Raw genomic sequence first — 214,284 nt, 5'->3', positions numbered from 1 at the left:
AGCTCCGTATTGCCGCCACCTGCCTTGCAAGTGCAAAGTCCTGAGTTTGATCGATACAAAAAAAAAAAAAAAAGAGGAATGGGCTGCGGTGTAGCAGGAGGTCCTGGGTTCAGTGCTCAGCACTGAAAAATAAAAAGGAAGAGAAAAAAAAGAGGAGCACCAGCAGCTTGTATGCTGGATCAACCATATGAAGGGGAAGCAAGCAAGAGGGTGTCCATGAGCAAGCTGAAGAGGTGCCTCAGAAGAGCCCAACCCTGCAGGCGCCTTGATCATGGACTTCCAGCTTCCCGAACTTTGAGAAAATAAATTTCTATTGTTTAAACCACCCAGTCTGTGATACTTAATATAAAAGCACTAAAAATGTCAACTAGGAAAGGGCTAATTTCTGGCCTATATAACATACTCTCTATCAGGAATCAATACCCTCAAATTTCCTTTCAAATGTGCTAATGAGATTCACCAGTAAAAAGAAAATAGAAAGTCCTTCTAAAATCCTTTTAGCAAGACATACTTGGTCTTTATAGATAATATTTTGTAAAACCTGGAATTTTTGGTTTTATGAGGTATGGCTGGGGCTCATCATTTAAACTGTGTATATAATGAATGGATGAATGAATAATGAATGGATGTTGCAAAAACAAATGACTTGTTTTAACAAGGTGTCCACATACAATGCTTAGAAGGAAACTTCCTCCCTTTTTTTCCCTTTAATTCTGAATCCAAAATACACTATAATGAGGGAGGAAAAGGGGCATCTTGGGAGCCAAGTCCAGTAGTTTTGAACTTTAAAAAAAAGAATCTTTTGGGTCGGAGATTTAGCTCAGTGGTTCCGTCGCCTGCCTCACAAGTGCAAGGACCCGAATTTGATCCCCGGTACCAAAAAAAAAAAAAAAGCATGTTTTACCTGTGCCTGTTGATTATCTTGTATCATTTGAATCACTAATCAAGTTTGTTATTGGGTAAGAGGTATGACTTACGTGAATCTGACAAATCTTGGGGAAAGCAAGACGATGCACAGCAAAAATTATTTTGTACTTAACTCAGAAATATTCCTGTTTTAAGTTCTAGCAATACAATTTCACAAATACACTTTGGATAGAATAATTTTAAGAGTTTAATCATAATATAATCAAAATAATCTCATAAAAGGGACATACATGCATTTATTTGAAACTTTATTATATAAATTTTCATTTCTTTTAAAGATTACAAAACCTGTTCTATGACAGGAATACAAGCAATATTACTCCAGGATTATTCTTGGATACATCAGAAAGAGCTTAGATTACACATTAATAGTATGATTTGCAAACTTCCCAGATTAGACTCTTAAGTAAAACAATTTAAAGTATTCAGTGATATTTGATACTTTACAAGCATTTCATAATTATGGCAGCAGTGCCAAGCATCTGATGTTATTTAACCACCAATAAAAGGTATAATATGTAAGAACTTGTGACATGGTACCTTGGGCTTCTGGCATGCCTTTTCTAGAGAGAAACTAGTATAAAGTAAGATCATATATAATAGTAGAAAAATATTTGTAATTTTTTTCTTTTTTAAAAACTGCTTAAGTAGGTACCCACCCCATTCCTACTCATGGCCAAGAATGGAAAATAATTACATCCCTTAAGTATATATCTTCCCTTATGTTTAGGGCAAGAGTTAAGATAAACTAATACATGTATATAATTTTAAGTGTTACAAACTCATCACCCACAATCACTAAGGATGCTCATGAATGGCAATACTTTGAAGCTTTTTTTAAAATTAAAAAACAAAGCTTTAGATGGTAAAGTACACTTACAGAAACACAAACCAAAATCTTTATCCTTATGCCCTTGCTTTGTATTTAACAGTTCTAAATACTTGTTTGAAAAACTCAGTATACAGTTCATTCAGTACTATAATGATAATAGGGGTAGGATGCTCACTTCCATTAGATATTGAACTAATCTACTTAGGACAGTTATAGTGACTCTCTTCTCATATACGTTTACACTTATGTACTCAAATGGTATGTGCTCTAAAGACATTTTCATGAGGTTTGCACCTTTCAACTAAATCTCTAATTTTTTCTTTCCATTAATCTCTATTCAAAATGTCATATACTTTGCTAGTTGCTCTGGGAGAAGTCATGGACATTTAAACAGCTTATCATGCAGTTCAAAGTTACATGGCAAAATAATGATGAAAGTGCCTTAAGAGGTAGGAAGTAGGCTCTCATTCCAACACTTGGTATGCCCTGTTATGAACAGTTAAAAGACTGGAATCAAAGTGGTAACTCTGACACCAATAGTAATACCAGGCTTAAGAAAATTAAGTTGACTTAGTTACTAGAATTATTTGAGAACACTTAGTCACATTGGAACCAGTTACAAGTTACTTGATCACACAGAATACAGCAGTGTCAAAAATACATAGAGCACACTGTGATACAAATTCTTCTTGGTCATCCATATTTGAGTATTATCATTCTGTAGATTCTTCACTGGAAAAAGTGGTTTAGTGTGACTCTGGAGAATACCACAGTCTGAAGAAAGTGAATTCATTCCTTCATTAATTGGTCTCCACCAACAGTCACTTGGGGAGACCTACAAAATGTAAGCAGCCTGGGGTTGAAAAGAGGACTATTTTCATTAGTTGAAAAAAAATACTGAGTTAAGTCAATATATCTGTGAATTAAATAGGCTCAAAGTATACATCCAGTTTAAAGTTAGTCACAGGGAGTTGGGCCTTTCAGAGGGACAGATCTCTAGGATGAGACTGGAACCTCCTGGTTTAAGCACCAAGATCAGGCATGGAATCTACCTATTTGCAAATCACAGAAAATAGGCCTTTTCTTAGCCTTAAATTCCTAAGTCTCAAATGCTCAATACCACGATATGACAGAATTTACTCTATAAAAATATCATAATGCAAGTTTAAAAATTGTAGGTCATTTATAAAGTCCAGGGAGTAGAGATTACCAAAGCCATGTTGGAATGTGTATTGCTGGCCTCCATGGTGATTAAACATAATACCAAGGCCCCCAAATCTTGAATGCTTTACTGCCAACTCTTATCCCAGGCTGGGCCTACCCCAGTCTCTTTCCTATTAAACATATTCTGTCTTCTCTTGAAGCCTTTGCACTCACCCACCTTCTGTTCAAACCTTTTCTGGGATAAGGATACAGGGCACACCTAAGTGGATAGGCCCATTTCCTTTGATGTCCCTTGACCCCAGTAGCAGCCACTTTTTAAAAATAGATTAGAAATGGATGGCCCCAAACCCCTCTTTGGAGTGGACTTCATGGGAAATGTGGAAACTCTATGGCATACACACCACAACCACTTCTCCAGACACTCACAAGCCACTTCCCGCACGCTAGCTTCACAGTATCTCTACTTTGGGCCTCACCAAAATTATTCTACTTTTAGATTTTTGGGATTGCTTGTGAATAAATATATTCACATCAAATCTGTTAAAAAGAAATGTCTGATATACTTAGATATCTCTATGAATCAGAAGGATGAAATGATTCATAAAAAGCAAAAATAAAAAGAGGACAAAAAACTTACCTTATCATTCAAAGGGGAAGATACAAAACACACAGTAGTTCATACTTTCCCGCATGTGTTTGGCAATGTTAAATGCAATCTATCATTCTTGATATTATTTTGCATTATAAACTAAGAAAAAGTTTGTAAGAGTCCTGATAGTTTAGCTCCTTCTTTCACAGTGAGTGAAATATCTTTAAGATTGACAGTTCCCGAGAGAAGCCCCAGAAACTGGCAGCAAGTGGTGAAGGGCAGAATATATTAGGGGCCTCAATACCCCAACAATAGAGGCCTGGAGGAATAGGATTTTGAGAAACTAGTGGAAAGGTTAACCCAGCATAAGTACTACATTTATAGCACATTGCTGCCAAAGGGCAGTGGGAACATCAGAATCACTGATGAAATAATTTATGCCCATTAACTGCTTTTTAGGCAGAAAGCCTTCCATTTTGTGAACATATACCTTGCTTTCTACAACAAAACTGGAAGCTTGACTAGACAAAGAAGGCAATTATCCTTGCAAGAAATAAACTCGGGATCATACACCAATAGAGGACTGCCCTATGAAACATATAGTTTTTTAACTTAGCTACTGGTCAGGTGATAATATGAAGGAAAGACAGCATGATGTTATGAGGAAAAAGAAACTACTGTAAATGGGGACAAACTGAGGATTCCAGTCTTTGATCCGAGTCTCAGGTTCTTTACATCCAATATGAGAAAACTTGACCAGGTGATTTATGAGGATTTATATGCTCACTTCTAGTTCTAAAAGACTATGATGAACAGTACACCTAAGTGATTAAGAGCAGTCTCAGTGTCAAAAATCTGAAAATATATCTACTTTCTGTTCAGAGTTACATTAAAATTTGAAAAATTACAAGAATTTGGGATGACCATGGTTTGAAACACTGAATAGAGGAGAAAACAAACAATTTCCTTTCCAGGCAAGAGAAAGTAGCTTCTTAAGTATTATCCATATATTCAAAAACTTCAAAAAGCTTTAGCTAGATCTTCTGATATTCCTCCTCTTATACATTTTTCCATTTAGAATATAAACTTATATTTGATTTCTACGCAATAATCATTTTATGTCACTTGGGCAAAAGGAATGTTATAGATTTCCTCTCTTTAATTGCATAGAGGAGAAATTAAGGAATGATAAATGGTTTTCAAAACATTCAGATAAACCACAGTCTTCCTGGCTTGGTGTTTTTAGGGGAAGAGTTAAAGCTTCTAGTAGGAGAGTATTTCTGATGTAAATGGCTTAGTATATGACTTAGAAAGACCTATTTGGGCACATTCCTGATGAGGTAAGTTAAATCACTTTTTCCTTGCTCCTGTTTTTAACACATTAATATATGCTAGGTACCCTGACACACAGGTAATGATGGGTATAGAAATTCCTTTCACCAGATAAAATTGTGGAAACTAGCAAGTCAGATGTAGATACTGAATACTGTAATCAAAGAAGACCCAAGGGTCATTATGAAAATTGATCACTTCTGAAGACAAAGGCTATAAATCATCAGGAAGGATTTAGAAAACAATGCTGAATGTTCACTTAGCCTACTTTAGCTATGATTTCAGGTTAGAACAGATACTGTTTGATCAAGAATGTTTTATTTTCCTAGAATAAATTTAAATCCAATTTCATATAGAGGCCTATGGCCTTTATTACATTCAAATTAGTGTTTAATATAGAATATCTATTTAAAAAGGAAATAGTCAATAAGATTTAAATTGCTTGTTGCTAAATTTTCCTTCACTAATCTCTCTACCATGATTTTAAAGGCCTTTGATGTATATGGCAAAATCCCAAATGATATGCCAAATACTAAGTATGGATACTGTGTAAGATTAAAAGTGCAAGGACTACCTCCTTAATTGAGGAAAAAAGGACCCTAAGGAGTTGGAAAGTACATGGACTAACTTCATAGGTGTATTCTTGATTTCATGCCACACACATTTAACTTTCTCTACCAAAAGAGCTCTCTAGGTTAGTCTGACAGAGCACCTGACTTTAAGAAACAAACAAAAGAACAAACCAGTGAAACAGACATGGGGAAAGATATGTACATTTTGAAAGTGTTACATTCAACAGCTGTTCCACAATCTGGCCATTTTTAGGGCTGTCCAACAATACTGTTAATCCAGGTGAACCATTTATCCAAATTTAATAGTTGATTAATAATAGATTCCAAGTTAAACAAGGCATGTATACATTAAAGAAAGCAGTACAGAAATGTACTGTATATGAACTGTTTACAAAAACATACAAAATGTTGGATGGCACAAGGGATACAGTGCTAATATAAACGGATTGTTTAAGCTAAGTGCTTAACATAAACTGTCCATCCCTATAACTAACAAAGAATATTTAAGGGACATGAAATATTTTCTATAAAAATAATGCTATATGGTGTAGAGTACTTTATTCAGTGTATTTTAGGTGGTACTCATATTGTCATTATTTTTCTTGTTGATTCAGTGAATATATCTTCATCATGTTTCATCCAAAGCTCCAGGAAAATCTAACTTGCTAACAATCGTTTAAAGCGAGAAGAGACGAAAGCAGGAGCAGCAGCAGGAGCAGCAGCATTATGGGTACCAGCTGGGACAGTATGTGCTTGCAGGTCTCGCTCAGATATGTGCTACCTGTCGCCAGAACTTGTGCTATCAGCTTACACCATGGTACCAAATATCTCACTGAGGTCACTTCACAGGGCTGTTGAGGTGATTTTCTTAATACCTCTCCGCTGAGCAAGGGTAGAGCGGCCTACTGGTTCCAAAACTGGTGACTGATTACGGTTTAAAGCAGAATATGTAGCTGCCATGGCACCCTGAAAAAAGGAAACATAACAACAAAAATAACATGTACACGAATTTTTTCATATGCAAATGTACCTAGATTTTATTAGTTTCATAATGAAAATAATTGTACTGGTCAAATCCTCTGATTTAACCAATGTGAGAGGACAGTGATGGACTTAGAAACCTGCAGTCCTTACTTTTCTCAGGCCTATTCAACTTTTGTCTTTTGCAATACTTTAATATGAGGCTGCAAGGTACACTCTTTCAGTTTAGAAAATCCATAAGCTTATCTGTCATGATTGATACTGAATAAATCTACTTATGTATAGTGATAAAATTTAGAAGTCACCCTTAATTTCATTACTTATATATATATATATATATATTTTTTTGGGGGGGATGGTTTGAAACAGGGTTTCATTATGTAGTTCAGCCTGGCCTTGCACTCCCTATGTAACCCAGGCTGGTGTCAAACTCACGGTGATCTTCCTGCCTCAGCCTCCCACAGTGCTGGGATTATAGGCCCACCATGCCTGGCTCATTAATGATATTTTGGTACACCTTGGCTTTTTCTTTTTAAGTCACCTATGTAAGAGAACGCCATACTAGAATAGATGCAGGCTGAAAGGGAAAGGTGTTGGGTCACAGAGAGGGTGACACGTGGAAAACAGTGACTGGCTGGGGCTGCTCACCTTTACTAGATGTGGTGCATCCTGCCTGTTCAGTTGGTATTGTGGCAGCTGGTCCCAGTGGACAATCCAAGGATGTCTGAGCACAAGAGCAGCAGTCAGTCTCTGATGAGGGTCTACGTGAAGCATCTTTGATACCAGGTCCTGTCATGAGAAAGATGAAACAAGCTTAATCCTTTTTTGATTCTATTTCTATGGCACTTGGTACCTGGAAGCATTCTTCCTTAGCTTCTAGGTCACTATTTTTTCCTGGTAGCAGCCCTTTGGGCTCAAAGCACTTTGATCAACACGACAATTTGGAAAAAATATTCAAGTCTCTCTTTTCTTTTACCTGAGTAACAGTAATTTTGGTATATTACAAAGGGACAATTTACCACATTTTATAAATTTTTAAGTACTCCGGTTCTTTTCCTTCATATTTTCTGGTTCCTACATTTTTGGAGGTTCATTTCTAAATAATATCAACTACTTAAGGCTTTTTTCTGTGCTGCTGGTAATACTGAAAAGCAGAACATGAATATCCAGTAATAGGAATTTAATTGGAGGGCTCTAAATGCCCACCCAGAAGATTGTAGAGTTCCTAAATTTTTTTCTCTTTCAAAAGCAACTCATGTGCATTACAAATAAACTGGAAAATATGGAGAAGTAAAAGAACGTAGAAGAACACCCATCCTAATATTCTTCCAGAGACAACCACTATTAACAGTGCCTATCTATCAAACATCTTCCTACACATGGAATATAGATCCATGTTGTCGCTACATGGTTTTGCATCTTTCAAAATGACAATATAACTGTTATTTATAAAAGCTAGAGAAGTGAGGTAGGAGGTTCATGAGTTGGGGGCTAGCCCAGAGTATGTAGCAAGTTTGAGCCCAGCCCAGACTACATAGTGAGAACTTGTCTCAGGGGAAAAAAAAAGAAGCAGACAAGAACTCTGGCCCCATGAGGCTTTCAGTTCAATGAAGGAAAGGCAAAGAATCAATTACAAAGCAAATAAGTTCTGATAGGATGGACAAGTACAAGGTACAGCTAGAAGAACATAAAGAGACCTACGAGCTGAACTAGGTGGGCTGGCTTAGAAATGATTTCCTAAAAGGAAAGTGAGGGCCGGGTATTTAGCTCAGTGGTTCCACTGCCTGCCTCGCAAGCACAAGGTCCCAAGTTCGATCCCGGTACCAAAAAAAAAAAAAAAGGGAAAGTGAGATCTGAAGGATAAGCAAAAGCTAGATTAGAGAAAGGAAGGGGGGAAATAGTGTTTCAGGTACACAAAAGGAGTGAACGTGGAGGAAACCCCTCGGGTATGAGAGAACATATCACAGTTGAGGAACTGACTGGAGTGTAGTGTGGCTGCAGTATGCATACATTTATTGTCAAGGAGAATGTGGCAGCCAGTATAGTATGAGAGGTGAGAAAGGACCAGATTAGTCAGGCCAATAAGGCATTTAAAGCAAGAACATGATGCAGTCCTGTTTGTAGAGAGATCACACTCACTAAGTGTGTAAGAAAATGGATGCGGGGGTGGGGGTAGACTGGAGACTCTTAATTTACAGGACATGGGTACCCAGAAAATGTGAAGTATCTGGTTTAAGATATTTTATTGTTAGAAAAAGGTAAAGGCTAACATTTAATTTTAAATTTTGTGTGTGTGGGGTTCTGAGGATTGAACCCAGAGCCTCACATGTGCTAAGCACATGCTCTATCACTGAGCTATACTCCCGCCCTGGCATTTCATTTTATTATTTATTTATTTTATAGTACTCACCTCCTCCCTCACATTTCATTTTGTTATGTCCTGAACATAGGGCCTTCACACTGAACTACATCCCTAGCCTGTTTTTATTTGTTATTTTGAGACAGGGTCTTGCTACATTGTTAAATTGCCCATGCTGGTTTAAACTTGCAATAGTCCTGCTTCAGCTTCCCAGAGTGCTGGGATTACAGGCATGTGACACCACTCCCAGCTCTAACATTTCATTTTAAAAGCAGTTTAAAAACTAAATATTAAACTGGTTAACAAGCTTCACAATCTATGCCAAAAGAATCTATTAAAAATTTCTATGTGCTCTATTTACTTATTCAATCACCTCAACTCCATCTTCCATCCCTAAAGAAAAATCAGTAAGCACTTTTACCAATGTTTCTTCATCTCTATGTTTTTCGTATTTTTTTTCTTTTGGTACCAAGGATGGAACTCAGGTCCTTCTGTTTGCGAGGCAGGCGGCGACATCACTGAGCTAAATCCCCGGGCCTCTGTTTTTATTTTGAAGTGGAAAATTCAATTTTTTTCAAAACTTTGTGTGAATAAAGTAAAAGTACAGCGGAGAAGGAAGGCAAGTCAGCTATTGGATGGCAGATTTAGGGAAGGCTTTTCAAAGTGATTGCAAGCAAAGGCTATAAAAATACGCTACTGCTTATTGTAAAAATGAGACCTGTTTCTTCATAATATGAATCAAAACTAGAATATGTTATCATTATTCTAGGGAATGAGGGATTTGGAATTAGATACTTAAAGTGCCCACATGTATCTGGGATATTAACCATAGACAAGTTTACACTAAAACAGTGGTCCTTGGTTTCTTCCTGTAAAATAGATACTACCATCTATTTTACAGGTTTGTGGTGAGGATTACATGAGATTATTTAGATAAAGTGTAGTGTGAGGCACATAGCAGGCAGACAAATCATGAGGAGTATCACCATTATTATTCATCATGTTTGCCAGTAAGAAATAGTTTTAGATGTATAGATACAAGGCCAAACCAATGTCTTCTGGGAAAGAAAAGTAAATGGCCCATTTTGGAGTTGATTTAGTAACATAACTTCAACATGCTACTCAATAAGCAAAAGTTGCTAACTGATAGCATTTCTTCTTACCATAGCTTATGACAAATCATTTTCTTAAATGCCTATAACAGGGATGAAGATTAGCTCAGTGGTAGAGTACATGCTTAGCATGCCAGAGGCCCTGAATTTCATCTCCCAAAACAAAACAGAACAGAACAGAACAAAACACAAGAGTTTGTAATAGGAATCCATACTTACCTTTGCGGTATCTGAAACAGAATTCCAGTAACCACCACTGAGTGAGAATTTTCCGCTACCTATTCGTGCCAATATTTCCTCTGGTGTATCATCAGGACCATTTGCAAATGGAGTGTAACTAATTTATAATAAAATTAAAATGTTAATAAAATTTCCTTTTTGATTGGTAATCTTTATATATATGTATATTTGGTTGCAGTTTCTAAAAGTACTCTGAGTAACTCAGGTAATGCAATACTTTATTAAAATCTATCAGAGTGAAAAAAATCACTAAAATGAAGTGCCATAGGCCAAAGAATAGGTTATAAAATATTAGACTTAATATACATGATAAATATTTCAATTATAACACATTATAGAAGAAAACATTAAAAGTAATATATGTTTATGACATGAGTACAAAAAGATGGAAAAATAAATTTAAGACCTCAAGACATTAATGACATAGCTATAAATGTATTATTATAGGAATATATATATATATAAAGATAGCATGAGAAAACATAGAAATACATCACAACGTAAGGATTTTAAAAAATAGCTACATAGTTTAAGGAAAATATTGACACATAAATGCTTGTAATATATGGTATATACTCACCCAGTAAGCATTGTATAGAGGAGGACACCAAGACTCCATATATCACAAGCAGCATCATAGCCTTGTCTTTTTAAAACCTAGAGAAAGTAAAAGATTAGTGTTACTATACATTGTTTTTTTTTTTTAGTTTGACAAAATTTATTGGTTATTTTAGTTAAGACATTCATTTCAGTTGTTTCTCTCTCCTCATCTTGACCTTAGATTAGTATTTATTTCATTTGGGTCAAGAAAAGAGTATGTAGGAGAGGGATATTATTTTAATAAACAGTAAAATGGACAAAAATGAATAGTTTGCCTATAAAAGACTAAGTTAAATTCATGTATCTTGATATAATTAAATCTTGTAAGAACTAATGGTTCTATATACATTTCCATTGTTTCACTTGTTGGATAGGCTATGAACTGAAGTATTTTCCAAGTCAATGCATATAAGAAAACCTTTAACAGAACATGATTAACAAGGGAATATGTGACTCTTATTCTAGAACATCCTACTACTAATAACTCATATATAGATATATGGTATTTGAACATTTATTGTGCTGTAGTTACACAGAGGAATATAGAACAAATTGAAGATAAATTTCTCATGTTAATGAATTTATATTTTGTATAGAGTTATAGAAATGGTTACAACTAACAATAATTTTAAGAACACACATAACCCAGTACAAATGATATAATGCAAAATACTACTTATATATTGATTCGCTCAAGCATTTAACAATCACCAACTATTATCAGCCATAAGCTATGACAAATAAACCAATTTCCTAAAAAAAATCAGAATCTGGCACTGGAAATAAACATATAGCTAACTATTCAACATAATAAGTATTATAAATAAATCATGCCTTAAGTTCTATGGATATCAATGATGAAGAAGTAATTTATTCTTTTTTTTTTTTGCAGAGCTGGGGGTCAAACCCAGGGCTTCTCACATGCTAGGCAAGTGTTCTACCATTGAGCCACACCCCTAGCCCAATTTGTTCTTGATACTGGGGGAGAGGAAAGGCTAGATGGCAGCCAGTTTGTATTGGACCCATAAGTAAGAATTCACTAGGCAAAAGGAGTAAGTGGGGGAGGGCAGACGATATTCAAAGGGTAGAGCAACCTTAGTGATTAGGCAAGAATTTCAGAGAGGCTAGAACTTCAGGTAGGAGATAAGAGACTGAAGAGCTTTTGTAATATCTTATTAAGGAATTTAGATTTTTCTCCTGTAGGCAATCAGATGTCATTAAAATATCAAACAGGGAAATAAAGGGCTAATATTTTATCCTAATATTTGTTTAGTAAACCTTCAATTAAACAATTACTGTTCTGTATTAAATACAATAAACAAGTTCTTAAATACAACAAAACACTGCAAGCAAACTCTCTCACATTACCTCTGGTGCAACAAAATTTGCAGTGTAACAAGGAGTCATGAGAAGACCATTTTCTGCTCTTAGCTGTTTTGCAAAGCCAAAATCACAAATTCGAATAGATTCTGGATTACCAGATTCATCCACATAAAGAATGTTGCTAGGTTTCAAGTCTCTGTGAACCACCTAATTGAAATACAAATTAAAGAGTTATATTAACATTACATTTGAACTTTATTCACAAATTGTCCAGCAATGCAATTACACTGACACAGACCTGGGACGAGGAGGAAGAAGGGAAAATAGTAGTTACCTCCTCCTCCTTTATCCAGTGGAGTGGTGGGGTTACAGAGAAATGCAATTAGCAATAATATAGTATTTATCTCCAGGTTATTCAATCATTTCACAATATTTACTCAGTGCCTGTCATGTGCCAGGGTTTTCTATAAGGAGCTGTGGTGAACAAGACCCATAACATTCTGTCTTTCCATGCTAGGAGCTTGCACAGAAGTGGGGAGGGCAGAAAAGAGGAAGGTTGAGAGATGGGGCAGAGCTGGAAAGGTCATTTTATTTATGTATGTATGTATGTATGTATGTATTTGTTACCGGGGATTGAACTCGGGTCCTTGCACTTGCGGGTCAGGCAGTGGAACCACAGAGCTAAATCTGCAGCCCCAGAAAGGTCACTTTAAATAGCATGGTAAGGGAGTATCTCTAGATGGGACAACATTTGCATCACGACCCGAAGACACTAAACAAGTCTATAAAAAGTGAGGGGAATAAAACAGTTTTAAAAAGTGGGAAAGATCATTCTAAGTAGAGGGAACAGTGTGTACAAGGTAGGTATACAACAAGTATGTATTGGCAGATTAAATTGAACAGACATGGTATTTAGGAGTAAAAGGGAAAAAACGCCTAAAATCCAAACCTGGGCTTTAAGTATTACTTATTTTATAAGCAAATGAAGATGTCATATATGCAGAAAGGTAACTTGTGGTTAGAGTTTTGTATTATTTTCCTTTTTTGTCTGGTAATGGGGATTGAATCCAGAGCCTTGGGATTAAGCTACATACCTAGCCCCTTTTTATTTTAAGACAGGGTCTCGCTAATTTGCTAAGTTACCCAGGCTGTCCTCAAACTTGTGATTCTCCTACCTCAGCCTCCCAGAGTGCATGCCTGGGATTACAGACATGCGCCACCATGCCCAGCTTATTTTCCTCTTTTAATGAACTACTTGAATACTTCTTTAAAATAAGCTTCTCTGACACTCCTTTTTAGACTTGAGTTTCTTCCATCATCATAATCTGAGTCTAGATTGTAATCAATCATTTTGGCTTTAGATACTAACATTCAAAATATTAATTCTCCTTAATATTTTACTAATTACTGATAAGGCATTGGGAAAGGAACATGAAAGACTTAGATGACTGAAAAGTCATACATTCTTTTTCTTTTTTTTTTGGTACCAGGGACTGAACTCAGGACCTTGCGCTTTTGAGGCAGGTGGCACCACTGAGCTAAATCCCAGGCCCCCATACATTCTTTTTTTTTTTTTTTGGTACCTGGGATCGAACTCAGGTCCTTGCGCTTGCGCAGCAGGCGGCGAAACCACTGAGCTAAATCCCCCCCCCAAACATTCTTAATTGAAGATTGAATTTTACTAATTCAGAAGATTAAATTTTAATTTCAGTTAGCAGACAGCCAACACATTCCACTGTTGGCTTTTAAAGTCAAAGAGAAACAAAATGAGAAGACCGAACTGAAAAACTCCTTAAAAAGTAATCTTTTATATACATGTATCTACATTTGTGGTACACTACAAATAATATACCATTTTTAATTTGTCAATCAAAAATGTAAGAAAAATAAAAGCAATCGTTCCCCCTTGCTTTTTACCTCTCTTCTCTACTCTGTTTTTTCCTTTCCTCTTCCTCTCCCCCTTTCCTTCGCAGACTCCTTTCCTTTAAAAACATGATTTTTGGGGGGCACTTATTAAACTTTTGCCCTCTCAGAATTCATTTCTTTTAAAAGTAGGATTTTCTGGCCAGTTACAAGAATCTATATGCCAGAAGAAATGAGAGCATCCACCAGCCTTGAGCCAGGTGACTACCCGGCCTTATCCACTGTAAGGATTTCCTTCTTTTGTTGTTGTTGTTGATGTCTCTGATAGTGAACCCAGGGCTCCACTCAAACTAGGCAAGCACTCTACCACTGAGCTACACCCCTAGCCTCAATGCTTTCCTTTCATCTGTGAAAATAAACCAGGATTTCCTGGTCCTGTTTCTAACTTGAAGTAACCCTCATTTTTAAGGTGGCCTAGCAGAAATGGTACTGTTTGCAAGGTCAGAAGATCTCATCTTTTTCTTGGAAAGCATAAGAATTTAATATAAACAAGCTAGAATTTTAAAGTAGCATTTCAAGCTCAATGGGAAAAGTTATGCAGAGGGAGACCAATAGAAATAATGCAGCTAACATATTTTCTACTGCATGTAGAAACTTCCATATTTGTAATTTTAGCTCAAGTACTAAAAAAAAGAAATGAATATATGTGTATATAAGTAATGTTAAAAAACTTACCCCTTGTGCATGAAGATACTCAACAGTTTTGGTTATAGTAAACAGGACAGCACTGGCCTCTCGTTCAGAGAAAAATTTCTGTCTAAGAATTTTATCCAGCAATTCACCTCCTTTCATAAGTTCTGTTACTACATACACATACTTCCCATCATCATATACCTATGAAATTCAACATCAAAACATAAAATATTATTTGAAGCTTTATGTGTGTCTCAAAGATTAAAAGATTTCCTTCTGTGAAACTTAATTCACAGAAATCAAAGGAACTATGGGCATTGTAAACAAAGGGGTTCTGAATATATGTTCTTGGGGTTTGTTTTTTTTTCTTGATCTCTTTCTACCTACTGATGAGAGTGGGGGCAGGTATAAGGACGCACTCCTGTGATTTTCCTGCAATGTCTGCAAGAGTAGAGCTTCTGTATTGATATGCACAAAAATGAATGAATTATTAGCTACCTAGTTGTTTTTGTTTTTTTTTGGCTACCTAGTTTTGATTAAACTGCAAGACAAATTTAGCCAGAAATTAAGCAGAAAGATTAACTAGTAAAGAGAAATTCCATCTAACCACAAAGAAAAATACCAGAGAACTACATAACTGAAACAATCTCTTAATTAAATTTCAAGTCCCTGTTATTCCCCTCTCACTACAGACTTACTGGAAACCTTTTCTTAGCTTCATAAGAGATACTAGATACTGTACAGGTTCTAGGGTATCAAATATGGAGAAAATGAAGTAACTACACTCAAAATTTTTACTCTAGAATGAAGAAAGGCATATAAACAAGAGGAAAAAAGCATTAGAGATGCTGTAATAAAAGTCTGAGGAAAATTTTAAAGACTTTGGAATTTGAAATGAATGAAATGGACAGTTTAGGGAGTTTCCAAGGCTGGGTTGAGAGAAAGTATTTTTTAAACTTTCTTTCTAAATTTCTTGGTTGAATTTTTGGAGACAATGTTAATTAAAGAGTCAGACTGAACAGCTTCATATTTTAATTCAACTAAGTTAATCACCTTCTCACAATGCACAAAGATAAATTAATCTGAGGAAAGTGGAGTTTTGAAAACACCCAGATATTATCTTTGAGGCTATGTGAGTGCCAGTACTGAGAATGCTACCTGGAGAATACATGTCCTCTGCCAATACTCTGTTATAATAAAAGCTATAGGAGACATAGGTAGCAGGGTACTGTGACAGCCCAGGCAAAGGATACCTAGGGGATGGTAATGGACAGGGCAGGCTTCCTAGAGGAAGGAGTTCCCTAGCATAGCTTGAAATGTGTGGTAATTAGCCAGGTAAAAAGATGGGAAATGATGTTCCCAACTAGGGGAGCCATAAATTCAAAGTTAAGCAGCATGAGAAAATGGGGCATGCTAAAAAAAAAAGACAAAAAACCAAGAGTACATACTATAGCATGGCCGGAGGACAGGGTATGTGAGGAAGTGTAAAAATAGAGGAAGGCAGGGCCTTGAGGGGCCAGGGAGTATGAACTGTAGGCAGGGAAGTAACACAGGTAGATATGAGCATTAGCATTCTCTGGCAGTAATGTGGTGTATTACTATTGGACATATGTGTATATATTCAAGTAAATGCAAATATTAAAATACTTTTCTTAAAGAAAAAGTAGAAAATTAGTTATATAAATGTATTTTTCCTTATAAATTGAATGATGTCATATACATGTTCTCTAATCTACTTTTTTGTGTGTGTGTGGTGCTGGGGAAGGGCTTCACACATGCTAGGCAAGCACTAACTGAGCCATTTTCCCAGTCCTCAAACTTACGCTTTAAACTTACTATAACAAGATTTTTGTCTACCACATTTGAAAACATCCCAAATGTGAGTTAAAACAACTGATTCACATGATCCTCATTAAAGAATATACTTACATCCTTTAGAGTAATAATGTTTGGATGCTGTCCGTAACGAAGAAGAATTTCAATTTCTTCCGTTGGGTCTCTCTTGCTTTTATCAATAATCTAAAAGGCAAATATTTATCATAAAATTTCATGAACAGAAACCTTAAATGGTTATAGTCACATACATTAGTTATCATCGTATGTAAATAATGTATATACAAGCCATTTATCAATCAGACTTATTCAACTACCTGGCCAGACTATTTAATTAGAAAGGTAGATTTGTTATTGATGGTGAGGCTGTAAATTCTAACCCGTGAGTCACATTCCCACCAGGTCTCTCCAACATAACACATCTTTTCTTCCATGTGTGAATGCTTTAAACATCTGGGAATACAGTCAACTTCTAACTCTCTATTAATACAGACAATTGAGAGCTAGATTAACAATGACATCACCAATGGTAAACATCTGTTTATTGAATTAATTTTACTTCTTTTAATAAAGTATTTTAACAAAATATCTCATTAGTTGTAAGCTACTTATAAAAATTAACAATTAAGTAGAATAAGCTCATTTTTGAAGCTAAGCAGAAAGGTATATAGAAAACCACATCTAGAATTTTTTTTGTATTGGGGATTGAACTTGGGACCTTGCGCTTGCGAGACAGGTGGTGGCACCACTGAGCTAAATCCCCGGTCCCCATATCTAGAATTTTACTTGACTAGAATTCAGTTTAATTATTATAATAAATCCCTTTAAAATACACATCTTTCCAACCCTTTTATGTACCTGCTTCTTAAAAGTATTTCTAATGTTTTAATCTGTTAATGTAATAATATATATAATATATGTATATATACATTTTTTTTGAGACAGGGTCTTGCTATATTCAGACTGGTCTTGAACTCACTATGTAGCCCAGCTTGGCCTTAAACTTGCAGTGATCCTCCTACCTCAGCCTCCTGAGCACTGGAATTACAGGCGTGTGCCACCTCTTCTGGCTATTAAAATAACACTATATTTTAGAAAGGCGAGTTTGGCTTTCAATTTCCTCAAAGGGTAGTTTGAAACAAATTTTGTGGCCTTTGTACATTCATTTTTATGAGGTTCTGGAGATCAAACACAAGGCCTCACACATGCTAGGAAGTGCTTTACCTTCTATTCCTTGTATATTCAATTTAAAAACAGCTTAGTAATTAATGTATTCAATAAATACCCAACTACTCCTGCAACTTAGGATAGAGCTTAACTCTCAGTATGAGTTTAATCTTTTGAAATGGATGTCATTGTAAAACAGTTCCATATTTTGAGATCAGGGAAGACAAATATATAGGTACCCACTGTAGTCATCTGCAAATGATTAGTGTGGAATTAATCAAATGGATGGTTAAGAAGAGAGGTATATAGAATAGGGATGCTAAATCAAAAGAGGTGACCAGGGACTAGTTTCTTCAAAACCAGAACATAGCGGGAGCTGTTGTTTTAGCAACATTCTCTAATATGCTAATCTGAGCACAAAGTACACTGTATCAAAGTACACTTGTGTTTGTGGATTTCAAATGTGAAGTAATTTCAGTAGAATACAGTCTTGTTAGGATTGGGTTTATGAATCTAATTTAAGTCACAGGAATCCATAAATAGTTGGAGAAATTCTCAAGGCTTTGGACATACTGCCCCTGGTTTCTGTAATTCAAAGTGTGGGCTTTAGGACATTTCTGTTTCTTCTGATGTTTTTATGGAGTAAAGATACATCCTTAAACTACCCATCAAGCATAGCATTTCTTTTCCTTCTTTCATATAAGCAATTTGAAAATTTCTATGGATTCCAGATTTCAGTAAGAGTAATGAGTAGAATAGAAAGTTAAATTTATTTCTGTGGTTTATCCCTACATCCAGGAGGAAGCCGTACAGACAATGATGACTCTTTAAATCAATTATATCTAAGTTTAGAATAGTAATAACAACTAATGTTACTCTCTAAGTCAATATAAGCTACCTATACTTATAAACTAATACAAAAGGTTCAAATAAGTTGGAAGCTTTAAACATTACATGAATTAGTTGAGGTAAGAGAGCAGATTCCTATTGCAAATAAAGAAAAGGCAGACTTGGAATATAGTATTTGTTTATTCACAGTTAAAGGTTTGAAATACAAACTTTACCACAAAGCCTTAGTTTTTAGCTTAGAAAATTCTGTTTTAGGACACCTGAGGAAATTAAAGGTGGCAATGATAATAAGTTTTATGTCAGTAGTTCTTATTCTTTTATTGCTTCACAGATCTTTATAGATGGATGTGAAGAAATATATGAAGATTTTTGCCAGAAAAATGTAAACATACAAGATTTGGCACACAATTTTGAGGAATTTTCTCATACCCTGACCATACAATGGGGACTTCTGAGAGTAAAAGGAGCACTATTAAAATTATATGTGGTAGGGTCAGGGATTTAGCTCAGTGGTGCCACCGCCTGCCTTGCAAGCACAAGATCCTGAGTTCAATCCCTGGTACCAAAAAAAAAAATTATGTGTGGTATAAACTGGTACTACCCTGGGCTAATTAGATGTATGACTATCCTACCTTAAGCTTCCATGGGAATTCATGGCTCCACATACAGATCTTTGACAATCACTAGCCCAGATATTTAAATTTACCTTAACTTTTTATAACAAAAGGCACTTAAAATATATATGTATACATGTATATATATGCATATATACACACACACCTATATATATATATGTATTTTTTTCAGTTGTGGGAATTGAACCTGAGCCTACTGAGCTACATTCCTGGTGTTTTACAATTTTTAAAAATTTTGAGACAGGGTCTTACTAAGTTGCCCAAGCTAGGCTTGAACTTGTGATCATTCTGCCTCAGCCTCCCAGCATGCTGGAATTACAGTGTGTGCCATCACACCCAGCTTATGTTTTGTTTTGTTTTGTTTTTTTGCGGGGAGGGGGGGTGGTGGTTCCGGGGATTGAACTCAGGGCCTTGTGCTTGTGAGGCAGGTGTCAGCACCACTGAGCTAAATCCCTGGCTCCCTAGCTTATGTTTTTTATTAACATCTGTTAATTTTATGAAATACTGCATTTCAATTGTAGTATTTTCATATATGAGAATAATACATTTTGACATAAAAGGCACTTTTACCAAAGGAAAGAGTGTAATTTTTGTTGCTTTGTTTTGTTTTTGGTACCAGGGATCGAACTTGGGACCCTGTGCTTTCAAGGCAGGCGGCAGAACCACTGAGCTAAATCCCCAGCCCCAAGAGTGTAATTTTTAACTGGTGGCAATAAGCATGAATAAGAAATTTTAGCCTTGCATTTTAAATCTAAGAAAATTTACCTTCACTGCGAACTCCATGTTTGTGGCTTTATGTATACATCTCTTGCAAACGGAGTACGAGCCAACTCCAATATCTTCTTTTACTTCATATCCATCAGTAAACTGAATACTGTTCCTATGCAATTGCTACAAATAAAATTATAAACTGATAATGAGTTCTACAATGTCTTCAGTGCATTTCATAATTGGGTTGTATGTTACTCAGTATGCATTTTTCATGTTAATTATAAATGAATATCAGTAAAAATAAAAAATGATTCTTTATAGCACCTATTCTTCTACAAGTATATATTTAAAGTAATAAATACACCTTTTAAAAAGTTTATGTTAAAAAGAAAAAAAATAAATATGTACAAAAGAAAAAGCAGAAATACTTGATAAGGGGCCTATAGCCTTGTCTGTGATTTAGCAATATTCCACTCCCCAGCCAACTATCAGTTTTTTTGAAGCACCTGTAGACATAAGGAGAAGTTTGAAACTCTAGTATAGATGAAAAGACTTAGGAGGACTCAGAATTAGAACATCTGGATTGTTTCAGATGTACCACCTATAAGCCATGTAAACTTGCGCCTGTGTATTCTCAAAGGGTAATGGTGAAGATTAAATAAAAACAAAGCATTTGAAAGTGTAAAGAGTTGTCATTTTGTCTGGTGGTGGGGCTGCGGGGAAAGAGGAACCCTGTTCCACTGCTGGTGGGAGTGTAGACTAGTGCAACCACTGTGGAAATCAGTACGGAGATACCTCAAAGAACTAGGACTGGAAGTCTCATTTGACCCAGCTATTCCCCTGCTGGGTATCTTCCCCAAACAATTAAAAGAATCATACCACAGTGATATTATGTGCACCCATGTTCATAGCAACACAATTTGTAATAGCTAAAACTTATAAGCAGCCCAATTACCCATCAACTGGAGACTGGATAAGGAAAATGTGTTTTTAAAAAATAAAATGGAGTACTACTCAGCCATAAAAAATGAGAAATTAGAGACATTTATAGCTAAATGGAGGCACACTGAGGCGATACTCTTAACTGAAATAAATAGGACACACGTGTAAATACTGAATAGCTTCTCTAGTGTGAGAAACTGAAAGTGTAAATAAGGACTAAAAGGTATAATAGATAATGTGAAACAGGAAGAAAAGGGGCATAGGGGGCCGGGGATTTAGCTCAGTGGTTTCGCCGCCTGCTACGCAAGTGCAGGGACCCGAGTTCGATCCCCGGTACCAAAAAAAAAAAAAAGAAAAGGGTCAAAGGGGAAGGGGAAGTGGGAGGGGTAGGAGAAAGGAAAGAAGGGAATGGAATTAATATGAGAAAATGAAAAAATGGAAACAAAGTCTTTATAAATAAGGAGGGATGGAGGGGTTGAAGGGAGGGCAGGGGAAGGGGGAAAAATAAGAACCAAGAGAGATTATGTAAAGGTGCAAATTTCCATTGAAGAATGTCATTATATTGTATACCTAAAATGTAACAATAAAATAATAATAAAAAAGTTGTCATTTTGTACTTTCAGCAGTTATGTCCTTCTTCATCTTCAACTTATAGCTTTATACAACTTCTAATATATGCTGCATGATGAGTAGCAAATTACTGTTTCTATAAACAGGCTGATGGAAGTTTTCACTATACTGATATGAGACCTTCCATGTCTACAAGTTTTGTATAAGGTAGAGTTTACTTGCCATGCATTCATGTGCTTGCATAGTAAAAGTGACAGACTACAGCAACCTAAGCTTTGTTTAAAAAGTTTTTTTTTTTTTCTGGTACTGGAGACCAAACTCGGGTCCTTGCACTTTAAAAACAGTTTTAAACTGGTTTTCTGGAAAGCAGAAAGATGACTTACTCATGAAAAAAATTTTAGAGCAAAAGCACTTAATGATCAAGTAAATCCAAATACTAGTAATACCCTAAAAATAATGGTTTCAAAAGGTATACAGTATCTAGCTTCTTCTATGATTAAAAAGATGAATTAAATTTTAAAAAATGTATTTTAGTTGACATTAAGTAATTGTACATATTTATGGCATGCAGTGTAACATTTTAATACATGTATACAATATGTAATGATCAGATCAGGACAAATTAAATTTACTTTTCCATAATACTAGCAGGGGAAGAAATCTAATGTTTATACTACTTGTGTTCCTTAAATATTTAATTTAGTAGTCCAGTTTCCTGAATATTCCCTTTCCCTACTAACTTGCTCTTGTGATCTTTACTTATTTTTTCTGCAACTCTGATAAGCAAGATAAAGAGGTAGAGGGACTTGAAGGCAGTACTCACAGCCTTTTCTTCTTAATGACTGGGTACCATAATTAGACAGTGCAGCCTACATGATATCCTATGAATGTTATGCTCCTAGTTACGGGGGAAACACAAGGCTGATAAGCAGCAAATTTAGGAGATTTTAGGATAGCACAAAGATTTACCCTGGAAAAAGTTCTGATTGAACAAGAAAAAAAAGTCAAATGCCTTGTATTTGAATTTTCATGTTTTTTTTCCTCTTTACTTTTGGGAATTTTTGCAGTAAACTCAGGATCAAAATAAAATGTATCTTCAGGCCTGCCAGTTGCAGGTTTAAAAAACAAGGACAGAAAAACAAGGACACAAAACTTGGAAAACTTAGGATTTGGGTTCATTTTTAGTTCTTACATCTTTCTAAGACAAAGACTGGTAAACTATGGCCTATGACAAATCTGGTTCATTGCCTGTTTTTGTAAATAAAGTATGTATGTAAGTATGTAATTTTGGAGAATGGGTTCTTGCTTTGTTGCCCAGGCTGGCTTGAAACTCTTGAACTTCCTGCCTTAGCCTCCCAAATGATTGCGACTAGAGGCACGTGTCACCAGGACCAGCTTGTAAATAAAGTTTTATTGGCACAGTCATGTCTGTTTATGTACTTTATATACTGGCTGTGGCTGCTATGCTACAAGAGCAGAGCTTAATAGCCATCTGAGAAGAGATATAGCTGCAAATATGTATTTTCTGACCTTTTACAAAGAAAGTCTGCTGATGGCTAAGGCATCAAGGAACCAGGAGACCTCAGTCCATCGTAGCAGACCTGAAGTAGGCTGGGGATGATGCACACTAGGCCTGACAAACATTTTGAGGTACAGGACAGGGGACAGACAAGATGATGATGTTCACGTCAATTTTCTTTTTTTTTGGTACCGGGGATCAAACTCAGGACCTTGCACTTACAAGGCAGGCACAGTGCCATTGAGCTAAATCCCTGGCCTATCACCTCAATTTTCTTAGAATTTCACTTTCATGTCACATAGGTATCTAGGATTTTGGTTCATGCAACCTTTTCAATGACATATGAAAGGAATTTCTAAGAGTACTGTTAATGATATAAAATGTATTTTAAGTTGTTCACTTAAAAGTTAGCGATAATCTGTATCTTATTACTCATATAATGAAATATAGCTTAAAGCATTTGAAATCTAAAATGATCAAGGAATCCACTCACCTGAACAATTGAATGCACACCAACTGTCTGCATAGCTTGGCTTTCATCATCTGAGGTAATAGCAACAAAACTAAACCCCCGAAAAAGCTGATGTGCATTAGCACTAGGTGGAATCCCAGGGGAATCTGAAATGAATAAGAAATCACTAGGAAGATTCCTTTGAAGGTTGATAAAAGGAAGAATGAGTGAAATTACGATTTCTCTTACTTAATCTAGAGGAGTTCTCAGGCACCCATTACATACACTTTGATGTCCAGGTTACCTCAGTGAGGCCTGGCATCACATCTGTCCTGATCACTTACTGCCACTACTATTCTAACACCCTACTTTCCCAGAGCCTAGAATATAGCCAGCTTATTTGAAGAGTATAATAAATCTAAGAATTACTGGGCTAATGGCATTCAAAATTAGCACTGAACCACTGAGCTTCTTTAAATTAATGGCGGGCATTTTATCTGTGCTATCCAACGTGGTAGTCAGTAGCCACATATGGCCACTAAGCATTTGAACTGTGCCTAGTGCAAATGAGAAACTAAATGTTTAATTAATTTAATTAGATATATGTGGCAGGGCAGCCTACATGAAATCCTATGAATATTATACTCCTAGTTAGGGGTGAAATACAAGGCTGATAAGCAGCAAATTTAGGAAATTTTAGGATAGCACAAAGAATTACCCTGGAAAAAGTTCTCACTGAACAAGAAAAAAACAGTTTAATGCCTTGTATTTGAGTTTTCATGTTTTTTTTCTCTTTACCTTTGGGAGTTTTTGCAGTAAACTCAGGATCAAAATAAAATGTATCTTCAGGCCTGCCAGTTGCAGGTTTAAATGGTGGATGGATTTCTCTTCTATATAGTTTCTGGAGGAAAAAAAAGAGAAACTTAGGTAACGTATTAATTATAAAAAAATTTCAAGCAAGTTTTCATTCTATACTTACGTTCCAGTCTATTGTTGAGAAAAATGAATGTCTTTTAATTTCTTCAACTCCATCTGGTCCTGCACCTATCAAAAGTTGATTGATAGTTTTATTTATATATATAACTTATTTATATATGTATAACTTATATATCTTATTTAAATATATATAACTATATATATATATAGTTCAGTCTTTGCTTTTAATCTTTGTCTGAATATTTAATAATCTCACTATAAAAACAAATATCCACCTCTCCAAAAAATAAAGTCAAACATCAACAAACACACAAAAGAAGCTAATTAAAAATTTTACCTAATCTGTTTGCAGGATTTCGTTTGAAAAGCATACGTAAAAGACTCTGGGCTTCAGGACTCAAAAACTGTGGCATCCCAAGTTTGGCTCTAAATAATAAATCCACACATTAACATTTTATTTTTTGAGGTATCTATTTTTATTTAAAAAATTTTAAAGTTAAACTTTTTATTTTTGAAATACTTGTAGATTCACACTCAAATCATGAGAAATCATCGGAGAAATCACAGAGAAATGATCTGGACCCAGTTCCCCTAATGGTAACATCTTACAGAACTATAGTGCGAGCTAATGGCACACACCTGTAATCTTAGCACTCTGAGGCTGATGGAGGAGGATTCCAAGTTCAATCCCAGCTTGGGCAAATTAGCAAGACCCTCTCTTCAAATAAAAATTACAAAGGGGTGGGGATATAGCTCAGTGCAAAAATGCTGGGTTCAATCCCCAGTACTGCAAATCACAACCAAGGTGTTGACTTTGACACCATTCTCATTCACATGGCCCCAGTTTTACTTGTGCTTATGTGTCCGTATGTTTTTAGTTCTGTCATTTTTTGTTTTGGTACCGGGGATTGAACTCGGGACCTTGCACTTGCAAGGCAGATGCCAGAACCACTGAGCTACATCCCCAGCGCTAGTTCTGTCATTTTATTATGTGCCTAGGCTCCTCTATGAATGTGTTATGGTTCATTTATCAATTCACCTATTGAAGGACATCTGAATTGTGTCCACTTTGGAGCTATTATGAACAAAGTTGCTATAACATTCATATACAGATCGTGTGACCACATCAATGGAATTTTAGTCATAATCTTTTGGTGGACTTTCTTTTCAGAATTTTACAAAGAGCTACTCACTACTCTTACTACTCTCACTATTGTGAGAGTAAAGTCATCTTTCTGCCTGTTAACACTTTTTCACAAGCAGTGGGACTGAAATCTATACCAATGGTTCAGAAACTGTAGCCTTTGTACCTTTTTTCAAAGGTAATTTAAGAAACCCAATATTAGCAACTGTGAAGAGAACATGTGCTTCATACACCACTTCCCCCTTTCAATCCTTTTAACGGCCGCTGCAGGGAGGCAGAATTGACGGGAAAGGGGTTTGTGGAACATTGATGACTTTGTAGTACAGTCTGAAAACCACTGGCCTGGATATAGCTTTTAGCTATAGTATTTAATTGTATTCTTTCTCCAAACCTACAAATTAAAGAAACCAATGATCCTGTAACTATCACAATAATAACAGAGCTTGAGAAAATGGCTAGCAGAGAAACTCCCTTTTCAGAAACAGATCCACTTATTATTCTGTGAATTGTTTCTGAATTATTATGTGCCAGACATTACTTAGTACTGTGGATATAAAGCTAAAGATAGGCCCTCATGGTCAGCAGGGAAGATGAATATAGATAACCCTAGTACACTAAGAGACAAATCCAGAAGGATATATATAAAGAATGCTAAGAGAACAGCAGTGGATACCTAATTTAATACAGAACAATGTGAAAGGTCTCCAATGGAATCTAAAGGTTGGAAATTTACTCATTTGGCCAGGGTTCCCCAAAATTTTACTGGACAATATTAATCTCTAGATACATAGCAACAACAATAAAACTATTTTTTTTTTTTGTACTGGGGATCGAACTTGGGACCTTGCGCTTGTTAGGCAGGCAGCGGAACCACTGAACTAAATCCCCGGCCCAACAATAAAACTATTTAATAATCCAGCCAGTTTATGGAATGCTATCTATTATACCCCCTTGTTGGAGACACTGAATAAAATACACTTCATAAAAAAGGCTGAGAAATCTAAAGAAATCATGATTTTCTAGACATTTGTCTCTAGTACCTCTTTTTTTTCCCCCCCAGAGAATACCTGTTAAGATCAAGGGTAGCAGGGAATGATTTAGAATGGGAAAAGGTAGTAGGTACTCTACTTTGGAGCATGGATTAGTAGTGTGGGTAAGAGGTCCCCATGGCCTGACCACTGTGAGGAATGCAATGCAGAGGAAGGGCTGGAACAGAGAAAGAGTTCAGAGATAAAACTGAGACAATGCATAAATATATAAGAGGGAGGAAGACATCAAGAATGATTCCCAGGTTACTGGCTTGGGAAAGACGGTGCATGGAAATGCTAATTGGGAGTACAAGAAGAGGAAAAAAATACCCAGAAAGTAGAGATAAATTTATTTAAAGATGTGAAGTCATGCATGCTATATGTTTTTGGAAAAGCCATTCAGGTGAGTAAATGGAAATTCAGTTCTGGTGCTTGATTAATTGATATAAAAAAATGATTTGGGAATAATTAAAATGTTGAGAGTAGATATAGGAAAGACTAAGGTCAACTGAGGAAGTGAGTATAGAGGGAAAGAAAAGCACATAAGAGACTGAACCCTGAGGGAGAAGGGCATTTAAAAGGTGGTTTGAAAAAAGAACAATCTGGGCATTAAAAATAATTAATATAGAACTGAAGGTGTAGTTCAATGGTACAGTATGTGTTCAGCATGCACAAGGTCCTCAGCATAAAAAATAAAAAAAAAGAATGCCAGGTGTGGTTGTGCATGTCTGTAATCCCAGCACTTGAGAAGCTGAGATAGGACTGTCATGAGTTCCAGGCCATTCTCTGATACCAAGTGAGTTCAAGACTAGCCTGCAGTATATAGCAAGACTGTCTCACCCACCCCCAGGCAACAGTTAAATGAAAAACAGGCTGGAGAAATAAGCACAAAGAGAATAAAGAAAAAATTCTGCAGTCTTAGAAGACTGGCCTTCACTGAGTTATATCCCCAGCCCTTTTATTAATTTTTAAATTTAGAGATAAAGTCTCACCAACTCACTACGTTGCCCAGGCTGGGCTTGAACTTGCCATACTCCTGCCTCCTAGAATGTTGGGATTATAGGTGTGTGCCATCACATCCAGCTCAGAACTGGTTTAAATCCTTTGCTTGTTTTAAATCCATTCAATTATCAATGACACGTCTCAGGTGAACGCTTCCCAGCCAAGTGTCATTTCTGAAAGTAAGCCACACAGGCTCAGCATAACCATACTTGAGTACCAACTAATCAACAACACTCCCACTCAAGTAATAATGCTCTTATAGATGATGTCAATCTATGTATGGACCTGAAAATCTGCCAGTTCTTGAACTCCACCCTTCTGCCAAATCCTATATAAGATCAGTGGTCTACTCTGCCTGGAGAGACTCTATTAGACCAACATTGATTCTCTTATTATAAGAAAACAATAAAATTAACTTAATGCTCTTTGTTCCAGATATCGAGAGATGGTCTCTTCCCCTGACAAGATAAATTCAGAAAGCAAAACAACTGACTTGTTTTTTTTTTTTGTACCAGGGATCGAACTCAGGACCTAGCGCTTCCAAGGCAGGTGGCAGCACCACTGAGCTAAATCCCCAGCCCACAACTGACTTGGTTTTGACATGTAAAAACAGAAAGACAACAGGGGGTAGGGTATTCTAGATTAACAGAAATTTAAGAAATATAACCAAATGGAATGTGTAGACTTGATTTGGATCCAACTGTAAGACAAAGAAAATCTGAAAAATTGGGTTAGGGATTAGTGTTAGGTAATACCTAAGCATATTACTCATATTGTTATATGTGGTTATATAAGAAAATACCCATATTTTTAGTAAGGCAAACTGAATAAAGTAGATAAGAAATGACATGTCTGGAATGCTTAAAATATTTGAGTTAAAAAGAAAAAAGGAATAGATGAAGCAAATATGGCAAAATCCTGACATTGTTGAATTTGGGTGATGAGTACCTATTTATGTTCATTTTATTATTCTATTTTCAGAATTTACATTTGAAAAATTCTGTAACTAAAGAAAGAAAAACAGGCAGAGGAGGAATGGTTAAGCAAAAGAGACCAAAAGAGGAATGGTTAGAGAGGCAGATGAGCGTAGGAAAAGCAAAGCGGGTAGGGAGTAGTCAACAGTGTCAAGTCCTCTGCAGAGAGACTTTCCTTACTGGTTCATCTAAAACTGCCTCCTGCTCCTAAGCCCCTTCCCTCCCTTATTATGGGGTTCCCCATCTGAATAAAGTACTTCAGCTTATCTCTATAGTTCCCATTATAGTCTGAAATTATACTTATTTGCTTAAATATTAATTCCTCACCTCCTCCACTAAAATGTAAGCTCTGTAAGACAACTAAACATCTCAGTCTTGTTCATACTGCATCCCCAGTACATATACCAAGAACTCAATTACCTGTTGAATGAATTGTGTGAATGAATGGCAGAGTCAACTCTGACAATCTGCAACAGGTTTTAGCAACCAGAAGACCACTGACAACCATAGTGACAGCAGTTTCAGGAGAGTGATGGGGGATGAATGACTAAAATAAGTCCCCAAAATAGTAACAGAAAGCATAGACTACTCTTTGAAGAGACCTTGTATTCAAAGGGTGTAAGAAGGTGGTACAGTAACTTGAAAGGAAGGCCAATGAGAGGGTTTGGTTTTTGAATACTAGAGTATTTGTTAGCTGAAAGGAGAGGACCAGAGCAGATGGAATGATGAAGGTTCAGTCATGAAAGTTCAGTGAACATTTACTCATTTACGTAGTATTATTTTTAAACTTTTATTGTGAATAACATAAGAAAAGTCAGGGGAAAAGAAAAAAAACCTCACCAGGCAAACAAAAAACCACCCAAAGTACATGGCTCAATGATTCACCATAAAGTGAATAGTCATCTGGCCAAGAAATAAAACATTGCCAGAACCCTTCATCCACTGTAACCACTTTCCTTATTTTGCCTCCAGCTTTTATCATCTAAATATGGACCTTAAAATATGTGTTAGTTTTGCTTGTTTTGTAAACTTTATAAATAGAATCACAGTATTTATTCTTTTGTGTATGAACTTATTTTGCTCAATGTTCTTATGTGATTTACTCAAGTTGTCAGACATAACTGTGGTTTGTTCATTCTCTCTGCTGTAAGGCATAGTATGTATGCCCATGAACCAAAAGCCTAGACCTGTTTTTGTATGGCTCTGAAGAATTGTTTTATGTTTAAACAGGGTTAGGTTAAAAAATACAAATAAAGAAGAATATGTGACAGATTGTGTGTGGCCTGCAAAACCTAAAATATTTACAGATAGCAATAAACACAATTCTTACTGTATCCAACTGTATGACTATACCATAATTTATTAATCGTTTTTACTGGAAATGATCCAGTTTCTACTATTACAAATAATGCTGCTATGAACCGCTTTGTACTTGTGCCTTGATGTGGTGTACCTTGATGCATATAAATTGAATACATGCCCAGGAGTGGGATAAATGGATTTATCTTTATAAGATAATGACAAAAACTGCTTTCCAAAGTTGCTATGTGATTATTTATAGTCCTGATTTGCTATGTGTGAAAGTTGCCACTGTTCTATATCTCACCAACACTTTGTATTGTCAGTCTTTTTTCTTTTGGACTGAGATTTAAAATATATTTTAATGAAAACATTTTCTCACCATCTTGAAATAATGATGATCTATATTTTAAAATTTGAAGCTGCTATAGCATCAGGACTTAACTGCTATCTTGCTAAATTGCCCTGGTTGGTCTCGAGTTTGCGATCCTCCTCTCTTAGCTTCCCAGAGTGCTGGGATTACAGGCATGCACCACTACACCTGGCTTTCTCTAGTGCTCTCTTTTGGTTTTGTTTTTTTTTTTGCTTTTCTTGCTGTGTAGTTCAGGCTGGCCTGAAATTCCAGCAATCTTCCTACCCCAGCCTCCCCATTGCTGGGATTACAGGCATGTAAGTCTGGCGGTCTCCAGTGGTTTTGAGGTAAGTGTTAGACATGTTCTCCTCTACTGGAAGTCCTTGTGGCAATTTAAAGGGCTTGTTATCAAGTATTTAATTACTTTCAGTTATGCATTCTCATGAATATGAGGGGTATGTATTTTTCCTAATCGAAGTATCTTTGCTCTATCTTTCCCCCAATATGGCCATCTTCTATATTTTGGGGGGAGTTGTACTGGAGACTGAACCCAGAGGTACTCTACCACTAACCTACACTCCCCAGCCCTTTCTGAGACGTGGTCTCATCATGTTTCCCAGCCTGGGCCAGAACTTGGGAACCTCCTGCCTCAGTCCCTGAGGAGCTGGGATTATAAGTGTGTGTCAGCCTGCCTGGTGGGTTTTTTTTTTTTTTGTATTTTTTATGTTGGTAACCATATGTAGTTTGAGGGTGCTATGGATCCCCACCGTATTTTTTGTGATTTGCAGGTGAAGGTGGAAATATTTTCCAGGAATTCTTGATCTGTTAAATTTGTGATGAATGCAATCTGTAAAAATGAGAAAGGCACTGTGCCTTCAAGTGCAAGGTCCTGAGTTCAATCCCCAGTACCGAAAAAAAGAGAAATTCTACACTTTCTGCCATAGTCCAGAGTCTACCTGAGGGCTTCTAAACAACTGAGCGCAAAATCTCCCCTGTAAGGTTGGTGATTATGCTCTTTAGAGGCAGTGCTCCCTAAATGTCCAGCGTGCCAGCTTCTTTATAATTCTAGCTATTCTGGTGGGTATGCAGTAGCTTATTGTAATTTTAATTTGCATTTTCGTTTTTTGAGGCAAGGTCTCATTATGTAGTTTAGGCTGGTCTTAAACTCACTATGTAGCCAGGCTGGCCTCAAACTCATGGCAATCCTCCTTCCTCATCTTCTCCAGTACTGGGATTACAGGCATGTGCCACCATGCCTTATGCATTCTCTTTTTTGTTATATGACCCAGACTGGCCTCGAATGTCTAAGCACAAGGGATCTTCCTGCTTCAGCCTCCTGAATAACTGAGAATATGGGAATGTATCACCTTGACAGGTAATTTGTGTTTTCTGATTAATAAGGTTGGGCATCTTTTCATAAGTTTATTGGCCATTGAGTATTCTCTTTTGCGAGGTCCTTAAGTTTCCTGCCCATGCTGTATTGTTCGCTTTTTTTTCTTATTGCTTGAATGGAGTTCTTGATAGATTCTGCATACAAGTAAGCCATTGTTGGCTCTAAGTGTGGCAAATTTCTTCTACTCTCTGTTAATGAAATCTTTTCTAGTATGACTCATTAAGAGACTGTTCTTTCCCTACTGCTCTACAATTCCCACTGGTTGTAATTTATTTATTTATTTTTTTGGTACCGGGGATTGAACTCAGGTCCTTCCACTTGCAAGACAGGTGGCGGAACCACTGAGCTAAATCCCCGGCCCTCCCACCGGTTGTAATTTAAGGGTTTATATATGTGTAGATTTGTTTCTGGACTGTTTATTCTATTGTACATGTCTACTTTCCATACTTATTTCAACGTCATATTGTCCTAGTTACAGTTAGAGTAAGACTTGATGAGAGTAAAACAAGAGAAAAACAAGTTACTTGTTAGAGTAAAACAAGTCTATCTTGATCATCTTTAAGGAAGGTTTAGCTATTCTTGGTACATTATCATATCAGAATCAGTCTATCAAGTTTCACATAAAAAGCTTATTAGAAGTTTTATTTGATTTCCATTGAGACCATATTTTTATCATACAGTAGGGCAGCCAATAGCCACATGTGGCCACTGAGCATTTGAAATGTGACCAGTCCAACTTGTAAATGAAAAATACACACTGAATTTCAAACAAATATGAAAAAAGTTATAATACCTAAATCATCTTTAAATGTTGATCATATGTTGAAATGATAACATGCTGGATATTGAATTAAATGAAATATATTACAATCAATTTTAATTGTTTTCTACTTTTATGTAGGTACTACAACATATGAAATTAGGTATGTGGTTTCTGTAGTATTTTCATTAGATAACACTGATCCATAGAACTTACATCTTTACAATAGTGGGTCTATTATAATGTGGATATGGTTTATCTTTCCAAGTTTTTCTGGTCTTTTAAATTTTCTTTTAATAAAAGTTTCTAGATAAAAAATAAGTAAGGGCTGGGGATGTAGGTCAATGTGAAAGTGTTAGGTTCAATCCCCAGTACCACACAAAAAATTAGTTTTCTGTACAGTGGTCTTGCATAACTTTTGCTAGCTTTACCCCCAGAAACTTGATAATTTTTTAATGTTATCGTTAACAGTATCTACTGCCTTTTTTTTAAAAAGTTTTTTTTTTGGTACCGGGGATCGAACTCAGGTCCTTGCGCTTGCGTAGCAGGCGTTGAAACCACTGAGCTAAATCCCCGGCCCAAAAAGTTTTTTGAGACAGGGTCTTGTTGTGTAGTCCAGTCTGGTCTTGAACTCACTATGTAGCCAAGGCTGGCCTCAAACTCATGGCAATCCTCCTGCCTCACCCTCCCGAGTGCTGGGATTAGAGGCGTGCATCACCATTCCTGGCTCTACTTTTTTCTTTTTGGTGCTAAGCATTAAACCCAGGGTCTTCTGCATGCCAGGTAAGTACCCTAACACTGATCTGTATTCCCAGTCCTTTTTGTTTTGAGGCAGGGTCTCTCTAAATTTTCCAGGCTGATGTCATGCTTTTCATTCTCTTGCCTCAGCCTCCATGTATGTTACCATGTCCAGCTATGGTATCTACTTTTAAAATTTCATTTTCTGCTGCTAGTATACAGATACAAAATAGATTTACATAGAATAGATTTTTGTTGATTGATCCTGTAACCAACAACTTTGCTAAACTCTTATTAATTCTACAAATTTATATTATGATAAGATTTTCTATGGATACATGTTATCTAAATAATGACAAATTTATTTCTTCTTTTTAAACTTTATGCTATACTTTATTTGCTTGCTTTACCACACTGGCTATGACCTAGAGGACAAAGGAGATAAAAGTGGAATAATACGCATACTTGTCATATTCCAACTCTCAAAGGTAAAGCTTTTAATATTTCACCATTCGCATAATGATGAGTACTCTAAACCTACCTAGTTTGTTCATATTTAAACCATGTAATATTGATAAGTTTTAGTTATTTTTTATACATTTGACACTTTAAAATCTTATTTCTTAATCTGATGTATTTATTTAAAAACCTCTACTTTAACATTGCCATTACAGAATACTTACTTAAGAATCATAGTCATGGTTTCTTTTCGATCTTTTCCTTGGAAAGGTAGTGTACCAGTGAGCATTTCAAACTATACAAAGGTAAAATAATCAGAGGTATCAGTCAATAAGTATAAAATCTCAAGTCCAGAGCTTAAAAAATGCATCATCTTAATTACAACCAAAACTTCTAAAACTGTCAGCTATAAAACAAGTGATTTATATTTTTACTATATTCATTATTGAACTTCTTGATAATTCCTAAGAAATAACTGAGCTATATAGTTCCTTTGTAGAAATTAATCACACTTTAAATGGCAATTTTAGAGTGTTAGATATGTGAACAATCTGAAGGATATGCCAATTTCATATGAACATTTTTTAAAGCATTACTTTCTTTTTTTTTTTTTTGGTACCGGGGATCAAACTCAGGTCCTTGCGCTTGCATAGCAGGTGGCTAAACCACTGCGCTAAATCCCCGGCCCTAAAGCATTACTTTCTAACAGATCAGGTTCTTACAAAAAGTAAGCACCATTAATACTTTAGATTGTTACTATTAGCAGACAATCTAAGGAAATATATTTTTACTTTTTCAAATTAGGATGAGATGAAATTAGCTAATGGGTTCCACAGTCTTACACTGCAGCCAATTATTTTTCTTGGTTATTTATTACCTATACTATAAAACATAAAAAATAAAAATATCAGTTTCTCTCTCATAATATTTTCTGCTGATTTTCATGTAATAAAATAACTCCTCCCACTCCTTAAAAAACCAAAAATCCAGACCTTACCATTAACACACCAAAAGACCACCAGTCAGCACTCTGAGTATGACCTCTACGATTAACTACTTCTGGAGCCATGTATTCCACAGTTCCACAAAAAGAATATGCTTTCTTTTCATGGTCAATAGATTCTTTACTTAGGCCAAAATCTGCCAAAATAAATATTGAAATCATAAATATTCTCAATAATTTGCACAGAAAAATTTTAAACTTTGAATTCCAATATTTACATTAATTATTAAAAACTATAATCCAAGTTTGTAACATAGTACATTATTCAATATTTGTACCATAATCAACTTTAAAGGAAATTATGCAGAGTAGAAGAGAATATTTTAATAAAATTAGGATTTTTACCTGTTAACTTGATGTGCCCTTCTTCATCAAGAAGTATGCTAAAAGAAAACAAAGTCAGAAAAATCTTTTAAACCACTAAATGAAGATTTATATGAAGCTAAAACTCCACTTTGTTTTGTTTTTTGTTTTTTGGTACCAGAGATCGAACTCGGGACCTTGCACTTGCGAGGCAGGTGCCGGAACCACTGAGCTAAGTCCCCGGCATAGAAGCTAAAACTGAAATGCCTTCTCAAGCATCAGATCACACATTTATTCTAAAATATTGTTTTAGACCACAAATAAGAAGCCAAAGGTAAAGGACTTGTAAACTATTAGGAAAATAATCAAATAAGCTATATTGTTCTGTCGGGAGCAATGCTACATAATTTTAGGGAAAAATCATTTGGTTAGCCTAGCTCTCTTGCCTACAGGCCAGCTATGGAATTCTGAGACATAATTCCATTTTGGCCTCTGGTCACAACTGAGACCTCAATGATGCGGTGATGCTGTGATTCTCCAGGACAAGAAACATCCTGGGAGCTGAAAACATCCTGGGAGGAACAAACATCTACTCAGTTCCTCATTGTTCTTATACCGTTACCATCTTGTTTACGTGGATGTACTGAACTCTCTGCAAGTTATTTGTTACATTTGTTTCTCCCGATGTACTGAATAAAAGGTGTGGTACGCTGGAGGCTTTCATCTTTGCCGCCCAGAGCAGCACTGATCAGGCCCAAAGCTCAGCTTCTTCTCAGTCTCATTTTTCTACCTTTCTTGTAATTCGCCTTGTGCTGCCGTGGCTCGCAGACTAGGACTTACTGCAGAGGTTCTGGTAACGTCCCCTTTCCCTGTTCCCTACATTGTTCCAAGCTACTCTTTCTCATGCTTTTTTGCAGAGGTGGACTGACTAAACCTTCCAGTACTTGCATAATAGACTGTCTACAAAATCAAGAACGTAAGTCTTGGTCATATTTAAGGTCTCAAACTCAAGTATCCTTTTCTGGTTCTTTTTTTTCCCAGACACAACCTATACAATCCTTTTCTCAATATATTACCTTCCCCACACTCCTTGCTTTTAATGACCTACTGTCTTCACTGTCTACATTCTCCAGTGTTTTTGGTCTTCTTGGAAATTATGAGGACCTAGATGTTTGACTTTATTCATTTCTCTAGACCAGCAAATGGCGAAGCACAGACCAGTGAATGAATGAGGCCAGTCTACAGAGGACCTACAAAAAATTCTAAATTTTTTTTTGCTACTTCACAAGGACAATAGAAATCATAAAAGGTAAATAGGCACAGCATGATAACTAGATCTATAATGTCAGAAAATAATTGAAAGAAAATAGTAAGGGACATTTAGCGAACTCATTAGGTAATGACAAAGAAGGGCAGTTGGAAAATTATACTGGCTTGTACAGATACTTGAGTGAGGAGTAATGTAATTAATTATGGAGCTAGAAAAAGCAATAGGCACTAAGCTATAAGCCAATAACTATTTCTGGATAGGTATTTTAGTATACTGACTTGAAAGGTCAAGTAAAAACTATTTCACTTATATTTAAAGCTATTCCACAATATAGGCACTTATTTACTTTTAATTCTAACAAAGTATACAAGGCAAATTTTGTTATAAAATTTTACTATTACAAAAACATCACGAATCTTCTTTATACATCAACTCAAATGTAATTACAGCAAAGTTTACCACTGAAGATAATTCAGTAGGGATATACTTTTCAAGTCTCTTTCATAACAAGATCCTTGTTATGAATGCATTCTTTTAATAATTATTTTATAGTCATATTTATTGTAACAGATATAATTTAAGAGAATGTATAAGTTCATAAAACATAAAAGTACTCCCAAGTTCTACGTGATGGTATTTATCTGGATCACTTACCAATTGAATATTATTTAAATTTAATTTCAACATCTAGATGCTTATGGGAGAGATCTCAATATAAGTAATTTTACCTACATTTGATCTTACTCAAGCCTTGAGACAGTGCCCATGCTTCATACACAATTTCATGACCAATGCTAATATAATGGTTTATTATAAGTATATTCAATTAAATAGTATAAAACACTGACTTATGAATGTTTAATCTTTTTTTTTTTGGTACCGGGCATTGAACTCGGGTCTTTGTGCTTGCGAGGCAGGTGGTGGAACCACTGAGCTAAATCCCCAGCCCATGAATGTTTAATCTTAGGCTTACAGTAATTTTTTTCTTCTAAGGATTATATGCTTGAATACTTACTCTTTTTTTCTTTATACTAGGGATTGAACATGGGGCCTTGCAAATGCTAGGCTAGTTTACTAGTGAACTACAACCCCAGCCCTTGAATATTTATTCTCATAAGGAATTATACCATGTTTTGTAACATCATTGTTAGAAGTTGAAAAGACAATGAGGATAACTCAGTAGTTATTTGGGAAATAAAATAGAATCATAGGAGAAATTTACCCCAAACCAAAATATAAAGTGTAAAAGTGTAACAATTTCTACATGATCACTTAAAAGAGTTCCAGAGGATCACTTTCAGTACTTCCTGTTACAATATGTAATTTAAATTTTGCACATAACATTTTAAAGTAATATTCAAAATACATGATAAAGATGATAGTTGTATTTTACAAACTATACACTTCTTTTTCAGATAAAGTCTCACTATGTTGCCCAAGCTGGTCTTGAACTCCTAGGCTCAAATGATCCTCCCATATCAGCATCTCATGTGCTGGGTCTACAGGCCAGTGCCACTTTAAATGGATGAACTGTATGGTATATGAATTATATGTCAATAAAGCTGTATAAAATATTCTTTATTCTTTGTATTTTTTCTTATATCCTTGAAAATGAAAAAAACCTTTTAAATTTAGTAGTAGATTGTAAACAAGGACAAATTAAAACATGAAAGTGTGTATGTACAATTTAAATATCAGCTTCTTGATGACTGCTACTTTAAGAGCTGTGGAAAATTTGACTTAAAATGTGAAATTATAAGAAGACAATTTTCAATAAATGGTATTTGAGAGAAAGATCTAGTTCTATACTTTTCTTCTTACCAAAAATTTTTAGATGGAGTTATAAGTGAGAGAAGAACATTATAAAATTAGAAGAAAAATACTTGATCATAGATTTGAGAAAAGCCTTTCTAAGAATAAAGGTCAAGGGAGGAATCACAAAAGACTGGTAGATGTGACTGAGAAAAAAAATGTGTGTAAATTAAAAATGAATTTAAAATTAAAAGAGTGGAAAAATATATTTGTAACATGTTAAATGAAAAAATTCACCTTTTTTTTTTTTTTGTAGTACTGGGGATTTGATCTAGGGCCTTTGCACTGAAGTATATTCCTAGACCTTTTTTATTTTTTAATTTGAGACAGGGTCTTAATAAGTTGCTAAATTGTCTGAAGTGGGCTCAATATTGTGATCCTTCTGCCTCAGGCTCCCACAGTACTGGGATTAAAGGCATGTGCCACTATGTCTTTTTTTTTTCTTTTAGGTGGAGTCTTGCTAGGTTGCCCAGGCTGGCATCCCACCTGCACTCCAGTGATTTTGCCTCAGCCTCCTAAGTAGCCTGGAGTACTAGGTAAACAGGTTCCTAGGTAAACAGTTAAAATTTCTTGGGGCCAGGGATTTAGCTCAGTGGTGCTGAACCTGCCTTGCAAGTGCAAGGTCCTGAGTTTGTTCCCCAGTACCAGGAAAAGCAAAACAAAACAAAATTTCTTTCTTTTTTTTTTTTCGTATGTTAAAGTTTTATTGAATTTCAATACAAAAACATTCCAAAAGACGTGATCTATAATACCTAAGAGTTCTGTTTAATTACCAGTCAAACAAAGAAGACATTTTGGAAGAAATTTTTGGAAGACATTTTATCATTCCATTTCTTTTACAGCCAGTATAAAGCCAGATGAATCAAGACTGATTCTTTTCTCAATGGGAGCAAAGTTAATGGGTCTGTAAACAGTTTGCCAAAAAGGCGCCTAGTCATTTAAGCATAGTCTTTTCAATTTAGCATTCATACTACAATTAGTCTCTATTCTAAAATATCTTAGAAATCTAAATAAAATCTCAAGAGCCAAAAAGCCCTCACAGAAGCACTAAGTCAAGTAATTAGAGTATGGAAGACTCAAACTAAGATCTGTATTCAAGTACAACTACTTAATTTTGGTCAGTATCCTCATGGTCAGTGATTAGGAGTGTAAACCAATGAAGCTTAAAAGTTCTGAATTATTTTGCCAATCACAAATGTTAAGCATGATAGTAAATATATTATGGGGGGGTTCTCAAAAATTGAGTTGGTTCCTCTAACTGAACAACTGAAGTGTTCCCTTGAGAACATTATCATTTGTATTATTGGCGCTGGTCTCCCAAGCAATAAAGTATTAGGATTTCCAAAACTGGGAGCTGAGGATAAAGTAAGATTACCAATATAGTAATGAAGTAGCAATGTTCCCAGTTTCAAGTGTACTTTGCATCATCTTAGCAATGTTTCAAGTTGTTACTTTTGTTTCTGGATATTACTCTTCCCTTAGTTTTGTTGTAAAACTTAACCATTTTTCTCTGATAAGCTAATAAAAAATGTTCCACTTGCTGAAAATCAGACACTACTGGGTAAAGAGTTACTACTTATAGCTGTCATTTTTTCTGACTCAACTTTTTTTTGTGGTGTTGGGTGACCAAATCCAGGGCTTCACACATGCTAAGCAAGTGCTTATCCCCAGCCCTTAATTCAACTTTCTGATAATTAGGTGGAATTTTTTCCAAAATGCAGAGTTGCTTCCATGACTTTAGCTAAATAAAATGAAAGCCAAAGCTATAAATCTACACAAATAGCCACAAGAACTTCCTGAGTACTTCCACTTACCAATTTCTTTCCCTTTCTCTATTTGGTCAATTTTAAGTAACTACCACTCCCTAGTTAAGTGTTAATCAACACTGATGCCTTCCTCAGATTCACAAAAACCCTGGAAGGCAAAACCTACTGCCTGTGCCAAACTAATTCTGATGAACACTGCTTATGCAACTGTTGTGCCTTATTATTATTTTTTTTTTTGGTACCGGAGATCGAACTCAGATCCTTCCTCTTGGAAGGCAGGCGGCGTGTTGTGCCTTATTGATAGTCAGCATTCTTCTGCTTCAACAACTCTTAGCATTTTGATTTCGCGATGCCAGCTTTATCTACTGTGAATAAATCAGCACTCCATGACTACAACGACCATAGTCCTCAACCATCTTTGCTGTTTCACAGGCATTTGATGCTTTAAATCTGATGTGGACTGCTGATTGATTCACTTTTTAGAAGTCATAAGCCTTTCAGAAGTTGGAGATAACTTCATTGCTTATCTATTTCTCCTTTGCAATCAAGCTGTTCCTTTAAAAGTGAGACACTACAGAGTTGCAAAAATTTGAAACAGTAAGAGCAAGCATCCTTTGCAGGTTCATGGTTGGTTTTGGCCAAACTTTGTATTCAGTATTCTGTAGTTGTTTAACACACACTTAAATGGTCTTACTGGGGGAAGGGGAAGGGGAGGTTCTTGCAGATTTCCAAGTAAATGTCAGAAAGGCAAATTATGGCCAGCATTATCCATTTGCTTTTGTGGGTTTACTGGGCGAATAGCACTTTCCTTACATAGGTATCTGATCTCAGGCTTTTCCATACTGAGAACATGGAGATTTCAGTTGGAAGATACCCTGAAATCCTAAGAGTGTACTCGACCACCCTCTAATAGCTAGCTTGTCTGTACAGGCAGAATGGTTCATCTCTCAATGGAGATCAATGTATATCTAGATGGCTAGGTATGTGTGGAAGATCTTAGAATTGCTCGCTTTATTTACTGGGAAAATTCAGGAAGTGGCCTTTAGGGACTCTTTTACTTGCAAAATTACAACACTAGTACAACAAGTCAAGTCTTACACACTTAAACATTTGCTTGTTGAGAGCAAGTCATAAAATCAAACTTAAACATGTTTTACTTTTCTTTACTCACAAGAACATAAAAATTATGAAGGGGGACTTAACAGGAAATTTTTAAAAAGTAACACGATTTTCCTTTTAGTAGTCCTTGGGTAGTTATGGCAGAATAGTTTCCACTTTTTGTTTGTTTCTTTGAATGGGGATTTTGGTCCAAAGTTTTGTTTGTTCCTAGTATCTGCTTCTGCCTCCCCCTCTATCAGATCGGCTTCCTCCACGGCCACCACCTCTTGGTGCTCCATGGCTTGAACTGCTGTAGGAATCACATGGTGGAGGGTAGCCCCTTTCCATAGAAGGGGGGAAGCCCTCATTCTTGTCTGCCAACCTGTTCGAGACCACTTGAGTAAAGATCACTTTGGCTGCTTGAGTAACGGTCTCGACTTCTACCATATCTGTCCCATGAGCTGCTGTAATCATCATAGCGACTGCTTCCACCATAAGATGGTGGAAGCCCTCGTGTAGGTGGAGCACTTTGTGAGTTACCATAACTCTCATATGAATCTCTGTAGGAACCTCCACTTGGGTGGTCTGAATAGTCACGATCCCGACCATAGCCATCTCTATCACTATAGCCTCTTGATGGATAGTCATCACATGAACTGGAATGACCATAATCATGGTAAGTATAATCTCTTGTGGTGGGGCATAATCTCTTGTATCACGAGAATTTGGGTAATCTCTGTCTTTAGTGGAATATCCATCATCTCTTGGAGACAAACATCTCTATGAGAGGGCAAGGGTTCCCTTCAAGGTGGGCCTCTGTAACTATCTCTTCCACGTGATATAGGGGCTCTTCCTCCCATTCCACTGCTGCTCTGAACTGGTCCTGAAGGGGCTGATCTTTTAGGAGGAGGACCCCCACTTCTCGGCGGTGGTCCTCTTTTCACTGGAAGGGGTCCTCTGGAAGAACTCATGTTAAAATTCATGGTATAGCCACCATCATCCATGTGCCCTCCATGTGAGGGAGGTCCCCTAGTTCCTCCACTTCCTCCTCTTCCTCCTCTAAGACCTCTGGGAGGGCCTCTGCTTCTTGGAGGTGGAGGTGGCCCACGTCTACCATTTTCAAATGATGGTTTGGTGGCTTATTCCACCTTGATGGCTTTGCCATCTAAGGACTTTCCATTCATGTCCCGAGCTGCATCCTTGGCATCTGCTGGGCTTTCAAATGTAACAAAAGCAAATCCTCTTGATTTATTGGTTTCTCGGTCTTTCATCAAGAGTACTTCCACGATTCATCCATACTTTCCAAATACTGCTTTAAGGGCTTTCTCATTTGTTTCTGTATTAAGCCTACCAATAAAGAGCTTTCCTGGGTGCACTGCTTCAATCATTGTTTTTTTTTCCTGGTGAGTCAGAAAGGTAGCCATGGTCTCAAGCTCCTAAGGGCTCGTGGATAAAGGCTCACCACACAGCCAGGGACAAGTGACAGTTACCAGGTAGGGGCTCAGAAGTGAGGAGCCACTAGCAGTACTGCGCAATGAGCCAAAATTTCTTAATTTGTAAAGTTCTCTTATAAACCCATGAGAAAAATAACAGTCTAAATGAAAAATTAGCAAAGATCATGAACAGAAAATGCACACAAAAATATAATTTCCAATAAACAAAACAGATTTCAACGTCATTAAAAATCAAAGAATGAAAATGAGAACAAGATAACATTTTTTATTTCTTTTTGTTTTGTTTTGTTTTTGGTACTGGGGATGGAACTTGGGTCCTTGCGCTTGTGAGGCAGGTGGCAGAATCACTGAGCTAAATGCCCGGCCCAACAAGATAATATTTTTGATTAACCAAGATTCAAAAAGAATAAGAATATATAGTGTTAGCGGAGATGTGAAGCACAGGTACTCTAATGCAATGCTGTGAGAGTTCTATGAAATCACTATTTTTATGATCGCCTAAACACGGTATTCAGCTTAGCAGCATGATTCCTTACTTTTCTGGTTTCAAGTCTCTGTAGATTATTCCCAGGCTATGTAGATGATCTAAAGCAAGCGCAAGTTCAGCCAAGTAGAATTTGACATCTTCTTCTGTGAACATCACCTAAAATAAAATAAAGACAGGTATTATTATTATCATTATTACTATTATTGTTTTGTGTCTGTGATTTTTAAAGTTTTACTTTAGAGCTTATATATTCAATGATTTACAAATATGCTAATTAGACATAGCTTTCTTTACAATTTACTAATGAAATAAATTTACGAACAAATACGATCACTTACTAAATGTTAACTATACACTGTGGGAGAAATAATGTTACTTTTTTTTTTGGTACCGGGGATTGAACTTGAGACCTTGCACTTGCGAGGCAGGCGCTGGAACCCCTGAGCTAAATCCCTGGCCCTAATTTTACATTTTAAGTAATAAATAAAACTATTTTCTTTGTGCCATTGTTCTACACAATAATTTAGAAATGAAAAATGATTTTTACAATGCATGCTGTATTGCTATTATTGATTAAGGATATCTTGTTGATGTGTTATAATTTTTGAGAAAACTAAAAAAGAAAAGCAGAGTTAAGACAAAGTTAGTTTGTCGGTTTAAAGTCTTGTTTTCAGGATAAATTCAAAAGACAGGAAAAGAACTCTTTTTGGCTCAGTTTCTTCAATGTAAGACTCTTATGCCACTAGAGAAAATCTGATAAGCATAATATTGAAATATAACAACGCTTTAGTTGAAACAGGAAGAGTATAATCAGATTAAGAAGAGACATTAATTATATACCTCTTTGGATAAGCGTGTAAACAAATCTCCTCCCCTGAGAAAGTCCAAAATAAGATACAACTTCCCTTCAGTTTGAAAAGCTGAATGAAGAAATGAAAATTTGTTTAATTCATTGTAGTTTATTGTTTAGGTTTACATTAGGTCAATTTATTCACAAATGAATATTATTTTAGTACATTTATGATTAAGTCATAGATCTAAACTTACTTAGAAGAAAACCACTGATTTAGTTTCCACATGGAAATGTTAAATGCACTGTTTCTTACTATGGAACCACTAAATTTTCTACAGATAAGTACCTCAGGAATACAATAGTTTTAAACATATGATCAATAAAAATACTTTCAAACAGAAAAAGTCTTACTTAAACATGAAATAAAAATTTAAAAAAATTCCACTACACAAAAAATGTGGGTTAATCAGGTTTAATTATATGTAGTAAGAATTATTATGCCTTTACACACTTAAGAAGCATATATCTTTTGAGAAAAGAAAGGTAGTAACAGTTTTAGCATATTGACATTAGAGATCTTTCTTGCCCTTAAGTTGGGCTAACACATATAGCCTATAGAATGCTGATATATTATTATTACTTCTTGTAATAAAAAAGTAATCATTGCTATCTACTCTTGTGGCTACCACTCAGAAACTAACTTTATAATATTTAAAATAAACAAAAGCTTCTAATGTTCGTCTAAGAAATAATAGTTAAATTTCCATGACTGTAATATATGCCTCTGCTAAACACATACAAATATATGCAAATGTTTATATACACAGTATATCTGAAAGTACTCAGGAAGTGGGGGATGAGACAAAGGGATTAGGTGGGAGAAGGTTCAGAACTTACCATAATGCAACTTGACAATAAAAGGATGATTAACTTCTACCAAGATATCACGTTCCATTTTTGTCCGAACACGGTCCCGAACTACAAAAGATTGTACATATGCTACATTGCAATATTTTCAAAGATAATGTTAAAAACAAGTTATTTTTAGTGTTTATTTTAAATAAAATTTGTTTATGTGTATAAAAATGTGAACATTTTATTGCTTTTGAATTTACAAAATTAATACAAATATCTTTTACTACATTATACAACCAAAAGAAATTGTGTCTTTATAAAATATGTGCTTTAAGGTAAAAATTCAGAGAACCTATTAAGTGTTGGGCTTAACATCAAATTTACAAGCATTTTAAACAAAGTTGTGAAAAATGGCAAAAAGCATGCAACTTTTAAAAATCAAGGCACTCGAATGAAATATTAAAATATAACAACAAACTGGAATAGGTTTCATCACTTCTGTGAACACTATCAACTCAATTCAATATGCATTCAAGAAGTATCTATAAAATGTAGCACATATAATAAAGGATGGATATGCTTGCAAAAGTCTATTTTGAGGTAGGGAGAAAAGGGAAGAGGGAGCAAAAGGAAATACTGTAGTATACCTGAAAGAACAGGTTTTTTGTTTTTTTGGTTTTTTTTTTGGTACCAGGGCTCGAACTCATGACCTTGTGCTTGCGAGGCAGGTACGCTGCCACTGAGCTAAATCCCTGGCCCTGAAAGAACAGTTTTTTGAAGTTAGAAAATCTAGTTTCAGATCTGTGTAATTGAGTAAATTACTTATTTAAATTCCCTGAATCTTAGTTACTTCTCAGCTATAAAATGAGGATTATACCACTGTACCTTCAGGAGTGTATGTGACCATTTCAAATAAGGTTTATACCCAGAGCCTGGTATGTTAAGTGATAGCTACCATTTTTATATCCAAAACTAGCACTATGAATATGACTGAGGGATAAAAAATTTAGAGAAGGGCAAGATTAGTTTTACCTACATAGGAAGGCTAGAGGAAAGAGTCAGAGTTAGGGCATAAGCTTTAAAACTTTTCCAATGGAATTTAGGGTTGGAAAGATAGGCCCTAGAAAAGACCAGAAATGCAATGTCAACATAAATAAAGAAATGGAGGCATTAACGATGAACAGAAGGGCTCAAATCAGAAGTTTACTATAGGGGCCATGAAATAGGGAGGATCTAGATTCTTGGTTAGAACACTAGGCTGAATTTATGGGGTTTTTTTTTTTTTGATACCAGGGATCAAACTTGGGACCTTGTGCTTGCGAGGCAGGCGGTGAAACCACTGAGCTAAATCCCTGGCCCAGGATGAATTTATGTTTGATCTTGTGGGCAAAGCTCTCTTCAAATAAACATTTCCCGAGCAAAGTCTATGTGCTAGGCATTAGGAATATAAATACAAATAAGATAATCCTCATAAGGCTCATAACATAGTGGCAATGACAGACATGTAAATAATGAGTAGAACACATTCTTATAAAAAATACTCAATGACTGTGTGAACAATTAGGCTAGAAAGAATGGGAATATTTTTTGGGGGAAGTGGGGACAGGGAGAAAGGCGAGTTGGTTTTATTTGGAATTTAGGGTAACAACAGATATTTAAAACATAGAAATAAAATATCTGGGGAAAACGAAAGAGGTAAAAAAATCTACAAGTTTTCTACTGCTAACTGGGAGATTTTGGTGCCAGCTGACTGAAAATGGGAAAGTCAGGAATACAAATCAATCGTTCTTTCCAACTTTAGTATATGTGCTGCTAAAGTGAGCACTCAATGTTCTTGGGGTTTGCACAGCTGTCTTAACTGACTTTTCCAGCTAGCATATCAAATTCAATATCGATCTGTGAGTTTTATTACCTTATCCTATCACTATAAATCTGGTATCAACCTTATAATATCTAACACGCTCTTTCTATTTTTATATGAACGAAGTTAATCACCAAGGCCTGCTAATCTAGTTTAAATCTGCTCTTTTTCCACTGTTACCTTTAAAATCTTGGATTAGTTCCCATTACCTTAAAACTGGATTAAAAATTTCTACCTCTTTCAATAAGTATACAAAGTGTACCATTTAAAAACCACTCCTCAGCTCAGTAATCAGTGAAAATACCACCAATACATCCACAATATATTATTTTTGATCATTGTTCCACAATGAAAAAAAAATTATATGGTTTAGTGGCCATGTAACTAGATGAATTATCTAGGTCAAATTATTTCATTGCCCAGGAACTTGTTTGGTCCTCTATAAAATGAGGGGATTCAACAAGATGATTTTCTTCTGATTATGATTATTTTGTGAGACAGTTCTACATTTCCTTACAAGTAACATTGACAAGACCTTGTTTATCTGAAAATGAGCAGTAAGATTCACTCACTATAAAGAATTTTTTCATTTTGTCTGAGATAGGATGTAATAATTCTAATGTGGATTCTTGTCCTTATGTAAAGGCCTAGTGACAAATATAAATCATGCTACAACCAGGCATTTATATTAGTATATACTAGTTCAGAAGAAGTCATGTTTTACACCAGTCAACTGCTAAACGCTGTTTAAACCCTGTTGTTAATACTTATCCAAGCTGGCAAATCAGCTAGCTTCTTCTGACAGTTATAACATTTAAACCCTCTTTGACTTCAACCTAAGAGTAAATAAGAAATGCTGCCTATGATTCTAGGACTATGTATTAAGAAACTTTTAGGCTGGTTTATAAAACCTTTTAGTCTGACAGACCAACTTTAATAGGGCAAAATTCCCCATTAACTTGACCTAATGTCATTGACTTCTATTTGACTCCACTTACTCTATTAATAGGGACTTTAAAATGGAAAGAAACTTCTGGTTAAACATCTATGTTTTACTCTCTACCTTCTTCCCAAATCCCATTGAAATGACATTAATGGAAAAATTATAGTAGTACCCTCTTATCTGTGAGGGATAAACGGTAAGACTCCTAGAAATTTTGAATAGTACTAACCCCTATATACACTATGTATTTCCCTATACATACATAAAGTTTATTTTATAAATATCATAAAGTTTAATTTATAAATTATGTATGTAAGAAATTAACAATAGTAACTATTATAAAACAAAAAATAAAAAACTATTAACAAGAGACTATAATAAAAGTTATGTGATGTGATCTTTGTTTCTCTCAAAACGTTTACTAAACTTTCACCTTTTCATTTAAGAAGCACTTTATGGCTTCTCTTTGTCCAAATGGGCAGGAATGTCACTTCTGTGCTTTGGAGGCATTATTAAGTAAAATCAGGGTTACTGGAACACAAGCACTGCAATAACCATCTAACAAATAAGATGGCTAAGTGACTGCTGGGCCATGGGTAGTGTATACAGCATGGATATGCTGGACAAAGGGATGGTTCATGTCTCAGGTGGGACAGAACAAGATTTTATCATACTACTCACAATGGCACACAATTTAAAATTTATCAATTGTTTATTTCTGAAAATTTCCCTTTAATATTGCCAGATCATTGTTGACTGCACATAACTGAAACTAAAAAAAGCAAAGCTGAAGATAAAGGGGGACTACTATATTCATAAATTCAAAAGAACAAAGGACAGAAGAAGAGGAAGCAGCAGAAGATGTGTCAATGGTAATTATCACAACAGATTAGAGAAAGCTAAAATCTAAGCCTAACATCCTTTTCAATCAGCTTTTCAGTACCTCACTCCTAAGTGAGAGAAAAAATAGCAAAGGATCACTAGACATTTGAGAAAAGGCTATAAATACAAAAAAACAGCAAAATAAAACAGGAGAAAAAAAGAATAAAGGGAGACAGACAATGAAGATAGCAGAAAAAGACTATCAGAGATGATATGGCACCCATGAAATAAGAACAGGAAGCCTCAAAAAGGGAGGTGTAGGGAAGGAACAAGTATTCTGAACAAATAAACTACAAGAAAAAAAAACAAGAAATGGAAATGAGAAGACTTAAAGAGATAAATCAATTGCTAAGTATGGATCCTGGTTCAAACATGAAGGAAAATGAATTACAACAGTAGGGACAAGTGGAAATTTGAACTCTGGACATCTGTATGTTAATTTTTTAGGTATAATAATCGAGTTGTATTATTTCTTTTAGGGGTTTTTATTTTTTAGAGATAAATAGGTTGGAGTTTGTTACTATAGGACTTAAGGAAAAACTTTTAATTGTTTTACAGGTTGCTCAGGGGTATTTCAAACCCAATTTGGGAAGTTATTATTTAATTTCCCATCATTTTATACAACTGCTTTGTTATAGAGGACAGCAGGTACTCAATATTTGTAGCAAATATAATAAAATTTAACATATACTTTGTACTATTTTGTTCTACTGACTTCTATGTTTGTATTATTTTCACCAATAACACACTGAATTACTGATGCTTTAAGTAAATTTTAATATCTGACAAAACTCGCTCCTTTCTTGGATCTTGCATTAGATTTTTCAAAATCATAGGCTCAGAATAAAAATTTATGTGGAGACCAGAGGTCAAGATGATAAAGTCATTTAGAATAAAAGCTATTTTAGCTGGGCGTGGTGGCGCATGCCTGTAATCACAGCACTCAGCTGGCCAAGACGGGAAGATTGCCATGAGTTGGAAGCCAGCCTGGGCTACATAGTGAGTTCAAGGTCAGCCTGAACTACACAGTGAGACCCTGTTTCAAAAGAAAAAAAAGAACAAAAGCTATTTTGCTTCCAGTAAATCAGTAAGTTTTTAAAACATTAATTATATTAATTTGAAGATGCATCAAATCCAATTTTAATGTTCACAGCTTCTACTTGCCCAAATGAATTTATAATACTTCTTTTACAATATGGCAATTCCTGTTCTCACTAGTCATATGATTCCTAGTGTAGTAGGAAAAATTCACAATAAGTCAGTCTAAATTTAAAGCTAGTAACAACCAATTCAGGATGTAAGTAAGTGGCCTAGAGTCACAAGAGTTATACAGAAAACTTTCAGTTTGTGGGCCAGGGATTTAGCTCAGTGGTTCCGCTGCCTGCCTTGCAAGCACAAGGACCCGAATTCAATCCCTGGTACCGAAAACAAACAAACAAACAAACAAACAAAAACCTTTCAGTTTGTTTAGATCACATGAACATTACAAACAGCAGCAGCACTTACCTTTAAGCGTGGCCTTCTTCAATACCTTCATAGCATAAAGTTGTCTAGCATCAGAGCCTGAGATTTTTTTAACTAAGAAAACCTATATTTAAAATAAGAGAAAATAAATGTTACAAAATATTACACACTATATACCTTTGTGAATGTAAGATCCCTGCCATAATAAAATTATTATGCAAATCCTAACACATTATAGAGGTTGTAAACAATGGTTATAACGTGGGGTGTTTATGTAAGCGAACACAATTTTTATTTGGTTGTTTGCCAGGCCTCAAAGAGCATGTAATAGGAGATACGATCTAAACATACACTTAATGTTTAAATTAGAAAAATTTATTACAGTAAAAGTTACATTGCCATTAAACCCCTTAGAACATTTCCCCTTTCTTTGAACAGATTTATTTCATCATTCTTACCACTTTCTGAAGCAGTTCTGGAAGTCCTTTTTCATGAGTGTCTTTAGCTGCATTGTTGTGGGTACCTTGATATCCAGAATCAATTTAAAATGTTTACCTTTCATGGTCATTTTTACTTTGGGCAAGAGCTAGAAGTACCATGGTGCTGTATCTAGTGAGTAACGTGGCTGAAGACACACCGTAATGTTTTTATGAGCCTTCCTTTCTGTTGGATGGCACTCGGCAGTAGCATTCATAAAAATAATAATTTTGGATCATATCTTGCAGACACCCAGGAAAGAGGACTTCCAGAACTGCTTCAGAAAGTGTCAAGAACGATGCAGTAAATGTGTTCTAAGAAAAGAGTAGTATTTTGAGGGGGATTAATGGCACCGTTACTTTCACTGCAATAAATTTTTAAAAATTTAACCACTTACCAGCCCAATTATTTAAATACAGGATGACTAAAAATTGCATATTTTCTTCTTTTGTATAATATAACATGAAATACAAAAATGACAATTTTATCAAATTTATTCAATACAAGAATTGACTGGTTGAAATGATACCTGCCTGAGCAATGCTTGGGATCGTCAGTATGTAAACAAAGGTGCTGCCCAAGTGATGCTCGGGGTAAAATGTTAAGTGGTTAAACATTCAACATACATTTTTTTTTTTTTTTGGTACTGGGGATTGAACTCGGGACCTTGTGCTTGCGAGGCAGGTGGTGGAACCACCGAGCTAAATCCCCGGCCCTCAACATACATTTTGATCACCCTCGTACACTGAGAGAGAAAAAGGTCTTTATATATGTAGCAATTAAGAGAAAATCTCTGTATGTTGAAAGTATAGCATAGGATTCAGTAGTGATGAACCTATGGCACATGTGTTGTTTTTCTTTTTTCTTAAATTCTTTTATTAGTACATTTCAGGTATACAACACATTTACATTTCTCATTAGGAACTTGTACCTTTACATGATGCAACTTGGTTCTTTTTTTTTTTTTTTTGGTACCGGAGATCGAACTCGGGTCCTTGTGCTTGTGAGGCAGGCGGCAGAACCACTGAGCTAAATCCCCGGCCCAACAACTTGGTTCTTATTGTGTTGTTTTTCTTCTAAGACAAAAGATGCTAATGTATGAGTTGTTTTTCTAAACTAAAACCTCAGCATTCAGGTTTAATTGCAGTGTTGGCACTTTGCGATAAATAAGTGGATTTGGGGTTGCAGTTTGGGCATTTGTCTCTAAAAGGTCCACCCTCACTGTAACCAACCAAAAATTCTTTTGGGCCCAATCTTTTTTTCCCCTGGTGCTGAGGCTCAAACAAGGGCCTCATGCATGCTAGGCAAGCACTCATCCATATCCCCAGCCCCACATCAGAAATAGTTTGTTCTCTGTCTCTCTCTCTCTCCCTCCTTCCCGCCTCTCCCTTCCCCTCCCTTCTAGTACTGGGGATTGAGCCCGGGGCCTCTTCACTGAGCTACATTCCCAGCTCCAACTCCCCCCTCCCACTTTTGAGACATGATCTCGCTTTGTTAAAGTGCCCAGGCTGGATGTGAAGTTGTAATCCTCTTGCCTCAGCCTCCCAGAGTGCTGGGATTATAGGTATACACCACCATGCCCAGCCCTCTACCGATTCTTTTGTAGCAGTGCTCTTGTGCTGCCAAAGTTGGGGAGAAGCAACTACAATCAAGAATAACCTTAGGATCAACTCTAAATTATTTGATTTAGCATACCAGGCTACTAGCACATAATCACAAAATGAATTCTCTCAATAAATTCTAGTGCAAGGGAGACTATCTTGATCTGAGAACAGTACCAAGGCAATGGGAAATGGGATCAACTGAAGAGCACCCACAACTCACACCGAATCCCTAAAGTAGAAGTGTGCTGCTCTCCTAGAATCAAGTCCTTCCCCCATCACCAAGACCTACTCTTTAGCTCTTTTCAGTCAGTTATGGGGAGCTCATCTAGGGAAAGAAAAGCATTCTTTCTTTTTTTTTTTTGGTACTGGGCATCGGACTTGGGACCTTGTGCTTGTGAGGCAGGCCCCGGAACCACTGAGCTAAATCTCCGGCCCTTAAGAAAAGCATTCGTAACTAAGGCAGTTCTAAGGTGGACTGCTGTTAAATGTTAAAGGTCATTAAGAGATTGATAGTTTTGAACAGAAACAAATTTTAATTAGGTAGATTAATTGGGATTTATCTGATATGTATTCATCCTTAAGATTCTTCAATCAAGATTCTTTGTTTTATTCTATAAGAAAAATTCTCCTTGTGGATTCCAAACTTTCTTCAACAGCTTTTGAAAGCACTTTCTTAACACTTTTCAGCACTCCTTACCTCACGGTACTTTCACAAGCATCTGCAATAGATCAGGATGACAACTTGGGAAGCAGGCCTACTAAATAAGGCCTATTTTATAGATGCCCAAATTAGAGCTTAGAGACATTAAATGATTTGCCTGGTGTTATAGTGGAGGTACTGGGACAAGATCTGGGTAGTTACCCAGTCCTGGGCTTCTGCTCAGGGCATTCTGTATCTGTTCCCTTTGGCCGGTGACCAACCATGCTCAGCAGAAGCAGCAGTAGTTCCAGCTGCCACCTGACCTTCTTCCATGAGTACATTTCAGATACTCTTCCGTGAAGCTATTCTAGGACCTGACAGGTCATCTCTGTTACTTTGGCTTAAACTGGCCTTTTAGAATGGGTAATAAAGGAGACAACCTATTTTTAATGCTTGCTATTTATAAACAACAAGTGTTTAACAGGTATTTAAATTACTTTTAAAGCAATAAAGGGAGAAGCATGCTAATTCCTATAAACTTAAATATTGTGTTCCCTGAAATCTAATGTATAAAAATAAACACATGTATTTGGCTTTATCAAGTAGCATGTTAATATAATTTAATACAAGATAGTACCATGTATTTGGCCTTGATCATTTAATTCTCACTACTATCGTATAAGGTCATGACTAGTGTTTATTAATTCTTTCCAGAGTTATATGCTAGGCACTATGCTACCAGTTCAGCGCTGAGCCATGGCCACTGCACTCATGAAATATATAGTTTGCGGTGTGTGTATGTGTGTGTGTCAATAAACAATTGCATAAGAGGTGCTAATCAGTTGAGGAAGGGCTGGAGGTGGGGCAAAGTGTATCAAGCAGAGAATAGGAGGAGGAAAGACTTTCTAGTGGGATGGAGCCTGGAATGCTTAAGGACCAAAAACAGGTGACCAGTGTGGCCAGAATACAGAGAATGAAAAGTATATAAAATGATATTTTAGAAGTACATAGGGTCAGAGTGGGGCTCCTCAGCCATCTCAAGAATTTGTTCTTATCATAAAACCAAAGGGAGGCTACAGAAGGGGTAGAGTTTATGATTAGCTCATGCTAGCTGTCATGTTAATAATGGATTGAGGCAAGAATAAATTTTGGAAGGCTCGGTTAAGGAGATCCTTTTAATATACCAGGGATAAAGTGGTAGCATGTGCTGGAAAGGTGGCAATGACGGAGAGGACTGCCATGATTGTAGAAATCTGTATTAAATCAACAGAATTTGGTGACAGATCAGATTGGCCAGGGTGGTAGGGTGTGTATGAGTACATGTATGTGTGCATGTGTGCATGCATATGTCTTGGAGGGAGACTTTAAAGAGATGTCAGGAATGCCTCCCAAGTTTCTGGCTTGCTTAACTGGATGCCACTCATAGTGACAAGAGAAAAATGAAATAGGATAGGTTTGGGGATGGGAGAACATCACGAGTTTGGTCTTAGACATGTTGAAGTTAAAGTACCTTTGAGATATACAAATAGGAAAAATAAGAAAGGGCTGAGGATGTAATTCAGTGGTAGAGCAAGTGCTTGCCTAGGATGTGTATGGTCCTGGGTTTGATCCCCAGCACTGAAAGAAAAACAAAGACAGAGAGAGAGAGAGAGAGAGGAGAGAGAGGAGAGAGGGAGGAGAGAGAGGGAGAGGAGAGAGAGGAGAGAGGGAGAAGAGAGAGAGAGGGAGAGGAGAGAGAGAGGGAGAGGGGAGGAAGGAGAGAGAGAGAGGGAGGGGAAAGTAAGTAGCTATAATTAGCATTCTGAGTTTAGAGGAACAATTTAGATTTAGAACAATTTAGATTGGAGATAAAATCTGTTATGTCAGCAATATGTGACAAGGTAGAGCAAATCAATTAGTAAGAGGTATACAGGTATAAAGGGATGGTAGCTTAGAATCCAACCTGGAGGAACTTCAATATTTAATGACTGGCAAGAAGAAAATGGGGCCCCAAAAGGTTAAATAATTTGCTTAAGAATATACAGTAAGTAGATGAAAAAAAATTAAATCCAAGGCTGGCTGACCTAGAGTCTAAAGTTGCAATGATTATGCTTTGCTGGCTACTTGGTATATATTTGGATTAAAAGCATGCTTTGAGTTTGAAAGAGATTAACAACTAAAAGAAACTACCTATGTTAGCCAAGAATTGCTAAACAGTCCCACTAAAATACAGAGGAGTGCCAAAATGGTACTGTTTTGAAGCTTGCAAAGGATGACATCTTCAAATGTTTTCTTATAGAGAAGGGATGACTGTATGTAAGAGTTGAATACAATCTCAGAAGTTTCCTCTTGCTGAGAACTGGTCTAGATAGATCTAGCAGTAGTAATTACACTAGCTATATTTCTTAAAATGGAGGAAAAGACTTCACCCCTGAGGTGTGCAGCAGGGGGACAAGGATTATTTGGAGAAAACTGATAAAGATGTCCTATCTTCTGAAGCAATTATTTGGTAGCTTTGGTAAACATTTTTTAATATTAAAAAACAAAGCTGGGCACTGTGGTGCACATTTATTAATTCCAGATACTCCAGAGGCTGAGTCAGAAGGATCACAAGTTTTTATCTTCAAGACAACATGATCTATCTAGTTGTACTTCTGGAATTATTAAAAACCACAAGATATTTCTTTGATATTCTGACCTCTTTTTGAGTTCTCGTATGAGGTTAGAAGGTGATGCATTTAAAAATGAGTGCAAAATTTGCATTCTAGTCAATAATATCTGTTTTGTTTTGTGCTAATCGGCTGTACCACTGAGCTACATGCTCAGCCCTTTTATTTTTTATTTTAAATCAAGGTCTCGAAGATAAAATGAGTATGAAGTAAATACTGCAAATTTTCCAAAGTTTACAATGTACTTTTGAATGACTATTCATGTTCCATACTTATTGATACTGAGAAATGTAAAACATGGAAAACACTGCTGGTAAGAGACTAGGGGTATTTCATAAAGTATTTCCATTTTCCCATGTATATGAAATACACATGAATTCCAAAAATCAACTTTCCTTATCCCAGTTTTAATTTAAAATTTCATTTAGTTTCTTGTGACTTTTTTTCTATTAAGTTTATTGGTACATTTTAGGTATACAATACAGTTACATTCATCATTGGGATCTTGTGACTTTTTAAAAAAAATTAATTTAATTTAATTTTTTTGTATTGGGGTTCGAACTCAGGTCCTTGTGTTTGCAAAGCAGGTGGCAGAACCACTGAGCTAAATCCCTGGTTTCTTGTGACCTTTTAACCGATACTTTACCTTCTTTTCTTTCTGTAAGGTGCATAAATATATGGATATACATTTGATACATGTACACAATATATAATGATCAAATCAGAGTAATTAGCATTTCTCTCTTCCTAAACATTTATAATTATGTTGGGAAGCTTCAAATTTCTCTCTTCTAGTTTTTGTATGTATTTATTTTTATTTTCCTTTTGTAGTACCAGGAATTAAACCCAGCTAGGCCAGTGCTTTTGCACTAGGTTACATTCCTCAGCCCTTTTTATTTTTTGAGGCAGGCGGCGGAACCACTGAGCTAAATCCCCCGCCCAGCCCTTTTAATTTTTGAGTCAGGGTCTTGTTAAATTCCTCAGTCCTTCTGACTCAGCCTCCAGAGTTGCTGGGATTACAGGCCTGGCCATTACAGGATCCAACCCAGGGGCTCAAACATGCTAGGCAAGAGCTCTACCACTGAGCTATATTCTCAATCTTAAAAAATCTTTATGTATGATGGTGCTGACAGTTTTTTTGGGTTTTTTTTGGTACCAGGGATTGAACTCGGGACCTTGTGCTTGCGAGACAGGCGACGGAACCACTGAGCTAAATCCCTGGCCCTAAAAATTTTTATGTATGGATAGGATCTCACTAAGTTGCCCATGCTAGCCTTGAACTCACGATCCTCCTGCCTTAGCCTCCCAAATAGCTGGGATGGCAGGCATATAACCATACCCTGCTAGGTTTTAAAAAAGTATATAATAAAATTGTTGTGAATTATAGTCACCCTACTGTGCTGTAGGACACTGGATCATAATCTTACTTTGTAACTAAATGTATTTTGATAGCTGTTTAATTTCATTCTATCCCCTTCTCTCTTCCTAGCTTCTAGTGACCACTAGTCTACTTTCTACTTCTATAAACAGTTAAAAAAAAAGAGCATACTCATGACTTACCTTTCCAAATGATCCCTGCCCTAATACTTTTAAAAGTTCAAACTGGGAAGGATCTGCTTTTTCATGTCCTTCTTTTACATGATGTGTGATTGCAATTTCTTTGATGCTGCCTTCTTCCTATTGAAGTAAATGTAAGGGGGAGAAAATACTGAGTTAATCAGAGTTACTTTTTCCTGCTAGAAATCATGTAAATCTTAATTTAGCATAACACTAGAAATCCTCAAATTAATATACAAAAACCACCCTTTACTGACCTACCAAGTGATGGGAAACATGCCCAGCAAATATACTCTTAAGTTATATACCAGAGACAGAATTATACAAGCCCATTATATAGTGCAATTTAACTTCTACATGGTATCAGCATTGAGTATTTCCAAGTTTTCATTCTCTTTACAGGAGATAATTAGAATAGTTTCGGAGGGAGGGGAGAGGGTGTGAAGAAGTCTGAAAATAACAGATTATAGTAATACACCATGTTATGGCTGTACTCGGCAAAACAAATGCTATATACAAAGACCCTGTTTATTGGGGAGAGAGGCTGAAAAATATTCCTAGGCAAATATGGAGAGATCTACCCTTAATAAAAATGTTTAAGAAAGCACACTGAAATTTTTAATTGCTTGAAATAATAATTTGGGATCTGAGAGAGGAGAAAGGAACAATTCTAAAACACAAAATCAAAAAAGATTTAACATTTGGATGGAGAATTAGACATGAAAAAATGACTATTCTGCATAATGAAAGAGTAAAAAGTCTTCAGGCTACGAAAGGATTAAAGACAGCAGACACTTTAGTATATCTGAGGGAAGGTATTAGAAGAGGAGGAAATAGGATTTCATACATAGGATTTCAATCATTTATATTGATATCAGCAGATAAAGTACACTTTAATAAAGACAATTATGTTACAGTCAAAAACAACATAAAAAGAAAATCTAACAAAACCAGAAATATAAGCCTGTCAAGTAGAGACTACAGTGGACCCTTGACTTATGAACTCAATTTGTTTGCAAGGGCTGGTTGTAATTCAAGTTGGTTGTAAGTCAAGATTATTTTTCCCATAATAATGGAAATATCCATAATGCATTCCAAACCTCCCCAAGCAACACTTAACTAACCTTTTCATAACAAAAAAGGGTTGTATAATGTGCATAATTTACCAAAAACACCAATAATCTTCCCAATGTATTCCAGTTGTAACCCAAGTTATTCATATGTCAGGCCAGTTGTAACTCAAGGGTCTACTGTACTATTCTATTTTGTTGACTATACTGCTATTTTTCTAGGTACATAAGTACTATCAGAAGAATCTAAATGTGTTACGCAAACATAAATATTTCATTATTTTTATTACTGTAGTAGTCCATACAAGTGTTTGAGCTCAATTTGGATTTTCTGAGATACCTTTAGAATGTTGGCAATATAAAGAATTATAAAGATTTCTCAAAAAATTATACTAGGATATGCTAATGTTTAGCTTCTAAAAATGAGCAGTAAAAGGAAAAAGAAGCTCCCAGAAGAAAGAGGAATTGGAACTTCCATTTTAATTTCTAAGACAGAACTTATAGTTTAGAGGTTATCCTACTACTTAGGTGGCTTAATCATTTTGGATTCCCTTGGAACTTTGCCAACCATAAAACCATCTCCTAATATTGGTTTGGTACATGTCATGGGGCAATGAGTATTTTAGAAATGATCTACAGTTCAACTACGACTCAACACTAATAGTTGGACAATCTTGGGGAGCAGGTAGGAAAGCAACAATGTGTTCTAGCTCATACCTGGAATCCAATAAGATGGATGCAAAGAGGAATATCAAATTTCTGAAGGCAATGATAAGCCAAGAACATACTAATATGTGCATGTGACAAACATATCTTATCTCACTAAATTGCCTGTTACTGATATAAGTGTCATACAAAAACACACAACAGTTTGACAGTTTGTAAAATTGTTTTTGCCTATAAGTACATAGTGAAGCAGCTACAATTTCACCAAAAAACAATTCTGTCAATAAATTAGGGTACTTATAATTGCTCATTCTATTTTATATGATACATGTGTACTTGTCCATTTGTTACCACACACACACACATACACACACAAAACTGACTCTGTACATTTTGTTTCTGGAGACAAAGTCTCACTATACAGTCCGTTCTGGCCTTGCACTCACCATGCAACCCAGGCTTACCTTAAACAATCTTCCTGCCTCAGTTTCCCAAGTGTTGGGATTACAGGCAAGTGCCAACATGCCCAGCATTACTTTGTATATTTAAAACATAGTTACAAATTCCATATTATTATTTTTACAAACTATATGTTCATTTGATAAGCAAAGATCTGATTGTAGGCAAAATTTTGAAACTGGTCACAAAACTGTATCATAATCCTGTATCATTCTTTTATACACTTAGTTTTAGCAAAAGGCCGAGAAATGATCACCATTCTTTTATATTTCCATCTCTTTCAGATATTTGTCACTAATATCTTAAGGATACTGAACACCTAGGACTAACATTCTTAAATAGTCTTTAAGGTTTTCACCCTTTTGGGGAAAATTAACCTTTTTTTTTGGTAGCGGAGATCGAACTCGGAGCCTTGCGCTTGCGAGGCAGGCGGCAGAACCACTGAGCTAAATCCTCAGCCCTAAGCTAATATTTCAAGTTGTGAGGAAAAAAATTTAATCTTGGCCTAGTGTGGTGGTGTACACTTGTAATCCCAGCACTTGGGAGGCTGAGGTAGGAGAATTGCCACGAGCTTGAGGCTAGCCTGGGCTACATACACAGTGAGTTCAAGGCCAGCTAGTGAGACCCTGTTTAAAAAAAAAAAAAAAAAAATATATATATATATATATACACACACACACACACAATCTTGACCCTAAAATATAAAAGGATTAAAGGAAAGGAACTTAAATTAATGTTGTGTATTTTAAAAACCTAATATTGTAACATACTAACATTAAGAAACAAACTGGGTGATATTAACTGATTTTAAAGAATGATTCAACATTTGGCATTATGCCCTGCCTTGTATATGTAATTTCCTTTTTCCTCCCCGCCCTTGTGTCAGGAAGTGTGTTCTTGAGGCATTTGTATTTTCTAAATTGTTTTGAATGTCAGAAAATAGTATTAAAGCTTGAAGTAAAATTTTTTAATGTTCCTTGGTAAAAGTCAATAAAAAATATTTTCTAACCATGGATGTGTAAAACTTTTTTTGGTGTAACATAAACAAGACCTTACAAATGAAAATTGAGTACTTTACCCCTTTTAAAGGTAACTTTAAACTAAAGCAGTTAAAGGATCACCGTCTATAGAGATACCATAGTTCTATAATATGTTTTTATTTGAAAAAGATGTTAATTGTCTTTTTCAGATTATCAAGATACATAAAAATTACTTGGCATTATAATTTGATCAAATCCAATTTACTTCATTTGGTAATGGAATGATAAATATGCTTAGTTTTTTTCATTTAATTAAATTCTTTAAGCGTCTTATATGTTTGAGACAACAGCATTGCTGGTTCTCCAGATTAACATTCTCAATCACTACCCTGAAAAGCAGTTCTCTCCCAAGTGGGAATCCTAATCGGCAAACTTAATTCTCTTTAAAGAGTAGCAGGATAGCACAACTCTCATGGCAAAATATCAAGCTGATTTTGGCAGGATTTCACATTAAATATAATGCAAATTATCATCCACTAAACCTACTTTTAACAAAGTAATTCTTTGAAAATTGTGCCTACTCTAAGTCAGATAAAATTACTTGCTTAAGGTTACTTAAATATAGAGCTGCTTAAAAACTTTCAAGTTTTTACAGGAACAAATTTCAGCAGAAATCTCCTTTTAAATTCTTGGCTACTTAAAATAACACACTCTCCTACCTGTCAAAATATTGCTTATATAATAATAATCCCCTAAAATTAATAAGTTTGCAATTCCCTTAATTCCTGGTTTAATACTGAGAGTTAAAGTCACTCGCTTTATTTTCCAAAATTACAAACACTAGCAAGATAAAAATTACCCCAGCATAAAAAAGCCAATGTAAAAATAAGTTGTCAAAATACCAAGAGCTGAAATGTATAATATACCTAAGTGGCTTACTTTTAATAAATAAAAATACTGTCCTTTAAAAGTTCTATCAAAATTAGTTTTGAATTTTGAAAAGTTTAACATATAAAATGGAATGACTATTTAGCATAATTACAGGTAGTTCCAATTAAAACATTTTATTCTTTAAAAGGAGTTGAAGAAAGCTTACCTGTATAGAGCGAACACGAAAAGACAAAAATTTAAACATAGCTATGAAATCATGTTGGTGATAAAGGAATTTCTGATGATAAAACTTAAGTCAGAAAGGGAAGGCCAAGCCCCTTCAAAGTTTTCTCCTACCAGCTGTTCCAGCAACTAGAAAATTTCCTGTCAGGCGGGTCCTGAAAATGTTAGAAAAAGAGGCTGGACAGTTTTCCTGTGGCAAAAGAAAGGAGCAACCTGTCAGCAGGGGCAGGGGCATGCAGATGATAGGTAGGGAGGCCAGAACAGGAAACTGAAACAGATTTGCTGATAGTCAAATCCTGTGGGAATGCTTTTCTCTTGGTTCCCAGCAGTCCAGACAATTTTCATAACCAGTAAAATGAATGTTATTATTTTAGAATCCTGAGAAATGCCAGTATTTCTTAAGTATATGACTCTTTAAAGCAATCGAAACTAGTCACCACTATTAAAATGATAAAAGTTGCTGATGTGTACATAGAATTTTACCCTTTTGAATGTTTACACATACACTCAAGACATGGCCTAAAGATGATTTTTAAGGTTATATACAGACATGCCATGGGTGTTCCCTGTCAATAAGAAAGAATTGCATAATTATGGGTAGGAAATGAAGACCAAGTGCACAAAAATTTTTATTTGTGACTTAAAGACAAATTCTTCCCATCTTTTTTTTCAATTAATTAAGTATATTGGTACATTTTAGATATAAATAATGATCACATTCATCATAGGGAATTTTTACCTGTACATGATATAGCTTGATTCTTATTTTTCCCCATGCCCCTCCCCTCCCTTGAGCCCCTCTTCCTTTATTTAGAAAAGCTTTGTTTCCATTTTTCCTTCTTTTCTCATTTTTTTCCTTTCCCTTTCTTCCTTTCCCCTGCCCCCCTCCCAACTTCCCCTACCCATTTGAAAATTTTCTTTCTATTTCACAATATCTATTATACATTTTGGTCCTCATTTACACTTTCAGTTTCTCACACCAGAGAAACAATGTCATATTTACATACGTGTGTCTGATTTATTTCACTTAAGAGTATGGTCTCAAGGAGTATCCATTAAGCAATAAATGTCTACAGTTTATCTTTCTTTATGGCTGAGTAGTTCTCCATTTTATAAAAAAACCACACATTTTATCCATTCATCAGTGCTTAAATTTGTGTTGATTATAACATCAATTATCAACCAAGCTAAAGACTTGAAGGCCCCTTGCTAAAACTCAATTCCCAGTTGATCAAATGTAAATTTTTAAAAGTCCAATCTTTGGCCTTAACAAGCAAAACAGAACAATTGAAAATCCAACTTGGATAAAAAGGAGGGGTCATCTAATACTCTAGAGAAGTTCTTCTAAAGTACTTTTGCTTTGGAAAATATAATAGTGGTACTTAATCAAAGGACCAGTAGCTTCAAGAGCTGTGAGAAAATGCTCTACTTAATGTAGATTTAATTTATGTGGCACCAACAAAAACCTCAAGTGTTAATCTACACAGCCTATAATAGTTTAATTAAACTACTGAATTTTCAATATCTGAAGGGACTCTTGAAAACACCAAGAACATGGAGCAGAGAGTGTAGCACAGTAGTACAATGCATATTTAGCATGTGTGAGGCCCTGGGTTCAATCCTTGCCTCCAGCCAAAAACCAAACCAAAAAAAAACAAACAGAAAAACGAAGACAAGAAAATGCCAAGAACAATCACTTCACTTTTGAAACTATGGTTGAGGTGGACAGGTATTTGGTAATGAAGCTATCTATAACTAAAACTCAGTTCAGCACTTACTGACTAAGCAAATATCAGAGTGCCATTATGTGCAATGGGAACTATATGAAAAACTAAGGCTCTTCTTGCTATATCAAACCTTTCATGACCATAGAATGACCTACTAGAATGAAGAATAACTAAAACTGACCTAATAGATGTTGAAGAATACAGCAACTTTAAAAAATGCTCGATTACCCGAGTTCGATCCCCGGTACCAAAAACCAAAACCAATCAAACAAAAAATGCTCGATTAAAAATTATCCTATGTACCCAAATATATTACAATCAAATAAGTATCCAAGACAAAACTTCGAATTTTGCCTGGACAACTGCATACTTCTCTCAATGAAAACTGGATGCTTCAATTTCTCAGCAAGGAAATCACTTAGAAAGTTTTCATCACAACAGAACTCTCCCATTTCCCAAAGGAATTACTTAAGCATCCTTATGATGCTCCAAAAAGGCAGTAAATTTAGGGCAACTACCTAACACAGAACTGCAGTCTGATCATGAAGTGGTTCTTAAGACTAAGTCAAGCAGAAGCAAAGATCACATTTAATGTATAACTAATTAAGGAACATCTCCATGGAGAGCAGCCATCGATTGTACTCAAGTAATACTTTTAAATAAGAGCAATCAAATAACCTTTTCTAAACTTAAATTAGTTGAAATTGGCTTTAATTCTTACTAGTGCTTAGGTTAATAATTCCCTATTTTTCTGTGTGCTTTTTAATATTAGCACTAAGAAAATGAAGCAATATTTCGGACATCATAATCTGAAATAAGTCTCCCTGAGATAAAATGATACCTTAATTAAAAAATGTGGTATGGCTATATAAAAGTCAAAAAGAGTGACAGAAAAGAGTAAATGTGGCATTTTTACATCACAGAGAGATGTTAGGATGTATGGTATTTGGAAAATGCAGAGGCCAAAAAAGAAAGTACTGATACAGATTTGATAATAAAAAACTTCTTTACCTCAAAGGGACCATAAACAAAGTTAGAAGACTAGCTTACTTTAACAACTGCTTTATGTAGGTGATATCGACCTCCTAATCATAATGTGAGTACTTAGAGTACTTTGGTCTATCTTTTAAGGCATTTGTTACTGTTTAAGCACATCCTATTGTTCGGATCATATTAATCTTGAGAACAGGCCTCATACTTAGTATTCCCAAAGCAAATAGTACATAATAAGATCTTACATAATGGCTGCTACTTTGTATGGTCGTACACATGAAACTACATATTGTTTATACGATTTTTACCTCTAACTTAAATTTCTTAAAATTTGTCTCACTAAATTTCAGCAAATATTTTCATTTTTCTCTTATTGGTCTTATCATATACTGTACATCATCATTTCTACCAACACCAGCACCAGCACCACCACCATCATCATCATCATCATCATTTTGTGGTACTGGGACTCAAACCCAGGGCCTTGCACATGCTAGGCAAGTGGTCTACCATTGAGCTACCTTCCTAGCCCTACTTTATTATAACTTAAAAGTAATTTTTATTATAAAAATAATACATGTCCATTATATAAAACTTAGGAAAGTGAAAGAAAAAAATCACTACTTTGAAGATTTTCTGTCTAGTCTTTTTCTGTATACACACATACACACTTGTACTATACTACACGCTATCCCTTTTTTTGTAAAGGGCCAGCTAGTAAATATTTCCAGCTTTGCAAGACATTATGGTTTCTGTCAACACTGCCAATGCAGTGGGAAAAATGAATGTGTGAGGGTATGTTTCAATAAACCTTCATTTACAAAAACAGGTGGCAGGCCCATGGGTATAGTTTCCTGACCCTTGTTCGATTATTTAATAACCTTCAATGCATTATTAATGACTGCCCAAAAAACGTACTATACAAATCTATTGTTCAGCATTTAATCTATACCACTGTTAATGTCCCATCCTTTGTGAACATTCACACTTAGAAATAATTTCTAAAAGTAGAATTGCATTGTCAGGAGTATGGTTTTTCTGCTTCCAAATTTCCTGTGTAATCCTTTTACTTTGCAGCAACAGAATAATCTTAGGACAGAAATCAGACCAGGCTATGCTACCTCAAATTCTTCACTGACTTCTTATCATAGAACAAAACCCAAACTTCTCAGTCTATGGAGCTTAAGGTGAATGTTAACAAATGCTACTTTGATCCTGATTCAGGGAATGTACTCACGTCAGTACTCAGACATGATATAAATATTTGGTTTTAAACATATCATGTTAAGGTCAGACCATTTCCTCTTTACTAAAAGAAGAAATATTTTTATTATCTATTAATATAGTCACCTAATTTTTCCTCCTTTGACCTAATGATTTGATAACTTAGATGAATAGATTTCCTAATAGTGACCTATGCTTATATTTCTGGGAAAAATGCAGTTTTAGTTTTTTGTGTGTGTGTGCTCAGATTTGAAACCCAGAGCCTTGAGTAAGAGCCAAGTGCTCTACTACTGAGCTACATGGGGATCTCCTGTTCCTTTTAAAAAAAACTTTTATTAGTACATGTTTGCAGTACATAATGATTACATTCATTGTAGGGAACTTGTACAAGTACATAACATATTTCAATTCTTTTTTCCCTTCTCTACACCTCCCCTTTTATTTTGCCAGCATCAGATTCATTTATCCACTGTTTAAATATAATTCTATACTTGATTTGTAAATGTTTTATTTAGGACTTTCGTATTTATATTCATAAATTAAATTAGCACATTTTCCTTTTCTGTGCCAAATTCCATTTTTAAGTCTATGTTAACTTTATAAAACAAACTGGGCAGTGATGCAAATTTTTTATGCTTTGAGTCAATTTTAAAACCCCAGGAGTGATGTATTTCTTCAAATTTCCAAAGATTTCTCTCCCAAGAAATTATTAGGGTCTGGAACTGAAGGAGGGGTGAGTTGGTAGTGCTCATTTTCTAATGATTTAAATTTCTCCTATGGCTATAGGGATGGAGATTTTTCTCTCCATTCCCAAATGATATAATTTCAATTTTTCTTAAAAATTTGGGCAAGATTTTCATATTAGTATACTGTTACACTTAGGAATCTATTAAGTTTTAAAAATTAAACTTAAGGAAAATTTCAAGTATTCCTAGAAGTAGATACTGATATAACAAATCACTTAACTCATGATCAGTTTTGTTTTACATACTCACTTCTCCCTACTCTCATAACTAATTATTTTGAAGCAAATCCCAGGCATTATATCATTTCATCTGTAAATGTTTCAGTTGTTATATTTCAAACTCCTTCCTATCTGTGGTTCTATCCTGTTTTGCTTTCTTAATGTTATGCATTTGTTTTTTCACCCATTTTCTAATTTACTACTTTGGGAATTTATATTGAATTCCTTCCTCTTGCTTTTTATGGGTTTATTTTGTAGTTTTTCTTCTTTTACTGAGTCTTTAGTTGCTTTATTTGAATTCTCTCATATATTAGTAAAGTTTTCCCCTGAGTGTAACAATAATACTTAAGATACTACTACATTATATTCTAGGACCTTGCTTTACATAAAATTATCTGTTAATTTTCACCACAATGAGATAAAATACTATTATCCATACTACAGATGAAGAGACTGAGGGTAAGAGAGAAGTTAAATAACCTGCTCTCCAAGTCCATACAGTGCGGAAGTGGAAGTAGTGTGATGTTGGTGCAGGCCTAACAAAGCAATTCAATCTAAGGCAGGAGAGTTACATGAACAGCCAGTAGCTGATTGAAGTAAAGAAGCAGGAGGTGCTAAACCTTTTGATAAGATTCTGAAGGAAGAGGGTTTGGTATAGGGTCCATGGTAGAGTTCCTAAAAACTTTTCTATACCATATATTTGTTGGCAGAATCCTAACTACAGTCAAATCCAATTATAAAACCATCTTCATGACCCTATGATATGTGAATCCTTCTGGAAATAAAAGGCCTATGACAAAAACTGAAAATTAACATGTTCTTAAACTCATTCCTTTGGATATTTTTGTATGGATGACTGAGTTTTTAAGATACTAAAGGATTTAGTATCTAAGGATTTTCATCTAAGTACAAAATTTATTCTCTAGCATACATTTACCAGTAGCTAATGCTATAAAGTGCTAAATGGCTAAGATTTTAAATAAAAGATGGGAAATAAGTTTCATAAAGATGATTAACTTGAACCAAGTAGTAATGGCTTCCTAGAGCACTGACAGGGCTTGCTTGTAAGAATCTGTCTTGATGGAAAGCACACTGTGTTGCACTAACAGTCTTTCCCATGGGTGTGAAAAGAGAGTTGGGGCAGCAGCAATACTGCTGCAGGTCAGAATTTCACAATAGGCAGCAATATATCACTCCTTGTCCCACATTTTTTCCTGCTTAGCCTGAAGCTCTTTCTACTTAGTCATGCTTGTCTAATATAGTTAAATTAAAATATTCATTTATGTAAAGGAGCTACAACTTTCTATTTGCCAGTATTTTTTTTTTTTGGTACTGGGGATCGAACTCTATTTGCCAGTATTTAAGGGTGACTCAGCCAACTATTCACACGTGAATATAACTTAATTAAATCACTTTGCTTCCTTTCCAAATGTTGATGAGATCATTCAACCGAAAGAAATGGGCATTACGATGAACAGACTAGAGCAGAGGATAAGTAATTTTGGATCAGAGGCAACATATGAGGGAGGCAAGCAATTAAAAGACAAGTTTTTGTTTTGTTTTGTTTTGTTTTTTTAGCTCTTAGGGTGGAGAAAAGAAACGCCAAGAAGTGAAAAAGAGCACTGAAAGAGAGCCAAAAATTGGCAAAGGGAAAATTTTGCCTGGTGTACACATACCCTATCTAATGTCATCAGCATTGCTAATTATTATGCTACTTATCTCAGAAATATTTTCCTAAGTGGTATATACTTAAATCTACTAGAGTATTCCCCCAGCTCTGAGTACTAAAATACATCTAAGCCAATGAGAGTTAGAATGCCAGACAATACTCTACACAGCTAGTCAATAAGTGTTATTAATGTACCATACCACAATTTTCCCTGACAATGAGAACTCTACTGGATTTTCCTGTGTTGAGTAATTCACTGCCTACTGTATACTCTACTAGGGATTCTATTTCTGTAGTTTATTTTGTGGTTGAACCATGATGACTGTAAGAAGTGTGCAAATGTGTGCTGGATTCATGGCTATGAGTATCATTCTGGATGTTCAAATCAAAGTGTTCAAGCAGCTTGAGGGGACCCTCAAGGAAAAGGAGGTTAAAAACCAACGGGCTACTAATAACTGGTGAAATACCCTGGATATTATGAAAAGCATCACGCTCATCACTGCAGCTTCATGGTTACTGTATGAACAGTAGTTGGAATAACAATATAAGTGTAAGATGGAAGAAATTACTGGTAAGGGATCAACATGACTTCAGGGAAATTCAAAAAAGAGCAGGGCATTGCCTGTATACTCCTGCCTGTGTCCTTCACAGGGGTACTCTCCCTTAACTTAGTATTTAAGATCATCTACAACTTATTTTCACTTTATCTTTTCAAACTGTTTTTATCCTTATAGTTCAAGTATCACTTATCCTAAATGCGTGGCACCAGAGGTGTTTCAGGTTTGGGATCTTTTTAAAAAAAATATGCATTTGCAAATGCATAATGAGATATCTTGGAGATAGTATCCAAGTCTAACCAAAAAAGTCATTTATGTTTCATAGATACTATCTACACATATCCTGAAGGTAATTTTATAAATATTTTAGTGTGCCTGTATTTTGACTGCAATCTATCACATTAGGTCAAGTGTGAAACTTCCCACTTGTGGCATCATTTTGGTACTCAAAAAGTTTCAGACTTTGGAGCATTTTGGATTTTCAGGATAGGGATGCTCAACCTGTACTACTTTAAACAACTGTTCTCTAATTCTTAACAGTCATGCACGTGACTATAAGAGCTACAAAAACTGAGTTGATATAGAGTTTTGGATGTAGTAATATTTACAAAGTTGATATCATGAGCAACTCGTGTATGCATAGTCATTAGAAATAAATGACAAAGGGGAGCTGAGGGTAGCTACTCAGGAGTATCACTTGAGCCCAGGAGTTCAGGCCAGCCTAGGCAACATGAGATCCTGTTTCTTATATATAAATGAATGAACAAATGAGTGACAGAGAACAGAAGGGTCAAAGACCAATTTAAGGGAAAATCAACACATTCCACAATTTTGCCTGAGTGTAGGCCTACTGTCAGCTAAAAATTACTGGCTACTACCCTAGTTCCTAAGGGACATAATTTATTCCTGGCAAATAGTCTGAAAAAACAGAATCAGCTTCTGGGAGGAAGAGGACAACTTATTAGGCTCTTCACGCTAGGTACTTTTTTGTCTTCTTTAATTCTCAATCCTCAGGAGGATCTTTGCCTGGAATTGCCAGGACTGTGAAAGACAATTATTTCCCCCCATTATGGTTTATATCTAGGTGTTCCCTCAAAGCTTCATGTGCTTATGGGGGGGGGGTTCTGGGAGGTGACTGAATCATGGGGGTGTGATATTCTTCAGTGGATTCATCCACTGATGAGTTTATAGCTAAGTGTGATGGTGGGAAGCAAAGTCTGGTTGCAGGAGGTGGGTCACTGGGGGTGTGTCCTGGAAGGTTCTATCTCCTCCTGCTCCCTTGATTCCTTTCTCTCTGCTTCCTGCTGGCCAAGCCATAGGGAAGGCTCCTCTGAGATGCTCCTTTACCATGCCATCCTGCCTTGGGGGGCACCTGACTATGGAGTGAAACCACTTCAAACTGTAAGCCAATATAATCTTTCCTATGTTAATATTTGGGGGTCGGGTATTGTGTCTCAGCAACGAGAAAATAACTAAGACACCCACTAAACAAGAAACTGTTTTATTCTTTGAAGACTAAGGATATTTCAACAGCTAAGATTCTATATTCTTCAGCATGGATCATACAAGAGCAGAAGTCCTCTGGCCAACTGAAAGAGGATAGAAAATTAGGGAGTCTAGGAAGTGGTGTTATCTTGAGGTGCTATGTAAGGCAGTCTACCTTTTGCTATGGAGGCAGTTTTCCTCTTCAGCCCTACAGGAATCAAAGATAAAAACAATCTATATCCAGTCTCCAGTTGATGGGCATTTGGGCTGTTTCCAAGTTTTAGCTATTACAAACTGCTGCTATGAACATGGGTGCATATATATCACTGTGGTATGATTCTTTTAATTCTTTGGGGAAGATCCCCAGCAGGAGAATAGCAGGGTCAAATGGGACTTCCAGTCCTAGTTCTTTGAGGTACCTCCACACTGATTTCCACACTGGTTGCACCAGTCTACACTCCCACCAGCAGTGGAGCAGGGTTCCTCTTTCCTCACAGCCCCGCCAGCATTTGTTATTGGTTGATTTCATGATAGCAGCCATTCTTTCTGGAGTGAGGTGGAATCTCAGCGTTGTTTTCATTTGCATCTCTCGAATGACCAGTGATGTTGAACATTTTTTCATGTATTTATTTGCTATTTCTACTTCTTTGTCTGAGAAATGTCTGTTCATTTCAGATGTCCATTTTTGGATTGGGTCTTTAAATTTGGGAGGTCTGATCTTTTTAAGTTCTTTATAGATTCGAGGTAGTAGACCTTTGTCTGGGGAAGAGCAGGTGAAGATTTTTTCCCACATTGTGGGTTGACTCCTCACACTGCTGGTGGTTTCTCTTGCTGTGCAGAAGCCTTTTAATAAGAAGAGATCCCACTTGTTGATTGTTTGTGCTAGTTCGTGGGCAACTGAGGTTTTGTTCATAAAATCTTTTCCTACACCGATGTCGTCAAGAGTTCTACCTAACCTCTGTTCCAGCTGGTTCAGCGTTTCTGTTTTAATATTTAGATCTTTAATCCATTTTGATTTTAGTTTAGTGCATGGTGAGAGATATAGGTCTAGTTTTAATCTTTGGCAAGTTGAAGCCCAATTTTTCCAGCACCATTTATTAAGGAGGCTATCTTTCCTCCAGTGAGGGTTTTTGGCTCCTTTGTCAAAGATGAGATGGCTGAGTGTGTGTGGCGTTGTTTCTGCATCTTCTAATCTGTTCCACTGGTCCTCAGGTCTGTTTCTTTGCCAGTACCATGGTGTTTTTATCACAATAGCTTTGTAGTATAGTTGCAAGTTGGGGACTGTGACACCCCCTGCCATGTCTCTGTTACCTAGAATTGCTTTTGCTATTCTGGGTCTCTTCTTGTTCCAAATGAATTTTTGGATTGTTTTCTCCAGGTCTGTGAAGTATGCTGCTAGGATCTCAATTGGAATTGCATTGAATCTATGTAGCAGTTTTGGAAGTAAGGCCATTTTCACTATATTAATCTTTCCTACCCAGGAGCAGGGGATGTCTGTCCATATGTGTTTTTTTTATAAAATGGAGTACTACTCAGCCATAAAAAAGGAGAAATTAGAGACATTGATAGCTAAATGGATGCACATTGAGGCGATACTCTTAAGTGAAATAAATAGGACACACATGTATAAATACCAAATAGTTTCTCTGGTGTTAGAAACTGAAAGTGTAAATAAGGACTAAAACGTATAATAGGTAATGTGAAATAGGAAGAAAAGGGGCAAAGGGGAAGGAAGTGGGAGGGCTAGGGGAAAGGAAAGAAGGGAATGGGATTAATATGAAAAAATGGAAAAATAGGAACAAAATCTTTGTAAATAGGGAGGGATGGAGGGGGTGAAGGGAGGGCTGGGCAAGGGTGAAAAATAAGAACCAAGAGAGATTATGTAAAGGTGCAAATTTCCAATGATGAATGTCATTATATTGTATACATAAATGTACCAATGATTAGGATGAATAATCGATACTGTAAAATAGGAAGAAAAGGTCCAAAGGGGTAGGGGTAGTGGGAGGGGCAGGGGAAAGGAAAGAAGGTAAAGGAAAAATGAGAAATGGAAAAAATGGAAATAAAGTCTTTGTAAATAGGGAAGGGTGGAGTGGATGAAGGGAGGGCTAGGAATGGGGAAAAAATAAGAACCTAGATGCATCATGTAAATGTGTTGTATACCTAAAATGCACCAATAAAAGAATTTAAGAAAACAAAAACAAAAACAAATAAAACAATCTAGTCTCTTCTGCAAAGAAGGAAGAAGAAAAAATACTAGTTGGAGTAAGTTAATTGTGTAAGAAATCCAACTAATTATGCATAAATATGGATTAATAAGCAAAGACTCCTGGGGAGAGATGGAATGTGATAACTATTGGTTAATCTTCTGGTATGGATTAATTTAATTAGACAATTTTTCTTATGTTTTATAAAATACATGAAGAAAATCAAAGTCTTTAGGTAGGTAAAGACAGGAAGGGACTGAACTTTTAGAAAGCCAGAAGGAAGGATAACAATATTAAAATTCTAGAAGAAGATCAAAGATATGGGAGAGAGGTAGACTGCAGGGCAAAAACCGAAGAGAAGAGAGGAAGATATAAGGTGTGAAAAATCCAGCCAAAAATGAAATGACTCTACCACAAATAGAAACCTAAGGGATATGTTCAAATGACACCTGAGGGCTAACTCCATGTATCAAAGAGGTCTGAGTGAAGATATTTTATGTTCAGGAGAAATTAGGCTCTCCTTTATGATTATCCTTTAAGACAAACTGATTTAACTACCTCTAATACATCTCACTTTTTTCCCCTTTGGCTTTTTTTTATACCATTTTTCCATGAGAATGCTTTCACCCCAACATTAACATTCATGTCTCAAAATCCTACACCTATTCTTCAAAACTCAAGTTAAATTTCATGTCTTTTGTGAACCAGTTACAGCTACTTTTAAAATTTTCCTTACAATTTTATCAAGAATTAAAGGGTCAAAATTACTGGTATAGTTGGGCTGGGGATTTAGCTCAGTGGTTTCGCCACCTGCCTTGCAAGTGCAAGATCCCGAGTTCGAACCCTGGTACCAAAAAAAAAAAATTGCTGGTATAGTTAATATCTAAAAAGCAGGCGTACCCTGTGCTCTTGATAGCATTTTCATCATTCCTTCTGGTATTTACCATTATATGATAAATAGTAACCTAATACTACTTTGTCATCAATTTCAGACATTACCGCTGGACAACTGTTATACAGATGACTTAGCATGCATATCACCAACTTTTATTAAATCAGTAGTCTTTACAATTACTGTGACCATGTAAATAAGGTTCACTGTTGAGGTACTCTAGTTATCTATATACCCCTCCCCTCAGACAACTTTTGTTTTTCCTTAAGCTTACAGTTGTTTTGTTTTAAAATTTGTTTTCTATCTCAACTTCTTTTTGCCCTGCAACAGCCTGTCATGTAAATTTTCAATACTCAAACCTATTGGCGAATTCATTACTTCTATAACACCACCAACACCCCACTCTGTTGTCTCTGGAAATAGCATTTCTGGAACCATCTGTCTGCTTCAGTGTGGACTGAGTACTCTCTAAGCCTACTGAATGAGTTAGTCTTTTGAAGCTTCTTTTATTCATTATAATGGGAAGGATCATTCTTCATCACGCTTGTAATGTTGGATTCTTCGTTTCCTGAATACCATGCCTCCTTTACTTAGTTAACAATTCTCTAGTGTTGGCAGAGCCCATTTTCTAGCAATTTCCTAAAATAGGTGTCTGAAAATACTGTGGTTGAAAATCATTTTCATTATACGTTTTAAAGGCATTGCCCTTTGTTTTCTAATTTCCATTATTGGAAAGTCTAACATTATTCTTATATCCAAAACTTTTTATGATTTTAAAAACCTCTAAAAGCCTTAGGGGCTTTCTCCTATTCCTGTCGTTTTGTTATTTCATAATAATGAACCTTCTTGGGCCGGGGATTTAGATCAGTGGTTCCGCTGCCTGCCTTGCAAGCCCAAGGTCCCAAGTTTGATCCCCAGGACCAAAAAAAAAAACCTTCTTGAGAGTAAATCATTTTCTGTTTCTCTTCCATTATACGGCTTTCAACAGAATGTTTTAATCCAGAGAATAGTGATCTTCATTTGGAAAAAAACTTTTTTCATACTATAGTATTCCACCTAACCTAAGAACATGATTATCTCTATACCATTATGAAAAGAAATATCATCAATCAAAATGCATCACACCATTGACTATAACAAGCATTCTGACTTTAAAGATATTAAAATGTGTGGGAAGGAAGGTTTCTCATTAAGTTTCTTTCCCATTTTCTTTTCCCCCATTTCCCATTGTCTTTCTGAAATTCCTATTAGATATTAGATTGCTCTTTTTTTCCCTCTCCTGTTTTTAATGTCTTTGTCTTATTCTACTTTTTGGGACTACTCCTTGATTTTAGCTTCTAAATAATTCTACTAAAATGTAAAACATTTTTATCTTTGTGTGTGTTTGTGTGGGGAGTACTGGGGATTGAACCCAGGGCCTTTGCACTGAGGTACATACACAGCCCCCTTTTAAATTTTTGAGACAGGGTCTTGCTCACTAAGAACTTGTGATCCTCTTGCCTTAGTGTCCCAGAGTACTCCTACCATTTTTAATTCCTAAGAATTTCTTGTTTTTATGATTTTTTAAAAAAATAGCAATGTACTCTTATTTTACCAATCAATTTTGTCAGCAAAGGACATTGATTTTTCCTTTTACCTGCATTGCCTAGTCCTTTACGATCTCATTCTCTCATGCTGAAAGTCATCCTCAAATGTGTGGTGATACTTCGCTTTTCACTAATATTTAAGAGCAAGGCACTATGCACTTATATTCCTACCTATTCAGGAGGCCGAGGCAGGAAAACTTTGAGGCCAGCCTGGGCAACACAGTGAGACCCCATTGTGTGTGTGTGTGTGTGTGTGTGTGTGTGTGTGTGTGTGAGAGAGAGAGAGAGAGAGAGAGAGAGAGAGAGAGAGAGAGAGAGAGAGAGACAGACAGACAGACAGACAGAGACAGAGAAGGAAGGGGAGAAGGACAGAGAGACAGAGACAGCCAGATGGGGGAGGTGAGTGAGTGTGAACAAGAGCAAGAGTGTACACTAAGAAGTGGCTTGGAAGTTCTGGGCCTTGTCAAATAGCAAGCTTTCTTATAGGTTAACTGGCCAAGCAGGTAGCCTTTACAAATTTCTTCAGGTAAGGACACTCCGTTCTCCTGCCTATAGGATATGGCCCTAGTGGATACAATGGGGCCATACTGCCACTCAGTAGTAGGATTTCACTTAACCTCCTTGTTTCCAGCCTAGTACTGTACCTCATCCTACCTCCTACTGTGCCTGAGGTCCCCAGGTCTGGAGACTCTCTTTTTTTTTGATACCGGGGATTGAACTCAGGTCCTTACACTTTCGCAGCAGGCGGCGAAACCATTGAGCTAAATCCCCGGCCTGAGACTCTCTGGTTTTTGCTAATGAAATGCCCTTCGTCTCCAGAGGGGTGGGGACATAGAGGCTGTTTATATCATCATTTACCCAATTTCTGTTTTCAGCCCCATTACTACTCTCCACTTCCCAAAGTACCTAGAGCTCTTCTGAGAATCTGGGGCAGTGAATAAGACCTGCTCTCTGTTGCGATATTCCTTTAAAATCACTTAGGACCTATAACTTTCTGAGTTTTTGTTGTCCTTTTTGTTTTTTTGCAGTACTGGGCATTGAACCCTGGGGCACTCCACCACTAAGCTACATCCCCAATCCTGTTTATTTTTGATATAGTGTCTCACTAAATTGGCCAGGCTGGCTTCAAACTTGTGATCCTTTTGCCTTAGCTTCCCTAGTAGCTGGGATTGCAGGCATGTGCCACCATGCCTGGTTCTTTAAATTCCTCTTATTTCCACTCTCCTATCTGCTTTTCATATTACATCCTGTGGTTCAAATCATACAAGTCTTCTGATTTCAAAGACCAAGTTTCTTTTTTTCTTACTCTCCATGTTGTTTTGGGTGATAATTGCCCAGGACAGCAGAGGACCAAAAAAGCTTTATCTTGCCATTTAAAACCTGCAAGTTTCCCCTCATGCTTTTGCATCTCTAACAAGGTAGCAAAATACTTGGCACCTAACAGACATTAAGTACTTGCTTAATCAGTGACCAGATGTAGTTATATACAAACTAAGCTGCAGTAAGAGAAAGACCACAAAATGCAATGAATTAAACAAGGTAAATTCCTATATTTTCTTTATAGAACAGTCCATGGATAAGAGGATAAACAGGTTTTACTAGACTGTTAAAGTCATTAAGGAATTCAGATTTATTCTTATTTTCCTCCATCCTTTCTACTCTCTTGTCTTGGTCAAAACTGCTTTATCATTACTCTCTGTACCTCAGACCACAAAAAAGGAGTCAATCAACCTACAAAAAAGCTTACTAGCTGGAAAATTCTATACATACATCTATTATCTCAGTTTCCATGAGCCAGAAATCTGGGCCAATAACTACATGACCTTAGAGGCAGATCCTTCCCCAGTGAAGTTTCAGATGAGGCTCTAAACCTGGCCAGCACCTTGACTGCAGTTTCTGAGAGTCTCTGAAACAAAAGATCCAGCTATGCTCTTCCCAGATCTGGCCCACAGAAACTATGAGATAAAAAATGTATGTGGTTTAAATCACTAAGTTTGGGGTAATTTATAATGCATCAAATAGATAACTAATATAACATTTCAACTTTCACCATGTAAATTATTAGTAGTTGACAAAAGGAAAACTTTCACTTGAATATTAAAGGTAAGTACAATTAGCTGGATGTAGTGGCTTGCCATCCCTGCATTCTGAAGGCTGAGGCAGGAGGATCACTGGAATTCAAGGCCAGCCTGAACTACATAGTGAGACCTTGTCTCAAAACAAGGACAAAATAATAACAACAACAACAGAAGAGAAAGGTAAGTACAATTTAAAGTATGAGGCCAATATAAGTTTTTGACAATCTTTTAGATTTAAGAGCATTAAGGAAATATTAAATACTAGGCTTTATTTTAATGCCTAAACTTAATTCATAAAATCTGGAATGATCTGCTGAAAAACCTTACCCATATTGCTGGTATTATCTTAGTCCTTTATCTTTTCAATTTGTCTCTAAAATGTAGTTTCCTCTCAAACATAAGTGCTACTAATGTTGTAACAGAAAGGACAAACATAACATCACAATGGAAAACTGTTCAATTTCAGATTAAAGGGAATAGAATTAGGAGTTTTCTTTTCCAAAGGAATTACTGTACAAAGAATAAAGGTAGCTGATGACAGGAAAATCAATATTTATACTTACTGTTCATTTTTACATCTTTTACATGTAAACATGCACTATACATCAATGAAGTAAAATGCCTCAAATGGTTTGTGAGGGTGTAGAAATCTAGATGAAATTTGAAGGCAGTCCCAGGCACTAGGCTATCCCTGGGTCCCTATGTTAGCTAAAACTTAACTCATGCATTCATTTAATTAACAAATACATAAGGAACACCAACGAGCACCTAAAATAAGGAATAGTTCAGTTTAACAGGTAAATAAGTAATGGGATCTGGCATGGTGCTGCCATTAGGCAGTGCTGGCAGAAGAAAGGAAAAGACTTAACTCAAGGTGGAAGTGTAGTTGTGTGTTAGGAGGATGTTTCAGTTAAAATGACATCTAAATTTGGACCTGAAGGATGATTAGGGATTAAAAATGGAGGGGAGTAGTAAGGGAAAAGAATTATGGGGGAGGGAACATCACCTGCGAAAGCCCAGAAGGAAAAGAGAAGCTGATATATCTGAGTGGACTTTCAGTAGAGGGCAGAGGTATGTGGCCAGAGATGTGGAGAGAAGTATGCAAAGCCTTATTTTTTTTTTAAACAAATCTTTATTCTTTTTTTTTGGTACTGGGGATCAAACTCAGGACCTTGAGCTTGTGAGGCAGGCGCCGAAACCACTGAGCTAAATTCCCAGTCCTTGCAAAGCCTTATTATGCAGGGGCCAGGAGGTCATGTTGCAGAGTTTAGACTTTATTTGAAGGAAGCACAAAATTATTGAGGGTTTTAAGCAGAAGACTAATAAAACCTCATTCTTCCATAATGGACATAATGTTCATGACAATTTATTTGATTTCTGGAAATTGCTACATTCCCAGCCCTTTTTATTTTTATTTTGAGACAGGGTTTCACTAAGTCACTGAATTGTCCAGGCTTCACTTGAAATTGCAATATTCTAGTCGAAGCCTCTCAGAGTGGCAATGAATTATCTTAATGAGAAATGTACAAGAACTATAAGAAGTCATAAAATTTTGATAAGACATAAAAGTATCAGACTGATTATTTCTGAATATGAAGACTAATTATTATTAAAGTACTTTTTCATCTTAATCTGTAAATTTAGTGCAATTCTGATAAAAGTTCCAATACAATTTTCAGAGGATAACTGACCTTGATTGTGAAGTTTATCTGGAGAATTAAGTGCCACGAAACCACAATTTTAAAAAGTAAAAAGGTGGGAAGGTTTGCCTTGCTACATATAAAAACATATAATAAAACTACAGTAATTAAAAAATTTTTTAAAATCGAAACATTCAGAGTCTGGAATAGGCAAAGAAAGATCCTCCCCTAGAGGTGACAAAGAGAGCATAGTCCTGTTGAAACCCTGATTTCATACTTCTAGCTTCCAAAACAGTGAGAGAATAAATTTGTTTTGTTTTAAGCCACCCAGCTTGTGGTAATTTGTTATGATAGTCCTAGGAAACTTATATAGGGAGTAGAAGGTAATTTTAAATATGATAAAAGAGGTATCTCAAATGAGTGGGGAAAGAATGAATTTTGTTTACTCGGTAAATAAGGGTTAGGACAACAGACTATGTATTTGATGTTTTTGTTTTTGTTTTTTTGGTACCGGGGGATCGAACTCAGGTCCTTGCACTTGCGCAGCATGCGGTGAAACCACTGAGCTAAATCCCGGGCCCCAGACTATGTATTTGAAAAGAAAAGTTAGATTTCTACTTCATACCAGATACTAAAATTCCAAGTGGATCAAAGATGCAAAATAAAAATGCAAAAAAGAAAAAAACATAGCAACAAACAAATAACAAGAAAAACTTAAGAGTAGGTGAAAATGTAAGAGAATATTTTTATAACCTCGGAGCAGGGAAGGATATTCTAACCAAAGCATAAAACCAAGAAGCCAGATATGATCATTTATAAACAAAAACTTCTATATACATAAAATGAAAGAGAAAAAAATGCAATGTTTGAAAAAAGGATAAACTATTTGCAAGTATGTAATAGACATGGAGTCAATATCCAGAATACATTCAAAGATTGTATAAAACAATAAGGAGATCAGAAGCAACCCAAAAGAAAATTGGGCAGAACATAAAATATAAAGACCAATAATGCATGGCTACTTAACCTCACTAATAATCAAATGAGATGCAAATTAAAATGAGAAAGTACTACTTATTTAGAGTGGCTCAATGTTTTTATAATGACCAGTGTGGAGCAGGGAATAGTTGAACTAGTAATCTCATACAGACAAATTTTTACAATAGTTTTTTGCAGGGCAGTTTGGTAATGTCTATCGAGACTTCAATGTTTAATTTTCATTCATACCCTTTGTTCCAATGCATCCTTTTCTAAGACTACATTCTACTGAAATGTAAGTTCACAAGTAGTGAGAAATTACACTAAATATAGGTTATGCATAAAATAGATTTCTGTGTACGCATTTAAAAAAGAGATCTATACTACATATATTTCAGCAAGTCACAGAATATGTATTTAATAAACATAAATAATAATTGTCTTATGGATAGAATAACAAGATTATAGCTGAGCTTCTGACAATGGATATCCTGTGAGAGGTTAGTAACATTATTACTTCATTTATGTAATATATAATGAGTATTACTTGTGTGCCAGGTATTGGTCTACTGGGGATTCAGGAGTGAGCAACCATACCAACCATAACAACAATAACAAAATGAGTGAGGAAATGGTTAATGTCTACTTTCTAAATATTAATATTTCTGTAAAGTATGATCTTCATTTTTTTCTCTTTAATAAATTTATAGTCAGTTGATTTTTAAAAAAAATATAAGCTATAACACATTAATGAAAACTTTCAACAATACAAAGCAACTTGCTTTGTCATTCTCTTAAAATCAGCCTTATCAAATAGTTTTTAGAAAAGTCATTGGCATAGTCAAGAATATATTTTGGTAAAATTAATGTGAAAGTATCAATAAATTCTTAATACTATAAAATGATTGCTCAATTTAAAAATAAAGAATAATTTTATGGTACCTAATTTGTCTTTCTTCTTTGTGATACAATGTTTTACTTACAATTTGTGGATTAATCTCTTCCTCTCCCATAGGTTCATCCATAATTTGCTGTCCATTCTGTGAAAAGCACAGCAAATAGGAAGTTATCAAAACATATTTTGCATCAAAGTTAAATGAAGGCAGACAAAAAATTATCATTCAGGAATATTTTCACTTCTAAAAGGGTTCTAGTGAAGTAGAACTACCATCTAAGAATGCAGTTTTGAAATTGCAACAGGTTGTGCTTCAAAAGTTCATCTGTAAGTTAATTATTTGAAACTATAAAACATTTTTCCATGGAAATAATGTAAGAAATGATGATTACCTTTCCAGGTGAGCTCTTGAGTTTATTTTAGTTAAATGCATTACAAGTGGTCTTAGTTAATCCTCACCAAACATCATTTACAACTTTGTATGGCAAAACACATTCTAAACCCGACGCTGTCAATAATCAATCGGGAAATCTGATTAATTATTTCAGAGAAAATTAAGCTCAATCTCTTATATTGAAGTAAATTCCAGAGGGATAAAACATTTAAATGTCAAAAATAAACTATATAAGTATTAGATTACAGGTAAATAGTAATCATGGGGTAAAGAAGGTAGAAATTATAAAGAAAATAAATGATGTTTGAATCCAGAAAAGTTTAAAACTTCTACCAGATACCCCCAAAAATAAAACACAAACTGATTATAAAAATTAAAGCAACAACAACAAAAAATAAAGCAACATATGACAAAGGGTTGGTATTCTTGATACAAAAAGAGCTTTGCTTTGCAGACCTGTAAGAAAAAAATGAACCTCAACAGAAATAAGTAATAAGGGAAGAGTTCAGCCTTAGTACCAATTACAGAAATGCATTTAACCCAAAGATACCTTTTGCCTCTCAAATTGGTAATGGTTTACCAAAAAATAACACTCAGTGCTAATGCAGGCATCAGAAAAATAACACTTTGGCTTTACTTCTGGAAAAGCTGTAAATCAGCACAACCTTTCAGGAAGGTAATCTGAGTCTATTTAAAAAAACATAAAATTTTGAAATGTACCATCTATTCTTTTTTTTTAATGGACAAGTGTACAACAAAAATGCTCACCATTTTTTTCCTAAAGAACGCCAAATTGGAAACCTAAATTCCTAACAATAGAGAACTAGTTAAATATACTATGGTACATCCATATAATGGAATACTATGTGATCATTAAAAATGATGATAAAGATGTAAGTTTATTGACATGGAAAGACAGTCACATTTAATAAGTGAAAAAGCAGTTTACAAAACAATATGGATTGTAATGATCCCATTTTAAACAAATATATACATATTTAAATGTATATATTTGTATGGAAAAAACTCTGGAAGGATATACACCAAAATGTTAACAGTGGATATCTCTGGGTAGTAGAATTTTAGACAATTTAAATTTTGTTTTTTCTTATTGGAATTTTCTAATGTGCCTACAATGAATATGTATTATATGTGTAGTTAAAAAAAAGAATTCAGGAAAATTGAGGGTCTTCTTTCATTCCCTCACTGGATAAAAGGAGCAGCCACTTGATTACTTTTTACTTCAACAAGTCTACAAGGATCTAAGCTAACCATCTTTGGAGCATTATAAACTAGAAGTAAAAGGTAGGCCACCCATCACCCAAGGCACCACATGAGGCAGCTTCTCGGAATTTGAACTCCTCTCTCTACTCTTCCCATCACTGTTTACTATTTGTTCATTCATTCATTCATTTCATATCACTCACGCTCTATTCTACGTACTGATCTGGAGATAAAAGGTAAATAAAATATGGCCCTCATTTTAGAAGGTCTGCTGACCTATACAAAGGGCATCTTTCATTTTCACCCACTCTTAAGAGGATGTTCCTAGGTTAAGGAATGTCTATACAATACACTACAAAGCACAGAAACGGTGCCAAAATGCAGAAAAAGGGGGAAAGCAGGTATAAAATGTTTATTTTCCTATGACTTTTAGAGATTACATATTGCCCACTTCTATGGTAAGGAGACTCAACTATCTTCAGGATACTTCTTTTTCCTAAAAGCTACAACCATGTATTCCACTGACTACTGATTATCGAAACACCCAAAAGAAACCTTAAACTAGCTCTTAAGAGTACTGGCTTTGGAGTCAAAACATGTAGGTTCAAAATCCTGTTCTTACATTATCAGTATAAAGCTCTGCTAGATTATTAAGACTAAGCTTTATTTACATAGAAACTAAAGATTTAAAAAGACTTATCTTCAGAGAGTTTTTGTGAACACTAAACGAAATAAATGACACAACTTTAAGCACAGTACCTGGTACTCAATGTTATTTTTATTATATCTAAAATTCAATTACTTCACCTACGGCCCACAACTTGCTACTTCTCCTGTATTAGTCACATTAGTTAATAGCACAATCATTCATCTAGTAGTCCAAACTATGTTTTTTTCATTGATGATAAGCAGTTATATTTTTGTAACACAGATCTGCTCAATGGCTTCTCATTATTTGGCTTTTAGAACACTTGTCTAACTTAAGCTATACTTACATTTTCCATGGAAATAAAATTTGAAAACCATCTGTTCCTTGCAGTTTTTCATGTATGCAAAACAAGTATCATAGAAACAGCACTAAACCTGGAATTGGTAGACCAGAGGTAGAGCCATAGATCTGCCACTTACAAGTTTTATGAATTGGGGCAATTCAGACTTCCTCTCAGTCTGTTATTTTATATCTTCAAAATGGGGATACTTGCCCTATTTACCCAAAGGGTTATTTGGCTCAAAACTAAGATTACTCATAAGAAAGCACTTTATAAATTGTAAAGAGCTATACCAATGGAAATTACTATTATCAAAGTGAGGTAGATTTATGAAGATAAAAAAATTTCATTTTGTCCTTTTGGTCTTAGAATTTTAAAAATTAGGATTGGTAAGGGATCTCAATAATCTTCTGTTCCAACTACACATCATATGTTTGAATTCTTTCTACTGTTGTTGTCTGTACATGGAACACTATCAGGACAAGAATGTAGATTGACCAAGCAGCCTACTGCATTATCTCAGAAAAAACACTGCTTGCTAGAAAAAATTCTTCACTATATAGTAACTTTCCTCAGCCACAAATTCCCTTTAAGATTACAAATAAGTGAAGACTAACTTGCCTGTAGGCTATCTGCAAAGTCACCGGAAATAAATCTATATCATCATAAATCACCCGGAGTCTGGTCTTTTCTAGATAACCTGAGGTGGATAAGTCTCATCACCACTCCCTTCTGAGCACTCTGATTCATTTTTTTTTTTTGTACTGGGGATCGAACTCATGTCCTTGCACTTGTGAGGCAGGCAGCGGAACCACTGAGCTAAATCCCTGGCCCCCACTCTGATTCATTTTGAAAAGGGGTACATGGGATTATATGCAATTAACTAACATTCTAACCCTTGTACAACCAATGCAGAGTAAAGGGCATTTCGGCTCCCTGGTCCTAGATAATAAACTTATATTAATGCAGTTGGCATCTGCATCACTTTCGTTATGTGCACAACACATTGCTAACTCATACTAAGCTTTCTGTTGATTTAAATCTCTCTTATTTATTTTTTATAGTACAGCTAAGCCCTGCATCCTCTCTCTGTACTGTACCTGTTATTACACTTAGGCCCAGGAATAAAACCTTATTTTAAATTTTTGATTCAACTTCCAGTTCTGATCCATTGCTACAGTTTCTATAGACTGGATCTCCAATCTATCAATCTATCAATCTCTTCACAGATTTCTGTTTCATGTCACCTACAAATTTTACAATATATCCTCTTTTCTCAACTACTCAGCTAATTAACAAGTTATTACATAAAAGCAATCTAAGAAAAAAATTAAGTAAAACATGACCTTAAAGGTGTTTATTCTCTGCTGTTTGCAAAAATACCTACCTCCTTTTTGAGTTTAGCAAAGATTTAAAATTTTCAATAACCTAAGTTTTAAAGTAGCTGGGCACAGTGGCACATGCCTATAGTCCTGGCTACTCAGGAGGCTGAAGTGGGAGGCTCCTGAGTTCAAGGTCAGCTTGGGCAACATGGCATGACCCCATCCCCCAAAAAACAAAAAACCCAAAAAAGTAGGGAAATATGAAAGCCAATGTTATACTACATACCAGAGAAACTTTATAAAGTTTGATTTTTTTTACCAAAACCCATCTTTTCAATGAATTCTTTGTATCATTTCACCAAAATAATAAGTATTAAAATGTTATCTATTAGAAATGAGCATTAAGCTACTTCTGCAGTTAAGAAGTTTAAGTTTCCCTTTTGTAAAATTACCCTTGGTTTTCATTAGAGATTTGAGGTTACATGGATCATTAGTTTAATTCAATATTGTACTTTGCATAGTTCCCAAAGTTCAGGGAACACTACCTATTAAAAAAGAAAGTATAATTTTCTAATTGTAAGAAAACAAATAGGAAAAATGTGTTTTGAAACTAAGTGGCTAGTACCAGGTTTAAAACACAGCTCTGTCACTTATTGGCATAGTTTTCTAAACTTGGGTAAATTACCTAACATTTTGAGCCTCAGTTTCTTCATTCATAAAATGCATATATTGTTTATCTCACAGGCACGTTGTAATTAGGGTGCTCCATCAAGGGCAGCAGATGTTCAGAAAATGCTACTTTTCCTCTTTTGCCCTAACTGACTGTGTAATAGTCACATTTTATAGATAACTTTGAAAGATGTAATGCAACAAAGAAGTATAGGAGGGATGCCTGTTTCACCAATTACTACAGCCAATTTTCTGCCAACTATGGTGAAAGAGATTATTCATATGTATGTTAAATTTCTATACAATGTGGCTAAAGAATGAATATGGACAAAAATAGTTGAAAAATAAGGCAAATCTATTTATCCTCTCTCATCCCACCATAATGCCTGCCAGCCAAAAAACCATGGAGCTTGGCAGATTACACATATGCAAATATGATTTGAAACACTAAAAAAGGTTAGGAAATGCTAATCATGCTCTATGCTCTACTTTGTGAGTCTGAAATGTGTAAAAAGTCACAATTTTGAATAACCTACAATATGGGTCTCATTAGAACAAATCAGATAAAGGAGACTGCTTGAGTTTCAGCAGGAATTGTTTTCAAAACAACTTTTAGTGTTACATAAAATTATCACTTGATATCATCTTCTAGGTTGAGAGGAAGAAAAAATTCAATCAGAAATTCTGAATCATGGGTTAAGGGCCTATACAACTTCCCAAGTATTTTAAGGGAAATGCTGATGTAGTCCTAGCTACTTAGCTGATGTGTCAAAAATAAATTTTTTTAATTAAAAAAATTTTTATTTAAGCAACCTTATTAAGCAGACTGTTTTGTTGTAATGGCATAATAATGCACATTCCCAGGCTGTTTTCTGATACCTCTAAACAAAATATAAATTTAAAAAGTTCTCCAAGTTCAGTAGGAGATTATCATGTACAAGTATACTAGGACCAAAAACTGATCTGTGATTGATAAAATTTCATCTTGACCTTCATAGAACATATCAACTATTGACATTTTCTTACCTAGCAATGAAATGTACACATGAACATCGGGAGAAAAGGATTTCTCACAGAGAATAGCAGCCAGAAATAACAGGAAGGGTGGAGAAAAAGAAAGGGTCCAGAGCCAGAGTATTAATATGGAGACCCAGGTTGTTGGAATAAGCAAAGACCACAATATTTTTAAATCACCCTCAAGTTTCCCCAAGTACATATGTCTTCCAAACTCCCTGATACCTGCAGTAGTTTTCCTGCCCAAAGCTTATGCAACAGGAGTTCCATCACGAAGGTGTTGAGTATGAGGCATCAGAAACCTCTCTCCAACTTGGTTAAGATACCATCACATTGTTCAGAATCCAAAGAATTTTCTATGCAATCACATTGAAACAATAAGAAACAAGCATTTTATATTCTTAATAAGGAATGTATATAATCCTTACCAATGTGACAGGATTAAGAATCAGCTCCTCATTTATCCTAAGGAAATATCAGAGATGTGCATAAAGACTTATGTACAGTGATATTCATCATACTCATTATACTGAAAAATAGAAAACAATCTAAATGACCAACAGGGGACTGGTTAATTAAATCATAATACATCTATTCATATCTAGGAATACTATGAAATGGTTAAATCAGGGCCTCAAAGAAAAATTAATGATGCAAAAAATGTTTCCAATATATTAAATTAAAAGGGATACAAAACCGTATGACCCCAATTTTGCACCCTCCCTCCCAATATGGGTGCATGTATCTGGCAAAACATATAAAATCTTATCAGTAGTTACCTGGGCCATAGGATTTTCTTCTTTGTATTGTCTTTTCAAAATTATATGCATTTATTATGTATTATTTTTATAAAGAAAAAACAATAAATGTAATCAGAAAAATCAGTTTATTTCTAGTTATGGTGCCCTTATGACTAGTTGTTCTGCTACTTCTCTAACTACCAAAGATCTGTTAGTATCCAAGATTGTTCTATTTTCTATATTAGGACAGGAATGACCTCTGTTTACATCTACATTTTAAAGTTTATGAGGACCCTTTCAGGTTTTATTTACTTATTTATTTTTTTTCTGGTCCTTTGGTTGTGGCCTTAGAAAGTAAGTTTTAGGCCTGAAACCACCTCATGTTTTTGAAGTGTACCCCTATGGGGAATTCTGCTTATGAAATAAGACATGTTGAGATAAGAATAAGGAAATGAAAACACAGTAGCCAAAATTAAGTCTGTATTGTGAATAGCAAGTAGTAGAACTGACACTGCAGAAAACAGAATCCATGCCACAGAGGACAAACTTGAATAAATGAAAAAAAAAAGAAAAGATAAAAACTATGGAAGACAGACAGAGAAATAATCTATGAACCACAGATGTTCCTAAGGGGGAAAAAAGAGCAGTTTAATCAATCAAAAGTATAAGAAAACTTTCTAGTTCTGAAAAAAAATACCTGAGACTGGAGACTGAGAAGGTTCAACAGAGATCATCAACACCAAGACATGTCCTGGCAAATGTTTTTAAATTTCAAGGATAAAGATATAATCCTATAAGCATACAAGCAGAAAAAAATAGGTTATTTCAAAGGAACTAAAACCAGATTGACCTCAGATTTTTCCTCTGCAACAATAAAATGCCAGAAGATAATGAAATAATGACCTACAGAGAATTGAAAGAAAAAAGTTAAGATCTGGGAATTTTATACCTCACCCTAATTTTTCATGTACAAAGGTCACAGGAGATCATTCTTAGACTTTCAAAATCTTAAAAAAATCTCACCATCCTAGTAGTATCTTTTAAAAACAAATTGTTCAAAGGTACATTAAAGAGAATTTTAAAAAGAGCTCAAGAATACTGACATAGAGAAGAACTAGTGAAGTAAATATACTGACACCAAGTTAATATCTAGAAATAACTGAAAATAACTAATCCCACTAAAGTAAAAAGGTTCAATGATGAAGAATAAATAACTGACGTAAGTATATAAATAATGTAAAAGAAAAAGTACCTTAGAAATTCAAAAGGTAAGATATGTAACTTGAGGTTAAATTAACGTGGATATAAAATAAAGAAGTAGCGGGAGAAGCAAAGATTCTATGTTCTGTATCTTTCCTAAAAAGAATATTTAATAATCACTATTTTTGTTATCTAATAAATTCTGAAATATTTAAAAAATCACACCATAATCAAGAATAGATGCTTATTACAGTCTATATCACTAAAAAGATAGTAAGTGGTACATACTATTAATAGTACTTATGCAGGTATCATATTCAACTCTAAGAAGAGGTTAAGTACAATTACCCTTACTTTACAGGTGAGGAAACCAATGCTTAGCAAAGTTAGTGAATGGCAGAAGCAGGATTCAAACCCAGGTTTTTCCAGTTCCATAATTCTTCTATAATTTACAACCTTTACAAACAAAACAATCCATATGGCAGAAGGGAAAAATACTCCACAAGCAAAAGAATACAAAATAGAAAATGGCAGAAATCATTCCAAATTGGTAAGAAATGTAAAAATTTAAGAGTTTCTAAAGTGACTTACTAGGTATTTGATGCTATTACAGAATTACTGATATTTTTATGAGTGATAATGGCAAGGCAGTTATGTTTTTTAAAAATCTGTCTTTTGAGAAATATAAACGCAAATATTTATGACTGAACTGACTTGCCTAGGTTTAACTTCAAAATAACCCACTAGAGGTGGGGAAAGGATGTGTGTTTGTATGGGGGGGGGGGAGTGAGTGAAATGGGGAGGGGAAGTAGAAATCAAATGATGAAATGATAATCCTTGAGGCTGGTTTATGGGAATATGACTATTTGCTTATTTATTTATTTATTTTTGAGACAGGATCTCACTATGTAGTTCAGGCTGGTCTTGAACTGTGTAGCCCAGGCTGGCCTTGAACTCACAGTAATCCTCCTGCTTCAGCCTCTCAAATGCTGAGATTACAGGCATATGCCACCATACCCGGCAACATGGCAGTTTATTACAGTACTTTTACTACTCTAGTATGAGTCTGAAATGTTTCATAATTAAAAACGTACACAATAAAAACATTTACTGCTTGAAAAAGAAACCCAAACACAACACTTAAGCATATAAAAGTATAAAGAAAAATAAAGCACGTATTGTAACATTAATGCCAAAAATAAAAGGTAAAGCAAAAACCCTAAGCTGACTTAAAAAGCCATTCTATTTGGACTAAAGATATAATATGTATTGAATATACATACTAAGAGGAGTTGCTATCATTTACTGAGCTCTTACCCACCAAGCAAATGCTAAGCACTATTAATTATCTCTGATGCCTCTAACAACTTTGTGAGGCACCATTATCAATTTATAAATGAGCAAATTAAGTCACAATTGGTATGCCAATATTCTTAGGTACTATATTCCCAGCCTCTAGCAAAATGCCTGGCACACAGCAGGTGCTGAATAAATATTTGCTGAATACCTGAAAAAGTCTAATATCTTATTCAAGGCTAACAAGGAGAGCCCATGTTCAAATCCAAATCTTAGTTTAAAACTTTTATTCTTAGTTGCATAAAAAGCTTCTAATAGTAATATTTCATAGTACGAATACAGATGTTTCTGTTTTTGTGAGACTTTGTACAATTAGCATGTGCTTTTTTTTTTGCGGGGGCGGGGTACCTGGGATCAAACTCAGGACCTTGCGCTTGAGAGGTAAGCAGCGGAACCACTGAGCTAAATCACTGGCCCTGCATGTGCTATTTTTAAAAGACAAGGTCATCAAAAATAGTAGATGCATGATAGCACTGAACATTTAACCATAGACTAAACAAACCACAAAACACAAAAGCAGATACTCTGGGACCATGACATGAAATAAATGGAAACAATGTGGATGAGAAATTTTTAGTAACTAATATCAACTAGCATAATGAACAAAATGAGGACAAAGCATTTGAAATAATTTCTATTAGGACAGGTAGGTATTGAATTTTATAATGTAAAAATACTATGGGCTCTTTTCAAGTATTTATGAAGTTATAAAAACTTACCATGCTCTAAAGGTCATAAAGTAAATCTAAAATTCTGAAAAGCAGGACCCATACAGATCATATTTTATGATCATGCTGAAAATCTGAATAAGGAAATAAGCTTAAGCACGCTCTCACAAATCAATATTCTTCTAAATAATTACTAGGTCAAGGAAATAAATAATAACTCATTTATTCACTCCTATTTTGTTCAAATAATAGTGTTAACTAGCTGTTACATATATTCTCTTATTTAAGTGTAATTAAGCATTAACAAACGATGAGGAATGTTCATATGTATAGCAAAGAAAAAATGGTTGAGAGTTAATGTCCAACATCGCAGAGCTATTAAATTTGCAGATAAAATAACCGAACTCAAATCTGAATCCAAATCTCTTACTATCTCTACTTAGAAATGCTGTTATATTACTATTAGAATTCATGTACAGGTATCTAGAAATGCTAATATATCTCTTTTTAAAATAAAATTTTGTGACTAAAGTGGAGAAAATTAGAGTTTTTTAACACAAAATATTCTGAAAGTGTCTACTTGTTAAATACATTTTAACAAGAAGTTTATGGTTCATTTTTCTAGCATATGATTTATCACACATCATTTTTCAAATCATACATTCTTCTAAAAAGGATTCTTTTGAATATATTCATTCTCAATAGGGTAATGAAAAAAGAAAACATAAAAGTAGATTAAAAAGTAGGACATATAAGGTAAACATGATTTATCACTAAATTTATTTCTAAAAACCAGTGTGACCTTGGAAAAGTCACTTTTTTTCCTGGTACTTATCTATAATCCATAAAAATTCTATGGAAACTTACCCAGCATGGATTTGAAAGTCTGCCACTAACACAGCAAGCCTTTAAAGCCTCTCTGAGTTGTGGTTTCTTCATCTATAAAACATGTGGCTATTCGGAGAGCTCTCCCAGCTTGAAAATTTTATAAACACTTGACTTTAAGAATTAAAATTTCATACTAAGATTATTTGATTTTGTTTTTTCTTACGATTGAGGAAATTACTGATTCTACATTCAGTTGATTTCTATATTTCTAATTCCTTCTTTTTTGTCTGTAATTAAAATAGTTTTACCTATACCCATTAGCAGTACATGTGTTCCCTAGTGTAAACAAAGGTAATGCCAGGAACTGATTATATAAATGCTGCCATCTAAACAAATAATGAAAATACTGTTTGTCTGTACAGATTAAGTAATCTAACTCAACTTTGCAATTTCCACAATCTAATCTTACACTATTCTTATTTTACTAGTAGAGAAAACTGGTACAATTCCAACTTTTTAAAAACTCCTGTATCCATTCCTAATCCTATTTCTGCCTCCCCCAAACCTTCAAACCCTACCTCAGTACAAAATGGTAGTATTTCCCAAGTCTCCTTGATGATAAGAATTACTTAAGATTCTTGTTAAAGACACATACTTGGGGATGGGAATATAGAGCTCAGTAGAAGAGCACTTGCTTAGCATTTGTTAAGTGAGGTCTTGGGTTCAATCCCCAGCACCCCTCAAAGACCCCTAACTCCTCTAAAACAAAATGAACCCCCCCCCCCGTATATTACCTGGCCTTTATACAGACATCTTACAAGACCCTTGTGTAGTCAAAAGATCACGGGCTTTGGAACCTGGCACATCAAGTTTCCAAATCTGGCTCTGCCTTTTACCATATATATGACTTTGGTAAAGTGATTTAACATGAATTTCAGTTATCTAGTCCATAAAATTTGGATACTAGTCATGCCAAAGGTTATGATAAATTCAATGTGCCTAGCCATCCTGGGTGTTCAATGTCAGCTTCTCTTTCCTTCTGTTCGTCTTGCCAATACTAATATTTGCCAAATACTAATATTTGAGGAGATTTTGAGGAGTAGCTTTGTCCTGAAGGATTCACTTCCATTTCTAGGGCAAATAATCTGAATACTAGACAACCTATGCCTTACTTGGGGTGGCTAATTCAGGAGTCTCATGAACAAACCTAATCATTTATTTTTCCTGGTTTCCAGAGGTTTAATGAAGCCCTCCTATCTGAAACAGATATACCATCATGCTAGCTTCAAAGTCTAAGCTCTTGCACAATTCACAATAGCTAAATTATGGAAGTGGCTTTATGTCCATTAACAGATGAATGCATAGATAAAATGCAGCATATACACACAATTAAGTACTACTTAGCCATAAAGGAGGATAAATTTGAGTCACTGTAGGAACATGGATAGATTTGATGCTAAGTGAAATAAATCACACAGAAGGATAAATATTACATGATGTCTCTTATATGAGAAATCCAAAATATAAATAATTTAAAGAGTAAAAGAGAGATGGAAATAGGGAGGTAGACTTTGTAGAGATGGGAAGGGTATGTGAGGAAGGGGAAGTGAAAATGATCAAGATGCTATATAAACAGGTATCAATCCCCCAAGATGAATGCAATCATGTATTACACATATATGCCAACAATAAAAAAGTGCAGGCTTTTATTTTGCTCAGACTGTTGCAAAATCATCTGGACCTGTTTTTTCATCTGTAAAACAAGTGATGCTTAAATGTTTACAGAATTGAACCCAAATACACATTATCAATAACTACTTATAATCACTTAATATAAACATCTACACAGTTTTATAAACATTCTTTACAAAAAGACAATATTAATAGCTTATATGAACATGAAATGAGACAGTGGACCTACTCATATACACAAAAAATCAGAGCCTGTTTAACAGAATTTGTTTGCATAATATGAACTATATCTCAATACAATTTTTTTGACAAAACTTGAGGTGAATTTACTAAGGAAGAAGAATCCAAACCACTCACTGTAATTAAAATATATGCATGTTTAAAAATTGCCCTAGGCAAGAACATCTGTCACCAAAGCCACCAAGACTTACTTCTGAAAAGATAACCACAAATATAGTTTCTAATTATAATTCCATGATTAATTCTAGCTGCATATTTATTAAGCACTACTAAGAGCATTTTACTAAAAATTGTTAGTTTTAACTGTTCAGATAAACTACAAAATAATTTAGAAATCTAAAGAAAATTTAAAAGCTCTAAAAACCTGAGTGCATTCATTGAACGTTTGCTCAATACTTTAAAAAGAAAATAAATCTCAAATATATTGAAAATGCATTTTCTCTTTCAATTTTTCTCAAATTATTCTTTAGTGTAATTCTGTAATTTCATTTAGATCATATTCTTTGCTTGTTATATTTTCAGACAGTTAATCTTTTTATTACTATTTTGAATGAGATCTTTTTACCATTATAATTTCTAACTGGCTACAGCTAGTAAATAGGAAAACTGTTGATTCCTGAATACTGTACATTTTGTATAATATCACTTTACTAGACTACCATTAGTTTTAGCAGATCTTTTTAGTGGACTTCTTTAGATTATCTAAATAGATGATTGTATTATCTATGCAGTTTTTCTCTTTTCAAACAAATGAAAATAGCATAGTTTTAAATGAGGCTGCCTGCTATGTCCTCTTCAAGCATGATGCTGGCTACTAGTTTGAGGTGATATAATATTAAGGATACACCATTTTATTCTTGTTAGTACAATTATTAGGAGTTTTTCTTAAAAGTATTTACTTTTATTTTTTACTTTTTTCTTAACTTCTATTTAGAAATGTAGAAATGATCAGAGTGACACAAAGATGCAAAAATGAGAGAGAGATGCCATATAACCTTAATCCAGTTTACCCCATGGTAACATTTTATATAACTTCCTGTCAAAACCAAGAAACTGATACTGGTACAGTGCACAGACCTTATTCAATTACAGTGACTTTACAAGTACTCATGTGCACGTGTGTTCTATGACATTTTATCACACCTGTATCTCCTACCACAGTAAAAATACTGCCTAGCTTACTACCACCAGGATCCCTCATGTTGCTCTATTATGATCCACTTCTCTCCCCTCTTCCTAAACCCTGGCAACTGCTAATCTGTTCTTCACTTCTGTAATTTGGTCATGTTACATAAATTAAATCAAACAATATGCAACCTTTTTTCACACTCAGCATTATTTTCTTGAGATTCATCTAAGCTGTTTTGTGTATTGACAAACAATTCATTCCTTTTGTGGACAAGCCACAGATGGTTTAATCATTTACTCACTGAAGGATTTTTTATTTCTAATTTTTGGATATAACGCTGGTATGAACATTTTTGTACAAATTATGTGATTTTCATTTCATTTCACTAGGAACGCAACTGATTGATCACACACTAAGTATATGTTTAGTTTATATCTTTTCATAGGCTTATTTGCCACCCATACATTCTTTCTGGCAAAGTGTGTCTCTCTCTTGTCCATCTTCTAACTGGATTACTTGTCTTTGTTCCTGTGGAATTTTGAGAGTTCTTTATGTATTGTAGCAGATATAAGTTTGCAAACATAATCTGTAGCTTTTCTTTTCACCCCCTTCACAGGGTCTTTTTCATAGAAGAAAAGTTATGGATTTTTGATGAAGTTCAATTTTTTTCTTTTATGGACTGTGCTTTTGGTGTCAGGTCTAAGAACTCTTTGCTTAGCCCATGGTCCCAAAGATTTCTCTCCTTATGTCTAAATTCTAAAAGATTTCTAGTTTCATCTTTTTCATTTAAATCCATGATTTACTTTTGAATTTTCACATAAGGTATGAGGTTTGGCTTGAGGTTCATTGCTTTACTAATGGATGTGCAGTTGTTCCATTCACCTGTTGAAAAGGCTCTTTATCCTTCTATCAAACTGTTTTTGCAACTTTGACAACAATCATTTTGCCATAAGTGTGGATTTCTGAGTTCTTTTAGAATAAACTCATGTTAAACCAATAGATGAATTTGGGGAGAATTGACATCTCTACTATGTTGAGTCTTCCAATCTATAAATATGATACATATCTCCATTTATTTAGACCTTTCTCTCATCAATATTTTTTAGTTTTCAGCATACAAGTCCTACACATGTCTTGCTAGATACATGCCTAAGTATTTTTAGCAAGTACAAATACTATGTTGTTTCAGATTTTACACATTTGTTTCTAGTACATATACAGTTTACTCTTATATGTTGATCTTGTAACTCACTATCTTGTTGCACTCATTTACTAGTTGTAGTTTTTTGTAGATTCCCTGGGATTTTCATTGGCGACTACTGAATATCTGCAAATACGGGTAGTTTTATTTCTTCCTTTTAAATCTGTATCCCTTTTATTTCCTTTTCTTGTTATGCTGCTAAGAACTTACAGGATATGCTGAATAGCAGTTGTGAGAGTGAACACTTTTGCCTTATTTCTGGTCTTAAAGGGAAAGCATCACTTTTCACCATTATGATGTTAGCTGTGAGATTTTTGCTATTCTTTGTCAAGCTGAGAAAACTTCCCTCTATTTTTAATTTTTCTGAGTCTTTATTATGGGTGTTTAACCAAATGCATTTTCTACATTAATATAATGCAATTTTTCTTCTCTAGCCTTTTAATGTGCTAGCCTACCTTGAATGGTTTTTGAATACGGTAACAGTCTTACATTCTTGGAATAAAACTTGTAATTTTTCTTATACATAATTATCCTCATACGTTGCTGGATTTGTTCTGCTAATATTCTGGTGGAATTCATTATGTTTTTGAGGGCTACAGGTCTGTAGTTTCTATACTGTCTTTGGGTTTTAGTATCAAGGTAATACTGGCTTCACAAAATGAGTTTTAAAAAAAATTTATTTTATTGGTACATTTTAGGTATACAATATGACATTCATCATTGGAAATTTGCACCTTTACATAATCTCTCTTGGTTCTTATTTTTCCCCCTTCCCCTGCCCTCCCTTCAACCCCTCCATCCCTCCCTATTTACAAAGACTTTGTTTCCTTTTTTCATCTTCTCATATTAATTCCATTCCCTTCTTTCCTTTCCCCTACCCCTCCCACTTCCCCTTCCCTGTTGCCCCTTTTCTTCCTATTTCGCATTATCTATTATACCTTTTAGTCCTTATTTACACTTTCAGTTACACAAAATGAGTTTTGAAGTGTTGTCTCTATTTTCTGTAAGAGAATGTAGAATTCAAAAAATCTCTTTATTCCTGATGTTCCAAGTTTCTGTCTTTTATCATTTCCTTTCTGTTTGAAAAACTACCTCAAGCAATTCTTTCAGGGTCTGCTACTGACAAATTCTTAATTTTTCTCTACCTGAGACTGCTTTGATTTCACCAGCATTCCCACAGGTTATTTTCAGTGGGTAACGAATTCTGAATTGACAGTTCTTTTCTTTCAGAACTTGAAAAATAATGTGCTTCCATAGATTCAGATGAGAAAGTTGCTGTCATGTAAATCATTCTCTATAGGGAATAGCTCATTTTTCATTAGCTGCTTTAAAGATTGTCTTTAATTTAAAAAGTTTGATTTTAAAAATTTTAATTGTAAAACATATGTTTCACTGTCTTAACCACTTTTAAGTGTACAGTTCAACAGTGTTAAGTATATTCACTGCTGTATGACCAATCTCCAGAACTCTTCATCCTGAAAAACTGAAACTCTGTACCCACTAAACAGTAACTCTTTACTTCTAAAAGTTTGATTTTAATATGTCTGAAGGTGGATTGCTTTGGGTTTATCTTGTGTGGGGTTCACTCAGCCTGCGGAATCTCTAGGATTTTTTTTTTGCCAAATTTGAACAAATTTCAGCCATTAAATCTCTTCTCTTTCTGAGATGGATGACACGTTAAGTATTCTGTTAATATTCTCCCAGCCCTTGAAGCTGTGTTCATTTTTTTCAGTCTTATTTTTTGCTGTTGTTCAGATTGGGTAATTTCTCTTGCTGTATTTTTAACATTACAGTTTCTTTCCAGTCATCTACATTCTTTTGAGCCCATATAGTTAGCTTAGTTCAGTTACTGTAGTTTTCAGTTCTAAAATTTCCATTTGGTTTTTCTTTATAGCTTCTATTTCCTTTCTGTCACAAAGTGTATTTTGATTGCTCACTGAATCTTTTTTGTTTTAGATTAGCTGCTTTAAAATCCTGGTCAGATAATTTCCAGTATCTGAATCATCACAGTGTTGGTATCTGTTGACTGTCTTTTCTCACTCAAGTTATTTTACTGGTTCTTGGTATAAGTGATTTTGACTGTCTAATGGACATTTGGCTAGATCCTATTTAATCTTTTTTTGGCAGGCAGTCCTCCTGTTGAGGTGTAGTGTGAAGGCAAGGTGAGTGTGTATGTTCAGCCCTGTTCTGGGCTCCACCAACATCATCCAGACAGAAGTGGAGCAGTGACTCATTATGTTTTGTTGCAGAATAGGTAAGATGGAAGTTCAGTTCCACTATTAGTCCCAGTGAAAGGGGAGCATCAACCAGCATCACTTTGTTGCTTCTTAACAGGGGTGTAGGTCCAGCTCCTGCTGGGCTTCAATGATGCCAGAGAAGGGGAATGGAGAGGCTCGACTCATACTTTCCTGTTGCTGCAGTACAGAATCAAAAGCTCAGCTCCCCAAAGAGACCAGCCAGCAACAGGGCAGGAGAGAGGGGGAAGTGGAATACCAAAAAGTCCTGCCACTCACCAGCTGACAGATGGGAGTAGAGGCCCAGCTCACCACTGGGTCGCACTGACATCAGTAGGGGTAGGAAGCAGTGTTGAGTATACCAGCTCCAACCATTTCGTTCTGTTTTATTGATGCTGGGTGAGGGTAGAGGATTAGTGCGGACTAGCCTGCCTCACAACACTGTGTTAAGTCTCAATACTTGTGGGTTAGGGGCTCAATTTGCTACCAGACCTTGTTGACAGTAACCTGGGGAGAGCACAATCTTCTTTTGCACAAGGTGGGGCAGTGAGAGGTCAGCTTCCTGCCCAGTCTGCCTGAACCACCCAGCAGGGGGAACCAAAGCTTGCTTTTGATAGGCCAGCAACAGGTGATTAGGTTCCTGCTCTCCCTAGGCAACATTGCTGGTTTGGGAAATCATAGCACTTACTTCTTTCTTTGGGGTGGAGTGGGGTTTTTCTGCTGGAGGTTGGCTAGAGTAGGGTAGGTACTGCCAAAAAAGTTTAGCACCCAGCTGTTTGGCTAAAGAGAATAGGGTTTTCTTGGAGTTTTTCTTCTTGTGGGAGACTGTTGGTGCTTTTTTAGCATTCTGTCTGTAATACATGGGAGTCAATAAGAAAACACAGGAAACTAACTCTGAGTCCCAAAGTCCACAGGTAGTCTGCCCCCCCATTAGAGTGCTCCTGTATGTTGTGTTATATCTGAAGTGTTTTACTTGGAAGAGAAGATCTAGGAGGAATAAGGTTCCCCCACCTTGGCAGAACCAGAAATCTCCTCCAAGTGATTTTTTATTGGAGATGACATTCATTTTCTAGCTTTCTGCATTACAGTTAAAAATTCAATATGAGAAATTGTTATGGATAAAGTCCCCTAAAGATTTAATTATATCTGTTTATATTATTCCTGACTAGCTTGTTTTATGCCATTCCACTGCCTATCATTGTAATTTTAGATTGCAATACTCCAAAGGAAAGAATTCTATTTAATTCATTATTCCCTAGTACAATATTATACATACTCAGGAGAGTGAGGAGGAAAAATCATTTAAAAATTTATGAGTTCCTCCTTTTATTAATCTAAGGCAATCTTATTTTTAACTTGTTTATGACATTTCTCTTTTTAAATACCTCATCTGCTGGGCCTGGTGGCACATGTCTGTAATCCCAGCACTTGAGAGGCTGAGGCAGGAGGATTGCTGTGAGTTTGAGGCCAGCCTGCACTACATACTGAGTTGAAGGCCAGCTTGAACAGAGAGACCCCTATCTTAAAAAAAAAGAAAAAAATACCTCCCTTACTGATATCAACATCTATTGTACTAAGCTATCCCTCTGAGTCATACCAATAGCTAGCAGGAACTTGGAAGGCAAACATGGTTTTGTTTTGCTTGCATTTTTACTTCTTCAAGTAAAACACCGTATCTCTCACTTTTGAGTTGGATTCTTGAGAAGAATTCATTTATCTGTTGATAAATTAAATTTTAGACATTTTATACCTTCTGTTTTGACTGATTTTCAATTAATTCTGTACTTCTGCTTTACATAAGAAATCATACTTGGAAAGGTACAACAAGATTGATGATGATTTATAAACATACATTAACATTTTCTTACTATAAATTATTAATTGTGGGAAAAAAAGACTGAGAAGACTCTGTCACTGCCTTAATCTGTGGTTTCTCTCTCTACCTTTCTATAATTAATCTTTAAATCCATGTTGCGTTTCTCTAGGAACTCTGCTCTGACTGAGGTAAGGGTTACCCCAGGTAATGGAGTATCTCAGGGCACTTTCATAAACCTAAGGATTATTGAATTCAGTTAGAAAACTATTGTTCTGGAAAAAGTTTTGTATTTATCACATCTAAAAATGATGAGAATCTATTAAAAGCACATATTGAAACTAAGTTTTCTGAAAAGAAATACATATATAACACAAATAAGGAACATCTACATCACCACTGAAGTAAAACTGTTTAAGTCCCCAAATCAGTAACAAAATAAGCACAAAAACTATGTTTACAAGTAGACAATAAGCACATAAACCCATCATTAGTCATTAGGGAAATGGAAATCAAAACAAAGATATAACATTTCATACCCATTAAGAGGGCTACAATAGCAAAATACAACGACATATGTTGGAAAGGATGTGGAGAAACTGAAACTCTCATACATTGCTGGGGGGCATGTAAAATGGTACAGGTGAATTGGAAAATAGTTTAGCAGCTCTTCAAAATGATACATACAGACTGACCATATAACTTCATTCCTAGCACATAACAGTAGAACTGAAAACATATCCACACAAAACTTGTACTCAAATGTTCATGCCAGCATTATTCCTAATAGCCAGCAAGGAGAAACAATTCAAATTCTATCAACTGATGAATGGATAAACAAAATATGGTACAGCCATACAATGGGACATTATTAGCCATAAAAGAATGAAGTATTGATATGTTATAACATGGATGAACCTTGAAAGTATGGTAAATAAGACATCATGTACAAAGGCCACAAATTGTAGGATTCCATTAATATGAAATGTTCAGAATAGGCAAATCTATAGAGACAGAAAGATTAGTGGTTGCCAACGGCTGGAGGAAAGGAGAAATGGGGAGTGACTACTAATAAGTATGGAATTTCTTCTTGGAATAATGAAAATGCTCTAAAATTAGTAATGGTGCTTCGCAGTTCTGTGACTATATTAAAAACCAATGAACTGCATACTTTTACAAGGGCAAATACGGTATATAAATTACAACTAAAAATTAATTAGGATTATTTGATCTAACAATTTAAAAGTTTAAGGAAAACACAATGTTTGTATAACTTTTAAACTTCCTTTTCTTATACTACATCAAAATAACTGTTAACTTTTTTGAGTAGAGCCAGGTCCTGTTTTCTGGCACTCTGAGGGAATGTCAAATAGATTTTTCTAAAAAGATGCAAATATAAATAGGCAGTGATTTAATATGGTAAGAACAGAGCACATTTACTCAAGCATGCACCTGGGGCTTCTACAAAGAGAGCTGTTAAGTAATGCCTAGGCAGTTCCTCTTTCTCAAATACTGTATTTTTGCTTCTAATATAAGACATTTTGTTTCATTTGTAAGATAGCTATTTAGAAATTTCAAATCATTTTCCCATATGTCAAATGGTTTTTCTCAGGCCAGCTTACAAAAGCCTATTTAACCCATACTGTATTTGCAGAGTAACCTCAATTTTACTAACTCTGCTCTTTAGTAACGACTTAAACATTATCTCAATTATCAACAGCATTACTACTTCATGCCAAGATTACATTTTCTCTGTAGGCCTCCTTGGTTGGGAGGGCTTCGTGCTACATATGTAATAAAAGGCACTTATCTTTTTAGGTTTCTATCCTCTAAGTTCCCACAAAAATAACTACTCATGCAAACTACCTGAATCCTTTCTTCCCTACAGCAGATTTCATCTAGACTGAGTCACTCAAGATGTTGTTTTTAACTCCAGCAGCGCAGTCTGGTGGTAAGTCAATGGAAGTTGCAATCTGTGAGGCTTGGGTTTGAATCTTTGCTCCTTCATTTACTAGCTGAGAATCTAAGAGCCTTAGCCTCTCTAGGCTTCAGTTTCCTCACCTTTAAGGTGAGGATAATTATGTCTACATTATTCAAGTTGATATACTCTGTCTAATCAAAAGAGGAATTCAGTAAATGTGAGTTTCCTTTCATCTTCACATGGAAAAGAGCAGTGATCCAGACATACTTCCCACTATTTGTTTGTAGGTAGGACTATTCTCAAGTTGTTTTTGTAAACTAAGCATTGACTTTATTTTCCAGACTTACAAATTACGTAAAGCTAAGGCAAGGATACTAGTTTGTTTTGGACTTGAGTACTCCTGATACAGCAAATAAGGAGTTAAAAGTAGCATACAGGGGCCAGGGACTTAGCTCAGTGGTTTTGCCGCCTGCTGCGCAAAAGCAAGGACCCAAGTTCGATCCCTGGTTCCAAAAAAAAAATAGCGTACAGTAGAAAAAAAAAAGTATTTAAACTTTTACAAATTGTGACTCTTGGAATTTGTATTTAAGATAGTTCTGGTAAAATCATAAAATGACATATACATATATATGTTGTAGATAAGAAAAATAAATTTTAGTGAAATTTGTTTCACTAGCCCTGACTTTGTCAACATATGGCTAGGGATGGGCCTCTCTGACCAGTTCTAAAATTTTTAAATATATAAATGGGGTAGGGCTAAATTGTTCTCAGTTCTAAAATTATATGATAAAAAATTTTAAAAACACTTTTATGTTCCAAGAAGCATAAACCCATTTTTCTAGATGTAATTAAGCACAGTGAACAGAATGCAGTATTTAAAAAATTTACTTTGCAGTATTTTTTCATCCAACAACACAGAAGATAATTATGTATTTTTCTATAGAGACATAAGTCCACAAACTCAGTTCACAAAAGGAAATTTCAAATTGCAATATTTTTTTTTTGTTCCAGGGATCAAACTTGGGTCCTTGTGCTTGCGTAGCAGGCAGCGACACCACTGAGCTAAATCCCAGGCCTCAAATTGCAATATTTTTGATAGGTATATTTCCCCAATGCTTTGGTGTCATAACTTCAAGGAATATCACTGTAAAACTAATAAAGTCATAGAAGGAGCAGAATGGTGATTTGTGGGGTACGTACTAAGAGGTTTTATCTAAGTCTTCAGGATACAAAAGGGATAAAACAAATCTGATTAAATACAATTTAAAGAAGCATATCAAACACATTTTTATTTAACCTACTAATTTCAAAATATAAATAGCAAAGCTTTTAGAAAAAACACTAGTGTAGGAAAAAAGTTCAATTTGTACAAATTCTATAATCTAGCACACTATAATGTTCAACAGAGTAGCCAATTGCCACTGGTGACTATTACATTTAAATTACAAAATTAAACTAAAAAATCAGGATTTGAGATGTATCTCAGTGATAGAGCACTTGCCTAGCACGCATCAGGCTGTTGGTGATTCCTAGTACCACAAAAAACCCCAAAATTCTTCGATCCCCGGTACCAAAAAAAAAAAACCCCAAAATTCAGTTAATCAGTCACACATTTCAAGCACTGGATAACCATACATGGCTAATGCCTACCAAATGAATAATGCCAATCTAGAAGTTTTTTTAAAAAGTAAATCTTCATTACTTTAAATGGTTTTCAGTCAGATGCCTCTGCTCTTAAATGTGAAGAATTGAAATACCAAGTTTTCTATAACAAGTTTTGTGGACCCATGGATTTCACAGTATATGATCAGGTCAGATTTGAAGATGAGACCCACATTGTATATAAGATTATAAACATCAATTTATATGACGGACTAAAGATAACTAGTTTTTAAAGTATGTAAGAGACTGGATATATTAGTTAAGATGGAAAAATTCCACTTCACTTACCAAGACTACAATTCTATTTATACTATAGAAGAATGACAAATCTAAAAGTGCTTTGGAATTTGCACCTAAGTGTAGAATACCTCATATTTAGGAAACTAGCACTATTTCATGAGAACAAAAATGGATTCACAATGGACACTTGAGTACAAGTGGGGCAGGAGGCTAGCTTTCCATCTTATAGGTGCCTGTTTCTAATTCATTCATATTTTACTTTCTAGCTGACATTTTCAAGAGAGGAAGGTAAATATGCAGAGCAGGTAATGCCAGTAACTGAGCGATTCTGGTACAGTATATCAAAACATAAAATCACCATTTATCATTAGATAATAGGCCTGGCAAATATCCCTGACCCCAGAGATGTGTGTACATAATGGGCACAGGGTAGGAAAAGAGAATATTTTTTTACACTATTTGGTACACTGTAACTTTTGTTTAAAAGATGAAGTTAAAATAAATGGTTTCACTATTCCCTAGTAACTGCATGAAATAAAAAACAATTTTTAAAAACTATGAATATTAGACATAAGTTACAGATTAAGTCAATATAGGAGCCATGTAGTACAGGCAATTAGCTTAAAATTAAAGTAGATTATGATTAATAATTATCAGAAAATTTAATCAAAAAGTTTAAATTGTTTTAAATTTTTATTTCAAGTATACAGTATTTTAATTTTAGTTCACTATTAACTTGGAAAATTATTGCACAACTTAATTTAGAAAGATTTCAATTCAAAATGAAATGAAAACTCTTGACAAAGAAAAAGCTTTGATACAATCAATTAAACATAACAGCCCATTTCCAGACAATGTATCAGGTTATTATAGTTAATGAACTTTTCAACTGTTTTGCAAAGCACCGTGTCCTTTGAGACCTTAATAGGTGGTTCATGAAAAAGTAGTTCTGACATCAATTCTCAAGTGCCATGGATCATATCTGTTTTGCAGATTCATTGTGTACAGCACCATCATAAAAGTTTAATAAGTTATTCAGTAAAAAGTTAGTAAAGTTAGATATTAGTTTTTTTGTTTGTTTTTTTTTTGGTACCAGGGATAGAACTTGGGACTTTGCACTTGTGAGGCAGGTGGCGGCGCCACTGAGCTAAATCCCCAGCCCCTAGTTAGATATTGTTTTAACTCCACATTTCCCAAACTTACTTGATTATGTCATGCTTCCTAATTTATTTGGAGGGGACATGATATAGTTTTTAACATCACATCTCCAAAGATTTCTCTGTTTGAAAAATTCTGTGCAGTACTGAAAGTTTCTTAAGTACCAATACTACATAACAGACAAAATCCAAAGGATTACATTTCTGGAAAGGAAAATCCAGTTATTCATGGCATATTCAAATAACTCAAACAAACGTATTTATAGTAATGGGAAGAGAGATGTGCTACATTTATTTCTCTAAAGATGAAATTAACAGAACTGATTGACTCTAAAATATAAAAAGGTGTGCATACTTTGTTTTGGTATGTTTTAGAAAGAAAATTTAAATTCTACCTATCGGTACTATATATTGATTTTAACCATTCACAAGGACACATTATTATCTTCAAGAGGTTCACATACAGGATATACTATATTTCACCAATCATAGGACACCATCATGTGTAAGAAAGATATACTACTATTTTACACATTGCTAAGAAAAAAAAACCCACTATGAAAAAACCTAGTAAAAATAATTAAACTATGGGAAAAACCTACTAAATAAACTATGAGACACCTTTCAATTTGAGCAATGTTAAAATGTGAACATACTTTTTTCCTTCTTCCTTATTCTTCACAATGTTATCTGTTTTTTCCCTTTAATGACAGTACTAGGAAAAGGTACAGTACAAAAAGGACAAAAAGGACAAGACTCCAGACATTTCTGTTCACTTTACCCTTACAATTATATTCAGATACTACAATGATATAATCAATCAAATAAAGCATTTTAATTTTTCTGCTTGATTCTGAAGGTCTGAAAAAATTACCCTAGAGAAAGAACAAACAATTTTTCTTTTCCTTTTTCGTTTCTTTTCTTTTCTCCCTCCCTCCCTTCCTTCTTTTTTCTTTTTTGAGACAGGGTCTCACTTTGTAGTTCAGGCTGGCCTTGAACTCACTAGATAGCCTAGACTGGCCTCAAACTCCTGGCAATCCTCCTGCCTCAGCCTCCCAAGTGCTGGGTTTACAGGCATGCGCCACCACACCTAGCTGTTGGTTCTTTAGGGAAGATGATTCAATGTAAGTATTATTAAACATTTGAACCATATATCATGTATTGAACAAGTGTCTTCCATATATTATCATTTCATTTCTCACAACTCTGAGGTAGACATTATTTTCACCCTTATTTGACAGAAGCATAGAGACATTAAATAATTTGCATAAGGTTATCAAACACATGTCTTTATGGCTCCAAGACTTATGTTCTTTAATACTTTGACATTAGTCCAAATTATCCCACAAAACTCCTTCTAAATTTTAAGGAGATTAGCAAAATTGAAATAATTACAAGTCACTAATGTAGTTACTTATAACAGGCCAATTGTACTAAATGATTATTATGTACTATATGGATATATTTTCTCTTCAACACACACATATACATATGTGTGTGTTAAAATCTTGACACATTTTACTTAAGATTTATTGTTTCTTTGCTTTTATGCTTTTTGTATTAAACTGATAAATCAGAACACCTGAGATCTGATATTTGTTCCAGATTAATGACACAGGTCAGTGTATTAACTCTAAAAGAACATGCTGATTAGTGGGGAGGGAAGGACACCTAATGCTAGGTATTAAAATGCAGTTATTTGGTTTTTTTCTATTATGTGAATTGGGGGAATGATATATGCACAACTGCATTCCAATGTTTTAAAAGACGTTAGCCACCACACAGTTTCCAATAGCTAAAGCTTGGAAACAGCCCAAGTGCCCATCAACTGGAAACTGGATAAAGAAGATATGGGTTTTTTTATAAAATGGAGTACTACTCCGCCATAAAGAATGAGAAACTAGACATTTATAGCTAAGTGGATGCATACTGAGGCCATACTCTTAAGTGAAATAAATAGGACACACATGTGTAAATACCAAATAGTTTCTCTAGTGTGAGAAACTGAAAGTGTAAATAAGGATTAAAATGATTCAAATGAACAATTGATAATTTGAAATAGGAAAAAGTCCAAAGGTGTATGGGTGGTGGGAAGGGAAGGGGAAAGGGAAGAAGGTAAAGGAAAAATTATGAGAAAAGAAAAAAAATGGAAACGAAATCTATGTAAATAAGGGAAGGGTGGAGGGGTGAAGGGCGCACAGGTAATGGGGGAAAAAAATAAGAACTAAGATACATCATGTACAGGTACAAGCACCCAATGATAAATGTAAACATATTGATTACCTAAAATGTACCAATAAAAGAATTTAAAAAAAGATGTTAGCCACCAAAATGCATAAACAACTGAGGACTATTACACTTACGTATTACCAAGGCCACCAAAATGTCAATGTTCTTCCTTATAATCTCAACCACTAGGTCTAAAGCATCCAATCTGCACTGGGTGAGTTCACCCAACATTTACAGCCTGGCAGATCATATGGAAGTGTAAAACAATCTTGTTAATTCACAGGTGTTTTAGTAGATAATATATTTTTTTAAAACTTCAGAACAATTCTGCAATTCAGACTTCTGGATAAATGACCTGCTACATTTTGGATCATCTTATAATTTATCAAATGTCAAACTCTTAGGAATGCACATCTCAATTATGTCACTTTTGTTATATAAAATTAGGATATATTTATTGGGATTTCCAGAAATGTACTGAAGAAAAGGTAAAACCTTCTTACATACTTGTTTCTTTAATTAGATAAAAATTTTTGTCTCTTAAAATTTAAATGTACCCAGGAAGTTTCACATTTTGGATCTACCCCATCAGTTGAGGATCAAGTTGCCAAAATAAAGCAAATTTTCCTAGAATTAAAAAGAAAACTGGCATCCTATCCAAAATCACTAAAAACAGTTAAGTGTTCAGTAATATGTCACAGTTACTTGACAGCAGACATGTAACAATACCTGTCCTCTCCTCAGATCTTCACTTGGGGGAAAGAAAAAAACCTGAAAGGTGGTAAAAATAAAACAGGAAAAGGAAAAGAAACTTAATAAAACATTTTTTCAAAACCAATGATCATTCTTTAATAGAACATTTTTACCTACAGATGAAATAAGAAACCTATATAATATTGATGCAGTAGAAATACTATAGAATTCTCTGTACTCTGCAATTTATACTATACTACAGAATACTATATAATCTTTAGTGGTTAAAAATGGCTGCTCAGGCCGGGGATTTAGCTCAGTGGTGCCGCTGCCTGCCTTAAAAGCACAAGGTCCTGAGTTCGATACCCAGTACCAAAAAAAAAAAAGGCTGCATATTCACTAAAGATGATCTCAAATATAAGGGTTTCATTTTTAATGATCAAATATTTATATAGTTAATATTTTTAAAGCCTTACAGGCACTTGTTAAAGTAAGTCAAGGTGGCTATTTTATGCAAAACATAAAACACACTATATACAACATATCGTATTGTGATTTTTATGCAACACATTTCTACAGAACAAAAATAACCCCCTTAATTATTTTGAAAACTGTTTATATTTAGATTTACTATCATTTAAAACTATTCCACTGCAACTGAGAAAAAAAGTATCACTCTAAGTCTGGTTTATGATCTAGGAAATGTCCCTGACTACTGTGGCAAGGAATTTGTAGAACAGAAGAGGTACACTTCTTTGATTACCATCTCTTATACAATCAAATATCCAAAAACATCCTTAAAGAGTTTTGGATTTACCTATACCATTTAGGAAGTGATTTTTAAAAAAAATGTTGGATCAACTCTTGCTTTGCTTACATGGTACTTCCTTTATTATCCTAAATTTGCTTCTTTAAACATTCAGCCTAGTTCTAGCCTACCAAGTTCTGACCCATGTTTGAATTCAACTACAAGAATTTTTGTTTGTTTGTTTGTTTTGAACACCTTGAGACTTGTGTGAGGTCTTAAAGAAGGAAGGCTAGTATAAAGGAATGAAGAAATGGCTTGTGTTTTTAGTAAGGCACTCAGGTCTTTTAAAATTCTTCACATTTCAATGTAAGATTAAAATGATAAAACAGAGATAAGATTTATAATCTCCCTATTCTTGACCTTCATGCTTCATTCAGCAGATACTTGAGTCCATAATATGTATTTGCCAGGCATTGTGTTAAATGCTGAGGATTTGGAGAGGAAAAACAAAGTCTCTGCTTTCAAGAGTTTACAGTCTACTTAGGATGAGACTTATAAATGTAAATTCTTAGCAGATCTTTTTTTTTTTTTTGTACCCGGGATCGAACTCAGGACCTTGCGCTTGTGAGGCAGGCGGGGGCACCACTGAGCTAAATCCCTGGCCCTTATAAATCTAAATTCTATATAGATCCACCCTGAAATCTTTTGGCTTGTAAAGAAAAATGTGGATGTAGTTGCTCAAGTAAGTGACTTTTTTTTTTTGGTACTGGGGATCGAACTCAGTACCTTGAGCTTGCCAGGCAGGCATGATGCCACTAAGCTAAATCCCCAGGCCTTCAAGTAAGTGACTATTAAAAAAAAACACCTGATATTACTCTGGTATGATACAGTTGTTTTCTGATGTGAACTTACTGGGGAGCAGAGAGCATAATACTGGGTACCAATATTGTATTAGACTTCCGAATGAGAACTCTCAACCCTTCGCTCATTGGCTTCAATGTTTCCAAATTGTATCACAAGTAATTTAGTTGAAACAGCTGGACAAACAAAGGAAAAAAAATCTAGTCAATTAAAGTCTAATTTTAATAAATCTAGGCAATGCTGGCTCTGTTCAACATACTTAATACCAGAGTAGCAAGAATAATTCCTTGAAAATGGCAAATTGTAGAATTCTATCTGCCAGGTTTTGAAAAACATGGCAGTACCTGAAATAACAACACTTTACCAAATGACATGTATCAATATGTAGGGAGAATTTGTTTAAAGTAAGATTTTCTTACAATACTTTGTTTCTGAAAAATACATAACCTCTAACTACTGGCATAAATACACCTGAATTTTTCCACAAAAGATGTGAAATAGCTACACTAACATAAAGCAAAGCACAAGAACTGTATTCACCTGGCTTCATATTATGGCTCTGCCATCACTATTTATAATCTTTGTGCCCTTAACTTTTGAGATTCAGTTTCCTAATTTGTAACAATGGGGACCATAATCCTCCTTGCTGGGTCACAGGAAGGGTAAAAATGAAATGGCATGTAGAACATACTTGACATATAGTAGATGCTAAATAAATATTAATTTTGCACCTTCCTTATACAAATGCCTGCTATATAGAAAAAGGGTAAGGTGAAATTTTAAACGACTTCCCTCTACATATTGATACACGCCAAGCAGAAACGTGGACTATTTTAGGGTTGTAATTGTTAATGTCTGTATCTAAAAATCAGGGTCAATGCAAATTCAATTTCTTTCTTTTCTTTTCTTTTTTGGTACGGGGGTGGAACTCGGGACCTTGCGCTTGCATGGAAGGAAGCGGGACCACTGAGCTAAATCCCCGGCCCCTGCAAATTCAATTTCTTTCAGCACTTTGAGAACACTGTATTAGCCTTTTAGCTATATTTTTAATGCGGGAAAAAAAACTGAAGGAAAAACAATAAAGAGGATCCTGGTGCACTTTTTTTCACATTCATTCAAAGGATAAGTAAGCATTCTAAATTTGACTTTCTTATAAAAGATTTCTAGTATTGGACTGGCTAACGTTTTAAATGAAATTCTTGTAATTCTGTCGATCTTAATAACATGATTTCCTTTCTTTTCTTTCATAACATATATCAATGTCCTTTCTATGGAACAGCATTTAGTTTAGGTTTTAAAAGCATGATCCAAGTCGCACAATATTAAGCAACCATCATAATCACTATTACAACTCTGCCCGCCTTAAGAATAAGTAAACATTTTTAATACAGCAATGGAAGGGGGGGGGCTGAAAAGCGATTTGAACTGACTTCCCTTCCCCTTAATCATACCCGAGAATGCAAGTGTCCCGCATCTCAGATCAAACTGAGACTCGGTTTTACTGACGTAACCAGTAACCCTATCCACCTCTCACACTGCGGAGGCCGGCAGGGCAGAGGCTGCCGCCAAGTACACCACTCATCAGAGCCTGCCCCGTTCCACCCCCGCGTTTCAGTCATGCTTTCCAGAAATGGGGTCACTCACTCCGTAACTATTACACACGCGCAGCCTACCATCCGGTAATCCCTCAAAGTCCGCTGCGAGAATAGAAGGCAGCAAAAAGTCAAGAAGGAAGAGTCACAGACGCGCCACCATCAGGAATCGATTTTCCACTCGGGAGAGGAGCGCTGATACCCTGGAATGGGTCTTGTCCGGATTGCTTTCGCAGACCCTGAGTTGGTTCTGGGACAGGGGCCTGCTGCGAAAAGCTCGGTGGTGTGAAGTGTCCAGGGAAACTCTATTTTGCCTCGTTTGGGTATGCTCTTTGGGGTTTTTGTCATTCAGGTGGCTGTCTTAGGGAGAGTCACCAGATCCCCGGCGAGGAAAACCAGAAAGCTCTGTAAGCCGACTGCTGATCTCGAATATTACCCACTCTCCTCCGACCGACAGGAAACTCAAGTTAAACTCGTAGTGGCGGGGTCCTTGAGATCAGGCACCTCAGAGATGAAAGAGTAGGGGGTGGAGCACCTCAAGCTTCCACTTTTTCCCGGGAAGCAGCAGAAACTGCTGCAGCAGACTTGGGCGGGGGGCGCAGAACCCTTGGCAGTCTCGTACCCCTTACCCGAAACTCCCACAGGCCGCCACCCTTGCCCCCGGGCGCCCGTCTCCCAGCAGCAACTCCCTCCCTCGGCCGGACTGGAGTCTCGCCTTCTCGGCGAACCCAGTCCACACCTCTCTCATCTCCCAAAGTCGCCAAGGTCCAGCGACGCCCCGATCCAGCAGGGCCAAACTTCCCAACTCCCCGCCAGCCCTCACTCTGCCTCCTGCTTCCCCCACGCAAAGTTGATTAAAATCTGCTTCCAGCAAAGCCCCAGCACCCACTCCAAACCCCACGCGCCACCACACCGGCAGCTCCCCCCGAGTAAGGGAGGAAGGTGAGGGTGCGGGTGGGAGGAACAGACCGGCAGACAGACCAACCCCAGCACCCCGATCCGGAATCCCGCACCCAGGGGAGGCGCGACAGGAGCAGAAGTGGCCGAGCGACCGGCTCCCGTGAGGGGGTGCGCCGGCCCTGGCCACCCCGGCACTCACCTCAGCACTGTCGGACGGGCTCTCCACAGCCATCTTCTGCCACGGGTCCGCCAGCTGCGCCAGCGGCATCTTCCCCCCCACCCCGGCCCGCCGCCTTCACCGCCTCCTCCCTCCCCGCCCGCCCCGCAGCCGGCCCTGCTCCGTCGCCGCCTGAGCCCCACGGCAGCGGCGGCGGCAATAGCGGCAACGGCAACAGCAGCAGCAGCAGCAGCAGCAGCAACAACAGCAGCGGCAGCCGCGGCGGCCCCAGAGAGCTCGACGCAGACACTGACCGCCCAAACGCCGAGCGCCTGGCCAGAAACGCCCGAGCGCCCAGCGAGTCTTGCACCGCCGCCCGGCACCCGGTCTCGCCCCTTTCTTCCTCTCCTCCTTCCGCCGTCGGGACTAGGGCTCCGCCCCCTCCCCCCTCCCCCCCCCCCGCGCCGGTTCCCGCGCCCGCTCCCAGCAGAACAGCGAGCGCCGCGCGCTCCCCCACTTCCGCTCACAACATGGCGCCTAAGCGATACCTGTCTCTCAGAGCGAGGCTGGCCAACGCCGCCACCGCCGCGCGCACCCAGGGGCGGGACTATCGGAAGACACGCCCCGAACCGCCTAGCTCCGCTCCGCCCTTTTCCCACCCCACCCCCCCTTCTTCGCCCGGGCTTCTGGGCGAGCCCAAGAGATCTGGGGGCGTCTGCGGGAGGCGGGGGAAAGACTCAGGAAGGGCAGGAGAGACGAAAGGATGGGCGCCTTTAATTGCCACGAGGCCAAGCAGGTCGGAAGCGCCTTGGAAATATGAGCGCGAACAGTGGTCCTCTCCAATCTAGGCTCTGGGAGCGCAGTCCTGGGCCAATGACCCGGTGAGGAGGCGTGAAATGTCTTTTCCGCCTTTCTCCTCAGGGGTGTGAGGGCGCCTAGCCTGTAAGCACATCTCGAAGTGACCCAAGACCTTCCCACTCCAGGATCACACGAGGGGCATTCACCTGCCCCTACCGGCTTTTGGATAGGGATTCGGAGGCTTCGTGCCTGGGAGCCCCGTGGGGGTTCGGCCCCCGGTGTGATTCAAGACCCTCCACGTTGACCCTCTTGTATTACATTTTTGATAGTAGTTCAGATTCATTCGTCCTCCAGAGTGGCTCCCTTTTCCCGCTCTAATGTTACTCCCCAAGTTCATAGAGCCCTAGAGCTTCACCCTGGACTTTCACCCCCCTCCCCAGTCTTCGAGAAAGAGGGAACAGGGAGGTTTCTTAAGGTTGTCTTTTTCCAAAGATGAGGAGTTATTAAAAATACTGTATCTTGTAGGCAGGAGAGCGAGATTCTTGCTCCTCTGTTGACTTTAAAAGATTCGATTTTTCAAAATCAGGCTGGCTGTGGGCGGAGGAGGAGAAAGGGAGGGGAGGGGCTCTAACTCCTCCTCCTGCCCAAGATGGGGAAGCCCTGGGTTGAGGAGACCCAATCCTTAGAAAGCGATGCAACCTCGGAAGATTTAGGGGGAAGAGGCCTGAATGCCCCCAGTGAGTCTCAGGAGGGTTTGACCCCCTAGTTCACCAAGCCAGGTGCCAGGGCTCGCTGAGTGCGCGCTGCTGAAATGTGTAAAAGTCCCCAGGCTGGAGTGGAAAGCTACTGCAGCCCCTGGCTAACCGCCCTGCAAAAGGAAGGAAAAAAGCAAAGGGAAATCTCCTGGCCGGCCTGTCCTTTTGAGTCCCTCGGGCCTCCAGGCATCCTAGTCCTCCCACGCCTGGCGACCGCAGCGCGTCTTCCCCGCTGTGCTCCCCATACACGCCTTTTAACAGCTTCCTTTCATCATCCCAGGACCCAGGCACCTAGAAAGCCCTAGCCTTCCTCCCTAACGCAAGTGTGAAAATGAGATTAGAGACCCACACCCAGCCGACCAGGTCTGTGCGGGTAGCGCAGTTTTCCCGCTGGGACCTGCCAGCTGCACGTGTTGGGCTTTGCTGACTACTGTCTAGTCAGCGCGCTCCTTGACCCAGGCTCCAGATTAGGGAGCCTCATGGCCTTCTCAGGAAGCTCTAACTTGTTTAGGGAGGCTGAGAGAAGGTAGGCGGAAATCCTTGCTGCGTGCTGTCTCTCTCAGTCGTGGACTGTGGGACATCTCGAGTTGGGCAACTAGGCAGGCTTAGCGTGGTTTAGGGAAGGGGAACAGATGGATCTACTTGGCTCATGCTCTTGCCACTTCCTTCATCATATTTGATTCAGGTGCTACAAATCCAGCCTGTGCCCGAACTCAGCTAATTTGGCAGCTTCTTTGTGTAATTCTCTACTATAAAACATGCTTGTAGAAGTTTGAAATAAGGAGTTATGTATTATTTTTCATTTAAGCACATAATGTTTAATTTTTCTTGCGTTTACATTGCCAAGCCACACTACCACTCCTCATAGCAAAAAGAAGTTCGTCAATTTGGTTGGTTTAAGGTAAATTAGCCCCCTAGTGATCAATTATTCCCAGTTAGCATTCTTGCTTTAGTAAAAACATACGTAGTTGAAGACAGTTATGTGCCTAACATTCTCCAGCGCTAATTATTCCACACAAAGCATGAAATAATCTTTTTAAAAATAAAGCAAATTGTTTGCCATTTTCAGTTTCAACTTTTACTTATTTCCATTTATCTTGAAAACCAAGAGGAATAACTTGTAAACAAAGTTAATTGATTTGTACAAGTATTGTGGATGCTGGTGACATTGTAGAAATCAAGCATTAAAAGGACCGTGAATGGATTAAAGTACCACTACCACAAATGTATTGAACATAGAATCAACTCAAAAATATCTGTGAATTGGTTAAGAATAACACTATTCTCTTTCCTCTCACACCCAAAGAGATTTTTTTTGTTAACAAGAAGCTTTTCTCTCTTTTATTTCTTCTATTAAATTCAAGAGCGTTGCCGTCATTATCTTTGGTTGAGGAATTTGGGGAAAATCAAATGAAATTGGAAGATTCTTTTAGCATATAAGTTGCTATTGCCCTAAGCAGGGCTACTTTTTTATTCTCCTAACAAAGAAGGACTCTAAGTGTACCTATTCAAAGAATAGCTGCCTCCTATCTCTAGATCTGCAAAGGCTAATATGGCAGCCATTAGCCACACTTGGCTACTGAGCACCTAAAATGAGGCTGGCAGTCAAAATTGAGATGTGCTGTAAGTGAAGTTTGTACCAGATTTCAAAGACTTAGTAATAAAATTACATATCTAATTAATACTTTTTACTATTGACTACATGTTGAAATATTTTGAATGTTGTGTTAAATTATTTCATTAAATTGATGTCACTTAAAAACATGTTTAGTGTGGCTACTATAAATATACTTAACCTACATGGCTTGTCAAGGTTTACACTACAGTTCTGTAAGGCAGCACTGTTCTAGAACTTTTTTTTTTTTTTTACCCTTTTATGTATTCCTACCAGTCCTATAACCTTCAGTGTCTATTTTGGCAACCTCAGTACAAAATCAGCAGAAAGGAGTGATTCAGTTATCTCCTAATCTCTTTACCCCAAGTATTCAGAACCAAAATACAGTGTTGGAAAGTCAGTACTGGAAACTACAACAAAAGAAACAGCAAACTTCAGTAGAAAATCTGAACTAGGTTTCCAAGAAATCATTCCTAATGTATGACAGTACAACTAGATTTAACCTTCTCTGCCCCTAACAATTTCCGGCTATAATTATAACCTTTGCATAGAAGTTTAAATTGGCATTTATGTAACAAAATAACATTTGTTCAAAAGTGGAGTTACCTCTGTCTGGAAAGGTTGCAAGATGACTTAGCTATGGCTCATGGTGCAATCTCTCCCTCACATATATCCAAAATTCACAGCTCTATACAGATTCTCCACTACTATAGAAAACTCATCAACTGTAAACATCATCACTTCCAGGAAAAGACTTTTTCTTTTACATTATCTGGAGCATATTTATTTTTGACAAAAGAAAAAGTAATCACTTGAGGCTATTTGATTGGTTTCAGAGAAAAAGAAAGTTAAGGTTTAGGCTTATATTCTATCTCACACAAGACAATAATTTAACAAAATACATGATTCCATGTCTTTTATGTGTGTGAAGTTTTACTTTGAAATTTCTCAAATAAAAATTATTGAGAATATTTTGGGGTTTGAGGATGTAGCTCAGTGGTAGACCTCTTGCCTAGCATTTGAGAGGCTGTGGGTTCAGTCCCAATAACTCCCCCAAAACCAAAACCAAAAGCAGAAACCAAATCTCAAACCAAACCAAACCAAACAAAAACCACCTCATGAGCACACATCTTAAGAGAAAACAGGATTATCTAGACCTGTTTGAATATTTTATTTAAGAAAATTCAAAATTGAAACATGTAAGAATGTTTTCTAGGTTTCCCTCCAAATATAAAGTTCAATGATTTTATAGTTGCATATGATGAAAACCATTATTAAAATCTATTAAGAACTAAGGCAAAGATATTTTTTTTTTCTGGTAGTGGGGCTTGAACCCAGGGATGCTCTACCACTGAGTTACATCTGAAGCCCTTTTTATATTTTGAGACATAGTCTCACTAAATTGGGCAGGCAGGACTCAACATTGTGATCCTCCTGCCTCGACTTCCCACAGTGCTAGGATTACAGGCATGCACCCTACCACACTTGGGTAAAGTGAAGGTATTGTATGATACAACTACATGAAATGTCTTAATATTTTTCCCAGTAAGATAAGACAGATCTGTGTCAAAATTCCAGGTTCTTTTTATCTTTCTAAGCTTCAACTTTGCCTAGAACAGGTACTGGCATATAGTAGTTGCTCAACAAATATTTGCAAAATAAGCTTTGTTTCCTTATCTGAAAATAGAGAAAATAACCACTTCTTAGGATTGTTGGGAAGACTGAATCAAGATAGCATCAGTCAAATATTAATCATAGCGTCTGCTAAATAGAAAGCATTTAATAAATGGAGCTATTGTTAGCAGCTTCAGAAGGGGAGTATTCCTGCAATTTCTGCATACACAATATATTTGAAATACATCACTCTCAAAAGTTTTTTTTTTTTTTTTTTGGTACCGAGGATCAAACTTGGGAATCGAACTTGGGACCTTGCGCGTGTGAGGCAGGCAACAGAACCACTGAGCTAAATCCCCAGCCCTCACTCTCAAAAGTTATCTCTTTCCATTTGTTATGTGAGCATTTTATTGTAGTATGATCTATTTCTTTAGGACACTTATATCACAAAAAAGATAATGTGAGTAACTTCCTGTGGAATGCAAATAAAACATCATGCAGGGTAACTGATTGTTCTGTTTTTCTAGCTACAAGTGTTGAAATGCAAATGATTACAGATCAGTTGTCTCATAGACTATGATCAAAACTCTTTTTCTATAATGCTCAAAAGAAACCAACAAATGCCTGATTCAAAGTTAACATTACCTGACTCATACTTATGTAGAGAAGATGAGAAGTACAGGGAAGAATGGAACCCGTGTCAGACATACTTTAATGTTTTTTTCTTTTATTAGTTTCCAAAATGTCTAATCCTTAGAGGTGTCATTTCATTTCAGAGTCATTTGAAGGGAAAGAATTATGGAGCTGTGAGACTTGACAAGGAACTGAGAAGCCATTCTTGGAGCTTAATAAGCTACTGTTTTCCATAAGTTTTCATTTTACTAGAACAGAAAAAGCTCTCTAAATGTTCTTGTTTATAAACACTAATTCATAAGAGAGAGATAATACATAAAATTTCAATTTTAAACTGATATTAAAAATGGTTGCTTCTACATTAAGCAAAAATCACAGTATAAAGTATTCCTTCAGAGGATAAACATCCCTGTTTTATAACTATCAATTTACTTTACTTGGTTACAACAGTGGTTCTCAAATTTTTTTTCAATCCACAAAGCATTCTCAGACAAAAATCCCAAGGACCACCAGTTCCTACTCATCACTATAAAAGAAAGAAAGACATTCCAAAACTTTATGAAACTGTTGCTGTTATTGCGGCTTTTTGAAAAAGTTTATATTTGTGCTTTTGAATGGAGATTTAACTCTGCAGCTGGAAAAGATACTTTAAGAAAATTTCTGGCATTTTTAGTATCTTGCATTTAAGACCAACCTATAACTAGACCTCAAGTGAAAGTGACACTATGGAATTAAGTGGAACTCTGTTTAGTAGCCACCAACTAGTCCCAAATCTCTATGCTTGGGAAATCTACAGCTTTAATCACAATAATTGTGTGAGTGGTGCACGGTCAAATCAGGTCTGTTGCTGGAAAAACTGATAGTGGAGTAACTATGCTATACTTATAAATGAAGTACATTATTATCAAACAGCACACTGATTATGATTTCAGTAGCTTTATTTTCAAGTCAACTTTCATGTAACTAGTAAGATAAAAAATACATACTCTCAGGGTCATAAATACTAGAGAATTCCTTTTTTAAAAAAGAAATCTGAATTTAGCTTACAACTGCCAGCTAATTAAGGGAAGGATTTTATAGATTAAATAATTTGAAAATTTAAGAAATCTCACCTGATAAACTGTATACAAATGAGTTCATATTTAATCAAGAATAAGCCAATGGGAGGTAGCATTGGCAGATTTGGATGTTTTGCAATCTTTTGTAATTATAGTGATGATGATGATAACAGTCAGATGTTTATCAAACACTTACTATGGGTCAGGCATGTACTTCACATGTATTAATCTCTTTAATTGTCTCATCTGTCTCTTAAGAATACTAAATATATATTAAAAGCAGCTAAGAACTATTGAGTGCTTGCAAACTATTAAATTGGTCACACACATTATCTTGTTTCAACATTGGGTAATGTTAGTAAAAGTGAGTGTTTAATTCTGATAGTGAATGAATATTTTCCACTATAATTCATTCAAAAATATCAGGAAGATTCTTGGGAAAATGTACCATAAAATATAATTAAATAAGTATTTAAGAGAATATCTTTATTAAATAAACCTGCAACCATATTGTTCTCTTATCTTTTATTTTATTTTACCTCTGTGGGAACATTAAGATTTTGTGAAATGTCATTTTGAGAAAAAAATGAAAACACATTTCACTTTCTCCAAAGAGCAATATAAGGTTTTTGAAAGGATATTAAAGTAAACAATGAAACCTCTTTTCCATAGGTTATCACAGGTATTTAGACAGCTGTTGTGGGTTGAATTATATTCCCCTCGACAATGATATATTTGAAGTTCTAATCTCTGGTACATATTTTCAAATGTGATCTTATTTGGAAATAGTGTCTCTGCAGATGTACTTAAAGTGAGGTCATACTTGAGTAGGGTGGGCCTAATCCAATATGACTAGTGTTCTTATAAGAAGATGGCTATGTGAAGACAGAGGTATAGAGAGAATGCCATGGAAAGATGAAAGATTGGAATGAAGCACCTACCGGCCAAGGGATGCCAAAGATGGCTGACAAACCACTAGGAGCTAGGACATGACAAGGAACTAGGAACAAGCAAGGAAGAGTTTCCTACAGGTTTCCAAGGAAGTATGATTTTTGACTTCTATCTTCTACAACTCTTAAAGAAATACATTTCTGTTGTTCTAAGCTATCCACTTTGTGGTATTTTGTTGTGGTAGACTTAGCAGAGTAATACAATCATTGAAGGGAGTTTTACATATACCTTTGCAATGTACTTTTCACTACTGAAAGTACCACATATGCTATTAAGAATTTCCTAAAATAGGGTATATCTCTGTAAATAACATGGAAAAATAACAATAGAGAGGAATTTGTAATATTTTAAAATGGATTAGGAACAGAGCCTAGAATTTAATTTCTTCAAGTTAAACACTTAATGCCAAAAAAATCCCTGATTTTTCTTTATAGATCTCTGGACACCAGATGACTGTATATGAATAATTTCCCCCTAGTATAGTACAGTCCTATTATTTGTTATGCTGAAGTGGAAAAAATTATACTATAGCTTCTTAAATGTTTCTGGCTAGGAGGTCCAGGTTTGGGCTGATTTCATTTGTCATTTAGAAACTAACTCTTCTTCACCTCTCTTCCTGTATTTTTCAAGGTGGTTTGTGGTATCGCCATCTATTTAGTTCACTAAATTAGAAATATAGGGCTCAGGGCCTGGGGTATTAGCTCAGTGTTAAAGTGTATGCTTAGCTTTTGCAAGGCCCTAGACTCATTCCAAGTAGAGAAAAGAGAGCAAAAGCAAGAATGAGAGAGAGAGAGAGAGAGAGAGAGAGAGAGAGAGAGAGAGAGAGAGAAGAAATGATGCAGGGTTCTTAATGTTATCCAATCCTCCTTTGCCCCTTCTTCCCTCACTTCCTCCCCACATTATTTGACAGCTAGATTGTGCTAATTCTACTTTCTAATCTGGATTTTGTCAAACTCTATCACTTTTATCCAATGTAAGACCCTCACCATTTCTGGCCTGAATTATGATAACTTCTTTCAGAGCCTTTCTGACTTTCACCCATTCACTACATGTAGCTAAAGGGTGTATCCTAAATGAAAATCTCATCTTGTTATACCCCCTGCTTAAAACCCACAATCACTTTTCAAAACTCAGGATAAAACTCCAGTACCATTCTACAGACAAGCCTGGCAAAAATGAGAAACAAAGGTGGATCTCCAGTTGGAATTTACAACAGGCTACTATAAGTCTGGAAAAAAGGTTAAATGATATGGACCCTAGAATCCTGAAGAGATGAGAGCCAGATTAGCAGATGGCTATCCTCTTTTCTCCTTTGAGAAAAGGCTAAAGTTTGGAACTCTTTATCTGACAATGGTCCCTAAAGATAGTTCAGTAATGCTAAGTACATTCACCCTGTTGCACAACCAATATCCAGAATTTTTTCATCTTGCAAAGCTGGAACTCCATGCCCATTAAACAACAACTCCCCGTTTTCCTCATTCCTCAACTCCTGGTAACCACCATTCTACTTTCTGCCTCTGTGAATCTGTCTACTGTTGATACCTCATTAAGTAGGATCATAAAATTTGTCTTTTTGTGACTGGCTTATTCCACGTAGCACTATGTTCTCAAGTTTATGCATTTGGTAGCATATGACAAGATTTCCTTCCTTAAGGCTGAATAATATTCGCTTGCATGTTGTCACACTATATATGTGTATAACTTTTCTCTATATTTTCTGATGCCTGGTTTTACATTCTCAAATTAATCTCAATCCACTGACAAGATTCATTTTGCGAAGATACACAATAGTGAATTTACTTCTCAGCTTATTTGTTATAAGTATATTTTTCTTTTGGCTGCTTATTTCTTTTTTTTATTAAATTCTTTTATTGGTATATTGTAGGTATACAACACAATTACATTTCTCATTGGGAATTGGACCTTTACATAATGCATCTTGGTTCTTATTTTTTCCCCATTCCTAGCCCTCCCTTCACCCCCTCCACCCTTCCCTATTTACAAAGACTTTATTTCCATTTTTTCCATTTCTCATCATTTTTCCTTTCCCTTCTTTCCTTTCCCCTGCCCCTCCCACTACCCCTACCCCTTTGGACCTTTTCTTCCTATTTTGCATTATCGATTATTCATTCTAATCACTGGTACATTTTAGGTATACAATATAATGACATTCATCATTGGAAATTTGCACCTTTCCATAGTCTCTCTTGGTTCTTATTTTTCACCCTTGCCCAGCCCTCCCTTCAACCCCTCCAGTCCTCCCTATTTACAAAGATTTTGTTCCTATTTTTCCATTTTCTCATATTAATCCCATTCCCTTCTATCCTTTCCCCTAGCCCTCCCACTTCCTTCCCCTTTGCCCTTTTTCTTCCTATTTCACATTACCTATTATACATTTAGTCCTTATTTACACTTTCAGTTTCTCACACCAGAGAAACTATTCGGTATTTACACAGGTGTGTCCTATTTATTTCACTTGAGAGTATGGCCTCAATGTGCATCCACTCAGCTATAAATGTCTCTAATTTCTCCTTTTTTATGGCTGAGTAGTACTCCATTTTATAAAAAAAACCCACATTTTCTTGATCCAGTCTCCAGTTGATGGGCATTTGGGCTGTTTCCAAGTTTTAGCTATTACAAACTGTGCTGCTATGAACATGGGTGCACATATATCACTGTGGTATGATTCTTTTAATTCTTTGGGGAAGATCCCCAGCAGTGGAATAGTGGGGTCAAATGGGACTTCCAATCCTAGTTCTTTGAGGTATCTCCATACTGATTTCCACAGTGCTTGCATCAGTCTGCACTCCCACCAGCTTTTGGCTGCTTATTTCAACATCTGGATCATTACTATTGATTCTCTCCATTGATTATCTTTCTTTTCTCTTAAGCATGGGTCATGTTTTCCATTTCTTCATATGTCTAATAATTTTGGTTAATATCTTAGATATTGTAAATGACATGCATAGGGATTCTGGATTCTGTTATGTTCCTCCAAAGGAGTTTTGATCTTTTTGTTTGTTTTTGTAGGCAATGAACTTGGCTGAACTTAAATTCCAAGCTGTCTCCCTGTGGCGGGTAGCAGCTGAAATCTTAGCCATTGTAAGCCTTTGCTGAACTATTAGAGTCTGCCCTGTACCTGAGCTTCCAGGATCAGCCAGAGATTTAGGCAAAATTTAAACACTGAATTTTAAGCTCTTATCTGACTCTTTCCTTTCTGAGATTTCTACTGCTCTCCCTAACTTCTGACTTCTGGTTCTGTCTACTGGTTTTAGTGACCCTACTTGATGAAGACTGGGACTTGTCTTCAGGCAAAAAGCTGTAAAATAAATATAGGAAACTCACGAAGAGCTGGTGTTTTGTTTCAAGTATTAACCCTCTTCAGAATCTGCCTGCTTTTGTTTGTTCTCTAGTGTCTCTAGGTAGGATTTTTTTTTTTTTTTTGGTACCGGGGATCGAACTTGGGTCCTTGTGCTTGCGCAGCAGGTGGTGAAACCACTGAGCTAAATCCCCAGCCCTCTAGGTAGGATTTTAAAAAATTTATCCAATCTGTATAGCTGTTATATAGAGAAAGGTGGCTATCTATGGGAGCTACTCAAACATTATTAGTGGTAGAAGCGCTCCACAAATTAAAAATCTTCCTTGATTCTCTATTGAAGTCAGTGGATCAAATCTAGGACTTGATATTATGGGCTCTTCCTGAATGGATTACTACTCATGCTTTCCCACATATGCTAAGACCTTGTTCTTTCCTGTTAAATGCTCTTTCAGTCTCTTCCTATCAAAATATTATACATTTTTCAAGGGCCTCAGGGCTTGGTCCCTGGTGTCTGCGCTAATCTATCAACACTCTCTCCCTATTGATTGTGTCCATGTCCATGGCTTTAAATACTAATTTTTTTTTTTTTTTTTGGTACTGGGGATCAAACTCGGGTCCTCGCGCTTGCGCAGCAGGCAGCGAAACCACTGAGCTAAATCCCCGGCCCCTTTAAATACTATTTACATGCCAGTGATTCACAAGTCTATATCTTCAGCTCTTAGGTATCCACTGAGCTCCAGATTTGTATATTTGACTCTCTATATAATATCTCCACTTGGATATCCAACAGGCATCTCAAATTTAATGTGGTCAAATTAGAATTCTTGTTTACCTCTTCTCTCAACTCCACTCTCTCTAAAGGCTTTTTAAATTTCAGTAAATGTCATCTCTATTCATAAACCAAAAAGCCTAGGAGTCATCTTAATTCCTGTACTTTCTTTACACATCACAGGCAATTCATTAGGAAGCCTATTTGGCTCTAGCTTCACAACAGATCTACAATCTGTCCACTTTTCACTAGATCTTTTGCTGCCATTGGAATTTAAATTACTATGATATTTCACCTGGATTCTTTCAGTAGTCTCCTGAGAAATATTCCTGTTCCCTTTCTCACCTCCCTGTAAGCCATTATCCAGCCACAGTGATCTTTTGAAAGTGCAAGCCAGATCATGTTATCCTCCTGCTCAGCCCTTCAGTGGCGTCTAGAAGCACTAAGTGAAAAGTCTAAATTCCTTCCTATGGCCCACATAGTCTCACATGATCTGAACTCTATCTTTTGACTTCCTCCCCTATCACTCTCTCCTTCTCTCAATGCACTCTGCCCCTATTCAATTTCTTGATGTCTCTAAGCTCTTTTTTATTGGAACATTAGACCCTCAAAACTTTATTTGCTCATCATCTATCTTCCTTGTTGGATTGCAGTTTCTTACTGAGCTTATCCAGTGATTTTTTTCCTTGAAAGAAGGAATAAATTCAACATCAATCCATTTTCTTCACAAAGCCTTTACTGTATTTCCCTGATGGAAATGTACTTTCACCCTACTTGAATTTTATGTCCATATCTCTTTTAGCATTTACCATTTCCTATCTCATGTCTGTGTGTTTTATTTTCCCAAAGTAACTTTGAAATCAGAAAGGGCAAGGTCCCCACCTGATTCATTTGAGCATCTCCCCACATGCCCTACTACAGGGTTTTGCACAGAAAAATGGTGATAGAGGTTAAATGGGTGAATAAATAATCAAGTCAATATGTATTTCTATTAAAGGAGAGTATTAAGATTAAAAACAGTGCCAACAACAGTCTTAAGTTATTGCTAAATTCTTCTGGAATTAATGAAAGATAATTCACACACTTAAGTCTATATTATGAAGTGTTCACTAGGGGTTCTTAATGTTTTAGTGCTTAAATAGAAATGCTTGAAACTACTGAAGTATTCAGATTGAGGTAAATTTAAACAACACTGCCTGAAATGTTCATGTAGGCAATATATCTAAATGTTATGAAAACATGCCAGTGAGTCATGGTTAACTCAGCCAGCAGAATTCCATGGGTATAGTCTCTATAATGGATAGGTAGCAATTATGGGGTCATACTCATAAAGTTTGAATGGTGAATTTTATCAAGATCCATTTAAACATAATTCTAGTCCCCAAAGTGGAAAAGTTTTCACTTTAATTACACAAATCTCAGACATGAACCTTAAATAGCCTACTTTTTATGATCTCATCTTCCTCCTTGGCTCCATTTTATTTATTCTTTCTAGTTTTCCAGCCTGGTTGCTGAACTATGCTTTTTTCTGTTACTATTTCAAGCTTCTACTCAGCCTCTAAACTCATTCAACAAACCCATTAAGGTTATAAAAGTTTTACCTCAGAGAAATGCTCTGTAATATATATTTTATCTAATAGAATAATTGACAAGTTTTTTTTACTGCCATTGTTTGCTGGTTATTTTTTTTTAAAGCTCCTTTTACTTCCTTTATTAACTCTCTTTTATAGTAGGGTCTCAGTCTTAGATTGGAGATTATTTGAGGTGATTGCTTATATATTTCCATTTTCTGCACTTTCGTATTTTGCATGTATTCTATTGTATTTTACACAAGTTCAACCCAGAAGATTTCAATAAATTGAAAAGAGAAACTGAAGCAGAGCCAACATGAAAAAATATCTAATCAAAAACTATGTGATCAGGTAAATTAAATGCAAAGCTATGATGCTTCTAATTTTGACCTGCAAAAGACATTGTTCACAAATGACAGTGTGGAACAAAGTACTAAATAATTCAAGACCACTGATGTCATTGTTATCTGCAAAAATACATTTGACTGAAGATGAATAATCTTTTTTCTCCTCAAGTCCTTTTGTAGAAAAGATTTTTCCTTTCTCATTTGAAATTTCAATTCCATTCATTTTTTAAAATCTCAGTTAAGCTTTTAGAGTAGTGCACAAAAGCTAATATGAAATGAAGCTAAAGAATTATCCTTTAGGGGAGCCTTCTCATTTAGGATGTTTTTGACTGCAGAGAGCTGAATAGCCAACTAAAGGTAATTTAAGAAATAAGGGCATTTGTGATCTTACATAACAAGGACTGGAGAATAGGATGATTACAAGGTTACTTAATTCAGTGGCTTGACAATGTCGTTGAGAGCCCTGAATCATTCCATACTTTTGTCCTGTCATTCTCAGAGAATTGGTTTGGCCTTCTCATTTGCCCTATCATGGTTTTAACATCTGCACCACAGTTTCACTATCATAGGTAGACAAAATAGTACCCTGAGGAAGAGTAGGGACATTTCTCCTTACAGGTTTATTATATTTTTAATGAGGAGGAAATCCCTCTTTAAACCCTACAATCTACATATTTCTCCTCATGTCTTATTGGCTAGGATTGGGTTACATGTTTATGTACTATCTGCAAGGGAGGCTAAGGAAGCAGGTATATGTTGTTTGCAGCCTTCGAGGTCTACAACACTTTCAAGTTCCATAGTCATGCTTTTTAAAAAAAAATAATTTTATTGGTACATTTTAGGTATACAATATAATTACATTCAACATTGGAAATTTGCACCTTTACATAATCTCTCTTGGTTCTTATTTTTCCCCATTCATTCCCCATGCTTTTCTATAGTGTCATATTGTATTATGCTTTCCCTTGCTCTCTCTGCTCAGCCATAATTTCAGCTTTTCTGTACTTTCAAAAGAATATGTATACATCAGGGCCTTTGCACACACTATGTCTACCTCTTGGCCATCTCTTCTTCTGAATATCTGCATGACTTATGCCCTCATTTCTTCAGGTGACATAGGAGCAAAGAGTACTCTATCAAAAATAGCAGCTCTCACCTCCCTCCTCCATGGTTCTTTATCCCCTTCCCCTCTTTTAATTTTCCATAGTACTTACCACCAATATATACATATATGTATTATATATGTGTGTGTGCATTTATGTATGAGGTGTGATCAAAATATATGGCTAATGTTAAATTTTAAAAATTTATTACAGTAAATGACACATTGCCATTAATCCTCCTCAAAATACTCTCTCTCACTTCAAACAGACTTATCCCATCATTCTTGCCACTTTCTAAAACAGTGTTGGAAGTCTTTTTTGACGAGTGTCTTAATTGTGCTGTTGTGGTTGCTTTGATATCCTGAATCCATTCAAAATATTAATCTTTTATGGTCATTTTGACTTTGAGGAAGATCCAGAAGTCATGCAATGCTAAATCTGGTGAATAAAGTGGATGAGGACACACCTTAATGTTTTTACAAGCCTACTTTTCTTTTGGATGGCACATGGCAGCAACATTCACCATATTTTTGACCCAAAAGAGGACTTCCATAATTGCTTCAGAGAGTGGTAAGAATAATGGAATGGGATAAATGTGTTTGAAATGATGGGGAGTATTTTGAAGGAGATTAATGGCAATGTGCTTTTACTTTTGCAATTAAAAAATTAAACATTCACCATATATTTTGATTACATTTCATTCATGTATATTTAAATATATATATGTTTTATTTTATTTTATTTTTTTTGGTGGTTTTGGGGATTGAACTCAGGGCCTCAACCATGCTAGGAAAGTACTCTACCACTAAACCACAACCTGAGCCCCACCCCCCCTTTGAGAGAGTATGTCTTTCTGAGTAGATTGTAAGTTCCACTGGAACAAAGTAATATATTTCTTTTGTTCACTTTTGTTCCTCCAGTGCATGAAATAATGTCAGCTATATTACTCAACAAACATTTGTGGATGGGTGAATTAATGAAGTTGTGTTCTATAGGCAAGGAAGAAGATGGAGATAAGGCAATTTCTTGTCAGGTGGAGTCAACAATGTTGGCCCCAGGAAAAGATGCTGATAAGAGGACCTACACTGAAAACAGGCCAATTGGTAAGAGAAAGATGATGTTGTATTTGGGAGGTGAGTTTGGAAAAGAGGGATACAGGCACATGACTGAGTTCTAGGTGGCAACTTTTTACAGTGTCTAGCACAATCTTAGGCACAAAATAGATCATCAATGTAAAGAATCAATTGATTGTACTTGACTTTTTGAATGGTCTTCTCAGAAGTTCTAGAAAATTTTCACATCAGAATACATTTTCTATTGGCTGGCTTATCTTGGAGACCACTCTGTACTTCAGATTATATAGACTCTGCAACTCCTGAGAATTCTTTTCATTTGTGTGGTGCTTATATCAGTTGCCTAGGGTTGGCATTAAAAATACCATGAACCTCTGGTGGCTGCTTCACAAGCTCAAGTTCCCGAGTTCGATACCTGGTACCCCCCCCAAAACAAAACAGAACAAAAAACCCCCCCATGAATTGAGTGGTTTAGAACAATGGGAATTTATTGTATCATAGCTCTATCAGCTATGTCCAAAGTCAAGTAGCAGCAGGCTTGGAGATAGATCCTTTCAATCTCTGTTGCTGTATTCATATCGTGTTTTGTGTGTGTTTCTGTGTCTTTATGTGGTCTTCCTATATGAATATGAGATATTGATTAGGACTTAGCCTGATCCAGTAGAACTCATCTTAATCAATTACCTGTTCAAGATCCTATTTTCAAATAAGGTCACATTCTGTGCGTCTAGGTCGAAACAAGATTTGAGGTGTGTGTGTGGGAAATACTATTGAACCCAGAAGAATGGTTTAGTGCTTTTAGACTTTTGTGACCCTTGGCAACTTAATGAGAAAGAAAGAATTGTTTGAAAGGAAAGTCAATCACCCATCCAAAGGCAAGAGCTATGAAGAACATTGTAACTAACTAACTTCATTATTAAAAAAATTATACCACAGGCTGGGGGTGTATCTCAGTGGCAGAGAGCTTGTCCTGCATTTGCAAGGCTTGAGTTCGATTTCCACCACTGCTAAAAATATTATACTTTCATTCATAAGTCTTTAAAAATTCCAATACATACAACTTTATTAAACTTGTTTTATTTATGAAGGGATCCCTTTCTATTCTCTGAATATTTATAGGTATTGAATAACTATGTATAATGCTTATGCACATACATATATACATGTATATACATGTGTGATACTCTACATGAATACCATATGTAGAAAATAGCTTGCTTCATAATGAGTGATTAGTGGCAAATATACATTTTATGAGGATTCAAGAAAGTTATACTAAAAGAAACAAAAACAGAAGCAGCAAATCCTGATCAGACAGTACTTAACAGAGGAATTCTTTTTTTTTTTTGAGACATGGTCTCGCTTTGTAGTTCAGGCTGGCCCTGAACTCACTATGTAGCCCAGGCTGGCCTCGATCTCTTGGCAATCCTCCTGCCTTAGTCTTCTGAGCGCTGGGATTACAGGCATATGCCACTATGCCTGGCCACAAAGAGGACTTCTCAAATTAATTCTGAGATATTCAGATAAGCACAAATATTTGCATGCTTGACTCTCAAGGTAAAACCTGACTAGTAATTTGATAGAGTTCCGTGGAAGATTGATGAAGTCAGATCACTTCCCAGCATTACTAGAAAGAAGAGGAAAAGAGAGAAGAGGAAGAAACTTGTTAATGTCCTGAAAAAAGTCCTTTTTGATCCTTGTGGGCAAAAATATATCATGTTATTCCCAGATTCAGGGAATCTAGAAGAATTGGTAGATGAATTGTCACACTTTTGTCAGCACTTTGTTTTTCTCTTTTGTAACAATCATAAGACTTGTGCTTATTCATGATTTCTCCATTCTAATGTAAGCCCCATGAGAAAAGGGACTAAGCCTATCTTACTTATGTTTTTATCCCTAGAGCCTGGTCTGGTGACTGGCAAAGGGAAACAATCAAATATTTGTTGAAGTGAATTGAAATGAAAAAAGTCTTAACTCCTTATGGATATGGATAACTCCACTCCTCAATATTTCATGAGATTTCCTAGTACACTACTGGAAATGTTTATTCTTTTAGAACTTGTATGTGTCTGACACTTTAAGATGCTCCTAATAACTATTCTCCTATCTTTAGTTTGGAACATGGCTATCTAAAGTGAAGACTATGTTTCCCACTTTACATTGTAACTCCTTGAGGCTGATGGGTATTGGCAGAAATGACGATTAGCAGTTTCCAGAAATCTTCTTTATTTTTTATTAAAAATTTTTTATTAGTACATGTTTGCAGTACATAATGATTACATTCATCATGGGGGATTGGTGCATGGACATAATTCTTTTTATTGCCTTTCTTAATTATTTTTTATCTCTTTTCTCTTCCCTTCCACCCCTTCCCTCTATCTCTTAATCTAGGAATCTTCTTTGAAAGATAGTGTGTGCCCTTTGTCTCTTATCTTATTTTGCCTTTCTCTATCTTGCTGCCTAAAGCATGGATATAATAAATGGAACTCTTGGCACCATTTTAGACCAGAGAATAAGGGCTACATTGTAGAGATGCAGGGGGCTTGGATTCTTGAGGACTTTTTGAAGCAGAGCTGTTATACTAGCTCTAGATTATTTACTTCTCAGTTTTTATATGAAAAAGAAATCATTTTTTATATTGTTTAAGACACGGTTATTTTGGGTTTATGTTATTAGCCACCAAATCTAACTCTAACTGATAGATAGAAAAAAGATTATAGAGTGTTACAGTTGGAGGATGGCTCAGTTGGAGGTTCTATAGTTCACTGCGCCTATCCGACAGCTGATGACCAGAGAGGTCATGTACCAAGGCCACAAAAATAGGCTGGGGGTGAAGTGAAGTCTAAATTCTAGTTTACTTCAGTTCTCTTTCCTATTCCATGTTGCCTATTTAATGATAAACACGTGTCAAAACAATTTGTAACTTGACTCCTATTTTTCCATTGACTTTGTTTACAATATTTCATGAGTCACTAGTCATAAGTAGATAATCTTTTATTCTTTTAGTTAGCTAACTTGAATATAAAAGGAAGTGCTTCCATATCTGTTGATGCCTTAGCTTCATGCTTGAAAAATCACAGATTTATTGTTTATGAGGACATCTAATTGGGCTACAACAGCTGAATTATAAGATAATGCTTCCCTAATTGGCATAGCCATATGTAATATGATCTACCCTAATTTGATTATGTTTAGGCATGCAAACAAAAATATTTCCTTCCTTTATTAAGTCTGTATGCCAAGTTTATTAATCAGATATACCTTTTTGTGGCCTCCATAATAACAAGGAGGTCGTGAGAGTTGACAGCTTCTAGAAGCTACTACCCTTATGAAGAAGCCCAGAAGAGGGAGTTAAGAGAAATCATCAACTGTCAAATACCTGTACATTAACAGTGGTCAAGATCCAAGGAAGGGGATTTTCTTATGAATTCTGGGAATCTTACCTGAATTTATCTTGCATAATCCTTAAGAAATTTTAAGTAATAATGTACTGTGAAAACATCAAAGGAAGTATATATTTACCTGATTTTTGTTAGGGGAAGGATTAAGGACATAAGATGCACTGAGGCAGTACATAAACATTTTAAGGTCAATGGTGCAAGAAAATTTGATGGAATTTGTGCACCTGTTCCAAGAAAATACCTACATACAAGTTAGCAGACACAGTGGAATTATCTGCTTATGCTTTCCTTCTGAGGATTGCCTTCCATTCACTTGGTTATCAAGGGAGCCTCGATATTGGTACAACATGAACTCATCCTTGGATACAGCTGATTGGTGGGCTCTCTTGATGCATGTAGAGCCAATCAGAGTCTGAGTCTAAGACTTTTTAGAACTGGAAAGGAGAAAGAGGATCAGTTTCTCTTCAGAAGCTTAAAAAAGTAAGACATAAAGCTCAGAACCTGTTGTTAGTGCAGGAGATTAAAAATATCTTTTCCTTACCCATTGCTAGGTTCATGTCTGAGGCTCCTATAACAAAATACAGATTTAATAGAGAAAGATCATATGAATTTATCTGTTTTTATATAGATTATATATATAAGTATATAATATATCTAATTTATATATATATATCTTATTCTAGTCATTTTAAAGGCTCAGCCAATTACATATCTAATTTTGGATTTTGTGAGAAATCTTTATCTTAATTTCTTTTTTCTCTGCTTAAACAAGTTTAATTTGAGTATTTCTCACTTGCAACAGAAAGAGTACTACCTAAATTACACAGATATATGTGAAACTGTTCTTGCAATATCAGGGAATTCACCAAGGGCTGAGAACTCCTCTGTGTATTAATATAATTACCTGTGATCAAATGGATTTTGCTAATTAGACATGGATTATTTATTAAATGAAGTTAAGTTCAACATGTCTTCTACTTAAATCTGTTATCAGGGTGGACTATTGTATACCTGGGTTAAACAAACTTTTATTAGCAGTGTCCTACAACTCAGACTTTTTCATAATTCAGACTTCGCCATTCATACTTGTCAAGATTTTTAAAAAGTTTTAAGTGCTTTTAACATTAGCGTATTGATTTTCTTTTCAAATATAGTGTCTTCTTTTTTTTTTTGTACTGGGGATTGAACTCGCACCTTGTGCTTGCATGGCAGGGGGCGGAACCACTGAGCTAAATCCCTGGCCCCTCTTTTCAATATAAAATGAGAGAGAAAAGACACAATAGCACATCAGTTTATTTCCTCCTGCTCTGGGAAGCAATCAGGTCTTAGCAAACCATAAAATAAAATTTATAGGTGTACAGTTTGTGAAGCAGAATGAAACTTTTATTAATTTATAGTGGGTAGACTTTTCTAGTGACTTAATCTGGAGTCTTTTTTCCAAGTTACTCCTTTTCTGGTATACCTAGAAACCATTTTGTTTATTAGGTCATGCTGATGAAGATGGAATTACACAGAGGAAAGCAGATGATGCTAAGCAATATGGTTTCTAAGCTTTGATAGGTCCTAATAAACTACTTCTCTCAAAAACAAAATCTTTCTCATTTAATGTGATAATTTTTCTTGACAGCTGTTCTGCCAGATGGGTCCTGAATATCTTCTTATATTTTATTAATTTTCATCAGGCATATTGCTTTCCTTCTGACTTTTTCCTGAAGCACCATTCACCTACTTCCTGGTTTCTGCCTTTACCTCCTGGGCTTGTAGCTCTTTATTACTCTTCAAGTCCAGCAAAATTGAACAGGAGAAAGTCCACAGAAAGCTGACTGCTGAGAACAACTCCACTCCCTAGAATAAAAAATTCAATAAAGCAGAATAAGAAGATGGAACAATAATTTAAGCAAACTGCAGGGTCACAGCCAGAGAATAACGTTGTAACCTAAGATTAAAAAGCAAGATTGAGCTCTTGGAAGATGGAGTAATTCTCCCCAACCAAATCTGTTCCCATGTCATTTACATAAGCCTTCGCCTTTTATAAATAGGTGGATATAGTGGTCTCCATGCTGAGAGATATTACCATTTATTATGTTTGCAATAGAATAGGACCTACACACAGAAGTTCATCAAATTCTCTCAGAATCAGGAGGCTCCTCATATTTCTTGCTTTAAAAAATCCAGGCTTCTGTTCTTACTGTCCTCTTGATCTTATAAATGCTATTGTGTTTCTAAAAGAGAGTACATATAGGCTTTAGAAATGTACATGGGTTGTGACATTTGTAGCCAGAGTTTGACATTTAGATGGGCTCATGTTCAAAACATGTCTTTCAAAATTAGCATAGAAGTCCTCACTTCGGCAGCACATATACAAAATTAGCACAGAGAAAATACAGGGTTTTACTTCAGGCATTAGGCAGGAGTTGGCTTTAGATGTTTGAAATTACAAATACCTACAGCAATGTTCTTACGACTAATCCATTTTAGAGGTGGATCCTTCAGATTAAAATGATTAAAACGAATAATTGATAATTTGAAATAGGAAGAAGTGGTTCAAAGGGATAGGGGAAGTGGGAGGGGAAAAGGAAAGAAAAGAAGGGAAAGGAAAAATTATGAGAAAAGGTAAAAATGGAAACAAAGTCTTTGTAAATAGGGAAGGGAGCACAGGTAATGTGGAAAGAATAAGAACCAAGATACATCATGTACAGGTACAAGCACCCAATGATAAATGTAAACATATTGTATACCTAAAATGTACCAATAAAAGAATTTAAGCCAAAAAAAAAAAAAAAGAAGAAGAAGAAGTGGATCATTCAGCTCCCAGTCAAGTTTTCAGATGACAGCAGCTCTGGCTGAAATCTTTAAAAAAATATTACATGTTTGCAGTTCATGCAGTTTACAGTCATCTTGGGGAGTGGTTACATGTACATACCACTGCTTGTTTCATTATCAATGCCCTTTCCTCCCTCCTCCTCCAATTCCCCTATCCTGATTTTCATTCTTGTTGATATTATTAATCTTAGCTCATGTTGTACCATGTTTACATTCATTGAGATTATTAGGCTCCTGTACACGCCACATCTTTATTCTTATTTCCCCTTCCTTTCCTCACCCCTCGAGATTTTTCCCTTGGACCACTTCCTTATTGCAAGAGATCCATCTCCTTATCCTCTTATATTCACAGTTATTATTCTCTTTGTACTTTACCTCACTAAAATGAGAGATACCTTATGGTATTTAAGTTTGTGTGTCTGGTTTATTTCACTCAACATTATATTTTCCAAGTGCATCCATTTTTCTACAAATGTCTCAAATCTGTAATTTATTATAGCAGAGTAGTATTCCATTGCATATAGATACCACATTTTCTTTATCCAATCATCTGTTGATGGGTATACAGGCTGTTTCCAGGATTTAGCTATTATGAGTTGTGCCTTTATAAACATTGGTATGCAAGTATTGCTGTAGTATGATGTCTTAAGCTCTTTGGGGAAGATACCTAGCAGGGGATAGCTGGGTAATATGGAATTTCTAATTTCATTTCTTTGAGAGATCTCCTCTTCCACAGAGGTTGTACTAGCTTACATTCCCACTAACAATGAAAGAGGGCTACTTTTTCACCACAGCCACATCAGCATTTGTTATTGTTTGATTTCTTAAGATTGTCATTCTTTCTGTAGTAAGATGCAATCTTAGCGTTGTTTTAATTTGCATTTCTCTAATGGCCGGAGAGGTTGAGCATTTTTTCATATATTTGTTGACCATTTGTATTTCTTCCTCTGTGAAGTGTCTGCTCATTTCTCTTGCTCGTTTCTTGACTGGATCTTTAATTTTAGATGGTTTAATTTTTTTGAGTTCTTTTAATATTCTAGATATTATTCCTTTGAGAATTATCTGGTAAAAAAATTTTTTTTTTTGTACCAGGGATCGAACTCTGGACCTTGCGCTTGTGAGGCAGGCGGCGGCACCACTGAGCTAAAGCCCCAGCTCTATCTGGCAAAATTTCCTCCCGTTCCGTAGGTTGTCTCTTCACTCTACTGATTGATTCCTTTGCTGTATAGAAGCTTTGTAGCCTGATATAATCCCATTTGTTGATTTTTGCTGTTATTTCTTGTGTGATTGAGGTTCTGTTTAGAAAATCCTTTCCTACACCTATGTCTTCAAGTGTTTTACCTATTTTATCTTCCAGTAGGTTTAACGTTTCTCTTTTAATGCTTAGATCTTTGATCCATTTGATTTTAATTTAGGACATGGTGAGAGACAAGGGTCCAGTTTCACTCTTCTGCACACAGATACCCAGTTTTCCCAGCACTGCTTGTTGAACAGGCTACCTTTCCTCCAACTGCTGCTTTTGGCCCCTTTGTCGAAGATCCAATAGCTGAATATGTCCAGGGAAGTTTCTGTATCTTCAGTTCTGTTCCAATGATCCACGTATCTGTTTCTGTTTCAGTACCAGTTTGCTTTTATCACTACTGCTTTGTAGTATAGCTTAAAGTCAGGTATTACTATGCCTCCTGCTTTGCACTCGTTGCCCAGGATTGCTTTTGCTATTTTGGGTCTCTTCTGGTTCCATACAAATTTTAGGGTTGTTTTTTCTAGATCTGTAAAGTATGCTGCTGGTATTTTGATTGGGACTGCATTGAATTTGTATAACAGTTTTGGGAGAGTGGCCATTTTGACCATATTGGTTCTGCCTACTCAGGAGCAGGGGACATCTTTCCATTTTCTGATGTCCTCTTCAATCTCTTTGGAGTCCTGTACTGGCTGACATCTTGACAGTGATCTCAAGAGGGACCAAGAAGCAAAACTTCCTAACTAAATTACTGAAAAATTTCTGATCCATGGAGATTATGAGATAAGAAATGTTTATTACTGTTTTAAGTTTCTAATTGAGGGAATTTGTTACGCAACAGTAGATAACTGATAAAGCCTATAAGGCAGAAAAGGTTTCCTCTCTGACTGCATCTTCTACTGCTGTTGCCTTGCCTGTGACTTTTAGCCATGCTGATAGCTTTAACATTGAAAACAAACAACCAAACCAAACAAACCATGAGATACATAATAGAAAGATAACAAGAAAGATTCAGAACTTCCATGAAAAGGCTATACATTTCTATTGAAGGTCATAAAACAAGATCTGACCAAATGGAAAGACTTCAAATCTTGAGTAAGAAGACATTTAAAAATACTTGATTCTTTCAAATCAGTGTATTAATTCAATTAGTTTTAGTTAGAATTCCAATAGGCTGCTTTTGGGGTACATATTTTAAAAATAGGGCCAGGGATTTAGCTCAGTGGTTCCGCCTCCTGTCTCGCAAGTGCAAGGTCCAGAGTTCGATCCCTGGTACAAAAAAAAAAAAAGGAGTTAAATACTTTTGGGGGGATGGTGGTGGAAGAATATCTGAGAAGAGTCAATTATAAATATAATAGAAGGGACACATTTTTTTCCAGATTAGTGAACATATTATAAGGCACAATCAATATGGAATTAAATAAGAATAGACAGTTCAATGGAACAAAATAGAGAGCCCAGGAAAAGACTCCAACACATATAAAATTTTAATAATAGGGCTGGGCATGTGGCTCAGTTGTAGAGCACTTGCCTAGCATTCATGAACCTTGGGTTTGATCCCCGGCACCACACACACACACACACACACACACACACACACACACAGGAATTTAATACATAACAAGTAATTGTGAGAGAGACGGGGAGCTGTGGCAAAGAATGGTGAATTATTGGCCAGAACAGAACACTGGAGGAGAAAGAGGGAATTATGTGAGAGATGGAATTTTTTTGAAAGGAAAAAATATGAGAGAGAATTGTGAGAGAGAGGGAATTCTGGAAGATAACAGAATTTTGGGAGAGAGAATAAATTGTGGGATAAAACAAACAATCATAGAAGCAGAGAATTTTGTAAGAGATGAGGAATTGGGAGAGAAACAGAATTGTAGCAGACAGAGAATTGTGACAGAGAATTGTGAAAAAGAATGGAGTATTGTGGAGAAAAGAGGAGAATTGTGGAAGAAAATGGAGAATTTTGACAACAAAATTTTGAGCAAGATGAAATGGTGGCTGGGTGGGGTGGTGCATGTCTGTAATCCCAGCACTCAGGAGGCTGAGGCAGGATGATTGCCGGGAGTTCCAGGCCAGCCTGGACTACATAGTGAGTTCAAGGCCAGCCTGAGCTACAAAGCCAGACACTGTCTCAAAAAAACCCCCCAAAAACCAAAAACAAAAATGATGAAATTGTGTGAAAGGGGAGGAGGAGGAGGAGGAGAGAGTGCAAAGAATTGAAGGAACTGTGGGAAAGACTATGGAAGAGACATGGTATGATGGGAGAAAATAGAGACTTGTGTGAGAGAGCTAATTGTGGGTGAGCCTGAAAAATTGAGGGAGAGATAAGGAATTATGGGAGAATTGTGGGAAAGACAAGGAACCGAGTGACAAGCAATTGTGTGAGAAACTGGGAATTGGGAGATATAAAGATTTGTGGGAGAGAATAGGAATTGTGGGAGAAATCAGAACTGTGGGAGAGAATGGAAAATTGTGAGAGAAACTGGAGAATTCTGGGAAAGACAAGGAACTGTGGATCAGACACAGTATCATTGGAGCAAATTGAGACTTCTTTGGGAGAGACAGTGAATTGAAGGAGAGAATGTAAGAATTGTAAAAGAGAAAGAAATATAGGGAGAAAGATGGACTATGAAATACATGGGGTAGACTTCAATGGTCTGTGCATCTAGAATAAAATAAAATCAGACCTATCCATTATAGACAAAAATAAATAAATTTAAAGAGGGTTAAATGCTTACTTGTAAAAAAAGAGAACAAAACATTCTCTTAGAATATCTAGAAAACCACGTGTAGAAACTAGGGTGGAGTAGAACTTCCCCCCTTTTTGTTGAGCTGGGAATTGAACACAGGGCCTTGTACATGCAAGGCAAGTGCTCTACTACTGAGATGCATTCCTAGCCCATACATTAGGTTTTTTTTAACCAGAACTGGGCTGAGGTATGTGTGATTTTATAAAAATGTGAAAATGTATGCAAAGTTAATGGACAAACAATATACTTGGAAAAAATATTAGCAATACAAGATAAACATAATATCTTTAATAAAAATAATATTTTAACTCAATATAAAAGCGGGCAAAAGATTTAGAGGCAATTTTTAAAAAAAAATCACTATTGAAAAATAGTTTATTAGGCTGGGTTTTTGAAGGAACACTTTTTTACTGGATGAGCAAAACCAAACCAAACCAAAACAAAAACAATAGAAAAATATTTAAAAATCTAGATCAGCTTATACTTTGTATTTTTCAACAATATTCTTTGTCGAATCAGTAATTGGAAGATAAGTATAAAAATATTGCAGTCATATGTCCTAAGCTTTCAAAATTTCTATTACATATGTGTAATTTTTCTGCAACTAGAAACAATGGGCTGAAGAGCAAATCAAGATGGTCAACAATACAGAAAAAGATACTATTAGCAAAAATAAAAATAACAAAAAGCTATCACCCAGGAAACAGGTACAAAATTTAAAAGGTTCTATAACAATTATTGCTGGTTGGATGCAAGGAAAGGGTCACTCTCATTCATTGCTTGAGGAAATCTGACCTACTACTGCTTTTTGGAAGATAATCTGGCAACATTTATTAAAACTAAAAATACATGGGCTGGGGATTTAGCTCAGTGGTTCCTCTGCCTGCCTCGAAAGTGCAAGGACCCGAGTTCGATCCCCGGTACCAAAAACAAAACAAAACAAAACAAAACAAAAAAACAAGCAAACTAAAAACACCCATGTCACTTGACCCAGACATCCCTTTTCAGGGTATCCTGCTCTTAGAAACTGAGAACAACAATTATGAATAAACACACACACACACACACACACACACACACACACACACACACTTTGTACCAGTGAAAGATGGTTACTAAGGTAAATGTCCATCAATAAAAAAATAAATTATGATATATTCACTCAGTGGAATATTGCTCAGTTAGTAAATGAACAAGAGGTATACTAGCATATGTGAAAACATCCAGATGGTATTTTTGAATGAGAAAAACAAGTAAGCAGATATAATCTCAGCTTTCTGAATGAATGACCAAAATAACCTCTTTTATTGTATGTGCATGTATGTGTAATTATAAAGTTACATGAGCTTGGAGACAGTGTGTATGGATAGAGACTAAATTGCAAGCATGGTTTATTTGGAAGGGGATACATGTGAGGGAGAAGGCAATAGATGGGGAGAGGGAAGCCAAGCTGAACAGGAAAAGGAAAAAAAAAGACTGCACCAAAAATCTGAATATGTATGATATTTATACATTTTTTGTGGAACTGGTTTTGTGGGTAAAAATGTAAAAAAGAAAAAATTTAAATGTGAATACCAGATTTTTTTGAAAAGGAAACTAAGTGTCCTAGCTTAGAGCATAATTTGAAAACATTTTTATAAGGTGAAATTCCTGCCATGAAATTCTTTTCATTTTTCTTCTTGCCCTTTTCTGTTTTATTACAAGCCAAAGACTAGAAAAATTGGTAATGCAGAAGTTCTGATTGAGTTCTGGTGATCATAAATCTTCTGTAAGGGAAGAAAATTACATTTACCAATGTATTCTGACATTTTCCATAGAGATGCTCTTTAGCAGAGAATAATAAATTTATATTTTTCCTTCTACTCTTTAATATACAGTACCCGTGTTTGTCATAGCATAAATGTGTTTAAGTTAATTAGTCCAATTATTCACACCCTATTTACTGTATGTCAGTTTAGGGTCCTGCTGGAAACAGATTTGGTAGCTGGGGGTGTGTTGATAGAAGGATTATTTACAAAAGCATCTAAGCTTTTAGAACTTCTAATGAAACTAAACAGCCTGCTGTGGCAGGCGCCGTAGTTTGCCACCACTGGAGTAGGGAAACTGGGAAGGCAGAGGGCTCCATCCTGAAATAGGAATACTGACGAGCGCTTACCAGCTCTAGGCCCGGAGGAACAAAGGGAGGGAGTACTTTCAGGGCCCTGCTGCCTGGAAGAAGCTGTGACCTTCCGCAGTGGGGCGCGGCCAGCCTATAGAGATTTTGTGGAGACAGCTAAGGAATCAGTACCCCAACCTCACGTTTGGCTCTCTGAGTTCCTGCTGGCACCACTTGATCTTGAGACCCAGCTGGAAGCCAGAAGACAAGGGAGCCCAGGGATATGGTTCCTACAGATAGGCAGGTGCACAGCTGTGCGGACGAAGGGGCAGAGTGGCTCTGTTTGTCTGTTTTTGGTACTGGGGATCGAACTCAGGACCTTGCACTTCTGAGGCAGGCGGCGGCACCACTGAGCTCGATGCCCAGCCCCAGAGTGGCTCTGAAGAAGCAAAGATGTTCATCATTCTCCTGCAACCAATTTCTCAGAGAACTTTATGGTTGATGAAGATGAATGGAATTTGGTGTTATATTGATGAGAATCCATGTTTGAAAAGCTTAGTGTGGAACCACATGGCAATTAGCTGTCACCCAAAACACAGAAAAAGAGACTGTGAGTTCAGAATCCAGGACAAGTAAACTGGTAGGACTTGAGGAGGAAAATAGGGAAAGAAAGGAGCAAGTTTTCACAAGGAGGGAGGAAAAGCTTAGGGTATAGGGATGAGGTTCAGAAGATAAACTTAGCAAGTTTGCCTGAGGTAGGTATGTTCACATATTTGTACTCTACTGGTAGATCAAAGACCACCTGCCTAGGAGTTAAAATACCTGGGCTTGGGACTCCTTCTAATATTTATTTATTTAGTATATGTTTGTGAAACATAATAAATAATTCGTCATGGGGAATTGGTACCTACACATAGTGCATCTTGAACCTTTTTACTCCCCCTTCCCTCCCTTTCATCTTCCTCCATTTCCAGATCCCCTTCCCATCTCCTTGAAGTCTACCTTCCCTGTTTCCTATCATTTTTTATTTTCTTTTTCAATTATTTATACTTTGGGTTTCTCATATAAGAGAAACCATGTGATACTTCACATTCGGTGTCTGATTTATTTCATTTTCCCCTGCTACTATTTAGTTCTGTGACTTTAGTAAATCATTTCTTCTTTCTGGGCTTGTTTCATCTTCTGTAATAAAAAGATAAGACTGATAATATTCAAGCTCCCATTCAGTTCCATATTGTGTGATGCTGTTATCTCACTCAATCAGAAATCTTAAAATTTTTTTTCTTAATTAAGTTTATTGGTACATTTTAAGCATACACAATGTTCACATTCATCATAAGGAATTTGTACCTGTACATGATATATCTTGGTTCTTATTTTTTTCCCATTCCTCTTCCCTTCCTTCAACCCCTCCACCTCTCCTTATTTACAAAACTTTTGTTTTCATTTTTTCCTTCTTTTCTCATTTTTTCTTTCCCTTCCTTCCTTTGCTCTTCCCCCTTCTAGAGTTTCCCTTCCCCTTTGAACATTTTCTTCCTATTTCACAATACCAATCAGAAATCTTAAGGATGACTTAATTAGAACCTGAAAGCTGAATTAGAAAAATATTCCAGAACAATCAGAATAAAAGTCTAATAAATTTATTGTTTCAAACATCTTTTAATTTTCCTTTTAGGCTATCTCACCATAAAATTCAGCAGACCATGCTAAGAGACAATAAACTCTCCTGTTCAATGAATACTTAGCGTATAGCTTTAGGGAACCGCATCACTGGGCAATGATAAAGAAGTACTTTAGGAAGAGGTAGTAAAAATAGGGAATAATCTGGTCTTAGTATATTACATTATTGCTGAAAATCATTGACTACTTCCCCTTTTTTATAGTATCACATATAAGCCTCAGAAGAACAAAACTTGTTAAGAATGTAAAGGAAATGAAAATTATTCCTTTTCTCTCATTGTTCCTCATTCTCTCGTTCATTCTTTTTCCTCATGACTGGAGAAATAAAACACTGATGCACATTGAGATATTTTGTTGACAGTAATTGCTACTGAGAGTGTCTCTTGTATTTAGAAAAACATTAATTTATGCCTACTTGATTAACTCATATCAACAGTAAAAAAATCTTGTCTCTTATCTGTGAGTTTTCATGTATTATCTTAAATAACTCAGGTGAATTTTGAAAAAGCACTTTAGATTATTCTGCTTTTAAAACCCTTCCCCAGGGCCGGGGATTTAGCTCAGTGGTTCTGCCACCTGCCTCACAAGAGCAAGGTCTCGAGTTCGATCCCCGGTACCAACAAAACAAAACAAAACAAAACAAAACAAAACAAAAACCTTCCCCCAAACACAGGATGCTCTAAGTTTCAAGAACCCCAAAGTAACCCAGTGTTCCACACTGAATGCCAGTGCCCCTAGGAACACCCTATAGATAGTTGAGGAATCACTTTCCTTATTTCTCTGGAACTAGCCTCACTCCCTCATATGTGATTTACCTTTTAGTTAAAGTTATGTATATTAAAAAAGCTCCAATGGAGTCCTGCACTGTTAGAAATTATTCTTTTTCTTTGGCTTCTATTTAAAAATAAGAATTATAGAAGAATCTCCCAAGACTCCTTATTGTTGCTTAATAAAGCACATTTAGTGGTATGGAAGTCCCTTGACTTCAGTTCAAACAGCACACTGTGGTAAGCGTGAATGATGGCATCATCCTTCACTCTGCTCATCCTTTATTACTTAATAATGCAGGCTTATACTTGCATGGAATGGAAGCGGGACACCTAAAGAAAGACTACAATATCATGCTAAAGAGGTGGCACGTTCTTGCTGCTCCTTCTACAAATGTTGCTTTGTGATTTATGAGCTTAATTTTTATTTCAACTCTCTTTCTTCATTTTTGTAAACAACATTTTGTAGCAAATAAGGGAATACATACATAAATAACTTGCTCTTGGAGAAAATGGAATGCTAGTAGATCTCTGTTTTTATTGGTAATGCAACTAATGGGTTTATAACTCAGAATTATTCCTTACTGGAAATCTCAGTGATATTTAATCCTAACAATTTAGTTCTGCCTCTTAAAGATTTCCCTAAAATAGGCAAGCATATAGGTTTGAAAAAAAATGTCTTAAAATAATAGTATGGGCTTGGGGTGTAATTCAGTCATAGAGTGTGTCTTCAGCATAAACGAGACCATAGGTTCACTTCCAAGCACCGAAATAAAATAAAATAAAAATTAAATAACAGAAGTGGATTTTCAAAGAAAGATACATCCAACTATATCTACTAGTTCTTGATTAAATTTTGTTTGTTCATTTTTTGCTCATATTTCTATGCAAGAATATAGGGTAATAATCTAGGCATTGCTCAAGAAATGAATATGATTATTGATTTGCAATTTTATTTATGGGGAGAAGCCACTAGCAAGATGCACTTATGTCTAGGGTTTATTTTTGTCTCTATTAGGAAGTAACCTTATGAGATTAATGCTATCATAAGTGGATTATTTGCCTTATTCGTTTACTGAAACTCTGGGTTCTTTGTGGACCTCGACCAAAAGAGAATGGTAAGGCCCTTTCCTCACATTTTTTCTAAGTGCAAAGATTTAGTATCAGTTTTAAAATGAAGTTTTCCTGGACAAGAATTGAGCCTCTAGGCTCTGTGCTCCTGTTTTTTTCTTTTACTTTTTATTTTTTATTCATATATATTTGCAGTACCTAATGATTATATTCATCATGGGAGATTGTACAGGTCCATAACATATCTTAATTCTTTTTTCATCCCCTTCCTTCCCCTGCCCTCCTACCCCCTCACTCCATCTCTCAGTTCCCTTCGCTTCCCTTGCAAAAGATCCACCTCCCTCTTTTCTATTATTCATCTTTTATCTTGCTCTTTATTTATATTCTGGGTTTCTCATATAAGAGAAACCATGCAATATTTAAGTTTGTGTGTCTGATTTATTTCACTTAACATTATGGTTTCAAGATGCATCCATTTTCCTACAAATGACTGAAGTTTATCTTTGGCAGAGTGGTACTCCACTATGTATAAATACCATATTTTCTTTGTCTATTGTGTATTGATGGGCATATAGGCCACTTCCAAGATAAAGCTATTATGAATTGTGCTGGTGTAAACATAGATGTGCATATATCACTATAATATGATGTCTTTAACTTTTTTTTGTGAACATACCTAGAAGGGGAATAGCTGGATTGAATAGAATTTCTATTTTTAGGGTCTTTTTGAGGAATCTCCATACTGATTTATATAATGGGTGTACTAGTTTACATTCTCACCAACAGTGTAGAAGGGTTCCTTTTCCTCCACAGCTTTGCCAGCATTTGATTTCTTTCTTGTTTTACATTTATCCTGAATAAAATGTATTGACAGAATCAGGAAACTGGCTTTCTACCTGCCAAAGATTAAAAATAGAACCATATCTCTCACCTTGCACTGAACTAAAATAGAAATGGATCAAATATTTAAATATTGAAACAGGAACACTTAATTTGCTGGAAGATAGAATAAGTAAAACTCTTGAAGACTTAGGTATAGGCAGAGACTTTATGAACAAAACTTTGATTGAACAGGAAATACTACAAAGAATCAACAACTGGGATCACATCAAATTAAAAAGCTTCTGCACAGCAAAAGAAACCAACAACAGAGTGAAGAGACAACCCACAGAATGAGAAAATTTTTTTACAAGGTACTCGTCAGACAAAGAACTAATTTCTAGAATATATAAAGAACTCAAAAAATTCAGACTCCCCAAATTTAAAAACTCAGTCCAAAAATGGGCATCTGAAATTAATAGACACTTCTCAAATGAAGAAGTACAAACAGCAAATAAATATATAAAATATTCAGCATCACTGGTCACTCGAGAACTGAAAATTAAATCAACACTTGAGATTCCATCTCACCCCAGAAAGAATGGCTATCATCAAGAAATCAATCAATAAATGCTGGTGGAGGCTGTGGGGAAAAAGGAACTCTTTTTCATTGTCGGTGGGAGTGTAAATTGGTACAATCACTGTGGAAATCAGTGTGGGGATTCCTTAAAAAACTAAAACCACAGGTTTCATTTGACCCAGCTATTCCCCTTCTAGATATCTTCCCAAAAGAGTTAAAAGCATCACACCACAGTGATATATGCACACTATGTTTATAACAGCACAATTGATGATAGCTAAATCTTGGAAACAGCCTGTATACCCATCAACAGATGAATGGATAAAGAAAATGTGGTATTTATATATAATGGAATACTACTCTGCCATAAAAAGGATAAACTTGAGACATTTTTAGGTAAATGGGTGCATCTCAAGTCCATAATTTTAAGTGAAACAAATCACTTAAACGTAAGTTTAAATAACACATTGTTTCTCTCATGTCAGAAACCCAAAGGGTAAATAAGGAGCAAAATGGGGGATAGATATTGGGAAGTAGAAATAACTTGTTCAAATGGGAGGGGGAACAAGGAAGGGGGGAGAAAAAAGGGAAAGTGGGGAAAAGGGATCAAAAAAGAAAATAGAAGGAAAAAATGGAAACAGCTTTTTTAAGTGAGGAGGCGAAGAAGGGATGAAGGGAGGGGAGGGAAATGGGGGAAAAAAAAGAAGAATTAAGATGTATTATGTAGAGGTACAAATTCCCTATGATGAATGTGATCATCGCGTGTGGTAAACATATACTAATACAAAATAAAAAAGATGAAACTTTACATGGAAATTGTATAAATATAAAAAGAATCAAAATAAAGAGAGGTGCATCTTAAGCTCTGAGGCAATATTAGAAAAATTTAAAAAGTAAATTATTTGTAAACTACCTGACAAAATAAAGCAGCCCTATCATGTTCCTAATAAAGTACTTGTAGGTTGTTTTAAATTGTGAATTCTGAATTTCTATTTGTGGATTCTTCAGCAAGCTTCACCTCACAGGTGCTTTGTCATGTATAAAATGAAGGAGACAAAATTCATATTTACTTCATAAGATCTGTGCAAGATATTAATGAGTTAATAAAAGACTAGTAATGACACGGTGTCTAACAGTAAATGTCAATTATAAAAGTTTAGAAAATCATGGAGGGAGTCAGGTAAAACAAATTATTTTGATCCTAATGTAAACCATCGAAAGGGCTTTAATTGATTCTGTAATTATGTCATTATCATTGGAAAAGCAGTATGTATATAATTTGAGGTACTTTTAGCAGTCTATTTATTATTTATAATCTTTATCATATTGTATTTTCATGACAATTTTTAGTGATTTCCTATTGCAACTTGATTCACACCAAGAATCATGAAAAATGGTTCAAATTCTCTGTATTTTGGTATTTAAATAAAGGTTGATAAGATATTTGTAATAAGTAGGATACATATGACAAAAGCAGGATTAAAATTGTTCTACTGTGACCACTTTGATTTATTCAGGACATTTATTAAAGGTCAGAGAGATGCTGCATTTAGGTGTCAATGGAACAAATGCTGATTTGAAATTCAAAAGGATACCATAGCCTCTCTGCAGGAAATTTAGCTTTCTCTCCTTCTTCCCTACTTTTCCTCACTTTTAGTTTTAAAAACAATATAACATCAGAGTGTTTAGAGAAAAGAAATAAAATTCCTAATACCACTACTATCATTTCTGTTTGTTGATGTGTAGTCTTTGCTCATATACATTTTTATTTATACAGTAGCAATAATAGCATATATACAATATTGTATTCTTTTTAAATTTAAATTTATTTTAACAGATATATAAAAGCATAAAATTGTACATATTTATAGAGTACCACGTGATATCCTAAAATGGGCATACATTGTGTATTTGGGGGGATCCTAGGAATTGAACCCATAGCCTCAGGCATGCTAGTCAGGCTCTGTACCACTGTGCTGTATCCCTAGCCTCAAGTTATGTACTGCTTAAATATGGGTAAACATACCCATCTCCTCCAACATTTATTACGTCTTTCTGGTGAAAACATTCAACACCCTTTCTCCTAGTCTTTTGAATTACACAGTATATTGGTATTATCTGTAGTCACTGTACTGTGCACTAGCACACCAGAACTTCTCACTCCTATCTCCTCTAGCTTAGTGCCATTGAGATGCATTTTTGGGAGGTTCTGGGGATCAAACCCAGGACCTCGTGCATGCTAGGGAAGTGCTCTACCACTGTACATCCCCAATCCTGGGGTAAATTTAAATGTTTTATTTTATTTTAAAACAGACAAATATATATATATATATATATATATATATAAAATGGCTAAATTGAGTAACATGTATTAACTCACATATTTCTATTTTTTGTGGTGAGAATACTTAAAACCTACTTTTTTTGGTTTTTTTCATTAAGATTATTGGTACATTTTATGTATACAATGCAGTTACATTCATCATTGGGAAATTGTACCTGTACATGATGTATCTTGGTTCTTATTTTTTCCCCATTCCCCTGCCCTCCCTTCTACCCCTCCACCCTTCCCTATTTACAAAGACTTTGTTTCCATTTTTTCCTTTTCTCATATTTAAAACCTACTTTCTTAGTATTTTTCAAGAATAATATATATTGTTATCTGTATTCTCATGTTGTACAATAGTCTCTTGAACTCATTCTTATTTAACTGAAATTTGTGTTCTGTTTTTTATTGTTAATTTTGTCCTAAAAAAGGATCTGTAATTTCTATAAGTAGATTGCAAAACAGAACTAAAGAGGGTATGTCACAGTAGATGGAGAGAGTGGGAGGGCGGAAAGAGAAGGAGGAAGAGTGGAAGGGGGGAGAGAGAGGGAGAGAGAGAGAGAGAGAGAGAGAGGTGTTGATTGTGTGAATTGTGAATTTCAGGCTTTTCAAAAGCGATGTAACATTTACCTTAGATTTTCTGAACCAGAGATTTGAACCCAACCATCTTGGCTTGGAAAAGGGTATGGAATATAATTAAACTAAAATTCGTGAATGAAAGTAGAGCAGCATTTTTTTTCTTGCCAGATTGCTAATTAAATGCCACAGAAGACTTGCATCTTTAATTTTAGCCATGTAAAGAATGTGCAATAGTTGGTAGGGAAGAGTTTTGGCCAGAAAAGAAATGACATTTTTAGAGCATTTTGCTACCTCTTAATTTATTATCCTGTGACGTAACTCAAGGGTAGAAATGGAAATGTTATTTTATTTGAGCCAGAATTAGGGTTTTTACAGGTGGAAGGGTAAGGTATTTGACGGTATTGGCATAGAAATGGTTGAGGTGATGGGCTTTGCTGTTCTAGGCAGAAGAGGAAGGGAGATGGAAGCAGGTGAAGGTTGATAGATGAAGACAAAGTAGAGGATGTTGGAGGCTGGAATTCTCTATAATAAGAACAGACATGGTAAAAATAGAGCAAGAGAACTGAAATAATGGAGGGCTGTATTCGGCAGGTATATTAAAACTGAAACAAAATCTGAAATCTGAAATGCAAGTGAGTTGGCCTATTTAAAAAGGTTGTTTTGTTTTGGGGGCTTTCTCTCTCTCTCTTTTTTTTTGGTTTTTATGTTTGAAAAATTAGGATCAGAATAGAGAATAAGGCCTGGGAATTGAAATCCATTCATCAACTCATTCGTGCATTAATTCAATACATATATTCCTTACTTAGCCCCTCCTATGTACCAGACACTATTTTGGATGCTAGGAATGCAATAGTAAACAAGGCAGAAATATATCTGCTGGTTTGGAATTTATACTCAGATGAAGGAGTCAGATGATAAAACAGGGAGTTGTGATAGGAAAAAGAAATTATAACAAAGGCACAGAAGCATGAGGGTTGGGGAGCTATTTTAGGCACCCACACCTTAACTGAGCTACACTCTTAGCCTCTTTGGGGAGCCCTTTAAATCATGATGGTCAGAAAAGTGAAGAGGGAGAGGGTGTTGTAGGCAAAAGAACAGCAAGTGCAAAGGCCTCGAGGGGAGTATGCTGGATAGGCCTGTCCTTAAGATTTGGGAAGTCTAGGGCAAGAGTAAAAATGGAAGCCCACAGACTATGTTTAAATGTTAAAATTTGTAAACTGTATTCTCTATCTTACCTTGACTGATATTCATATTGGCCTAGAAATCCATGTTCAGATTTAGAATTCTTGATCTCCTCAGTGTCCTGCCTGCACCAGAACTTGGGTGGTACAATGTGATCCAGAGCTGGCTCCTGGACCTAGTTTGAGGCCAATCTTCCTTTCTCTTTTCAGCCCAGGACTGCCCCCCCAACCTGGGTGGGTCCTGTGAAATGTGGCTGAAGGCCCTGTCTCTATGTCCAAGCTCTGTCCATTAAGCCACCAAACAGCTGCCCTTGATGGCTGCTTGGAACTGGGGATTGGCATATTCATGATATAGTCTTTCTTGGGAAGATGGACCACGCAAGGAGCTCAGGTCGGCCCTGGAAAGAAGCTCTTGGTCATTTGGCCAATGTATTCCGGGGTTCTGGTCCCTGGAATGTAGTTGCGATGGGCACAGGTCCTTGATCCCACCGATTCCTGCTCAGTGGGGAAGGTTGTGGCTAGAGGGGGGTTGAGTCAGAGCAGGATCCTTGAAATCATGGTTCTCAGAGCCAAAGCCCCTTTATTAGGACCCAAGAGTAGCACTCTTATTTGGCATGGTTGAGGGGGAACAAGGAGAGTGTTCCTATATGTTCAGGATTGGAATTGTGATGATGGAGGAGATATGAAGCTTTCGTTCTGTGGAGGTCTATAAAAAGTAAAGGAAGGAAGAAAAGGAAACCAGAATGTATGGAGCATCTGCGCTGAACTCGGCTGTGTGAAATATGCTTTTGCTTGTGATCTAATTTAATCTTCTGAATAACCCTGGGAAGTAGGCTTTGTATTTTCCTGTGTAAGGTTAAGAAAATAAACTCAAGGTCACTTCCTTGACCAGAGTATCATAGCCAGTGAGCTCTGGAGCAGGGACTCAAATCCAGACGCCAGCTGTTCTGAAGCCCATATTCCTTCCATTAGAACACATCGCCTTTGAAAGACAGTCTCAAAGAAAGACCTCATGTGTAATGAGAGTGAAGAACAATATAGAAAGTGAACTCTTATGTTGTTCACAGATAAAAATGAATGCAGAGGTCCTTAGTCCAAAACTGGTTCCTGGACTTAGATCCCCAGATCTCCTGGGAGTCCATGAAGATAGGATATGAGTTTACAGGCTTTAGGTGATTTTCAACATTGAGGTAAAATTTATATGCTGTAAAATGTACAAATCTTAAAGGTACAAGTTGAAGGATTTTTTGGAAAATGTAAACACCTTTGTAATCAATCACCCCAATCAAGGTATTTCCTCAAGATATGTCTCTCACTCTAGAAACTTCCCTGTACCTCTTTCCAGGGAGCCTTCCTCCACAATAGTAATTGCTGCTCTGATTAGTATCGCTGTGGATTTCTTTTGCCTGGTTTGGAACTTAATGGAAGTAGAATCACACAGCATGTATCTGACTTCTTTGGCTCAGCATATTTTTTTGTGGTTTATCCATATTATTGGATAAAAAGTTTTATCTATTTTATGGCTAAGAAGTATTCCATTGTATGAATATATGATAATTTATTTATCCTTTCCCTTATTGATGGACATTTAAACTATTTCCTGTTTTTGGTTATTATGAATAAAGCTGGTATAAATATTCTTGTACATGTCTCTTTTTGTGAAAATATGTATTCATGCATCATGGGTCTATACCTAGGAAGGAAATTGCTAAGTCATATGTTTAACTCAAGTTGTCATAGGTTTAACTTTTTAAGAAACTGCCAAATTTCTAAAGTGGTTGTATCATCTTACACTGCCACCAGTATTGTATAAATTTCAACTGATAAGTTTGTTTTAAATTTATTTAATTTTGAAATATTTCAAAAATAAAAGGAAAGAATAATTTTAATGATTGACAGTCATGTATCAACACGAATTTAACATGTTAACAATTTCCTGTTTTGTGCCAGATCTTAATAAGTGAAATATTGCAGATATATGTGGAGATCATCTCCCTCATCTCCTTCCTTTTCCTTCTCCCTGGAAGTTAGCATCACCCTGAAAATGGTGGGTATACTTCCCATGTCTGGGAAGTATACACACCAATGTATGTCCTATGATATAATATATGAATCGTTGTCAATATTTCAGTAAGTATAGCCAAGATGGCATGTTTTCCTGTGATAAGTAAGGGCACAGTATTCAAAATGGTAGTCATCTTGGTAAATAAGTCAGTTTAAACCTTTAAATACTTTTATTTCCTACTTATTGTTTATTTATTTATTTTATTTTTTCCCAAGTATTCCCCCCCCATTAAGTTTATTGGTACATTTTAGGTATAAAATACATTTACATACATCATTGGGATGTTGTACCATTACATGAGTCTCTTGGTTCTTATCTTTTTCCCTTTCCCATGCCCTCTTTTCACCCCCTCCACCCTTCCCTATTTGCAAAGATTTTGTTTCCATTTTTTTCCTTTTCTCGTATTTTTTCTTTTCCCTTCTTTCCTTTCCCCTACCCCTCCCACTTCCCCTGCTCCTTTAGACCTTTACTTCCTATTACACAATATCAATTATACATTTTAAAAATTAAAATATCAAGACCTAGGAGACATTACCACAGATTTTACAGAATTTAAAAGGATATAGAAAGCATATTTCAAATATGTTTTGAAATAAATTTGACAACTTCTAAGAAGTACCTTGGAAGACAAATTAATGAAACTAACTCTGGAGGAAGTATAAAATTTGAATAGCACCTATTAAAGAAAGTATATTCCTAGCTTGCAAACCTACCTATGTGACAACAACAGGCTCATATACATTTTAACTGATAAATTCTATCAAACATTTAAAGCAGAAAAAAGAGGAACACTTCTCCCCTCATTTTAGGAAATCAACATTGTGCTAATCCTAAAATTGGATAAAGATAATAGAAGAAAAAAGTATGAACATAGATAGAAATTTGTTTAACAAAACAAACTATTAGAAGTCAGATCTGGCAGTATGTAGAAATTGGTTTTATTATAGGGATGGCAGTGTTGGTTCAGCATTGGAAGATCCACCCCCAAAAGCCATCATTTTAACAGAGGAAAGGAAAAAGCCATATGATCCTGTCACTAGTTGGAGAAAAAGTATTGGACTAAATTCTACAGCTGTTCATGGTAAAAGCTATGAGGAGACTAGAAGTAGAACAGAACCTTCTCAACAGTTTAAAGACATGTACTCCATACTTCCAGTGAAAACACCTTATATAAATGGAGAAGATACAATGCTTTCTCCTTAAGGTGGGGAACAAGGACAGATATGCTTACTCTTCATCTCTCCATTAAACTTTGAAACCTAGGCCCCACCAAAATAGTCTGGCAATAAAATGACACAGTTAGGATAGGATTGGCAAGGTAGAAGCAAAATCTTTATATGTAGATGAAATGATCATCTACAGAGAAAATACTAAGAAATCTCTAGGAGCCCCTAGAGCTTGTATTTGAATTTAGCAGGATTAGAAAACACAAGGTATATATAAAAATTCAGGTCTATGTATACTTGCTACAAATGAAGAATTGGATATTGAAATTTAAAAGTTATGTAGGAGTACAAAGGACCTAGAAAAGTAAAAAGAAAAAGAGAAAAAAAAAACAGTGTTGGAAGACGTTTAGTACCTAATTTTAAGACTTCGTCTAAAGCTACAGTAATCAAGGCAGTGTTGGTGTAAGGTAAGACATATAGATCATTTGAATAAAACAGAGAATCTAGAAATAGAACTACACATATGTGGTCCACTGAGTTTTGAAAGATTATTTAACATTAACATTTTATAGAATATAAACTCAATTCACGAGCAGAGGAAAATAGCGTTTTCAGCAAACGGCACTAGAACACCTGGTATCCGTATATAAAAAATTAACTTCAACCCTTTATTTCCATACATGAAAATAACTTGAAGGGATCTATGAACCTAAATATGAAAGCCTAAAAGTATAAAACTTTAAGAAGAAATTATATGGGACAATGTCTATGAATTTAGAGTAGGCAAGTACTACCTAGGATACAAAGAAACATGATGTATAAAAGAAAAAAATTGATAAATGAGATTCCATCAAAATTTAGAACTTTAAATGACATCATTAAAATGAAAAGTAGTCCTTAAACAGAACATATTTACAATGCATATAACCTATGACCAGAATATATAAAGAACTCTTACAGCTCATTAATAGACAACCCAATTAAAAAGTAGACACAAGAAGATGATAAATAGCCAGTACAGCACAAGGAAAGGTGTGCAACTCTAGAATCAGAAAAATACTAATCAGTACAATAACAAGATTAAATTATACACTCATTAGGGAGATGAAGTTAAAAGTTTTAAAAGCCTCGTCATGACTTATTCTTTTTGTTGGATTCTCCCTCTTTGCATTTAATTTGTCAAGCCCAGTGGATTCATTCTGCTAGGCTTCCTGGGGTTGTGATCCTCATTGTATTTTCATAGGATATTGTCTGAAATTTTTTGGAGTGCTGGTTTGGTATTCATGAAGTTCCTAAGGTGCTCTTTATCATGAAAGTATCTTATTTCTCCATCAATTTTGAAAGATAGTTTTGCAGGGTACATCAATCTGGGTTGGAGGCTGTTTTCCTTTAGGGCTTGAAACACATCACTCCAAGCTCTTCTTACCTTGGGAGTTTGCACTGAGAAGTCTGCTGTGATTCTGATGGGCTTTCCTTTGTATGCGATTTGTTTCTTTTCTCTCACTGCTTGTAGAATTTTATTCTTCCGTTGGGTTTCTGGAATCCTAACTATTATATTCCTATGTGTAGATTTTTTTTGATCAAGGCTAGCTGGAGTCCTATATGGTTCACTTATCTGTATGTCTAGTTCTTTTCCCTTCCTTGGGATGTTTTCTGCCATCACTTCTGTGAAGAGATTTTTTTATGTCATCTGCACTCTCTCCTCTTTCTTCATTGACTCCAATCAGTCTTATGTTATACTTCTTTGCATCATCTAGCAGCTGCTGGAATGATTTCTCATGTTCCCTTACAATTTTAAAGCAATTTTTCTTTTCCTGGTCACTAATTGCAATCTTATCTTCTATATCTGAAATTCTCTCCTCACATTGCCTCATTCTGCTGTGTAGACTTTTGATGGAGTTTTTAATCTCCTCGAAATCTATTCACATCTGTTTTATGGATTCCATTTGTTTCCTATGTTGGGATTCCATCATGTTCCTCAGCTCCTCTATTTTTTATCTGTGTCCTCTCTAGATTTATTAATCATGCCTTGCACTATGAGCACAATCTTTGCCATTATCTGAGAAATTATTTCTGATTTCATTTTTCCCAGATCCTCTTTTGTTGCCAGTTCAGGGAGTCCAGGTGGTTGAGTATCAGATTGTTCCATCTCATTTCCTTTTGGGGTTGCTGTAGGTGATCTGGAAGTCTGTTTTTGAGACTTGTTTATGTGTCTTCTCATTTCCTTGGGCGGGGGGTGCTTCTGGTGCCCGTACCGTTCACCTTCACTGTCCTAGGAGCATGGAGTGGTGGTGGTGGGGCCTCCTCCTGGGCACTGGGACTGGCTCACCTTCTCTGCCCTAGGAGCATGGAATGGTGGCAGGGGAGCCTCCTCCTGGGTGCTGGGACTCTTTCCCAAGTATTGTTGATCTGTTTATTTATTTTAATATGTATATATATTAATTGGGCTGTTTACACCTACAATTAGTAGAAAATGGGGGGGTATTAATTTTCAATTTTAAAAGGCAGTTTTCATAGGAGATAGAAATCCTTCAAACTTGGAATCCTCAAAGGGAAAATAATAAGGAAGTCCTTGACATTATGCTGGTGGGAACTGTAGATATAACCTTCCCAAATTGTGGGTAAGAAAAATGAATTGCCTACCAGTTATGACTTGCTAGGTTTTTATAGCTAAAGAATGCTGGACCAGTACCAGAACCAGGCCTTCTGATGACTTTTCTAGGATTCTGTTGATCACAGTAGATCACAGTAGCTTCCTTGCCACTGATGGTGATCAAAGATGGAGAAGGAAGAAAGGAGAGAAAAAAATGTGATGTGGAGGCGGGAAGAAGGAAAAACTTTATAAAAAACAAGAAGGCAGAAATATATTTTAAGGAAAAGATTTGCCCTTCATATGAATGATTCTTAGATTTTGCTGTATATTTTTGGTAGCAGTATGCAGTGAGTCACTAACAAAGAGTTGAAGACAGATGAGTTAACATAAATGGACCAAAATAAGCCATGGTCTCCAGGCTGAGCAGCTGTTGGACAAACCTGTCAATATTTTACTTCCCAGAGACACTTGCAGCAGATTAAAGTAAGCAGGCAGCAAGTGTCTCATTAGAAAATTCTATACCTTTCAGTTTCCTGTGCTTGGGACGAAGTTGTGCAGAAGAAAGGGGAAAACCCTCTACTAGTTACCGAAGCTCTTTTTTTTGAAACAGGGCCTTGCTCTGCAGCTCAGGCTGGCCTTGAACGCATTGTGTAGCTCTGGCTGTCCTGGAAATCATGCCAATCCTCCTCTTTCAGCCTCCTGAGTTCTGGGATTACAAGCATGCACCACCATGCCCAGCTTGAAGCTCTATTTTGTGAATGAGGTGTGCTAGTGGAGGGGTAATGTGGAGAGGCACAGGACTCAGAAATTCTTGGGTTTTTCAGCTCTGACATGCCACCAGTGGTGTAACTGACAGGGACTTCTGGCTTCTGTGCGGCTTTGTTTTTCATCTTCTGAATGAGGGGCTTGAATTACATGATCTCCTAAGTCCTTTCCAGTTAACAAATTTAAAGTTCATATTTACTGAATGCTTACTTTCAAAGTGCTTTACATAGAGATTTCTCTCTCCACTAAACTATTGAGATTGTTTTGGCAATAGTTCCATTTTTCAGATGAACAAACTGAGGCTTAGAGAGGCTGAAGTCATGCAACGAGTAGTGGCAGAGCTTAGACTCAAACTGGAGGTGGTCTGGGTACCCTGGCTTCTTAAGTAGCATTCTGCGGTGCCCCTTCTCCCTTATCAGGACATTAGAAATGCACTACCTTCACATCCTTCTGGTTTACAGCTTTACACCTGTTTCACATCATTATGATTCAATTGTATAGTAGTGGATTTTCAGTTCCTAATTGGAGCCCTTTGCTGAATCCACACACTACACTGTGGGTGAATGGTGTTATAGCTAGTAAATCAAATTCAGGACACAAACCTCACGCAAAACAGAAAGAGTGTTGAGCAGGGCACAGCAGGGCCATTTGATTCACAGGATCCTCATCAGCTTGAATATTTTGTACATTCTCTCCAGTGGATACTCTGTACTCAATGTTCCTGCTGATGTCATTGGCAGAGCTGTCTTCTGAGGAGTCACCCTGTTTGAAGAGCCAGTTCAGCATCCTCCTCCATCCTGATTTAATATGATATGGCCATGGCAACGGTGGTAATAGTGGTGCCTCCTTTGTTCCCTTTCATAAACGACACATAATGCAAGTACCTCTTGTACCGCCACTCTTCCATTGAAGACATCAGATATAGGAATAACATTCTTTTCTCCGATGTAAAATAAATAAACTTCAAGGTTGTGATGTTATCAAACTTGTGTTCAAGACGAGTCTTATGTTGGTGACTGATAATCTTGTTTTTAATGTCTGCATGGGACATTTATGGGTGAAATTGTACTTTCTACCATTCTCTTTTTACTATCTACATATATAGAGAAACAGAGAATCAAAGCAAAACCTAATAATTCAAACAAAAAGCAGTGCTGCTTATATTATATATTTGAGTATTTTAAGGTACAGAGCTTTAAACTGAAAAGGGAAGGGAACATATACTCTATTTACCACCTTCTCCTCCTCCTCCTCCTCCTCCTCCTCCTCCTCCTCCTTTCTCTTCCTTTCTCTCTCTCTCTCACTCCTTCTCTTTCTCTTTCTCTTTCTTCTTTGCAATATGGGAGATTTAACCTAGGACCTCATACTGAGCTACATCCCAAGCCCTTTCTTTTTTTGAGACAGGGTCTTGCTAAGTCACTGAGTTGCCCAGGCTGGACTCAAACTTGTGATCCTCCTGCCTCACTCTCACAGAGTGCAGGGATTACAGGTGTGCACCACCACACCCAGGTCAATCTTCTTTTTAAAACCACTTCATTGAGGTATTATTGATATACAAAATATACTTAACCTTGGGCCGGAGGTTTAGCTCAGTAGTTCCTTCGCCTGCCTCACAAGTGCAAGGTCCCGAATTCGATCCCCGGTACCAAAATATACTTAACCTTTTAAGTAAAAAAGCAAATATTAAAGGATGATAGATTGCATTAATAATCTTAGTCTTTCATCTCTTCCTGTATCTGATTCCTTTGTCACAGAACCTTGGAATTTCATACAGTAAAGAAGCAGGCTCTATTTTCTTTCCTCTTGAATCTGATCTGGCCTTATGACTTGTTTTGGGCAAAATAATGTAATGGAAGTGATGGTGGGCCAGTTCTGAGTCCAGGCCTTGAATGTTTTTCATTTACTTTTTCCTCTTCCGTGTTTGCATCAGAGCATGCCCACCCTATCCTGCTGGAAGATGCGATATGAAGAGCTGATCTGAGTCACTCTAGTCATTGCAGCTGAGGTTATTTTAGATCAGCTGAGCTGCAGCTGACTGTAAAACTCATGAGTGAGTTGTGAATTCGGTTGAAATCAGAAGCACCGCCCATCTGACCCCAGCCTAAGTCGCCAATCCACAGGCTTGTGAATTAAATAAATGCTTCTAGGACGTTAACATCCACACCTCCAATCTGTCAGCAACAATCCTTAAGCAATGACTATAGGTGTTGGTACACGTAAGGGTTTATATCTAGATGTCCCCCAAAGCCTCATGTGCTCATAGGGGCTTTTGAGAGGGAGGTTATTGGATCATGGGGGTGTGATACTGTTCAGTGAATTAGTCCACTGAATTAGTCCACTGATACATTTATAGCTAAGTGTGATTTGGGAGGTGAAGCCTGGTCCGAAGAAATGGATCACTGGGGGTATTTCCTGGAAGGATTTAACTCCCTCCCTCCTTCCTTGATCTTTCTATGTTTTCTGCTACCATGTCATGAGCTGCTTCTCCTCTGCCATGCCCCTCTGCCATGCCACCCTGCCTTGGAGCCAGCAACTATGGATTGACTTTACAAACTGTGAGCCAAAATAAAGCTCTTTCCCTAAGATGTGTGAGTGTCCAGTACTGTGCCTCAGCGATGAGGAAAATAAGAATACATAAATCCCCTAGCCCACTTGGCTCTTGGGTGGGATAATTCTGAACCATGTATTTAATACCATAAATTCTCTACAGAATTATGCTCCACTCACCTATTGTAGCAGCTGGCTCAACAACACTATCTGTTGTTTTCACTTCCCTACTTACTCCTAGACTTCACTGTGTTCCTTAAACAGGTTGCATTACTTCCTGCCCAAGGGCCTTTGTGGTTTCACCCACTGCCTGAGATGCTCTTCTCCTGACTTGTGCATGGCCAGATTCTTCTTGTCATTCATGTCTCAAGCTTAAATTTCACCTTGCCTGGCCATTCAATCTGAAGTAAAATCATCATCCAATCTTAACTCTCCACATCACTTTTCTCATTATCAGATTTTTAAAAATTGTTTTATATATTGTTGGCAAGAGTGTAAATTGGCACCACCTCTCTGGTATGGTTTTCGGGCAGAATCTACTAAAGCCACCTATGACCCAGCAATTTCATTCCAAGGTAGAGATCAAGAGGAATAAGTGTTTATGTCTGTCAAACGCTATGTATAAGAGTATTTACTGCAGTTTAATTCATAAAAGCCAAAAACTGGGACCAAACTAAATGTCCATCAATAGGAGAATGAATAAATAAATTGTGGAATAGTCAACAGAATACCATACCACAATAAAAAGAATGAACTTCTGTTCACCACATGGATGAATTTCATAGAAATAGGGATGCACAAAAGTAGCCAGGCACAAAAGAACATATCCTGTAATTTCATTTATATGACATTAAAGAATGCAAAATTTATCAATGGTGGTAGGAGTTGGAATACTGGTTGCCTGTGGGCAGGAAGATATTGGCAGGGAGGGAGAATGGGGTGCTGGAAATATTCTATACTTTTATGTAAGTGGTGGTTACATGGATATATGCATATGTAAAATGCCATCGAGTTGTATACTTAAGATTTGTGTGCATTCTATGTATTTCCTAAATGAATAAAAACATAGAAATATACTACTGAGTAGGCTGAAACAGGAGAATCATTGCAACGAGGAGTTTGAGGCCACCCTGACAACATAGCAAGACTATATATATTTTAAGAGGGCAAGGACACTTTCTGATTTGAGTACTACTGCCTGACATATAGTATGCCATCACTAAGTATTTGTTGACTGAGCCAGTGCATAAATGTGCACTTGCATTTTTTCTCAAAACTTTAAGCCAAAAATTAAGTAAAGTTTTATGGACTCTCTGCTCTAAGTGCTGTGCATTTTAGAGGAATCAAAGGTGAATTGGCTTAATAAAAAATAATATGGGAGGGCCGGAGATTTAGCTCAGTGGTTCCGCCACCTGCTTCACAAGCGCAAGGTCCTGAGTTTGATCCCTGGTACCAAAACAAAACAAAACAAAATTATATGGGAACATAGTATTAATGCTGTATAAACAGATGCTAAACAAAGTGTTAGATCTAGAAAGATTATGAGACTGATGTGCTGCCCACTGCATGAAGGAGGCAGATAACAGATCTAGAAAGAGAGAAACATTTTAACTGCCACTTTGAGGAAGTGAGATTTGCTCTAGTCCTGGAAATATCCCTGCAGGCAGGGCTGGGCATGAAAGAGAAAAAGAAAGGAGTGAATGTGAGTGGCAGAAAACAAAGATTCTGAGACAGGAAACCCAGGGCACATTCAGGGAGAAATCTGAAGCAGCTGAAGTCAGAGATGGAAAGTAATAAAGAGTGAAGGGAGGGGAAGGGGAAAGGAAAAGAGGGAAAGGAAAAACTATGAGAAAAGAAAAAAATGGAAATGAAATCTATGTAAACAGGGAAGGGTGGAGGGGGTGAAAGGCGCACAGGTAATGGAGAAAAAAATAAGAACCAAGATACATCATGTACAGGTACAAACACCCAATGATAAATGTAAACGAATTGTATACCTAAAATGTACCCATAAAATGCACCAATAAAATTAATTTAAAAATAAAAAGAAAGTAATAAAGAGCAAAAGAGGAGTGTCTGTCAAAGCATGCTCAGAAAGGGCCTTGACAACTTGGCAAGGAATTTGGCCTTTACTCCATGCATTGAGACGACATTTTAAAGAACAGCAATTTTTAAAAAATGAATTTTATTGGTATATTTTAGGTATACAATATGACATTCATCATTGGAAATTTGCACCTGTACATAATCTCTCCTGGTTCTTATTTTTTTCCTCATTCCCCTGCCCTCCCCCCTATTTACAAAGACTTTGTTTCCATTTTTTCATTTTCTCATAGTAATTCCATTCCCTTCTTTCCTTTCCCCTACCCCTCCCACTTCCCCTTCCCCTTAGTCCCCTTTCTTCCTATAAGAACAGCAATTTTAAAGGGAGAATTTTAATCTTTCCTAAATTAATATTTAAAAATATCTTCATTTAAAAAAAGTATCAAAGTCAGTGTACACAAAGGATAGAGATCTGATATAATCACTTTCATATGTCAAGTCTGACATGTCAATTCACATACCATCAAAGTTACCATGTTAAAGTTCACAGTTCAGTGGGTTTTAGTATTTTCATAAGGTTGTGAGACCATCAACACTAATTTCAGAATATTTTCATCACTCCAGAAAGAAGCCCTGTTTCTACTAGCAGTAACTCTCCATTCTCCTTCATCCAAACCTGTGGCAACCACTGATCTATTTTATGTCTCGATGGGTTTTTCCAGAGATAATTTTCTATGTGAATATTACAAGCATAGGGGCCGGGGATTTAGCTCAGTGGTTCCACCGCTTGCCTTGCAAGTGCAAGGATCTGAGTTTGATCCTTGGTACCCCCCCCCCCAAATTACAAGGATATATGGAGCTTGGTAATTGATTAGAGATGTGGGGTGGAAGAGTTGCAGAGTTAAAAAGAAGGAAAAAACACATGTAATTTATAATTAAATAATATATATGATACGTGTATATACACATTATATATATATATATATATATGTTAATATATCATCAGGCATATACTCAGTGTCTACTTTGTGCCAGAAACAGTCTCATTAAAGATACAAGATGAATAAGATCTGGTTCTGTTATTCAAAGAATCCAAATTGTTTTAGGGCAGGCAGAGAGTAAGCGACTAATTCTAATATAATTTACTGAGCACTATAATAAATGATAGGGACAAGTGATCAAGAGATATTAAGGAAGTGAAGATACCACCAAGGTTTTAAACTGCGATGGCTTGAAAGATTATAAAGCCATCATGTGACTGGCAGAATATAGATAAATGAGAGTGTAGTGAGAAAATAAATATCAAGGTTAATATGTCCCCATATTGTAAAAATGGGTTTGGAACACCTGAGAGAGGTCTTGAATAGAAATGTATACTTAGGTGTCATCTATATAGAAATAATAGTTAATGCCTTGGGAATAGATGAGATTATCACGAGAGGTCATGGAAGATGGCAGCTTGAACATAATCTACAGCAGAGCTGACTAATATCTGAATTCAGCCCACCCTAGGCTGACACTCAAGGCAGACAGAACTAATTGACCATGAAGCCTCAGAATTCTCAACACATAGCTCCAGGTAGCATTACTAATAAATCAACTTGCCACTTCTGGTTTCTTCTCAAAGTCTGGGTGTGGTGACCAGGAGCAATTGATGGCTTCCAAGGAAGAGTGAGCTGCTTGGTTACTAGGTGCAGTGAGAACACCCAGAAAAACAGGGAAAGCACTAGGAGAGCAGGGGATCCCAGAAGAAAGAAGAGTGTTTCAAGAAGAAGCAAATAGTAACATCTGGCAATTGACTAAGTTGAGGACTTGAGGAGACCATGAAATTTGAAGTGGGAGGTTGGTGGTCACTTTGTGGAGAACAGTTTCACCAGAACAGTTTTGAGAGAAGTGAAATGATGGAGGTTTGAGTAAAGAATGGGAGGTGTTTCCAAATGCTCATTTATAGACTACCTTGAACCCATCTGGGTAACTTGTTGAAAATGCAGTTCTAGGATACACTTGAGAGCTATGACCTCAGGTTGTATTTTGGCCTCTAAAGAGCACTGAGATCAGAGTAATCTGCAAGGTAGAGAGAGGCTGGAAACTACCGGTAGACGCTCATTTTCACAGATGCTGCTGGTGTCCCCTTCACAGGCATTTAGCACTTACTGCTCCATATACACCACCTGCTCCACAGAGAAGCACATATTACTCTGCCTGAAGACTTTCACTGGCCACTGCCGCCTGCTTGACCCACTTGCCAGAAATACTAGAGAGTTAATTTCCCAAAGATCAGCCTCTACCAATGGGCAGGGGTTGGTAGATGAACAGCTCAGTTTCTTCACTTCTCAGGGACAATAACTAAGGGTTTGTTTTATACATTTTCCCAGAAGTCCCCAGTGGAATTGAGCCTGAGGTGCCCAGAGTGCCCATTAATGCATGCTGTATTAGCTTCCTTCCCTTTCTTGCTCTCCTGAGATCCCTGTTCACCTAAACGCGTCCCCCTTTCTCTCTGTGTGTTTAGGTAGGGTTTCATTATGTAGTCCAGCATGGCCTTGGCCTCATGTAGCACAGGCTGGCCTCAAACTCATGATCCTCCTGCCTCAGCTTCCTGAGTCAGGGATTACAGGTGCTCATCTAAACTATTAGTGGCTATATCCTCGTCTCAAGGTCAGCAGTTGGGGGACTCCCAAGCCATGACACTTATAATTTCATTCCTCCTAGGTACACAGCACAACTACGTATGCTAATAGCTCTTGCAGTCTGGTTTAATTCATATGATTTTGCTCTGACATGTGGGCAGAAGTGCTAAACGTCATCTCTAAGCCTGGCCACCAAAATCCTGGGGTGATCATCCCTCTAAATCTCTCTGTTCTGTGGAGATTTTGGAGGTCATGTGTTTATAATGGCAGCATCACAAGATAGAAGCTGCCTGGATTCCTGAGTCACTAATTGTAAGAGAGCTACAAAGGAAAGCTGGCCACCCTCACCAGATTGTGACTTGAATGAATGAGAAATAGAAATGTTTTTGTTATAGTAGCTAGTATGGTAACTAGTTAACATTAGCTATGGTGTACCACCTGCTCTCTCAGACCTCCAAGTCTCACAATTCTCCAAAATTACCACTCTCCATCCTCTTTTAACAGTTTTCATTTCCTCGGTGTGGTTGACAACATAGTTGAAAACAGCCATATGTTAAAAGCAAGATATGATTATCTGATTAAAGCATACCAAATTGTGAACAATAGACACCAGATTAACTTCCAAAAGACAGTTCTGTTTTCAGATGGATTCCTGAATGGTGGGATCCATGAGGGAGATGTTTTCCAAACATTGGAGCTTTCTTGGTGTTCTTGCATGAGCATTGGCACAGCCTACTCCTAGCTTTATCTGTGTTGTCTAGAAACAGAAAAAAGAGGAGTCAGCTCTTCCAAGAGGCTGCAGACCACTGGCCTCTGAAATTAAGTCCAAACTCCAAAATCTGACATTTCCAGATGTCTACAATGGACCCCAACCAACATCCCCACCCTGATCTTTGACATCGGGCTCCGAATGAAACCTCTCAAAATCATACTGCTCATGACTGGGTGTGCTTTCCCACCTCGTGGCCTTAGTTCTCACTACACCCTCCACTCGCAGTGCTCCTTTTTCTCTTCTGCTGATTTCTAGATTCAGCTCCTGTTCAAACACCTCACTCACTTTCTGTCTTCTCAGTAAAGCCCTGAATTTCCATTTTGCCTTCCCTTTTGCAGTTACTATTCATTTGGTCTTCAGCATTTATTATTTGCACCTCTTTATAGTTTGTGCTATTTTATTTGAACTAGACATAAACTATCATATTTAGACAAAAGATTATGCCTAATCTCTAATCTGTGTATCTTTTAAAAAGCACAGTGCTGGGGACATAATTACTGAAGGTAGAGATAGATGGAAATGTAGCAGTTGAACTTGTTAAATATCACAAATGTAAAATCTTGTCCAGACACGATTTAAAAATACTTTTAAAAAAATATTTTCAGACTTGAAGACAAGTTGCAAGAATAAAACCAATACAAATAACATCTGTATACGTTTACCCAGATTCACTTACTGTAAACATTTACTTCATTTTCTTCATTTATATGTTTACCCCTCTCTCTCTCTCTCTCTCTGTCTCCCCTCTCTCCCCCCCCATACACACACACACACACACACACACACACACACACACACACACAGTATTTTTCTGAACCATTTGAGAGTAAGTTACATTATGGGCATTTACCCTTAAATTCTTCAGCTTGCATTTCCTAAGAATAGGAATCTTACCTAATCACAATAGAATTATCAACTTAATATTGACACAACACACTTATTTAGTCTTTTGTTCTAATTCCAATTTTTTCCATTGACCCAATAATGTCCTTCAAGTCATCTTTTTCCTCCAATATAGGATCCAGGATTGGGGGGCAGGTATTGCATTTGATTGTCATGTCTCTTCAGCTCCCTTAAATCTGAAACATTTCCACAGCCTCTCTTTGCCTTTTATTACATTGTTATTTTTCAAGTTAACCCTCAATCCTGTCTCCCCCCATCTTTTATTTTTAGTTTATGTTTGTAATATAGAACAGTGATGTTCATTTGGGGAAATTGTACATGCATATAACATATCTTGCTCATTTTCAATCCCCTTTCTCCCTTTCCTCCACTTCCCCCTGACTCCCTCCTCCATCTCCAAGACTCTATTTTCTAGTACCTCTTTGTTTCATTCTCTCTCTCTCCCTCTCTTTCTCCCTTCCTTCCTTCCTTCCTTCCTTCCTTTCTTCCTTCCTTCCTGTCTCTCATTTTAGGTTTTCCACACTAGACAAAACATGTGATATTTATCCTCCATATTTTAAAAGAATATCAGAACTTAAAAAACAACTCCTGGGTTTGGCAGGCTATTTTATATACGTACATACGGATAGATGTAGAGTTTCTGAGTAATATAATCATTTCCAGTATAAGACTCCCAACTTGAGCCTCCTTTTATTTTCATTCTGAACTTGTAATCAATGGCAATGTTTTTTTAATGCTGGTGTACAGGAACTTTTGTTTTATTTTATTTACAATACTTTTCTCCTTAGTTAAGTGGAGTTGGAGTGGAAGGGGAAATCGCAAATCTCTTTCTCCTTCAGCTTCTGCTGGGTTGCAGGGTGCATGGGAGGAAAAGTCAATAGAGGAAGTGAGAGAGTAAACTAAGAAGTTGTAATCAAAGTGGTGGGCTGCTGAATCTTGGCTGTGGTGTATCTCTGAAGTCAAAGCATTTTAACAGACAGTGTTCGACCGTAGTTAAATAAAATCACTATGCTGTAGAAAAGGAAGGCATTAGTAATTTCCGTTGTCTATGAGTGGAAGCAGAGATACTGACAGGCTCAATGCCTTTTTTTCACTTTATATCGTAAAGGCAATGAGGAATCATGGAAAAAGAAGTGATAAAGGAGTGAATCCACTCAGGAGATTTGAATCTAACCACCTCATTCTGTAGCTTAGTAAGTTACATCATCCCTGAGCTTTGGTATCATTGTTTACAAAATTAGGTCTGGAGTGGACTAGATTTGTGCTATTTCCTTCAGTGGGTCTAAAAGCCATTAGTGATGAATTTCAGGACACATTCAATGTACATTTATGAACACTTGGCTAAGTGCTGTAGATATAAAGATAGAGCCTAATTGTTCTCACGGATCTCTCAAGTGTTGGAGGAGGCAGGAATTTAAGTCAAGAATTATGATTCAAGATGGTAAGTGACAAGTTTAAGGTACAGTGGTGTCACAAAGGAGATAGTAAACAACTTTCTCTGGGGAAGTGGAATGTTTCATAGAGCAAGTGACAATGGTTGTTGAACTGAGTCTTGAAGTGAGGCAGGGCATTTAGGCAGAAGGTACATGGTTGTTTGTGGATTGCATATACTTTGGGTTTTCTAGAATATAATGTGCCAGAGATAAAGTGATGGTTATGAGGCTAGAATGATAGCTAGGCAGGGGCCACATCTAAGGAGGGTCACTTTGCCAGACAGAGAGGAACTTGAGGCTGGGAGGAAAAGATGAAGGAAATCAATGAGGACTCTTGCAAAAGATAAAGGGAGAGGAAGCAGTAGAATGATTGGAGACATGTTTAGGAGAAAGACTTGAGAAGGTTTACTAGTTGTTCATGGAATGGGATTGGGGGAATGTCATAGGAATTCCATGTTTCTGATTTGACCAGTGGACTGGATTATGGTGCCATTTACTGCAATTGGAAGTCCCCAAGGAGGAGCTAGTTTGGAGGATGCATATGAGTTCAATTCAGACTATGTTAGCCTTGAAGTATGTATGGAACACGAAGTGGAACATCCAGTAGGCAGATGTACACATGGATCTGGAACTCAAGAAAGAAGCCTGTGCTGGAGACAGATTTAATGGTTAGCATGTTATAGATGTGAACAATGGCACCCAGGGAGAGTGCCACTTCAGGAAAGGACTGTGACAAGAACATGAGTTCTGTTGTAGTATTAGATCCGGATTCTTATTTGCTGAGATCCTCTTAGCTGTATAATAGCAGACAAGTAACTGAACCTGTTTTTTCAGTTTTAATGATGACTCTAATTTGAAAATTATCAGTTTGAAATAAAAAGCCCAATCAATGGGAATTATAAATGGAGCACTCTGGGAAACACTATTAAGCCAGAGTTTTACTCATCTGCTTCCTATGAGTGCCAGGAAGAGCTATTTGCTAAGTTCCCTGCCCCCTACTGCCTTTCTTGTCACATTAGTTACAAGTTGCTTAATTTCTCTGAACCTTTGCTTTCTATTCTGTAAAACAGAGACAAGAACAACTCTTCTGATTATCTCAGAGTTCTTTTGAAAGTCAGTGAGATAAGGTTTGTGTGTTCACTGCAAACTGCCATATAAATGTGAGTTATCAATATGAATGGAACAAACAGATGTGCACAATTCATCAGCATTTTCTATGCTGTTACCACTCTGGAGTGTCTGTCAGTAGAATGCTAAACAATGTTTTAATTAGCCAGAAGCAGAACTGGAAGCAAACTGTGGATCTCTGACTCTTAGACATAGTTACACCGATCATTACGTGAGGCTCTTATTGACCTGGGATTTACCTTCCAACAGATTAGGGACTGTGGGCCAGGGATAAGAGTAGGTTTTAAGGAAGAGGTAGACTGTGGATTAGAGAACTTGTGAGACCACCAGAGGCTTGGGGGTCCCCCTTGATCACTGTTTATCTACTTACTCTGCCTTCCCCACAACGGAGAAGTATAAAGACACCTCTGCCCTTTTTTTTTTTAATTGGTACCAGGGATCGAACTCGGGTCCTTGCGCTTGCTTGCACAGCAGGCAGCGAAACCGCTGAGCTAAATCCCCAGCCCCTCACCTCTGCCCTTAATGGTGTGATCGCAACTCCTCCTCAAACTTCAAATTTTATCTCCTAGTGGGGAAAGATTACCTACCTGTGTAAACAATAGCATTAAAACAAAGCATGCTTACACTCAGAAGGTCCTAAGTAGATGTTACTTCACTGGGCAGGCTAGATATTCAGAATGGAACAGAACAATAGTACTCACTGGGTGAGTCAACCCCAGGCCCAAGTTAGTCCATAACTAGAGAGTGACTAGGCCTGATTCTGGTCTGGTGGCAAGCGTGGGCATCATTGACAACTCAGCTCCCATCAAGGTTGATTTTGCTTCTGCTTTCTCCCAAAGAAGCTAATAAGACATGCAAATACTATAGATGAGATAAGAGTACAGGGATGTACATACAGCTCCTCATTATTTGTCTCACTTTTCCTAGTGTTCTTGGGAGCACAAAAACAATGAGATATCTCCTAGGCCAGAGGATGCTAGAGTTGTGGGCCCATTGCCTTTTTTTTTTCTTTTTTTTTCCGCACTGGGAATTGGGTCCAGAGCCTTCACACTGAGATACATCTCCAGCCCTTTTTATTTTTTATTTTGAGCCAGGGTTTCACTAAGTCACTAAGTTGCCCAGGCTGGCCTCAAAACTTGTGATCCTCCTACCTCACCTCCCAGAGTGCTAGGAATACAGATGTGTACCATCTTGCCTGGCTTCATTTCCTTTTAAATTCTAGCATGTCAGCATTCAGAAACAACTCATACAACCAAATAAGGTCAACATTGAACCTAACCATTAAATTTGATTCTGTTTTTGTCCAACTCGGTTTGCGACAAGAATTGTGGGTGTCATCATATTGTACACCTGAAATGTACCAATAAACTTAATGAATAAAAAAAGAATTAAATTCATGAACTGAGGTACCACTGTAGTTCCCATATATTACACTCACTGCTCCTTACCCTAGCATACAATGCCTTCTATTATTACCATCTTACATTAGTATGGTCTACTGGTTATAACTGATGAACCAATTTTGATATATTATTATTCACCAAAGCCCATAGTTTATTCATATTTCCTTGGTTTCCCTAATGTCCTTTTTTTCCTGTTTCAGGATCCCATCCAAGGTACCACATTGCACTTAGTTGTCACATTTCCTCAGGCTCTTCTTAGATGTGATGGTTACTCAAACTTTTCTTGGTTTTGATGATCTTGACAGTTTTGAGGAGTTCCAGTCAGATAGTTCTATAGGATGTCCTTCTGATGGAGTTTGTCTGATATTTTTCTCAAGTTTGGACTGGGGTTACAGGTTTTTGAGAGCAACACCACAGAGGCAAAGTGCCATTTTCATCATATAATATCAGGAGTGTGTACTAGCAGCAAGATGATTTATGACTTTTGATATTAACCTTGATTACTTGACGGATGTAGGGCTTGTCAGTTTTCTTGCTGTAAAGATACTTTCCCTCCCCTTTTTTCCATTCTATATTATTTGGAGAGCAGTCACTATATGCAGCCACATTTAAGGAGTGGGGAGTTAATGTTGCAGTTCCTTTAGGTTGAAGTATCTACAAAACTTATTTGAAATACTTCTGTATGGGAGACTTATTTCTTCTTCCCAATGTAGTAATTTATTCAATCATTATTTATATCAGTACTGATTCATAGATATTTATTTTATACTTTTGATTATAATCCACTCCTATTTTAATTATTTTGCTGTTCAGACTGTTCCAGCTTTGGCCATTGGGAGCTCCTTCAGTTGGCCCCTGTGTCGCTTTGACATGTATGTATCATTGTGTGTGTGTGTGTTAAGCATTTTCTCAATCTTGGACACTACAAGACTCTTTTAAAAAACAATAATTATTAATTTATTCACTCAACCAAAATGCAGTGTCAGTTTACTGCAGAGCAGACAGGAATTTAAGAATGAGCAGGACCTTCAAGGATCTCTCACTGTATGTAGTGGAAAGGAAGAGAGACAAGCAAGACAAGAGATCAGGACAAGAAAGAGTGATGAGAACTTTGGCCAAAGACAGAAGCTCAGGATGCCTTATTCAGTTGCAGACACTCTCCCTCCCTGCCTCCCCCGGGCATTTCTGACTGGTTTTCTTAGGAGAAACTGCAGCTCCACACCCTGGGCTAGTTTCTTTTCCTCCCTTTGGTCTCTGTTCAAGTCCCTTTACTTTTCTAGGCTGGGCAATGTTTTAGAAAGAGCATGGCACCCACTATAGATACTCATTAGTTATAATCTATGTCAATATTTACCATCCTCAGGATGGCTCCTGGTTGTAGCACAGAAGGATGATGGCAGCCCTTTATCAGCCCCTTGTAGCTCCTGTTGGCAAGAGTAGGGGATGGTGATAGAGAATAGGAAGGGAAAGTGAGAACTGCAATAAAACAGGAATTTTATTTTATTCCCTTCCAACCTGCAGCCTTATTGAAGCCCAGGGTCACATGAACCCTCACTCAGCCCCTAGCTTCACATTTCCAAAGCCCGGCTAGTGGCCAACTTTTGGTTAATTGACATCTGAGAAGAAATTATTTTTAGATTGCCAACTATATGTTCTGCTACTCAGTGTTATGTGATCATGTAATGAAATCCAGGCCCTAGTGCATTCACTAACCTTTTGAAAAAAACCTTTCAATAGCATATCACCTAACCTCCCCCTTCACAAAGAGCTGGCAAAAGGCTCCTGGACTTGAGTGCTAAATGTTGAACCATTAAGAACGCTGGTGAAAGCTATGAAGTCATTAAGTATTGACCTGAAAGAACATTTAGCACCATCTGATTTCTCCATCCTGACATCAACATGAAACAGACCTTACATGTCAATGAATCACTTTCTCTATTTAAGTTCGCAAGGTTTGTCTAAAATAGTTCCCTTGGTACAAAATGGAAATTCAGCCCAAGGATTATAATGGTGAGTGATAGATTCAAATGTTATGCTTTCATCATAGGAGAAAGAATTTGCTAAATTTATATTTTTTGGGTGGATGAAGATTGATTTAATGGAGGTGCCTTCTTATTCATAGAAGTCCTTAGGATATTAGAAATCTCACTCACTGATATTTTTTCTTAATATTCTGTGCTCCCCAGCTGTAGCATGAGGAGCTTGTTCAAAATGTAGATTCCAGTCTCTCTCAGACATTTTTTTTTGTTGTTGTTTTTGTTTTTATTACCGGGGATTGAACTTCGAGGCAGGCAGCAGAACCACTGAGCTAAATCCCCCCCGCCATCTCAGACATGTTGTTAGTTGGTGTACCAGATAATGTCAGTGTACTACCCATGGTTCTTTAGCCCTTCCCACTTCAGTGTACCCTAGCCTGATCACCAACTCCCAGAACCTGCATTTTTTGTTTGTTTGTTTTGTTTTGGGCCAGGAGTTCTGATTTTGCAGGGTGGAAGTTTCAGGGAATTACTGTAATCCAAGTGCAACTTCAACCAATAACAGAGGGGAGTTGGTGTCTAAACATTCAATTTCTGCTCTTTAGTGGAATAATTCTGAGAGGTGCATAGTATATTATTTCTGAAGTTCCCAATGGGATTAAGCTACAGCTGCCCACAGTAGTAACTGGTTTGAAAGCACACTTTTTTTTTGTTGTTTTTTTAGCTGTCTTCTCTTTTCTGTCTCATTCCCCCACTCCCCTACTAGTGCTTACTGGGACCATGTCTCAAATCAACTTTCTGCAATTCAGTCCTTGTCTGCTGGAGGAACCTGAACTTGGTTGGTCTGGGGTACTCTGTACTTTTCACAAACACCCTAAGGTGATTTAATACACATGGCATAACATATGACATTTTTGTGAAGCTATGTTTTGAGAAGCCCTGCTCTGATTACTAAATGTAAGGTTATTAGCATTTTTATTGGTTTACCATTTTCTAGAGCCTTCATTTCCCTAGTCTTCTGTCTGTTTCTTTCAGGGGGCCAGCTGGCATGGAGTGGAAAGCCACTGAACCCAGGTAGACCTAGGAAGTCAAAGTGTACAAAGGGGACTTGAAGATGAATTGAAGGGGACCATCTCTGAAAGATCTGTGCCAAGAGAGCACTACAAGTAGAGAAAAAAGTCCAGAAATGAAATAGGACTGCTAAGTTTCAGAGCAGTAGGGTAGTTGGGTCACAAATTGGAAGTGCTGAGCCAAAATCAAGTAAAAAATCAAAATAAAGTCAAGTGGGCTAAGGCTAATGAGATTGAAGGTCTATTCAAGATTAATCACCTAGGGCCGGGTATTTAGCTCAGTGGTTCTGCCGCCTGTTTTGAAAGTGCAAGGTCCGGAGCTCGATCCCCCGTACCAAAAAAAAAAAAAAAAGATTAATCACCTGAACACCAGAGATTTATTTGTATGTCCTTGATCTTCTTTGCTGGCTGGGGGTAGGGCAGTGTAGACGAGTCCTAAAACAGACTAAAGGAGATTATGGTGTATGTGTGCACATGCGTGGACATGCTCATGCACACACACTAAGATGAAGGAGCTGGATATCAGGAGACGACTTTGAAGACGACATCATGGTTAGAAGTAGAACACTGTTGGATTTGTTTATAATTATTTTCTGGTATGGTGTTATTTTTATTCTACATTACCTGTCTTTCCAGGCTTTAGAGCCTCTAATGGTCTTGAAATGGCCCTGGAACAGACCTTCAAAATGTTCAGCAGGCAGCAGTCACTTTACCCATGGAACTGTCCTTCCTTTGTCTTGAATCCAATCTGCATTGTCCATTTCAGCCTATGTGCTGATTTTTATTTCTTTTACTAAAATTCCCAAGTGAACACCAATTCATTTGACTAAGATCTTAGCCCTGCCAATCCTTCCCCAGCCCTACTTTCTTTGGTGCATTTTAGGTATACAACACAGTTACATTCATTGTTGGGATCTTGTACCCGTACATGATGTATCAAGAGGTACATGATTGTACCAAGAGGTTCTTATTTTTCCCCATTCCCTGTGCGCCCTTCACCCCCTCCACCCTTCCCTATTTACAAAGACTTTGTTTCCATTTTTTTCATTTTCTCATATTTTTTCTTTTCCCTTCTTTCCTTTCCCCTACCCCTCCCACTTCCCCTACTCCTTTAGACCTTTTTTTCCTATGTCACAATATCAATGGTACATTTTTTTTGAAATTAATATTTGATTTAGAACTTTCTTTTATTTGTGGTCCTCATGCTACAATACAACACTTCAAAGTCAATCAAGAACATAATATTAGTATACTTCTTAAATATACTTAGAAACTTAAAATGACCCAGAGCCCCAGCTTCTAGACTTCTACAAGGCAGCTTCAATATCCAAAAGGGCACAATACAATGACTGTGGCATGAAATCCATCTCAATGCAAATTTAAGGAAGGCAAACTATAGAGTATTATCAGACCACCAAAACTCAGTGAGATACTGTTATTTAATACGCCTACCTCTTAACTCTCTAAATGTGTAGTTTTCAAAAATATCAATGCATGCCAGGGATTTAGCTCAGTGGTTCCAGCGCCTGCCTCACAAGCACAAGGTCCCAAGTTCGATCCCCGGTACCAAAAAAACAAGCAAACAAAAAATATCAATGCATGATGAATGTCATTATACTGTATACTTAAAATGTACCAATAAAATTAATTTTAAAAAAATCAATGCATCAGCTTCTACCTCAAGCTAATTTAGATCATAATCTGTGGGATATCTTTTTTTAAAAGCTTACCTAGCAATTCTAACATTAGCCAGTTAGGAGTCACTGCTCTAAATGAATCTCTTATGAAGGGAAGACATAAATAAATAGAAATGTATAAAAGCCCAGGGAGAAAGGTTTAAAAAAAAGAAGAATCAGAAGGACTCACCCTTTGCTTTCTGACATCTTTTATTCTTGACCTCTTGTAAGGTCCAAAGATCATTATTAGAATCTATGTCATAATCCTAGCAATTACACAGTTAAGAAAAAAACAGGCCTTGGGGGAGAGGGGAACTCAGTGGTAGAGTGCTCGCCTAACATGCGTGAGGCCCTGGGCTGGATCCCCAGCACCACAAAAAACTAAACAACTACCCAGGAAAAAAAGCCTGGAGAGATCTTTGTTAGCTGTCCACAATCACTTGATACAACAGTTTTGCCAGTGTGGGGAGGCTGTCAGGTTTCAGGTATAAACCAATGCACAAATAATCGCAGGGGACCACAGGGAGAGGGGGAGAACTTCTGGCTCAGGTTTCCTATGTCCCAGTCCAAAAAAAATAGGTGAAATGTTATCTGTGGGGATACCTTTTGATCCTTATTTACACTTTCAGTTTCTCACACCAGAGAAACTATTCGGTATTTACACATGTGTGTCCTATTTATTTCACTTAAGAGTATGGCCTCAATGTGCATCCACTTAGCTATAATGTCTCTAGTTTCTCATCCTTTATGGCTGAGTAATACTCCATTTTATAAAAAAACCACATCTTCTTTATCCAGTCAACCCTACTTTCTTGAAGGAGTTGGATGATCCCTGGTGCCACCAGCTATGCGCTGGGATTAGAATCTTCCTAGATCCCACTGAAATCAAGAAGCCACTACTCTTAATTGATCTTGTCCAGTACTTTCTGCTCTTGGACTCCTGCCCAGTAGATTATCAGATAACCTTGCCTGATGAAGCCAGCTCTACAGGCCCTGGAACATTGTGATTTAGATTGCTGGTCATGTTTCTTGGGCTAGCCTATGGACCACTTGTAATATTTAGCTAAGGCTCACTGAACCCTGCTATGTTGCTACAAGATCCCAGCATGTTTTGTATCTGAGCCTGTATGGGTAATTGAAGAAAAAATGTTTATAAAGTAACAATTAAAAATGTAAGCTCCACCAATGAATCTGCATCTGTCTTTTCACTGGTGTTTCCCAAGCTCTTTGAAGAGCGCCTGGCACAGTAGGCATTCAATCAAACTTTGTTGAATAGGAGAATAATAAGATGTTGACAAGGAGGAAAAATATGGCATATCACATAGGGAGCTTTTCAATTAGCTCTTATATGTATGCATTATAAATGCAATGGGGACTAGACATAACTTTAATAAAGAGACTCAACTCAGTGGGGATAGAAACATGAAAGTGTTTTATTCAGCTTTAATCCTTGCTTCCAACTGTGCTCTGTTTTATTGCCCTTCCTGTTTTCTTAATAATATTTTGAGCAGATTCCTTAACTTTCTGGTCACTTTGATTATTAAAAGTCTAGTCCATTTGAAAAATCTCAATCTCAACTTTGATTTGAACCTCATTTCCTCTCCTTGCCCAAGGTTGAGCTGGGTTGGTCAACCAAGCTGGAGTGGCCTGGTCTGGCTTTAAGGGATATCCAGCCCCTCTTTCAGGGCCTAGTTTACCTAGCACATAAATTTGCAGGGAGGTGAAGGAAGGAGCAAAGGCCTCTGTATTTCGAGGACTGCTGTGGTCATTCTCCCTCTTGGCTGTTGTGGTTTCTCTGGCACACACCAGCAGGTCTCTGTGCTCTCTGATAGAAGCCTTCCAAATGCTGGTTTCTTGTGGGGCACATGGTGAATTCCTTAGGGCAGTGGTTCTTAGAGACCCTTTCTTTGTTCTTGGAGATCAGAACTATTTTTGTATTAATACTATGATGTCATTTACCCTTTTCACTGGGCTGGCATTTGCAATGAGGTGTAAAAACACCGATGGGTAAAACTGCTAGTGCCTTAGCACAAATCAAGGCAACGATGCTGCTGCACTGTACTGGTAGTCATGATATTCTTTATTGCTGTTCAATCCTGGCAACACACCAAACCAAAGCAAACCAAACTCCAATTCTGATTAATAATTTCCTCAATGAAATAATGAAATAATTAATTGTATTAAATTTTGACCTTTGAACACATCACAAATCTTTTTACTATTTTGTGAGGAAATGAGAAGAATGCTTAAAGCGCTTGAACTGCATACTGAAATATAATGGTTGTCAAGAGAAAAATTACATGCATGTCTGAGTTGTGAGCTAAACTGGCCTCTTAGTTTCATAGGACAGTATTTTCACTTGAAAAAATGTCTAATAAACAATGGTTATTTAGACTTGAGTATTTGATAGCCATTTTCTTGCAAATGAGTGAAGTTAAGGCCTGTCACGTCAAAGAAAACAATTGACAGTATTTGCGGTCAATGATGAAATTTCAGCTTTCAAGCAAAAATTAAAATTTTGGAAAGACTGTCCCCATCACTGTGTGCCTAAAAGCTTACCAGTGTTTAAAGTGTTTTTCTGGGGAGTTGACTGGTGAGATCAAGAGTGGAATAATGTGACTTTTTGAAGTTGTATAATAAAATGTGTCAACATGTGGAATATCTCCATAACTCAGTGAATCCATATTGTACAATTGCCAGTGTTATCGAATCATGTAAAAGATCCATTTAAAGTTCAGGACAGACCAATTGATTTTAATGTAACGGAGTATGAAAATCTCACTGTTATGGTTTCGGATTCCACACCACAATTAACCTTTAAGAAGTTATTTCTTACTGACGTTTTGGTGTATCAAAAGGAGTATTTATAATTACTTGAAAATATTATTATGAATACTCTTCTTTTTTCAAGTACATGTCTGCATGAGGCCAGATATTCTTCAATACAGCCAATATATTGCAACAGATTAAATGCAGATGTACATGTGAGAATCCAGCTGTCCTCCAAGTCAGAGATTTGCAGAAGTGCAAAACAATGCCATCCACTAATTTTTGTTTTAGAAAATGTAGTTATTGCTCATAAAAATACATTATTCATGCTAATGCGTAATGAGCTTTATTGTTATTTTTAAATGACTCAATACATATAAATTTATCATTTTTTAATGCAAACACAATAAGTATCAATAGTTAAAATCCACATAAACAAAAGGTCTTTGGGATCCTCAGTAATGTTTAAGAACGCAGAGTGTTTTAGAACTACTGATTTAGAGCTCTGCTATTCCATGAAGCCTTGGACCAGTGGAATCAGAATCACTTGGGATCTTATTAGAAATGTAGAACCTTATCCTAGACCCACAGAATCAGACCTGCATTTTAATAAGATCCCCAGGTGATTCAAAAGTGTAATAAAGGATCAGTACTGCCTTAGAGGGACCCTGGAGGCCTCCCTATTCTGTAGGTCCCAATGGGGAAGATCAAGCTCAGCCTCTTTTTCTTCCCTCTCCCTCAGCTACCACTATTAAATGTATGCTTCAAGTCTCTGACTGCTAAGGGGTACCTTTGTCTAGCACGTGGTCCTCTTGAGTAGGTTGTCAGCATGATTGCTCAGGCCCAGAGAACTTCTTCCTTAACATCCCCTTGGGCTTAAGGAAATATGTCCATTCTGGCTTGGCAAACTGTGACACGGGGGTATGCCCATTGCTCTCCTCACTGTCGTGTCAGGGTGGGTACCCTGCCACACACTACAACTCCAGGCTAAGAGCAGGCACCAGCTTCCATGGTCACATAAGCCTCCAAACTGCCTAGAACTCCCTCATCATGCTCTGATGGTTGCACTAGGATGGACCTGTGGATTCTGTGTCTCAGCAAGCAGACAGCTGAAGGGAAGCCAGCTCATGTGGCTGCTTCTTTTTCTTGTTTCTTTTTTTCTTCTCCTCTTCCACTTCTTTTCTTATTTTGCAACAGCTTCATTGAGATTTAATTAACCTACTACACAGTTCACTCATTTAGAGTATACAATTCACTGGCTTTTAACACATTCATGGATTTTTGTAACTATCACCCCTGGAGCATTTTCATCACTCTAAAGAGAAACCTGTACCACTTAGATTTTAATCTCCCACCTTCCCTTCCATTCAGCCCTAGACAAACGCTAATCTATTTTCTGTCTCAATGGATTTACCTATTCTGTATATTTCATAAATAGAATCATATACTATGTGGTCCTTCGGGTTTGGCTTGTTTCACTTAGCACAGTACATAGCACATTTTAATTCTTTTTACTTCCCCTTTCCCTCTCAGCTGCATTTTTTCCCTCTGTACTTCCTCTGTTGTAGTCAGGGTCTGCAAGGGAATAGATTTAATACAGGACACATAATTTATAGAATTATTTTATAATATTCATTCAAAAAGTCAAATGCAGAGGAGTGGAAGAGATCTGTCCGTGCACTAGAGACCTGAGGAATCCAGCTGATGGCCTGGATCCCACATCAATGTCCTGCACAAGTCCAGCTGAAGGCCTAGAGCCCAAGGCAATGTCCTCCACTAGTGCAGTCAGAGGCCTAGAGTCCACGGCAATGTTTCATCCAATTCTATATTGAGGATCTGCACCGAGAAGACCCAAAGGCCAGTGGTGGAAGCTAGAAAGCCTGTACCAAAGGGGTGAAGGATTTGTATGTGCCGCCAGGCTGAGGGATCTGCACTGGAGCCAGGAAGTGATGCTCAAGGTGAAGATCAGAGCTCCCCCAAGGAGAATAGCAGCCATTCCCAGTGAAAGAGAGGACCAGAGGTCTTCCTGTGAAGAGAACAGCCACATTTGCACCAGGAAAACCAGCTGCCAGCAAGCTTCTCCAAGGAAATAAACAGCAAACGACCTTCCCTGACAATTCTTTTTTTATGCTGCTGGCAACAATCCTCAAGTGGGTCTTCCACGCCCAGAACCACATTTATTCAGTTCAGCTGGGCATTCCAAATTGATCATTAGTTAATCCTGCACACCCTCTCTACTCTTTTCTCTATACTCTCATCTCTCCATCTCTTTTTACCTACTATCTATCTGTTATTTTGCCCTTTATTTATATTTTGGGCTCCTCATGTAAGAGAAACCATGTGATATTTAAGTTGTGTGTCTGATTTATTTCACTTAATATTATGGTCTCAAGATGCATCCATTTTCCTACAAACAACTCAAGTTTGTCCTTCTTTATGGCAGAGTAGTATTCCATTGTGCATAAATACCACATTTTCTTTATGCACTCATCTGTTAATGGACACATAGGCTGTTTCCAAGATTTAGCTATTGTGAACTGGGCTGTTATAAACATGGGTATGCATGTATTATTGTAACATGATGTCTTTAACTCTTTTGCAATGATACCTAGGAGGGGAATAGCTGGGTCATATGGAATTTCTAGTTTTAATTCTCTGAGGAATCTTCATATTGATTTCCATAATGGTTGTACCAGTTTACAGGCCCACCAACAATGAAGAAATATTCCTTTTTCCATCCAGGCTAGCCTTTGTTATCTGATTTCTTGATGATAGCCATTCTTTCTGTAGTAAAAGAGAATCTCAGTGTTTTGATTTGCATTTCTCTAATGGCTAGAGATGTTGGTCATTTTTAATGTATTTATTGGCCATTTGTATTTTTTCTTCTTAAAAGTGCCCGTTCATTTCAGTTGTCCATTTTTTGGTTTGGGTCTTTTATTTTGGGGTCTACTTCTTTGAGTCATTTATATATTCTAAATATCAGTCCTGTGTCTGAGGAATAGCTGACAAAGCATTTTTCCCATTGTATAGGCTGTCTCTTCACTCTGTAGGTTGTTTTCTTTGCTGTTCAGAAGCTTTTTAATTTGATATGATCCCATTTGTTGTTATTGTGCAAATGGGTTCCATCTATCCAGGAACAGGGGATATCTTTCCATTTTCTGATGTCCTCTTTGATCCCCTTTATTAAAGTACTGTAATTTTCATTGCAGAAGGCTTTCATTTCCTTGGCTGGGTTAATTCCTAGGTATTTAATTTTTCTTGATGCTATTGTGAAAGGTATTATTTCCCCAATTTGTTTCTCAGTAAGTTTATTATTGGTGTACAGGGATGCTGTTAATTTTTGTGTGTTGACTTTGTATCCTGCTATATTACTGAATTGCTTATTAATCCTAGAGTCCTTTGGTAGAATTTTTGGGTCTTCTATGTAAAGGATCATGTTATCTGAAAATGATGATACTTTGACTTTTTCCATACCTATATTCATCCCTTTTATTTCTTTCTCTTGCCTGGTTGCTCTAGCTAATGCTGCAAGTACTATATTGAATAAGTGTGATGATAGTAGACATCCTTGGCTTGTTCTTGATTTTAGAGGGAAAGCTTTCAGCTTTTCCTTATTTAATATGATTTTGGCTGTTGGTTTGCCATAAATGGTTTTTATCAGATTGAGATAGTGTCCTTTGATACCTATTTCCTTCAGGATTTTTTTTTATCATGAATGGACATTGAATTTTGTCAAAGGCTTTTTCTGTATCAGTTGATATTATCATGTGATTTTTGTCCCTGTTTCTGTTTATGTGATGTATTACATTTATTGATTTGTGTATGTAGAACCTCCCTTGCATCTGTGGGGTATATGATCTTTTTGATGATTTGTTGCATTCTGTTTGCCAGTATCTTGTTGAGGATTTTTGTATCAATGTTCATTAAAGACATTAGCCTATAATTATCTTTATTTGGTTGGGTCTTTTTCTAGTTTTAGAATCAGGGTAATGCTAACTTCCAGGAATGACTTTGGGAGTAATCCTTCCCTTTTGATTTCATTAAAGAATTTGAGTAGTATTGGTGTTAGATCTTCCCTACAGTTCCTGTAGAATTTGGGAGTGAATCCATTGGAACTGGGGCTTTTATTAGTTGGTAGTTTTATTACTTTATTACTTCTTTACTCTCATTGCCTGATATTGGATTTTTCAGGGATTTTATGCCTTCTTAGTTCAGCTTTGGTAGTTCATATGTATTAGGAATCGATTCACTTCTTCTGGATTCTTCATTTTATTAGAGCACAGGCTCTCAAAGAAGTTACTAATAATTTTCTGGATTTCAGCAGAGTCCGTTGTGATTTCACCTTTTTCATTTCTTTCTTTCCTTTTTTTTGTACCGAGGATCGAACTCGGGACCTTGTACTTGCAAGGCAGGCACCAGAATCACTGAGCTAAATTCCTGGCCCTACCTTTTTTCATTTCTAATAGCATTTATTTGGGTCTTTTCTTCCCTTTTTTTGTGGGGGGGGCTAAGATTGGCTAGGTGTTTGCCTATTTTGTTTATTTTTAAACGAATCAGATCTTTGAATCATTGATTCTTTGTGCTGTAGTTTTAGTCTCAATTCATTAATTTCTGCTCTGATCTTTATAATTTCCTTCCTTGTATGAGCTTTGGATTTGGATTGTTTTAGGACCTTATGGTACATTATTAAGTTATTTATTTGGGCTCACTCTATTTTTCTGATTTGGGCGTTTACAGCTATAAACTTCCCTTTTAGGGCTGCTTTCATTGTGTCTCATAGGTTCTGATGTGTTGTACTAGCATTATCATTTGACTCTTAAGAACTAATTTCTTCCAGAACACATTGATTTTTCAAGAAGGTATTGTTTCATTTCCATATGTTTTCATAGTTTCTCTGGTTTCATTGGCCATTGATTTCTATTTTCACGGCACTATGATCTAATAATATGCATGGGATGATTTTTATTCTTTTGCATTTACTTAAGCATGCTTTATGGGATAGCATGTGGTCTGGAGAAAGTCTCATGTGCAGGGTCGTTCTCTAAAATAGACCACATACTCACTCATAAAACATATTTAATTAAGTGCAAAGGAATTGAAGTTATCCCCTGTATATTATCAGACCATAGTGCGATGAAATTGGAGATCCATAGCAAAAGAAACCGCAAGAATTTCATAAATACATGGAAACTGCGCAACACACTTCTGAATAACCAATGGGTCACAGAGGAAATTAAAGAAGAAATCAGACAGCTCCTACAATTAAGTGACAATGCCAATACAACATATCAGAATCTATGGGACACAATGAAAGCAATCTTACAAGGGAAATTCATAGCAGTGAATAATCATAGTAGGAAAACAGAGTGAGCTCAATTACACAACCTGATGCTGAACCTCAAGCTTCTAGAAAAAGAAGAGCAGGACAACCCCAAAGTTCGTACAAGGGAGGAAATTATAAAGATCAGAGAAGAAATCAATGCAATGGAGACTAAGAGAATGATACAAAAAATCAATGAAGCCAAGAGTTGGTTCTTTGAAAGAATCAACAAAATTGACAAACCCTTAGCCAACCTTATCAGAAAAAGGAAAGAAAAGGCCCAAATCCATGCAATTAGGAATGAAAAGGGTGAAATTACAATGGACCCAGCAGAAATCCAGAGGATCATTAATACCTACTTAGAGAACCTATACACCAATAAGATGGACAACACAGAAGAAATGGACAGATTCCTAGATATGTGTGAATTACCAAAGTTGAACGAAGATGACCTAAAAATTCTAAATGACCCAATATCAATCAATGAAATTGAAAATATAATTAAAAATCTACCAACTAAGAAAAACCTGGGTCCTGATGGCTTCACTGCTGAGTTCTACAAGACATTTAGAGAGGAACTACTGCCACTATTGTTTGAAATCTTCAGTGAAATTGAAAGGGAAGCAATACTCCCGAATTCATTCCTGGAAGCAAGCATCACCTTGATCCCCAAATTTGAGAAAGACCCAACCGAAAAAGAGAACTATAAGCCAATCTCACTAATGAACATAGATGCAAAAATCCTTAATAAGATACTGGCAAATAGAATGCAGAAGATCATCAAGAAGATCATACACCCTGACCAAGTGGGATTCATACCAGGGATGCAGGGATGGTTCCACATATGCAAATCAATAAATGTAATAACTATATTAGTAGAACCAAGGACAAAAACCATATGATCATCTCGATAGACGCAGAAAAAGCATTTGACAAAATCCAACATGCATTTATGATAAAAACCCTACAAAAAATTGGAATAGATGGACTCTACCTCAATCTGATAAAAGCCATCTATGAAAAACCAACAGCCAATATCATACTAAATGGTCAAAAACTGAAATCCTTCACACTAAAATCAGGAATAAGACAAGGATGCCCACTATCACCACTCCTGTTCAATATAGTTTTGGAAACATTAGCCACAGCAATTAGACAAGAGAAAGAAATAAAAGAATAAAGATAGGAAATGAAGAAGTCAAATTGTCATTATTTGCAGATCACATGATACTCTATATAGAAGACCCTAAGAACTCCACCAAAAGTCTTCTAGACTTAATAACCAAATTCAGCAAAGTAGCTGGATACAAGGTCAACACACAAAAAATCAATAGCTTTTTTGTACACAAAAAGCAGACTCACTGAGAGAGAAATGGGGCAATCAATTCCTTTCACTCTAGCATCCAAAAGATTGAAATACCGAGGAATCAACCTAACAAAAGAAATCAAAGACCTCTACTCTGAAAACTATCGCACTCTGAAAAAACAGATTGAAGATGACATCAGAAAATGGAAAGACATCCCTTGCTCCTGGGTAGGAAGAATCAACAGAGTGAAAATGGCCATACTTCCAAAACTGCTATGATAGATTCAATGCAATCCCAATTGAAATCCCAGCAGTATACTTTACAGACCTGGAGAAAACAATCCAAAAATTCATTAGGAACAAGAAGAGACCTAGAATAGCAAAGGCAATACTAGGCAATAAAAACAAGGTAGGGGATATCACAATCCCCAACTTGAAATTATACTACAAAGCTACTGTGATAAAAACAGCTTGGTACTGGCAAAGAAACAGAACTGAGGACCAGTGGAACAGATTAGAAGATGCAGAAACAACTCCAGACACACTCAGCCTCCTCATCTTCGACAAAGGAGCCAAACACCCTCACTGGAGGAAAGATAGCCTCTGTAATAAATGGTGCTGGAAAAATTGGGTTTCAACTTGTCAAAGATTAAAACTAGACCTTTATCTCTCACCATGCACTAAACTAAAATGAAAATGGATTAAAGAGCTAAATATTAAAACAGAAATGCTGAACTGGCTGGAAGAGGTAGGTAGAACTCTTGAAGATATTGGTGTAGGAAAAAATTTTATGAACAAAACCTCAGTTGCCCGTGAACTAGCACAAACAATCAACAAGTGGGATCTCTTATTACTAAAAAGCTTCTGCACAACAAGAGGAACCACCAACAGTGTGAAGAGACAACCCACAATGTGGGAAAAAATCTTCACCAGCTGTCCCTCAGACGAAGGTCTACTATCTCGAATCTATAAAGAACTTAAAAAAAATCAGACCTCCTAAATTTAAAGACCCAATTCAAAAATGGGTAGCTGAAATGAACAGACATTTCTCGGACAAAGAAGTAGAAATAGCAAATAAACATAATGAAAAAATGTTCAACATCACTGGTCATTCGAGAGATGCATAGGAAAACAATGCTGAGATTCCACTTCACTCCAGAAAGAATGGCTGCTATCATGAAATCCACCAATAACAAATGCTGGAGGGGCTGTGGGGAAAGAGGAACCCTGCTCCACTGCTGGTGGGAGTGTAGACTGGTGCAAGCACTGTGGAAATCAGTATGGAGATACCTCAAAGAACTAGGATTGGAAGTCCCATTTGACCCAGCTATTCCCCTGCTGGGTATCTTCCCCAAAGAATTAAAAGAATCATACCACAGTGATATATGTGTACCCACATTCATAGCAGCACAGTTTGTGATAGCTAAAACTTGGAAACAACCCAAATGCCCATCAACCAGAGACTGGATAAAGAAAATGTGGTTAAAAAAAAATAAAATGGAGTATTACTCAGCCATAAAAATGAGAAATTAGAGACATTTATAGCAAAATGGGTGTACATTGAGGTGATACTCTTAAGTGAAATAAATAGGACAGACGTGTAAATACCGAATAGTTTCTCTAGTGTGAAAAACTGAAAGTGTAAATAAGGACCAAAAGGTATAATAGATAATGTGAAATAGGAAGAAAAGGGGCAAAGGGGAAGGGGAAGTGGGAGGGGTACGGGAAAGGAAAGAAGGGAATGGAATTAATATGAGAAAAAGAAAAAATGGAAGCAAAGTCTTTGTAGATAGGGAGGAGGGGTGGAGGCGTTGAAAGGAGGGCAGAGGAATTGGGAAAAAGTAAGAACCAAGATGGATTATGTAAAGGTGCAAATTTCCAATGATGAATGTCATTAGATTGCATACCTAAAATGTACCAATAAAATTAATTAAAAAAAAGAAAGTCTCATGTGCAGCCGAGAAGAAGAGTATTCTGTTTTTTTTTGACTGGAACACTCTGAAGATATCTATTAAGTCCATTTATTCAAAGATTTGGTTCAACTCTGATATTTCTTGGTTGATTTTTTTGTCCAGTCAATCTATTTGTGATAGTGGGGTACTGAGGTCTTTCAATAGAATTGTGTTGGTGTTTATCTGATTAGTTTTTATGTCCAGTAGTATTTGTTGTAGGGAGTTGGACATGCCTGGTTCATATATGTGTATAATTGTTTTTTTTCCTGTTGAATTGTTTCCTTAACCAATATGTAGTGACATTCTTTGCCTATTTTGATTAGTTTTAGCTTGAAATCCACTTTGAAATTAGGATAGCTACTCTAACTTTTTTCTCGGTTCCTGTTGTGTGGACTATTGTTTCCCATCCTTTGATTTTAATATGTATCTTTTTAAATTAAGCATGTTTCTTGTATACTGCATATCACTAGGTTTTGTTTCTTAATCTCTTCTGCCAATCTATGTCAGTTATTGGGGATTTGAGATCATTCACATTGCGAGTTATTAATGAAAGGTATTGACTTATTCCTATTATTGCATTATTTTCCTGTTGCTGATTTCCTCCCCCACCCCTTTTATCCTTAACTGCTCACCCTACTTGGTGTATTCATTCTATTAGATTTTTTTTTGGCTTTGTTGGCTTCATTTTCTGTTTCTAGAATATTCTTGAGAATTTTTTGTAGTGCTGGTTTGGTGGTTATGAATTTCTTATGGTTCTCTTTGTCTTGGAAATATCTTATTTCTCCATCAATTTTGAAAGCAAGTTTTGCAGGGTATGTACTTCTGAGTTGGATGTTGTTATTTTTTAGAGCTTGAAACACTTCACTCCATGCTCTCCTGGCCTTTAAGGTTTGTGTTGAGAAATCTATTGTAATTGTAGTTGGTTTACCTTTATAATTGATTTATTGCTTTTCTCTAACAGCTTTAAGATTCCATCCCTGCTTTCAACTTCTGATATTTTGACTATGATGTGACATGGAGAGGTTCTCTTTTGATCATGGCTATTTGGCCCACTGAGCACCTCATTGATCTGTTTTTTAATCTCCTCTGTTATTCTTTTGAATTATTTTTCCATGTGGCTTTTGCCTTCCTCCCTCTCAACTCCCCATGGAGCAGCTTTGGGGGAGTTGGGAGTTTTGGGAGGCATTTTGTTGTCTTGTCTTCTGTTTTTTTGTTTTGTTTTTTGCTTAGGTATGTGGTCTCTTATACTAAAAAGAGTTTGTTGCTAGTATGGAGATCTCTTTCCTTAGTCTGCTTTTCAGTGATGGACTCAGGATGTGGCTAACTATAGTCCTTTGGTTCTGTCCCAAGGTCTGATCACTTTTGCTAATGTGGGAAGGGAGGGTGCCATGTTATTGGCCCAGCACCCAGTTTTCTGTGAATGGATCACAGTATCGTCTCAAAGGTAATCCTGGTATTGGCATACAAAGAAAACTTATTAATAACATCAAGTATGCAACCCTGGAAATATCAAATAAATCAGCTACAGTAATATCATCCAAGAAAAAATGGATATTGACATACCATAAGAACGAATAAAGCACCACCCTTAACCTTAGGAAAAAAATCTACAATCATAGTATAAGCCCCAAGACAAACCAAATATTTACATATAGCAAATATCTGTAAGTATACCTCCACTAATGATAGAAAAAAAATTCAGTAGTAGTAACATAGAGTTTACTATCTATAGATTATTAAAGCTTAATGGTTATACTATTAAAGATATAGGTGGTTGGGAATGGGAGAATGCAAAAAGAAAAATTTGAAATATTAATGAGAGATGAGGAGAGAAAAATGAGGCAAATGATTCTATTATGGAGTAGAAGGAAATTTTTAGAATTAGACAAAGGTAACAGGAAAAAAATCAATGAGAAATAAAGACTAAAGAAAAATGGGGAAAATAATACAGAGAATAAAAGTAGAAAAAATAAAAAGAAAAAATAAAGAAAAAAGAGGAAAAAAGAAAAAAATGGAGTAAGAAAAGGAAGGAACGAAGAAAAAAAATGAGTCCAAAAACAGAAAAATAAAATTTTTTTCTCTGTATTTTTATATGAGTGGTTTCCTTCTAAGATCTTCGAATTTGGAGTCCAGGAAGTCTTGGTTTTCTTCACCTACCATTACCACCTGTGGGTTTGTGAAGTGCACCCCTTAATCCAGAGGCCCCTCTGTTTACCCCAGGCTATGGCAATGTCCATGCGGAGACATGTCCTCGCTTATGTTGGTAGATAAGAAAGGCAATTAGACCTCAGATCTGTGCTGGATGTAGGCAGCAGGGCAAGGGTTCATGTACTTAATGCCGGGAGGTACTTTCAAATCTAGCTCTTTCTGAGAGCAGTTCAAGCTAGGCCTGAATTCTCATCATGGGGAGTGGGGTCTCTGTCCTTTCTGGCCTGAGTTTAAACTTCTCAAGGGATCTTTTTCTAGCCTGCTATCTGTAGCTGTCTTCCATAGCTGTCTCTCACTCAGTCACTATAGGAAGGTAACACTGGGAGCCCTGAAGTGAAGTTGTTTTTCAGTTGTTCTGAGTCCTAAATTTAAATAATCAACCTCTTCCCTAAATGGCACCTGACCAAGCACTCGCTGGTGATATGGTAGGCATCCACACTTGAATCCCTCTTCAGCTATTGCCTGCCATGTGGAAAGAGTCCCCTCAGAGCCAAACCCCACGCTACTTTTTCAGTTCTCAAAGGTCATGGGCTCTGCTGCCATTTATCCCTGGATCTCCCAGCCCTGGATGCTTACCTTGCTTCTGGGGAGCCAGGTTCCCTCCCTATGAGATGTGAGAGCCAGGGAGAGAGTCCAAATTGTTTCTATCTTTTCTCTGCATTGTCAACCATCTTTCCAACTTCTCTGTAGCTTCTAATTTTTTTCAGTCCTTTCCTGGTTCCCAGTGGTCCACATCTCTTTTTTTCTTCACCAAGTTTTTATTTTCCAGTCTTGGAGAGGCTGATTTTGCTACTGATCATTCCTTCCCCATTTTCTTTTTTCATTTCATTCATTTTTCTGCCTGAACAATATTCCATTGTATGGATAGAGCATGTTTTATTTATCCATTTGTCTGTTGGTGAACATTTGGGTTGTTTCCACACTTTTATTATTATAAATATAGTGTTGATGTGAACATTCATGTACAAGCTTTAGTGTGAACAAATGTTGTCAGTTCGCTAGGATATGTACCTTACATGTGGAATTGCTGAATCACATAACTCTTTATCCTTTTGAAAAATGGCCAAACTGTTTTCCAAAGCAACTGCACCATGTTACATTCCCACGTGTAGCGTATGAGGGCTGCAATTTCCCCATATCTTCATTATTGTCTATCCTTTTCATTGTGTCATACTCCCTGGGGTGATAATAGCACCGTGGGTCTGCAGTCCACATTTCTGGGAGGCATTGCTTCACTTTGCCCAAGGATATAGAAGTGAAGACACTTTTATCCATTTTTCATGGGGGATTGAACAGGCTCCCATTTATCCCACTGCACGTCCACACATGGATTGGTTAGCTTGTGACTTCTGTGACTCCTTCCCTGCTACTCAATTTAGAGAGATTTAATTTAGGAGGAAAATAAAAGATAGACGTTAGGAAACAGGGAGATAGACTTTGTACGTAAGGAAAGGGGATCTGGGGATGGGGAAGACAAGAGAAGGTAGGGAAGGGGAAGGGAAAGTAAAAATGATCAAGATGTGATATGCATATGTGCCAATTCCCCATGATGAATGTATTTATTATGTATCACAATACTAATAAAAGGGAAGAATATACTGATAAAAAAGGAAAAATAAAGAATTTAAAAAAGAATTGGAGGGAATTGTTCAGCCTCCTGCCACTGAGGTGTGATGACTGACATGAAGGGAGCCCATTTTGCAGGGTATCTGGTCCCCATTGTTGGTAGCTCTCTTTAGAATGTAAAGCTGCATATGACCTCATCATCCTCAGCTTTAGGTCCAAAGTCCCACTCAACATTCTCTAATTTATAAAAGAACAAATAAAACCTGTGAAACTATTATCAGAACTACTTCAACCACAAATTAATTGAGATTTGGCAAAAAAGAGCTAACTCTTTTGGGGGTAGGTTTTTAAATTCATCCTTTGCTCTCCCAAAATATGGATAGAATTAACTTGACAGCTTGGTTCTAATAGTGTTGCATCAGTGGGCAGTAGAGACAATGTGGAAAAGTCAAAACACATTTAGCTAAGAACAATTGAAGCCAGGGATAAGTGAGGTGATTGCAAGAGCCACAAAGTGCTATAAATGGATTTACATCTTTTGACACAAAAATGACAATCTGAGAGAATTACGACAAACGCAGATGAAGTTGCTGAACCACTGTGGGGGAAAAGGAGAGCTCAAAGACCGGAAAGGGAAAATGTCCTAATTTCCCCAAAACTCTAACCTCAAACTGGAAACTGAATCCACCCAAAACTCTAGAAGGAATTATTAAATCGAATGGTTCGTGGATAGGAAAGAAGAGTTTGGCTGTTGAGAGTGGAGTCACTAAGTCATGCTGGAGAAGTTCCATTTTCATGAATAGAGTTAGTGTCCTGGCAGATCAGGGGACGTTATGGTATCAAAACTCCATAACTTGATTTTAATCAGGTTTGCCATAGTGTCTTCCCAAAAAATCCACTTCCTGTTAAGGTGGAGACCTATAGATGATGAAAAACAGTGGGGCATGGTACATATAGAACTGGTTGAAGACTCTTACACAGAGAGTGCTAATTTAATGCTACACCAGAAGTTCTCTAGTAATAATGGTAATAATGATACTAATAGCAGCTGTTACTCATTGAGTTCTTACATGCCAGACATTCCTAGAAATGCTTTACATGCATTAGTCTATTTAGCCCTCACAATTACTCCATGAGATAGGAACTATTATTATAGGCAGTCTACAGGTGTGGAAAGTGAGGAATTATGTTATTTGTATAAGGCCACACAGTGAGTGGTGGAGTTGAGATCTGAACACAGCACTTGTGCTCTCTACAAGCATGTTTGGTCTACATATTGGAGAATAGATTCCATATCTCACTATAAAAACCCTGGTTCCAGGAAATAGTGTTTCATTTCTCCAATTGTAGGCCACCCTTTCCAGTTTGAAACTCAAAAGAGACTGGGGTGTGAATGGGCAGATGGAGGATGCAGCCATTACAGACTCAGCCAAGGTGAGGTGGTGGGAAACCCAAACTATGGAGTCAGAGCAAGAAGATTCCTGTGTGAACTTATTCAGTGTCTTTCCTCTCTCAGGAGCCTTCTTTTCCTAAAACTTTCCTCTGATTGTGGAATGAAATATTATGACTTCTGTGTAAGGGCTGTGAGATATTTACTGGCAAATGGACATAGTTTAGGGTCTTTCTTTGAGCTCCTAAATTGTCTCCAGAAAAGCCCCATTGCACTGGTGCCTGTGTGGGAAATATTTTGACTCAATCTTTTTTTTTTTTTTTAATTAGAGCTTCTCAGACTTCAGTGTGCATTGGAAACCCTGAAGATCTTGTTAAAGATTTTGATCTAGTAGGTCTGAGAAGGGGCTCGAGAATCCACATTTTTAACAAGGTCCCAGTGGATGCTCACACCTGTGGTTCATGGACACACTTTAAATGATGAGACTTCACGTCACACTCAGAACTGCTGAATCTATTGGTAACTAAAAAATGCTTAGTAACCCATATGTTAATCCTGATATGTTTCTTCTTTAAGAATCTTAGTCATTAGTTATTAGGCTATCGAAAGCACTACAAAATATAAGGCATATCTGGGTGAGTTTAGAGGAAAGCATACTTTATTTGCAATTTAAACCAAGATTTGATTGACTTTCTGACTTTTGTTGTTTAAGGGTTCAGAATGACTGGATGTGTATGAAGAACCAAAATATAACTATTACATACATAGTCAACATAGGGCTTGATTCTCATGATAAAAATGAAAAGATAAGCATGGAAGAAATTCACCACGACTCAGTGTGAGGAAAACCCACACAGATGATCTCATCAACTATTCTCAGTTCTATATTTATTACAAATTCCATTGTTCTTTTTTCCTCAATACCATTAGCATCAGCTTCAGCTTGGGAAAGTTAAAAAAAAGAATCTTTTATCAAGACAGTTCTTTCCTTTTGCCATTCTGGAAAAAGATTCTTTGTCATTCTTTCTTTTTAGCTTAAAAAGTCTTTACAATGTAAGACCTAAGATTAGGTTTTTACATTTCTTCAGAAAAGCTGCAAATAGTCTCATTTTCTACATTTTGTTTGACAGTCCTCTTATCTCTTCTACAGTGAGGCAGTCTACCTATTTGCCAAGAGCAAGGAAAACTGAACAGCCACTGTAAGTACTCTAAAGTCAGTGACAACACACAAGAAATGCTGAAAATTGCAGAGAGGCAACATGAAGCACAAGTACATTCTCCATTTCTAGATTGTTATTTAGGTGACTCATTTTGTCTATTTTGTTATCACTGTTATTCTTCAGTGCTGGAGATTGAATCCAGGGCCCTGTGCATGATAGCCAAGTGCTCTACTACTGAGCTACATTGCTAGTCCAAAGCAAGTGCATTTTTAGGGTGATGGTAAGAAGGAAATTCAGAGCGTATAGCCAAAAATTAAGTTTGAAGTGCTCTCTCGTTGAGTTTTACTTTTGAAAATTTGTGAGTAGTATACCAAGATGCTTATTGACATATGTCTAGGTTTTCATCAACTTAATTGACTTGTGTTTCCTATTAGAGGCTTTACTGAATTCACATTTGAAAATTAATTATAACTGAGGGAATTTAGCGACATACAAAAACAGCAAAATGCTGGACCTGAATGGAATAGTACACACCCAATAAGCTCTGTTATTTAATATCCCTTTTGCCTTATGAAACCAATTTCTGCTCTGGTATAGAGATTTCTGTAAAAGGTCAGTTCTGATATTGGAAAGGAACATTTAATTGAAAAAGCATGTACAGAGATACCCAGAGATTACATCAAATAATGAACTTTATTCTCTCTGACATAAGGCAAACATTATCAAGAATATTGAAATGCAAAGGTATTGTGTGTAGAGTCTTATTAGAGAATTGATATTAGCTGTAAAGTAGCAGTTAGGTAGAATATCACATTGCTAAACATTGTTATATTTAAAGAGAATATCACCCATGGAACAACATTTTCTTATGTTATTAAAGTTAGCAAATGGTGTTGCTTCATTCGAAGCAATGCATCATTTAGTTTTTATTCATACTGTTGGTAAAACTGTCACTAAACTCTTAAATATATCTTATTTAGATTCAAGTGCATTATATTTTATGTTAGAATAAAAAGAGGAACACAAGTGAACCAAAATTTTTGTTTGTAATGATTAAAAACTTCAAGTGTTGTTAAGGTAAAACCATGGAAAATTATTTGTGTATGTTCACTTTCAACAGGTTGTTAGGAAATACAGGATTAATAATTTAGAATGTACAGGATAAATAATTAATAATTTAGAATGTACATCAAAATTCAAAGAATAGTAATGATTTCAGTAACAATTAATAGGCACCAGTGTTAGGTGTTGTCTTAGGAATTTTGGTATTCTGCAGGATGGAAATTGGATAATTCATGCTTGAGTATGTTGTCATCTTTATTCAAAATTAGTCTGTGGCAATACATTATCCCAAGTTTTCTCCCCGGAGCAGAGCACCCCAAAACTCTCTTGCCCCAGCTTTCCAGTCAGCCATTCTTCCTTCATATATTCACATGTGATGCTTCCCCAGGTTCAAAGGCTTGCTTGAACCTTACATTAACTGTAGTAACCAGTGCATGCTTTGATGGTGGACTATTCTATGTTCAAACATCAGTTCTGCTACTTCCTAGGTATGCACTTTACATGTAAGGTAATAGTACTTCAATGTTAGAGTGGTTGTGTGAACCAAATAAGATATGTCAAGTACTTGTGGGTGTGCAATAGGCCTACATTTGGCCACACTATTTCCTCTGCTTTTCTTTTCTCCGTTTCTTCTCACTTGTCACAGTAAAGTATATTCTCCCCATCTGGCACTGGCCACAACACCGCCTCTTGGTCTCACACCAGAGTTCCCATCAGTGAGTGCAGTATAATCAGTGTCTTGAAATGGCTACTACAAAATTCTACAATTAGACATGTGGTAAGACTGTGGTGGTTCCAGGGACTGTGAGTTCCGGAAACTGGATAGTGATTTCCACCAAGGAAGGCACCATATGTTATTCATCCCCAACAAAATCCCTGCACCTGGAACATGGCAGATGCTGAGTAAACACTGATGGAATAAATCCACTGCTGCCTCCTTCAGTCAGGTGTTCCAGGCTAGGATTGAGAAGGGCATTAAATTGTGTAAATAAGCACTTCTAGGGCACTTCAGGACTCAAAATATTTCACTTATGAATTGTCTTTAGAGTTTACATTGTGTTTTCACATCTACTATTTGATTTAAGATAAGATTTTATTCCATTCTACCTCTCTCAGTCCTCAGTGTAATTTTTTCTTAATATAAATATATTCTTGGCACGCTTTTGCTTGGAATCTTTCAGGGCTGGCTTCAGGATAAAATTTAATCTTTTCATAGAATGCGCCCAGCTCTTCAAGTTGTAATCTCTGCTCCCTTCTTCTTTGTCACCATTGGCCCTCTCTTCTCCTTAGATATACAGAACTGTCTAGACATACAGAATTTCTGGTAGACCCACATTCACAAATGCATGACTTCTGTTCATGTTGTTCCCTCTACCTAGAAAACATCCTCATCTATCTTTTTTATGTTTCCCATTCATCCTTAGCTCTAAAGTTGCTCTCTCATGAAAATATTTTCTGGCTCTCTTAGACTGGATTCCCTCAGAAGCAAGATCTCTGTAGGTAAATTGTTAATAGTGGTTTATGATGTGTTACTGTCCTTGTCCTTTCAATATGACTTTGCCAGTTGTCCTGCCAAGAGGTCGATCCTATTTCCTCATCCTTTGAATTTGGGATGAACTTGGGACTGCTTTGACCAATAGAATGTAATGAAAATAATATTCTGGTTCTTCCAAACCTAGTCAAGAGCCCTTCTGCTTTTGCTCTCACAACACAAATATCATGTAAAGAAGTCCAGGATGTGTTGCTAGAGAGAGAGGGGCCATGAAGAGAAAGAGTACATGGAAGAGACCAGAGTTGCTCTAGTCCAGGAACCCCCAACACTTAGGCAATGGACCATTACTGGCCCATGGTCTGTTAGGACCCAGGCCACACAGCAGAAGGTGAGCAGTGGGTGTGGCACTCTCCATTGCTCACATTAAAACCTGAGTTCTGCCTCCTATCAGGTCAGCAGTGGCATTAGATTCTCATATGAGTGTGAACCCTACTGTGAAGGGATCTAGGTTGCATGCTCCTTATGAGCATCTAATGCCTGACAACCTGTAGTGGAGCTGAGAGACTGATGGTAGTTCAGGGAAGCAGCTGCAAATACAAATTAACATTAGCAAACAGGTTTGACTGCAAAGAGACCACAATAAATCAACTGCTTGAAGACATTCCAGTCAGTGAGTAGGAAGTGGCAATTAAGCTGCATCTGGTGGCAGGCCTTATAGTGGCAAGTGAGTTGATTTACTTCAACTGTACAGCTGCATCTGGTAGTTGTCTTTCAGTCAGAATCTGATAATTATTTTAATCTTAATGTGGCCTGACCATGATTTCATTTACCACTTCCATCCACACATCTTTCCTGCACTGTTCTCTTGTCTTGGTCACAGTTGCGGTCATAGCTAACCCTAGTCAAAATGAATAAAAACAAACATTGTCAGTGTCATTTAACTGTAGAAACTGTCTGATTTCTTCTTTAATTTTCTCTCTGACCCATTGGTTATTCAGAAGTGTGTTGTTCAATTTCCATGTGTTTATGAAATTCTTGTGGTTTCTTTTGCTATTGATCTCCAATTTCTTTTTTTTTGTATTAAATTCTTTTATTGGTACATTGTAGGTACACAACACAATTACATTTCTCATTGGGAATTGGACCTTTACATAGTGCATCTTGGTTCTTATTTTTTCCCCATTCCTAGCCCTCCCTTCACCCCCTCCACCCTTCCCTATTTACAAAGACTTTATTTCCATTTTTTCCATTTCTCATCATTTTTCCTTTCCCTTCTTTTCTTTCCCCTGCCCCTCCCACTACCCCTACCCCTTTGGACCTTTTCTTCCTATTTTACATTATCGATTATTCATTCTAATCATTGGTACATTTTAGTTATGCAATATAATGACATTCATCATTGGAAATTTGCACCTTTACATAGTCTCTCTTGGTTCTTATTTTTCACCCTTGCCCAGCCCTCCCTTCAACCCCTCCAGTCCTCCCTATTTACAAAGATTTTGTTCCTAGTTTTCCATTTTCTCATATTAATCCCATTCCCTTCTATCCTTTCCCCTAGCCCTCCCACTTCCTTCCCCTTTGCCCCTTTTCTTCCTATTTCACATTACCTATTATACATTTAGTCCTTATTTACACTTTCAGTTTCTCACCCCAGAGAAACTATTCGGTATTTACACATGTGTGTCCTATTTATATCACTTAAGAGTATTGCCTCAATGTGCATCCACTTAGCTATAAATGTCTCTAATTTCTCCTTTTTTATGGCTGAGTAGTACTCCATTTTATAAAAAAACCACATTTTCTTTATCCAGTCTCCAGTTGATGGGCATTTGGGCTGTTTCCAAGTTTTAGCTATTACAAACTGTGCTGCTATGAACATGGGTGCACTGTGGTATGATTCTTTTAATTCTTTGGGGAAGATCCCCAGCAGTGGAATAGTGGGGTCAAATGGGACTTCCAGTCCTAGTTCTTTGAGGTATCTCCATACTGATTTCCACAGTGCTTGCACCAGTCTACACTCCCACCAGCAGTGGAGCAGGGTTTCTCTTTCCCCACAGCCCTGCCAGCATTTGTTATTGGTTGATTTCATGATAGCAGCCATTCTTTCTGGAGTGAAGTGGAATCTCAGCGTTGTTTTCATTTGCATCTCTTAATTGACCAGTGATGTTGAGCATTTTTTCATGTATTTATTTGCTATTTCTACTTCTTTGTCTGAGAAATGTCTGTTCATTTCAGCTGCCCATTTTTGGATTGGGTCTTTAAATTTGGAAGGTCTGATCTTTTTAAGTTCTTTATAGATTCGAGATAGTAGACCTTTGTCTGAGGAAGAGCAGATGAAGATTTTTTCCCACATTGTGGGTTGTCTCTTCACACTGCTGGTGGTTTCTCTTGTTGTGCAGAAGCCTTTTAATAAGAAGAGATACCACTTGTTGATTGTTTGTGCTAGTTCACAAGCAACTGAGGTTTTGTTCATAAAATCTCTTCCTAAACCAATGTCTTCTAGGGTTCTACCTAACCTCTGTTCCAACTGGTTCAGAGTTTCTATTTTAATATTTAGATCTTTAATCCATTTTGATTTTAGTTAATGCATGGTCAGAGATATAGGTCTAGTTTTAATCTTTGGCAAGTTGAAGCCCAATTTTTCCAGCACCATTTATTACAGAGGCTATCTTTCCTCCAGTGAGGGTGTTTGGCTCCTTTGTCGAAGATGAGATGGCTGAGTGTGTCTGGCGTTGTTTCTGCATCTTCTGATCTGTTCCACTGGTCCTCAAGTCTGTTTCTTTGCCAGTACCATGGTGTTTTTATCACAGTAGCTTTGTAGTAGAGTTGCAGGTTGGGGATTGTGATACCCCCTGCCATGTCTCTGTTACCTAGAATTGCTTTTGCTATTCTGGGTCTCTTCTTGTTCCAAATGAATTTTTGGATTGTTTTCTCAAGGTCTATGAAGTATGCTGCTGGGATCTCAATTGGAATTGCATGAAATCTATATAGCAGTTTTGGAAGTGTGGCCATTTTCACTATATTAATCCTTCCTACCCAGGAGCAGGGGCTGTCTGTCCATTTTCTGATATCATCTTCAATCTCTCTTTTCAGAGTGTCATAGTTTTCAGAGAAGAGGTCTTTGATTTCTTTTGTTAGGATGATTCCTAGGTATTTCAGTGTTTTGGATGCTATTGTGAAAGGAATTATTTGCCCTATTTCTCTCTCAGTGAGTCTGTCATTGGTGTAGAGGAATGCCATTGATTTTTGTGTGTTAACCTTGTAAGCAGCTACTTGACTGAATTTGGTTATTAAGTCTAGAAGACTTTTGGTGGAGTTCTTGGGGTCTTCTATATAGAGTATCATGTGATCTGCAAATAATGACAATTTGACTTCTTCATTTCCTATCTTTATTCCTTTTATTTCTTTCTCTTGTCTAATTGCCGTGGCTAATGTTTCCAGAACTATATTGAACAAGAGTGGTGATAGTGGGCATCCTTGTCTTGTTCCTGATTTTAGTGTGAAGGATTTCAGTTTTTGACCATTTAGTATGATATTGGCTGTTGGTTTTTCATAGATGGCTTCTATCAGTTTGAGGTAGAGACCATCTATTCCAATTTTTTGTAGGGTTTTTTTTTTTATCATAAATGCATGTTGGATTTTGTCAAATGCTTTTTCTGTGTCTATGGAGATAATCATGTGGTTTTTGTCCTTGGCTCTATTGATATAGTGTATTACATTAATTGATTTTCGTATATTGAATCATCCCTGCATCCCTGGGATGAATCCCACTTGATCAGGGTGTATGATCTTCTTGATGATCTTCTGCATTCTGTTTGCCAGTATCTTATTAAGGATTTTTGCATCTATGTTCATTAGTGAGATTGGCCTATAGTTCTCTTTTTCAGTTGGGTCTTTCTCTGCTTTGGGGATCAAGGTGATGCTTGCTTCCAGGAATGAATTTGGGAGTATTGCTTCCCTTTCAATTTCATTGAAGAGTTTAAACAGTAGTGGCAGCAGTTCCTCTTTAAATGTCTTGTAGAATTCAGCAGTGAAGCCATCAGGGCCCGGGCTTTTCTTAGTTGATAAGCTTTTAATTGCATTTTCAATTTCATTGGTTGATATTTGGTTGTTCAGAATTTTTAGGTCTTCTTTGTTCCACTTTGGTAATTCCTATGTGTCTAGGAATCTGTCCATTTCTTCTGTGTTGTCCATCTTATTGGCATATAGGTTCTGGAAGTAGGTACTGATGATCCTCTGGATTTCTGCTGGGTCTGTTGTAATTTCACCCTTTTCATTCCTAATTGCATGGATTTGGGCCTTTGCTTTCCTTTTTCTGACAAGGTTGGCTAAAGGTTTGTCAATTTTGTTGATTCTTTCAAAGAACTAACTCTTGGCTTCATTGATTTTTTGTATCGTTCTCTTAGTCTCCATTGCATTGATTTCTCCTCTGATCTTTATAATTTCCTCCCTTGTATGAGCTTTGGGGTTGTCCTGCTCTTCTTTTTCTAGAAGCTTGAGGTTCAGCATCAGGTTGTTTAATTGGTCTCATTCTGTTTTCCTAATATGCGTATTCACTGCTATGAATTTCCCTCATAAGACTGCTTTCATTGTGTCCAATAGATTCCGATATGTTGTATTGTCATTGTCATTTAATTGAAGGAACTGTCTGATTTCTTCTTTAATTTCCTCTGTGACCCATTGGTTATTCAGAAGTGTGTTGTTCAATTTCCACGTGTTTATGAAATTTTTGAGTTTCTTTTGCTTTGGATCTCCAATTTCATCGCACTATGGTCTGATAATGTACAGGGGATAACTTCAATTCCTTTGCACTTACTTAAACATGTTCTATGTGTGAATATGTGGTCTATTTTTGAGAATGACCCATGTGCAGCTGAGAAGAATGTGTATTCTGATTTTGTGGGGTGGAAGACTCTGTAAACATCTGTTAAGTTCATTTGTTCAAGAGTTCGATTGAGTTCTAGTATTTCATTACTTATTTTTAGTCTAGTTGATCTATCTATTTGTGACAGTGGGGTGTTGAGGTCCCCCACTACAATTGTATTAGTGCATATATGACTTTTCATGTCCGTTAGTGTTTGTTTTATATAGTTGGGTGCACTAGTGTTTGGTGCATAGATATTTATGATTGTCATCTCTTCCTCTTGGATTCTTCCCTTTACAAGGATGTAGTGTCCTTCTTTGTCTCTCTTAATCAGTGTTGGTTTGAAATCTACTTGATCTGCCAAGAAGATAGCTACTCCTGCTTTTTTTGGGGTTCCTGTCACATGAAGTATTGTTTTCCACCCTTTAACTTTCAGTCTATGAGTTTCCTTTTGAATGAAGTGTGTTTCTTGTATGCAGCATATTGTTGGATTTTGCTTCTTGACCCATTCTGCCAGTCTATTTCTTTTGATTGGTGAATTGAGACCATTAACGTTGATGGTTATAACTGAAATGTATTGACTTGTCATTGCCATGACTTTTTCTTTTTGTTGGGTTCTCCCCCTTTCCATTTAATTTCTTGTCATGCCAGATGGGTTCATTCTGCTTTGCTTCCTGGGGTTGTGATCCTCAATGTCTGTTCCTAGGCTATTGTGTAAAATTCTTTGGAGTGCTGGTTTGGTATTCACGAAGTTCCTAAGGTGCTCTTTGTCATGAAAGTATCTTATTTCTCCATCCATTTTGAAAGATAGTTTTTCAGGGTACATCAATCTGGGTTGGAGGCTGTTTTCTTTTAGGGCTTGGAATATGTCACTCCAAGCTCTTCTTGCCTTGATGGTTTGTGTTGAGAAGTCTGCTGTGATTCTGATGGGCTTTCCTTTGTATGTGATTTGTTTCTTTTCTCTGACTGCTTGGAGAACTTTGTTCTTCTGTTGTGTTTCTGGAATCTTAACAATTATATGCCTATGGGTAGATTTTTTTTGATCAAGGCTATTTGGAGTCCTATATGCCTCACTTATCTGTATGTCAAGCTCTTTTCCCCTGCTTGGGAAGTTTTCTGCCATTACTCCTGTGAAGAGATTTTTTTATGTCATCTGCACTGTCTCCTGTTTCTTCATTGAGCCCAATCAGTCTTATGTTATTCTTTTTTGCATCATCTAGCAGCTGCTGGATTGATTTCTCATGTTCCCTTATAATTTTGAAGCAAATTTTCTTTTCCTGGTCACTAATTGCAATCTTATCTTCTATATCTGAAATTCTGTCCTCACATTGGCTCATTCTGCTGTGTAGACTTTCAATGGAGTTTTTCATGTCCTGGAAATCTATTTGCATCTGTTTTATGGATTCTGATTGTTTCTTATGTTGGGATTCCATCATGTTCCTGAGCTCCTCTCTAGATTTATTAATCTTGTCTTGCACTAGGGGCACAATTTCTCCTGTTATCTGAGACATTATTTCTGATTTCATTTTTTTCAGATCCCCTTTTGTTGCCAGTTCAGTGGGTCCAGGTGGTTGAGCATCAGAGTGTTCCATCTCATTTCCCTTTGGGGTTGCTGTAGGTGATCTGGAAGTCTGGTTTTGAGACTTATTTCTGTGTTTTCTCATTTTGACTGGGGTGGGGGCTGTTAGCGCCTGCAGGGATTACCTCCTCTAAGCTGGGTGAGGTGGGACAGGGGCCGCGAGCAGTGGTAGGGATGGTGACCCAAAAGCCCTTTCCTGTGGGCTGGGAGCAGCCAGATGGATGGTGGCTGGGAAACGCCTTCCTCTGGACCAGGAGCAGTGGGATGGTTGCTCAGAAGCCCCTTCCACTGGGCCAGGAGCAGCAGGACAGAAGGTGGCCCAAAAGACCTTTCCTCTGGGCTGGGAGCAGCGGGAGGGATGGTGACCGGGAAGCCCCTTCCTCTGGACCAGGGGCAGTGGGACGATGGCTCAGAAGCCCCTACCTCTGGGCTGGGAACAGTGGGACTCAGTACCTTGGTCTGGTGGTCTGGTGTCCTCTGCGTCTTTGTATTGTGGAATCAGGTGGCTGCCTGTCTGCAGTGGGGTGATTCGGTGTCTTCCGCGTGACTCAGGGCCTCGTTAGGGAGTGCACAGACCTGCCTGTCTGCAGCAGGCTGATTCGGCGTGTTCAGTGGGACTGGGGACCTCAGTAGTGTGTGGGCAGATCTGCCTGTCTGCAGCGGGGTGATTAGGCATCTTCTGCGCCACTCAGGACCTCCTGATCTCCAATTTCATTGCACTATGGTCTGATAATAAAAATGGGATAACTTCAATTCCTTTGGACTTACTTACACATGTTCTACGAGCAAGTATGTGGTCTATTTTGGAAAACAACCAATGTGCAGCTGAAAAGAATGTGTATTCTGATTTTGTGGGGTGGAACACTTTGTAAACATCTGTTAAGTTCATTCATTCAAGAGTTTGATTTAGTTCTAGTATTTCATTGTTTATTTTTTGTCTAGATGACCTACCTATTTGTGACAGTGGGGTATTGGGGTCTCCCATTACTATTGTATTAGTGCTTATTTGACTTTTCATGTCCATTAGCATTTGTTTTATATAGTTGGGTGCACTAGTATTTGGTGCATATATATTTATGATTGTCATCTTTTCCTCTTGGATTGTTCCCTTTACAAGGATGGAGTGGCCTTCTTTGTCTCTCTTAATTAGTGTTAGTTTGAAATCCATTTGATCTGCAAATAGGATAGCCATTCCTACATTTTTTGGGTTCCTGTCACATGGAGTATTGTTTTCCACCCTTTAACTTTCAGACTATTAGTTTCTTTTTGAATTAAGTGTGTTTCTTGTATGCAGCGTATTGTTGGATCTTGCTTCTTGACCCATTCTGCAGTCTATTTCTTTTAACTGGTGAATTGAGACCATTAGTATTGGTGGTTATAATTGATATGTATTGACTTATCCTTGTCATGACCTTTTCCTGTTGTTGGATTCTCCCCCTTTGCATTTAATTTCTTGTCTTGCCTGATGGATTATTTCTGCTGGGCTTCCTGGGGTTGTGATCCTTGTTGTCTTTTCCTAGGATATTGTTTAAATTTTTTTGGAGTGCTGGTTTGGTATTCATGAAGTTCCTCAGGTACTCTTTGTCATGAAAGCATCTTGTTTTTCCATCAATTTTGAAAGATAGTTTTGCAGGGTACATCAATCTGGGTTGGAGGTTGTTTTCTTTTAGGGCTTGAAATACTTCACTCCAGGCTCTTCTTGACTTGAGGGTTTGTTTGAGAAGTCTGCTGTGATTCTGATGGGCTTTCCTTTGTATATGATTTTTTTCTTAAAGAGACAACCCACTATGTGGGAAAAAATTTTTACCAGCTGTTCCTTAGACAAACATCTACTATCTAGAATACATAAAGAACTTAAAAAAATCAGACCGCCCAAATTTAAAGACCCAATTAAAAAATGGGCATCTGAATTGAACAGACATTTCTCAGACAAAGAAGTAGAAATAGCAAATAAACATATGAAAAAAATGTTCAACATCACTGGTCATTCAAGTGATGCAAATGAAAACAACACTGAGATTCTACCTCATCCCACAAAGAATGGCTGTTGTCATGAAATCAACCAATAACAAATGCCAGTGAGGCTGTGGGGAAAAAGGAACCCATCTCCATTCTTGGTGAGAGTGTAGACTGGTTCAACCACTGTGGAAATCAGTATGGAGATACCTCAAAGAACTAGGATTGGAAGTCCCATTTGACCCAGCTATTGCCCTGCTGGATATCTTCCCAAAAGAATGAAAAGAATCATACCACAGCGATATATGTGCACCCATGTTCATAGCAGCACAGTTTGTAATAGCTAAATCATGGAAACTGCCCAATTGCCCATCAACTGGTGGCTGGATATAGAAGATGTGTGTGTGTGTGTTTTTTTTATAAAATGGAGTACTACTCAGCCATAAAGAATGAGAAACTAGATACATTTATTTTTATTTTTATTTTATTTTGTTTTATTTTTTGGTACTGGGGATCGAACTTGGGACCTTGTGCTTGTGAGGCAGGCGGCAGAACCACTGAGCTAAATCCCCGGCCCACTTAAGACATTTATATCTAAATGGATGCACGTTGAAGCCATTCTCTTAAGTGAAATAAATAGGTCACTCATGTGTAAATATGCAGTAGTTTTCTGGTGTGAGAAACTGAAAGTGTAAATAAGAATCAAAATGTAAAATAGGTAATGTGAAATAGGAAGGAAAGGTCCAAAGGGGAAGAGGAAGTGGGAGGAGTAGGGAAAAGGAAAGAAGCAGAAGGAATAAATATGAGAGAAGGAAAAAAATGGCAACAAAGTCTTTGTAAATAGGGAAGAATGGAGGGGTTGAAGGTATGGCACGGAATGGGGAAAAATAAGAACCAAGAGAGATTATGTAAAGGTACAAACTCCCAATAATGAATGTCAGCATATTGTATACCTAAAATGTACTAATAATATTAATGAAAAAAACCCCAAACATCACTGGAGAGTTTTTCTGAATAGAGACAGACCCAAGAGTGAGACAGCAGAGGACTCTAAGACTGCCAAAAAAAGCAAGCTGCATTTAAAGTAAATACCAAGAGTGCTACTTAAATTATAGGTTCATTGCAACAGGTGATTAATTATCTCCAAGCCCACTTTGTATATGTGGTGACCAGCTGTCCAACAAAGCCATGAAATCTTCAAAATTGCTTCAGCACATGAATACCAAGCACTCTGCATTAAAAGACATGGCTTTGCAGTTTTAAAACATGAACATAAAGAACAGAAGTGACTATTGAAGGCCACCACTTCATCAAATGTGTCTGCCTCGAGAACATCATTCTTAGTGGCTAACTGCATTGCTAAAGCTAAGAAGGGATTTACTAGTGATGAAGAGTTGATCCTGCCTGCTACTAAGGACATTTGTTGTGAACTTTTAGGAGAGGTTGCGGAGCAAAAGGTAGCACATGTTCCTCTTGGCTGGCACTATAACTAGATGAACTGGTGAGATAACAAAGGATATTGAGGCCCAATTGTTAGGATTAATGAGTCACTGTGTTGTGCAATCCAGACTAATGAGTCTACCAATGTTGACAACAAGACAACAAGGCTCATTTTTGTGCAATATATTTTTCAGGAGGATGGATGTGCATAAAGATATATGCACTTCAGTTGCAAATCAACAACACAGCTGCAGAACTATCCAAGTCCCTGAATTATTTACATATCAGGAAAACTGCATTGGTCATTTTTTCATGGTATACGCACAGGTGGAGTGGCTGCTATGACTGGGTAGTTTTCTGGTTTTATTCTTTGGTTCAAAAAGGTTGCTTTTGTATATGAGTAAAAAATGTCATGTGAACTTAATAATGTTTTGCAGAATGTGATTAAAATTATCAACCACGGGCTGGGGATTTAGCTCAGTGGTTTCGCCTCCTGCTGCACAAGCGTAAGGACCCGAGTTCGATCCCTGGTACCAAAAAAAAAGAAAAAAAAATTATCAACCACATTAAAGTCCATGCCCTTAACGTACATCTGCTCATGCTGCTCGTACGGAGATGGACACAGAGGACACGTATCTTCTCTTATACACAGAAGGGAGAATGCTTTCTAAAGGTAGATCACTGGGCAGAGTTTTTGAGTTATGAGAGCTGCTCCAGAGATTTCTTTTAGAAAAACAGTTACCACTCACAGTACATTTCAGTGACACAGAATGGGTCGCAAAACTTGTTTACTCATGTGATGTATTTCAAATTTTATCAGTGTACTCAGTCTCTCACTTCAGGGGAGAATGACACAACTGTATTCATGTCAGCAGATAATCTTGCTGCATTCAAAGTCAAATTGGAATTATGAGGATGATGAGTGCACATTGGGATTTTTGATATGTTTCAAACATTAGCAGAGATTTTGAAAGAGACTGAGCCAGGGCATTCTTTCTTCCAGCTGGTGCATAATCACTTACCTCTCAAAAGAGTTTGAGTATTTCTTTCCAACCATAGAAGACCTCTGAACTGGGAAGGATTGGATCTGTAATCCATTTGTGAATAAGCCAGGTGAATTGACTTTGTTCATGCTAGAAGAGGATCAACTGCTTGAGATTGCAAATGATATTGGCCTTAAAAGTATGTTTGAGACAACTTCAAATCTCCATATGTTCTGGATTAAAGTCAAGGCAGAATATCCTGAGATTGCTACAAATGCACTGAAAAGAATACTCCTATTCCCAAAGATAGAATTATCTTTGTGAAGTAAGGTTTTCTGCAGTGACAGCAATAAAATGAAATTATGGAGTAGACTGGGCCGAAGTAGCACATTTCAGGTGTCACTGTCTTCTATCAGCCCCAGAGACAATCTCGTCTACTTGCAGAAAAACAAGCTCAGGGCTCCCACTGTTTTTGCATAATGGTGAGTTGTATAATTTTTTCACCATATATTATAATATAATAATAATAGAAATAAAGTGCACAATAAACGTAATGCACTTGAATCATCCCCAAACCTCCTCCTACCCCAATGTGGCCCATGGAAAAAATTTCTTTTACAAAACTGGTATCTGGTGTCAAAAGATTGGAGACCACTTCTCTAGTCAACATTTAATGTCAAGGCCTCAGACATTCCAGTGAAGCCATCTTGGGTCCTTCAGGTCCAGGTAAATATCTCAACTGGCACCACTAGGAGCAGTGACTAGCCACCTAGTCACCTAGTTAGGGATTGAATGTTTACATGCCCTTAAAATTTGTATGTTGAAATCTTAACCCCTAATGTGATGGTATTTGAAGGTGGAGCCTTTGGAAGATGTGAGCCATGAGGGTGGAGCCCTCATGAATGGGATTAGTGCCCTCATAAGTTACCACAGTGCTACCAAGGTATTTTTCCAACCTAGGAAGACATAGTAAACTAGAAAGAGGATCCTCAACAAAAACCTGACCCGCTGGTACCCTGACTCAGAGTTTCAATTTCTAGAACTGCAAGAAATAAATGTTTGTTGTTTAATCTCAGCAGTCTATGGTAATTGTTATAGCAGTCTGGCTAGAATACCATCTTTGCTGAACCCTCCAAATTCCTGACCCCTAGAGTCATAAGCAATGAAATAACTGCCTGTTTGATTAAAAAATGTTGTAATTCTGAAGAATTTCAAACATATACCAAAGTAGAGAATAGTAGAATAAATACCCATGTGCCCTTCATTCAGCTTAATAATTATTAATTCATGAATGAACATCTTATTTCAGGTATAACCTCACTCACTTTTGCCCCTCCCATATTTTAAATAGCTGTTGCTTTGACCCACTAGATTTGTGGTTGTTCCTCAGCAATAGATGATCACAACACCCTGAAAAGAAGATTTGGGAACAAAAGTAGTTTATTTGGGAAGGGGTCCCAGAAAGTACGATACAAAGTATGTTAATGAGAAGGTTATCACTATGGGCGACCGGGCCTCAGTCCTTTTAGGGCTCTATGGGGACTATGTAGACCTACCTGGTCTCAGAGTTGTCCCTCCATGGGATGAAGAAGCTGGGTTATATATCCACTGATTCTCTCTTATCTAGGTTGAGGATTGTTGCTGGGGCATTAGCTCCTTGACCCCCTTTTTGTGGTACGATCTTCACACTGAGCTACATCCCCAGCCCTTTTTTATTTTTTATTTTGAGACAGGGCATCACTAAGTTGCTAAACTGTCCAGGCTGGGTTCGAACTTGTGATCCCTCTGCCTTAGTCTCCTTGAGTGTTGGGATTATAGATGTGTACCACCATGCCCACCATAGCTTCCTGGATTTTCTGGCCCACACGCAGGCTGAGATGGAGAATCAGAGGGGCTCACAGTAAGAAGATACCATTTCAGAAGAAAAGTGAAATCTGAGGGGATATGGCAAAATAATTAAATCCTGAGGGAGTAGCATCTACAATGGTTACCACCCAGTGAAGTGCCTTCTTCTAGGATCCACCTTGCTTGTATAATACCCCATGCTGATCTGTATTATAGTATTTGTTTTATCAACTGTATTCACTAATTTTCTCTACTGAGTCCCGCAGACTGTGAGCTCCTCTGTAACAGGGGCTGTATTTTTTTCCATTAAGTTTACTGGTAAGTTTTAGGACAGAGGCTGTAATTTATTAATCTCTGGTCCTCTAGAGCTCAGTAAATCCTCATGGCACAAGTCATAGGGTGACAAATATTACTAGAATAAATATCTTTGTTTCCTCGTAGCAATCTTGTGATAGAGGCAAGTCAAGACACTATAGGCCCGTGATGCTTTATCCATAATTCCAAAACTGAATATAGTCCGAAATAAAACTTTTTCCTAAAATTTGTGTCAAAAATCATTTGGTGGTAAAACCTAATATGGACTGCCGTGGCACTCATTTTAGACTTCTGTAGAGTGAGTATTCATATCTGTGACAGAGACATTGTATTTGATTATTGGGTGCTGCCCAGACCCCATTGGAGGTGTGTAGAGAAAGCAGAATGTGTGCCAAAGTAATTTGGCATTCTGAAACTGATCTTGCTTTATTGCTACTTCTATTTTACAAAAGCAGAAAAGTATTCAAGATAATGGTAAGAAGGAGAATTATTTTGGGAACTCGGGTTTATCTGACTCTTGGGACAATGCTCATTTTACTCTACATCCTGGAAACGGTGAGAATATTGATGGATTTAATACATTTTCTCTATTGGCCATAGGGCTGATTTCAAAGGCCTAATTTCAAACAGTTTGGAAGGAGTCTCCAATACAGTAGCCAGCAGAAGCCCAAACTAGAACCCTGCCTCAATCCCTGCTGATGGATGTGGCTAGCCTTCATGTCAGTACTCTGAGACTACCTGCTGGGTCACAGGACCAGGGACCAGTCAATCCAAGTATCTCTTGGGGAATCTGAATTGAGACCCAGAGACTCCAGCTCATCAGTGTTGGACACTGAAGCTGGGAGCTCATGTAAGGTATACTTGGATTAGCCATTCTCATCACATCTTCCCTAAGTTAGAGACAGCCAGCCCTTAGAGAGGGATTGGCAGCAACATTTACATAGAAGAAAGTACTGGAAGAGCTCATGTGACCTCCAAGAGCAAGAGAGACTTCAGGCTTCTGAATTTCTTATTCCAGGCCTCCTTGAAGCATGGCTTTGCTTGTTGCCATTGGGTTCTGAGAGACACCCATATCTTCTTTCCCTTGAACTAATTCGAGTGTATTTCAGTTTCTGATAACAGTGTTTTCCTACCAAGATAAATGCTACATTTGTATGTAGCATTTCTTTTCTACTTCAGGTTGATTCCTCTACTCTACTTTGCGTGGGGCTTCCAATGGATTTGGCATATGATCAGGAGTGAAAAAGGCATTTTAACTGTAGTATGTTTCACAGAGGATGTAGTTAGTATGTGCAGTTGGAGCTCTGTGTGCTTCCCTCTAACTTGGCCTTAGGGAGACAGGCACCTCTCCAGACGCAGTTGGAGGGTCCCTGCCCACATGGAACGGGCAGCAATCCACTGGATCCTCCCCTCCCTCTGCTCCTCTGGCCTCTTGGCTGTACTGACATCTGTTTCTACACTACAAAGACACAGAAGACACCGGACCACCACACCACTGTACTGGGTAAGTTGGAGGGATCATCACCTCCCATTGGAATCGAGACTATCTTCAGGGGAAGGGCAGCTGGAACCTGCAGTACAACCCTGCAGAGTTCAACCCTACAGAAGGACAGGGAGCTCAGCTTCGGACTTGCAGCCAGAAATCTGCCTGAATCCCACGGGTCTGAGACTGGCTTGCTGAGACTCATTGACTTATAACTGCACACTGCTACCCACATTGTCTATTGTGACTGCAGAGACATATGCTGAAGGAGGCCCTTCATTTTCACATTTATTTATTTATTTATTTATTTTGGTACCAGGGATCGAACTTGTGTCCTTGCGCTTACAAGGCAAGCGACGGAACCACTGAGCTAAATCCCCGGCTTCACTTTTATCTTTTATTTCAAAAATTAGTATTATTGGTTTGTTTCTTTTTCCTCTTTTCTTTTCTTTTTTTCCTCTTATCTTTAATTTTTTTCTCCTACTCTTTGCAAGTTTTTGTTTTTCTCCCCTTTTTTTCTTCTTTCTTTTCTCTTTCCTTACTCTCTCTTTTACACTCACTCTCTTGCTGTCTCATATTGTTCATCTCCCTTTTTGTCCCTGTTCTGGCCCTCATTTGGAGTTCTTTATTTTTATATGATGGTCAGAGAAGGTACAGGTAGGACCAGGGGAACATCAATTTTAAAGATGGAAGGGCCAAGAAAGTTCAGGCAAATGATCAGGAACTACAAGGGTGTTCTTTATAGAAGATTATGGCCAAACAGGCAGAGGAATAATTGTCATAGCTATGGGTTAGGTGACAGGAGTTCTGAGTAGGAATCGCTCCCTTCCTCTAGCTCTTATTTGTGTCGCTCTGGAAAAATTACTGGACCTCTTGATATCTGTTTCCTCACAAGTAAAATGAAAATAATACCTTCCTTACCTGCTTGCAGATTGTAGAGAGGAATAAATGAAATGAGTTATGAGAAGTTCTTGGAACCTGGGTAACACTATAGAATTTCCAAAAGGGATGAGATGATGAGAAACAAATTGAGAAAAATTTACTTCTAAAACTGTGTGTGTGTGTGTGTGTGGGGGGGGCACACACATGTGCACGTGTGTGTGTACAGCTAAGGAGGTTCAGAGGACTTCTACGAAGGCAAATACTGAGGTCAGATCACCAACCAATCTTGAGCACTGAGTTGTACAAAGCTGACTGGAGTACAGAGTGTGGGGACAGGATCCAGAAGCTGCTCCTGGCAGTGAGGTACTGACTGTTAGTACTGTCTCTGAGACCAGCAAAGCCCATTGTGCACAACACTGTTTGACCAGTGACACAAGTCACTTAGGGGAGGTGTGCTGGGGTGTAATGGGAGACAATGATTTCAGATTTTTTAATAATGAGGATTTGAATTTTAAAGAAGTGAATGTGATCCAAACACAGTTTCACTTAAGTAAAATTCACTTTCTTTAAATTAGTCACCCTTATTACATTCCTCAATCAAGGCATTAAGTAGATATGAGCTTTTCCATAAAGTGTAGGTCAGACTTTTGGTTACCAGAGGACATATGAGGGTAGGTCTAATCAGTCACAGTCCCACATAAACAATCTTTGAAGTGGCTCTTGCCGAGTGTAATTGCTCCCAGTGCAAGAGCGAACCATCGCAAAGGGAAAATAATAGGGTTGTCTCAGCATCTTGGGGATGGATGCCGTTTTTGTCAAAGACATATAATGTCTTTTGCTTCAAAGGGATCTTAATAATGGTATAATTTTCAGTGAACACTGTTTAATGGAAGGCCTTTTGTTAAGGTTTCACAAAATATAAAGGCTTGACTTGCTGGTTCAGCCCATACACTGGGATTTTCCAAATGTGGTGCAGTAGTACTATTAAGAAAACCAGTGAATGAACTAATAAGGGAGGATGTTGCCTGTGATAACAGAGAGAAGGCAATAATAGTTTTATTAAAGTCAAGTAAGATAAAAATATCATAGTGGGTCCATCTGGGAAGCCCCTAATTCTGGGAACAGGAAGGGAATAGCTAGTGTTTTACAAATGGTCTCCTTAAAGAGATTTATTTCCCCACTTTGGCAGATTCTTCCCTCACCTTATGCAAAAAGTCTTTTAGACTTCCCTTTCTATTTGCCTGTTATTTTTTTCCACAATTTACCAGTTTCCTCCATTTCATTTCTCTTTGTTAAATTCCCATTGATAGTTGGCTTATTTTCAAATAGACAAGAAGGTACAGACAAGAGTTTGCCAGATGATGATGCAGTAACTCACTGTAATCAAAAGCCGGAATTCTGGGCATCTACGCTGAGCTTATGAAAGATAAGAGTTTCCAAACAGCACGCTTTTATTTGGCGTAGATCCAGCCTTTTCTGTTCTTTAGCACTGCCTATCCTCCTCCCAGAGCACAGAGAAATAAGACCGTGTTGGTTTACACAGATTTCCTGAGTTCCTGTCAACAATTCTAGTTGATTTTAAGCCTTTTCCTCTTCTACTTTCACAGTTGGGTACCTAAGCTATGCCTGGGTGTAGCAAACTCCCTTAAAGCCTCTGTTCCTGGGCCTTCTATAAATATGTGAAAGGACCCCTATGACATCCTTTTAGATCTATTCGCTTAGTCATTGCCTGTCATCATCAAAGAAGTTTCTTTGGAGGTTTCTTTTTCTTCATGTTAAATAACTTATTCTTTCTCCAAAGATCTTAGTCACTTACTCTTTTTTTTTTATTTCTGCTGCTTCTTTCTGAAGATGCATCAACTTCTCTAAGATCCTCTAATTAATTTATCTGGCTGAGATATATAAGCAATCATTTAGGAAAAAAACAATTACTGTGGATACAATGAGAATATTATGTACCTCCTGACTGTACTACCTAGGGGTTTGATGTTGGGATTGCAGTAACTAAAACTGTCTTTTCTTCCAACCTCTGCCTTCCTCTCCAGTCTGATCTATTACTACAATCCCCATTGCTCTTTATTCTCCAGCTTATTGAACTGTCGTTAGTATTCTGAATTCACCATAGCATCTGTTTCAGTTCTGTTGTAAATAGTGGAACCTACTTATACTAGTTAGAGTAATACTAGGTGATGCTATAAACTATAATGTTTCCATGACTTTAACACAATAGAAATCCATATCTTGCCCTATGAGGCCGGCCTTTTGGCTGTTATAACCGAGTACTCGAGACTGGGACATTTTTCTCACAGTTCTGGAGATTGAGAAGTCCATGGCCAAGGGTACCAGCATCAGGTGAGAACATGTGTGCCGCATCCTCATGTGGAAGTAGGGCCAAAGGAGACTAATGTTTCCTCACAGGGCAGGAGAGCAAAAAAAAAAAGTGAGCCCATTCTTGTAAGCTCCTCTATTCATGAGGGGGGGAGCTCTCACGACCTAAATACTTATTCCACTGGGGATTAAGTTTCTCACACCTGAAACTGAAAGCATAAATAAGGACTAAATGTATAACAGGTAATGTGAAATAGGAAGAAAATGGGCAAAGGGGAAGGAAGTGGGAGGGCTAGGGGAAAGGAAAGAAGGGAATGGGATTAATATGAGAAAATGGAAAAATAGGAACAAAATCTTTGTAAATAGGGAGGACTGGAGGGGTTGAAGGGAGGGCTGGGCAAGGGTGAAAAATAAGAACCAAGAGAGACTATGTAAAGGTGCAAATTTCCAATGATGAATGTCATTATATTGTATACCTAAAATGTACCAATGATTAGAATGCATAATCGATACTGTAAAATAGGAAGAAAAGGTCCAAAGGGGTAGGGGTAGTAGGAGGGGCAGGGGAAAGGAAAAATGATGAGAAATGGAAAAAATGGAAATAAAGTCTTTGTAAATAGGGAAGGGTGGAGGGGGTGAAGGGAGGGCTAGGAATGGGGAAAAAATAAGAACCAAGATGCATTCTGTAAAGGTACAATTCCCAGTGAGAAATGTAATTGTGTTGTGTACCTACAATGTACCAACAAAAGAATTTAATACAAAAAAAAAGTTTCTCACACCTGAGTTTTGGAGGACAAATAGAGAACACAGAAAAGCCCAAAGTGGGTGTTCTTTATTCATAGGTGGCCTTCCAAGTGGTCATTTAGGACCCAGGTTTTGTGTCTACATCCAGTAGTCATAGGTGAAAGAAGCTATAGGAGGATGGCTGGGGAGGTTTTATGGACTGGATCTGGAGGTGATGCATCACTTCTGCTGAGATTTATTACCTAAACTTAGATACAAAGTAATGTCCAACTGCAAGGGATGCTAGGAAATGTAGTTCTGTTCTCTGCCGGGAAGAAGTTTGACAAGTAACTAGCCAGGTTCTACTCTGTCACAAGGGATAGTTCAGGCCTATGACAATTTATTGTAGAGCATTCGGTGGCTCAGAGAATCTGGCTTGGAGACTATGTGGCTAGGAGCAACATGCAAGTGAAATCACTGGACTGTTCCACCGAAGGTCTGGCTATTTTACTGCCTTGTGTCTTATTCACGATAACCTCATTTTATGACCATGCTGCATGGCATGCTATGACCAGCACTGTTCAATGCCTTTCTGTCATGCTCTGTCACCATCACCTGCACAATGATTTTGTGTAACACCTGCTTTCTCACCCTGGTCTCTTCTGAATCAAAGCTTCATGTGAGTGCATCTGATTGGCTGGGCTCTGGACAAACACCTGTGCTCAAGCTGGGAGAGAGAGCAGTATGGGTTTGTACCTCTGGGAACCTTGAGAGGTTTTTTGGAGGTTCTAGCAGGGGAGCCCAGCTACTCGTATACCCTTGACCGAGGAAGCGGTCCTCCTCTATCAGGGGTGGCCAACCTCTTCGACCGAGCGCGCAGCTTCAGGAGGGACGCACATGGAGCAGTGAGGGAGGAAGGGGACACTCACCTAGCCAGCCAGATCAGCCGAATCAACCCTGGTGATCAATGGGGTGACAGATGTCGCAGCCAGATCGCCCTCACATCCAGGGACATGGGAACCTAATGTGGGAATTACCTAAATATAAGAAAGTTGTTCAAAAGATGCTGGACAGGGCAAATGTCCACTATGGCCTTTGTCTAAGTTCCCTTGAAATCAGATCATAAACAAGCACTTTTAGCTTATTTGGGAGATGATTTCAAGAAGCAGGGATGAGGGAGTCATTTAAGTGAGATAAGAAAACAGGAAGAATCAATCAAATATGCCTTACTGAGCTGGTTATCGCAGGTCAAATGGGGCTCAGGGTCTCTGGGGTCCTTTGAGGAACTGTGTAGAATGCACCTCAGAAATGTCTCTCCTGTGTGGGGGACATAGGAGTGTGAATCCATTCTCATTATATATTTTTTGAGTGTCTTCTCTGGGAAAGTAACTATATTCCTCACCACATCTGTGCTTCTGAACTATCCTGCACAAGAAAACAACCTTAGAAACATCGTTGGGAAAAGTTATACGGCAAAAAAGTGGAAAAGACATGGAAATTCATAAGATGGGACACTGGGTGTTTGTAGTATGCATGGTAACTGTCTTCACAGCTGAAGTGCAAGTTAGGGGTGGGATGAGGAGAACACCCTTTTCATTAATTCTGTGCATTAGCTGATAAAGGAGCAACTGTAGTTGGTTATACTATCCTGTTCAAAAGCTTTCAGAGCTCATGCCTAACACACAAAGTACCTCAGGCCTGGTCCCACAGACTTGTCTAGTATTCTCTCTTGTATACGAAGGCACAGCATGATGCTCCTAGAAGTTGGTCACATTTTAAAAGCAAACCAGAAAGGCAGGAGTGTTGCTGGAATCTGATCAGTAGGCTGGTGTCGAGCAAGGGTACCTGTCTTTAGTATATTAATCTACTATGCCTCAAGGAGTCCAACCATAACACTGTCTTGTAGCCCTCCTTTCTCTGGAAAACTGAGCTGAATGCTGGGTGATGTAAGTGGGAAGGGAAGGGGTTTAATGAAGAGATTTTGGGTAGCTCACACAGTCTCCAGGACAGCAGGAACCTAGGTCAGACGCTGTCAGATGCAGCCAAAACTTTGGTAAAAACCGTGTATCATGGTGATACTCCTGCATTCAGTGAATATTGGATGCCACAGCTTGTGCCGTCACAGCAGTGGAACTGGAAAGTGGTGCTGCCACCTCTTCCCTACAGTCCTGATGTGGCTGCACTGCTGTTGGCACCATTACCAAGATGGATCCTTCACCGTCCCTGCTTCATTGTTTTGCTAGCTCCCAATTCTAGTCTGGGAAGAGGGCACACAGTTGGAGTAGACTCAAGATTGGTAAGGAATGCGTAATAGTAAGTGTAATAAGACATTATTCACCTTGGGGCATCTTTTTCAGATTGCCAAACTTCTCACTCTCAAAAAGTAAATTGTACAACTTACTACATAATACCAGATGATCACTAAGGTCCTTTTGCCTTCAAAAGCCTATGAGTTGCTCATTTTCTATAGCTAACTACTTTTTCAGTGGGGGATTTATTCTCCAGGGCAAGGCTATTACAAAATATAGGGACATCTTTCTGGGGTCATTTACTTCTCAATTTTATCTTTCCAATTTTTGTTTCAAACTAGAATGCAAGGACATTTCTTCAGAGCAGCAAACTGCATTAACTTAATGCCTTATATTACTTGAAGATAGTCAAAGGGCTATGTCAAAGATATTTAGCAGTTTCTACTCGCATAACTACACTGGTTTTAGCAAGGTGGATGTGATCTCTCAGGCAGTCTACTGCAGTTGGGAATATGAAACTGCCTTTCAAAGTTGCCAGAAGCACTTTAGGGTATCTGCGGTATGATAATACTAATCCTAGCTTGACATAAATGCTGGTTTTATAGCTGTACGTTCTGTAAAAAGTGTATTTGAGCCTGCAGAAAATGCTTGTGTTTGAATGGTTTTGACTTTATTTTATCTCTCTTGGTTTGAAATAATCATGTTTAATTTTGAAGCATTTAGTTAGACATCTTGCAAACCTAAATACTCTGTTACAGTAAAAGAACTTAGAGCTTAACTAAAATTTCAGTCATTCATTGAAAGATTGTGTAATCCACTAGGAAAAATTTAGTCCTGTACACATTGTCACTTAATCATATCAAATGTAAAAATCTCTGGTCATATTTCTATTAGGTCTTCAAAAGGAGAATAAAATAATAGAATTGTGAAATCCCTATTTGGTAAAGATTGTTAATGTTCTCTTTATCGTGTGTTGTATTAAATTATTGTTAGGCATTCTGTGAAAAAGTGTGGCTTTCAGATCAAAGAAATACGGGGAGTGCTACATTCAGTAACTCTTTTGTGGAGACTCATACTATATGTTAATAGCCTAAAGGCACTGAGAAGTCCTGCAGTAATGAAACCTGCTTTCCTTTGTAGCATACTTCTTCAATTTGATCATGAAACCTCTTTTATTATTTTAAAAGCAAAAACATGTTGGCACGATGAGATAAGATTTCCATGCAGTTTGGCAAACACATTCTATCACAGTCTCTTATCCCATTCAAAACATCCTTGCTAGACGTATGGTCATAGAGGCTTTGTTTGATGGTTACCTTGAGAAATTCACAGACAGCATTTAAAAAATAGACCTTGGTACAGGGTAAGGAACACAGTGACTCTTGTTATTCCATTGGGGCCTTCAAATATCAAACTCACCTAAAAGTATTAAGTTACAAGGGAATAATTTGGTGAGTTAGTCATTTATCAATGTAAATTTCGTCAAACTATCTTACAGGCAAACATTATTCTTAGAGACTGTCTAGAAAAATTCTTAATCATACTGTCTGCAAGTTGTTCTTTCATATTTGGCTTTAACTTTTCTTTGGTGTTACTACTGTACTGTTCTTAGTTATAATCGCTACCTATCAATAATGTGTTATGATTTGGTGGTTCTCTGCCATAGCAGGAACTTTGCATTTGAATTGGAAAAATATTTTCCCAGATTTTTACCCATAGGGCAATGTTCACATTTGGAAATGGAAGGTGTGATGCTAATGTATTGTTTTTGCCTTGGAACCAACCCTTCTCGCTTTAGGCCTGACCAGTCACTGTAAACATTCCCTTGATCACAGTGATTTAGAGTGATACAAGGTAAACCAATGAAACTCAGTTCTGGAATCCTGTGTTAGGATACATTCTCCATGGGTCTCTAGCATTTCTTCATGTCTTACAAAGTAAGGAACAGAGCACCTGTATTTCTGTACTGTCTTTTCAAGGAGGTTTATGGTCAACA

At 36.9% G+C, this 214,284-nt stretch overlaps 1 protein-coding gene and 1 pseudogene across 8 annotated transcripts; both read right to left on the bottom strand.

Annotated features, from left to right (window-relative positions):
- Positions 1–1,158: 1,158 nt before the first annotated feature.
- Rps6ka3 (ribosomal protein S6 kinase A3) lies at positions 1,159–110,926 on the bottom strand. Of its 8 annotated transcripts, none has more exons than XM_087193645.1 (24): positions 110,871–110,926; positions 86,499–86,592; positions 85,490–85,526; positions 79,538–79,594; positions 56,270–56,386; positions 49,383–49,464; positions 44,233–44,313; positions 43,383–43,462; positions 42,592–42,698; positions 34,698–34,735; positions 34,347–34,489; positions 33,574–33,644; positions 24,538–24,626; positions 24,244–24,308; positions 24,063–24,165; positions 23,307–23,431; positions 19,837–19,962; positions 16,517–16,606; positions 14,630–14,788; positions 12,077–12,238; positions 10,689–10,765; positions 10,088–10,205; positions 7,046–7,186; positions 5,700–6,382 (listed from the first exon to the last, which is right to left on the bottom strand). In XM_087193645.1, exons 4-24 carry the CDS (start codon positions 79,577–79,579, stop codon positions 6,260–6,262), a joined length of 2,139 nt encoding a protein of 712 aa, XP_087049771.1. In that variant the 5' UTR covers positions 79,580–79,594; positions 85,490–85,526; positions 86,499–86,592; positions 110,871–110,926; the 3' UTR covers positions 5,700–6,259. The 8 variants fall into 8 exon arrangements, with proteins under 8 accessions (XP_087049772.1, XP_004866238.1, XP_087049771.1 ...); XM_004866178.3 differs by lacking the exon at positions 110,871–110,926 and adding an exon at positions 110,365–110,769; XM_004866177.3 differs by lacking the exon at positions 110,871–110,926 and adding an exon at positions 110,365–110,693 and having other exon boundaries at positions 85,490–85,590.
- Positions 40,701–42,184, bottom strand: LOC101721695 (RNA-binding motif protein, X chromosome-like; annotated as a pseudogene).
- Positions 110,927–214,284: the final 103,358 nt, after the last annotated feature.

The sequence above is a fragment of the Heterocephalus glaber genome, unplaced genomic scaffold, assembly GCF_053883595.1.
Source record: "Heterocephalus glaber isolate CG9 unplaced genomic scaffold, H.glaber_assembly_v1.0 deba00001594, whole genome shotgun sequence".
NCBI lineage: Eukaryota > Metazoa > Chordata > Mammalia > Rodentia > Bathyergidae > Heterocephalus > Heterocephalus glaber.
Note: the sequence above shows the minus strand (reverse complement) of the source record. Positions and strands in the feature narration are given on the sequence as shown.

Excerpts from the sequence above, each read along its gene's own strand:
- Rps6ka3 (XM_004866175.4), bottom strand. The coding sequence starts at position 110,433 with ATGCCGCTGGCGCAGCTGGCGGACCCGTGGCAGAAGATGGCTGTGGAG. Across the intron at positions 56,387-79,537 it reads AAGAGATTAATCCACAAATT|GAAGAAGGCAGCATCAAAGA; the intron begins GTAAGTAAAACA and ends TTACTTCAATAG. Across the intron at positions 14,789-16,516 it reads ACATTATTACTCTAAAGGAT|GTATATGATGATGGGAAGTA; the intron begins GTAAGTATATTC and ends TGAATTTCATAG.